The 214,207-nt window shown below is 39.6% G+C and overlaps 3 protein-coding genes across 7 annotated transcripts; 1 reads left to right on the top strand and 2 right to left on the bottom strand.

The window, feature by feature from the left end:
- Window positions 1-3,958: 3,958 nt before the first annotated feature.
- Window positions 3,959-21,257, bottom strand: LOC132773306 (cryptochrome-2-like). Its single transcript, XM_060772486.2, has 11 exons — window positions 21,141-21,257; window positions 15,011-15,443; window positions 13,155-13,271; window positions 11,278-11,428; window positions 10,080-10,220; window positions 8,792-8,962; window positions 7,549-7,689; window positions 7,142-7,293; window positions 6,444-6,541; window positions 6,107-6,217; window positions 3,959-5,009 (listed from the first exon to the last, which is right to left on the bottom strand). Exons 2-11 carry the CDS (start codon window positions 15,421-15,423, stop codon window positions 4,912-4,914), a joined length of 1,593 nt encoding a protein of 530 aa, XP_060628469.2. The 5' UTR covers window positions 15,424-15,443; window positions 21,141-21,257; the 3' UTR covers window positions 3,959-4,911.
- A 5,635-nt stretch (window positions 21,258-26,892) lies between these two features.
- On the top strand, window positions 26,893-39,404 carry UBE2T (ubiquitin conjugating enzyme E2 T). Of its 5 annotated transcripts, none has more exons than XM_067468124.1 (8): window positions 26,893-26,973; window positions 31,643-31,707; window positions 33,152-33,221; window positions 33,685-33,790; window positions 35,701-35,799; window positions 36,232-36,315; window positions 36,527-36,606; window positions 38,991-39,404. In XM_067468124.1, exons 2-8 carry the CDS (start codon window positions 31,647-31,649, stop codon window positions 39,160-39,162), a joined length of 672 nt encoding a protein of 223 aa, XP_067324225.1. In that variant the 5' UTR covers window positions 26,893-26,973; window positions 31,643-31,646; the 3' UTR covers window positions 39,163-39,404. The 5 variants fall into 5 exon arrangements, with proteins under 5 accessions (XP_067324225.1, XP_067324223.1, XP_060628470.1 ...); XM_067468122.1 differs by having other exon boundaries at window positions 31,643-31,755; XM_067468125.1 differs by having other exon boundaries at window positions 26,895-26,942.
- A 5,015-nt stretch (window positions 39,405-44,419) lies between these two features.
- LGR6 (leucine rich repeat containing G protein-coupled receptor 6) lies at window positions 44,420-204,156 on the bottom strand. Its single transcript, XM_060772489.2, has 16 exons — window positions 203,664-204,156; window positions 141,205-141,276; window positions 133,436-133,507; window positions 121,642-121,713; window positions 98,118-98,333; window positions 84,560-84,631; window positions 63,714-63,782; window positions 62,695-62,766; window positions 62,301-62,372; window positions 61,516-61,581; window positions 60,573-60,644; window positions 58,081-58,152; window positions 57,032-57,157; window positions 55,930-56,090; window positions 50,344-50,424; window positions 44,420-49,794 (listed from the first exon to the last, which is right to left on the bottom strand). The coding sequence occupies exons 1-16, from the start codon at window positions 203,885-203,887 to the stop codon at window positions 48,542-48,544; spliced, it is 2,772 nt and encodes a 923-aa protein (XP_060628472.2). The 5' UTR covers window positions 203,888-204,156; the 3' UTR covers window positions 44,420-48,541.
- Window positions 204,157-214,207: the final 10,051 nt, after the last annotated feature.

Genomic DNA, 214,207 nt, shown 5'->3' with positions numbered 1-214,207 from the left:
TGTATAAATATGTGAGAGGAAGCCACAGGGAGGAGGGAGCAAGCTTGTTTTCTGCTTCCCTGGAGCTTCAAACTACAAGAAGATTCCATCTGAACATGAGGAAGAACTTCCTGACTGAGAGCCATTCAGCCGTGGAAATTTGCCCCGGAGTGTGGTGAAGGCTCCTTCTTTGGAAGCTTTTAAACAGAGGCTGGATGGCCATCTGTCAGGGGTGCTTTGAATGCAATTTTCCTGCTTCCTGGCAGGGGGTTGGACTGGATGGCCCAAGGTATCTTCCAACTTTTGATTCTATGATTCTATATATGCAAACTATGTAAGGACCAATTGTGAACCTTTCAATAAAACATATAGGGCATATATCTATCTAATCTATCTATAGAAATAAAAATGTTATGTTCGTTTGTGGGATTAACAGAACTCAAAAACCACTGGATCAATTGACACCAAATTTGAACACAATACAACTCACAATCCAATGTATGTCCTTCACTCAAAAATTTTGATTTGGTCATTTGGGAGTTGTAGTTGCTGGGATTTATAGTTCACCTACAATCAAAGAGCATTCTGAACACCAAAAATGGCATTGAACCAAACGTGGCATACAGGACTCCCATGACCCACAGAAAACACTAGAAGGTTTTGGTAGGCATTGACCTTGAGTTTGTGAGTTGTAGAGCACTGTGGACTCAAGCAATGATGGACCTAACTTGGCACAAATATTCCATATGCCCAAATATGAACACAGATGGAGTTTGGGGGAAATACACTTTGACATTTGGGATTTGTAGTTACTGAGATTTATAGTTCACCTACAATCAAAGAGCTTTCTGAATCCACAAACCACAGAATTGGAGCAAACTTCCCACACAGAACCCCCATGACAAACAGAAAATACTTAAGGCCATCCAGTTCAACTCTCTTCACCAGGGCAAGAAAATGTAATCGGAACCCTCCTCACAAAGAGCCATCCAACCATAGATATAGATAGATAGATAGATAGATAGATAGATAGATAGATAGATAGATGATTCACACACACACACAGAGTTATAGTATCATAGATTTGAAACGGACCCCTAAAGAAGGACAATGATATGCTGCATGTTCCTGAGTAGGCAAACCAGACAATCTCCACATCAAAACTGACAAAGAAACAGCAAGAAATACTGTTTACCCACAAGCATAAAGAAATTACATATATTAGAAACAAACACTTTCTCATTACTTTATTTTCCAAATCACTAGATTTGGCCACCCACTGAGCTGCTGAACTTGCTGACCGAAAGGTTGGTGGTTTGACTCTAGAAAGTGGGGTGAGCTCCCGCTGTTAGCTCCATCTTCTACCAACCTAGCAGTTTGAAAACATGCAAATGTGAGTAGATCAGTAGGTACTGCCTCTGTGGGAAGGTAACCGCACTCTATGCAGTTATCTCTCTTCTCTCTTAGACAATCCCTCGTTGTCCAAGTAGGATTGTCTTCCAACGTCAGTGTACTGGTGGGTCTGTAGGTGACTGTGGAACCCTATTCTTGATCTGCATCTTCTCCCGCAGTGAGGGCATTGGTTTCCAGGTGGAAGGTGGTCTCAGTCGGGGATGGCTTGACGCACCTTCCTCTTGGCACGTTTCTCTCTTTTGTCCTCCATTCGTGCCACTTCAAATTCTGCAGCACTGCTGGTCATAGCTGATCTCCAGCTGGAGCACTCAAGGGGCAGGGCTTTCCAGTTCTGTGTCTATGCCAGTTTTTAAGGTTGGCTTTGAGTCCATCTTTAAGCCATGCAGTTATGCCAGCCACGTGACCTTGCAGGCGTCTACAGACAACGCCAGCTCTTCAGCTTAGAAATGGAGATAAGCATCACCTACCAGAGTTGGACACTAGACTTAGTGTCAGGGGAAAACCTTTACTTTTACTAAGGTATATAAACATACTGGTATGAAGTAGCGTAAAACATGAAGAGTTGTCTGAATTTACTTTGTTCTAGAGCTGTGTTTGTTCTAGAACTGATTACACTATTAAACATATTTTTTGTCATTTCCTAACTGGTTCTACCATAAAACCATGCTATGGAAAAAGTGTATTACACTGCAAAAATAAATAATTAAATAAATAGAAATAAAGTAAATAATTAAATAAATATTATCATAGAGCTCACTGGTTTGATTTTGATTTGATGTTTTGTTCTCATATTTTGTTATAATGTTGGTTTTCTGTTTTTGTTTTATATTGATGTTTAGATATTTTAATATGTTATATTTTAACCATGTTCACTTGGACTTGTCCCCGTGTAAGCCATCCTGAGTCCCTTTGGGGAGATGGAGGCGGGGTATAAAAATAAAGTTATTATTATCATTATTATGAGTCTGAGTCTATATAATACTGGGATTTTCAGTAGATACCATTTTGACTTCTGGAGGCAGCACAATGTAGTAAATCTTGCTTACATGTCATAATAAAAGAGAATAATCAGGAAGTGGCACTTTGGTTTTGTTTACTTCACTTTTGTGCTACATTCATATTTTGTGCCTTCATAGTGTTAAGTGTCTTCTTTATATGAATTGGTAAAATGCCAGTTAAATCCATTTCAATTCCAGACTGTAGAACAAAAAATAGAACAGTCATAGGTACGTGTGTACACGTGAACTGTTATGCAAGGCATCCCATACACCTGTTTTGAATGTTGACCGTCTAGCTAAATATTCCCGCCTCTAGCTGGCATCAACTCTATATTGTTTCAGACAGGATTCTATTCAACCTTAATGAAAGACCTCTGCTTTCCCCTGGTCGCCTTCCATCTAAGGATTGCTATGGTCTGATCCGTGTTCCCCTCCATAATCAGGTAAAATTGAACAATATGCTATATATACACACACATTTACAGAAAATTAATATGTCCTGTCATATTTCCCTGTGCACGGTATTGCAAAAATCATCTATTTCATGTTATGGAAGTTTAAATTGATGGCCTGGCTGATTTTAATCTACATTAATCCCCTATGTATTCTAGAATAATTCAGGAATCGTGAGCAAGGAGGAGCACATGGACTGGGACTCACCCTCTGAGGTTTTCACCTCCTCTTGTCTTGCAAAGCATAGGGGATGGGTCTGTAAAGAACTGCCTTGATTTCTAGTGGGAAAAATCATTTCATTGCTTTTCTCAGCTTTTGTATCCTGAATGTGTCATGGCTGACAAGGATGTGGCTTTTACCTGCACAAAATCTTCAGTCATTTCAAACTCAGCTTTAACATCTGAAAAAAGATGCAGCTCTGTGACCCTCCATTGTTGTTACTTTTAATAGCCATGCCTGATGAAAGAATTATGTGAGTTCGAAAACCTGCATAATATATATCAACACATACAACCTGTACACTGCTTTCTTTCTCTGTTTTATGCAATTATGGCTTTAAAGCTCTGCCCTGATCTTCTATTGGCCACATTTCCTTTATTTCCATTCTTGACAATTCTCTTGTTATCTCCAAGTAAACTCAACTGAAATGTTTTCTAAGCAGCTTGTTTTTTCACATTTTTATCTTCATACACTAGGTTTCTTAAGCTGCACACCACACTTAAAACAGTCTTCGCTTACAATACCTGCTTTTTCATGTTCAAATATTTCCAAAATATAAATTGCCTGGGAAACAAAATCAAGTGGTATTAACTGTAGTTTTTAGGATTTTTTTCTCTTAGCCCGCCACCCCACCCTTTGTACAGTTGTATCACATATTGTTTGAACTATAAATCCCTATGGGTTTCATAACAGGCATAGAAATGTCCTTGAGTCATATTTCTCTTTGGATATTGAACAAAGCAGTGTGAAAGTGTGGTATTAAAAACAGCTTGCATTTCTTCTTGAAACGAAACTTCATAATAAAATGATTTTTACTTTTGATTTAGCACAAATCAAAATAAAATGCTGTAAAACAGTGAGTCCATGCCAAACTGCCAGAACATAAATATACAATATTCGATATAAATTTTATTTATTAAAATATTTATATCTTACTCTGTTTTGGGGCAGTGTACAAATACATCAATTTAAAACCGTAAGAAGTAATTTAACAATATAAACAACCAAAAGCCCCATAAAATAACTTAAACAACTTAGAACAATTTAAATCAGTTTTGAACCATATATCTATACATATTCTGGCAAGAGACCTCAAAGCCTGCAATACAAAGCTATGCTTTAACTTGGTGACAGAATGAAGCCAGTTTTCATGTCAATTATGTCTTCAAAGTCATGACATTCTGCAACTAGTATGCGAGAGCAGAGAAGGCTAGAAACGGCATGATTCATTCGTACATCTAGTTGCTCCATGAGTGATTTCAAATGTAGATGTTTTAAGAAAAAGCACATTGATTGCAGAGGACAAAATCAGGTTGAGAGGAGACATGATAGTCAGCCATATTTAAATATTTGGCAGGCTTGTTTTCTACTGTCTTGGAGACTAGGACTCGGAGGAACAGGTTCAAATTACAGGAAAGGAGATTCCACCTGAACATTATGAAGAACTTCCTGACTGTAAGAGCTGTTCAGCAGTGGAACTCTCTGCCTCGGAGTATGGTAGAAGCTCCTTCTTTGGCAGCTTTTAAGCACAGGCTAAATGGCCATTTGCCTGGGGTTCTTTGATTGTACGTTTCCTGCATGGTGGGGGGTTGGACTGGATGGTCCTTGTGGTCTCTTTCAACTCTGTGATTATTTTCTATGTGGGCAACAACTAATTGCTACCTCCAGCTCAGCACCACTTTCCATTCTGATAAATCTAAAAGAGTTTCTATTGTCTGCATAATTAAAAAAAACCTTCTCTTTTGATGCATCAAGTTTTGATTCTCAAAATACATGTTTGGAAATATGTCCCACTGAATGAAGTGAGACTTACTACAAAGTAAACATAAACAGAAGGAGATTCTTTTTTTTATACTTCTTCAGCTTTTCTGGCATGTTTTCCTTTTGGAGTGATTTCTTCTGACTGTCGATGTTTTAGCCCCATTTCCATTGGATCATCAACTTCATCTAGAAAGGAGAAGAGTATCATAGTATCACAAAATCTTAAGAGTTGAAAGGCAACTCAGAATAGTCACTTGACTGGTCAGATACAATGGTTCGAAATCTTATTCAAATGAAACAGTACCTAAGTAATAAAGAGTTAGAAATGAAATACTTTGGCAGGAATCCAACATAACTTTAAGTACATCCAAGAGCTTGGGTATACCTAATAAGATGTCATAACCCTTCCCGCATTGAACTACACTTTAACCCAATTTTGACTTCATATCATTAACTAGGTTTAAAAGCTGTTTAGAGATTTGTTTATAATAATTCATGTGAAAGAAGATACTTTTGAAAAATAAAAGTCTCAAATTGCACTGGGATGGGAGAATTACTTGTGGGATTCTGCCCTTAACCATAGAAACATAACCAATAGTAATAAGTTTCTAGAGAATTAATTCTACGTATTCTCTAGTTTTCTAAGCACTTTCCATCTTAAAAAACAAAACTTAAAAGAATAACAAGCACATACTAATTTCAGGAGATATTATGTACTATGAATTTTCTTTGAACTCAATAGCCATCTATTATTTCTTCAGACTCCTTTGGCAGACTCTCTCTTGAGCCACTTGGCATCTACTTCTATCTTGCACCCTCAACTCCTAAACCACGTCAGTCCTCATAATACAGATTATAAACAAATTGTGTACCAATTATGGAGACTGGATACCTACAAGACATGTACACTGTTGTATACTTCCTGGCTTCTACGTTCATGGTAAAATCTCAGAAACCAAAGTTAGGGCTGAGCAGGCCGGATATTCAGAGGGTGATCTTTGAGGGTTTTCAAAGAGGACAATGTCCTTCAGATAGCAGCAGAACCATTAAAATATGCAAATGTACCTACAAGTATAATTCACCATCCCTTGATATCAAATTTGGATTATTTTATTGTGGACTCTGAATTTTGTGGTAACATAAAAATATATGAAGTTCTGCGTTAAAAGGCTGAACAGAGTGGATTTTGCTACTAGATAGAAACTGTATTATCAAGACTTTCTGAGAAACCCACAATTCCCATTATACTAAGACGATCCAATGTGTGTTGTTGGTGGACACACCTCTTGTGAGCTGAGCTGTTTTATACTGTTCTTCTCTGACTTTTTTCATCAGCTGCAGGTTAATATCACTTACTTCTTTGTGGTTTACCATAGGAAAGGGATATTCTTTACCTAATCCAAGATAAAAAGGATACAAAAATGATTATTTTGAGAATCAACGCAAATCGATTTTTAAATGGTAGAAACTTTGTGATTTTATGACTAAAGATTAATGAGGCAAGGGAGTACATTACTAGCTCAAGATCCAGAAAGCATTCAAATAAAAACATATACTATATAAATATGCTAGATCCATATACCATGTGAATATACAGATAAATACTTTATTGAATATTACCTATAATGCAGCCTGCTTCTCTCTGTGCTTCTGCTGGTGCTGTCCAAGGTTCATAAATATATTTCGAAGGAAAGTTTTTCAGGACTGGGAGGTATTTTCTGGAAAATGTAATTAATATACATTCCATAGATAAATGCAGGATAAATTAGACACAATCTATGTAGGTTGTCATTATGCATAGTACACTACACACCCTGAAGTCAAATGCAGACATGACATAAAGAAATCAAATTAAAAAACTAAAGGATGATCTATTTAAATACAAGTGCACAATTTGACTTGATTTATCTCCAACTCTAACATGGGGAAGAGGACAACTGCAAAGGAGGCAAGGCTTATTTTCTGCTGCAAATACTACTTCAATGCACTGGACACAATTAGAAATGATTTCATGTCACTTTATGTTTTGGGCTCATTTTAGAAGTGAGAGTAGTTATTATATGTTATATGTTAATTCACGGGGAACAGTTCAGTCTATCAAGTACTGCTGCACACAAATGGCGAAATAGAAGCCCGCTGCCACTGAATACCATCTGATGAAAGGTAATAATTGTAAACCACTATTGCCATCACATTGTCCTGGTGGGTTTGCTGGTATATACTGTATTCACCATTATAGGAACTGGATGACATGGTATTCTAGGTCCTTAGGATGACAGCCATTGAATTAATGGAATCATTCAACCATAGGAACTTACCGAATATAATGTCCTTCTGGATCTGTACGCTTGCCAAATCGAACAGGGCAGAAAATGCGTGAGTACTGGTGGAAGAAAGCACTGGCCGACAGCCACATCCAGTTCCCCGCATTAATGCTATAATCTGAATCCAGAAGCAGCTCTTCAAACACCTTGCATTAATGAGAGTAATAAAATAAAACCTGGATGCATTTAAATGCTTTTGTGTGTGTATGTATGTGTGTGTGTGCATATATATAAAAATAGTGAAACAAAAATAGGCATTAAAAGAAGAGCAGAGGTGAAGTTTCTCAAACCTTTCATCTAAAGGAGCTAATACAAAAGAACTGAGATTACTTTCAAACCTAAACTGTTTTCTTTTTACAGAATTTTCAAACATGATTCCAGACAAAAGAATAGTTGCAAACCTTCATGCCTTCCTCCCAACTGATCCAGAGATCTCCCCGTGTGAGGAAGCATGCCACAGCATGGCGAGCAAGATGATGTATCCAGCCTTCCTGACGGAGTTGGGTCATAATGGCATCAATCCATGGGAAGCCTGTCTGTGCCTAAAGACACAAAACAAATGGTCTCGATTTCTTAAAACCGAGCTCAACTATGCATGTCTCTTTCCTTCAGTATTGCCTTTTTATTGAAAGATAAACCGCAGTTTCCTGTTTATCGAAAGACTATAGTACTATACAAAATATCAGGACTAAAATCATCATTAGCAACTATATGCATTTTTGAAAGAGACTAACCAGATGGAAGACCACACTTTTCATTGAAAACCCTTTTCTTCCCTGTCACAACCCTGATATACTGGTGCTGAGGAAAGGGTTGCTATTGCCTCTGGAAAGAAAGTTACCACTGATGAAGTAAATCCCTCTTCCCCACAGCCTACATTCCATGTTTGAAGAAAATCATGTGTTTTTTCTGCTAATTATATATCTGGCATCGTGTGGAGATTTGTTTTCTTCTCCATGATTTTAAAATATGGGGGTTCTATAAAGCTATTCCTTAATTTTTGCAGGGAATGGAAAAGAAAATCTAACAAAAAAGATTTTTTTGGGAATGATCCCTGCACTGTTAAAAAAACTGATCAACATCTAATCTCTATATGCCAAGGATGCCCTGTCCACCCCACCCCAAAATTAATAAGCTCATATTACACTATAAACATTTCTCATCCAGGATTACAACACAAAATGCTAAAGTTCTTCAAATTCTAGTAAAGCATAGACTTTTATTAGAAAGTTCTATATGGAAACAAAGCATTTTCTCGTAAACAATTATTCTGATTTTTTTTTAAAAACCCTCCAAATTGCTATTATCTATTGATTTCTCTATTTGCATTTAATATTTATATTTAATATAACTTACCATTTTCTCAATAAGTAATGGTTGCTTACCTGTAACCATGTTTCTTTGAGTGGTCATTTGTGAAATTTGCACATCTGGTATTTCCTGCACCTGTGCAGTAAATATCAAATGTGCTAATGTCACTGAGACCACAATGAAGAAATATTTTTCTGTGTCTTTTGGAGATGGAAGACATGATAATGTGTTATAAATTACATCTTCATTAATTTTGAATTGTCAAATTCCAAAGACCTATGAAATGGCCATTTGTGTTCTCAGATATATAGTAATATTGTACCACTGGCTTACCATTTTCCATTTGTGGAGTTTCTCTGCATCTTCATACCATTCTATCTGAAGGCAGATGGGATTCCCAACCATTTTTGTAAAGTTAGGTGTTGCTGATGCTACTGTATAAAAGAATTCTCTCCAAAGCAATTGTCCTTGAAGAGATACTGGTGGCAAGGAATGGTTCTTCGACTGTAACACAGGGAAAGGCCCATAAAAATGTACACAAAACTAGAGAGATAAATAAGTAAAAACCTTATGACTGAGATATGCAGATATATTAAACCAAACATAGCAAAACACTTCGGGAAGACAGCTGCTCTTAATGGAGGTCTGCAACCAATTCCGCATGGTATTATAAGTCTCTTGCCAAATCAGGTAAATGTTTGGCTATGCTCTAGGATCAGCATTATGGGAGCCAGACTGGCCTCATTGGCTTGAAGTGCTTGTTTAGTTGTGGTGCTATCAGGAGAAAGTAGGCCGAGCTGCATTAACACTAAGCTATTGCTATATTCTCTGTCTAGAACAGTGGTGGGCAAATGTGCCCCCACTGAACTTCTACACACAAAAATATGACATTATTATGTCTGAAATGACTTCTAAAGATTGGGGAAGGGGGCATTTGCACCATATTTTTGGACTCTCCTGAACCATTTTAGGCCCCAGAGAGGCCTTTAAAAATAGGAAGTGAGTGGGAGTCACTTCCTGTTTAAAGAAATATTTTTTTCTGAGTCTAAATTGGCCTGGGGGTGGGAAACACGATGAAAAAATCCCACATGTCCTTAGAGGGAGGTTTTATTTTACCCCTGAAAGCCCCCATAGATTTATATAACAGGCTGCCCATACTTTGCCTACCCTGGTCTAGAGCCATCTTCAAAGGCAGTCTGCAAACTTCATTTGGCACAATTATCCACCTGTTAATGTTTGGGACCACATGCGCTCAACCTGGCCTTAAGACTGCTTTCAGAAACCTATTGTGAGCTTCACAGGAGGGCAGGGTTACTCAACTGATTCTGTTTAGAGACCATTAACGTTTGGTTTCTGTCTCTGAACTTTTTCCATTCTAGTTGGTCATTGTAAGAACAAGTTGCAATCAAGAACTATTGTGTGTGTTTTATTTCTCTTTCTTCTTCATTCTTCCCTCTCTCTTTCCCTTTTGTGTTGTGATTTCTACTTGTAAATTTAAGTTCTGGAACTGTCGGACCTCTACTTTTTTGCAAGCCACTTTTGCAAGTTATTTTAGCCAAACAGTAGAGTAAAATCATTTCAAATCTCAAATAAGTAATTAAAAAACATTCTGCACTTTTACCTGAGCATAAATTTTAGACAACCGATAAAAAAACATCCGAACTGATAAACAACCCAAGCTGAAATAAGGGCTCAATCCTGTAGTGCTCGGAAGCAGAGAATTTGGAATAGTTCTTGGCTTGGCAAACTTTGCTATCCACCCCTTAAAAGAAAAATAGAAAAACATTTTTTAAAAAAACACCGTATAAATTGGATTGTTACTGTGCTGACTCTGCATGTCTTAGTTGTTCACGCTTACTAGATCTTAGATCTCATGTCACTATTTCGTATTTGTATTCATTTTTAATGTTATGTGGAAGTTACTCTGAGTATCATTTGAAACAAAGCTGGTGTAAGTACCCAAAAAGCACCAGAACCTATCTGATCTTGGAGGCTAAGGAGGGTCACCCTGGGTAGTGTATGGATGACAGACTACAAATGAATACCAGGTGCTACAAGCTATATTTTAGAGCAAGTAACTCCCAAAATCTCTTCTGAGTATTCCTTGCCTAAGAAAACCCTATGAAATTCATGGGGCCAGCAGGCAATTTGAAGGCATACGAACACGCACACACAATTATATGCCATGTTTATGGACTAAAAGGAAATGGAAGAGCATCCATGGTAAATCTGCTATAAGTCCCAATTTTGGGGGAAGTGAGAAAAAAAGATTGTAATAAGACATAATCTAATAGCCCTGTGCTACTAACTCAATATAAATATGACATTTTCTACAGGTAATGCATACTGGCACACATAACCGTAGAGTGACTACAGGTTTCTTTGTACTTCTGTTTCTCAAAAGACACTAGGTACACATTCAGCCTGCACGTGACATACAATAGCAACACTAGGTGCACATTTTAAGGGTTCGGGTGTGTTTTCGCCCATCCCCATCCACTGTCCATTTTCAGTGATGGCATTTTTGGTTCACAAAAGATGACTGTGTCACTGGTTCCACTTTGTGACCAATTTTCTGCCCTTGTATGATGGTTAAGCTCATAAGCAATATGCGCAACTACAACTGAAAAAAATTACTGTCATTAAAGCCAAACTCTGAAGATGAAGTTGAAAAATTAAACAAAAACATGTAGCACATCTTCTAGATCATTTATAATAGAAAAAACAGTTATATTTCTCAGACAATGGCTATTAGGAAGATTAGAGATTGTTTTTCTGCTTGCAAATGCCTAGAAACACATATCAGAAAGAAGACGGACCTGATTTTTCATGTGCTCTTCGAGTCGCTGTAGCCCAGTAGTTTCCCCACCTCTCCAAGGTGACAGGTACTCTTTGGAAATTCCCAAATTCTCAGGGAGAGGCACTCCGTAACATTCATCCAGGCCCTCCTCAGGGAGAGGGCTAAGTTTTCTAAGGAGGTAAAAGGAAAGAACTTATCACAAAGTTGCCATAGGAAGATAAAAAGCCTGTCCCATTTAGCTTGCTAAATGAGATCAAGACTCTCATAACAGACCATGGAGATCCACTAGAAAACGGTGCTGGAGAAAACCCATGTCCTTTAGCTAATAAAAACGGGGGGGGGGGGGGGATGCAACAGCCCATTTTTTAACTTTTTTATGCTAAACATAACATAAGCAGGGATTACCAGAAATCACTGCAAATTAAAGAGTCCCCAGATGAACTACAATAAGAAGATACTAGGTTGTTATAAATTTTTCGGCCTATATGGCTATGTTCCAGATGTATTCTCTCCTGACGTTTTGCCTGTATCTATGGCAGGCATCCTCAGAGGTTGTGAGGCCTGAAGATATTTCCTAATAAGAAGTTATATACTAATTAGTAAAAGAATGTACAAGATAGAAGGATATTTTAACTGTCAAATGTTCTATGCATTATGTTGTCTATGATGTTTTATAGTTTAGTGGTTTTAATCTATTGTTACATGCTATTTTAGTTATGTGTTTTATTTTATATTTTGTGAGGCATTGACTTTTGCCATTTACTTTGTTGTGAACTGCTTTGAATCCCCCAAGGGGTTGAGAAAAGTGGTATATAAATGAAATAAATAAATAAATAATATGAGCTGAGTTCCTATTGCTATTTTTCCGGCTCTTATACAATACAATGAATATGGATAATGAGTTATAATGAGTTATTCTTATACAATGAATATGGATAATGAGTTTGGTTTATGATTCTACAATGAGACGACGCGGATGATTTAGTGTAATGGTATTATTGATTGCTATGTTGATTTTGCTGTGATATTGTCTATTGTAAACTGTTTTTATATGTTGTCCACCGCCGTGAGTCGCCCTAGGGCTGAGAACGGTGGTCAACAAATGAAGTAAATAAATAAATAAATAAATAAATTCCTTAAAATAGTTTTAATCACACATAGAACATGTCTACATTATAAACTTCAATGATAGAACTGGCATAATGTTGTGCAATGTTTTACAGATCAGTATCTAATCAAGATGAAGCAGTTTTAAATCTCAAGAACAGTCAGCTTAATTCTACTGCAATTCTACTGAAATCAGTAACCGTTAAAAGTACTTAACTATGGCTAGACTGGGTTGATAAAAGAAATTCAAAGCCATAAGCAATAAAAATGAAATTCAAATGCAACATGACCTAAAATATAACCTAACTACCATATTTCAATTGTAAGATGCATCCTAATTTTACCACTTCCACCAAAAATACATAAGGTACACCTGCAATTCTAAGACACCCCCAATTTTAAAAGTTATTTATATAGGGGGAAAAGTGCATCTTCACATTGAAGACTGGCATTAACGGTAAAGATGACAGTCCTTTGACAGCAATCTCCACTGAATGTCATTTTTTTGAAAGCCAATGTGGTGAAATCTAGAAACAAGGATTAAAATTCATGTTTCGTCATTGAAACCCACTGTGTGATTTTAACCAAGTCACACTCTCTCTGCCAGAGGAGACAAAAACAAACTCTACCCTAAAATAATAGCCAAAGAAAACCCTATGATAGGTTCATATTAGTGTGACCATAAGTTGAAATCATTTTGAATGCACACAACCATAGTAAACATGCGTGAAATTGCATTTTAAATTAGTAGAATGCATTTCATGTTATAACAATGCAGTCATGCCTTACTGTGAATTTTCAGCTGTAACGTCCTCCACAGGCATCTCAGGATCTCCAAGTGTAGTCAGTATCTGGAGAAACCTCTTGTATGTCAGTGGAGGTGTTCCTTTATTTAGTTCCACAATCCTACATTTCAAAAAGACAATTTTACTTGCCCATAGTAGGAGAATAAATGATCATCAAAACAAACATGGTTATACAAGTAGTATATTAAACCATATGGCCTGTAACTTGTCAACACTGATACGTTTATAAAGAGCCATACATAAAGGATTCTGAAATTTTGACAGATTCAATCATTTTCAGTTTATTTTATACATTTTTCCTTTCTGTTGGAAGTTTAGAAAATAACTATTTAATCATTTAGCAACTTAAGCAGTAACAATATTTAGAACTGAAAACATCTAAGACTGCACAATCCTAGCTTTCTACATTTGTTATAGTACATACAGTCAGTTCTCCATATCTATGGGTTGTGCATCCATGGATTCCACTATCCGTGACTTCAGATATTTAAAATGTCCAAAAAACAAACCATAACTTTGCCACTTTAAATAAGGGACACTGTATAAAATGGGCTTTCACGTCTTTATATTTATAGGAGGTTCTAGAACCAATTCCCAGCTGATACCAAGGGCCCACTGTATACAGGACTTCTCTGAGATATTAAGAGGTGTGCATTATTGGATGTACAGGGTTAGTCAAAATGAATAGGCCAATCCACAATGAAAATCCACAAGCATTGGCCTATTCATTTTGACTAACCCTGTATATAAGACACAGTGCGTCTGAGCACCATGCAGTTAATTACAAATACATAGAATTTATGGATAGGGCAAATGAGCATGAGCCTGTTGCCTCACTGCAAGTTGATATTTCCATTTGTAAATACTATACATATTTCTATAGGATTCTGCTATGAAATATAGTAGAAAACAGCACTGTCTTTTCTAGGGTTGATTTTCATTAAATAAGCATTAACATACCAAGCCGTGCATTCTACTTATCACACATCAGATGTGTATCAGTGCAGTTTAGCATTATCTGGGTGTTTGTTTGTTTTTTTGTCGTGTCAGGAGCGACCTGAGAAACTGCAAGTCGCTTCTGGTGTGAGAGAATTGGCCGTCTGCAAGGACGCTGCCCAGGGGAAGCCCGGATGAATGGATGTTTTTATCATCCTTGTGGGAGGCTTCTCTCATGTCCCTGCATTAGGAGCTGATAGAGGGAGCACATCTGCCTCTCCCCGGATTCAAACCTGCGACCTGTCGATCTTTAGTCCTGCCGGCACAGGGGCTTAACCCACTGCGCCACCGGGGGCGCAGTTATCTGCATTATCTATACTACAGACAGACTGAGCTTCCAGAGTTATTTCTGCAGAGTAACTAAAATTGTGCTGGCATTGGTTTATCCCATACCAATGTTTAATATAAGCAAACTTCAATTGATTTCTACTATATTGGACCTTCTAACTGTGCCAACATGGTTGTAAAAAGGATATTTCTACTGCCAGTAATTCTGTATTTAGTCATTCATGCAAAATATATGTATCCCCATGTCGTTCTTTATTACTAGCCTTCCATATAATAATGACGTATTTTCACTTTGATTTCAAATATATAAAGATATTTGAGTATCAAAATGCTTGTAGCATATCTACACTGCTTAGGAAGCTAAAATATAGTACACATCTAGTCATCAGCACAGTTCAAACATGCTTATTCATATGTGAAGTCTCATGTCTTCTATGAGGTAGACATAATTGCAATTATATCTATGCTTCAAAATGAAAGACATATTTCACATTTGTTATAAAACTAATATGGCTCACAGGAGATACCCTTTGTTCCCATACATCAGTTCCATACCGTTTGACATCGTACAAGGTGTGTCCCACCATTGAAAAGACTTCAAATCCCATTTCTTTCCCTATCATTTGAATAGTCCTCTCCATCTCCTTGTAAAATGGTTCAATTTCATCATCAAATGTCACTTGTGTAATATTCCACTTTTTTACATGCTCCCGCAATATGGCCTCATACTCTCCTTGTATAATCCATAAACAAGAGTTCAATTTCTTTAAGCTTGCCTGCAGATCTGCCAGAGACTGCAAAAGAAAATGCCAACGGATAGTTCCCAGTTGCATTGCAGATGTCATAAATTTTCTGTCTAATATGTAAACTGGAAATACAATTTCGGAAGACTTCAAAGCAGCTAGTAAAGTGGGGTTGTCATGTAGCCGGAGACCCTTCCGGAAAAGATGAATAGTCCTGTGAGACATGTTGGATATTTATCTGAGTCCTGGAAGGAAAAAAAAATAGTGAGAATTTGCACATATATTGATTTGGAAAGGAAAATGGAAAACTAAAAAGATGATAATTCTATTAAAGGAAAAGAATAAAATTTGGGTGAAATTAACAGGCTCCTACTGAACAAAAAAGTGTAGACATTTTGGTTCACCTTACAGCCACAGCTGACCTCATGCTAATCTTGGAGAGATAATGGAGCGCAGAAGAAGCAGAGTAGTAAGATGCGGAGAGATATTTTATATCTTCCTGTCAAAGCTTTTTTTTAAAGTCTCTTTTTGAAAGCAGTGAACATGGAACCTGCTTCTGTCTACCTTTTCTTCTGTATGTCATCCTCAAATGATTATTAGTTTTTATCAAAATGCATTTCCTTAAACACTAAATTATAGAACTGTATTTTTCAAAGTGTGTGCTATTAAACTCTGGGAATCACTGGGAACTCATTAGAGTCCTCATTTGTTGTGAAGATCAATACTGGAAGATAACTTTCTTCCCCTCCAAAGAGCAACCTCAGATGAAAATATTTTGGGCTGTACTCAGTTTAAAATGCTTCAACATCCAGGTCTTACAATCCCATCTGACATCGTATACAAATCAACAGTAAATCTAATATTGCATCCAAGTTAAGTTCTATAATGTGACAGAATTCTTCACTTAACAAACTCATTTTCAAAAAGTTATCTGAATTTAGTAATCTCACTGTTCAATCATTTATCTTGGTCTTAGGCCATAAAAGGGGTTCCCATTTTTTAAATTATTTCTGCTTGCTTATCACAAACCCACCCCATTTCTCTTTATTTATTTAGTTTTTCATCTGTCTCTCAGCATGGAATTCAAAGTGGTTTAACATTGCAGATGCAAATTTAATTTGAATTTGCATGATTGAGGTTTGGCAGCTGCTAAATTTAGGTGCTTAGTTAACTAATTTGTCAAGGTTTAGAGATTAAAGACAGAAAGAAAAACTTGATGAACCAGATAGCAGAAGTGTTAAATGAAGGGCAAACAAATACATTGATTGGAATGGTTAGGAAAGTGGAGTTTCACCTAGAATGAATTAAGAGGACTGAAAATGGTCAAAAAGAAAAGAGAGAGAAAGGAAAGGGGAATTTGACACTTAGGGCCCTTCCAGACAGGCCCTATATCCCAGAATCTGATCCCAGGTTTTCTGCTCTAAACTGGATTATATGAGTCCACACTGCCAGATAATCTGGGATAAACATAAAACCTGGGATCAGATCCTGGAATATAGGGCCTATCTGGAAGGGTCCTTAGAAGCTTTCAAAGAAAATTCCACAAAAGATGGAATTTGTCTGATGGAATTCTACTATCACATAAAATATAGGTACATTCTGTTTGCCGAATTCATAACAATATTTTGGCCCAACCTCAATACGACTGCATGTATATAGACCTCACTTACTACATTGCCACAAATGTACTATGAAAATAAAATTCAACTTTATGACACAAACGCTAAAATATTATAGTTTCAGTATTAACAATAGAGTTTAACAGCTTAATAATAGAGAAAGATCCCTGAATGAACAAGGCCCTCTTCTACATTTCTAAATTTTACAATAGAAGGTTAGTAGATACCAGGGGTAGAGACTAAGTACTTGTCATGCAGATTCCAAAATATATTTTGTGTCCTCTTTGCACTGTATTTTAAAAGTCTATATTGTTTTAAAACTGTATTTTTAAGTGTAAGCTATGTTAAATGCTAATCGAGAGGGGGGAGGAGAGAAAAATATTATAATTCTAAGATAGTTGTTGTTTATTAGCCCATGCCACAGCTCCTTCAAGGGGTCAAGCCAATCACTTCAAGGATTGACATATTCTAAAACAATATTTCTAGTATAATACATTTATTTTGCCACTGTGTCTTTTAAAACTACTGCAAGCCACCATGTGGGTTTTCTTATAATTACAACGCAGCATAAAAATTACATAAATTAAAGCAGACGCAATTTGTGTCATAGCCTGTTTATTGGACTGGATTTCATGGATTGGTTTTCATTTAGATCCCTGACTATGAGAGAAAGATCTAACTTAAAATGTATACATCTCTGTACACTGGACAGGGCAATGTTGATTGCCCTGTCCACTGAGGCTCACCTAGACTTCATTAAACCCAGTATTTCCCCAAATTTGGCATATTTCATAACTGGAACAGACTAGATATTCACTTTTTGGTTGGGATTATGGGGGCTTGGGCGATATTTAAAGACATGCAAACACATTACTCCTGAAGATCTCCAGGAATGCAATAATTTAACTGGATTTGTTTTTGACATGCTCCTTTCAACAATAGCTTTGAGGGCCACATGCAAATCCTGGACTGCATTTACCGACACACATTTCACATGTATTCATAACTGAAAAATATGCTATAAACTGTACTGGAAGACAGAGAAACATTTATTCAGTGTGTGTGTACACTTTTGCCTGTCATCTTACAGTAACTGCATTAATTTCACAGGGTTTTCTTAGGCAATGAATCCTCGAAGGTGATTTTTCCAGTTCCTTCCTCTAAATATAGCCTATTGGATATGGTGCTTGATAGTGATCTCTCATCCAATCATTTGCCAATGCTGATTCTGCTCAGCTTCCAAGATCAGAAGGGATCTGGTGCTTTTAGAGCAGTGGTTCCCAACCAGTGGTCCATGGACTACCCAGTGGTCTGCAAGAACTAAAATATGGCCCATGGCCTGACGATTACTACAGCATTGCAATGAGAGTGACTGGTCTCACAAAACCCTCTTATAGTGCCAAGGCATATTAAATATGGTTTTCTGTAGGTGAGCAGATAGCGACCACTGGATGGCATATGTTCTGTATCAGAAACTAGAGCTGATGAATTTTCTGAATCAGCACCCCAAATAACCAAATCAAATTAAAGTTCACCAATAACTGATTCGTAACCCTTTAGGTACTAACATTGGAGTACATTAGTAACATTTTAACTAACGTTAAAAAAAAGTTGGGAACCACTGCTTTAGGGTGAGGCCACTATTCTGGAACTAGTGGTTGCCTTTTTCAGTTTTTCTCAGTAGAGTAAGGCAAAGGCATTATATTAATTTGGAGAATGGGAATGTCCTGGGGCATGAAAGGCCAAAATGTTGTCCTATTGTAAGGCTGCAGAGATCACTCCAGTTTAGTTTTTTTCCCTAGTGTGCATCTATAGAGTAGAATAAATGCAGTTTGCCACCACTTTAACTGCTGATTAAATGCTATGGATTCCTAGAATTTGCAGTTAGATGAGGCACCAACATTATTTGGTAGAGGAGGCAAAATCTGCAACTCCGAAGAACCTATAGCATCGAGCCACAAAGCTGAAGTAGTCCCAGACTGCATTAATTCTACAGTGCAGATATACTCTTAGACCAGGGGTCCTCAAACTTTTTAAACAGGGGGGGCGATTATTGTCCCCCAGACCGTTGGAGGGCCGGACTATAGTTTTTTTTAAAAAACGATGACCAAATTCCCATGCACACTGCACATGTCCTATTTTGCTACTATTATGAATTGTAACGTAAGTATCTGATATGCATGATGTATTTTTATTGTTACAATCTGAACATAAAGCATCGTTTTAGCATTTCTGGAGATAAAATAGTTCCAATTAAAATGAGGAAAGCATTCTATTTTCTGTCTTTTTGAAAGTGGTTTTTGGAATATACATGAGTCCCCTTTCAGGGGGAGAATGGCAGGGTATAAATATAGGAAATAAATCTATATAAATAAAAATGTAATGTTCGTTTGTGGGATTAACAGAACTCAAAAACCACCTAACAACCCAATGTATGTCCTTCACTCAAAAAAATTGATTTTGTCATTTGGGAGTTGTTGTTGTTGGAATTTATAGTTTACCTATAATCAAAGAACATTCTGAACCCCACCAACGATGGAATTGAACCAAACTTGGCACACAGTTCTTCCATGACCAACAGATAATACTGGAAGGGTTTGGTGGGCAGTGTCCTTTGGTTTTAGAGTTGTAGTTCACCTACATCCAGAGATCACTGTGGACTCAAACAAGGATGGATCTGGACCAAACTTGGCACTGATACTCAATATGCCCAAATGTGAACACTGGTGGCGTTTGGGGGTTGTATTTGCTGGGATTTGCAAATGTTGGCTTCCCTGGCCAGGAAGCCTGGCCACGCCCACCCGGTGCCGCCTCCACCATTCTCGCCACCAGGGATCTTCTGTGGTAGAGCAATGGCGTCCGCTCTGCTTCGCTCTCTGTTCTCCGTGGGAGAGCAGAGAGCGCTTCTCCCTCCACAGGCTTCTCCATCCCGTGTGGAAGGAGAAGCCTGTGGAGGGAGAAGCGCAGCAGAGCAGATGCCATTGGCAGCGGCGAGGGGCTTTGGACGGGCTGCGCGGCGAGGGGCTTTGGACAGGCCAGGACAGGCCGCGTGGGCCGGATAAAGGCCCTTGGCGGGCCGCATGTGGCCCACAGGCCGTAGTTTGGGGGCCTCTGTCCTAGACCAATGCTTCTTAGGATTACTAGAAATGACTTTGTTAAACCAGTAATTAAGAAATAATTACGCAAAACGAAGATAATTTTACCCTTCATTTTTTAAAAACCCTCCTACGAGATATATCCTATCTTGTCATATCTTGTCATACCCAGCGTTATTTTTTAAATTTTAAATCATTACATCTGGCCTGGCCATAAGCTTTTAAATCCTGTGTGTTATTGTTTATGTGATTTATATTATTTTGTATTGCTTTGTATTGTTGTTATGGCTTTTCTGTTATGATGTGTTGTTGCGCTTGGCCTCATGTAAGCAGCTCTTGAGTCCCTTGGGGAAATGGTGGCGGGGTATAAATAAAGTTTTATTATCATTATTATTAGTATTATTTAAAAAAAAACAAGCATAAGGACCTGTCTACACTGTAGAATTATACCACTTTAACTGCCATGCTATGAAAGCACAATGCTATGGAAGCCTGGAAGTTGTAGCTCAATAAGACGCCAGCAGTCTTTGGCAGAGGTTGAAGGCCTTGTTGAACTACAACTCCCGTGATTCCAGAGTTGAGCCATGGTATAGTGGTGTCAAACTGCATTAATTCTACAGTGTGTAGGAGCCACCCTTAGTACGGCTTCCTATCCATGTACTAACCAGGGTTCACCCTGCTTAGCTTCCAAGATGTGGTTAACGTTTCACATCATAAACACAAGCCCATTGTATTGTCAAAGGCTTTCATGGCCGGAATCACTGGGTTGTTGTAGGTTTTTCGGGCCGTATGGCCATGTTCTAGAAGCAGCCTCTCCTGACGTTTCGCCATAGAGGCAGGCGAAACGTCAGGAGAGAATGCTTCTAGAACATGGCCATACAGCCCGAAAAACCTACAACAACCCAGCACAGGCCATTCAGAACGATTGCTACCAAAGCACTCAGCAAACCCAAAGGGAAACTCTTCCCACCACTATCTCCACTAAATACTTTAAAGGCAGAAGTTTCTTAGGACTGAACATTAATGTATTTGAGGAGCAACGCCTTTCCCTCAAAGCACAAACAAGCGACGCTCAAGGCCCAGAAAACACCCTCCTCCGGCATGGAATGGCCCATTCTCCCTTTGCGCGCGGGGGGGGAATAGAACGTTCAGAAGCCCTGGGCGATCCCATTTGCGTTCCAGGAGAGGGGAGGGGAGGAAAGGAATAATGATACGGACGCCGGGTTACCTGCTGGTTGCTATACAGAGGGAAGGGGGCCTTCCGGCCAAGCGGAGTCGCGAGACGGCTCACTTCCGGTGGCGACTCTTTCCTCTTGTTTCCGCAAAGCGGGGCCCGAAGAAGGAGGGCGTGAGAAGCGCTGCGGCCTCATTTCGCATCATTGGCGGGGGCGAAGGCTTTACGAAATGCATCCTGCCCTCCGTATCTGCGGACTCTGTATCCACGGCTTCAACCCTTAATTCAGCTACTGGAGGAAAACATCACTGATACGACTTCTGCATATTTTTGCAGCTGTGTCGTGTGTGAGTTTCAAGCTGCATTGTATGACACTGTAGATGGGACTTACATTTGTATCTTATCTTATGATGGAAAGCTACAGGATGCGTTTGCTACATCGTCATATAGGCAATAAAATAACTAGATCACTATGTGGTCCCAGTGGTCATCGGCACACTGGGTGCAGTGCCAAAAGATCTCAGCCGGCATTTGGAAACAAGAAACATCGACAAAATCACGATCTGTCAAATTGCAAAAGGCCACTTTACTTGGATCTGTGCGCATCATTCAAAAATACATCACACAGTCCTGGACGCTTGGGAAGTGTTTGACTTGTGATTTTGTGAAAAAAAATCCAGCATATAAATCTCGTTTGCTGTGACATATTGTGCTTTTGTGTCTGTAAAATAATAATAATAAATAACACTTTATTTATATTCCGCCCGTCTCACAGCAAAAGGGACTCAGGGCGGATCACAGTACACATGCCACTTTGTATAGACAATACACAGACAGAACAGAAGCAGGTGGTTTGTTTCAGCTGTTTGTGGTGCCATGGAAGGTTGGGCTTGAGTCCAGGGGGTGTTGTCACTCCATCCTCTATGACGAAGAGCTGTCAGGACTTCTTCCTTTTGGTCGCCCAGCGTTTTCTTTTATGGCGTCGTAAAACACCTCCCCTGCTTTTAGCAGTACCTAATTTCTTTAATCACAGCTAAAGCTGTTTTGAAATTGCTTAGGTAAACAATGAGCTAGGCTGACAGTTGGCAGCTCATGCCAACCCGGGGCTTCGAACTTGCAACATTTTAGTTGATAGATCTTATAATTGCTGATGATTTACCAGTTGTGCTAAACCTCTGGCCTAGATGCAGAATGTCCTTATATCCCTCGGCATTTGGCAACCGTCAGCATTTAAGATTACTGATGAAGACTGAAAAAGTTGATTTGGGATCAAATCTGTACAACCCCCCCTCCCCAAATCTCTTGTTATATGGCTATTTCAAATGATCAAAAGACCAGGCCTGGGCAAACTTGGGCCTTCCTGGTGTTTTGGACTTCAACTCCCACAATTCCTAACAATCTCAGGTCCATTCCTTTTCTCAAATGATGAGGCCTGAGGCTGTTAGGAATTGTGGGAGTTAAAGTCCAAAACACCTGGAGGGCCCAAGTTTACCCAGGCCTAATTTAGACCCAAGGAAGATAAGGAGGCTTCATACTTAAGAAAACCATCTTACTGTTGACATTTATAAACCTCATGACTAGCACAATGCTGTGCTTCTAGTTTAGCAGTAGTCATCCACACTGCATCTGGTTGCCGTGTTCTCACATTTGGCTAGAAATACTTTACTCACTGGGTTGTTGTAGGTTTTTCCGGGCTATATGGCCATGTTCTGGAGGCAATTTTTCTCCTGACGTTTCGCCTGCATCTATGGCAAGCATCCTCAGAGGTAGTGAGGTCTGTTGGAAGTAGGAAAAATGGGTTTATTTCAGTACATAAGCAGCCAGTAACCATCTTCCAAACGTGTGAAGGCAGACCTCTTCCGTGGCTTCTTTACAAAAATAAGAGTTGGGATCTTAACCAGGGATGCATTTTACACTGTAGAATTAATGCAGCTTGACATCATTTTAACTGCTGTGATTTAATACTATGAAATCATAATTGTAGTTTTACAGGGCCTTTAGTTTTCTCTGCCAAAGACTGCTGGTGCCTCGCCAAACCACCAGGAGCCCCTAGTGGCGCAATGGGTTAAACCCTTGTGCTGGCAGGACTGCTGACCAAAAGGTCGGTGGTTCTAATCCGAGGAGCAGGGTGAGCTATCAGTTACAGCTTGTCATGTGGGGATGTGTGAGAAGCTTCCCACAAGATGGTAAAATATCCAGGCGTTCCCTGGTCAATGTCCTTTCAGATGGCCAATTCTCTCACACCAGAAGTGACTACTCTCTCTCTCTCACTCTCTCTCTCTCTCTCATACGCACACACACACACACACACAAAACAAACCACCCAGGATTCTGTAACATTGAGCCATGGCAGTGAAAGTGGTGTCAAACTGCATTAATTCTACAGTGCAGAATGCTCTCTGGGCAGAAATGACATATCTGCTCACAGGATGCTCCTACTGGCAAGGTGGAGGAAGCAAGTGAGGTTTTATTTCTCTCACTATTCCTCTCTGCTTCTTTGAATAGTAGCTTCCAGTACCTCAGATTATTGGTCATGACTGGGGCTTCTGGGAGTTTTAGTCCAAAATATCTGGAAGGAAGTTCTGGGTGACCTATTGCTAGTGACAGTTGTTCATTCCTTTCTTTTGAGGCACAGTCATTTCCTGGGACAGGAGCTCTTCAGTTTGCAGACAAAATATGTCATCTCTAGAAATTTTCTGGGTCCTTCAGGGTGACTGTATGGCAATTTTTGGTGGAAATCATTCATTTCCAAAGGTCTTGCTTGTAAAGAACCTCCGACAATGCTAATGAAACTGCCACCAAAATGTAAAGAGACGCTGGTATTAAAGTCTCTGTTTGTGTTGTGAGGTAATTTTGGTAGAGTGGGTGCACCGAACATAAATTAATGGAGATGAGGCAGTTTTAAAAACCAAAGAGAACAAGTTTATTGTTAAACAAAGCGAATGGTTGCAAAATGAAGTTGTTAAGCTTGGCATATACTTGATAGTTACAATATGAAGATGTTAGGCTTGGCATATACTTGATGGTTACAATATGACTTGGTTGCGATACAGTTCAGACTTTTGATGTTACAACTTATAAACTCTTGCTGTAGTGAAGTGCTTTATTATTCAGTGTTCCCTGCTGTGAATATTCTCACTGTTTGATCTATACTGGATCAAATCACTGATCTCCAGTCTTCCACCGACTGGCGATCCTAAAAAGCCTCTGTTAGTTCTTTCTAACTAAAGTAATCTAACGAGGTTTTCCCCTTCAGCTCCCTAGCTGAAGAAATATTCACGAACACTAAAAAACTAACTCTACACTTCTTCACTCCTCAGAGTCTCTTCCCTGACTCTGCTACTCTCTCAGAGTCCCTATCTGACTCTGCTACTCTCTCAGGGTCTCTTCCTCCTGACTGAACTTAACTGTCACTTTCTAAACCTTTTTCTCTCTAAGCTCCTCCCACCTCCTCTTCTGCCTTGTTTCTATGGCAACATATCTCTCACAGCTAGGCCGCTCCAGCCATAGGCAACCAATGTAAAACATTAATACAGTTATACACACATTATAATAAACACTTCTGTACATTGCTATTCATGGTTTCCAGTCTGCAGGAACATATCCCTTGCAGATACAGGGGTTGTATAGCATCCTAAACCAGATGTTTTGCCACTTCTGCTATGATTCACTCATAATGACTAGTTTTTTTCTGTAAATGAAGATTTGATTGCTGCAATTGTAAAAAATATAATTTATGATGTTTACTTAGAGCTATGTCACAACCATTTTAAATTGTTCTAATCTAATTAGTGACAGGAAATGTGAATTCGGGTTAATTATCAGTCCTCCTTTTTCTGGGTCATTACTTGTTAGGAGACTTTGAACAGAGTTTGTCAAATAGAAATGAAGTTCTTTGACTGAACAGTCACTCAACACTTTATGGATCATCTTTGAAGTGCTTACCAAATTTAGCTGTCAGCTTCCTAAGGAAATTAACAAGGGAGGAAATTGACTCAAGGGCCCCATTTTACCTGACATCAGCATCTTAACTGATTTTAATCTCTTGTAGAACTTACAACAACAAAGACTCTTACGGCAAATAAATGTAATGTAAGCAAATGCAAAGTGATATGCACTGGGGCAAAAATAAAGTATAATAAAAATCTAGCTTCCTTAATGGGACTGAGTTGCCAGTGATTTAGCAAGAAAGGGAACGCGGATTGTAAAAAGAAAGTGTTGACACAGGAGAAAGTTTGCAGTTGCTAAAAAAATTAAACAGTAAAATTCCTTGCTAGGCACAATTAGAAAGGGAACTTGAAAATGGAACTGCCCTTATACAAACCTATAGTGTACCTATATCCAGACTACTGTGTACAGTTGTGGTCACTGCATATAAATAAAGAATATTATGTGACCCTTTTATCCATGAAGGATATGTTCCAAGATTCCGGCATGGATTCCTGAAACTGTGGATAATAGCAAATGCCTATATATATTTTAGTATGCCTGGGCTGCAGTCAAATGCAGGGAATTGAAGTCCAAAATTATTATTATTTTATTTCTTACCTCTCATAGTGGCTTGAGGTAGGTTACAACATAACTAAAAAAATGTAACCATGGTAGGCATTATATAAAATATACATATGAAAACGTATTTCTACAAAATGCCTATATTAAAACCTGGGTTGTTGTAGGTTTTTTCGGGCTATATGGCCATGTTCTAGAGCAGGGGTCCACAAACTTTTTAAACAGAGGGCCAGGTCACAGTCCTTCAAACTGTTGGAGGGCCGGATTATAATTCGAAAAACACATGAATTCCTATGCGCACTGCACATGTCTTATTTGTAGTGCAAAAAACACTTAAAACAATACAGTTATTAAATTGAAGAACAATTTTAACAAATATAAAGTTATTAGTATTTAAATGAGAAGTGTGGGCCTACTTTTGGCTGATGAGATAGGATTGTTGCTGTTGTTTTTGTGTGCTTTCAGATTTAGGTTGACCCTGAGCGAGGGCCAGGTAAATGGCCTTGGAGGGCCGCATCTGGCCCCTGGGCCTTAGTTTGAGGACCCCTGTTCTGGAGGCATTCTCTCCTGACATTTTGCCTGCATCTGTGGTAAGCATCCTCAGGTTGTGAGGTCTTCTGAGGTCTATTGGGACCTCCGAGGATGCTTGCCATAGATGCAGGCGAAATGTCAGGAGAAAATGCCTCTAGAACATGGCCATATAGACCGAAAAAACCTACAACCACCCAGTGAATCCAGCCATGAAAGCCTTTGACAATATATTATAAACACCTGGAAGACTGGAGTTTGGGTATTATTGAGGGCCCTTCCACGCAGCCATATAACCCAGAATATCAAGGCAGAAAGTCCCACTATATCTGCTTTGAACTGGGTTATCCGAGGGCCCTTCCACACAGCCCTATATCCCAGAATATCAAGGCAGAAAATCCCACATTATCTGAGTGTGGACTCAGACAACTCAGTTCAAAGCAGATATTGTGGGATTTTCTGCCTTGATATTCTGGGATATAGGGCTTTGTGGAAGGGCCCTGAGTCCACGCTGCCATATATTCCAGTTCAAAGCAGAAAATGGGGTTTTATTCAGCTGTGTGGAAGGGGCCTGTGTTAACACCATGCAGAGTGACAGCGAAATTAGTTCCGGAAGTATCAAGATCGACGCTAGAGACTGTATCCCATTAGAAACTGTTTAGATTTCTTGGGAGGTGGAGCTATTGTTTCCATTGGCCAATCCGCTTTGAGTTGCTTTTGACGGACACTCGGTCTGTCCATTCAGGCTGCGACGCGCTTGGGACGCTGGGTCTTTCCGGTTCAAAACAGGGCGCGCGTTTTGTCTTCTCGGCTTGTTTGGTGAGTTGCCTTCCTGAGGCTGAGAAACGCGGTGAGTCGTTGCGGCGCCTGTGGCTCCTGCTGCTTCGTTGGTTCTCAGGCATTCAGCAAGAGAAGGCCCTTTCCCCTCAGGCCTGTGGTGTGTGTGAAGGGAGTTCTGGTTCCGATGGTGTTTCTCAGCTCAGTTGGTTAGGCCTGGTTGGAACATTTTGTGGGCTGAGCATTGGGCGAGGGGTGCATCTACAGTAGGCATGGGCAAACTTGGGCCCTTCAGGTGTATTGGACTTCAACTCCCACCATTCCTAACAGCCTCAGGCCCTTTCCTTTTCCCCCTCAGGCGCTTAAGCGCCTGAGGGGGAAAAGGAAAGGGCCTGAGGCTGTTAGGAATGGTGGGAGTTGGAAGTCCAATACACCTGAAGGGCCCAAGTTTGCCCATGCCTGATCTAGAGTGTAGAATTAACACAGTTTGACATCACTTTCGCTGTGGGATCCTGGGAGATGTAGTCTGGTGAGGCAGAGAAGGCTAAAGGCCTTGTAAAACTACAACTCCCATGATCCCATAGCATTGAGCCATGGCGATTCGTGTGATATCAAACTGCACTAACTCAGCAGCGTAGATGCACCCCAGGAACTCTGAAGGCTAGACTTGGAATGAGCGAGACACACTCTCTCAGCCTCAAGAGGAAGGTGATGTCAAAGCTCTTCTGAACAAATCTTGCTAGGAGAACCCTGCCATAGGTTTGCCTTAGGGTTGTCATACCTTGGAAACAACTTGAAAGGCACGCAGCAGCAGCAACAAAATCCCCAAAGTAACTTCACCATGTTCCGCTTCTTCCCAGCGTTTCAGGTGGTGGAGAAATGGTATAAGTAAAACTTTATTTCTATCCCGCCTTATTTCCCCACAACATAACAGGCAAAAATTCAATGTGGTAAAATACCACAATTGTTGTTGTTGTTCATTCGTTCAGTCGTTTCCAACTCTTCGTGACTTCATGGACCAGTCCATGCCAGAGCTCCCTGTCGGCCGTCACCACCCCCAGCTCCTTCAAGGTCAATCCAGTCACTTCAAGGATACCATCCATCTATCTTGCCCTTGGTCGGCCCCTCTTCCTTTTTCCTTCCATTTTCCTCAGCATCATACTCTTCTCCAAGCTTTCCTTTCTTCTCATGATGTGGCCAAAATACTTCATCTTGGCCTCTACTATTCTTCCCTCCAATGAGCAGTCAGGCTTTATTTCTTGAAGTATGGACTGGTTGGATCTTCTCGCTGTCTAAGGCATTCTCAGCACAAAATACTACAATAGACTAAAACAGTTCAAAATAAACAGCGTGTCTTTACTCTGGAATGTTGTAGGCTTTTTCAGGCTATATGGCCATGTTCTAGAATGCCTCTGGAACATGGCCATATAGCCCGAAAAAAAACCCTACAACTACTCAGTGATTCTGGCCATGAATCACTTCGACAATACATTGCCTTTACTCTGTGTGACAAAAAAAAACTTTACTATTTGCTAAGAAGAGAGAATTACAGCAGATGTTGCTTGTTCCCTGGTTGGGTGACAAGAAGCACCTCCTGTTTTCTTTTCTATACAACCATTAAAGGTACAGGGGCTTTTTTGGGGTGGGGTTTCACTCAGGCAAGGTACCCCTCTTTTGCAACTCCAGTGAGCCCCAGTCTGTATGGCCTGGAATCAAGAGAGCTGTGTCCTAATGTCAAGGTGCAAAGGATTGCCAGGAGTCCTTGTCATCTTTCTTTGCGTAGGGAGTAGTTTCCCACCTACCCAGTTGGGAAACTTTGATCCATAAGGAGACATAGTGTATTTGTTTTACTTAGTTTTTATCCTGCCCCTGGTGGCGCAATGTGTTATGTATTTATTTATTTTTTTTACTTCATTTATACCCCGCCTTTCTCCCCCTCAGGGAAGTCAAGGCGGCTTACAACTCCAGTACCATTCAATACCAATAAAATAAACAGTAAAAACAATAACATACTCCCCTCCATTAAAACAGTTATAGTCAATAAACACATTAAAACATATACAGTTTTGTCCCGGCCGAACTGGTTGACCGAAAGGTAAGCTCCTGTCTGTCAAGCTCAAGCTTCCCATGCAAGGACATATGACAAACCTCCCATAGGATGGTAAAACATCAAACATCTGGATGTCCCCTGGGCAACGTCCTTTCAGAATACCAATTCTCTCACAACAGTTTCTCGAGTTGCCCTGACACACACACACAAATCCTGCCTTTCTCTCAGAGCCCTCCAGATAGGTCCTTGATCTCGGGATCTGATCCCAGGTTTTCTGCTTTAAACTGGATTATATGTGTCCCCAATGCCAGTTAATCTGAGATAAATGGAAAACCTGGAATCAGATCCTGAGATATAAGGCTTGGCTGGAAGAGCCCTCAGTACAGGGGAGTCAAGGCAGCTAACAGCAAACATGATACAATTAAATCTGAGCAAATGCATTAAAATATGAACTTTTAAATAAAATTAAATATTTTGTTATGAAACAAACAAATCAAAACATATTTAAAACTGAATCCTCCCTTACTCCATCTTCTCATCTATCCTCCCACTCATCAAGTATATGGCCTTCCATATCCACAGATTCTGCATCCGCAATGTCGGTCCCCCATCAAAGTCCTAAAAAACAATTTATATTTTTGCCATTTAATATTAGGGATGCCATTTTGCTATGCCATTTTAGATTATGATACGTGAGCTTCCACAGATGTTGGTAAGTGGAGGGGTTCCTGGAACCTAATCCCAACAGATACATAATTTCCACTGTACGTCTCAGTGTATGATGAAAAACGTAAGTCCCTCAACCTGATAGGCAGCTTAAAAAGCCTTGGCCTGCATAAATAGGAGTATAGTGTCTAGATCCAGGGAAGTCATGCTGCCCCTCTATTCTGCCTTGGACAGACCATACCTGGAATACTGTGTCCAATTCTGGGCACCACAATTTAAATAAGATGTTGACAAGCTGGAATGGGTCCAGAGGAAGGTGACTGAAATGATCGAGAGTCTGGAGAATAAGCCCTATGAGAAGCGGCTTAAAGAGCTGGGCATGTCTAGCCTGCAGAAGAGAAGGCTGAGAGGAGATATGATGGCCATGTATAAATATGTGAGGGAAGTCATAGGGAGGAGGGAGCAGGCTTGTTTTCTGCTGCCCTGGAGAACAGTGGCTTTAAACTACAGGAAAGGAGATTCCACCTGAATATTAGGGAGAAATTCCTAACTGTGGCAGCTGTTCAGCAGTGGAATTCTCTGCCACAGACTGTGGTAGAGGCTTCTTCTTTGGAGGTTTTTAAACAGAGGCTGGATGGCCATCTGTCAGGAGTACTTGGAATGCAATTTGCCTGCTTCTTGGCAGGGGGTTGGACTGGATGGCCCCCAAGGTCTCTTCCAACTCTATGATTCTATGATTTGCTTCATGTTTGATTAATCCTTGGCAATACTTTAACTTTATAAAAACCGTACGTAAGAGGAGCAGGGTCCCATCTGTCATTCTATAAACTCTTCAACATACTTGTTTTGTGCTTACGAGTATGAGAGAGTTTGTGGAATGTGGTTATACAAGTCGTAATGAAATAATAGTAATAATAATAAACTTTATAAACAATAAAACAAAAACAGTGACTACAGATTATTAACAAAGTGTTTATTTAAAAATACATTTTTAATGTTTAAACTATTAATAGTTTTAGTTATTGAATCCCATTTTAATTGTGTATTGTCTTATTGTATATTTTAGCTATGTTTGTTTAATTTACTACTCAGTTCTATTATTTGATATTGCTGTTTAATATGTTCTCGCCTGTTTATGATTGTTTATTGTTTTCCTGCACTCTACAGCACTGAATGTTTGCCGCTTTATGTTGTAAACCACCTTGAGCGCCTCCAAAAGAGAGAGGTGGAATAGAAATAAAGTATTATTATTATTATATCTTTAAAGTAGACAATGAAGGCATTGAAACAGAAATTAGTTCTTGTTATAGTAGAAGGCAATAGAAAAAAAAGATAGCATTAGAGATGGAGGGACTCAATCAAGGAAGTCGCCAACCAAGCCTATGGGGCCTGAGCAGAGTTGTTAATGGTAGGATGTCTTGGAGGTCTGTCATTTATAAGTCTGTCCAAGCTGAACTCAATTGGATCTTTTTCATTCATTTTCTGTTTTTTAGTGGCAGCTGCCATTTGCATTGCTTGTTTTAGGAAAGGCACACACAGCTACAGTAGGTTTGAATAGAATATAATTCCATTGTTTTCCCAGATTTATTGCACTGTTTACTGCAGACCTTCTGCTGTAATTCAGCACTGCAAGTCTTTCTCTAGTTGTGTCCTTTACTACCATCCCAGTGCTGATGCTGTTAAAAAGTTTCCAATGACAGAAGATAAGGGACAAATAGGGGCTGGACAGGCATAAACAGACTCTATTAAAAGGAGCTTCTTTGTCAGAAGCTTTGTTAACAGAGGTATGCTTGTATATAGAAATGAGCGTTTTCAATTAACATTGTGCTGCATTTGAAATGGCTTACTACAATAATAAAAAATTATAACCTTAAAAAATAAATAATGAAATGGCTTACTACAAAACTTTAGAAGGCTGTTTTAAAGATTATTCTGCTGTTAAAATGCAGTTCATGATAAAAGGAGGACTTATGGTTGCAGAAACAAGAGAAACCAAATGTTACCTATTTTTCTCATGCTGTTGCAGAACAATGCAGAGGGCATCCCGACTCAAGAGAGAGTTGCATCTGTTAACTACAGAACCACCACCAGGTATTACATGCTGGCAGAATGGAAGCCGCATAGATGAACTTAAAGCACGTATGTATTTGTCTGAATTATGTTTAAGTGTCAGTTCCATCCAATTCTTTTCTTATTATCAGTGCTTTATATTTCCTGAGCAACCTTCCATATATTGCTTCTGAAACACCTACTAGTTTGCAGCTAAATAAACACTTTATGGAACTTAGGCTCAAAATCCATATTCTTTGGTTATGAAGTCTTTGTGCTGCTGGTTTCTGTTTGTGCTTTCTCTGTGAATGTAAGGTTTGCTTCCCTGAAAACAAAAGCTGCCCTAATATATACATTTGATCGAATATAAGTTCTATTCAGCAAAATACGATTGCATTTAATGTAAACATGCACAGAATTAATCCAGAAGCTTTCACAAGTATGAGTTAATAGTTATTCAGACAAACCATTCTTGTTTGTTGTACACCTTTTTTTTTTGTTCAGGAGCTTTTATAGGAAAATACACTTTTTGTGGTGATAGGAAGGCAAGTTCTATATGCTGTCTTGTATTCACGTCCCATTGAGTGCTCCATATTTTGTTGTGTTACAATTTCAAGGTCCCACTTTTCATTTTGTTAACTTTTGTTTACAGTGTCTAAAGCTGATGAGAGGTCATCAGAACCAACAAGGCCAACCAGGCCCATCCATTTCCTAGTGTAGGTTATTCATCAAGACAACCAAAGCTGCTTTTGTTCTATGAACAAGTTTAAAAACTAGATTTTTCTTTCCTCTTCCAAGAACCTTTGGAATTTAGAAATCTCCAAATGCTTTAGGGCCCCCTCTCCGGAATTTTGGAAATCAGTTTTTAATAAAGTGGACTTCATGAAGGTTTTTTTTTTTAATGTCCTACATGTCTACTTTTAGGGATGATGAAACCCCCATTCCCTGTTGTAGAAAGATGTTTACCCCCTTTTATCCAGTTACAAGGTTCAGTACTCTCTGAGGTTTCAGACAAATTCTGATTGTGTGTAATCACCACTCAGTTCAATAAAACTTTCTATCCTAGCAATATATATTTGGGATAGTAGATGCCATTTCTTTAGCAGTTATTTTTTAGGTGAAAAGTTAGTGTTGTTCTGTGAATTGTTTAATACTGCTTTTTGAGAGTTATGAGTGGCCATGACAGATTCTTGGCATTCTCAGTTTATGTACTGATTCTTTGCTTGAATATGAGGTAATATACATTTTACATTGATTTCATGTAGTTATTTCATTCAGCGCTTAGCTGATACATAAAATTTATTGCAGAATAGTCATTACTCTCTTTGAAAGTATGTGTTTGTTTCTATTCTGCTAAATGTCTTAGAAGGGCATACATTTAAGGAATCATGAAGAGATTGCTATTATGGCTACATTGCTTATAGTAACTATAGCAGTTACCTAAAGAGGGCAGTGTTGATATAGTTTATCTTTTCATTTTCTTTAGAAATACTGGGTTCTGCAAATACACCATATGAAAAAGGACTTTTTGACTTGGAAGTAATTGTGCCTGAAAGGTAAATGGTGATTTTAAAAACTTTAATATAGACTGTATTTAGCAAAGATTATTTTGATTGTAGAATAAATGCAGTTTGACATCACATTAACACTTATGGCTCAGTGCTGTGGAATCATGGGAGTTGTAGGTCTTTAGTTTTCTCTGCTGAAGAATGCTGGTGCCACATCAAACTACAGCTCCCACAATTCCATAGCATTGAGCCATGGCAGTTAGAGTAGTATCAAACTGCATTAATTTTACAATATAGATACACTCCTTGAATCAAGACAAAAATAGAGGTTGCGTTGAAGTGGGAAAGTTGGACTGCAGGTTATTAAAGAAATAGAATAGAAACCAGAGAACTGTCAACTTACATTGTTCCTTCTAGATTTGGGGGTCTTCATGTTCTCAAATGGCCAAGGAGGAGGGATGAATTTTTGAATACATGTTTTTCTCATGTAATTTAACTGTTTTTGAACTAGATATCCATTTGAACCCCCCAAAATGCGCTTCCTGACTCCTATCTACCATCCTAACATTGACTCATCAGGAAGAATCTGCCTTGATGTTCTCAAATTGCCACCCAAGGTAATATGTTTCTTTTATGAAAATCAATAAAAGCATCAATAAATAACCAAACATAATTGTTTTCATCTGTAAGTATGAGTCCTGCTGAATGTCCTGGTTCGGGATATCTCACTGGTATTGCCTTACTAAGATGTTCTGAATGAGCCCAAGTCTTTTTAATGGCTTAGATGAAGGTTTAGGGGGCATGCTTATCTAGTATGCAGATGATACCAAATTAGGAGGGATAGCTAATACTCCAGAAGATAGGATCAGAATTCAAAATGGCCTCAACAGAATAGAGGGTTGGGCCAAAACTAACAATGAATTTCAAAAAGGAGAAATGCAAGATGCTACACTTATGCAAAAAGGGAGAAAGAAATGCAAAGATACAGAATGGGTCAACAACGGCACATGTGAAAAAGATCTTGTAGGCTTTGTGGACATCAAATTGAACATGAGCCCACAGTATCTTTAAAAAGCCAATGGGATTTTGGGCTGCATCAAAAGGAATATTGTGTCTAGATCGAGGGAAGTAATGGTGCTTCTCTATTCTACTTTGGCTAAACCTCATCTGGAATACAGTGTTCAATTCTGGGTACCACAATTCAAGAGAGACATTGACAAGCTGGAGGGTGTCCAGAGGAGGATGACTAAAATGATCAAAGGTCTGGAGACAGTGCCCTATGAGGAGCGTCTTTAAGAGATGGTCATGTTTAGCTTGCAGAAAATAAGGTTGAGAGGAGACCTGATAGCCTGGTATAAATATGTGAAAGGCTGTCATAACTAAGAGGGAACAGGCTTGTTTCTGTTGCCCTGAAGGTTAGGATTCAAATTACAGGAAAGGAGATTCCACCTGAACATTAGGAAGAACTTCCTGACTGTAAGAGCTTTCAGCTGTGGAACTCTCTGCCTCGGATTGTTGTGAAGCTCTTTCCTTAAATGCTTTTAAACAGAGGCTGGATGGCCATCTGTTAGAGGTGCTTTGATGGTGCTTTTCCTGTATGGCATGGGGTTGGACTAGATTGCCCATGTGGTCTCTTCCAACTCTTTGATTCTATTATTCTAAGTTGTAAGTCTTGTTGATCTGCAGTGCTGTTGAGATTTTAAGGTTGAGAACTGGGTATGTTGGAAAATTATTTTTTCTTTGGCCATGCATAATAATAACACTATGCAACAAAATTTGGGAAAAAAATCTGCTCCTGCTTTGAAAGTGTTATTCCTATTTAATTGTTCGATACTTCGTTTGAAAGTAGTTATGCTCCAGAAACTTTTTTGTGGCTGCCACAAATTATGTTGAATTGGTTGAGACTCGCTGAAATAGTCATTGAAAAACTATAGCAAAAAGTGCTGCAGGACATCCCACAAAACAAAGTTTTTGCAATTTAATAAACTTTTTCCATGTTTTTATGATAGAACCAATTAGGAAATTACATTTATAATCCAGGAACAAAAATCATGTAACAGCAATGATGAATGCTAGCTGGATTGTAGCGAAAAGAGGGGCACTGAAATACAGGAGGGAAGCATCATTATGACCAAGACAATGCTAAGCTCTGTAGAAGTACAAAAATGGAAAAAAGGTTGTGAGAGACATTTGAATATTCTTGAGGAAAGGTGACATGCTCAGTAAAAATGACCCAGAAAACTAAAGTAGGGAAGAATTGGCCTATCTGGGCCCCTTAAATCTAGCTTGGGAGGAAGAGTTGGCTAGAATCTGAATTAGGATCCTCTTTAGAAGAAGAGAAATGCACTGTTCATTTATTGAGGTGCCGGAAGTGGTTGGCAGTTTCCTAATCTGTTACAAAAATACCCAGAAAATCACAGGGAAAGGTTTAGTTTAGACTTTCAAAGTAACTTTTGAAATAACAAAAGCTTTTCCTTATGTCTAACTAACATGTTGGGTTTTTTTTTCACTTGTTCCTTCTATGAAGGGTGCATGGAGACCATCCCTGAACATTGCCACATTACTAACTTCTGTACAGTTGCTAATGAATGAGCCTAATCCTGATGACCCTCTCATGGCAGATATAGTAAGTTTTCTTCTTGTATTTGAATGAAATACGTGGTAGGTTTTGAAAGTTAAATGGTGCCATATCATTTGTTCATTTTTTAAACACACATCTGTCTGTCTTCTGCATACAAATTAACTGAACTTCTGGGAATGTATCTGGGAAAGGCAAATGTTCACTAAATTGTTGCAGGATGTGCAAATTATATTTGCTTTGCTGAGATTGATGTCAACACTTTCCACTTTGAAACATCCTGTTAAAAATTAGAATTAGCAATATCTGTGTTGCTAGAAGTATAGAACCCATTAGGTCTCTTTCAAGATGCACACTCTGTACTACCTAGTATAGGTGAGCAGTTTTCCGTGTGTTTGGTAAATCTGTCATCAAATATAACTACAATCTTACGGTTAAGAGGCCATAATTATACTCGTCTTTTGTTTTTATTATGTCTAGTCCTCTGAGTATAAATACAACAAGCAAGAATTCCTCAGAAATGCCAGACAATGGACAGAAAAGTATGCAAGCCAGACAACAATGGTAAGAAAAATAACTTCTATTATAAAGGAATGGGGCGTAGGTTAATCTTTGCGTGTGCAGTCTTGCTGTTCCCCATGAAATATTTCAGATTTGCGTCACTTAATTACATATTTTCTTTTAATTGAGTGAGTGGAACCGAAGTTCTATGTCTGTGCCATGATACACAAGTGTCTGCATTAACTTCTCTCTCCTGGAATACCCTTTTTTCTAGCCAGGCAAGTCCTCCCTCCACCCCACCCCCAGATGGTTATATCAAAATATCAAGGGAGAAATGAGGGATTTTTTTTTCCGGTGAGGGCTTATTCTATTTTATTTATGCCTGATCTTGTAAAATATGCTTTGGTTTAGGAGTATTTGGACTTTATCTTATTGCTATCATACTTTAATTGGAATTCTGTCTTGCTTACAGCCTTGTAGCAATCCACATGTTCCATGTATGGGCAAAAAGGTTATCAATACAGACAAAACTCAAATTGATTAAAGGAAGGCATGGAAAATCTTATTTATTATCTTCACTGTGCTAGCAGATCTGGAAATTCACCCATTAGAATTGGTCTATACAGGAAGCAAAATAAAATCATAAAAGCCAAAGGAAGGGATCTAGACTGCAGATATAAGAAGCTCTCCTTTAATCCTCCTTGGAGAAACTTCCCAGAGATTTAAAAGAATGTCTACTATCTCAGAGAGAGCAAAGTTGTAGTTCAGCCTGTATGTAGAATGAGCAATTTCAAATACTGATGAATGCAGGAGAACTTGACCTTAGTCATGTCTTGGAGCTACAGAAAGAGTCAGCTAGCCATGATATTTTTATACATGATAGCCATGTATAAAAATGTGAGGGGAAGTCATAGGGAGGAGGGAGCAAGCTTGTTTTCTGCTGACATGGAGACTAGGATGCAGAGCAGTGGCTTCAAACTACAGGAATGGAGATTCCACATGAACATTAGGAAGAACTATCTGACTGTGAGAGCTGTTCCTCAGTGGAATTCTTTACCCTGAAGTGTGGTGGAGGCTCCTTCTATGGAGGCTTTTAAACAGAGGCTGGATGGCCATTTATCGGGGGTGCTTTGAATGCGATTTTCCTGCTTCTTGGCAGGGGGTTGGACTGGATGGTCCATGAGGTCTCTTCCAACTGTTATGATTCTATGACAATTGTGCTTCCTTGTGATCGAATCCTAGCAAGTTCATAGTGAAAAGATTGCGATTATTCCTTTGATACACTAGGTGGCATCTGTCTTTTAAATAAGGACCTTTCAGTTGTTTTCTGAACTAGTAAAAAGAAATTGTGATGAGAATTAATAATGTATGTTTTCTCAAACTGTTATAACAATATTTCATGTTTTGCTATATGCACTCTGTCTACAGAAAGGATTTTTTATTTCTGTTTGGCAGGTCCTCATTGTTTAGATCTTGCTCCTAAAGTAACTTGTAAAAGAGTTGGTGTTTCTGTGGTGAAGAAATATGCACACCCTTTTAAAAAAAACTTACATTTTATCACACACTTCATAGATGACGGAGCTCTTGGAAATATTGTTCTATGCTCCAGAAAAATAAGAACAGCCGGCTGATATGAAACTGATGAAGTAAAATATATTTTAATCTATTGCAGCACCGCAGTTTACAGTGCTGCTGGAAGTTAAAACATATTTTAAGCTGTACAGTAATTGTTATCACTGAATCTTGAGTAGATGGTGAGAACATGGTATCAATAAGAGTTGATTGCTATGTTTAAAGCGCAGAATGTGTTGCAAATTCAGAATTGTAGAGACTGAGGACTACATTGTACTAAGCTGTTCCACAGTAGTCACATACACTATGTGACAAAATTTGAAAAAAAATCTGTTCCTGCCTTGAAAGTGTTAGTCCTGTTTAATTTTGCAGTACTTACTTTGAAGGTTGTTGTTACACTTGAGAAACTTCATTTTTTTGACTGCCACAAACTGTTGAATTGGTTGAGCTTTGAGATATTCATTGAAAAACGATAGCAAAATGTGCTGCAGGATGTTCCACAAAACAAAGTTTTTCCGTTTAATAAACTTTCCCCATGTTTTTATGATACAACCAATTAGTGAATCAGCACAGTTACTCAAATGCAGAAACGTGCAATATTAAGTGCTCATGCCAATATGTTGACAGTGTAGTTGACACTATGTGACACAATTTATGTTCCTGGGTTACAAATGTCATCGCATAGTGTCAACTATAGTGTCAACATATTGGCATGAGCACTTAATATTGCACATTTCTGCATTCGAGTAACTGTGCTGATCCACTAATCTGTGTTCCCGCACTCCTGCTATATAATGTTGTAATATTGCCCTGCTGCTCTATTTTTTCCTAAATTTTTAAAAGCAATTTTGCATTTACAGGTATGGTTAACAATAATGCAAATAAAACTTTGATGGGTTTTTTCCATCAATATTATGCGTGTTTGGGGGTATGTATGGGTTTATAATGGGAAGGAGGCAGACCAGCAACAGGATGTGCACGGCACTGTAAAATGGGGATTGTTGCCATTATAAACCAAAGGTAGCCCTGCTTTAATGCCAGTTTGCCTTCATGCGGTAAAGTCCTAAGCATATAAGATATGAATTGAGAGAGCTTAAAAAGATGCATATGCGTAAGACTGCAGTACATTTTCCCCTCTCAGTAGCCTTTTTGTTATGCTGTTCCAGGCCTTGGAAACTGCAAACAAAGAGAACCACCAAAGGGAAGCCAACCTATCCAAAGATTCTAACATTTCCCAGAAAAGGAAAGGAAGCAATATCAGCGGATTGTCAAAAAAAGGTTGTTCTGAAACATAGAGAGTTTGCTGTTGTACAGAATCCTAGTCTGTGTTCATTTTAATGTTACTTTCCATCTCTTAAATAGTCTTTATGTAATTAATGTCCTGTTTACACATTATGTAATGCTTCTCTGTCAGTGATCTTTTTATAGTAGCTGATGTGATTTTCTCTGTTTTTTTTAAAGCTTATTTCACTTAGAGCTTCTATATTTACAGTGTTTTTCATTTTAGTTTACATGTTGTGTAGTTTATTTAATTCTTGAATGTGAGCATAAAATGAGAATAATAAATGTTATTATTGGGACCGCTATGACTTATGGTCATATATAGGCAGCAAAAGCTGTAGGTTAACTTCAGCCTTATTATCAAGGCTAAGAATGAGTGTTTCCAGAATACTTAATATCATAGTTTCTCCCCTTTTTAGCTGTCATGGAAATTATCACATAGTTTCACCAACTTGAGTACAGGTTTGATTGACCCGTGGCTTCAAGGAAGAACTCATCTTCATGAGCAAATTCAATCTGCTGGATCTTTAGTTAAAAATACTATTTAGTTAGTAATAAATATTTGAAAGTGTAGAAGTAGTGCAGTGATAAATATAAAGCCAGGAATGGCATTTGCTGCAGTGATGGTGGGGAGGTAGAATAGAGAGTTAATTTCAGTGCACAATCAGCAATACTGAAGTCATATGAATACTGTGAAATGCATATTCCTCCAAGGCAAGTACCTAGGGTTTAACTTACCCACAACTGACAAAATATATCCTCTATAATTTTCTATGTTTTCTAGATCAGGGTTTTAAAAACTTTTTCCACTCAATACCCCTTTCCACCTGCAATTTTTAAGGTATAGAAAATAGGTATAAAATCAAACAATGATAACAAATCAGTATTGGCCAGGCTTGCTAAACAGGCTAATTTTGTTTTTTGTGAAGTATAGCTGAAACATTTCTGCAAATCCTGCACATTGTTGCTAACAGATGTATGTAAATAGGTGCCATTCAGAAAACTTACCGTTGGAAATTTTTCATAAACGCAACATTGAACTAAGGGCATTTGGAGTTGGGATTCACAATTTAAGAAGCAGTTCTCTAGGTCAAGTGACTTCAAACTTTTTAAGCAGAGGGCCAGTTTGCAGTTCCTCAGACTGTTGTGAGGCAGGACTATAATTTGAAACCAACACCAACAAATTACTCTGCATAATGCACATATATTTGTAGTGCAAAACAAAAAAAGAAAGAAAGAACAAAACAATATTTAAAATGAAGAGCAATTTTAAACAACTTAAACTTACAGTGTTTCAATGGGAAGTGTGACCCTGCTTTTGGCTGATGAAATAGTCAAGTTAATTAGGACTGTTGTGTGGCTTCAAGTTGATTCAGACTTGACATTTAAGGTGGAGGGCTGGATGCAGCCAGCAGGCCTTAGTTTCGGGACACCAGCTCTAGGTGATTCCGTGATATACAGTACTTCTGGAAATTGCCATAGTGCCACTCTCGAGGACCTAATATAGAGTCCAGCATGACTCTAAGGGGTGGTTCCCAAACTGTGGTCCATAGATCACCAGTGGTCCGCAAGAACTGAAATAATGTCTGAGGCCTCACCTTTACTACACTGTTGCAATGAAAGTGGCTGGTCTTGCCTCTTACAGTGCCAAGGCAACAGAGATGTTGGGAGGGGAGAGGCTGACTATTCATGAAAGGCTCGGCAACAAGCTGTTGCTACTCCTCCTCCTTCCTGAGCGGAGTTGTTCCATGTGGTGCCTGGAAGCAGGGTGCCTTGGTGCCTTCGTTTTTAGGCCTGTTCCTGCGGGTTATTTGGGGGTACTGATTCAGAAAATTGCATTAGATAGGCACCAGCTCTAAATTATTAAATATAGTTTTCTGTGAGCGAGCAGATAGTGACTACTGAATGGCATATGTTCTGTAGCAGAAACTAGAGCTGATGTGGTCTATCCCATGCAATTTTCTGAATCAACACCACAAATAACCAAACCGAATCTAAAGTTGACCAAAAACTGATTTGTAACTCTTTTGATACTAATGTTGGAGAGTGGTCCCCAGACAAAGTGGTCCCTGGTCCAAAAAAAAAAGGTTGGGAACCACTGCTCTAAGGTAACTTTCAGTGGATGTTCTCCTTTTTAACAGAGTTTGCTGTTACCTATTATTTTCTGTTTTCAAGAACAAGTATCCCATGGGACATACTGTATTGTAGTTGTGGTCTTGTCTGATCATATGAACTTGACTGTTGCCCTTCTTCTTAGCCGATGCATACTAGCCTTGCCCATGTGTTTGTGATATTTCTTTATTATATCAAACAATATTAGATTGTACGAGTAACAAGCTACTCCCCAAAGCAGTATGCGTGATTAATAGGAACCTCTAGTTTTCCCCATGTTGGTGTTATTTGGTAATGCAAGAGTTCAATTTGCAGTCAAGTGACTTGCTGATTGGTTTTTAAAGAAATTTTAGTTTTTTGGTATTTTGATTGGGGTTTTCTTCTTGGTATATTTGATATCTCTTAAGATCAGAAGTTGTAGTCTTCCATTAAATGCTTTCTCCTCTAAATTTTAGGGTGTGACAAAACATTAATAAAGTACCTTTGAGTATTTTTAATTTCAAAGGAAAAGATGAGTGTCACTTCTTTTTGTGGTTACTACTTTTTGGCACTGTAAGCACACTTTGTGGAGGGGAATTTTTCTTATATGGTGTTTTTGATAATTGGTACCTGCAGTTAGTTATGAATTCCCACACCCTGATAGGGAGTACTTGTAGCAAGTGTTCCAGCCACCATTCATGCTCTCAGCAAACGATAACATCTCACCATTTCATCATCTGTGGTTAGCTTATATGTGCTTTAAAGGTACATTGAATTGGATTGGAAGCTAACAGGAAATCAGTGTACATGAGCAACAGTCAGCTTAATGAGTTCCTTGCAATCTGCTTGATCAAATCAGGCTACATAATCCTACATTAGTTTAAACTTCCAAGCCCACATCAGAGACTTCGTCAACTGCCAGCTTTCGGTGGGCATGAGCATTGCTTTGGGCAGTCCAGCTTTTACAGAGAAAGAAGTCTCACAGCCTTCTTTAAACTATTCAAATGTTATGGTCCTATAATGTACATACACTCCTTTCTGCACCCTAAAATGTATATGTTTTATATCCTACCTTCCTACTTTAAAATTCCCAATTTGACTATGCTCAGTGTTTCTGCAGTGAAATCAGATCTACCAAGATTTAGAAATTTTGTTCTTCTATAGTGGACCTGTTCCTACCTGTGCTTTCTTTTTTTACTTTGGAATACATTTTCAGGTGAGTCAAATGAGACCCAGTCATTTGTTTTACTAGAGAGCAGGGTATAAATAGGGTAAATAAGTAAATAAATCTATAGCGAATGGAAACTAGCATCATATGAATGAAAGCCTGGCATACAGGCACAGCCTCCTCATCTCTTCTGTGTTGCATTTGCCCATTTCCCTTAACCTTTCCTCTGAATCCAAAGCAGATTTTGGGATTGTATAAAAAAACAGCTTTTTTAGTTTGAGTGAGGGAAGCAGTCCTACTAGTGGAAAAATGTCCTTGAATTTTATCCATTGTGACCCCTCTTTTAAGCAAAAGATCATGATTGAGTTACAGTAAGGTGGGAATTATGTGGCCCTTCAGATTCTCTTGGATGGCTACTCTCAGCTTTATTTATTGGCTGTGAAGGCTTAGATTGCTGGGAGTTGCAGTCCAGTTTGTACCATTGAATGAAAATATTTTTTCCTGAATTATATATATATATAAAGCTATGGCTTCTCATTGGCTTATATTGAACTTATTTCCTAGGATTGCACTTTTTAGACTTGGTGCCATGAGTTTTTTTCTATGTGCTCTTAATAATATGTCTTACTTTTTTGTATTCATGGCTGGAATCACTGGGTTGTTGTAGGTTTTTCAGGCTATATGGCCATATTCTAGAAGCATTTTCTCCTGATTTTTCACCTTCATCTATGGCAGGCATCCAGGTGACCTCACAACCTCTGAGGATGCCTGCCATAAATGCAGGCGAAACATCAGGAGAGAATGCTTCTAGAACTTAATCTTGTTTGCCTTTATAATTGTGCTTTTTAATACAGTGCTAGCTAGGGTTTTTGGAAACATACGTGGAATCTGATTTTCAAGTGCAAGAAATTTGATGCCAGCTTCGAGGCTTTGACACTTTTCTTTTTCATGATTAAAACAAACTTGAATCTCATTCCCCATTATTTCATCTAGGGAAAATGTTATTCTATACTAAAGGACCAAATGGGGTATCTGTATCTATCTTTAGTACCTTCTACTGACCAGAAAGCAACTCTTCACTATACAACCTCTCTCTCCTGATCTTCCCTGCTTTGCTGTCCCATTGTTTGTTTCCCGATGTAAAGTCAAGTTTGACAAACCCAAATTCAGTAATAAAGCATGCACGTGAAATTTACATAACCAGAGTTCAACCGTCTCAGTTTAGATTCGGTTTGTTGGCATATAAGTTCTCTACAACATTTCATGTTCCTGTTTTTCTCTTATATAGATTTTTAAAAATTTGAATGATGGGCTTAATTAACATTCCAACCCTTGTGGGTTAGCCATCTGTATTAATCTGCCTTAAAAACAACTTTGATCTATTTTTTGTTCTTTCAATTATCTGAAGTCACAGACTATTAATATTGTACTTAAGCCTCCTTGAAAGCCAACTGACATCGAAGGAGGAGTGTTCACTCATTCATCTCCTTGGGCCTACATATAAAGGCATGCACTGAAAGACTTCATGAGATAAGAATTTGTTGCTTTCTTGTGTTTCCCTGAAGGACTGGTGTAATGCCCCAGCAGCTAGTTTGTCTTTTGCTGCTGTCAAGACAGACTCCTTCCTTATTAAAATAAAGCCGTCCACTGTTTTTGTCTGAGGTGATGTCTGTCTTTCTCCCACCCACCCCCTTTTTATAATCTCTTTTGTATATCCCAGTTGCTGAGATACTCATTTTTTCTGGTTCTTCTTAGCTTGCACAGAGACCTGGTTCACACATACAAGTCATCACTTGACAGCTTTGCACTCCAGCTTTGATGTCTAGCAGCTGAATGTATGAACTTATAAATTGGGAAGCCCTTTGCTTGAGGTAATGTGGATGCTCTAGTTATGATGTTACATCTAGAAGAGTGTGTTGATACACTAACAACATATCTGATGTAATTATCAAATAATAATGTCCAGCCCGCATTCTTGTGGCATCCTGACTTCAGTCACTAGAACAGTACAAATTAGTTGTTTAAAAATTACAGTTTTTAATTTTCTATAGTCTTCTATAGGGAACGATTTACAAAGCAATATACAAAAAAAGAAAATAAAAACAAGAACCAATAAGAGAGGGAAAGTGGCTATATCTCTCTCTCTGTATAAATATACACATAATATACAAACACACGCATGCTGGATATTGCATATATGACATGTATATACAGACAATAACATATACATGGTGTGTAAAGGTATATCAGATATTTTTCTTAGCTTCAACATAGGACGGGATCTTGATATGGCAATGGACACAGTATGATCAATGGTAAGAATTGTAGGAATTCAGGATTTGTATTGGATGACCTGACTCAATCTAACAATGACAAATATAACAACACCATGTTTCCTGTAGCACTAGTTTTCGGTAAGTCAAGCAGAAGTTATATAAGAAAACCCCACTCTTCCTCCAGCTCAGTCTCTTAGTATCTGCCCCCTTAATGCTCTGTCTTTCCTCTGGTTCTCCTTCCTGCCTTCCTATTCAGTTCCTCATATATTGATACATCTTTCCTTTTGGGGCACATGGTAACAGTTTTGCCATATTTTTTCTATGACTGTACAATCTAGGCCCAGGATAGTCATTTTTTCAGATGTCAGCTTCCTGTTTGAAATAAGCTCCCATAATACAACAAAGAACATGGCGAAATAGACACCTACCACCAGTGTCTAGCCAGCTGAGGGCTAAACCTTCTCCACTCTTGCTTAAAACCATGTTTAGAGACTAATAATGGGTGACTGAAGAATGCTTGATATTTACAAAGCTTTGAGGCAGTGGTTCTCAATCTGTGGTTCTCAATCAGATGTTTTGGCCTTCAGCTCCCAGAAATCCAAACAGCTGGTAAACTGGCTGGGATTTCTGGGAGTTGTAGGCCAAAACACCTGGGGATCCACAGGTTGAGAACCACTGCTTTAGGGTCCTGGAAGCTTCCCTGTTGTAATATCTGTAAGGACCATGCAACAGTTATGAAAGGCCATAACTTGTTTCAGGCAACTATCTAGTAGAATGTTGAAATAGCTTTATAAACTTTATTTCATAATTTCCAAAATGTAAACATTTGAAGCAAATTTCTAAAATAAAATAATTTTATTTTCTCTCACCCGGATTTGATGCAAGCTGTTTCTGTTAGCATGCTCTTCTGTTCCAAAGTTGGTTTCTAAATGGTTGGTTAATTTTCATGATAGGAACTGTGCCGGATCTGAAACAGCCCTTAATACCCCCTCTCACCCACAGGAAAAGCGAAATTGTCTCCACATTTTCTAGAATAGTCCCTTGCCCCTCCTGACCTTCAGATAATCAATCAGGCTTCATATAGGTTAGGAATATCAGGTAGGATGAAGTCCACACAGCCAGTGGTATTATTTACTATTTTGTGTATGGTAGCATGCTCAGCACTTGGCAAACCAAATCCCCAAGGCAACAATATTAAATACAATTAGTGTACTTGGGAATAAATCTCACTGCATTCAGTGTGACATTCTTCTGAGTAAGCATGTTATATGGTTCTGGATGAGCAGGTAGCTTGCTTTGATCTTTATCCTTTCTGGTAAATTTATTGGGGCAGTAAAGGGCAGCTGTGTAAGGCATTTAATGTTCAAACATAGCAATCCTGTTGGATTTGATTTCTGAATTTGGTACACAAGCTGTTCTTTGCCTGCTTCATTATTGAAGGAAGAAAGTTTTTCACTGGGCTAATTACTACCTGGAAATGTGGCTGACAGCTGCACTGATTAATAGCTTATGTCAGCAATTCAATTATTTCCTAATTTATAACTTAATGTGAGACCCTCTGGAATTCAAGTGCTTCCTATTATGCTAGCTGTACCTTTCTTCTTTTGGGGAAGGCATAATGAGTCATCCTATTACATATAAGACAGTTTTTACTGTGTCTGTATGAAGCCATAAGCCTAGGTAGCAACTGGGGATTAAGAGATCTGATGTTCTGTCTAACCAGAACTCCACAGTAACCAGAATTACCAGACATGCCAAATTAATCTTATGGGATAGCCGCAAAATGCATCTGAACTGTTTTTGCAGCATTTCTCACTTTTTTGGGTTTCAGTCTTAAGGTTTCTCTCCCAACTCTAATAAGAGCTAAAAGCTCTTAAGGGATTAAAATGTGGTGGTGGTGGGGACTCAATTGATAAGAATGTCCTCATACAACACTGGACAAGTTACTAATGCTGATAGCTAGACATCAGCAAAGAACAGATTTACTTGGCCATAAAAAATCTCCAGGAAGTATGCAAAGAATGAGGAAGCAACAGCTCCCCTGGTGGCCAGAAGCTGGAAAGTTAAATAGCCTCTGAGTGTCTGTCTATATATGTTGTGTGTCTATGGCATTGAATGTTTGCCATGTATATGTGCATTGTAATCCGCCCTGAATCCCCTGTGGGATGAGAAGGGTGGAATATAAATACTGTAAATAAATAAATAAACAGAATGTAAAAATAATTTGGAGGTTTTTTATTAACCTGCTCTTAAAAGTGTACGGTATTTTCTCCAATTAGTTCATTTTGGAAATGAATCCCATCAAAATTATAAGATAAATTTGCTTGTATGCCTTAACCTCACAATGATGTTAAGAGTGAGACCCAGCCTCCTGATTTGCCCTATGTCATTGTAAACCATCGTGGTACAGTAGTTTACATGTCAGACTAGTATTCTAGGAGTTCAGGATACAAACTCCCACTCTGTCATGGAAATCTGTTGAGTGACCTTGAGCAATCACTCTCAGCCTCACGGGAAGACAATGTCTGTACAAACCCTGCCAAGAAAACCTCATGATGATTTAGCCTTAGGGTAGCCATAAAACAGAAATTTCCTTTAGACGGGAAGGCAAAAGGCGTAAATTCCCCTTTGTAATTTGTACCCTTAATTTGCAAAAAAAGTTGAAAAGTTGATGGTTAAAAGCTTAATTTCATAAGCCAAAATATACTGTTTTTGTTTTTAGACTTGAACTATGTCAATACTGATGCTTACATTATTTCTATCACTGTGCAATTGGAACACAGTATATGTATCAGTTGGCTTTATGTGTAGTTGTACTGTGTTAGATTTACAGTACTGGCTAAGGATATTTCATGGTGGGAATCTGTCCTATGAATACTAATTCTGTGTCTTGCCTTTTCTTGAGTACATGGCTATGTTTAGTAGCTTTCTTCCTTGTAACACTGGCAGGTTTAAAAATTGAGAATGCTACAAGGCATAAGAAGTATTTCTATACTGTTTGTTCTTCAATAGTCTGGGTAAAGGTCCTTAGCTTAGAACTGACTTCCTTAAATTGTTTTTCAGCTCACTTTATACTCATGGGCTCTGGTGGAACTACAGCCAAAAAGATGCAATCTATCCTAAGCAGTGAGCTAAGCTCGTGGTCTGGTTCTTAGAGGGGTGGGCTGCAAAACTCTTCTAATTTTGGATTATCCACTACACTTTGACTCACAGGCAGCAATGCTTTAATAAAAGACGTTTTGGAATGCATTAATTTCTTGGGAGTTATTTTAGACATCTGCAGACATTCTTTGAAAAATCTAGGCTCTATGAAAACTGCAGTTTTCCAAATTGAAGGCCACTCCTCTTTTGTAAGTTTTCAGATATTTTGTAAAAGCAGAAGTGATTGTGTATCTCATTACATTACGTTATATCAGTCATAACATCATCCAGAATTATACCTACTCTTTCGCTGTCTTAGGATATGATTCTTCAGTTCAACACTTCATTACAATTAGCAGTTGGTCTCATACAATTTATCAGGGGTCAGAAATATCTCAGGAAACCAAGACACGGTTGGTTAGGTAGTGCAGCAGCTTCTGGTTTTGCAACTGGCTTGCTTTGCTATGTAATAGCCTGTCTTCTTGTTAACATACTTTGAGGATTTGAACTCTTCCCTAGTTTTTCCTGTACTGAGAAATACTCTGCAGTGCAGTGCTTCAGGATAGGAGGAGATAATGCTCCAGCAAGCAATACATGGAGCAAACCGCACCTTGCATTCAATCAAGCCTTCTTTCCAGAAGAAGCAATAAACTGGGTTGCCCTTTCCCCCAGAAGAGCTCATGGTGGCTACAGCATGGCATCTTTGCATAGGTTTTTCACTGAAGGAATGTACATTGTGTCCGGAAAGCTGAAAGATAGTTTATAAGTGAGAAGTGAAGGCTGGTGTAGATGATGTGGGGAACAAAGCAATCCGAAGGTTACTCCTTGCTGTTGTGTCCCTACTTTCTGATGCAATTAGCAGCTCATCTTCAGCAAGGTAGGACAGGTGGGTAGAGAAGCCATTGTCATATCCTTTCACACGTGCCTTTTGTTGGCAAGGGATGAGAGTCACTGAAGGGAAGTTGTAGGCATCTAAGACTGATGAGCAACTTGAAGGTACTTTGAAGATGTCTGATCCCTCAAAGATATGATCCATGTCAGAGAAAGCAACAAGGGTCTGAGTAGAGTCATATGTGCTCTTCTCTGTGTCCTCAGACACATAGGACTGAGCACAGCTCTCCTGAGCCTTCCCCTTTCGCTTCAGTAACCGCAGGTCATCTCTGAAATGGGGGTTAAAGAGCAGGTAGAGCAAGGGGTTTAGGCAGGCGGGCAGAGGGAGCACCACCAACAACACAGACTTGATTACTTCAGGTGTGATGAGGAAGAGGCTGAGCATAGAAGAGAATGTCAGGAAGGCCACGGGACAGTAGAGAAGACAGTTGGTGAAAATGAGCCAAGCAACATGCTTGATCATAGCACAATCCCATACAGAATCAAACTCGCCTTTCAATAGGTTGCAATAGAGGCGAATGTATGTCCCAGTGATAATGAGGAAGCAGAGGGTGTTTATCAGCACCAAAGTCACCATAAAACCCAACATGGAAGGCTTCCCATCAGGGAGTGGGTAAGGTAGGCAGAGTGGAGATGCCCCGTATTCCCCAACAGAGAAGAAAGGCAGCACTGCTGCAACCAAAGAAAGTGCCAGACAACTTAGGGCACCTGCTTTGACACTGCCAAAGGATGGTACTTTCCCATATGTCTGCATGCATGACACTGAGAGACTGCATTGCACAGTGGCCAATGTTAGGAGGAGAATGGAAGCCTCTGATGCAAAGACTGACAAGAATCCAGTCACCTGGCACCCTATACCTGTCTCCCACCTGGCTCCATATTTTGCAAAATGACCAAAGGTGAATGCATCCACAAAGGCCAGAATAGCACAATACAGGCCTGTCAGTATGTTAGAACCGGCAATGGTGCCGATAACAAACTTGATAGGAGAGAGATAGCCAGGCGAGGCAAAGACAACCACCATGACCAGCCCATTGCACAGCATGGAGACCAATGTGATTAGCCAGACGCCCAGGCGGATGACCCAGCTCTCAAACAGGTGATCACAAGGCTTGAAAGGACCTAAAAAGGAAGGAAGCAGCAATATTACAAAATTGGATAATAAAGATGCTGCAACAAAGCAGGGGATACCATACCTTGCAAAGCTTCAAATCAAAAATTAATCATGAACTTTTGCCTCATTTTATATTTAAATTTACTGAATTCTTAAGCAGAGCCTGAATTAACCTATGGATACATGCCTAAAAGTAAGGTGGCTTACTGCATAAGTAAGCATAATAATGATGCAGCTATCTTAGACTTACAGTTCAAGAGGTTCAACAAGGAGCTTTGGAATTAGCATTCAAAAGATGGGGTTTATTTGAGTCTATGTTTGAGGAAGTTCAGAATACTAAATGGGACACACACAAGCCTGCCTTCTAAAATCCTGCACTGCTCTAAACATTCACCAATATCTCAAAGGTATTCAACATCGAGCATCACAAAACTAGTATTTTCCGGGTAGTTTTTGACTTCCATATTTTTTATGGACCACATATATATTATAGTCATTACTCCTAATGAATTAAAAGTTTTCCCCAATGATATCTGTATTTTAAAAATCTTTCTTACCAGGGCTGGGAGTACACTGGATGTTAGGGTATAGCTTTGAATCATCAAGTTCTAACTGGAAGTCATCTACATCCAAGTCATCTAAATAACAAAACAGAAAGAAAGACATCACAGTTATGTTAATGCTCATCTTTGTATTGTGATCAGTCTCTTATTTTCTTAAAATCACAGCTGCTGAAATTGTGAACAACAAATCTTTGCAATGCTTTTTACATTTCTGTATCTTGAGATTAGAGCAAGAAGCCCCAGAAATAAAACTTTCAAATCAGAAGTCTTAATATCCACAAAGGAATGAGTGGCATGGGAAAGCTACCTTGTACAACATTCACCACTGGCACAACTCACTTGATTTGTAGTTATGCTACAAAAATTCATTCTAAAGTTCTCTTACAGTGTCAGTCTCCAACAAAACCCAAACCCATTCTTCTCATTTTGTGGGAGGCATCTGTTATAATTTTGAAATCCATAAAATATCTGGAAAACATTCGTGGATATTTTCCACAGATTAAATCTGTGAGTTTATACTTTCAGAGGGAACATAGCTATATTGTTGCAAATTGATATGAACCAATTGTTTCAATGCTTCTGTCCAATGCTTTATATGTTTATGACACAAATCAGCTTGTTAGTAACACATCGGAGGTGGGCGTATTTGCTTGTTTGCTTAAAGCATCTATGTATCCTTTCAGCCTCACAGGATTGCCAATGGATAACAAACATTAAAAACAAATGAGAAACATTTGAAATCAGACCAGAAACACTTCTTAAAATTATTCTAAAGCATTTTAAATGGCCAGAACAAATGTCAGGAACCAAAAGCCAGATGAAAGATCGCCTTTTTGGCTACTTGCCAGAAATTCAAAAGAGGAGCCTCAATCCTATTGGGAAGAGAGCTGGAAAAACACCTTGATGTTTAGGTTCCAGTGCCCCCTCTGGCTGAAGCTCCTTACAACGCACGGATAAGAAACGCCACATCTATGGAATTTCTCCCCACAGAATGAAGCAAAGGGAAAGATGGCCCTAGAGATGTACTGCTTAGTGAGATACAGAGCCTTTGTTAAGCAAAATTTTGACAACACTACAATTAAGGATTCCTCTCGACAGTAGTTGCTTTTCACCTTAAACAGAGCTTTCATACAGTACAGAATTCATACTGAATATTTCCCCAAAGAATTTTTGTGTAAAAAATAAAAATGATGAATGCCTATGAGCAATATTGCCCATCACTAATCCCTTCCCACTGCAGGGAGCCCAGGTAGCTCCAACCTAGGCGAGGAACATGTTGGCATCTGGAAGAGAATTACTTCTTGCCCAGTAGTCTAGACAGTTGAGTCTTGGCTGTTTATTTTACTGGAGGTGTCGAGAACATGATTTGGGCTGTCTTAGCAAAAAGGTGCATATTCTTTTCCCACAAACATCCTGCCATCAAAACAGCCTGGTTGTACAAAGGTAACTACACAGAGCTTCAATTGAACTTGCAAGTGAAAAAAATAAGCCGATTTTGTGTACTGCTGGATGCAGGGCAAGGCCCAATGGCACAGCATAAAAGCTATGTTGAACCTGTTCCCTCAGGCTACATGAATCCTCTCTGTTCTCTGACTCTGACTGATGCAAAGCTTTTCCAGGAAGAAATGTGAGCAAATGAATGCATGCCATCATGGGCAAGAGGATGCCTGCCCACCAAAGAAGACAGATTGTGGGTAACAAACCAACCTGCCATTTCATACATACTGATGCAGTTGGACTATGAAAGAGGACAACATTGTCAACTCTCATGCAGCAGAGCAGAAACGATGTCAGCGTGTCTCATCTTTGCTAGAAGAATAGATATTGGCACCTATGCCAGAATGTCCCAAATAATAAACACCTTACAAGATAGCTCGCTATAAGAGCTGTTTATTTCAAAGTGAAGACAGCATGAACTTGGAAGAAGCTCTAGGATACTGCCCATTGGAAAATCTACCATCAATGGCAAAGAAAATTCTAAAGAAAAAAATAAAATTATAAGGAATTAGAGGAATCAGGATTCTCACATGTAAAAATCATTTAACCCCATAATGCACCCCTCCCAAAATGCAAAGGTTTTGTTTGTTTGTTTTACCTTTTAAGGAACAAAAAGCTCATGATTAAATAAAGAGCCAATTTAATACTAGAAAGCATCAACTACATTGCAACTCTTGACTGCAGATTGTACAGCTTAGAGACATGCCTTATAAAATGCAGGAAGGTATCATTCCTCTTCTAAGAGACTATGGCTTCACATGCCAGGGCATTATAACATAGGCCAGAAAATTGTCTCTGAAGGATAACAATCCTACCTTCATTATTCTGTGTCAAATGTATTTTTCATTTCAACTTTAGTATCTTGATCTTGACTGTGTGTGGGCCATGTGTTTATACAGGCATGTCATGCAGCAAACAAACAATCCAAGCTGTGGCTTGGGAATCAGTTCTACCAATGTTTTTCACATGTGACTTCCAGTTGCACAGTAACACCGCCCCCCCCCCCCCCCCCACTGAAAAGTTTACGCCTGGGAGCAGGAATAGATTAAGCTGTTCTACTTTGATCTCCACTATGCAGAATCTTTCCCAATATAAACTCAGCCTTCCTCTTCAGTTCCTTGCAGTGTACCAGATGTAGTCAATGGTTCAGACTATTTGCAATGAATAGAATAATAATAAAATGCACAATGTGGGTGACTGCACTTAAGTTGGGAACGTGAGAGCGGGCCTTTTCAGTGGCTGCCCCTCAACTCCGGAACTCCCTGTCCAGAGAAACCAGAATGGCCCCCTCCCTGCTATCCTTCCAGTTGCAGGCTAAAATCTTCGTATTCAGGCAGGCTTTTAAAGATAAAGGTTTTTAAGATCAATTCAGGGGGTGCTGTGGCTTCTAAGTGAATTTGTTTTAATGGTTTTTATTTGGGAAATTTTTAATACTTTATATATTTAATATCAATGAAGATTATGAAATGTTTGTGGGAAAGTTAAAAAAAAGATTGATATTTCAAGTGAATCTATTCCTCCAGTGAAGATTAGAAGAATTTGACAAGGGATAAAACAATGGCAATCAGAGCTCAACAAATAGCAGATGACACAGCAAAAGGGGAGGAGTACAAACAACTTTGTAACGAAATTCGAAAGAGGCTACAGGTGGACTATGATGAATATAAGATTATGCGACGAAGAGAGGCTACAGAGAACAATAAAAGTCTTTTTAAAAAGGAAAAGCAGTTTCAAATGAAGAAAAAATTACCAATTGCACTAAAAAAATGAAAACAATACACGTTACAAATAGATTGGAAATGAGACAGATATGTTAAGACTTCTATAACAACAAAATGCAGGTAGTTAAACCACATTTTGAAACCAAAAAAATCCCTAACAGTATTATTAAGTGAGGTATATGAGGCCATAAGTAAAATGATGCCAGATAAATGCTCAGGAAAGGATAGGATAAGAACAGAACACCTAAAGGCGGGAAGTTATAACTTTCAAATGGCGATCGCAGAACTTTTTACGCAATACTTACAAAGTGCTATCTTACTTAAAGATTAGACAAGGAGAAACAGAAAAATTTAACAACTGTCACCCTATTACACTCCTCTTTCAACTATATAAATTTTTTACAAGGATCCTGCTACAAGAAATACCTCAAGATATGGAAATCAATAGGGAACAAGTGGGCTTCAGACACGGCTTCTCCACACTCATATCCACGCACTCAAACAGCTACTGGGAAAAAAGAATATCGAGTTCTGGTTTGTCTTGCTTTCATTGATTACCAAAAGGCCCTTGACTCCATTGAGAGCAATGCTGTCCTTAATGCTCTGCACCAAGCTGGTGTAAATTCAGCGAATATGAACATCAAAAAAGCATCAATACAGGGTGCATCAATGGATATAAAACTGTTGTCATAGAATCATTTAGTTGGAAGAGGCCTCGTGGGCCATCCAGTCCAACCCCCTGCCAAGAAGCAGGAAAATCACATTCAAAGGACCCCCAACAGATGGCCATCCAGCCTCTGTTTAAAAAGCCTACAAAGAAGGAGTCTCTACCACACTCTGGGGCAGAGAGTTCCACTGCTGAACAGCTCTCACAGAAGTGTCAGAAATGTGTCACATCAGAATAAACATAGGAGTGCGCCAGGGAGACACAATATTGGCAAAACTGTTTGTGGCAACTTTAGCCTCTTCCAAAAAGGGATTTCAGTTGGGATTTAATTTAAAGGCGGGATTTCAGTTGATGGCGAACAACTTTTTCATCTCCACTTTGCAGACAATTGTGTTCTTTTCGCCAAAAATCCAGAAGAGTTACAACATGATCTCCAACTAGCTCAACTCTTAAAATCAGTAGGATGAAGAAAACAAAATGGATGAAAAATTAGTCTCATGACCAGGGCTGCAGTGTTATAAATAGAGATGAAATTGAGGAAGTGACAGAACATGTATATATTGGACAACAAGTACAGTTAAAAAAAATGGCAATTGGAGAATGGACAAAATGACAAAAGGCGGCTTGGGTGAATTTTAATAGAAACCGGACAGTTCTATAGTGTTGAAGATATCTCCTCTGACCTTCATTTGCAGCTTAGCATGTTAGAACTGTCTGGTTTCTATTAAAATTCACCCAAGCCGCCTTTTAATAGAAACCGGACAGTTCTAACATGCTAAGCTGCCAATGAAGGTCAGAGGAGATATCTTCAACACTATAGTTCTACCTGCAATGTTATAAGCATCTGAAACATGGGCAACAACAAAGTTAGAGGAGGAAAAGCTGGCAGTGACTCAGAGAGCGATTGAAAGAAGATTGTGTGGCATGATAATAAGAGATAAGGTCAGCAAGAAAGAGCTGCATCAAAGAACCAGGGTACGCGACGTGGTCATTGAGATTTATGAGGCGAAAAGAAGATGGGCAGGGCATATAGCATGAACAAAAGAAAACTATGGACATGAAGACTAACAAACTGGATGCCAAGAGACCACAAGCAGCACTTGGGCAGACCTTGTACTTGATGAAACAAACCAACGGTCAAGCTATTCTGCCAGAAATGGAAAAGAAAAACACAGAATCATATATTTTGGCAAATGGGAGATTTGCATGGAGCCCAAAGGAGTGGATCGATGACAAATAGAATAGAATTATATTTAATCCCCTTCAGGGGAGATAAAGCAGGGTAATAATAATAATATTAATAATTTATTATTATTATTATTATTATTATAGGCTCTGACATAACCAGTACAGGTTTATGCCTATTACCACTGGGAGCCATGCCAAAAGATCTCAGCCGGCATTTGGAAACAATAAACATTGACAAAATCACAATCTGTCAACTGCAAAAGGCCACCTTACTTGGATCTGTGTACATCATTCAAAAATATATCACACAGTCCTAGACGCTTGGGAAGTGTTCGACTTGTGATTTTGTGATACGAAATGCAGCAAATATATCTTGTTTGCTGTGTCATACTGTGTTTTTGTGTCAGTAAAATAATAATAATAATAATAATAATAATAATAATAATAATAATAATAATTTATCCTTTAACAAATTCAGAAGTGGCCAAGACACAAAACTGATCTTACAGTGACTATCAGCATGGCCTGGAAATAGTCCCAAGGTTCTCTTGGAGCCATCCTCATCCTCAGGACTCATATCTTCCAAATCCCACTGACTGGAGCCTTTGAAGAAGTTGCCACATGCTCCATAGGCACAGCACTGGTAGGCATAGGGCACCTCCAGGACCCTGCAAAGGAGAATAAATGGCTACCAGTTATCTGACTCTCTTTCAACACATATGCATGCAGAAATTCATATTGCAACAAAAGGTAGCCTTCGTATTGAAACCGAGAAGCAACAAGGGGATGTGGAAGGCTGGAGAAATGCAAAATACTAAGTGTTTAATAGTTGGACAGATTTTCCTTTTTGCACACTGAGCTTTTCATATAGCCTTCAGGAAAATTGAAAATGCTCACAATCCCTGTTCCGCATAGCTATTCAATCTTCCTAAGCACAGTATATATTTGTGAGTAAGAAGTAAAGCCCACATTTCCATGGTTCGGTTTAATGAGCAGCCAGCATTGGATGGAAACAAAATACCAATATTGCCTTACTAGGCTGAGCACCCAGAATCCCTGGAATAATCAATAGCTGAGCAAAAACACTGAATTGGATAGTGTGGTGGTGTCTAAGGACTCTTCACTTACATAAATGCTAGACATTGCTGGTGCTTCTACCACTATGTTCTGGGCCTTATGGTATATTGTCTTAGCTGTTTACTCTCAACGCTCCCAGCAGCTCATTAATCCACAGCAGACAAGACATGGCCACACAAACAGCATTTACTGTAGGAAGGCTGGATGTCATTAGCTGAGGTTGGCTTTTGCAAAGGTTTTCCGCTCTGCTGAGCCTCAGGCGTGAGTCCCCTGCTTTCAGGGCCTCTGCCTTGTGTGTGAGTTTGGAGGATGCCGGCGACAAGACATTCAGTGGCTCATCAATTTCTCAAGGCAGTAATGGATTCAAGGTGGGAGCAGGAAGACACGCTTGCTCAACCTCTGGCTTAACAGAATTACATGGAATTGTTTGGTAAACAGACAGCAGAAGGCAGATTAAAGCAAATAAATAAAAGTCCAGCCAGAGAGACACAGAGAGCACTTTGTGGAGCTAGAAATCTGAAACAATGCTCACCTTATCTTGGGAAGGCTTTCTTTGCTGAAGGGTTCCAACAATGCAGGGTTGCCTTTGAGCTTGAGGTGTGTCAGTCCACTCAAACCAGCCAACGGCAGTGTCACCAACTGATTGTCAGTCAAATCTCTATGGGCATAAAAATGGAAAACTTGACTGTGGGAAGCTGTGAGGATACCATGAACTGAATTTGTTACAAGACTTTATTCTGGACAATTTAGGGTTCTGCATTTAGTGTTTTAAACAGGACTTAAGTACAATTTTAATTATATTTTATTTTCATAAGGTTCTCTGAGAATACCTTGGATGGGCTGTTTAGATAATGTTAAAACGAATGAAAATATCTAGTTGCAACAATTACTATCCCCAGGAAAAGCTTAGACTAGGGAGCTAATTGATTACAAATGACTTCCTTCTGTAAGAAGGTGTGTTCCACTATAAGAACAAGGAGACATAGATTCAAAAATCTCTGCTTAGCTTTGAAGCTTATTAGTTTGAAGCTTATTGATCACAGGCCAGTTACCCTTTCTCAGCCATCGATAGTTGTGAGGATATAACAGATAGAGGGTAATCTCACATATAGAGCAGCTGAATATGCTAGTACAGCCCACCTTATCTCTGCAGTTCATCTAAAACAAATGGTTTGACTATTACTATGGGGTTTTTTTTCTGTGTCAGGAATGACTTGATAAATTGCAAGTCACTTCTAATGTGAGAGAATTGGTTGTCTGCAAGGATGTCATCCAGAGGACACCCAGATGTTTGATGCTTTACCATTCTTGTAGGAGGCCTCTCTCATGTCCCCACATGGGGAGCTGGAGCTGACAGAGGGAGCTCAAACTGCTCTCCCCCAGATTCAAACTGCTGAACTACTGGTCAGCAGTCCTGCCGGCACAAGGGTTTAACCCATTGGGCCATTGGGGGACCAACATGCATAACTGCATAACTGCTGTACAATGGAGTTCTACACACTAGCATTATGTCCCATGACATGCCAAAATAGGGATCTCACATAATGAAGTATACTATTATGCATCATTGGTCCAACTTACAGTTTGATAAGAGCATGTAAGGTCACAAAAGCTTCAAAATGGATGTGCTGGATGCAGTTCCAACTCAGATCACTGCAAAGGGAAGAGTATCAATAATGATGAAAAAAGCATGCTAAGGAATATAAGTGATAATGTTACAAATAGTGTTTTTTCCTTATTCTCAGAAGCTTTCAAAATATAGGAAGATTTTTCTTATGATAAATGGCAAACACCTTTGTTTTTCGGAGTACATTGTTAACCCATGAATATATCTGGATTGCTTCTATTCGTTTTTTAAATTCATCCTGATGCCTGGTAGATGTTTTCTGCCAGCAGTATTTACAGGGCAAAACCTAACACACAATTAGGGTCTTTTACACTTTTGTCCATATTCACTAGACTGCTGGGGTTAAAATTGCTGGAAGAAACTAGGTTCTTGTGGGTTTTTTCGGGCTATAGAGCCATGTTCTAGAGGCATTTCTCTAGAACATGGCTCTATAGCCCGAAAAAAACCCACAAGAACCTAGTGATTCCAGCCAAGAAAGCCTTCGACAATATGCTGGAAGAAACATTAACAAGATATACAGATGATACCACTCTGATGGCCGAAAGCAAGAAGGAACTGAGGAGCCTTCTAATCAAGGTGAAAGAAGAAAGTGCAAAAGCTGGGTTAAACATAAAAAACCCCAAGATTATGGCAACAAGACTGATTGATAACTGGCAAATAGAGGGAGAAAACGTGGAGGCAGTGACAGACTTTGTATTTCTAGGTGCAAAGATTACTGAAGACGCAGACTGCAGCCAGGAAATCAGAAGATGCTTACTTCTTTGGAGGAGAGCAATGACCAATCTCGACAAAATAGTGAAGAGTAGAGACATCACACTGGCAACCAAGATCCACATAGTTAAAGCAATGGTATTCCCCGTAGTAACCCAAGGATGTGAGAGCTGGACCATAGGGAAAGCTGAGTGAAGGAAGATAGATGCTTTTGAACAGTGGTGATGGAGGAAAGTTCTGAGAGTACCTTGGACCGCGAGAAGATCCAACCAGTCCATACTTCAGGAAATAAAGCCCGACTGCTCATTGGAGGGAAGGATACTAGAGGCGAAGATGAAGTACTTTGGCCACATCATGAGAAGACAGGAAAGCTTAGAGAAGACAATTATGCTGGGGCAAATGGAAGGAAAAAGGAAGAGGGGCTGACCAAGGGCAAGATGGATGGATGGTATCCTTGAAGTGACCGGCTTGACCCTGAAGAAGCTGGGGGAGGTGATGGCCAACAGGGAGATCTGGTGTGGGCTGGATCTGAGATCACAGAGTCGGAAGTGACTGAACGAATAAACAACAAATGAGACTGCTATAATCTCAGGCATTCCTGTGATGCTCACTGGTATCTGCAAATCTATTCTCAACAACAAAGCAACTTACATCTCAAATTCTGTGTGCATTTTATTTTTTATTTAATGTGTATATATTTAATTTGTGTATTATAAAGCTGCTACATGGAATGGTTGTGGTCTGTTGTGAAACATACAGGTTTGCAACAGAACCCCCTCCCCCTAGTTTCTATTACTCGTGCGATTTTAAGTTGTACTTTAAAATTTAACTCTAATATATAAAATTCTTTCACTATATTTTAATATTGTGAAACTAGCTGCTTTTAAAGTTGGATCTGTTTTCATCATGTTCTGAATTGCCCAGATGTGGGAAGAAAGTGAGATACAAATCAAGTAAGCAAACAAGAAAGAAAGAAAGAGGAAGAGGTTGTTTATATAGTTAATATGGCAAAGTATAAATACTGTTTTCATAAAACCTCAAAGATGTGAGCTTTAGAAATACTAATTGACCAGTTTTACAATGACCATTCCTCCTTTTTTTTTTATAAATAACTAATGAACAAGCCATAGAGGGTGGTAAGAAGGACTATTATCGTGGAAAATATATTATTTAACCTGCAGGGGAAGAAGGCTACGTAGGAAGTGCAGGTCATTAAGCTCCAAGGTTTGGAAGACTAGCCTTTGAGGAAATGCAGTTGAGTGGGGAACCTTTATTCCTTTGATTGCTTATTTGAATATTTATGATTTGCCTTTCAGTCTCAAAGGCTGAAATATTCTGCAGTGCAAATCAGTGTCTGTTCCTGATATATTTCTAACTCTGAGGAAGGCCACAAGCTTTCCTTTTCCCTCTGTGTGAGGTATATAATATGGGTACTATAGATCTATAAAGTATGTGTCCATATCATATTTTATTTGCATCTGGTACTTTTGCGGGCCTGGAGTTGTGCCCGACATGTTGAACTCCATTTTCTTCTCGTTTTGGGCTGGTGGAGAGAGGAGGAGACATCATAATAAGAAGAGGCTGTTATGTGTTCCATGAACTAGTACGGTCTATTTGCTCTGAAGGGATCTTTGTATGGCTGGGCCTGTAACCATGCTTAGAGCAGCCTACATTATATTGCTCATAGTCTCCTGATCCTTTTTCATTACAAGAATTCACCGCAAGCAGTACTTACATGGAGCGCAAGGCTGTGAGCTGCCCAAAGGTGTCTGCTCCAATTTCATGGATGCAGTTGTGCTGAAGGCCACTGCAAAGACAGAGAGGCTGCAATGAGAGAGGGAAACTTGCTTCATAGAGTTCTCCATCTTCACTGGCAACAGAAGAAAGCACTCCTGCCATTAAGGTTACTTCCATTAAAGTTGCAAAGGAGTTCAAATTTCAAGAGGAAAGTGGATCAAGAAACAAAACAACCCACCCACCCCTTTCCCCAGATGCAGCCTCAGGCCTGGGACAGTGCCCCATTCAATCAAAAGCTTGCTTGTTATGGGGTTTACAAGTATCAAGGTTTCTTTATACCAGCCGTTCCCAGGCCTCCTCAGCATCTGCTCCTGCTATGGAGCCTGGAGGGCTTAATGTCACCACCTGGTGCTGCTACCCATGGGAATGCCCGAGTGAGGGGGAAGGGAAAGCAAATACTGGGAAAACAGAGATTCAATGTCTCCTTAACACTTGTGTCTTTTTGGCCAGTCTTTTTAACCTGATTTCACCATATATATAATCAGTCCCAGCATTCATTACTTACTTATTAATTGCAGTTAGATCCTACCTTTCTGCCAGTGGGCTCATGGAAGTGTACATGGCCCACCACACCCCTTTCAGCTGCATAGAAACATTGTCAGGCAGGTTGCACATGAATAACACAAGGTCACTCAATGAATTCCATGGCTCAATGAGCTGGACCTCCCAAGTTCTGCCCCTATATACTAACTGCTGCATCAGAAGACCTTCCAGAATGACTCATGAGACTGTCGAGTAGAAAATTCACTGTTGGCCACATTAAACCCTTGGGAAAGTCCTGGTTAGGTGTCTGTGCACCATAATCAACCTCTCCATTGTTTGTCAGTTCCTACTGATTGCATAACAGACTGGGAATGCCACCACAATTTGCTGTTACTCACATTTCTTCCAGCCTCTGGCAGTAGTGGAAACTGGGCAGCTCCTCAATTTGATTGTGTGAGAGCTCACTGCAGAAGAAAACAACAAAGATTCAAACAAAGCAAGCTTTCTTGAAGACCCTTTTGGAAAATATCTACTACAGAGGAAAGGAGTGGGTGACCTCAGGCAATACAGGTGGAGAGGCAGAAAAGCAAAGCCAGGTTAATATCTGCATTGTATCCACCTGATGCTTGGCACCAGTCCTTTCATTAATTTCTGTGCTCAGCTCATGGTATTATTCTTGGATTACTCAATCCTTCCTGTTTTCAAACCCCCCATTTCTGTCTTCATTGCATTTATCAAAAAGTCAAAGATACAAGTAATTTGCATGTCATGTTTCGCAACATTAGGACTGATATACATAACTATTGGTCACATGAAGACTGGTGGAAAATACATTTCTGTATCTTTAGTAAGTACGTATAGTGCCATTTTATCACTTTCAAATATTTCAAGTATGTAATTAGTTAGTTTGTAGATGCCCATGATTTTGTACTTTGGCTTTTTCCTTCACCTTCTACTATAAGCTAACTTTGATTTAAATTTTGGATGATTTTTCCTGTCTACCCCTGTTTTTTTCTCCCCCACTTTTGCATAGTAAACACACCCCAAAATGTCCTGATACTGGGATAAGTATAACCCTAATCCAACCCCAAACTCCATAATGTATGCCCATAGACCTATGATTGCTGTCCTGCTGACACTCACAATCTTTAACAAAAGAGAGAAAGATGCATGTATAACTTACAGAATACGAAGGCTGGGTAACTCTTGGCACATTCCCTTGGGAAGTGAGTGGATTTCAGCTCGTGTCAAAGTCCTATTGAAAAGAAGGTAAACTTAGACCATTCCAAACCATATTAGTATTGGGGGAGATCACTGGGAAGGAATTAAAGGGAGTGTAGCACACTATAAGTAGGTCTATTGCACATTATTATTATTATTATTATTATTATTATTATTATTATTATTATTATATACCTTACTTTTTCTCTTGACAAGGAGACTCATTCTCTTCATCCAGCACAAATAGACAGTAACTAAGTTCTACACAACTCTGTGACCCCTTCCCTTATGAAGAGAGTAGTTTCGAGATTAGGAATGGAATTGTATATACTAGTTGTGTATATAGTATTTCTTACATAATCTGAAGTAGAGGATTTCCATCGAATGCTTTCTCTGGAATAGCCTTGATGTTGTTGTTATGAAAGCCTCTGTTAAAGAAGGAGACACCAGAAAGGTTAAGAGATAGAACATGCAAGTAACATTGGCTTAACTTTCACCAGCAAATAATAATAATAATAATAATAATAATAATAATAATAATAATAATAATAGAAATATGACACCCCCACTTTAAATTTTCACATATGGCAAATGCACAGACTTCTGTTTCTCTGTGTGTGACCACTCATCCTGCTCCATACAAACACATGTCTATTATGCAATGCATAACCATCTAGAAAGTACAACTTTGTATTTTATTTATCATTCACAAATTATCTTTGGAGCCAAAATTTATCTTAGCCTAACAACAACACTGTAGAATATATGAGTGCAAGGGGGTGGGACTGCATGGCTCACGAGGTCTCTTCCAACTCTATAATTCTATGATTCTATATGTGACTGAGACCTCTATCATTTAACAAAGCCAGCATTTTAACCAAATGGTACAACAGCATTTGTCTGACCCAAAATCCCAAACAGGAATTATTACTGGAATATATGTAAGCAAGTTCAGGAGACATTCCTTGAACTCATAGGAAGCCAACAATATGAACTGTGAAGCCCTTGTTTGATAAAAGCATTCATGTTTGGTGAAGACCAAGCTACCGAGGAACTGCTGGATGGGTGGTTGGAATGTGCAGGAACTGGAGGCAATGAAACAGCCTATGCCATTCCTAAATTAAGACCATCTGAACATACTCTAAAGGTTGGGAAAACTGTTAAACATAATGTATACCCATCTCTTGGGAAGCCACATCATGTCTGTGAGGCATTTGTTGCCATGCTAGAGAGGAGCAAGCTGAATTTATGAGAGAAAGGGTGAAAAAGGAATGCACATTCAGGCCTGGAATGTGATGCCTCTCCACATTAAAGCCGGGACCAGATCATCCATTTCAGCATTATTTCTACAGAATGTACATGAAATATGCCTTACAGCTCTTGAAGTCGTCCGAGTGTCCTAATGGCTATTGGAAATTCCACCAGCTCATTATAGTTCAAGTCCCTGGGAGAGAAAGAAAGGCAAAGCTGTCATTAGAAACATTGTGAAAGCTATGCATGCCACATTGCAAAGGTCTGGAAAATTGCTTATTAAACACTAGAGATCTGGTCACCAATGTGTGGAAGCACAGTCTCAAAGGAATGCTATTATAATTTCCATTTTAGAAAACTTATCAGGACTGATGCCAAGGACCCTTCAGCAGACCAGTGATTTTTCTTGTCTTGGATTCCTAAGCATCTCTTTTTTATATTCTTTCCAGGATGATCTGACATTCCACAATCTAGTTCTACACTCACCATTAACCTTTTAAACACATCTACAACAGAAAAACAAAATGAAGAGGAAGCTCTTAAGCATCTTTTGAATAAAATCAATTTTTCTTTATAGGACGCATTGCTTTTCCATCCAGGGATGGATAACTATGACCCTTCCACACAATTTGGACCTATAATTTAAAAAATTCCTACAGTTCCTCACAATCAGCTATGCTGGTTGGAATCAGAAGTTGAACCTCTGGAGAAGCACAGTTGCCTATCTCTGTACAATAAAGAAATAGCAACAGGAATAGTTAAGCAGTATGCTCTAACTTTAAGCTATGTAACAGCTGTTGCCAGGATAAATAATATAATGACCCCTCACTTCTCTGATGGATTAAGGGCCAGAGCACTGTCAGAGAGTGGACTTGGTCAAAAAGTGGAATCCAGGTTATGTTTGCTTGGTTACTGAAAAATGTAAATAACACACTATATATAGTACTTTTGAATGCCTGGTAAAGTTAAAAGAACTTATGCACATTCAAAAGTGATTCAAGGAGGATTCTGCTCTTTTAGAAAACTTATCAGGACTGATGCCAAGGACCCTTCAGCAGACCAGTGATTTTTCTTGTCTTGGATTCCTAAGCATCTCTTTTTTATATTCTTTTTTATATTCTGTAGGTAAGCACATGCATGCAAGCAGTCCGAAGTGAGCTTCGTAGGCAAAAAGGAATTGACACAAGAGCAGATCCTTAATCAAGTTAATCAAAATTCTGTAATTTGCAAGTGTTGAAGAGCGAGTCATCAGATAGTGAGGCATCAAAAGGAGAGGGAAGCCTGTATATAGGAATGTGAGACAATGCTAACGGCAGAAACAAGCAGGCACGTCCTGCAAAACATGGCTCCATTTGCTTTCAGTAGTTGAATGCATTATGTCAAAAAAGATGGAAGGGGATTGAAATCCACGTCCGTCCCACTCGTTAGGATTATAATGTATGGACTTGTTGCAAGTTAGCAACCTTTGTGAGACTATACTCAGTTAACTGTTTGTCTGGTTGTTAGGCTTCATCCACATCAGTTCTCTTCCTACATCACTGTAATTGTAGCCATTTTCTGCTTCCCTCTTCCTCCTCCATTAGACCATGCATTTGTTTATGAATAAGTATGCTTTTTTTCATTATATCTGGAATTACTCTGAAACAGAATATCTTCAAATTTAGGACTGCACCATACAAGCAAAATCCATAGTAATATACATATATTGCAGGAAGATGGGTGTCCCTGGTCAACAGGGCCCTCTGCTTAAGCACATCTAAGCACAATGGTAAATCCAGCGCTGCATATGACCCACCTTTCTCTCACTGGCTGGCTGGCTGCTCCTTGACATTCCTGTATCCCAGGTGTAAACAGGGAGGTTGTATGTATAGGGAAGAGGCAATGGAACTACACATGTTGCAGAATCTTGGCTATAATGCTGTGTTCTTTGGAGTGTTGATGTTTGCTTCCCTTATGTTAAAAACTTCTAGGGTCCTTTCTTTTTTCAAAGGCTATATGTTTGGATATATCAAGCTGAACCAAAACTGTGAGAATGGTAAAACAGGCCGCTAGCATATTCTAAAGATACCCATTGAGCAAGAATCTCTGAGCTGTGGAACAATTTCCAAGGCATCGATCTATTGGGAATTTGTTGTCGAAGGCTTTCATGGCCAGAATCACTGGGTTGAAGGAAAATGTACTTAACATATATTAAAAAGACTGTGAATAAGGACAGCACTGCAGACTTTTCTGCAACTTCCAAAGCAGGGGATAGGAAAATGTGGTCCTCTAAATATTGTCCAATTGTCTCTGAACCTTTAAGTGTGGTCATGCTGGATACATGTGGCAGCTGTGGTCCAGCAACATTGTAGGGCCAAATACTCTGCATTCCTCTTTCATGGGGTCCCATCTAAGGCTGCAAACACAGGGGAAGCCACATGCGGTGTAGATTATGTGCCGCCCATCATTAGAATAGGTCAGTATAATTTGCTCCAGGCTTAATGGGCATATCACTTTTTCCATGTACATGGTAGTCTGGTGAATTTTAATTGGTGAGCATCTTAGAACACTAGAAAAAATTACTAGCTCCCAAGGATCACTTTGTAATTGTACTTAATGGATCCCAAAGTAATTACCACATGAATAGGATTGTGGTTTAAAGAACAGAAATCATCATGAATAACCATGGAATTAAATGGGATTTGCAGTCTAATTACCAAGTAACGCCTAGTTTGTCATACTCTCCTCCAACCACTGCCTCATAATTACCCTGTAAGTCTCCTCTGCCCTTATCCATTGAAGACAGGGCTAGACATGCCTCTTATTAGCAAGTGTAAAAATGTCATGGAACCAATCAGTGTCTAGAAGTGCTCAAGTGAACTTGCTGTATAAAATGCTGTAACATGCATGCAGACTCCAGAAGCACCATCCATCACTGCATTAAACATGCTTTGAGTTCTGTAAGAGTAAGCTCACTTAACTCTATCTCAGAATGTGGCCAGAGATATTTTCTAGACATTTTTAGGCAATGATCTTCTGTAACACACAATAATAATTTCAATTGTCACTATTACAAAATTATTTGTGCAGGTGACAATAGGTTACATCTTCCTCTTAAATTCATCATCATTAGATAACAAGGAATGGAAAAGATACTTTTTTATATTTTTGTCAGTGTACTGTTTAATTTAAAGAACATATGGAAAATTTACTATCAGATTGAAATATTTCTTTGGGGGGCAAGTTAAACAATGAACAGTGTTTAAAGAAAAGAAATAGAAAGTCTGACCGAAAGTATTATTCTCCAGGACAGGAAAGGGCAACCGAGGGGATGCAATGAATCCATGGGGTTGGGGGACATTTTTTACATTGGGCAACAAAACATGAGCTGCAAATCCAAAGGGTTTTGCAACTTATGGCAAAACAACAAGAAGCGGTCTCATACACTCATTGGTATCTTATTCTGATGTTTACAGAACACTGTCTTAATTTTGTTTTTTCATTATAGGTTGAGTATCCCTTATCTGAAATGCTAGGAACCAGAAGGATTTGGGGTTTCAAAGTTTTTTGAATTTTGGAATACTTGTATTTGTATGTATCTTGGAGGTTTGACCCGAGACTAAACACAAATTTCATTTATGCTTCATATAAACCTTATACACATATCCTGATGGTAATTTTATGGAACATTTTTGTGCGTGAAGCAAAGTTTATGTACACTGAACCATAAAAAATTGAATGTGTCACTACCGCAGCCACCTGTATGGATAATTCTGGATTTTGGAGTGTTTTTGATTTCACTTGGTCTAAAGAAGCATGGGTTCTTCAGTTTTGCTGATGTTTGCTGGTTATTGTAGCCCCTGTGTCTACTTATTCCATGCCTTTTAGGAGCTTCCAGAAAAGAGCACTAAAGACCACTTGGAGGGCCATGTGTTATTCATCCTCATTCTAAATTATTGACTCAGAGCAGTTCTGAAGAGAAAGAAGTGATTCTGCAGCTGTCATTGATATCTCCAGAGCAATTGGGGGAGTTGGTGATTGATAAACTTAAAAGGGAATGAGAAAATAGTTCAAAGGAGGTATGGAACGAAGGGTAAGCTCAAAGAAAGAAAGAAAGAAGGAAGGAAGGAGAAAAAGAAAGAAAGAGAGAGGGAGGGAGGGAAAAGGAAAAGAAGCAGGCAAAGGTCTACTGAAGCAACAGTCCACGGGGAATAGGAGGGTCCAAGGAAGAGCAGAAGAAACAGTGGCCCACTAGAATATGGAAAGTAATGAGTAAAGGGAGAAGTTATTTGTGAAGGAGCAGAAGAGGCAATTGACTAAGGAAAGGAAGTGTGGAAGAGGACAGACAAATCTACAGGAATGGGAGAGCAGTCAGAAGATGGCATCTAAAAGGAATATAGACATTATATTGCAAATGCTGTTGGCAAACTTGCTACATAAAAAAATCCAAAAACAATTGAATTTATATGAAAGTGGGGTTTTATGAAAGATTGGGTACCCATTCCCATCCTCAAAACAGCTTCTCCCATGAATAGAAAGAGTTTTCCATGACTTGATATGAGCCATGTTAGAATTATTAGTAAAAACAAAGTGCCAACTGATAGCAGTATAATTAGCAAATGTAAGTCACTCATTCGGTCTTTCAGTTCCTCTTCCAAGTACTATTTCAAGGGTTTTCTTTAAATTTCTGTTTGCATATCAAGCACCATGCAAGAACATGCAGGAACCCTTCCTCCACAATAAGCACTGGCATTCTTCACAAAGTTTAAAGTCTATCTGACTAAAGTTGTGGTCTCTGCTTGGCAAAGAAAGATGCATTACATTTTCCAGCATATCCTGCTGGATAGCAGAACTATCTTGGACCTGATCTGAGAATGCCTTTGCTGGAGGGGCACAAGTTTTGGCAGACATAAACATGTAGAGAAGCACAAAAGACTTTTCTTTGAGTGTGTTCTTAGGAACATCAGTGCAGTACAATGCAAAACACCAAGGAGCTGTTTAAGGAATCATTGAAATTTAAGGATGGGACACCTTAGAAAAGTCCCATAACCACATCTTATGAAGGACAAAAATATAAGTATCAATGCTCAATTAATGTCCAGACACAGATGGCACCCACAGATATGCATTTAAAATAAGAAATAAGAACAGTGGCACAAACATATAGAGGTAATTTGGTTAATTGAGAAAAAGAAGCCGGGTTTGGTCAAGAATCCAATTGTAGAGAAAAACAAATTCAATGTATATTAAGAAATAAAATGAAAAAGAGAGCACTACTCTATGTGCAGATTCACTTTCACTTACTATAAAGCAGTGGTTCCCAAACTATGGTCTGTGGACCACCAATGGTCTGTAAGAACTAAAATATGGTCTGTGGCCTTACCGTTTCTACACCGTTGCAATGAGAGCAACTGCTCTCGCAAAACCCTCTTATAGTGCCGAGACTTATTAAATATGGTTTGCTGTGGGCGAGCAGATGGCGACTACTGGGTGGCATATGTTTTGTATCAGAAACTAGAGCTGATGTGGTCTATCCAATGCAATTTTCTGAATCAGCACCCCAAATAACCAAACCAAATCTAAAGTTGACCAAAAACTGTTTCATAGCCCTTTTGGTACTAATGTTGGAGAGTGGTCCCTGGTCAAAAAAAAAAAAGTTGGGACCCACTGCTATAAAGGAACCCAAGCCTGCTAACTCCCACCTGTAATTTATGATGTTGCCTGTTATCTTTTTTTTGTAATAATCTTTGCTATGTTTAGGATTTTGAAATGCTTTCAGAACAATTCTTCCAGTTCTGCTAGGTTAAGCCTGTGCTTTATTTCAGGGAGCGGGGAGGTACTAATGATCATATATGTTCAATACCAGTTCTCATAAATCTAAAAAATCTTCCACTATTTCTGCTACATGAGGACTGTTTTTCTACTTAAATCATCAGTGAGGAATCCATACACTGACTTAACTTTAACACTTTGCACTCTATTTTTAAAATATCCCATAAAAATAGAGGTTACTACTGGTAAGACCTCGTTCAAATGAAGTTTTGGACATATTGGTGTTACAAAAGTATGCTATGATCAGGTGTTGGCAACTGGGATTAAGGATTGATCTTCTGACCATGGGGTTCTCTCTGACACTCATACTTCCAAAACCAATAGCAACAAGACCATGCTATTTTTCTGAGCCACTTTACTGAAATGGGTTTTGGAGATACTGTTTTATGCCCAGAAGGAATGGAGCCAACATAAAACACTGTCTCCAAGTTCCATCTCAGCAAGGTGGCCCAGAAGGATACTGTGGTGTTGGGGCTCATATATGACCCCAGAAGCACATTTGAAATATCCCTGGCCTAGACTTATATGTATGTAGTTACCCCTGAGCAGATAATATCTTAAGAAGGGGACTTCTGTTTAGACAAACAACTGTAGTTTCAATTTTAGTTGATGCGTGGACTGAATACTGAAGAACAATCCAACGTGAGCTGAGTTGCAATTTTGGAAGAACACGACTTGCATTGTTGTTATCTTTGTCATAAAGCATTCAGCAGTAATGATAGTTGTGGTCCTTTGGAATAATGATGCTCATCAAGCCTAGCATGCTGATAGTGATAGATGCTGGCATTTGTAGTTCGACAACATCTGGAAGACCATCAGTCTTCCACCCTTAATCTATGGGGTTGGCTACATCATCATCTCAGTTATGCTCTATGTAGGAGATATTTTTGTTATTTTGATGCAATGACTATTGGTGTATTTTCTCCAGCTACAATTTCTACATTGTTGAGAAAGTGCAGTTCTTCCTCTGTGCAACAGTAACATTTCTAATGTGCCATTTGGAAACAAATTTTATGAATACTACCACTGGGGTGTACCAGCAATATTAGTTATGTCAAGTAACTGACATTTCTGGCTTGCATTAAGACCTTTTTTCTTTTTGAAGTATGTTCTTTGTTGGATGGCGCATACACATACACACGCTGCTCCACTTAACAGCTCAAGGAAGAAAATGATCATGTAAAGCTATGAATCAAACACCAGCCAAAGGAAAATTAGTAAATGACAGCGAGGCTCCCTTGTCCCTTTACAGCCCAGACAACTCCAAAGAAGAGTAAATGGCAAATGAAAAGAAGCTATTATTATCCATGTTAATGGGGTTTCTGGAGCCAGTCGTCCTGCCAAAGTTAGTGGGGAATGGGTGTGAGAGGCATGACCATAAAACACTTACTCGCTTAACCACATTTAGAGCTGCCAGGTCAGGTTTTGCACCTAGTACAGCTTTTAAAATAGGAAACTTTAAAATTCTCCTGGAAAAGCAACAAGCCAAATGAACTTGTTATTGTTCTGAAGAGCTTCTGTGGACCCATATTTAGAATGCTTCAATCAATGTTTATTTAGGAGTAAAAGTAAATTGACAGTAGCAAAATGATGATTGCCAGATTGGGCTGCCAAAGTGATTTGTCTGAACCAGTGACACACAGCCTGGAACTATTAATAACTTGAGAGGGGCCAGAGTAAAAGAGAGAGAGAGAGAGGAAGAGGAAAATGGATAGCCTCAGCTCAATTTTCTGCCTCTTAGAGGCTATTAGTGGTTCTGTCTATGAAGCCAAGAATGAATGAATATATATCCATAAATTCTTCCACAGAACACCACAAATTTGCAGCTAATAAACCTAGAGAGGTAGTGAGATCAGAAATTGAAGCGGGAAATTTACTGGTTATTTTCGTCCTGCTCCAAGCTCCTTCCAGGAATTCAGACTTTCATTGTAATTCTGTGACAGTCCTTGCCCAAAGAAAGATTCCTTTGCACTTCTAGGCTTTCAATGGGGCATTATATTTGGATTGCTGGCTACTGCTTTCTCCTTACTTACATGATTTTCTGATTGCCACCAGAAACAATGCAACATAATTTGAATTTACACGTTTTGGATGGGGAGAGGAGGAAGTACAATCATGTGTCAACATCTGGATAGCGAAAATATTAAAGGGAACTATAACATATAAAGAATACAAAAACGTGGAGTAAACTTGGGAATGAAGAGAGGGGGAATGAACTTCAGCATTACAGAGTTTGTATGGCCCAAGTCAAATTAGAAAGTACAGTAGATTTCTTGAGAGAAATCCATACTGATTAAATTTCCTAGAAAAAAATATGTAAGGGGTTTGGTGCAGCTATATTTAAAGCAATTATGACAAGTTGTGACCTATACATTTGGTTTCACTCAGGCACTTCAGGCTGTCTGAGGTAAAACATAAGGAGAATACAATGTCTATTCTTCAACCTGGGATGCCAGACTACATACGAATATTATGTTTGCATCACCAAACTTTGGAAGTCTTTACTGCAGCATAAGAGGGTCAGTGTGGTGTAGTGGTTTAAGTATTTGTTTGGGATTCCAGGATTGTCCACAGAGCTATTCAGGTTTCAAATTCCTGTTCAACTATGAAAACTGGTTGACATTTGGCAGGTCACATGCTTTCAGACCATGTCTACAGTTATCCAATTAATCTGGGGCAAACCACTCCAGAACTTCCCCAGTGCAGCCCAAGTCACCCCTGGAGTCCTCTGGAAATAAATAAATAAATAAATAAATAAATAAATAAATCGCCCTTTGGGCAGAAGGTGCTGTGGAGCCGGCCACAAAGAACTCTCTGCCAGAGGCTTGCTGGTGATGTTGCGTTTCCTGGTCACCAACAAGCCGCTACAATAAAGTTGCTTGTGGCCAGTGGTGTAGTCGTTGGCTCATTGGACAGTGGATCATTCAGATCCTGCTTGATCCAGCTTTCCACACCCCCAAAACTTCCGTTTCCCTTAGAGACACATTAATGGCTGGATGCAGTGGTTCTGGTTCAAATCTAACTGTGCATCATCTGGATTCCCCACAGCAGCTAAGAAATTAGTCTGCATTATTTGTCCCATGTAGACATGGCCTCCATGTTAGAAAAGGGCAATGACAACCATCTTCTGAATAAATTCTGGCCAGGAAAACACTGTAATGGTTGACTTCAAAGCATATAATAGCAATACTGAGGGACTATTGAAATAATAACCCTTGTTTCAATGAATAAAAGATCTTCCTGAAGAAAAGTATTTTAACCTTTAGATTTACAGTAAGAACATGCAGACTCACAGGTCATATCAAATCTTCTATTCTACAGAATTGCAGATGTCTCATTTGCAGAATGTGAAATAAAGCCCATAAAGGTAGTCATGTGAAAATTTTGTGATCTGAGAAGAATAAAGATGTTCTTGTACTGATTTAACACCTATAATAACAAAGGAGGGTTCTCTCTTGTTGTAGGGAATGAAAATTATTCACAAAGACGGATGAAGATGAGGCACTGATTCTTATTGTGACTCCTCTGTATAATCAGCTCCCTCCCTATGTGGAAAACAGCTTAGTATGAGTACAGTTTGTTCAGCTTCAGGGCGAAGCAGATAAAAGTCATGGTTATCCCAAACACAGTCCCATGCCCACACATGACAGCTATAGCAAGCCAGATTGCTAAGGGGCCAGAGCTCATCCTGTCTTCTGTCTTCTCAGAGTTGGGACAGTCTTGGAATAAACCCCTTGGAATAAACCCTCTTCCTACGTCTCTTCTGTGTCTTCAGCTGTCTCTTCTGTGTCTTCAGGCTATCCCTTCACACTAAGCCCCTTTCTCTAATGCTTCCGGAAAGTGTTTGTTCTCGGCTGTCTGTTCTGTAGCTAAGGAAGCTTCTGAATCCCATATGGCTTCAATTTTGTCAGAATTTGTTTAACAAGTTTGAAGAAGGCCTCAGGGAGCTGGACTCTCCTGGGGGGTCCTTTGCTTTACAGATACAAGGCAGTTACATGGAAAAGAGTTACAGAAATAATTAGATAGAGGGGTGCATGGAATTATGGGTCTCAATGAGAAACCTGTATGCAGAATACTGTGCAATTCATTTTATATGCATTCTCCTCCTTTGTAAAATGTGTGTAAGTGTGCATTCAAGAGGGTCATTTTTATAAGAGGTTGACTGATAAAATCTAATTAAACAGCCTAATGGCTTGCCAAAGACGTTCATGGCCTGAATCACTGGCTTGCTGTGAGTTTTCTGGGCTGTATGGCCATGTTCCAGAAGCATTCTCTCCTGATGTTTTGCCCACATCAATGGCAGGCATCCTCATTCACACTTGCCTCCAGAAGACAAGAGTTCTTTTCTCCCACCCTGAACATTCCACAGGTATATTAACCCCACTTGCCTAGTTTCCAACAGCCTGGAAAACTCAGAGCAGCCCAGCATAATGGCTGATTTTTTAAATATTATAACAATAGATGTTTTGACATAATGACTTTGTGTATTCTCGGTGGTGGCCCCCCATTGGTGAAACTCGCTCCCCAGTGAAATTAGGTCAACTGCTTCCCTCCTTTCCCTCAGGAAAAAGTTGAAAACATGGCTGTGGGACCAGGCATTTGGATAGGAGGCTGACAATAAAATGATGACAATGCTATGGAAAATGGACTATGGATAGGCCTTGGACTAAGTTGTTGGTCGTAGAACTCGGATTTAGATATGGCCAACCAATTCAAATTGCTGTAAGCCACCCTGAGGCCTCCTCCAGGGGTAGAAAAGGGCAGGGTACGAATATTTGAAATAAATAAATAAATAAAAATATCCAAAATACATGCTGGTATGTATTGTGAGAAATATCATGCATGCAAAATTCTACAGATTTCTGTTTGGGGAACTGTTAGAACACTGTAGAATGATTATACAGATCCCTTTTCATTTAACTTAGGATATGGATAGCCTTACTCAGTCTCAATCAACTTTTTCCTGCTAATTCCCAGTCTCCTTTCCTACTTGTTCTGTAAATATCATTTTTACAATCATATTTGTGAATAACATGTTTTTGTTAACTGAGCTTCCATGTCATGTACGTAATGAGTGTGAAGACAGGATAGGCACTGGATCCAACTGTTCAGAACTCCCTTGTTAATGCTGACACAGCAGTGAACAAAATCCAAACAATGTCTTTATTGTAGATTTGTGTTAAAGATGATTACTTCTGAAATTCCCTTGAACTGCTATATGCAGCCATCTGTTGCTAACTGTGCAAACAACTATGAGCACTAGGCCCAGCACATGGAGACTCACTGTGCAAAAGGGGCGCTTATAAAATAAGCAACCATCTGAACCTCGAAAATTAATCATGGATTTTCTTTGTGGCCCTTGTGGCTACATAAGCTGTTAATCTTTGAACAACACATCTGAAACGTGGCCATTATGTATTAAGAAAGTTCAAACTGCAGTTAATTCTTTTAGATCGCAAACCAAAGGTAAGGCCAAAGATTACATTCCACGAACACCTGTCAAATTCTATCAGCTACCAAACAACAAACACATTCCTTCACAGCTCACATCACAGGGTCACAAAAAGTAGAATGAGATTCACATCCAATGGCTGTGCTCCAAGATATGGCCATTGAAAGGCCTATTGGATTAGACCTTCAAGGGATGGATTAATTCTCTTCAATCAGCGATGCTTAGAAACATTGGAGAATTGGCAGAGGCTGAGAAAATTGGAGCTCTTCTGTTTCTGTTATTACAACTGTGCTTTTCCTTTGCCAGATTTATATCGATGTCATTATATTCTTCCAGGGTCTGGGCTCTATACTCCCACATTACCCTTTCTTCTATCTCTAAAAACCCATATATCTTCTGTGCCCTACAACTGTAATTCCAGCTTTCCTCTGTCTCTTGCTATTTCCAGCTCTTTAGAAGAAAACTGGAACTTCAAGTGTGCTTTGATTTTATTTTTGGGTATACCATTCAGGTATATATACAAAAATACAAGAAGGTAGGATCCAGTTCTCATTTTTCTATACTTTTTTTCGAGCAAAATATACTGCCAAACACACCAGCATACCTTATGTACATGTACCATAATGACTTTTGACTCCAGCAGAAAGTTAATTCTTAGGCAACAGAAATCCTTAACTGAAAATCTGATGTGAATCCTGTCATACCACCCCCTTTTTCATTGCATTTCAATCCACATTAGCTTTGGAACCCAGTGAAGCCAGGGTTATTTGAAATGGATGCTATGAATGGACCCATTAGAAACTGGTCCAGATCCATGGCTTAGCAGTAGTATCTGAATGTGAGTAAAGTTACTGCAAATCCCATTGTCCAGGGTCCATCCTCCCCCAAACCTCGAAAGGGCATAAAGTGTGCCCCAAGTTTGGTCCAGATCCATGGCTTATGGCATTTGCAACAGTCTCTGGATGTGTGTGAATGTACTACAAACCGCATAATCTGTGGACTATGGTCCATCCTCCCCCAAACCTCACCAGGATATAAAGTAGGTTATGGGGAGGGGGCTGTGTGCCAAATTTGGTCCAGGTGCATCATTCGTGGGAGTTGCACTGGTCTCTTGAAATGGGAAGCAATAGGAAAGTTGCCACAAACATACACCACCACAAACATATATATGTTCATTTTTATTATATTAATAAATTACTGTTTGTGTATATTACTTTGTGAACTGTATGTATGAGATATAAATTGGTCTTCCATTGGAAGTAATGGTTGCAGAAAAAGGTAAATTGGATACCTCTGAACTATTACAAAACAAAACAAAAAATGCTCGATGCAAATGCGGCCTTGGTGCCAATTTTCCTCAAGGTTGTACAAAGCTACTCTAAGTAATCCATTATAAAGTAGAAATGTGAAAGCAACTGGGAGAGAGATCAAATATTTAGAACAGTTGACTTTCTTTTGAAAACATGGGACACCTTGGGGTTTGGGAAAACTGCAATGATATATTTCTTTCTTTCACAGTAATGCAATAACCACATTGTTTTAAACTGCTATTGTTACTAGACAATTCACACTGTTGTTGTTGTTGTTCATTCTTTCAGTCGTTTCCGACTCTTTGTGACCTCATGGACCAGTCCACGCCAGAGCTCCCGTCACCTCCCCCAGCTCGTTCAGTGTCAAGCCGGTCACTTCAAGGATACCATCCATCCATCCATCTTGCCCTTCGTCGGCCCCTCTTCCTTTTTCCTTCTATTTTCCTCAGTACTTCAACTTTGTCTCTAATATCCTTCCCTCCAATGAGCAGTCGGGCTTTATTTCCTGAAGTATGGACTGGTTGGATCTTCTCGCGGTCCAAGATACTCTCAGAACTTTCCTCCATCACCACTGTTCAAAAGCATCTATCTTCCTTCGCTCAGCCTTCCCTATGGTCCAGCTCTCACATCCGTACGTGACTACAGGGAATACCATTGCTTTAACTATGCGGATCTTCGTTGCCAGTGTGATGCCTCTACTCTTCACTATTTTATCGAGATTGGACATTGCTCTCCTCCCAAGAAGTAAGTGTCTCCTGATTTCCTGGCTGCAGTCTGCGTCTGCAGTAATCTTTGCACCTAGGAATACAAAGTCTGTCACTGCCTCCACATTTTCTCCCTCTATTTCCCAGTTGTCAATCATTCTTGTTGCCATAATCTTGGTTTTTTTTATGTTTAACTGCAACTCAGCTTTTGTGCTTTCTTCACACTACACTATTCCAAATGTTTTGCAACCAAATGTTCAAACCAATAGTCTTTAGGATGACAACACTGCTACTGAGTTTGAACAGATTATTAAGTAAACAGATAGACCCATGGGATATTACCCATGGGTCTATCAAGTCACTCCTGACACACACACACACACACACACACAAAACCCCGAGAAAGTACTTCTGAATTTTGCATATCAAAGGTCCGTTTTCAAGTGTTCAGTGCAAGAGTGAAATATGGAAGTCTTATCAGTGTATTTTTCCATCTGGTGGCCAAGCCTCTGTACAACTCAGCTCATGATTCCTAATTGAATTCATGTTCTTCCATCTTCTATACCAAGTAAAATAAAATGGTGAATGTTTACAAATGTATGCAGAAAACCAAAAAGCATATGCAACAAGTGTTATGGAGTTTCTGGATTGTTGTAAGTTTTTCAGGCTGTATGGCCATGTTCCAGAAGCATTCTCTCCTGACATTTCACCTATATCTATGGCAGGCATTCTAAGAGGTTGTGAGGTCTCACAACCTCTGAGGATGCCTGCCATAGATGCAGGCAAAACATCAGGAGAGAATGCTCCTGGAACATGGCCATACAGCCCAAAAACCTTACAACAACCCAGAAACTCCATCCATGAAAGCCTTCGACAATGTTATGGAGATTGCTCTAAATATGAAAGTAGAGAAGTTCAAATTAAATGTAAGAGCAAGATACAATGAATCTTTCACACATTAATAGCTTACTAAAGAAAGGAGTTATATGTTATTTTCTAAACTGTATAATTTCCTTGGTTAGAGTGGGGTGTAAATTCAGCATTAAGTCCAGCCCTGTGTGATCAGAATACACTTCTGCTGATTATCCAAACATATTGCTACTCCTTAATTACATTACAAGGATGTTTATTTTCTAAGCCTTTCCTCTAAAAATACATTTCCTGTTTCTGCACAATAATCTTGAAGTCTACGTACTCTGTCTAAGCCTCGAAAACATAACCTCTGTTTACTACAATGCTGATGGTGTCTATTTTCAATCTTCATTTCCTCATCCAACCCAACGTAATTTCTGAACTGGCAAAAAAATAGAAGATACTTGGATATGCTGTAATGCAACAATGCAGCACCTCTAAATATACAGTATATTTGTAATTGTGATTTGAACAAAGAACATTACTATTTCAAAAATATAGCTAATGTAGTATAATGTTAACTGCACATTTCCACACATTTACTCAGAACGTTATTTTCATTGGTACGTACTAAATGTACTAAATTTAAGCCAGTGTACATGGGACTCCTAGAACCAGGCACTCACTACACACAAACCTATCTTCCATTAATAAGGGATTCTTAAATGTAGAAAAAGTTTAAATCTAATAAGGAAGGCAATGTGGCATATATTTAAATTTCTCCTGCATCCCATTTCCATTCTATCACTGTAAATGAAGGTAGATGATAGCTCGCTACTACTGGTAAATTGAGTTGATGCATCACTGTAATAGGGGCAAAAGAAGATGGTGATCTGCATAAAAGTTTCATATTTTCATATAAATGCAAATATATGACTTACTACTACTGTTTAAATAGACATGTGTTAAAAAACCATGTGCTACAAACTTTTAGATTTAATATTTTTATAAAGATTTACTTTAATGTTTAAAAACACTATTTCAAAATATTTCAGTTTAAGATTCTGCCATTTTGCTGATTTTTTTTTCTTAGCGCAAAATTAATTTTGGCTGTAGCTTGAGCATGTCATGTTTGCTATTATTTGCCAGGCAGAAAAAACAAGTTTAATTTAAAATAAAAATGCCTGAAACACCCCTCCCAATTTTTAACATAGCTTTAAGAAATGACACCATATTTGTAACTTGATCCATAACCCAATTATACTTATTTCAAACAAGCCAGTTTAGTTCTATCATTGTTGATAGCACTTAAAAAATTTCACAGCAAGTATTTCAACTTAATTGCATTGTCTGGTTGCATATCCTTTTCATAGTTCTGTCCTCCTGGAATTGTGCTGTCTCATCCCAGAGAGAAGGATGCATATTATTTTCTAACAACATAGAAGAGCATGCCAATTTGTGACATACTGAGTTTCAGATATATTTGTGGTTGGAACATCCTTCAGAGGGTGCTGTCCCTCAGGCATCACCAGTCCATCTACCTCTGCCTTTTCTGTCTGTCCCAGGAAGAATTAGCTGACCCCTATGGAAAGGCCAACAAGGAAGAGAAGGTAGGAAGATCCTAGTAATACAATATCTTGCTGGTGCTGATACATGGAAGATCATATAGCTATATGAAAGAGAGAATATTTTGAGCTGTGGTTGTTTGAATCCATGGATGCCAAAGCCATAAATAAGTAGGACCAACTTGATTGGCAGTTCTACCTACTTAAAATAAACTTTGATTTTGCTGCACGCTGAGCACCATACCAATGTGTGATCATATCTTGTCATTTCACAGATCCTCGGGCTCTCTCCAGCACTTGTTTGAGTTGTTAATCAATTTACATAAAGAACATAATTTTGCTAGTAAAGATAGGTGCTCAACTCCATTTCTAGGCCAAAGAACTGGTGTTGCCTGTAGATGCCTCCAAAGTCATGTGGCTGGCATGACTGCATGGAGCACTGTTACCTTCCGCAGAAGCAGTACCTATTTATCTACTCACATTTGCATGTTTTCGAACTTGTAGGTTGGCAGAAGCTGGGGCTAACAGTGGGAGCTCACCCCACTCCCCTGATTCAAACCATCAATCTTTCAGTCAGCAAGTTTGCTATGCTATTGTATATAATGGGACTTGAGCATCCATGGATGTTGTAATCCTCAGATGGTCCTGGAACCAAATCTCAGCAGATACTGAGGGCCCATTGTATATGTATGCGTCACTACTATGAATGCTTCTATAAAGAGTGAAGAAAACTACAGACCCTTTTCATACATCTATCTGCACAATGGCATGGCAGCAGTTTCTCCAATAGTATGATCCCATATTGCTGAGCCTGACTGATCCATTTTATCTTGTGTTGAGTATTCACATCTATGCCAGTGTTGCCTAGATCACATTGAGGGAAACCTCTTTATATGGTAGTGTTGGTATATACGACAGGAGCTTTAGTGGTTCTCTGCTTCACTGAGTCAACACAGAAGTTTCCTAAGATTTTTCTAATGACTGAGCAGGATAGAACAGGATACTGCCTTTCCTAGAGACGCATGCACACTGTTGTAGGTTACCATATAGTTAATGGTTATCTGTATTTTCCCACTGAACATACCCAACAGGGAAGTTGTGGTTTTCCTATAAGAACAACACCAGGTTGCATCTATTTCCCCCACTATGTTGACACTGTCACAAAATCACCAATATTTTGACAGAACCATAACAGTTAAACAAAATTATGATGGGCAACTCAATCTGACATGCCTTCTTGTCATATAGATATCCAGATATCAATTCTCATTACATTCATATATAGTGTAGATTGAACTGTGAAGTGCAACTGAAACAGACCAGATTATGCCAATAGCTTATGTGATGGAAATACAGCTTACTGGATCTGATGCAATGCAGGTAGACACCACTGAAGGCCCCAACAACAACAAAATGTAAGACCCCCCCACCAACTTTGTATTCTAGTTTCTAAGCTTCTTGAATTGCAAGGAGTATCAGTAAATGACATACCATAATTCATACTAGCTGTCATTGTTAAACTATGAGTATAGCAGATAGGGAAATCTTTTCCTTTGCTGTTCCTTCCAGTATTTTTTTTAACAAATACATTGCTTCCCCATTTTTCTCTTCTATGGCACTTTTCAAAACCCTTTCTTTCTTCTTTTGCGTCAAGTTCACCCCCTTCTCTTCAGAATTCCACCCCATAAGCTTGGCACCTCCTTTTGGTTCATTCTTGTGACTATTCCTTTGTTGTTTCTACATCATTTCACATCATAGTTTGAACTGTGATTTAACGTCAATTTCAACAGAAGCCTTGGCAGGGAGTTTCAAAAACATACTCATATCAATCAGCTTTCCAAAATAAAGCCTGGCTCTGTGACCACTGTGCCCTTGGGGTGGTGCAGTTTCTTCTTTGCATGCATTGTCTTCTATCCCTAGGTGAACTGGCTAGGCTCCTTAATGACTTCAAAAGGAAACATGCCAAACCACACAAGAGAAAATGAATGTGGAGGTTTCCTTCTTTCTTCCTGTTATCTCATAATAGAGGAGATGACTTGGTGGCAAGATCAGAGATGGCTACAGGCGGAGATACCTTGCCAATTATTTAAGTTGCACAAGAGTAATGCCTCCTGGGAAAGAGACCTCAGTGTAATCTGGATAGAACCCAATTTTCACTCCACTGCTGTCATATTCCAGCATCTACTTTCTGCTGACTTGGTGGGATATGTCTATATTAAAATGTATGGCACTTATTCCAACTAGGCAAAAAACAACAACAACAACAAAACAACAATGCCAAACCTCTTGTGAATCTAATGCATAGGGAACAATCGTGCTTCAAGACAAGAAGCAGATTTTTCCACTTGACATTTTCCCAACTCTCCAGCATGGTCATCCCTGGATGGGGGAACAGGGCTTCTAGTCAACACATCTGGAAGATGCCCCATTGGGAAGGCTCTTCAATACTATAGATTAGTAAATATACAGAGAAATCCATTGCGTATTTACTCATTGAGTGCAACAACACTTTCTTCCAAATAAATGCTCACGGGTTTTCAGCTTACAGGCATAAATATCTTCAATGGTCTCTTTTGACCTCTGACAAGCAAATAATTTTTCAACAGATAATGTGAAAATTTGGCTCCTTGGATAGCATGACTATGAAGAAAAGTAATTAAGGATGCTTTTTGGATAAGGCTTTTATTGAGGTAATAAAATGAGGCAACTGCTTTTCCTCTTTTATGGAATTTTATCTGGAGTTAATCTCTTCCATATGTGACCCTCTGCTGTGATTTCCTACTGCTTCATCCATGTTTTATCTTGTCAGACAATCCATTAAAAGAAGGAAAAGACTAACCATTGTGCATTGTCCTTTGACTGATCATGCTAGGATCTCTGTCAGGAAACAGACCATATGCAGCATATAGAGGCTAAATCCATATTGCCAACATCTTCAGAGCATTCAGCCTAATCATCTTTCTGACGCAGACCAATCCATTCAAAGATGATAAAGTAAGCCATGTATCCCTGCTGGCTCCATGAGGTCAGCTTCTGGACAGTGACTTCTTGGTTTTAAGCTATCTTCTATAAGAGGGCAGCATCCAAGGCTGGCCAGACCTTTTGTCACCTGAAGGAACTGCACTGTGTGATGTAAGTACTATACTCCATAATCTTCTGAAATGTTGCAGAGCATGCAAGTACAGAACATCTGGATCCTGTCCACAATGCCTTTTTTACCATTTTACCTAATATATAATGCTGAAACCTCAACCAAAAGTTGGCTTTACTGTGAAGAATAAATATGTCCATAAGTGGAGATCCTGGATCTTAAGAAGGCTGCAAATCAGGGGTGGGACCAAGGACCACCTTTTAGCTCCTCTGCACCCTTGGTAGGCTATACTGAAAAGTCCTACAGTGATGTGATAGTCACCCAAACCTGTGTTTATAAACCAAAAGGGGACCCCACAATTCATTTGTGGTCACAAAAAGTGTTTTTATTATCTTTTTTGAAATCTGGGATTTGGGGGACTTGGGGGCAGGACTCCCATTCCACCCTGCTTAACAGGGTTTTGTCTACAAAGATACATTGATCTTTCTCATTCTTAGCACAGAGAAACAACAGAAACTTTGGCAGAACTCTGGATCATTATCTCTGTGAATGACATTTTTATCCTAGGCCAGACCCTTTCTACTGCCCCTTCCCCCCTTTGCCATTCTTGTTCTTCAAACAATTTTATTCTAAAATATGTTTTACTGGGTAGATGGAAAGGTCTCTCGACAACTGGGGGCAAGAACCTCCTAGTTTGACATCTGGAATGTTGATTTATCTCCTTGTTTATTTCTCTTTTAATAGGCCATCATATAAAAAGAACGCAGTTTCTATCAAAATAGTTAGGTAATGTATTTTGTCTGTGTTTGGGGAAAGAGCTTTTAACCTCTTGGAGGTTTGTGCAACTCTAACTTAAAACAACTTCTGTCTGATTCACACATTATCTTAGTGGCATCCAAGCTACTTCTTCGGAGTAAGTGGTCCTGTCCCATCTTGTTCTTATACAATATGTACAGAGGAAGCAGATAGATAAAGGACATTGCATCATCCTCTGGGGGCCATATAACTTCCATTTGCTTTCACTTAAAGTAGAAAAAACAACAACATCACAATGTTTCCTACAGTAGGGTATGAATAAAGTCTCTGTCTTCTGGATTTGTTTAACATTTAATTCAAGTAAATCCTTAGTGTTGCTGGCATATAGGAAAATGACAGAACATAAATGGGTGCAGGGGAATGCAGAACTAGCATGATTTCTTTCATGCCAAAACTCAAATGTGCTTCCAGCACTTAAATGACTTTGGTGTCAGTGTTCAGTCCTTCAGCCTGCTCAGATTTTCCAGGCAAATACAATTTGGTGTGAATGAGGGAACACAGTTCTTATGGGATGTTCTTTCCAAACTTCTAGTCAAACCTGTCTGAGGTAACATTATGAGAATATAAGCAAGAGCTCTCAGCAAAGTGAGTACCCTTTTAGAATGGTTGTGGGCAGCACCCAAGTGAGTAAGTCATTGTTTATCCCAACACCTTGAGTGCTGCTGCTTCTTCATCACCTCCTACTTTGCTTCCTCTTTTTCCAGTATGTAAAAGACTTCCCAGCAGAAAGAAGTAAATAGTACAAATTTGCCACTGGAGATTCCTACTCATATAGAAAGAAGGTGTAAGTGCCAGGCAGTGCTTTGCAAATGTTTCTGGGCTGACTTCTATGGTATAATACCTTCCTTGTATGATAAATAAAGTACTTCTTAGCTTTTGAGGCCCTCTTGTAAAGGGACAAAGATCATGACTCAGCACTGGCATTAATTGTACCTTTCTAGAGTACAAAGAGGCATGTGACACCTTGTTGCACAGACATTTATCCCAGTTGGGTGATGCTCTAGCCCCATAATCTCAAATGGCTACTGATTAGTCATCAAAGTATATCAGGAAGCTTCTAGATCGGTGGTTCTCAACCTGTAGGTCCCCAGGCGTTTTGGCCTCTAACTCCCAGAAATCCCAACATCTGGGGACCCACAGGCTGAGAACCACTGTAAAGTGTCTGCAGCATTGCCTTTGCCCTCATCTTTCCATTACGTGTCCATAATTTTGTAATCCAAATAACTATCCATTTAAGTATGATAGTAGGGCTTTCTGTTTCATTGGAATTAAGTAGGATCTCAGCCAGAATGAATGAACTGGACACTGCACAAATATTCATACTTTCTTTGGGGATAATGAGCATACAAAGAAAATGCAACCAACTCACAATGTTTCCAGGCTGTGAAGTCCTTCAAAGCCATGTATTCCCAGACTCTGGATTTGGTTGTTATGCAGATGTCTGAAGAGAGAAAAGAGAATCTTAAATTTAGAAAATAAGAATAAAATTTGCTTTTTTATACTGTTTGGGTTTACGTATTGTAATTAAGGTGATATGTAAATTTAATAAATACATTTTTCACACATACAACCTTTTGAGGTCAAAGCTGCTGAGGACAATGATTATGTGGCATGTACAAATAACGTATTCAGTACTTCCATAAAAGTAGCAGGTAAGTGTACATATTAAGAATTATTAGGGATTAATGGATGGGAGCATGTCCAATTGTTTGAATGCAATTTGGGATGAATGGGAGCGTGTTCATTCAGTGATTTGTACACAATAGTCTGCATTAGTCAGTATTTAAATCCATTTTATTTGAAATGCAATAAAAACCATTTGCTTTTGGTGTCTCCCAATGAGCTGTATTTGGCATAAGGCTGTTAATGTTTATATGTTATTGGGCTTTGAATGGGGGTGTATTTTGGTTTTTTTTAATAATTACTCTTGCATTTTTATGAATTTTCTTCTAATCTTAGAAGCTGGTTTGAGAGAGTTCCGGTCCCTAAAAGTCATCAAATACTTAAAAAAATACATTTGGTGTGCAGTGTTCATGCAGCAGGGTGATGTTTTGTGCCATTTCCTGCCAGGGCCCTTGTCACAACTCCTGATCACAAATTGCTGATGGGAGAAGGCTGGAAATATAATCCTTGTTGCACCCAGATTGCTAGTAGAACCAGCCTGCATCTTTGAATTGCTACTAGATAATTAAGATAGTTTTGAGGGTTGTTTTCTTTCACCCTCATCTTGGTTTCTAGTTTCTTCCAGTGAAGAATTTTGTACATGACACACTATGAGATCAATTGATATAATAAAGTACAATGGTAGCTTTTGGTTTCCAGGCTTACACCTGGTTTAGCGTACAAAGGTCAGTGTTCAAAAAAACTTAATGTATTTTATACCATGGCCCTCAAGCTGGAGGACTGTCACAATTACCTTTGGGAGTGAAGAATAAACTATAGAACTCTGAGAATGTTGGGCTAGTCCCTTGGGCTATTGAATTGATGCAGAACTTGTTGTTGCAAACAATATGTAGATATTCATCTCTCCTGCAATGTCTGTTATAACACAGTACGTGAGGCACAGTGATTCAAGAGACATTGCACTGTGTATACTTCAAAATCCAAAGTCATGAGAGGGAAGTGGGGAAAGTCACAGCACAGTGACATCATGTGTTCTTCTTTAGTAGATGTTACCAAGAAGAGTTGGAAACAATAATAATGCCAGCTGACAGCACTACTATTTTGTGCTTGTTTGCGATGATGCGTAAGTGACAGTGTGTACAAGTAACAGACTATCCTGGGGTTGCTTCAGATACTCTCCAGGAGCAGAAAGACTGGAAACATACATGACTCAGGGTAAAACAAAATGTTGAAGAGAATGTGTATTCCTCATGATTAACCTGTTCTCATCTGGGAATAGGATTTTCTCAGATATGTATAACTCAGCAATGAAACATGCAAGTTAAGTCTGTGGTTGCCTTCCAGTGATGATTCAAAACAAAATACAGACTGCAAACAAAATAGGTTTTGTAGGTTTGTTCTTAAGTTGGATGTATATGTACATTGGAGCTACTACATTTAAAAGTGTAACTCCAGCCATTTTTTACATTTAGTTTTGGACAATATAGGGAAGGGTTAACACCTCTATAATGGATGTTTTGCTGTCTGTGCCCCTGTTCAGAAGATTTCACCTCACTTTCTGTCCGTGTGACAATTGAATTTTTAAAATTTTGGGTTTTTGAGGAAACAAGGATTAGTGCTAAAGCTTATTGAGGAGACACCTTTTCTCTTTAAAAGCTCTTAACAAGGTGAATTTCCCTTCCTGTGGGTAGATTTCCTCTTACTTCCTGTTGTCTCACCCCCATTTGTAACCAGGAGATGGATGTAATTTGAATGTTTGTAACTTGGGGACTGCCTGTACATGAAATCAAAGAAAATAAAATCATGTGTTACAGCAAAATAGATATCTGTCACCACATCTCTTCTAAAGGCTTCTAAAAACTTGCTAAGCATGTTGTCTAGTTTGATCCTGCCATTTCTGATACATCTTATCAAGTCAGAATGCAAATTAACCTGTTCTCCATGTACATATGTCCCATTCTATATGTTGGAAAGAAGCAGGGTTATCTCAGGTTATATCAGAAAGAGACTTGGCACATCACAATTAGACACATAACCAGTGTGAAATCTGTCAGTAGATTATTTGCTCTCTTCATTTTTTCCGTCAGACAGATAGAGATGTCAGAAGGTAACTGGTGTTACCGTTTGCAAACATCTAACTATCTACCTGACTAGCTTGGCAGGCGACTGGGTATGTTAAAAGCAGGAACTAAAAAGGACTGACTGGTAGCATCTATTCCTAATTGCTAATACCACAGTGGCATCAATAGATCTGTGGAGGAGGAGGGGGCTGCATACTGAATTGGGTGACACCATTGGAAGAGGTAACACCAAAGGGACTGTCTGTAATAAAGCTTTAGCAGGCCAGCATGAAATCAGAATTCCTACTTCCATAATTTGGGAAGTGATCCATCATAGCAACACCTCACAACACCTTGACAAAGGAAAGCGAAAGAATTAAGAGGAATCGCTGATCTGGCACTGAGAAAGTCACCTGAAATCTTCCAGTTGGGCTCAATCCCTATATCAGGAGAAAGGTGGGATAAAAATAATAAAAAATAACATAAAATAAATAAAATCAGTCTTCTTTTTGTCTAGAGTGCATGGGTTATGGTTTCAGCAATGTAGCAAATGTTCTGGGAGCAAATGTAGCTCTTCCAAAACACAGGGGGCCTTGGAGGAGCCCAGAGGTTATTAAACTATGAAGCCAGTCTTGTGGAAGTGGCAGCACACATAAGGAGCTCTTTCACTTTGCCACTTCCATGTCACTTTGCCACAGCTGTCACTTTGCCACAGCTGAATGTCACTTTGCCACAGCTGAATCCTATGTAATCCCAGGAGTTAATGCTTCTTGAAACTTCTTGAATTTTCAGCTAGAGACCTCTGATGCCTCTTTACCAAACTACAATCCCAGGATTCCGGAGGTTGTAGCCATGGCAATTACACTGGAACCAAAAGATTACAAATTGTGTAAGTGTGAAAGGTCCCCATGCTGTTTGTGTTGTCACCTCAGGAAACTATCTAGACAAGCCACAAAGCTACTATATTTTTTTACAGAGTTTAGGGAGAGTAAAGATGTTAGTCCAGACAGAATCTTCGGAAGTGGCCAGCTAGGTGCTCACAAAATCTATGGAAGAGCTCACAGCCAGTATATTCTTTGTGACAGAAATGAGGCAAAGGCACATCTTTGTTTCATAACAGGAAAGTAGTATGTTGTAATACCTGTATAGTAACTAGAATGGCTACCAGCAACTGAATAAGTGGCACCTAAATTATTTGTGTCATATGTGGGCGTGGGACTTAATGTTCCACAGTAAAGCCACCATGGATTTATGGGGAGAAGAGTAAACATATGCTACATGAATATAAATCTGGGACATTCCTGAATGTTTCCAATGAATTCTTAAACATGTCATTCTTTTCCTTGCTCTTTCTGTGCAGCTTTCGCCTGCCCTTCCAAAGCAAGCAGGGGACAAGGGTAAAAAAAAAAAACCCAGCTGCTTGGGAGAAAATCTGGATCCATTTTAACTTTCAATAGTGAGGAAGATCAATTTCATTGAAAATCTAAATCAGGAGATTATGGTATAAAACAGTTTTCCTCACTGACAAGGGGAAAGCAACAGACTTCATGTCCAGATGGTTTCCTCTGTCAAATTTTATGGGGCATTTCCAGATCAGACTGCCCTGACATCTCCTCAGGCCTTTACACAGAGATAACACCTGCAGTTTAAGTTTCTCTAAATGCTGAATCCCAGGCTTGGCAATCCAGAATTCAAATATATTATAACTACTGACATATAGCATATTGCCATATGTGAAGAATATCAAAGATCTGCACGTAAGCAATGGAAGTAACTGTGATTCACCTTTTACAGCTATGATTCATTATGCATAAAAATGGCTCTGTTAAATCAAGGCAACAATGCGCATAGCAGATATAACACTGAATGGAACACAGGTCTACCTATAAAAGTCATTCATTCTGGGAGTTATTGCTAAATCTCAAAACACCGCTCTGCAAGCCATTACTCTAGAGACCTCTCATACTATTCACCTTTCCCTTTGTCCCCAGCTGGAGAACGGTGATCATTATGGATCACTGCTGGCTGTTTCTTGACCTCAGAAACATTTAATTGGAGTTTGTTATTCCTAGTCTCTAAAGACCTCACATCAATAAACCAGCATATCAAGAAACATTTAATTGGAGTTCCTAACTGCTAGTCCCTAAAGACCACACATCAATAAACCAGCGTATCAACCAAACAAGTGCATACATCATGGGGATGTCTGCATAAGAGCTCTCTGCACACTCAATTTGGTGCTTCAGCACTTCACAGTAAATGAAGGATGTGTTGGCTGACAAATGGGCCTTCTTTTCCAGGCAACTCCTATATTCTGTTTTTTTTTCTCCATTTAATGAAGTGTATTTAGCCAACATGGTTAAGAAAAAGTGGATCTTACCACATGGGTTCAACTGACCCCAATTAAACTATTAACAGGCTTAGTTCTTCTGGGGAGACCCTGCTCTCAGTCCCTCCTGCTTTGCAAGTGCTGTTGGTGGGGATGAGAGACAGGGCCTTCTCAGTGGTGGCTCTCTCCCCAGTGAAATTAGATCTGCACCCTCCTTCCTGGCCTTTAGAAAAAAAGACATGGTTATGGAACCAAGCTTTTGACTAGTAATGCAGTACAAGAAGCAAATATGGAATATCTGCAATTGACATTTGGGATGGTTCGGTCTATGAGTTGGATAATGTGATTTTAATGCTTTTATTAGGTGTTTTAATTCTTACATTTAATGTTTCAAATGCCCTTTTGTCTTATGGTGAATTGTCCTATTGATTTTATCCTAGTTATATGTTACTGATTCAAGTTTTGGTTTATGTATGTAAGGCATTGAATTTTGCCATTATTTTTGTGTAAACCACTTTGAGTTCCCCCCAGGGGTGAGAAAAATGGTATATAAATAGTGTAAATAAATAAATAAATAAATAAATAAATAAATAAATGTAGTCTTTGACTTAAAGTGTTTTAAAAAAACCATACGGGGATGTTCTCTGAATTGGAAGCTTATTTCATAATTAGCCACCCTTCCCAAATTTCTACGTACTATTGTTGTTGTGTGTTTTCACATCATTTTTTTACTCATGGTAACCCCAAGGTGAATCTATTATGGGTTTTTCCTGGCAAGATTTGTTCAGAGATGGTTTGCCTTTCCACTGAGGCTGAGAATTTATAACTTGCCCAAGGTCACCCAGTAGGTTTCCATAGTCAGGGAGATTCTAACTCTATTTTCCACCATATAATGCTGGCTCCGACTACACTCACCAATCTCAAAATTCTCACTTCATAAACAAATTCTTTTTTCCATCTCACTATATTGAGTTTTCATCTTGTGTCATATAGCGTGAGTTTTCCTCTTCTTATTTTTTAAAATACTGGGCTATGGTGTGCCTAGAACCATTATAAATGACAAAAAAAAAGTTGATGCATACATACATAATGCCCTAATTTGGTTTGTAAAATTCATGTCAACCTAAATCATATAAACAGAGCCCACATTCATCCAAAATGTTAGCTGTCTTTCTACTTTGGATGATTGTCGCTTATGTAAATTATTACATCATAATGAATTTTAGATGAAAGAAGACTTAGAGGGATAAGTGAATACAGCAATATAACCAGGGGTGCCAAGAAGTTTCCAGACTGGGAAACATTTAGATGGGAAATGTCAGAGTTACACCATCGTACAAACATAATCAGGATTTTATAGCCGTGGCTGAAAAATACAAAGGATTTGCTGTTTCTGGCTTAAATTTGGCCTGGAATGTTTTGTTCTGTTTGGAAATGAAGCAAACCATGAACATTCCAGTTCCCAAAGAAACGTTTTTATAAAATCCTAGACGTGCCAGAAATTCTGGGACTCTTATGGAGAATGGAACCCGGTTTTTGCCACGAGCTCCGTAACAACATAAACAAAAGGAGTTTGAGTCATAGCCCAAGCCGGGATGGTAAATATTTGAGGAAAGGAACTCCTCTTCCGTCCTTCCATCCTCTCATCCATGTTAAATACATTACTTTAACAAGTGGAATCACAGTTGTTCTAGCCCCTGCCAAACCCTGTTCTTCTTGCACAAATCCATTTCTCTTGGTAACTTACAGATGGTTTGACTATTGTAGAGCAATGTTTTGACAAAATAAAGACGTAGTTCTCTAATGTTTCACATAATTCAAGTTTCTACAGAAATTAATGGTCATGTTTCCTCTACTGAATGAGTGAGAAACAGGATAGAAGGGTTTTTGGGTTCTTTTGCAATATGTCTGTTGTCAATGCCAGAAAAGAGGGCACATTGGAATTAATCCAAAGGGGAACATCTTTCGGAATACCCATGTCTTAATTTGTTCAATAAAAATAAAACTCAATGTAGTGAGGCACGATGAAATGAAGCACAGAATGGAGCATTAATAGCCACTGAAGGAAGCTATACTTAAGAGAAAGGGAACACAGAGGCAATGTTTGCTCATTTTCTCTTCCCCCAGCAATGACTTTTAAGTTGTACTGACAGGGTCTCCTGCTTTCCACTGCATCTTTTTGGGAGGTATGTGTTGCAGGAGGAAGAATCACAAAAGTCATTTCCCTAACTCCTTTCTGCAGAATCACAGGAACTTCATTAAAGCACTATGTTGGATAATAATAAATAAGAATAAAACTTTATTTAGACCCTGCCACCATCTCCCATAGGGACTCAGGGTGACTTACAAAACAGCACACAATGGTGCTGTACAACATGTCAAATAAAATACATCAACATAAAAATCAATAAGACATTACATGAAGCCAGACATATAAATTGACAAAAGCAACATCTATGAAAAGATTTAAAAGATCCATACAATCAGTTTAGCAGCACAGCTGTACATCCATCAGAATGTAGATATAAAGTCCTAAGTAACTGGCAATCAGACTAGCTACTATCTTAAATGTTACCAAAGGCCTGTCAAAATGATGTAATGTCAGCCACTGTAGGTGTGATGTCCCTCAGACTTCCTTTGCATTAGATGCATTTCTGTTTTTGGCTGACTGCAGTCATGTACAACATGCCCTTATCCTTGCATACAAGAAAAATAGGTGGGATCCAGTTTGGTACAGCCTATCTTCATGACCGCATCTCCCCCTATGAACCCACACACACTCTAAAATATGCTGGGGAGGCCCTCTTCTCAGTCCCACCTCCGTCTCAAGTGCGATTGGTGGGGACGAGGGAGAGGGTTCTCTCAGTGGTGTCCCCTTGGCCCTGAAATGCCCTCCCCAAGGAACTTAGGCAAACCCCCACATTACAGCACTTTCAGAAAGAGTTAAAAACTTGTTTTTATGTGGAAATCAATGAAATCACTATCTGGTGTTTCAGCTTTTCCAAGGAGGAGATATCAGGAGATTTGGTGGTGGTGGTGTGTGTGTGTGTGTGTGGGGGGGGGGGGGGGGGGAGGGGGGGTTAAATGTGTGCATGTGTGTCCTAGAGCTATATGTAGAACTGCGTGATTCCTATTCTAGAACTGCTGCTTCATTTGCTAATGAAACAAGCATGCATCCCAGCTCCCTGACACCCAAATGGCATACACATTGAGGCCAATTCCTTTCTTGACTGCAAATTTGGTATATTTTAAAAGGAAATCAAATTATTTCTTCATGTATGCACCAAGACAATTGAAAAGTTCTGTATAGATGTGTTCTGCCTTTTGATAACTATGCCCAGTATATGTGCATGTGTCTTCAAGTCACCTGCCAACTTATGGCAACCTCATTAAGTTAATAGAGGTTTCTTAGCCAATGAATATTTAGATGTGGCTTTGTCAGATCCTTCCCCTGAAATACAGCCCCCTTTTCTTTCCTAATAAACCATTCTGGTTCCTGATGAAAATTTCCTCTTGTACTTGAAAACAGGAAATAACATTTCCCCCTTTAAATACAAAAAACTTATTATTTCTCCTTATCTTTTTCTGTTAGGAAAAAAGTGTCATTTATCAAGCTCTGAATATTTGTGAAAGTTTTGTGAGACCATTTATTTTAACATAAGATTTAAGGAATCAGAGCACATTCATGAACAGAGCTCTATGTTAGTCTCTAGCTGCTCCTCTTGGGATGAAAATGGAAGGACTTTTTGTTTTGCTGTCTGTGCTTGGATTATACACTGTTTGGGCTATAAATAAGGGTTACAAATAATGCCAGTCTGTTAAGACTTTCCTCTCCTGTTACTGATCTCTGGAGCCAAACGGGTATCTTGTTTGAACTAAATGCTTAAGTCAGTCCTTAACCTGAGATGGAAAAGGGTTTCCTTTAGTTTAAAATATAGTTTCTTTGGACTGTGATCTTGACTTTTCCCTATAAAATTCAAAGTCTAGGAATCTTCAGAAAGTTGAAATGATGTTCTGTTCTTTCCTTCTTGGAAAAGATTCTAGGTGTTTCAACGTCTCCTGTCGAGCCTTTGAACAATGAAGCTTTTCTTTTCTACTTCAGCAAGGATGTGTAAAATCTCACTGTCCAGAAAGCCCAAGCCGCCAGACATCATCAAAGGAGAGGGGCTGATTTCTTAGTCCCTTTAACAGAATGCAGGTCTGCACAGGACTTTTTCGTGTTTAGAAAGTATCCCTCATGTTTAGAAAGTATCCCTCATCCCCCTCTTACAAACCTACACAAGGAATGGATGGGAACTGGTGTATGGGAATTCCTTAGTGGGGATGTAATTTATTAGCAGAAGCTGATGTCTCTAACTTGTTCCAGATTGGAGCTTGTATATTTTGATCTTGGCTTTTTCCACCATCAGCGGACAATCAGCCATGCAGTTCCCACAGGCCCAAGGTGTGCGCAGCAGGAAAGCACATTGCTGCACCTGGGAAGGTCATGTCCTCAGCCATGAAACTGCTGATCAGGGGTATCCAGAAGTATTAATCAGGCTGTAAATGACATCTTCCCGAATACCCCTTCACAGCTGTACTTTGGCCTCCTCCCAAAGGTGGCTATTTCAGTAACTCCCAAGTTAGAACATTACTTAAGTTTATGGCAGTGACAAACCTTCCTTCTGCCTCCACATGTTTGCTTCTTAATGTAGTCTCCTGCACAGGCATCAGGGCCAAGGTAGACATTGCCTTTAGTGTACAGTTAGCTACCATTTCTATGGTTTGGCTTTGTTTGTGAATACATTTATTTTTGCATTTGAAAGGAAATGTACATATTACAGAACCGTCTGATGAGGCTCTGTGCAACAGTTTCCAGAAACTATTTACTTTGAAGGTCAATATATACATTATATTGTTTTTTCTACAGTTATGCGGATTCTGCATAGGATTGACAATTGAACATCTAGAACAGTGGTTCCCAACCTGTGAGTCCCCAGGTGTTTTGGCCTACAACTCCCAGAAATCGCAGCCAGTTTACCAGCTGTTAGGATTTCTGGGAGTTGAAGGCCAAAACATCTGGGGACCCACAGGTTGAGTACCACTGATCTAGAAGCTCATGTAAGCTGCTTAAATGTATGGAAAGTGACTAGAGAAGTTCAGCACCTTAATGTCTATATTTGGTACTAGTATAAACATTTTCAGTGTGATTCTTGCACAACCACAGGATACATGGATGTGACAGAGTAAGTGTGAATTAGTAGCTGTACAGAAGTTCATCCCAGTGCATTCCATGTGTTATATCTAATGGATAAAGCAAAGGCAGGCAACATAGTATCCTCAGGTGATTTAGACTACAACTGTCACTATCTCTTTTCATTGGGCATGTTGGCTGGCAAGGATGGAATATATATGCAAAACATCCAGAGGACATTAGGTTGTCTAGATGTAAAACATCCTCAAATCAGAAACAGAATGTTTAATGGGCTAAACATGAGAAGCTTTATGCCTTTTCTTCCTTTGGAGAAGTCATTGATAGTGCCTGAATAAAATTTCTCTCCAAGAAGCCCAGAAGCAAATGTGGAGATTTTCCTGGAAGAAGAGAACTCTCATATAGAACACCCAAGCCTGTAATCTCAAATTAATGCAAATATAACTTTATGCTGCCTCTACTGTCTACAGAAAGGCAAGGAAATAAGTAGCCCTCCCACTACTGATAGACTAGCAGTACAGTTTGTGTTAAAAGATGATGAGATCCAGAACACCCACAAAGTCACTTGGGACATTTTCATTTCACCATTGTGAGAGTATCCTGGGATCAGGGGTGAGGGGGATATCACTACTTGCCTCTCTAAAATGAATACAACAGCACCAAACAAGAAGAATGGACAAGTAGTGTATGGAATATGCTGTTTCTTTCTCTAAACAATTTTTTTCCAGAATGCTTAAAAAGTAACAATTTTGCACCGAGGTAATTGTATTATTCCACCCTGATGTCATGATTTTGGAAGCTAAATAGTGTCAGCCCAGACTAGTACTTAGAGAGAATATGACCAGGCAATACCAGGGATCTCCAAGTAAAAGACTACCACTGTAGTCTTAGATATTAGTTTGATGCAATGCAAAGCAGCTTCTTATTTACTTGTTATAAAAGAATTATATATATTGGTTAATTTAAAGATTGTGTATTAGACCGAGATGTCATTCTTTCAATTGGATGACTGATATCAGTGGAGCAAGCTATTCTTGACTATCTCAAGGTCTATCAATTCAATTGCCTCAATCCAATGACTTGCTGCTTCCAACTAGAGAAGACTGAGATGGGATTTACATAAATGTTGATATGTTCAACAATTTTTTTCAATAGGTCTATGTTGCTTAGGTTCAGCAGGCCAATAAATTTACTCTAGGCATGATTAAATCTGGATAGGTCAACTAGTTTTCCATATACTCTCTTGCCAATAAAGAGTAAGAAACAAACATAGAGATTATATGCCAACCAAGTTTTGCTCACAACTCATATAAGATACAAATAATGGATGGTCTAACTGTTCAGAATAGTTTAATAACAAAAACAGGAATTGAAAACCATTCCCAAAACTATACACAAATGAAATGAATTGAAATGATGATTTGACTAAGGAGAAAATACATGTGAAGGAATTAGCCCTCCCACTACTGATAGACCAGAGTGGAACTGTGTGACTGAATGTGAGCTTCACTCTAGTTATATTTACATAGGTCAGTGAAAGCTACTGGTCCCCAGGTTAGTGGTATGGTAAACACACTTCCCATTTGGGTCTGAACTTTAAGAGCACCAAACCTATTTTGGAGACAGGCTTCAGCACCTTAGGCAGCTAATTTAAAGTTCAGATTAAACTCTGAAGTGGATAGACCACTTCACTCACATTGAAGTGCTCAGCAATCATCTGACATTGATCACATTTTATTCTTGCATGAAGAGTATTGTGTAGCAGAAAATGGAACATTCTTGCCTGAGATCTCAGAAAATTAGATCCCAAGTTGTGAAATCCCTTTCCATAGGTAGTTCAGTTGGCCCCTCCATCCTTTCTATCATCAAATAAATACATTTTTAGTTAGGCAAATGAGGTTTTTAATGTGTGTTATGTCTGTATTTTATTATGCTTCAAATGTGCTTTAAATTATTTAAACTTATATTTTAAAAATAGGATTGTCTTAACTGTCTTAGGCAGGGAGGGGGCTAACTGAACTTGAGGCTGAGAGAGTGTGACCTGCTCAAGGTGGGTTTCCATGTCTGAGTGGGGATTCAAACCCTGATCTTCAGAATCATAGCTCCATGCTCAACCCACTGCCTCATGCTGTACCTATTACATAATGCTCTCGTTCTTTGCACTAATTGGAGTAGAATAAATAGCTGTGGATGACTCCAAGCATCCCAAACAGCTTTGTACAATTCACTTTATAAGAGCTTGTAAAACAATAAAAATAGACTTTCCTAGGTGTTTCTTTTAAATGATTGTCCAGGCAGTTAAAGCCAATCCATAAACACTTTCGGAAATGCTCTTTTCCTCATTAGTCTTGTGTAAGTGTTGTATTCTTAGCACTAAACACTTGCTGTGTTTTTACTTAAAATTAGTTTTCCACTGATGTTTTTATAACCTAGCCACAAAGCATGTGTCTTTCCAAAGTGGGAATAGCTGCTTCAACCCTGTATCTAGTAATGATGGCAATAGTGTGGGGACAGTTAGTAATTACATATAAACTTGCTAATCAGCACCAAATAATATACAGCCATCTCCTTTCCCAGGCATAAGCTTCTGATTAGAAGAAGAAGAAACCAATAAACCACTGATTAATGCAAGAGATGTCATTTACTAAGCTGTCAGCCATATAAATACTGATTGGAAAAAGTTTACTCTATTTTATCTGTGAAATAAATGTGATGAATCTGATAAGGCATGGTGGTTGGAAATAAAAAACTTTACTTAATTCATTATGTGTAATGTAGAAGCTTTACATTTAAACTAATCCATGAAAAATAAGCTAGAAGCTCCAGGGATTTGGAAGATCTTGAGGTTATTAGACATATTTGCTATACACAAACATCACACAATGTAAAGCAAAATCTCAGATGTAAAGCAATTCCCATCATATGCATACATTGCTTTTGTTGTGTACCTTAAGTTGTGTGGTTTTCTAGGCAAGACTTGTTGACAGGGGGTTTACCTTTGCCTTCCTCTGAAGCTCAGCCAGGAAACCCACTGGCTAACTTTGGGTAAGTCATGGACTTTCAGACTTAGAGGAAGGCAATATCAAAGCTCTTCTGTACAAAACATTCCACAAAAACCCTGTAATAGGTTTGCATTGTTGTTGTTTATTTGTTCAGTCACTTCCAACTCTTCATGATCTCATGGACCAGCCCATGCCAGAGCTTCCTGTCGGCTGTGGCCACCCCCAGCAACTTCAAGGTCAAGCCAGTCACTTCAAGGAGAACATCCATCCACCTTACCCTTGGTTAGCCCCTCTTTCCCTTTCCTTCCATTTTTCTCAGCATCACTATCTTCTCCAAGCCTTCCTGTCTTCTCATTATGTGGCCAAGGTATTTCATCTTTGCCTCTAATATCCTTCCCTCCAGTGAGCAGCCGGGCATTAGGTTCACCATATGTTGGAAACAATTTGAAGGCATGCAACAACAATTAATATCCCTTGTCTCATCACCTAACAGTACAATCCTACACCTGAATTCAAAGGAGCTTCCTCACAGATAAATGAGTACTGCATCAAAAACATCAAAAATCATGGTTTCACGAACTTTACAACCTAGTACCTGGAAAGGCAAGGCTTCCATTTCAAGACAGAGAAACATTAATCTTATAACATCTCTACTATGTCCAATCAATTTTTCCAAAAAAGTTAAAAAAAAAAGTAAAGGAAAAGTAAAGTAAAACACTTACAGAACTACAAGACTAGTAAGGTTCTCAAAGGCATAGTCAGGAATGTGCCAGATTTTGTTGAGTGCCAAGGTCATGGCCTGTAGAGAGGGCAGGTTATTAAGTGCTTTGATGGGGATCTCGGTCAGGGCATTATCATCCAGCCAAAGGTGACGTAAGGAGGGAAGCCCCTCAAAGCTCTTCTCTGGTACCACAGAAATCAAGTTGGCATCCAGGCGCCTACAGAAAACAAACAAGGAGAAAATCAGATACAAATCAACATTGCCTTCTGCATATAATGCAGAAAGCATTCTTCCAATTATATCACTTATGGACTGAGAATGTGGCAACTTGCTACAGCAGCAGAGCACTGTACAGAGCCATGGGAGTCAGGACTGAGGGATCCCAAATTACTGACAGCTATAGCTTGGAGGAACATCGCTTGGTTTGATATAACAAGTTGGGGAGAAGCCTTCTACTTCCAGAAAGCTATAGAATTAAAATGGCTTTGTCGATACTTTTCTGTTTCCTGGACAAGTTGTGCTAACACATTAGCAAACTTTTTTTGATGGTTCTATGCATAACTCTAGATCAGAGCTGCTGGAAAGCAATACATATATCTTTTAGGGCAAGGTTTGGTAACAGTGGCCTAAAACATTGCTGGGTGTCAATTTCTGTAATCTATCACCATTGGCTATTCTCATTAGAAGTGCAGTCCAACAACATCTGGAAGGTCAGTGTTGACCACTACTGTTTTGTGGAAATTTTGCATCAATTCCAATAGAATTGGAATTGATGCAATAGAATTGGAATTGATGCAAAGAATGATTAATCACCTTGGTCCAATATTCTGAAATGATTGGCTGATCTTCTTCTCTGTTTGCCAACCATCTGGGACCTGGCCCACAATTATAGTACACAAGAGTAGTGCAGCTAGGATATGTCAGTACCAGATTGGAAGTTCTTAAATGAAAAGGACTTTGAGAAATCTGAGAAAAAGCAACTAATTTATAGAAACGTGGGCAATACTCATCTCTTCCACCCAGCCATTCCTCCATAAGCCCTGCCCACTGGGGTAAAAAGTAAGGAAAGTATTTCAGATAATGTCATTGGTTTACACCACCTGGTCACTCCTTTCTGTGTAACTTCCAAAGGACCATTGGTCACTAAGGTCTGATGTTTGCAGAACAGCAATAGACACTATAGATATACCCCAGTAAACAAAATAAGTGTGTTTGTGGACATAATGTTTCTGCCTCTGTTAGTTACAAAGGCAGAAATAGCATTTAAAGAATAGGTATATATTTGTACACCACGAAACAAACAAACGAACAGGAACAGTTCAACATTTTAGCAAATCATTATTCAAAACTAACACATACACATATAAAAGGAAGCAACCATCATAGGTAGTCTTGCATAAGTCAGCAAAAACATTTTTAATTTTCTACAGACCACTTGAAAATGTCTCCCAAGATGCTTACAGAGATAATTTTACCTTTTCATCAGCCTCCATTTTTCTCATGATTTCCATTTTTGTGGCCAGATCCATGTTCAAATACACTGATAAGTCACTGATAAGGCAGGCTTATCTATTCTTCCCTTTTCACTGTTCATGTATGCTTAGTAAGGGATTTGTAAAGCAAGTATTATTCAATTTGCCTGTTGTAAGCAAGCACACACAGTAGTTCGTAGGATCAACTAGACAATAATCTATCTCTATACCTCAATTTTTATTGCATTGTTTCTAGCAGAAGGGTGCTGTAAACTGATATTGTAAATCTGTGTTTCTCTAATCATCATTCCAATGCCAATACTTCCAACATTTCCAGACAGACCAAAGATGTGTGTGTGTGTGTGTGTGTGTGTGTGTGTGTAGTTTCTAAAAATAGAAAAAGGGGCTTCTTTGCCAAAGGCTTTGATAACTGAAATATATGTATAAATTGTGGAGTGTTTTTTTAAAGAATAGGCAGAAACAAAGTAAAACTAATAGATTTAGTGTAGACTCTATGGGCCTTTATGTAAAACATAAAACTGGTGGAAAGAGCAAAGAACAGTCCCATGGCAGTTTATGGACTAGCAAGTTTAAAAACTCTTGGTTGTTTTTGCTGCAACAGATTAGCACTGCTGTCCCTTTGGAAATTGTTACTCAGAGTAATGACTTGATAGAATTGTTTAAGAGCTGAATGATTCAAAGTAAAGGACAGACTTGTAGTGAATGAGCTGAGTTTCATTCCAGTTTCTGCTATTTCTGTTGTATTGTCTGAGTGATTCAGAAGCAGTAGAGTGGGGATTTTTTTAGGGATGGGGTGGGGTGGCGGGTGGGGGAGGATATCCTCTGTTTGCAAAGAGAAGATCCTTTGCCTGTATAATGAAACATGTAATTCTGAGTTTTACTTGTACAGGACATCTTAAAAGTAGATAGTCATTTCTTCATCCTAGGATATGAATATTATTTATAAGAAATCACATGCAGAATCCTACAGTCACAACCATAATGGAGATATGACTGCAACATGTACCATCATGTATAGTACTTCTTTTTGTACACGGGAGTCACAGAACAAAACAGAGATCTTCTTTATCTGGCTCAGTGCTCTGAGCTGTGGCTAAATGGAAGAAAGGCACAGAATTCCAAACTTCTTTGTTGCAAAAGTTACTCTCACAACATTCCTTGCATTCCTTGCAGACATTGTTTTTATCTTTCTGGATCTGTTCCTTATCCCCATAACAATATTTTGAGATGGAAATAATGTTGTGGTTCTTGCAAGTTTGTCCTGGTTCCATTAAAATATAGCAAAAACAAGGGGGAATGGGTGACGTTGAATGTCTATTTAATAACATCTTGATCTAGGTCATATTATGAATTAAGGAAAATGAATGAAGGAAAACTCTCATAAGGAAACAAGCCTATGAAGATGTCAATGGAAACCATTTCCACCTGAGCTTGCCATTATGCAGAGTCTCTTTTTGGGATTCTAACATCTGTCTATTGCCATATCCCTAACCAAAAAAGAATAGCAACATGTCTGAGTCTTTAAGCCATTCTCCAGTGTCTGAAGTAATCCAAGGCACACCAACTATCATGAGGTTTTAAAATCATCTTGAAGACTCAGAAGGCTCACTTGCTTTTATTTTTGTGGGGCAGTTTTGTGACAAATTGAACTTCGCACAAGAAACTTTGGACTTGTGGAAATAGATGGAAAAAGGTTAGCAGAACAGGGGGAAAAGTCAAGGATGGTTTAGGACTGTAAGTATTTTTGAGATGAGTTTAGCAGCAACCAAGCAATAATTTCACCAAAGTGTTCTTTTTTGTATTTAGGGTTTTTTTTATTTTTTTACTCTAAGCCACAGTGCTTTGGGTACATCCATGTTTACTGTTGCTTGTATTGGGATGCACTTCCATGATCACTAACTTCAGTACTTTTAAGGTCACCAGCCTAGAGATGTTTAGTAATCCACTGCTTTTAATTGAGTGAATGACTGGCTTCAACTTCACAATCTTTTGGGTTCCAAAATGGCACTAAGATTCTCTATCACACATGTCTTGGCTTCCATTACAGGATAGCTGGTGGTGTAAAGATAGTGTCTTGCCCATGCACATAGTACTGTTCCATTATCCAGGAGGAAGCCACAAGGGGATACTAGATAGAGAAGGATACTAAATTTAATGGGGGGGGGGGGGGATTGAAGGAGGAAAACCATTTTCCCTGTTTGTGTTGATTATTCTCCCTCTTCGCTCCCATATCATAAACAAGGGTTGTTTCCACAACAGAGACATGGTTGAGGGAAATAACAGGAAAACAGGGGGAAATGGTTTTCCTCCTTCAACCCACCTTCCACCCCCATAAAATGGATTATCCTTGTCTCTCTAGCACCCCCTTGTGGCCTCTGCCTGGATAATGGAACAGTACCATGCAAACTTATAAGACAGATGGTACCAACCACAGGCATCATGCAGAAAGGCAGGACTGACCACTTCACTGCCTTCTCTGAAGCTTCTTAGACAAAGTCACAATTATGAGTTGAGCATCTTAGCTTTGAAAGAAAAAAGTGAGAAGTTTCTAGGCACACTTTATGCCTGGGGGCAGCCTGTAGAGTCAAGCCTTTAGCTTACAGATGCTATGGAACTGATGTTTCAGAGCAAACCTTGTTTTTGTATGCCTACCAGCTTGCTACTGAACCTGTTTATTTGTAAACAGGTTCAACAAACTTCCCAGATTTCTGTCATTAAAATGGAAAGCGATTCTGAAAGAAAACAACCTGCTTTAGAATTTTCACCACAAAGGGAAGTGGAACATAAAAACACTGGCAGACTAAAATGAATTGAATCATTGTCTCCAGGATCAGAATCAGCTTGGTGTCTGTGCTTGCTTGCCGAAGTAAAGTTGGATTCTCCTTAAAAAAGAAGAGTTCAAGCTAATTGTGATGGCTCCCAAATGCGACTCTTCTTGAGGAAGCAAGGGCAGAAACTCCTTGGCACCAAGAAGCTGCTAATTATGTCAATTAAGCAAAACAAAAAAGCAACCACACGACTCTTCTCTTTCTGCACTGTGTGATTATGACTTCTTAAGCACTTTCTATTATGGTTTATACCTGGGATAATTGGGCAGATTAGGAGACACAGTGGGCCAGTGCCAGCTTGCTCCATTTCTCCTAGCTGTTTAAACTTTTGTTTCTTCTACTATGTCTCAAACTATGCTATAGTTAATGGGTTAGTTTTCATCACAAGCATTAACCCTAGAGTGGGATATTAAAGCTACATGAAAGAACAGTGTAGAGACTCTGGTCTACTTAGAACAGACAACTGTGCACTGTGGAAAGAGCCTGAGCAAGCCTTGGGCCTATGCACACATTTTGTGGTTCAGATATAGAATCGGGGAGTTGGAAGAGACCATATGGACCATCCAGTCCAACTCCCTGCTATGCATTCTTGACAGATGAATATACAGTCTCTGTTTAAAAACTTTGGAAAAAAGATATTCCACCAACCCTAAAAGCAGTGTTAAATGGTGCCTGCCATCAGGAAGTTTGTCATATTCCGATGGATTCTTTTTCCAGTAGTTGAAATCCATAGCTTGATGCCCTAGCTTCTGGAGCAGCAGAAAGCAAGAGTGCTCCATCTTCGACATGACATCCTTTCAAATATTTAAACATTGCTCTCATGTGACCTTTAAACTTTCTCTTCCGCAGGCTAAAGATACTTAGTTCCCAAAGCTTCTCCTCTAGAGCATGGCTTCTGGGCTTCTGAGGAGAGGTCGCCCTCCTCTGGAAGTGTTCCAGGAGGAGTTTGGAAGCTTTTGCTTCTGTTTTACTATCTCAAACAAACCTGAATAAACTGTGGTTAACTTTAACTTCAACTATGCACACACTCTCACACTCTCTCTCACACACATACATAGATTCAACCAAACTAAAAGCACATTACATCAGGATCTCAGGCAGCATAATGGATACTAGCACATAGCACATGGGGATGGAGTGAGGAGACACATAAGTCAATTTATTTTTTTTAAAAAGGAACTAGACATGCTCATCATAGATCTGGTCCATCCAGTCCAATCCCCAACCATAACGTTCATGTCATGTGGACACAGAGTGAGTCAGCCCATTGAGGTCACATGGGGGGGGGGGGCATGTGTGTAAATCTCTTTAGCAGAAGCATGTAAAAAAAAGGAAAGAAATTAGCCACAACCTGTCAAATAAAAATCTTCTCTTTTTGCTAAAATGATGACAGATACATTCAGAAGGCTACTGGGTATTCAGAAGGAACCATGAGAAATCATAGGAGCATGTGTGAGCATGTGAAATAAATCTGAAATCTTCTGAAGGTGCTGAGAACCTCCTGAAGGAAGGAGAACATTCTGAAAGACTGAAATTCCTCCTGTTCTTTGTGGGAAACAATTTTAAATTTTAATGTGTACCATATAGAGGCTTTCAGTAATTATCACTATAACAAGCTGGAGCCACAGATTTCCAAATTGGAATCAAACATGCCCAGTTTTAAATGTGTTCTTCACGGTTGGGATTAGAGCTGTTATGGATAATCTCTCTCTTATGCGGAATCCTAGTTTGGAAGACAAAGGGGTACAAAGGGTCCTTATACTTTCCCCATTCTAATTCATCTTCACTGGTCCTTTTGATCTAATTGCTCCTGAAGCCAAAACTAAACAAACCAACCAGATCTGGAGGAAGATAGGTAAGATGCACTATGTCTAAAATTGGACGTCTTAGACTCTGTTCCTTGAAATAATTATGTGACGTTGCTTTCCAATGAAGCCTCTGAGATTAGCTCTAAATCTGCTTTCTTGACAGTAAATCCTGCTGAAATCACTAAACTGCTTATCTTACAATGCTCACTGACCATTCTGATAGATTAGGTCTTATGTGTCTTCTACTGATTAGAAAAACCCTTCTATGAGAACTACTGCCTGACTCTTTTAAGTCATGACAAGTTCACCAGGCATAGGATAGGACTGCCAATTCCAAATATGCTCTTCAAAAGCTTGGACATTGAGGCTTCGTAGCTGTATAATAACCATTCCAGTTCAGCAAGAACTTCAGCAAGAACTTAGATTTCATTCCAACTTGTGGGGTACAATTTGTTTGAATCAGATTTTGGTTTAAATTCATTTAGAACTTATTCCTACATGGATTATATTTACCATGGCAAGACTCACTTTCCAATGGTGTCAATATGTTTCACTTGTACATATGAACATATTCTACAAAGACAGCTGAAATCACTGGTCTACTCCAATTTATTTAATTGCGTGAGTTTAATACAGTTTAAATCAGGGGAATCCACTGAACTCCTTCAAAGGGAAAATCTGGGGCCATTCAATGGCATTTGCTTGTGGATTCTTTTAAAGAAACATATAATATGGTAATATGACAACAAAGTCACACTTCTACCAGTGCAACAAATATAGTCAGACAACAAGCATAGTCCTACATAATGACCAAAATTCTACACAACTATTTATGTGGGGCTGCCCCTCGACTCCCCATGCAAGATAGTTCCTCAATGCCTGTGTGCATCCTCATAGCCATTTACTGTGTGTCTACACTGTGAAGCTGCCTTGGGCAATAAAAGAGACATTGCTCAAGGAGGTAATGAACATCTCCTTGTGCACTGAGTTCAAAGCACACATCCTCACATAACCCTAGATCAGGCATGGTCAAACTTCAACCCTCCAGGTGTTTTGGGACTTCAACTCCCACAATTCCTAACAGCTGGTAGGAATTGTGGTAGTTGAAGTCTAAAACACCCGGAGGCTGAAGTTTGCACAGGCCTGCCCTGGATTATGCATGTGAACATGGCCAACATGATTCCAGTCAATGGCTTTTAAATTGTCTGACCTTAATCTATCTTTTATTAGACCAATTGTAAAATTTAAACCAACAGGTACCTCTATCTAAAGTTTTAAATTTAAATATAAACAAAATAAAATTCAATCAATCCAATTAAGACTCCAGACAACAATTTGTTCTCAGATAACCCCAAGTGACGTGTGTGGGGAAACTACTCTTTCAGTTTTATTTTTGCTCTTTTTGTCCATCTCTGTGACCTGTTTTTTTCTGACAGGATTCCAGTGAGGCACCTTTTCCATGCATCACCATGCCAAGAAAAAGCTTCACCAGTCGTACTTTCTGTTTGCCATGGCACTGTTAAAAGCACATGAACACTGCTAGAAAGAAAAGTGGAAATACTAGCTGCACTGTGAGTTTATTTTGTGTGTGTTTTATTTCAATTTTATATTCAGTCTGACGGTTTTTCAGTCTTATATCATACTAATAATTTTCATAGTGCTTCCCATCTGTCTTGTGGTCAGACAGCAGAAAGGCAAGAGAATGCTTCTTATAGACTTCCATATATCCACAAAAATACTCAGGAAAACATGTTACAGCATACATTATCTCTCAGACAGAGCTTGTTCTTTCTTACTGTTCTGTTTGTCCTTGAGGAAACAGCAAGAGCAAACACAATGTACATATGTTGAAGGACATGAACAATATGATAAAGTCCCAAATGTGCTTTTTATTGACCTCGATTAGGGTGATCCATGACCCTGAACCCACTCACTTAAGAACATGACTTGTTAAATTTCCCTTAGTGACAAGGCAAAGAACAGTGAAGATGGGTGATTGGTCCCAGATGTTCTGTACAGTAGATGTGTCTATACAGCTGGGCTGATTGGTCCCAGATGCTAAACACAGTAGATGTATCCCTGCAGTAGGCAGAACAACCAAACATTCCCTTATGGTGAGTACACCAGGGGAATCAGCATACTTACAAATAGACTACACTGTTTCTATATAATATGTGAATGAAAATGTATACAAAAGGTGAGGAAAGTGTGGTCTGTGAGCTCCGTGCAGTCTCTCTAATTTTGTGTGTTCAGCCTCAATCATCAGGATAGTTGCCCACCTCTAATATATATTATTCTTTGCCTCCAGATACTCATTTCTTTGTGATTCCTGCTAAACAAGTCCATGAAAATGGGCAATTAGATTCACTATGAGATTCTACAGGACTATTCAGGACATTATTGTATATGTGTTCAGATATGTGGTCAACAACCCTTTTATATTTATGGAACGTCCTAGAAACAACATTTGAGGAGTCAGGGAGATATGACTGCCAATGACAGTTGCCATTCACCTATATCAAAAGTCACTCTTTTTGGTAAACTCTTGGAAAATAAAATGGAGGCCGTTGTATAGTGTTTTGCTGCTAGAGGCAGCAGATAATACTCATACTGATAGTATACAGTACCATCAATGCTGCTGATTTCTCTTGAATTCTCAGGTAATTGCAGTATCCATCCCTCCCTATAACTGAAATGCCCCATTTCTCCAACACACTCTTGGTATAACATTGAATATTTGAATTTTTAGCTTAGAAGAGAATGCACAGAACTGCCACTGTCCTTGTCACATTTCAGTATCATAAAGTCTGGCCTCCTTATCCATGGGGAATACATTCCTGAACTTACTGAAACTGGATAATAGCAAGCCCTTAAAGCTGTACTGGAGGACTTAAAATTCTTAGAAAGATATCTTCTCTAGGAATTGTCTAGGTTCTCTGAACTGACTCTATGGTAATTCACATAGAAATGCCTGGATGACCTACAGAGAACATATTTTGTTAAATGTGGGTAGGTGCCAATTCCGCAGGTACATGGGTAGTTCTATATGTATTTTCCAAGGAAAAACATTTAATTCCTAATAAGAGGTGCTGATTGTTCATGAATGCAGCTACCTCAAGCAGAACTGCACAAGGATTTCTAAAAATGATTATTTTTCTATTTAAAATCCTCATCTCCTCAAAGCTGCTAGGGATCTCATACACATTTGCCTGGAACTATGTACAGTACTTGCAAATATCATCTTGTTAAAGGACCTAATTCTGGAAAACAGATGGACTGAAGTTAGTTCCTGCTCAGCTAGCATCATCATCTATCAGCCTTATCACACAGGGGGAAATAAGCGTCTTAGGACACTTTTGCTTCAGTTCACTCATGGAGCTCCATGCCACCCACCAGACAACACAGACTGACTTCTGGCAGGGCTCCAGTTGGCAAATTGAAATGCTGGACCTCATTCATGTGATGAGGTTCTTAATCTGTTTTACCTCTTTATTATTAATACTAAAATCACACGCAAACGAGATCTATAATCAGTTGATTGATTAACTTTATATTCCATGTATCTCCCAAGGTGGAATATAAGGCAGTTGTGCATAATACTGAGTTTGGTCTTTATTCTTCTGCAAAAGGGTGAAGGCAACTGGAAACAACAGCTGGAAATATATGTATGGCATAGATTCCTTACTGTCAACTAGTCTATTTACACAGTGACATTTTTTTTTACTTTAAATAACCCTTGGATTCTTATGATTATACTTGCTGGCTAAATAGCACTATAACACAAGGGTCACCACCATATAATGGGCTAAAGACCACAGGCAGCATCCTATGGATCTGTTATTACATAAAGCTCTGACTGCAGACTGCACAATCATTGTTATTGCAGGCTCAAGGGTCACAAATCATTGTAATTCTGTTCAGAAAGCACATAATCATAAAAAGATAGAATCACCTGGTGAAGACAGGCTATAAACATACCCATAGGAACTTGATAGAAATCTATGCAAAGCTTTGAGCCAGGGCTTAGTTCTGGAGCAAGCTTTTCCAATGCTGAAGCTAATTTATGGCATGATAACATACAGACAAAAACGAAACTCTCTGGATGGATGCAAAATAATAACAATATGAGCACTGGCTAATCATCTGCAGGGTTCATTTGACAAGAAAATGTCTTGCCAATGACTTAGAAAGACTAGCAGGAATGGCCCTGCTATTAGACAGAGTGAGACTGCTGCCTTCTGCACAACAGTATATCAACAGTGGCAGACATACAAACATGTCTCTTAAATCCTCTGGCCACCCCCCCCCCCCAACCAGAGGACTGGTGTTGTATCAGCTCTTTGCATCCGTAGATTAGCTTTCTGAAAATGTGTTTGTGCAAATATGAAATGTATTACACTATTCCACTATAACTAGTGTTTTGCTTGACATGGAATGGCGGGGATGGGGATGACTTTTCTGATGATTGGTAGATGTTTCTCCAACAAGAACATATTTTCTCCTTCCTTTCTCCTTTATATATTTAAGAGGCTAATATGGCTACTTCTTTGAAAACTATCTCCAACATATTGTACTCTAAAGGAAATGTGTATTGCTGAACCTGGGAGAAAAATATCCACAGGTGACAATATATTGTCTTCTCAAGAGAGGCACCAATAGTACAACACGGAACAGCTAAAATGATAAAACAGGGCTTCTGACAACTCTGAATGTCTTCCTTTCATGGTTTATTCCCTTATTTAGCAAACTGGAACCATGTCTGCTTTGCTTTACTCTAGATTTTGAAATTCACAATAACTGGATGCCGACTTCTCAGCTAGCCAGAAGGCACACTTTTCTTGTGCTCCGGGAAAGGCTTTATGCCTCATAAATTACATCAACAATAGTCAATCGTAGTTTTGCTGCAAAATCAGGTCTGTGCCAAAAAATAATAATTTGACGTTAAATTACTTCAGTCTACTTCTCTTTCGCCTTATCCTCCAAACATTCAGTAGAAGTGCCTTCTTTCTCCTCTCTTCTTTTAACAACTAAAAGCACATTCTATCAAAAATGATTTATATGAAGCAATATTGCCCTTACAATGAGCTGTCACATTTCAGATAGATCAAAGGTGGTCTGTGAAAGCAAGAACATGCTCTCAGGCTATGCTAATTCCAAAGTGATTCCTTTCCTTCCTTCCATCAGTCATCAGAACGAATATATATGCACTAACAACAGCCCTGTCTGGTAGGGAGGCTTCTCCTTTGTCGACATCAAAGCGCTTGTCCCCTTCAACTTCCAAGGAGTCACTCTTTGCATTTTAATCTTCAGCAGTAATAATGATTATAATAATTACCCTGTTCAGGGTTTAAAAACATCTTAAGGAGGCTTTGCTCTGTTTCTGTTTCAAAAGTGTTTCTCCTAAAATCACGGGGAAGGAGCTGCACTGTATCTAAAAACCGGGATGTGTCACTGATTCTGTGCACAGGGTGGAGTAAAGGAGGCCAGAGCATTGAAGGACAATGTTTATCTGAGCAATTCAACCATCTTTCCCTTTTCTTTGAAGTCAATGCTGGTATCATTTTTGCAATATAGGGAGGCAAAGGGAAGCAACCAACTGTAACCAGGGCTTCTTTGGCTGCAGTATCTCTTTGCTTGCTCTGAGTGCATACAGTTCTTACATTCTGTATAGCTGAGCACTACACAAGAGTTGATTCTGGAACACTGTGTTCTGCCACACCTACCAGGAATATAGGATATGTCATAAGTAGGTTCAACCTGTGTTGACCTGTGTTGCTTTATCAGATAAAGAACTGTTATCAGGATATAGTTCTCCCAGTGTATCTGTTGTTGTAGTTGTTATTGTTGTGTGCCTTCCAGTAATTTCCAAACAATGGGATCCCTAAAGTAAAACTATCACAGGGGTTCCTTGCAAAATTTGTTCAGAAGAAGTTTGCCATTGCTTTCTTCTGAGACTGAGAGGCTGTGAGCTATCCAAGGCCATCTAGTGGGTTTCCTGTCTGAGTGGAGATTTGAACTGTCGTCTCCAGGATTAAAGTTCAATGCTCAACCCACTACACCATCCTACATCTTGGGCTCTAGGCTATGTTAAAATCTAACATTAGACTGGTCATTTCAGAGAGAGGGGGAGGTGGTAAAGAAGTGCCTCAGTTCTCACTTCCAACACTCTTCCCTTTTCCTCTGGGTTTCCTCTGTCATCTCCTTCTCATCTAGCAGCCAAACCATCAAATCAACCAATTTCCCTAGTTTGTGAGGGAGAAACTTACAATGTTATTTCACCTTGATTTCCCCTCTTTGTCCCTCAGAGGCTATCCCATTATGGAAATCTGTCTTGCTGGTGTGCAAAGGCCAAAAGACTTCATTGTCAGGAATTGGGTGTTCCCTGATCCCTGATTGGAGACAGTGGTGGGAAGTAGGGGAAAGCTCAAAGAGGATGAAGAAACATCGTGGGATGGCTGACCATCCCTGAAGATGAACCTTGTCGGGGTAGGTCAGGTGTCTATTCTTAAAAATGCTTTCCCCTGCCTTTCCTCCACTCCCCCTATTGCTTCTCTCCTGCTTGTGGGATAAAGTCCTTAGCTTCACCATGAAGTTGTGGGATCTTCATTGTGAAACTAAGGACCCTTCTACACTGCCATATAAAATCCGGATTATCTGCTTTGTAGACTCATATAATCCAGTTCAAAGCTGATAATATGGATTATCTGTTTAGATAATTTTGATTATATGGCTATGTAGATCCAGCCTAAGTTTCTTCTTCATGAGCAGGGGAAGTGAATGATGCAGAGTTGGCCTTTTTCCCTCTGGAGGAGGAGATAACAGAGGCAAAGAGAAAGGAAGGGCGGTGGAGGCAAGAACTGAGGCACTTCTTTTCCTCAGAGAAGGACGCTACCTGCCAACATGCTGAGGCGAGGCAGGAAAATCAAGACTATTCCACTTTGCTTCTTGCTCTGAGGAAAGGTGCCCTCTCGTAAACCTGGAGTGAGGTGCTAAAAACTTCTTTGAGGCCTGAAGAGGTTTAGCCTTTTTTAATTTTAGCCCCTTCCTACTGCCAAGTTGTGCAGGCTTGTTCTAGAGGGAAATTTATTTATTTATTTATTTATTTCACAGTTTTGTATATCGAGCTTCTCAACCTCGTTGAGGGACTCAGCCCGGTTTACAGCCATAAAAACATATACATTCATTAAAATATCATATATCACAAATTACACATTAACTTTAAAATACACTAAATATAAAACTACAGTGGTCAGTCGTCCTATTAAGATGGATCTACATCAACTTCCACCCAGAGTCCTATGGTGTTGTCTCATTCCTCAAAGGCCTGACTCCACAGCCACGTCTTCACCCGTTTCCTAAATGTTAGGATGGATGGGGCGGTTCTGACCTCCAGAGGGAGAGAGTTCCAGAGTCGCGGGGCCACCACCGAGAAGGCCCTGTCCCTCGTCCCCACCAGTCGCGCTTGCGAGGCTGGTGGGACCGAGAGCAGGGCCTCTCCAGATGACCTTAGTAATCTTGATGGTTCGTAGGGGAGAATACGTTCGGAGAGGTAAACAGGGCCGGAGTCGTTTAGGGTTTTATAGGTCAACACCAGCACTTTGAATTGTGCTCGGAAGCTAATTGGCAGCCAGTGGAGCTGGCGTAACAGCGGAGTGGTGTGCTCCCTGTACCCAGCCCCCGTTAGTAATCTGGCTGCCGCGCGTTGGACTTGCTGCAGCTTCCGGGCAGTCTTCAAAGGCAACCCCACGTAGAGAGCGTTGCAGTAGTCTAAGTGGGATGTAACCAAAGCGTGTACTACCGTGGCCAAGTCAGCCCTCCCAAGGTACGGACGCAGCTGGCGCACAAGTTTTAATTGTGCGAAAGCTCCCCTGACCACCGCTGAGACCTGGGGTTCCAGGCTCAGCGATGAATCCAGGAGAACTCCCAGGAGGAAACCCACATTTCTAGAAGAAAACTCATGCTACTTCCTTCACTTTCAATTTTCATTGGAAAAAAAATTTCTTTGTTCTGATCCTTAAATCCTGTCAGGTTCTTAATTTTTCTCATTCTTGCTGTAAAAGTAGTACTGTAATTATAATTTCGAGCACCTGCTTGCTTTGAAAATCCCTGGCTTGCTGTTGGCTGGCAGAGAAACAGTTGGTGTACCCATCTGCTTTAGGTAAGAGCTGGAAACCACAAAGTTGTTAATTAGCTTGCCACACGACTCTGTCAGAATGCTCACAGCATGTTGTTACCACACCTATAAAAGCTGCTGGTAGACAGACACCCTGCCAGAGAATCACAACTGGATCACTGCATTAAATCAGACTTGGCACCCAAGAAGCAGTTTAGAAACTTTCCCATCAGGTGCAGATGTATCTCCCCGAGTCCTTCCATGCTGGCATACTGAAGATGGAACTCAGAATCATAAAGTTAGAAGAGACCACAAGGGCCATCCAAACCAAACCCCTGTCAATGACTTAAAAAACAGTCAAAGCAACTCCCAACAGAAAAAAGAACATCCCCAATGGATAGTATAAGGATCATACACAAACTTTCATTTTTCTCCAAAATGCTCCCCCTCTTCCATCATTTAATGACATCATACTGCTTGTTCTCTGAGAATTATTATTTTTTGCCTCTCTTTAGAGCAAAAGCTACAATACCAGGTGGTGTATCTAATTACCAGGACAATTATTTACACTGGTAATTAGATATATTAATGAATGTTTGAAACAGCCTAGTGTGCAGACTTGGGGGAGGGGAATTCATTACATTCACATTTCAGTGTGAACTTACTCAATTTTGAATTTCTGAGTCAATACTCAAATTGAAATGCTGGGGCCATCTACACTGACCATTTAATGCAGCTTCAAATCAGTATTGAAGAAAGTGGTTTCACTGTGCAGATGATTACATAGGAAACCCTGGAAGCAGTTTGAGATCCGGATGGAAATTACACAAACCACAGAGCACTAATACACATCCTTTTGTGTGCTTTTGTGGGAGTTTATTCTCTGGCCACTGTGGTTTGAAGTTAATACTGAACTGCTTTAAATGGTCAGTTTAAAAATAATAATAAATAATAATTAAACTTTATTTGTACCCGCTACCATCTCCCCAAGGGACTTGGCATGGCTTACATGAGGCCAAGCCCGCAGTACATCAATAAACGAAGGCAATAAGAAATAATCAATACAAAACAGTTAAAATAAATCTCATAAACAAAAAATACAAAATACACAATAACAATAACATACAAGCATTAAAAACTTATGGCCAGGCCAAATGTAATAATTAAAATTTTAAAATAATGCTGGGCATACACAAGGTAGGGTATAACTAGGATAGGGTTTTCAAAGAAAGATGAGGGTGTGCAGACAATCCTAAATCAATATCAAAGTGCATTTGAGGACATATTGCTAAGAGTTTTCCTTATTCTGGGAAGGCACACTGGAACAACCACATTTTCAGGCTCCTCTTAAAGACTGCCAATGTTGGGGCATGTCTGATGTCCTTGGGAAGTGAATTCCAGAGTTGGGGGCTACCACTGAGAAGGCCCTCTCCCTCGTCCCCACCAATTGCGCCTGCGAAGCAGGTGGGAGTGCGAGCAGGGCCTCTCCAGAAGATCGAAGAGATTGTGTGGGTTCGTACACAGAAATGCGGGTAGGCAGGTCCCAAACCGTTCAGGGCTTTGTAGGTAAGAACCTGCACCTTGAATTGGGACCGGAAAATGAACGGCAGCCAGTGGAGCTCCTTGAACAGGAGGGTTGACCGCTCTCTGTAAGAAACACCAGTTAGCAACCAGGCTGCTGCCCGTAGATGGGGCCACCACTGCCTTTGAAATTGTGAGGGTTTCCCCCAAATTCTGCAGTGTTCTCAATTTGCAAATCAAAATACCGTACACTCTCAATTAACCAGAACTTAGGCAACTGGCAAAAAAATTGAAGAAACAAGACTTTAAATTTTAAAATCTGTTTTTATAATACAGTAAAACAGTAAAACTGTTTTACATTAAGTAAAACTGTTTTACATTAAGTTTATATTTATTTGTCTTAATTTGCTTTTAATTATTGTATTTCTATATTAATATCAAGTAAATACAGAGTTTATGGTATGGTATCGTATGGGGTATAGTATTATTTAGGCCTATTTTTAATAATTTGAAACGACCAGAAACTACATATTCTGCAAGCAGGAGGCATTTGGGAAAGAATAAAAGGCATAATACTGGGGAAATGTGGGTGGGATTCTGGGGTGCAGGGAGGGCGGGCGGTGAGTTTTAAAGGCTATTTTAAACCCTATTTAAATGTATTTGTTATATTTTAATTTTTTTACCTTAATCCACACTGTATAATTTAATTGTATTATATTTTATTGTGCTTTTTAAACTATGGCTAAAGTGTGGGATTGTTAGCTGCCTTGAGTCCCCATGGGAAGAAAGGAGGGATATAAATGAAGTAAATGATCATCATCATCATCATCATCATCATCATCATCATCATCATCATCTAGCAACTCCCATGTGTGCTAATTAACTTTGAGTCTACTGCATGACATTTTGGATGATCCTAGTAAAGGGTAGAACCCTCTTCTGTCTTTTAAACTTTTCCTCCAATAGACAAACACATTTATCTATGACTAGCCATCCCCTGCCATGCGTTGCTGTGGCCCAGTCTGGTGATCTGGAAAATACAGTAATGAGAAAATGCTGGTTTCTAATATATGTTATCTCTTTATGCTTTTGGGTAAACAGTATTTTTTGTTGTTTCTTTGACAGTGTTGATGTAGAGATTGCCTGATTTGCCTACTCTGGAACATGCAACATATCATTGTCCTTCTTTAGGGGTCCTTTTCAAATTTATGATACTATATCTGTTATATACATATGTGTGTGTGTGTGTGTGTGTGTGTGTGTGTGAATCATATATATCTATCTATATCTATGGCTGGATGGCTCTTTGTCAGGAGGACTTTGATTACATTTTCTTGGCCTGGTGTAGGGAGTTGGACTGGATCGCCTTAAGTATTTTCTGTTGGTCATGGGGATTATGTGTGGGAAGTTTGTCCCAAGTCTGTCATTTGTGGGGTTCAGAATGCTCTTTGACTGTAGGTGAATTATAAATCCCAGTAACTACAACTCCCAAATGTCAAGGTCTATTCCCCTCAAACTCCATCTGTGTTCATATTTGGCCATATGGAATATTCATGCCAAGTTTGTTTGAGTCCACAGTGCTCTCTGGATGTAGGTGAACTACAACTCCAAAACTCCATGTCAATGCCCACCAAACCCTTCCAATCTTTTCTGTTGGTCATGGGAGTTCTGTGTGCCAAGTTCGGTATGATTCCATCATTGGTGGACTCAGAATGCTCTTTGATTGTAGATGAACTATAAATTCCAGCAACTACAACTCCCTAATGAGAAAATCAATTTTTTTTTAGTGATGGTCACTCCTTGGGTTAGTAGGGGTCTTGTGGCCAAATTTGGCAGCAATTAGTCCAATGGTTTTTGAGTTATGTTAACCCCACAAACAAACATTACATTTTATGTATATAGATTTTTGGATAACTGCTCAAAAATCCACACCATAACAAGATGTGCACTGCATCACCTGTTCTTTGGGAGGAGGCCATTTCATCCAGAAAGCATCACCATCTCTATGGCCAAATGAAAATTTGTTACAAAAATGGACCATAAGAATCTAAACTTAAAAGAAGCTGAATGCCAGGTGATACTGAACCATTCCAAAACGATACTATTGCCTTGTGGTCTTCTCTCACTGATAGCTGACTTTCTCTCCTCTGCTAATTGAGCATACTAAACATCACACAATAACTGCTACCTTTTGCATAAATGGAGGGAGAACTTTTTTGTCACTTTGAACAAATAAACATTATGCAAAGGAACATTGAGAGGGCAATACTGCACAATTCTTCTTTGTATCAACTACCTGCCTTTGCCTGAAAACCTGAAAACCTTCTAATTCCCACATCAGTGGTGAATACTTTATGAAGTGCTGCTTGATTTTCAGGCAGTAAGTTAGTATTCTGTAAAATGACACACAAGCCCTGTAACTCAGGGCAAATGGAAAAACCACAGCCTCTGGGCAATATAAACAAGCGACTCAGATCCCCACAAAACTTGTAATATGTGGAGATCATTTGTAGTGATATATGGATGTTCCAAGTTGGCAATAAATACAGAAAACTTATGGGAAATTACTCATAGATGCTTAAAAAAGGGGGGGGGGGGCGTTTCACACAGAAGCTGGTCTTTTTTCCAGTGTAATGACCATCTCTGAGAAGATATAGAAATAATAGAAAGGCATTTGGCACAAAGCCAGATTAAATAAAGACGTATTGGCAGCCTCAAAGAAATCTGAGCAAATCAGCTTGGTTTCCCTTATTTATTTAACTTTCGATCAACCTTAACCTACAAAGAAGACTGCTAAGGGGGAGGGGGGAATTTACTCAACACCTTTTCATCTCTCTCTAATCAGACCTAAATTATCCCAATAACTAGTAGTCTGATTGGACTTAATGAGGGCAATGAGCTCTCCAAATAGTGTTTTTTCTCAATTAAAACTGGATTTAGGAGGAAAATTTAGTCTTGAGAGAAGAACAGAGGAGTTGTAGAGTCTCTTTTATCTGGGAGGAGGATGCAGCACTGGAAGGGGAGATGGTTGGTGAAGGTTTGTCATGTAAAATGCATCTGTGGGCTGGTTCATATTAAACTGATTCCAGTTGATTATTGTGGTCAATTGCTGTCAACTCTACTTTGACTTCTTAAGGCAAGCCTAAGAATGATAGACCATCAAAAAGGAGATTTCACCTGAACATTAGGAAAAACTTCCTGACTGTGAGAGCTGTTCAGCAATGGAATTCTCTGCCCAGGAGTGTGGTGGAGGCTCCTTCTTTGGACAGAGGCTGGATGGCCATCTGATGGGGGTGCTTTGAATGTGATTTTTCTGCTTCTTGGCAGGGGGTTGGGCTGGATGGCCCATTAGGTCTCTTCCATCACTATGATTCTATGATTTTATGATTCTATGAAATCACCTTTTAACAACAGGCCTTGCAGACTCATGGAATTGTTCTCTTAACTAAGTTTATACGTATGTTCTATCTAGTATTTTTGGGTCTTTTTGCATGATTCTATAGTCAACGACTACCAGAGATTGACCACATAATTGTGCTGCACAATTAAAAATTCAATGTCTCATAATAAAAAAACATGCATGGATTACAGGACTATTGTTTGACAATTTTGACCCAATGAATGTGAAGCAATGACTCTATTGCTTCACTCATATGATGTAAACATATGATATTAAAATTTGGTACTTTACAGACACACACGTGGGCACACTTTCCAAAAGAAGACGTTCTTACTCTTATCAGGAATGTTTCCTTGTTTTGTTAGGCTTTACTCAACTCAGTCATTTTAGGATTGGCACTTTGCCTTAAGTTGTAAATCAGTTGCAGACTGGCGCCAGATCCTGGAGCAACTATTTAACTAACATCTAACCTGTCACCATCCCAGTCCACCATAAAAGCCAGATGCCAGATCAGGAAGTGGAAGTCTGTTCTGCTTGTGATTGGGGTGCATGAGGACATTGTTTCCATCTTCCTCTCACCAGGAAGCAAAGATGCCGGAAGGGCCCTGCTTCTGATGGTCAGTGGCTTGGTTGCTGGTGGAAATGGGTTGGAAATATTTTCATCTTTGCATCTCAGTTGAAAGCTGAATGGACCTCCTCTGCCTGATGGCTCAATCTTAAGGGAAACTTGGGTAGGTTTATGTAGGTTTCCAGTAAGATTGTTGTTGTTGTTCATTCGTTCAGTCGTCTCCGACTCTTCGTGACCTCATGGACCAGCCCACGCCAGAGCTCCCTGTCGGCCGTCACCACCCCCAGCTCCTTCAAGGTCAGTCCAGTCACTTCAAGGATGCCATCCATCCATCTTGCCCTTGGTCGGCCCCTCTTCCTTTTACCTTCCACTTTCCTCAGCATAATTGTCTTCTCTAGGCTTTGCTGTCTCCTCATGATGTAGTCAAAGTACTTCAACTTTGTCTCTAGTATCCTTCCCTCCAGTGAGCAGTCGGGCTCCTGGAGGATGGACTGGTTGGATCTTCTTGCAATCCAAGGCACTCTCAGAACTTTCCTCCAACACCACAGCTCAAAAGCATCTATCTTCCTTCGCTCAGCCTTCCCTAAGGTCCAGCTCTCACATCCAGTAAGAATCTTAATAAATCTTTAATTTACAAATGCATAGCAGCGATACTGAATACCATTGTGGTGTGCAGCTGGCTGACATAGATGGCTACCATGCTACTAGACAAAATCAAAATAAAGGATAGAGAATCACACTCCAGTGTGACTGCTACTGCAAATATACTCTTACACAAAAAACTGAGAAATACTCAATTGAATTCTTACAGATTACTGTTTCTCTTTTCCTGGTAGAGAGTAGCATTGTTCATGTCAATTCATTTAATTAAAGGTAAAGAACCTTTGGCTTTCTAAATGTTTGAACCCACACCTCATACTAGTTTCAGTCAGTATGTCTAAGGGTGCTTCCAGTCAGGTCAGAAATAAGCACCAAAGTGGGTTTTTTAAATAAAACCTTCCTGATCTCCTGGTGCATCATTTCCTTGTGCAATTAGGACTATAATGACAGCTGGGTAAGTTTTATTTAATGTTTAGAGAAAAATTGGAGTCTGGGGGAAAGGGGTGGGTGCCATCCTGGCCTTTGGGCTCCAGGAGCCCGAAAGGTTCTGGATGGCAAATGGGGACTCACCCGGAAGTGAGTCCTGACAGGCCCAATACCTCATTAGACCTGGCCTTTCAGGAAGGACCGGATCTAAGGGGTATTTGATTAATTTGGAATAACTGAGGTTACTCCAGATTAATTCATGTTTACAGGAACGTAGCTTGGATGTCCATGCTAAAAACCCAGAAAGTGTATTTTGGGCCTGTCTGGATGGGCCCTAAGGCCCCTTCTACACTACCATATAAAATCTAGATTATTCACATTGAAATGGATGATATGGCAGTGTAATCTAGTTCAAAGATAATCTGGATTATTTGATTTGATAATATGGATTATATGCCATATAGAAGAGGCCTTAGACACTGAAACATCTGAAGACTCAGGTTTTCTGACTTTAACTCCAGTTATATAAATTAAATATCTCCTCATCCTACCAGTGTTAATCATTCCATTTCAGCTATCAGATTACAGGTAATAATTTAATGAGGAACTCAGATGTGTCATGTGCTTGGATGCTATCCAAGCCACATGACTGGAGAAGAACACTCAAAATCACTTCCTTCATATTGAAAAGCATATTTACTTGGCTTGAAAGAGGTCATGTAAGAAACAGAATGAGATTTCATCTGTAAATATGCAACACCATTTGCTTTGAGAAACCATTTCCTGCACCAAGCCCTTGTCCCCTATTAGATCAAAGTGCCTCAAAAACTAATTTGCTGAGTTTCTTCATGACCTATCCACCCTCAGGGGCAGCAAAGGTCCCAGAGGTAAAATACAGAGCTATTTCTGGGTTGGGTGGTTTTATCCATACAGATATGGGGAAAGGAAATTACAAGGAGAGCTAGTTGAAAGAGAATTCACAGAGACATTAGATCATTAACGGAACCACAAAGTGACTTGACATGAAACCAGACAAGCCATCTAACATTATGAAAATTTTCTTTACAATCCCTCAAGATCATGTTTATCTATCATAGACTGTAGTAGTAGTAGTAGTAGTAGTAGTAGTAGTAGTCTGCCTTTAAGCAGATTCTGATTCTAATGCTCTCATAGGGGGAAATTATTCCGAATTATTTCTGAGCAAAATTATTCTGAAGTTTTCCATTTAGGCTAAGCATGTGATTGCTCAAATTCAACCAGTAGGTTTCTATGGTCAAGAAAAGATTAAACCACAGAGGCAACCAGGTCTTTCTGTGAAAGCTTCAAATTAAAGAATACTCCCAAACTGCATACCTGCTCTGTCATAGGGAATAGTACAACACTGAAAAAGATCCTATTTATTTTTATTTTTATTGATTTAACCTAATTTCTATTGTATACCTTATGTGTTTGTTTGCACTGTTGTTTTCTATAAGCCACCCAGAGTCCCCTTGGGGAGATGGGGTGGGATATAAATAAAGTTGTTTTTATTATTATTATTATTATTATTATTATTATTATTATTATTATTATCCTAATTCCTGAACTTGGGAACCGGCTATTCACTGAATGTATATCTTGTCTGTACTACACTGATTGGCCCCTGATCCAGTCCACCGCTGATTCTACACATTGGTCCAAAATTCAAAGACTTCTTATTCAGACAGAAAATAGAGGTGGGGCTAGGTATCATCTGCTGGTTGAAGCACAGTATCTCTCATTTCTGTAATTTTTCCAGTGACTTCTTATGGATATAAAACATAATAGAAAACCCAATGAAAGTGTCAGAAGTCTCCTAATGCAACTTTTTAATAATGACGCTAATGATAGGAGTGAAACCAGAGCTTCCTTATACCCAGCTCAATGAGCTACTCAGGAGGCAAACAGTATTAAATGTCACCAAGAAATTAAAGAAAATATATAGGGTACCACTCCCTTCATATCTCTGATGAAGAAGATCCACTAAAGACTGTTTCTGTACTATGTCCAAGGTTGAAGACAGAATGAAGCAGATCTAAAGGACTCCTACACCACTATAGCAACAGTTACATTATTGGGATTGCAATATCTTATTTACTAAAGTAGCACACCATAATTATCCATGCTTTGAGTAATGTCCAGTTTGGATGACTGCAATACACTGTATGCAGACCTGCCTTTGATGAACCTTTGTAAACTAAGGTTAGTCCAAAATATGAGTGCTAGATTGCTAATTGAGAGTTCATAATGCTGTTAATTAAATGTAATTTTAAACTATTCTATTGTTTCTGCACTGACAGATTTACTATGAAAAGACAAAAGAAAAAAGAAAAAAAGGACATGTGTGTGAGGAAGAGGGAATGCACGAGGAGCATGAGTAAATGACACCTGGAACCCACATACATAGCATGTTCCTTGGACAGGGCTATGTTTACCTAGAAACTCTATCTGGTATCGCCTTATGACTGCCTCTACACTGTAGAAGATGTACACTCGGTACTATGGAGAGAGAGATTATGGTGTAGACAGGCAGTCAATACTGAGATGCTTCGAGATAAGTCTGTCTTCAAGAAGTCTTTGCAAAAATCTTTCATTGTGTAAAAAATCAACCTTTAGTTTCAAAAATTTCATGCCAAAGAGTGATCAGACATTGCACTTCACATTCCTAGGAATATATTGTTGGGTTTCTACCCAGCTGCTGGAAATCACTTGCTTAAGGGATTCCACAGCTTGCAATGAGAAGAACTTACAGTGACTGGAGTTTTGGAAGATCCCACAAAGCTTCTGCTGGAATCCGGTTGAGCTGATTGTTCTGTAACATCCTATAATTAGAAGAGAGAGGGAAAAAAGTAAACATTATGGAATGCACAGTCATTTAACTCCCTATCCCCTCCATATAAGATTTTAGAGTACAGATGCTATCTGAAGATCAAAACTGCATTATAAGCATTGAAGCACTGAATACTGCAGGATAAGGAATAACATTCCCAAGTCCATTCATTTTGATAGCACAGAAATGATCTACAGTCCACAATTTCATTTATGATTCCTCATGTAATGTCTAGTCAATCTGCTAAATAAGTCTTAAGGCTCTTCTACACAGGCCAAAATCTTGAGAGAAAGTGGCAGTTTCTCTCGGGTTTTAGGCTTGTCTGGAAGGGCCCTCCACACTTCCCAGGCTCTATACCTGGGAAGGTGAGGATCTTTCTGTAAGGTCCGGACCTTTCAAGGTATTTTTTTTAACCCAGAGTAGAAATCATTAGATTAATCCAGAAAAAACACAGACATTAGACCTGTGTAGAAGGGCCGTGAGAAAGATATTGGTGATAACTTTAATTAATGTCATTTTTCCAGTCCTTGTTTTCAACTTCTTATAGCTCATATTACTGAGTTAACAACAATTGTGAAATTCATCAGACAGAAATGTAAAACTAGCCATCTGGGGCAAAGTCTTCTAAAGTGTAAGGCAGGGATCCCTAAACTAAGGCCCACGGACCAGATGTACCTCTCCAAAGGTCTTTTATCCGCCCTCCCGTTCTAAACTTTAGACTTAGGATCACCCTAAGTTTGAAACAACTTGAAGGCACACAACAACAACAATCCTAATTAACATGACTATCTCATCAGCCAAAAGCCGACCCACATTTTCCATTGAAAAACTCATGTTTATGTTGGTTAAAACTGTTCTTCATTTCAAATATCGTATTGTTCTTTCATGGTTTGATATGAGCAGTGTGTGTATGAATTCATTCATCTTCTTTCAAACTATAGTTCTGCTTTCCAACAGCCTTGAGAGACTGTGAACCATCCCTTGGCTTAAAAAGTTTGAGGAATCCTAGTGTAAGACCTCTACAATTGCAGAATTAGGGTTTCCCAGCACCCCCCAGCAGCAATTAATGTCTGAGATAGATCATTGCACAATAGGGCACTAGGAAAGGTAAGAGGCCAGTAGGCAAAGTGAAGGGAAGTGACAGGTGCTAGAGCAGGAGCAGCACATTTCTTCATGCCCCTCTCTGAGTATACCTTGCAGAAGAAAACCCTATGAAATTCATGGGATTAGTGAATGTCAATGGGCAACTTAAAGGCAGACACATTCAACTTTACCTATACAGTATGAGCACAATATCCATAAGATTTTGTCAGATCAACATCTGATAAAATATTGCTCTCTAGGCACTTTTTAGTCCTCCAGCAGGATTCTATGCTATTATTGGGCCCAAGGTCCAATACTCATTATAATCTGTAGGTGCATGTATCCATGTAAAGTCAGGGAACATATCCCCCAAGGATACAGGGACTGTTCTACATAAATAGCAAAGGTGCTAAAAATCTTGTTAGTAAATTTTGGGGATGTGTATCAGGCCACTAGCAAAAGTGCCTGATGTGCATTGGTGCCTGATGAACACCAGCGTATGTGATGTGTATCGGGACACAATGTGCACCAGGCACTTAACTGGTTCTGCTATGTAGTAACATAACTGCAGCCTTCTCCTGGATAGAGATAAATTCTAATTCTTGTATGGAGAGACACAACTCTTACACAGGATTCTGGTCTCCATCTTTACCAATACCATGGTCCATGGTATTGCCAGGATTCCCCCCCCCCCCCCCCAGATTTTGTAGAGACTGCTCACATGGGATCCATTCAGATGGATTGGAGAAAACTGGCTTTGTTTCTGTCCTTTGGGGAGTGAGGTTTTTCAAATCCTGAAGTAGTCCTAATGAACTCACAGTATTATAATGGATCTTTCATTATCACTGTACAAGTCAGTTTTAATTAACCCATTATTCCTGAAACTAAATATATGTCTCCATGGCTATCCATCTGCGCAATATAGGAACTAGCTATGCATTGGTCCTCCAATTCAGCTCTAAAAAAAAACTCAAAAAAAAATTAAATGGTGTTCAGTCATATTCCTGGTTTTGCTTGTATCTGTCATCCAGTCAGGAATGTGTTCCAATGAATAAGTATCTTACTGTACTGGTTTCCTCAGGCTTACTCCTATTTAAATTTAAAGCTCAGAAATCCAAAACCGTAATACTTGGAATCACCAGAGCATTGATTTGCAATTTCAGAAGGCTGTCCACTGAACCATCACCTTCATCAATAGATGTGAAACACAAGGGAAACTGATACAGAAAAAAGGAAGATTCTCTAACAAGCAACATTCCAACCAGATCTTGTTGCAAAAAACTCACAGTATTTGGGGTGCTGCAATCACTGTAACTTTCCTCATTTCCTTGGATAGCAAGTAAAGAAGGCACAACTAAACAGGCTTGTCATTTGACCATCTTTTCTTATTGCACACTCTGAACGTGCTCTTGGTACATCTGAAAAGCAGCCAGAATAAGTGACAAACATCACTGACAAAACGAAGACGCAAGCTGCGCTGTGTGGGGCCAGGCAGCTCTTCCCTCTTGTTATGGAACAATGGCTGTAATCACAGGGTTCAGTGGACATGGGGCAGTTTATGCTGGGAGTAGCCTGCCAGTCCTACTGCTTTTAGTAAACACCTCAAGCTAATGATAGGCATCTGAATTTACCCAAGTAAACACCAGAAGCACAACGTGGACTGTACTGGTCTGCGGGATGTTGGCTTTTTTCCTCTCCTCTGTACAAAACAACAGGGGACAAAAGGCAAACTGAAGGAAAGAATAGTTTCAGACTTCTGTAGTATTCTCTACAGAATTTAAGAAGCACCTGCTGGAACACCTTGCTATAAATCAGCCATCTTCAAATGCCAATTCTCCAGCTGTTTGGGCATCCAACTCCCAGAATTCCTGATCATTAAACATGCTGGCTAGAGCTTCTGGGCATTGGAGGCCCAAACAGCTGGAGGGCTGGAGTTTGAGGATGCCTGCTATAAATTCATCTTATAATACACTGCACAATGGTTTTTATAACTCATAAAAATCATAGTTGTTGCATGTGATATGATCTTTATCACTACCACTACTGTCCAGAAGTTCAATTCATTTTATACAAATAAGCTCCTTAACAAATTCCTTGTCAGGTAACTGAACAGTTTCAACATATCCTTTTGTCATACGTATTTATAGAATGGGAAAGAGGGATAAATATCAGACATATTTATGTCAGTGACTCAAGTTGATGGGCCAAAAGCCAAAACTGGGTCAAAGTTGGGGTTGTAGCCAGATATGGGGTTTAGGGGGCAAATATAATCAGCTCAAAATAAACTATTAATCTAGAAAAGTCCTAGAAGAGACAGAAAGTTTCATATACACAGCAGCAGCTCCTATTCTTCCTGCTCTGCTGTTGATCCACTGATCACACAACTCAGTATTTTCACTACTCATGACTATATCTCCACCTCTAGGAATACCACATTATGTTGGCTCAGTAGGTACTCCTCTAACAGTTTTTTGTGGTTCTACTGCAGAAAATCAAAGGGATGGGAGTGCCTGATTTCAACTTTGTGAATAACAACATGGAGGATTCTATCAACAAATGGTCAATTCTGAAGGAAATAGTGAATTTCCTGCTCCACATCTCAAAATGTGGGTTCCAGGGATTTCAAGAAATGGAAACAGTAAATTGGCTTTTAACTCATGTTTTGCTTTTCCATTTGACATGTACCTATCTTAGCTCAGCTAATACACAGAACTGGGCCCAGGACTTTCAATTTCCTCCAGTGGATTTCCATGGCTGATGAACAACTAAATCCTTGGTGTTCTATAGTCTAGTACTCAAAGTACTGACTACACCATACTGGTTTTCCAATGGATATAGCTGCTGCACTTCACTGAAGCTCATTCCAGACAAAGTAATCATTATTCATAGGTAGTTCCTCCATTCAGATGGATGATACTCAGCCTGTCTGGGCAAAGCTGTGCTCTCTCTGATACAATGAAAGAAAATGGGCTTCAGAAACATAGGCTGGCTCTATCTACAATTCTTGGACGATTGAACCATCTATCACATTTGGGTTCCTACTGCACATGTATAAGACAAGAAGGACTTCATTGGGACTGGTGTGTTGTCCTCAGTATTACGCACCTGCTTTGTGTGTGTGTGTGTGTATAATAGAACTGGGGCAGAGCTCTGGGGATGATCCACTTCTCTCTGAGAATACCTTTGTGTGATTATTCACTCCCTTTGGTTTTAATGATTGAGCAAGATGAAAGGAAGAGAAGTATAGATCAAGGGCTGCTCATCCGCCACTCCAGGGAGGGATTTAAAGAGACAGCATCGATTCATGTGCTTCCCCGTGCCTTCTGGGGAAAGCTATTCATTTAGTCATAGGAATGCTTTCCCACACAGCCCCCACATCTGAAGAAGCCTCTCCCGCCTAATTGACTGGCACTCTGTGAATCCCATCCCAATGACTCCTTCCTTACATGCTTTCTGTAATAAAAACATTCTCATCCTACACCCAAAGTTGTCATGCTTCTCTAACTCTACCATTCTGCCCAAGCTGCATTTTTTTCTTCTTTTCCCCTTTAACAAAAGCGATGCTGCTGCATCTCCACTGTCCAAACATCATTATAATTCTTCTCATGCAAAAAATTCCATCTGACATTGTTCATCCATTTAGGAGATGAGCGTGAAGTTTTCTATGGTAATCATCTCTGGCTGTACTCATCTCCAAACTGTATATTCTCTGGATGGGTGTTTACAGGAAAAATTACTACAGCAGAAAGTTCAGCAGGACACCTGGATTGCTTCAAAACTGGCATTTTGAAAATATGGGGAGGAAAGGTTTTGCGTGGTAAAATGCTGACATGGCACTGGCCATATATGAAGACTAAATGATATATGGTTCTTTCTATACAGCAAATTCTGTATGGATCTATTCAGTCAAACCTGCAACACAAAAATGTTGGTGATGTGAAATGACCCTAATTTTCACTCCCACTCTTCTGAAATGAATGAAGAAGAAAAGGGGACATCAGATATTGGTAAATATAGGCCATGATTTACTGGAACATTCACTTTATCAAATCATGCTATTCTGGCTTTTAGGAGCCCAGAATTATTAAGATTAGCACCCTCCAAGAGGCCACCTTCTGAATGCATTGGACGTGACATAAAATGAAACTAATTTAAAATCCCACTCTGCTGAAACGACTGAGAAAGAAAAGGTAGGGTAAAATATTAACAAATATGATGCATAATTTGTTAGAACATCCACATTATTGAATTATGCTATTTTGATTTCTAGGAATTCAGAATTAGTAGATTAGCGTCTTCCAAGATGCTATCCTCTAAATGTATTGGAGTATAAGCCCCATCCTCTCTAGCCAAGCAGCCCGGGGAAGGCTGTGATAGACAATAACAACTATCGCATGACTCTTTGGGGAAACAATTGTTTTATTTTATTTTATATTATTTTATAAACGGTTCTGGCCCAGCTTACTTGTCTGAATGCATCTCCTTCTATGATTCACCTCAGAGGTTCAGATCATTGGGGGAGGCCCTGCTCTCGATCCCACCACCATCGCAGGTGCGTCTGGCGGCGACGAGGGACAGGGCCTTCTTTTCTCTGTCTTTGGAACACACTTCCTAACTAAATCAGGTCAGCCCCCCCCCCCCCCCATCCTTCAAGAAGAAATTGAAATCATGGCTGTGGGACCAAGCTTGTGAGCGGCAGTCACAGCAGTAACAATTATAAAGGAACCATGTGATAGACAATGGAGGGATTTTAAATTGTGACTTTGGACTTGGATTTATCTCTTTTAAATTGTGTTTCTAACTGATGATGATGCTTTAATTAATGTTTAACTGTGTTTTTATTGTTGTTGTTGTTGTTGTTGTTGTTGTCATATAATGGTTGTTGGTTGTATGCTGCCCTGAGTCCCCTTCTGGGGGTGAGAAGGATGGGATACAAATGTCTGAAATAACTAAATAAATAAATATTATGATTTAGGCCTTTTTTGCAAAATTTAACATATTAGTTGTTATTTCGTGATACATTTCTGAAGGATCAAACAATCAATGTAGCTCCAAATGTATGATGCAAGATCAACAATGTTTAAATCAGTCCTTAGTCTCAATCCTACAGTCCCAACTAGAATAGACCCATTACATCAATGGAATGGATTCATTCAACAACTGATCAAGTGGATTTGCTCTAGTTGAGACTAACCAATAGTATTCAGGCCTACTCTTCCCACTCAAACCCTTACTCTCTCCTTTTTATAAAGTCAACAAAGTCTATACATATGCTCTTCTTTTGGCTCCTTCTCTGCAGTTCTCTTGTACAAAACACAAGGATTTTTTCCCCTTGACATTGTACAATAAGTGCCACATTCTACAATATAATGCTTATCTGAAATGATAGAACTTAGCAACAATTACCTATAATTTTATTTATTGATTTAGTAGTCTTTATGTGAATCAGTTCTGAAGTTTTTGAAGATACCAATTTGCTGTATTGCAACAAAATCCAGAATGTAGATGAATCTGGTTGTTATCTGCAGAATTCTGGGAAATGTAGTTTGGGAAGGCAAAGACCTCTGTAGCTGAATAGCCAATAGGCCCTGCTCTAAACTACATTTCTTAGGATTCTGCAGGTACCAGAAATGCAGAGCTGCCTGCTTTAAATCCCTGATGTGATACATGGTTAGTTCTGTGCAGCTTGAGTCCTTGCTATTTAAATTTAAGTCATGGATAAGTGAGGGCTGGGCACTCAATAGTTAAGGAGAGCCCCACAAAAGCTATGTTAGATGATGTGACATGTTGGAGTTTTCAGATTCTAATTTACATTCTTTGCTTGGAGGGAGCATCTTGTGTTTCACAGAAGCACAAATCATTCCCTGATGATCTTTCAAGCTCCATTCAAACAAAGATTTGCCTCTATTGCCTTCTCACCTTGTGTTTCCCCAACAGTTCTAAAATTACAATAATAGAATCATAGAGTCCAACTTTATGAAATGCCTTGTCAAGGGTCTCATTGGCCATCAAGTCCAATGCAGGAGAAGTTGGCTTGATCCAGAGGGCCACCCACAACTGCAGGCATTGCAATTTGCCAAGCAATACGCTAAATTATTCTATAAAGTCCCACTGTGCCTTTATTTTAAAAAGCCTTAGTTGTTGTTTTTTTAAGGAAAGAATAAATGTTGTATGGACAAATGGCTACAGCCATCATAAGTATCATCTTCAAAAGATCAGCCGTCCCATGAAGCAGTTGGCTTCAGGTGGCAGAATTAAGAAGAGGTGCTATTTTCTTTTTACTCCATTCCCCGTCTTATTGCAAAAACATGTTCCACTTCACTTGAACACAGGCATCATTTTAATATTTGGCTTGAAGTACAAATATCCCATGATAACCATAATATATATGTAAACTGGCAATTTGATGGGTTGGCTTGATATTTCAGATTTATTGTTTCAGTGGATAGTACGGCTTTAGCTATTCTAATTGAACTTATTTTAATATGGTGTCAGCTGCTGCAGAAGCCTTTGGCTTCCACACATGGGGCATAAATGTAATAATAAAAATGTAAACATAATAAGCAACATGGCAGCAACGTTTGATCTACGGATAATTAAACAGGTGGGTTGGCAAGTATCATGTTGGGCCTACACTGCAGTACCTTGATATCATAGCCTAGTGATTCTTCGGCATAAACAGAAGGTAATTTCCTGCTTTCCTAGCTGGGCAATGAACTCTCACCATGAGAACACAGTTCTTTTCACAACACTGCTGTAATCCTCTTGGAGAGTTATACCGATTTAACCCCTTTTTATGCCACTGTTATGTACTATTTGATTAGACATTTGTATAAGGAAGGATTCCTGTATGCAAGTCATTTCTTGGGCGGTGGTGGTTCTGGACCAAACTTGGCATGAATCCTCAGTATGCCCAAGTGTGAACGCTGGTGGAGTTTGGGGGGAGAGGACCTTGACAGTTGGGAGTTGTGGTTGCTGGGATTGGTGGTTCGCCTACAGTCAAAGAGCATTCTGAACTCCACCAATGATAGAATTCGGCCGAACTTCCCACACAGAACCCCCATGAACAACAGAAAATACTGGAAGGTTTTGGTGGCCATTGACCTTGAGTTTTGGAGTTGTAGTTCATCTATACCAGAGAGTAGGAGGAGGTCTAGGAGCCCCCGGTGGCGCAGTGGGTTAAACCCCTGTGCCAGCAGGACTGAAGACTGACAGGTCGCAGGTTCGAATCCGGGGAGAGGTGGATGAGCTCCCTCTATCAGCTCCAGCTCCTCATGCGGGGACATGAGAGAAGCCTCCCACAAGGATGATAAAAACATCAAATCATCTGGGCATCCCCTGGGCAATGTCCTTGCAGATGGCCAATTCTCTCACACCAGAAGCGACTTGTAGTTTCTCAAGCCCAGAATGTAGGACAACTAAGAAGCTACTGGAAGTACAGCCTTACTCCTTTGTTGTCACCATTGCCTCTGTCCTCAAAGGTATATTGGCAAAGTTTTTCCTTCTGCTGTTGTTAAACAGGATCCCAGTTTTTGTGTTGATGTCACACGAATAGAGCATTCATAGTGCAATTGACCCTCCATATCTATGGATTGTTTATAATATTATAATGTAATGCAATATAATACTACTACTAATAATAATATTATATTATAATTATATATTTATATTACATGTAAGATTACGAATATTATTAAAATATAGTGGTAATATTTAATACTGATATTGTACTATGCTAATAATATAACATATTTTGTGTGTGTGTGTGTGTGTGTGTGTGTATTGTAAGCCACTCTGAGTTCTCTTTGGAGTTCCTCCATGAATTCAACTATCTATGGCCTGAAATTTAAAAAAAAATGCAAAAGGCAAACCTTGATTTTACCATTTTGTATTAAGGGACACTATTTTCCTATGCCATTGTATATAATAGGACTTGAACATCCATTGATTTTGTTATCCTGGGGATCCTGGAACCAAACTGCAGCAGATACTAACCACCCACTGCATTTGAATTACAGTATGATTCTCATGCTGCCATCAAATAAAGGTAGAATAAATCATGGATACTTGTCTCGTGACTACCTCTGTCTGACAAAATATGTCTTCTCTAGGAATCTTTTAGGTCTTTCAAGCAATTCTATGGTATACTTCCACTGGAGGTTACTTTAAGACCTTGAGGCACTTCAAAAATTATAGTTGCCTCCAGGGCAACTGTATAGCAACTTTCAGTGGAAGTCCTTCATTTGGCTTTCCTATTATCCATGGTTCTCTGTTTCCACATTAAGTTCAGGAAAATATACTCCATGGACACAGCAGTTGTACTGCATTCATTACATTTGTTTAATTAGTTCACATATCTATCACTCTTCAAATGATGAGTCCCTAATCTTGAAGTGAAATCTATGGTTAATCCTTTCATTGAACTAGAACCCTAATTTGTACATTTTCAAATGGGATGAAACTGGGGGATTTATTTCATCTCCATCACTTGACGAACAGAATTATTTGGATGCACTGGAAGATTTCCCAGCTTGATATTCCAACCACTATAATTCCCCTGGATAGGATGCCTTCCAGTATTAGGACAAACACATACGTTCTGGTTTTGTCACTAATATTATGACCTAAAGGGGGTGCTATATTAATTTCAGTAAGTCCTGCATACCTCTGGCATTTTAAGCTATTTCACTGGGAAGTGCTCCAAAGTAAACTGATGAAAAGAGGCTTTCAAAGCCCACAAGTTCCCTGAGCATAGAGTTGCCCTTGTTGAAACAGGGTGGGTTTGCTGTGGTTTTCTTGGTTTCTTTGATTCAGTGCCTAATGCAGACTGTGGATAAAGCAGCAACTCATCTCTAAACCCAGGGATTTAGGGCAGGATTCTTTAGAAGGCCTAGTAAACAGCCCTGCACTCTCTAATCCTGGGAGCAGGTTACTACCTGCTTGCTTCATATAAACTTTGTCAGCCACGGCGATTTCACATTGCGGTTGGGTTGCAAACATGCCCTCAGGACAGAAATGTTTATTGCAGGAGAGAAGGGATTGTAAAATATCTCTTGGGAAGAGGGAAGATGAAGAACTAAGCACCTAAATAAACACCTACAGGAACCATTTAAGATTAAATGTCACGAATAAATAGACACAAATAAAAGCTATCCTGCTTTACTATCTGGTGATACATTTCTTGTGATGGTGACCACAGGTGGCTAGAGAAAGAAGCTTTCCGTTCCACTGATCAGTATGGAGAGACTGCTGTGAAAGTCTCAATGCTGGGTAAGTACCAAGGACAGAGCTACAACAGAAGATGAGATATGGCAGGTTTTTTGCACACTTGGTATCACTGTACTGATTCTGGATTAGCATAACTCAGACAAGTTGGTTTGACTTAATGGAAACATCTGCCCATGATATATTTGGGGCCCTTGTCAAGAACCTGGAAACCAGCTGGGGACCCATAGGTTGAGGAAACAGTAATGCCAATGAAAGAGATACTAGGCCAAGTATCACTGTGGAACCAGAAATAACAAAGCCTGAAGCTGATGCAAGAGCCCTGAGCCTAATATCAGGACACCACAAAACATTTGAGTCTGGATTTTTATCTGATACAATGGGTCAGCACGCAGATCTCAAATACCTCCACAAACTACTGGAGTTGAAGGTGTGTCCAGCATGACTCTTTGAAGAATAGTTTGCCTCTTTAAGACTTTCTACTTTTTTTTATGGACAGGGTGGAGTATAAGAGGGAGACTCAGGAACAAGGCACAAATGTATTCATTCTGGCCTCAAAACTGGTCTGAGCACTTGGAACTCTCCTCGGTGCTGCAATAACCATCTCCCACTTAATATCAGAGCATGACAACTTCACATCAAACCCTACACACTTTAGTATTGTTCTGGCTCCCTTGATGCTATTGACTTCTCACACTTGCTATAAGTGAAAGTGAGGCTATTGCAAGATATGTTACTTTCAGCCATTATGTAGAATGAAAAAGTAACATGGGACCTTTTCCTTTGCATAGTAGAGAGGTCTCTATGTTCAAGCTTCTTGCAATTTATATCTAAAGAGGATCCAGTCTTGCGGCTACACAGTAGTGAGTAACCGCAAAAGATCTCAGATCTGTGTGACTTTACAATGAGAGTTGTAGCCTCACTGGGAAGATAGGAAAAGCTTTCAGTAGCTTGTTCATCTTGGTTGAATTGTTCTCAGATTAAAAACAATAACAACAGAAGAATAGGAATAACTTGAAATATGTTAACTCAAGACCAGACAGGTAATCAAACTCACAACAGTTGAGACCATGAAATTCCAGTGGAGTGTGAGAATCCTGACATTTATTTAGAAACACAGAACCACCTTCATCTTTTCAGATGGGAATACCCACAGGCCAACTTGACAAAGTTGGCTAGAGTCTAGCTCTCAGAATACTTGTAATATTTAATAATAACATTCTTGTGATGATAGTTATGTTTGTCTCTGAGGTGAGTCATGACATACAAAGATCATAAGAGTAAAATCACAGGAACTGCCTGAGCATTGAGATCTCTGATGGGCTATAACCGGGAGCACAAATACATGTCTAGTGTAAACAGTGTAGCATAGCAGCAGCTGCTGCACTGAAGAAATTGCAACTTACAAAATCTTTAAATTGTAGAGGCCAGAAAATGCTTCCCCTGGGATCCTAGAGAGCTGATTTCCAGAAAGGCGCCTGCAATAAACACAAGAAAGAAGTCAATATAATATCTCTGGCAAGTCCTTTTGTGATGACCTGAAGTTTTGTCCTGCACCTGGCTGGCTATCAAATACATCTTTGTGAAGGGAAGCAAAGGCCATTTCAGGAGGAAGCAATTTCTACAACTACAGAAAGCCATTGTAAATTTTATTTGTTTTGTTTATGTCCCATCTTTCCTGCTGTGTATTCAAAGAAGCAATAAGTTCAATGAAGTACACATCTGTTAAATTCTCACTGTATCATCACATAGTAGAGCAGGGTCACAGAATGAGTGAGAGAGAGACTGGGTTTTATAGTTTATTGCAGATTTGCAACTGGATTTCCAAAGTCCCAATTCAGCTATCTAACCATTACACCACACTGGTTCTTAATACTCCATGTTTTTTTTCTTTACTACTCATACTAGAAGAGACATCACTATTCTAATTCATCTTATTTGTGTGTGTCTGTTTACAAGAGGCAAAGAAAACAACAGCTGCCTCCAGATTCCCTTACTGAGGCTTCACTAGAGTTTTGCTCCAAAACCTGCCATGGATTCCAAAATTTGTAGATGCTCAATTCCCTTTATATACAATAACACTGTAAATTTGTGTCATTTGCTATTTGAATTAAAATATAAAATTTCAAGTGGTGGATGGTTGAATCCTTGGATATGGAGGGCCAACTGTCTACATGAAGAGCAAAACAGAGAAAAGAGGAGAGCAGATAAGTTTGCCTCATCAACTTCCTCAACCAGCATGTTTAAAAAGCATGGATATAGAAATGGAAAGAATGAGAAAAGTGGACACTTTGAATAGAAAAAGTAATTATTGAATGCATTTAAAAGAAGTATTCAGGAGTCTCGATGGTTTAATTTTCCCTTTTCGTGGTAATGCTTCTGCAAAGGCTTTATTTAACATCCACATGTTGTTGGTTTTGAAGGGGGGAAAATCCTGAAACATGTTGAATTCCTGTTCCCTATTCCTTCCATGTTACTTCTCCTTTGGGTACACATTTTCATGTCCGGGAAAATACTTTATTATCAGAGGTATACATTAATTCAGATAGCCACAGAAAGTGTTTTATTGAAGTCTTTTAAAAATAATCAGACAAATTAAATAGATCTGCCATGAGTCACAGTAAAAAAAAAAAGCTAGTCCATGATCAGAGGCAGTATTGCTCAGGATACGAGATGACAGTTACTGTCTTTACTCTTTTCTAGTACATCTCCCTGCAGCATCTCACTGACCACTTTTGGAAATGAATCTTAAATTAGATTAACCTCTTTCTGACTCAGCAAGACTTATCTATCTATGATGATAGGTGCCTGGATATTTTCAGAATCCACCCAAATGATATATATGTAGCACATAAAAATAGTGCACTAACAAGTAAAGACAACATTACTTGCTGGGGAAATTTTTGGTGTATAATGACGATCCTTTTGAAAAAGTATAAACTTCTAACATTGGCACTTTTTGTGTATAATGGGTAATATATATTTGTTACTTTTTTGTGGTGGAATACTTTGGGATTAACATTTTGGATTTTTGTTCACCAAATATTAGGGCATTTTCTTTGATATTAAGATGGATTTTTGTCAAAGGAAGCACTGAAAAGTGATGAGTAGGACAATAAGTTACAAAAGGGGACAATAATCTATTACTTGTATTGGGTCATGTTACACATTTAATGACTGTATATATCAGTGGTTCTCAACCTGGGGTCCCCAGATGTTTTTGGCCTCCAACTCCCAGAAATCCTAACAGCTGGTGAAGTGGCTGGGATTTCTGGGAATTGTAGGCCAAAAACATCTGGGGACCCCAGGTTGAGAACCACTGGTATATATGTAATATTTCAAGCTCCGCATAAGCAATATCAGTCAAGTTCATCTTGATATTGTCTATGTGTATACACCATGTAAATCTCACATCTCAAGTGTGTCTCTTCTCTGAGATTTAGGTAAGTTATTCATACGATGAAATTTATAGTTCTTAATCAACACAGGGCCATCTCTTTCATATGCCAGCCCTATTTGCAACCTTCCAGGACCCACTTACTGTCATTCTAAGATGACAGAAACAAGAGCTCTTTGAGATGGCTTCACATGGGTAAGTGTTGCTTCCCTGGAGGGAGCAATGTTTCTGTTGAGGAACTGCTACAAACAAAAAAGTCTATGTATTAAGTTACATTTTTGTGCATTTCCTCTGCACAGAAATATTGTCAGTCCTCCATATCCACAGATTCAGCCATCCATGGCCTGAAAATATTCACCCCCCCACCCCAAAATCAAACCTTAATTTTGCCATTTTATATAAGGGACAGCGTTTTACTTGCCATTGTGTGTTTATATATAGAAGATGACTTGATTGTCCACAGATTTTTGGTATCAATGGGAGGTCCAGGAGCCAAACTCCAGCCAGATATGAACTCTTCCTGGAATTGGTGCTACTTTTTATTTTATTTTATTTAAAAGACAAATTTACACCATTGTACCTTTATGTACAATTTGTTAAAAGAAGGCTTGTAAGAGGATTATGAAGAAGCTAAATCCCCAATTGCAACTACCTTGTTTCAATATTATGATATGGCTAGGCACAGATCTTGGAAAAGTCACTTTGTTGGATTATCGCCAGGCTTGCTGGGGGGATTTTGGGGTTTGTAATTCTCCCCAAAAGAATCTTTGGCTAGCAAAAGGATAAGACGTAGTGCTCCGATAGTCACCTCTTTGCATACAGCTTGGGGTGAAATTAGAATTGAAAGGCCGGGAGCAGCTCTGGAGTCAGCATTGGGGAGTTTCATGTATATGATGATGTAGACATAGAGAGTTTGTTTTGTTCTTTTTGTCCTTTGGGAGAAGAGGCTCGAGGCATGATGTACTGAGTGTATAAGCTTGCACCAGAAGCCAAAGGGAGCATGCAGATCTGCCAGCAAAGCTGTCATCACTGGGTTTCAGTTCCCCCTCATTAATCACAGACTATTTAGCCGTGCATATCATCCTGAGTCACAATAGCATTCTGTGCACATGGTGCCACCCCCATTGCATTCCCGGTGTTTATCATCAATCAGCAAAAGCTGCCACTGCCAGTCCCTTTGCTTAACTACACTTTTCTCACAAACCTAACTCTGGCAGCTTTTTCCCATCAGAAAGAAGCCAAAAATTATTTCTTATTACTCAGCAGAGAACAGTCTCAGAGAGTCTGGGGGCAATGTCCAACTCCGAGGACCTACTATGGGCCACACCAGACCCCCAAACGTGAAAGAGGCATTCCTGGTTTCTGGAATACAGCTTTGGTCTTTTTTTTTAATGTTGTGGGTGGATCTTCTGCACCTCTTGTTATTACAGAAATATCACCCCTGCTGGCTTCCAGAGATAGGTGACATTTTTTTCTGGGTGGGTGTGCTATGAGAGAGGGGCTGCATCAATATGTAGGCTATCATTTGCTCATACTTGTTTTAGCTGGAGGAAATCACTCCATAATGGTGGCCACAGTAGCCTGAGAATTCATCAATGTTCAGAGAGTTCAGCTGGGCTGCTCCTTCTCACCAGCCAAGGTAGTTGCAATCAACAAGGAGGGGGTAGAGCAACCCGATCTTCTTCTTGATTACACAGGCTCCCCAATCTCCCTCAACAGACACAACCATGATGGGCATGTTCTCATGGGGAGCACCTTGGCTGGAGAGGAGAAGGAGTATCAAGATGAGGATGACCCATCCCTTCCTTCGCTGAGCATTCAGGGGAAGTACAATCATAGCATTGTGTGTGTGGACAATGAATGGGGCCAAATGGAACCTGCTTGAGATGTCCACACAGCTGCAAAGTCAAGGACCAAGGAGGGGGACCAATGGCAACATTTAGATCAGGTTTCTCATCATGAGCACAACATTGTTTTTAGTATGTTTTGTTGTGTTCCCATGAGACAAGATGTATGTAGGAGGAAGGATCATGGGGCTGGCTCATAGATAAAATAATTTGATGATTTCAGTATCAGGTGATGACTTGTATATATGAATAATGAAAAACATAATACTTTTTGGTGCAATCAGTTCATACCTTTGGCAAAAACTCAAAATGCAATACATGTATATGAATTGGTCTTTAGTTTTTGGAGTTTTGCGTGTGTGTGTGAAACAAAGATCTGTATTTCTAATAGAAAGGTCAAATGTTCTCTTTTGTTATATGGTTATAACATGGGAAGATGATTCATATAATGGTTCTTGGCTGACATTTTAACAGGCACATTATGTTTTACAAACTTTCTTTGATGCTAATATTAGTCTCCATATTAGAAAAGTAAAGCATGACTTGGCTCACAAAGATGACAAAATGGTTTCTTTATGGGACCAAGTAGTTCATATAGTTCATTATTGCATGAAAAGGCCTGTGCTGGATCAGACCAAAGGCCAATTGAGTACAACGTCATGTCTCTCACAGCAGCCAAAAAAAGATGTTGACAGGAAACCCATAGGTAGCACATGAGTGAAAGAGAACTCTCACTTTTGTTACCAAGCAAGTGATATCCAAGGCACATTGCTTCTGATATTACAGGCAGCCTATAGCCATCGTGATTAGCAGCCATTACAAACTTATCCTCCATCAATTTGTCTAATCCCCTTTCAAAGTCATCTGTTGGTGGCTGCTATTACAGCTTGTGACAGCAAATTCCATGATTTAATTATATGTTATGTGAAGAAATGCTTCCATTTGTGTGTTCTGCATCTTCTTCTATTGCCTTCACCGAATGCCCTCAGGTTCTAGTGTTATGGGGGGAAAAAACTTTCTTTTCACTGTGGTTATTTTTGTACATCATGCTAAACTGAAAAGCTCCAAACAATAAAACTCTTCCTTACGAGTTGTTTCGGCCACTTGATTATGTTGGTTTCCTCTTTCTGCATCCCCTCCTACTCAGCAATATCCTTTTAGAGATGTGGTGACCAGAGGGGTACACACGTTACCAAATGTGGTTGCACCACAGATTTGTACAAACAAATTCTTCATGATCCCGAGCATAGAATTTGTTGTTGTCAGTTGCCACATGTTGGGTTAATACGTTTACTGAGCTACTCACCACAATCCCAATATATGTTGGTTAGTCATTCCTGTCTCTATGTATATTCTGAAGGATTTATTTTTATTCATCTTATTTTATTTTTCCTCTGTGCAATTTCTGTTTGTGTGTATGCTCTTCTCCCTCTGCCTCAGAGTGTTGTGGAGTCTCCTCTGGCGAGTTTTAAAACAGAGTCTAGATGGCCATCTGTCAGGGGTGCCTTGATTGTGTAGAGTGGCTTGTTCCTTGTTATCTCATCAGTAGATGAGCATTTTTCCATTCTGCCAGTCTTTCTAATAAATGCCATCTATAAATATATAAAAGGATACCATATGGAAAATGAAGTGAGCTTGTATTCTTCTCCTACATAAACCAGAACTAGAATTGTTGGATTCAAATGACAAGAAAGAGATTCCACCTAAACATTAGGAAGAACTCCTTCACTGTTAAGGACTATTCTACAGTAGTATATACTACTTTAATGGAGTGGAGTCTCCTTCCTTAGAGGTCTTTAAATGCAAACTGGATAAGCAATTTTCACAAGTGCTTTTGTTCTATATTCTTACATGGAGGGGGCCTGGACTAGATGTCCAAATTACCAAATTGAATGCAAGCACAGCAATTCTGACAGTTCTAAGTATGAATAAGTTATAGCTAGTCTAATATTATGTTATTGATGATATATAATTTACCATATAATTGAGATATACTTACTATTGATATATAACTTACTATGGGCACATCCATATTTTTGTATTTCATAGAATCACAGAGTTGGAAGGAGTCCCATAGGCCACTGAGTTCAAACCCTTACTCACTCAATGCAGAATACCTGTCTAGAGCATCCCTAGCAGGTAGCCCACGACCTCCTTTTGACGATATCCAGAGAAGATACCCACTGCTTCTCTGGTAATTGGTTCCATTGTGGAACAGTTCTCACGGTCAACATGTTCCTTCTAATGATCAATCAAAGTCTACCTCCCTGTAAGTTAAAACCATTACACTTGCCCCTATCTTCTAGGGCATCAGGGAAGTAAGCCACCCCCTCTACTTTGTGATGGGCCTTGAGATCAGGGGTCCTAAAACTAAGGCTCACAGGCTGGGTGCAGCCCTCCCAAATAATTTACATAGTCTCCACCCTAAACTTTAGGCTTAGTTCACCCTAAGTCTGAATGACGTGAAGGCCCTTGACAACAACATCCTTAATTAACTTGGTTATCTCATCAGCCAAAATGAGGCCCACATTACCCATTGAAATACTTTATATTGGTTTAAATTGTTCTTCATTTTAAATATTGTACTGTTCTTTCATTTTTCCCCCCACTACAAGTAAAATATGTGCAGTGTGCATAGGAATTCGTTCATTTTTTTTCAAACCATAGTTTGACCCTCTAACAGTCTGAGGGACTGTGAATCAGCCCTCTGCTTCAAAAGTTTGAGGATTTTGAGGACTCCTGCTTTAGATATTCAAAGACTGCAATCATATCATCTCTCAGTCTTTTCTTTGCCAGGCTGAATATGCCCAAGTCCCTCAACCCCGAAGACCTGAGGAAGGTCACTGAAATATTTTCTGATCCAAACATGTTTTTATTTAAAGTTTTTTTTACATATCCAAAGACTGAGTTGCATGTTATACCTATGGGATAATATCTATGCCATCATTGCAATGCATGATATGTCCCCCAACACCACATCACATCAGTGGAAGGCAAAAGGAAGAGGGGCCGACCAAGGGCAAGATGGATGGATGACTGACCTTGAAGGAGCTGGGGGTGGTGACAGCCGACAGGGAGCTCTGGCGTGGGCTGGTCCATGAGGTCACGAAGAGTCGGAGATGACTGAACGAATGAACAACAACCACATCACTGTACTACTTTCTTGTAAATAATAATAATAATCATCATCATCATCATCATCATCATCATCATCATCATATTTTCTTTATTTGGAGCAAAGAAGATTAATATGTGGCTCTCTCATGGATGTTCTTCCCATAAGCCCTAGTCAGCATAACCAATAGTAAAGGAGTCCTTAGTTACACAACTATTACTACAACCAAGTACTGAGGCCCCATCTATACTGCTATGTGGTCTGTGTAGATTCACATAATGCAGCTCAGTGGAATTAAACTATATTTTATGAGCCTACACTTGCCATATAATGCAGATTTTAATTGCATTGTATGACCATGTAAATGGGGCCTCAGTCAAACAGAAATAGTTCAGGGAGAAGGGAAGAAGGCAAACACTCTGTTGAGATAGCAAACCTGTTATCCTTTCCTCCATGTGTTGTACAGCCATTCTGCCTTGGAGGCTAAGGACTCCCATGTTTGGGAGTTCAAATGTCCATTCATTTAAAAACCAATGAACTGATATTCTACCAGAAGCCTGCTCACTTTCCTTCTTTATACTATTTCCAGTGAAACAGAATGCTGTCGTTCTGGATGAAATAACTAAATATGGAGCTACAGTGGAAGTACAGGGTTGATGGGGACAGGCTGGAAACACTTAAATTAGCCAACCAACTGAAAGTTGCTTAAACAAATTCAGTAAATGTACCAAAAGTTAGCAGATGACATGGTAAATATCACCTTTCCCAGGGATTTCGAAAAAAAACAAACAAACCCCAAAATACTACTATACTTACAATTCTTCTAGAAAGCGCAGGTGTTGGAAGTCACCAGGGAGCAGTTCACTGATGTTGTTCATGCTCAGATCACTGATATACAAAAAGGAAACAAGACAGAAACAAGAAATTGGAGCAAATGTAATACGTAGATGCTCTAATAAAACATTAAGATTGCAAAAAAAAAAATGCCTCTGCTCAAGGGAAAGGAGAGCAAGGAGGATTTAAGTGATCTATCCCCTCTCAATCCATCAGCCATTGGGAAAAATTGGTTAAAGAGCATGCACATTGGGCCCTGCTATTAGACAGAAAGGAGCAGCAACCCGAGGGAGCAGATTTGGGGCTTTCACAAAGACCAGCACACAGTTAGTTGATTTATCATTATTTCTGTTGTTATTTATAGGGAGAAAAAGAGTTGTGGGAATGTCATCCTCAAGTACACAAATTTAAAACGACTCTGTTTAGATACTGTGCATCATGATTTGGTGTGGAGCGGGTAGGACATTATTTGACTCACAGAGGGTTTTATTTTCTGTATAATCCTTGGAGAGACCCATGACTAAACATTGTTAAACAGCATTGCCAATGTGCTTATATATATATATTTCTAACAATGAAATTTAATATGAAAGTCAGGATTGTTCATGACATCATATTTCCTATTTCTGTGTATTGAAGCTGATAGAATAACTTTATTTGAAATATGATGCTGGAGGAGAGCTCTGTAGACATCACAGACTGCTAAAAACACAAAGATATAGGTCCAAAAATAAATCAAGTTTGATCCCTCCCCAGAGCCAAATTGACTATACCGTGACTGTTGTATGTTGGTCTTATCATGAGAAGACATGACTTACTTTTCCTACTGCCTTCTACCCCACAATAATGTTTGATGGGGTAGAAGGCAGTGGGAAAAGAGAATAACTGCATTATAGGTAGATCAATTCAATCAAGGAAGCCACCCACTGAGTCTGCAAGACCTGAGCAGAGATGCTAGGATGTAGGGTCACCATAAGTCAAAACTGATGGCAGTTAGCAGCGACAAGTGGTTGGTACCTGACAGGGATACAGTCTAGATTGATTTTTAAAAAATAAAATCAATCTAAATCACAATTAGGATCTTCTCTCCTTCTGGTTATGTACCAATAGTGGAAAGGAGATCCTGTTTCTTCAGAGTCTCGAGTATTACTTCCTCTAATTCGTAACAGTTAATTAAAAGTATGATGGTTTGGCACAACAGAAAGTTGTATTTGTCATTAGAAGTTAGTCCTAAATGGTTTCAAGAGAAAGCCAACTTTAAAATAACCAAAACATTACTCCCTGCTCTAAAAATATAGAACATTGTTCCCAGTTGTTGGTTTGATTTTTAGTAGTAATACCATTCCAATTTATCTCACACATCCATGGGGGATGTTATAGGCTGGTAACTTTGTTGCTAGTGCCAGATTTACCAATGTGCTTAGATGTGCTTAAGCAAAAGGCTGCGTTGACCAGGTGGCCCCACTACCTACTTAATAATAATAATAATAATAATAATAATAATAATAATAAGGATTTTGCTTATGTGGTGCCATTATAAATTTGAAGGCAGTCTGTTTCTTAGCGATTCTAGACATAATGCTAGAATTGATAGTCTATTGGAGTGTGCCACAAAGTAGGCAGTGTAGGCCTACTAGGCCTACTTCCTTCAGGGTCCAGGGAAGGGGCCTCACAACTTAACTAGCACAGGACCTCATTTGTCCTAAATCCAGCACCAAGTGTTGCATTTAATGTGCAAACTTTTTACTTTTCTGCTGCTTTGAAATGAGATTTTCATTGGCTATATTATTCCTCCTGTATTGCCCACCCCCACATTTCTGTTGGCAACAAAGGTGTAAATATGGAAAGAAAAGACACATTAATGTGAGAACTAAGGAACATCTTTATAGCACAAGTTCTGAATTCTACCTCTCAGAATATATTTAGGTTTTAATAGCATTTCACAGTATTTGAGACCCTTTAATTAACATTTTGCTGCTTTATATATGTTTTATCTCATTTTTCATGTGCGGGTATTACTGTCATTATTTAAATGTTTTTATGATAAATGGGTTGGAAACTTTTGGGTGTATGACAATTGTGTAAATTCATCTACAGAGCAACTGTATTTTTTTTAAGTAACAAAATCATACATTTATAGACTTATACGTTTCAAAGAGACCTCAAGGGCCATCGAGTTCAACCACATTCTGCCATGCAGGAACACACAATCAAAGCACTCCTAACCGATGGTCATCTTGCCTCTGTTTAAAAATTTCCAGAGACTTCACCTGACTTCAAGGCAGGATATTCCATCATTGAAGAACTTCAGGAAGTTCTTCCAAACGTTTAGATGTAATCATTTTTCATGCAGTGTGAATCCATTGCTCTATGTCCTAATGTCTAGATCAGGGGTCCTCAAACTTTTTAAACAGAGGGCCAGGTCACAGTCCCTCAAACTGTTGGAGGGCTGGATTATAATTTGAAAAAAAAGAAAAGAATTAATTCCTATGCACACTTCAGATATCTTATTTGTAGTGCAAAAAAACATTTAAAAACAATATAATAATTAAAATTAAGAACAAATTTAACAAATATAAACTTATTAGTATTTCAATGGGAAGAGTGGGCCTGCTTTTGGCTGATGAGATAGGGTTGTTGTTGTTGTTGTTGTTGTTGTTGTGTGCTTTCAAGTCATTTCAGACTTAGGTTGACCCTGAGCGAGGGCCAGGTAAATGATCTTGGAGGGCTGTATCCAGCCCCCGGGCCTTAGTTTGAGGACCCCTGGTTTAGAGCCATGGAAAATTAACTTGCTCTTTCATCAATATGACATTCTTTTAAATGTTTAAACATGGCTATAATGTCCCCTCTTAACCTTTTACTCTCCGAGCTAAATATGCCCAGCTCCATAAGTTGCTTCTCATAGGACTTGGCTTCAAGACTTTTGATTGTTATCGGTGAATGAAAAGCACTCCCTCGAACCACAGCAATTCAGTTTAAAACAACATCTTGGAGAATGTAATTTTACATAAGATCACACATCATGTGATGTTTAGCCTTAAGAAGGGCATGTTTAGCCTGAAGAAGAGAAGGCTGAGAGGAGACATGATGACCATGTATAAATATGTGAGGGAAAGTCATAGGGAAGAGGAAGCAAGCTTGTTTTCTGCTGCCCTGGACACTAGGACATGGAACAATGGCTTTAAACTACAGGAAAGGAGATTCCCCCTGAACATTAGGAAGAACTCCCGGACTGTGAGAGCTGTTCACCATTGGAACTCTCTGCCCCGGAGTGTTGTGGAGGCTCCTTCTTTGGAAGCTTTTAAGCTGGATGGCCACCTGTTGGGGGTGTTTTGAATGTGATTTTCCTGCTTCTTGGCAGGGGGATGGACTGGATGGTCCACGAGATCTCTTCGAATTCTATGTTCAGCATCCTCAGTCCTATCATGGTGTCATGCACACTCCCAAGTTTTTAGCTACAGTACTTTTTAAATGTCCCCAGTTTCTCTCTCCTCTTTCCATTTCCTCATCTTTTCCTATCTTATGTCAATTTCTGCAAACTGAATTCAATGTGCAAACATTGTTTGATTTTAATTAACTCAGAAGGAACGAGAGAAAAAGAGGGATGGAATCTTGCCATTCCCAGCTAGCTCAAACCCCATCTACACTGCCATATAATGCAGTTTGAACTGCATTAAATGGTCAGTGTAGACTCATATAATGCAAATTGACTGCATTGAACTGGATTATATGAGTCTTCACTGACTCATATATTTCAGTTCAATCTGCATATTAGTGGCAGTGTTGATGGGGCGTCAGGCAAAACCAAATTGCTGCAATCTCTCCTAGCTTGTGTGATGTTCCTCATTAAAAACCTTTCCCATCTTGACCACACTCTGATGTTGCTTGTCCATGCATGTCCTGGCCTTCATCTGTCAAATCTTGGCAGGCCTGGCCATGGTGTCTCTCTCAGGATGTTGGCACTCAAACTGAAGCTGCCTTGTCCGAGGCAGCTTCAGCATGAATGTTGACACTGTGCAGAACCACTAGCTTGGTAGCCCTCACCACACCTCCATCTGCTCAGAAAAAGGGAAACTGTTAGACAGTGTCCTACTGTCCAACGTGCATTCAAAAAATCAAAGCCAACACACTACAAGGTTGGAATTTTTGAGAGGAATCCTTGTAGGCCTCAATTACTTTCTATTCCAAACCTGCAATTCCATGTCGGCACTTCACTAAGAACACAGCTGAGTAGCTCCTCCATCAAGGCCTCAATAGTGTAAACAGGTCAAGTGCTTCATTTCTGTTTGCTGTGAGAATTCCCAACTTGTATACACTGGAAAATAAAGAAAAAGTTCCTGGAAACTGAATCACATGTGATTCAGAGTCAAGCTTCATAACTCATTTGTCCCTCAAGGGGCTCCTTAATTCAAGTGCTTTGATGTCCTTTGCCTCCCATAAACAGGTTCTTTTTACTCTTGCTTTTAGATAGTTTTTTTCTCTTTTTGCCTAAAAGGCAAAAAGATGCTACGTCCCCCACCCCTCCTCCTCATCTTACACAGTCCACTGACAGTTTTCTGCCTCAACAGCATGTTTCTTAAGAACACCAGAAGCCCGGGGGTAGCTTGCTTCTGATGATCACTTATCTCAGTGGAGGGCATTTACGAAATACGTATTATACCAAGTGTTACAGAAATGAACATACTGTACAGGCAAAATATAACATATTAAGATGCACACCAATACATTTTCACATGCAGAACTTTTTAAAGCACCTTTGAAGTTCTCCCAAGCAACTTGCATGATAATGAAAAGAGCCTTCATGATGTGGTGGTTTATGTGTCAAACTACGACTCTGAAGACTGAGGCTCAATTCCCCACTCAGCCATGGAAACCCATTGAGTGACCTTGCAAGAATCACACTCAGCCAGGCCCGTAGCCAGGATTTCGATTCGGGGGGGGGGGGGGGGGCTGAGATTTTTTTCAGGGGGGGGTTCGGGTGGGGCTGAGTTTCGGGGGGGGGGGCTGAGTCTGAGTGAAAGAGGGCCTACCCTAGCAAACCTTTTGTATCATTACCCCAATACCCCCATGCATATGGGATATATTGAGTACGGTAATCAGATCATGATATGAATAAACATAACAGTTTAAATAATGCACCAGTAAGGCCTTTTCACGAACCACCATGAGAATTTCGGGGGGGGGGGGGCTGAAGCCCCTCAACCCCCCCCCCCCCCCCCCCGGCTACATGCCTGCACTCAGCCCCAGAAAACCTCATAATAGGTTTGCCTTAGAGTCACCATAAAGTCAAAATGACTTGAAGGCATCCAACAACAACAACATGGAAAACAATACATACAAAAAAAATCTAGCCACTGAGCATTCTTCCTACGTAACTACTATCCCCGAGTAACTCCTCCAGCAAGGTCTCAATAGTGTAAACAGGTCAAGTGCTTTATTTCTGTTTGCTGTGAGAATTCCCAACTTGTATACACTGGAAAATTAAGAAAAGTTTCCTGGAAGCTGAATCACATGTGATTCACAATCAAGCTTCATAACTCAGTTGTCCTTCAAGGGACTCTAGTGCAGGCTTTTAATATATCATGTATCAGTCAGATATACTCACATACAATTCCCCTCTGAATACAATGGACAAGAAAAGGGCAGGGGTATAGCTGGGAGTGTGCATGGTTTCCAAAACAACATCTGCTCAAATGGAGCATTATGCAACAGGTGTCTGGCAACATCTGGCAAAGCTAGCTGTAATTCCCAACTGGTGTGTTGAGCAAAATGATCCACCCTAGGAGAGGCATTCTGTAGATGCTCAAATTTCAGGTTTGCTTCATCCCCCAGCAATTATTTGACACTCCCACAACTTCCTTCCTCTCCATTTGACTTGTGCCCAATGCCCCCTTTCCTTTTTCATATTCATCACAAGGACATCCTAGATTGGCACCTTCTCTCCCTACACCAGGCATTCAGTTGACCAGCTAGGCACACATTACGGACTCAGAACATATATGCATTATTTTTAAGAGAAAAGGGGAAATCAGAATAAATCTCTTGTTATTGTATGCCTTCAAGACATGAGAATTCCCAACTTGTATTAAAAACCATTTATATGGTTTAATATGTTTTTATGGATTTAATCTGAATTGTTTTTACTAATATTAATATTATTTTCAATACTAATACTAATATTGGTTTTAATACTAATGATGTTTAATACTATTTTAATATTTGTATATGTAAAATTGTATTGTAGTGCTTTTGGTGTTAGCCGCTTTGAGTCTCCTTATGAAGAGAGAAAATGGGCTGTAAATAAACATAAACATAAACATAAACATAAACATAAACATAATAATAATAATAATAATAAAATCATGATCTGTCAACTGCAAAAAGTCACCATACTTGGATCTGCATGCATCATTCGAAAATACATCACACAGTCCTAGACACTTGGGAAGCGTTATGATTTTGTGATACGAAATCCAGCATAGAGATTTCGTTTGCTGTGACATACTGTGATTTTGTGTCTGTATAATAATAATAATAATAATAATAATAATAATAATAATAATAATAATAAGACTTACGGCAACCCTAAGGCAAATCTATCATGGGGTTTTCTTGGCAAGATTCATTCAGTGCAGGATTGCCTTTGCTTTCCTCTATGGCTGAAAGAACTTGACATGCCCAAGATCACCAAGTGGGCTTCTATGCCTGAGCAGGAATTTGGATCCTAGTCTTCAGTCCTCAAATCACTACACTATGCTAGCTCAAAGCCTCTCACAGCTAGTAAATATTTCTACAGAAGGAGGTTGTAACATGGTAAGACATGTACCTGAAAGGTGTGAAGAATGAAATACTTTGCTGCATATTTACTAACTTTTCATTCCAATTAGCTTGATTTACAATGTATCAGGAATACTCACAGAGATCACAGGTCCAGACCATCATCAAAGGACTCAGTCGCTCCTTCAACTTTTCTTCTCCCATACCTACCCCACTACACATATGCAGTTGGTGTCACCCAGTACAGTAACTCATGTTTTCATTCCCAAGGACCTCCTTCTGTCCTAGACCATATAGAATACTTAGTATTTTTTTTTGCACTAATGTTACTTGTAAACCTAATTCCTGTAAATCACTGAAGCATCCTTTATTAGACCTGCATATAAACTGGGGCATATGTGACTAAGAAACATTAAGATTGTAGCCAAGATAGCAACAGTTATCAGTGAGGAAGCCCACACAAACTAGGAGAGCTACAACAGTTTGCTTTTGCCTGAGCTTATTGGGAAAGGAAAGAGTCTACTTCTTTGTTTTCCTTTCCCTCTCTGCTTTGACCAAATACAAACTACTTTTGCACTTTGGATTCATTTCCCAACAATTGAATTAAGTCAAGGGCAAATGGGAAAAGGGGAGAGAAACTACAACATTTTAATAGCAGCTAGGAAAATGGGATGATAGAGGATTGATTGGGACTCTGCCTGCCAAATTCGGGCAATTAAAAGAAAGAGAGTGCAGCCATAAACTTCCATTGTCCCTGAGACAACGGAAAGGTATGGTTGCACTCTTTTTCTGTGTAGTTGTACAGATTGAGAATATATAAAATGACACTGGAAACAGAAATGAGGAGGAGGTACCTTCTCCAAAACCTCTCTCAACACAATACAACACTCAAGTCAAAAGTGTTGACATTCCCCAATCTTGGCTTCTTTCCATCTAAAAACTCCTTCACCTGCATATATCAGTAAATACCCTTGATCCTAAAACCACAGGAAAAATAAAAAATACAAATGCTCACCAAAAGAAAATAAATTAAAAATAAAATGTCATTAAATAGAAATAAGTATTCTTGGTGACATGAGGGCAAAGGAGTTCAAGACAGAGGGAGTGCCCGCAGGTGTTCAGGTGACTGTTAGAAAAGTAATATCAACAAAACTGTATAGAACTGTTTTTAATCAAATCCTAACGTTTGTACTACCGCTTGAGGGAATGAACACTTCTTCCTTCAAAAGAGAACAGGAAAGCATTATTAAACCCATAGATTTAGACATCAATGTTCTGTGGGCCTAAAACATATTTATGTTAGGTTGCTTCCACATTAGAATCCTTTCGCATTTTTGATACATTGCTCTTAGGTTAAAAAAGAAAAGAAAACAGAATTAAATAGTTCCAAAAAGTAATTTATATCATATATTGGCTAGGTTGTATAAGATTAAAAAACATACCAGTGAGTTATAATAGAATTGTTATGAATGAATTTTGTGATAGTGTGTGCAGTTATTAACTGTTACTTACAGTCCTTTTAATTAATTATTTTCCCCCAGCTAGATTCAAAACTATGACTATGATCAGGTCTTTCATATTACCTTTAAGCCAATCTTTAAATCTCTTTTGCTGTCCACAAACATTGTATTTTCAGTTCTTGAGTTGAAAGTAAATTAAGTGCTTTGGGAGATGGTGATCAGGCATTCAGACAATGTCCTGCAAAGTTGATAGCAGAGGATCATCGCTCCAATGCTGGTAGTCTTTGCATCTTCCAGACATTTGTCCGCCTGTCTTCCAAAGAGATTTGCAGGATTTTTCAGAGGCAACACTGATGGAATCATTCCAGAAGTTGAGAGTGACATTTGTAGATATTTCATGTTTTTCAGGAATATAACAGAGTTGTGAGGACCATTTTTTAAAAATAAACAAGCATCTTAATATTCCTATGAATGTCCCGATCCTCTAACACTCTTTGGTTCATTTGAAAAAAAAATGCTGCACTTGCAGAGCTCAGTTGGTGTTGTACCTTGGTGGCAATGTTGACATTTGTGGAGAGCTGGCTGCCAAGACAGTGGAAATGGTCAACCATTAAGCTTTATTTCTGGAATTACAGAGGGATTAGTTGGTACCTGCTGAAAGAGCACTTTGGTTTTCTCAATGTTCAGTGAAAGGCCACACTTTTTGTATGTTTCTGCAAAGGCGTTTAAAGCGGCTTGCAGGTCTTCTTCTGAATGAGCACAGACTACACTATAATCAGCATACTGTTGCTGTGACCTTGGATTTGGTTTTCAGTCTGCTGAGGTTAAACAGCTTGCTATCTGTCTGATAGGTGATTGCCACATTCACTGTGTTGAATGCCCTTGCAAGGTCAATGAATACCTTGTACAGAGGTTGGTTTTTCTCCCTGCATTTTTCTTGGGAGTGTCGTGCAGTGAAGATCTTGGAGTGTCGTGCAGTGAAGATCCACTGTTCTTCTGAAACCATGTTTGGTTTCAATGAGGAAGGTGGTTTGCAAAAAGATTTTGATAGTTTTCATAGTCTGTTCTTTCTCCCTTTTGAAAAGGATGATGATACTGGTATTCTTGAAGTCTGCTGGGATCTTCTTGGTCACCCACACTTTTTCAATTCGGTGGTGGAGTTGTGTCAGCTCAGATCCACACTTTAAAAAAAAATTCAACAGGGATCCCATCATGTCCACTGGTTTGTTATTTTTTAATTGGCTGATGGCTATTTTTACTTCCTCCAAACTAGACAATGGTGCAAACTCATCTCTAGTTGTTTCAGCCACCTCCTTGAACTTTTTTTTTTCCACCAGGACTTGAGTGTTCATTTCACATCTTTTCTTTGTTCCTTGCAGTCTGTGTTTGGGGATTATTTTGATGGCTATCATGGATTCAATTAACCTATGATCTGACCAGCAGTCATAAGTGGTTGTCACTGCTCTTGTGAGAAGCACATTCCAGTGATCTCTGGCACATATAATTACATAGTCTAAGAGATGCTGAGGCTTTAACTGGGGGTGTTTCCATGATGTCTTAAACTTATTCTTCTGGTGGAAGAGTGTGTTGACGATCTACTTGTATGAAAGCTTAACAGTAGCATGTCGAAAGCCAACTGACTGATTTCAGTTAATGCTACCATATGTAAACAGCTGACTCAGCCTTTATACATCACCTGCTAAATAAATAAAAAGCTATTGAGTAAAAATGGGTATGAGAAATATTGTATCATCTTATACCTTGAACACTGACTTCTATTCCTCTTTCATACTATATAATTATAGTGTTATGTGTTCACACTGCTATATGAATCTACTTGCATCCTGATTATTCCTGGAATCTGTAGTTTAGGGAGGCAATAGAATTCTGTGGAAGAGTATTCCAAGTACTTCACAATACTACAAATTGTAGGAAAACATAGTGTGGTGCCATAGCAGTTAAAGTGGAATCACAGTGATATCCACAGTGATTGTGAAATTACAGACAATGACATTTTCATCATGGTGGCAGTATATGCACCTGGCTTTGATGAATAATAGGGTTCCTTCCCTGAACACCTCTCTATTGCTCAAGAAACAAGGTTCTCCACCCCCAACATGGTTTCTGGAGCTTCACATAGATATAAAAAGCAAATTGTCCATTCCACAAAGTTCTGGCAGGACCCTAGCTTTGATCTCTTGCCAACTGCTTCAAGGTAGATTGGCAGGGAGCGGTCTGGTGAAAACAGCAACAACCACAGCACACACTGCCAGGATAGTGTGTTATACAAACGGCTGCTATTGTCCTCAAGTTTCATCCCTTCACTACTAGTAAGGTGATTATGAAGAAATAGTTTGCAATTTTTTTAAAAAACAATCACAGTTCTTGACACCCATTGGTGTGCCTAACAAGCTTTGCCACTGTCATTTACAAACTGAGTTAGCACAGTATCGGAAAGTTACTTTCCTTTCAATGTTGGTTGTGAGAGCTGGGAGTGTTAGCCCATAAAGGTATATTTTCCAAGAGCTAGACTACACTGTACACCCTAGAATGTGCTGAAGTGTTCTGGAGTTTTATTGCAGGTATGGAATGGTTCTTGAGTGGACACGATCTCTAAATGTATAACTACATATGGGCAAGTCTGGTTTTGGATACTTCGTTTGCATATTTCCTCCTTTTCCCACACCCAGATCTGTTCCATATATATTCTGTATGGAAGATTTTTTTTTAGAGGGAAGAATAAGTATGAACTTTGTGTGTATCATTCAAATGGAAGCATTAATGTGTGCATTTTATAGAATCATAGAACCATAGAGTTAGAAGAGACTACAAGGGCCATACAGTCCAAGCCCAATCTGCCTTGCAAGTATACACAACCAAAGCACTCCCAATAGACGGCCATCCAGTCTCTGCTTAAAAACGTCCAGAGAAGGCGCTCCACCAACCTCTGATGCAATATATTTCACTGCACTTACCATCAGGAAGTTCTTAATTTTAGAAAATGATGCAGCATTCCTGTGCATTTCTTAAATGCGCACACCTTGTAAAACGCCTTTTTCTTTTAAGAGAAGGTGTCAATATTAATACATACACACGTGTGTGTGTGTTTGTGTGTGTCCACTGCATTGATTTATATATATTCTATTAGTATTTCCCATGATTAACGTAGGTTTATTTTTATATACTTCCCATGATTGATCCCCAGAAAAATTGTATCCAGAAAGGTAAGGAATAAAACAGCTCTTTAAAAACCCAACATAGAATATGTGCATCTAGAATGGGAGCTACTTCTCTGTAAAATATCTCTAGGCATTTGGGTGGTTTTGGCTTAATCTCGCATCTTGGAAATGTTAGGGTTCTTCAGATTGCAACCCATATTATCTGCTTTATTCCTTCACTGTATTGCTAGAATTGGGTTTTTCTTCCTAAAAGAGTTATTGTCATTTCTGTGGTTTCCACAAACTGTCTAAATCTCTTTAGAAGTATCTGCTCAGAAGCATTCTATGCTATTCTGTCTAATCCAGATAATCCTCCTTCCGACAGGTTCCGCTTCCAACAAGAGAATAGCTCCTACTTTCCAACACATGGCCTTTCTTCTTTTCTACAAAAATACCCAAACGACAGGCTATACTTCAAATGTCTTTGATACATGCTCAATATAACGTGACAGTTGGTTTTATATGCTCCTTTGTCACCTGAGTGCTGAGAAGGCTGCAGATGTTAACTTTAAAGCCATGAGCCATGCATGTAAAATCTGTCTCTTTGGCTCCATTTCTTTGTCACAGATATTAAATGGGCTCCTCCAGATGGGGCAAATGTGTTGGGAGTCTTTGTTGCTCTAGTTTTCAGTTAGTTACCCCTCCCCTCTTCTAAATACCAAGTACCCAGTGTTTTATTGTATTTTCTGTCAAATATTGACACCAGCTGCAACAATTTGGTCCTCTCCTTGGAGTGGACTTCTTTTCGAATTCAAAGAAATAACTTTTTAAAGATTTTTCATGTATATGTGCATCAATACAATGGAACTTCGGCAGTATAGCACTACAAATCTAAAATAATTTTTGGAGAGGAGAACACCTGCACTTCAAACTACTACAGCAAACCATGCTCTAGCTCAGTGGTTCTCAACCTGTGGTTCTCAAATCAGATGTTTTGGCCTTCAATTCCCAGAAATTCTAACAGCTGGTAAACTGGCTGGGATTTCTGGGAGTTGTAGGCCAAAACACCTGGGGACCCACAGGTTGAGAACCACTACTTTTCCTAACAAACCCTTTGAAGGGGCTCTAGTAAAGGTGCAGAAATTGTTCCAACCTCGAATGAACAGACAAAACTAGTTGCAAATTCCAGTCAAACCAAATGAGCTATATTGGAAGAACTCATGCTTCATTAAAGTAATCTAGAAAAGTCAATTGAAAAGTTGAGTTATCCTCTCACTGGCTTTTAGCCATTTTAAAACTTCTACCATTACTTGAGAATCCACAAAGATCAGGGAAAGTGTCCTTAAGATTAACACACCTGTTTCCCCGGAAACTGCTATAGGAGAAAACAGACTCCTGATCTCAAGTGAGCATGGGGTAAATACTTGACCAGAGAGGAAAATAATTACAGGACCAAAAAGTAAAATAAGGCATCTCGCAAAACCACTTTGTGTTACGGAGACTTGTTAAGGTTAGGGCTACCACCTGTATTCTGGACCCATGTTCCTCATGGTTTCTTAAACAAGCCAGGGAAAGATTAAAAGAATGGATGAGGGAACTGATTAATGCCTCATTAAAACATTACAAAAAGATATGGATCCCTTGATAATGAAAAAGATAGTAGTTAGACCTCTGCTGAAAAAGCAATCGCTCGATCTCACAGAGCTGGAGAATTACTGACTGGTGTCCAATCTACCATTCCTAAGTAAGGTCTTGGAGAAGGTGGTGACCAAGCAACTCCAGGTGATTGTGGATGAAGCTAGTTCTAGGTTAGTCCAGTTTCAGACTAGGATATGGACTGCCACAGCTTTGGTCACCTTGGTAGATGGCCTACGCAGAGAACTAGATAAGGGGAGTGTGACCTTATTGGTCCTCTTAGACCTCAGCAACGTTCCTTCTGGGATGTCTAGCTGGGATGGGATTGGGGGGCACTGTACTACAGTGGTCCTTTCTCAATGGTCATACCTAGAAGCTGGTGTCAGGGTAGGCCTGCTCTACCTCCTGGCTTATGTCCTGGGGCATATCGCAGGGCTAGATTTTATCCCCCATGGTGTTCAACATCTTCACGAAATGACTGGGGAAGGTCATTTGGAGTTTTTGTGTTTTGTGTCATCTGTATGTGGATTACACTCAACTCTATCACTCCTTTTCACCAACTGCTAAAGAAGCTGCCGGGGACCTAAACTGGTGTCTATCAGCTGTCATGGATTAGATAAGGGCTAAAAAGTTGAAACTTAATCCAGACAAGACAGTGGTACTCCTGGTTTTCTAAACAAATTTCAGTTTGGATTGAAACAGGCCCAAATTATAATTATAATTATAATTTTTACTATATTTATTTATTCCCCACTTTATCTCCCCTGAAGGGGTCTCAAAGCAGTTTAACATAAAAGCATCAGCATAACAATTTAAAATATACAATATGTGAAAATTGAAACAGGATTAAATATAAACAGTGGTTAAAATTCCCAATTAAGAACCATTAAAACATATTCAAAAATAAGTCAATTAAGGGGTCAAATTGAGGCAAAGCCCTCTGCAGTGGAGCAGAGATTCAGCCCACATGTAGAATCAGCTTGAGACATAAGTATCCAGAAATGAGGTGTTAATGAAAGAAGATTTGTGGCACAATTCGAGAGCCAAATATAGATATGTTGCATGCACACTTTCCAACTGTCACGATTTGGTGGGGAAAGGTCTAATTAATCATTTGTCACCCCACTTTTTTCAGTTGCCTTTAAAATGCCCCGGTTTCTCTTTCCTCCTTCTAGTTTCATCCTTTATCTTTAGCTTGGCATAATTGCTCTGAATGGGGTTCAAAGTGCAAAAATTGTTTTTGCTCAGCTCAGCCAGGGGTTGCCTTTCCCAGTAGACTCACAACATTGGAAGAGATCACATTCAGTTCAAAAGCAATCTGTGGCAGACCCTTCTTCCTCATTTGTAGCTTTTGCCACCTTGCCCACACTCTGAGGTTGCTCAGCCACATGTATCTCTATTTGCATCTATGAAATGTTGCAGGGTACCCAAATGGTAAATATATTCATTATAGTCCTAGAAAACAGCAGAGTACTGAAGCCCATGTAGCAATAACTGTATAATTAGAGCATATTTGCATTTTGTGTGACTTCTCTGTTAGTCATTTACCACCTCATCAGATGGCAGGTGGTGGTGGTACTCCACTTCACCATGGGCATGGAAAATCCAGTGCCCTATGCCCTGCATCACCCGGATCCATGGGAGGGCAATCACATGGGGGAGGGGGGTGAGTGTGAGTGCACATAGTGTGCACAGCTTTCCCTTCATAGATGTAATGGCAACACAGAAGCTCTCCTCTATTGGCCTGGTAGTGGCATGCAGTGGCTCTCCCCTCCTTCACCCATGGAGCTGGCACGGCGTCATGCGATGGGAGCCGACCAGCTCTGTGGTTGACCTGATCTAAAATCGGTGCATGCTGCCAATTTTAGCTCAATGTGATGAGGTCATAAAGACTCAAATGAAACATTTGTATGTATTGCTTTTTCAGAAAGAGCTCAAAATATAGTCAAAGCTATTTGCCTTTTAGAGGTATTATGAGAAAAGGAAAAGATGTTTTTGTTGTGTTGGAGATTAAAGAAAGTGATTGTCATTCTAAGAGGCTACCAGTGTCCACATTTAAATAAAATATAATTACCATCATGACATGTTGAATTTCTTTATAGCAGTTTTAATTTTGTTATTTACGATGTTGTTTGGACTTATAGCCCATCTTTCAATGTGTCAGCAACACCCTCTCCCCAAATTACAATGAAACATAGAAGTAGCTTGAAGCAGTGCAGTTTAAAGAAGCAGCTTATGTGCAGTCAACAGACAGAAAAGACATCAACAAAGCATAAAACGATTTGCAGTAGATTAAAAAATTAGATAGCATGGAAATATTAATTGAGTCTCCTTGAGAAGAAACTTTCACACTCTGGTTCCAAACACCAAGTAAACTTTCCCCTCCTCTATCACTTTTTGCACCTGAAATAGTTAAGCAGCAGGAAAAGAAAACTGAAGTTAAAGGGCAATGCACACAAAATAATTAAATGCCTGATCCAACAGGCCTCATCTACATTGACAATTTAATGCAATTCAAAGCTAACTCCAAACTGTGATGGCCAAACAACAAACTTCCACAAAAATGTATGAAAGAAAGTCGGGTTGTTGTAGATTTTTTGGGTTATATGGCCATGTTCTAGAAGCATTCTCTCCTGACATTTTGTCTGCATCTGTGGCATGCATCCTCAGAAGTTGTGTGGTCTGTTGGAAACTGGGAAAATTGGGTTTACATATCTGTTGAAGGTCTAGGGTGGGAGAAAGAACTCTTGTCTTTTGGAGTACGTGTGAATGTTTCAATTGGCCATCTTGATTAGCATTTGATGGCCTGACAGTTTTTAGGTGTGGCTTGTTACTTGCCTGGTAGAATCCTTTGTTGAGAGGTGATTAGATGTTTCTGATTGTTTCTTGTATGGAGTTTCCCTGTGTTTGAGTTTTATTATTTACTAGCTTGGGGACCCGGCGTTGCCCGGGTTATTAGAGAAAGTGGGTAATGGTGGTTCTGTATGCCAAGTTTGGTCTTTATTGGTCTTTGGATAATGGCTGCATTATTTTCAGGAAGTGAGTGAAGGTACTTGAAGTCCCATCATCCATGGCCCATCCTCCTACAAACAGCAGCAGGATATAGAGTGGGTCATGGGGGCTCTGTGTGCCAAGTTTGGTCTTTATCAGTCATTAGATGAGGGTGTCAGTGGTGTCAGTAAGTGTACTGCAAGTCCCATCATCCAAAGTCCATCCCCTTTCAAATTGCAGCAGGATGTAGAGTGGATCATGGGGGCTCTGTGTGCCAAGTGTGGACTTGATTGGTCATTAGAAGAGGGTTGCAGCAATCTTTGGAAGGGAGTGGAGGTACTTGAAGTCCCATCATCCATGGTCTGTCCTCCTCCAAACTGCAGCAGGATGTAGAGTGGGTCATTGGAGCTCCATGTGCCAAGTTTAGTCTTGATTAGTCATTGGCGAGGGTCTCAGTGGTCTCAGGAAGTGAGCAAAGGTACTGCAAGTCCCATCATCCATCTCCAAAGTTTTCCAAATAACACCAGGACGTAAAGTGGATCATGAGAGGTCTATGTGCCAAGTTTGGTGTTGATCCGTCATTGGATGAGGTTTGCAGAGGTCTCAGAATGTGAGTGAAGGTACTGGAAGTTCCATCATCCATGGTCCACCCTTCTCCAAAACTGCAGCAGGATGTAGAGTGGGTCATGGGGGCTCTGTGTGCCAACTTTGGTCTTGATTGGTCATTAGATGAGTTTTGCAGCAGTCTTGGGGAGTGGAGGTACTTGAAGTCCCATCATCCATAGTCTGTCGTCCTCCAAACTGCTCCAGGATGTAGAGTGGGTCATTGAAGCTCCATGTGCCAAGTTTAGTCTTGATGAGTCATTGGCGAGGGTCTCAGTGGTCTCAGGAAGTGAGTGAAATGACTGCAAGTCCCATCATCCATTGTCAAATTCTTCCAAACCGCACCAAGATGTAGAGTGAGTTATGCGGGCTCTCTGTGTAAATTGTGGTCCTGATCCATCATTGTTGGCAGTTATGGTCTTAGGAAGGGAGTGCAGGTATTGCAAGTCCCATCGTCCATGGTGCATCCTCCTTCAAACTGTACCTGGATGTAGAGTGCGTCATGGAGACTCAGTGTGCCAAGTTTGGCATTTATTGGTAGTTGGATGAGGGTTGCAGTAGTCTGAAGAATTGAGCAATTGTACTGCAAGTCCCATAATCCACGGTCCATCCCCGGCCAAACCACACCAGGACGTAAAGTGGGTCATGAGAGGTCTCTGTGCGAAGTTTGGTCCTGATCAGTCATTAGATAAGGTTAACAGCGGTCTCAGAATGTGAGTGGTGGTACTGCAAGTCCCATCATCCATGGTTCATAGTCCTCCAAACTGCAGTAGGATGTAGAGTGGGTGATGGGGGCTCTGTGTGCCTATTTCGGTCTGTATTGGGAGTGTTCTGACCCAGCCCCCTTTGGCCTTTCCTTTCCTCTCTTTGTCATCTCGGAATGTTGGATTTGAGGCTGGCCAATCAGAGACCATATGCAAATTTCCTTCTGTCATGCCTCGTTTCTGCCATGAACCCTCTTCTCCACCAGGGGCTCCTATTGAAGCTGCCCAATCAGAGACCATATGCAAATAGCACCACAGCGGCAGCCAATCAGAACGCTGGCACATACCCCTTCCGCCCTCTGTCCTTCCCATACAAACACTCTTCTTTATTATATACTAGCTTGGGGACCCGGCGTTGCCCGGGTTATTAGAGAAAGTGGGTAATGGCAGTTCTGTATGCCAAGTTTGGTCTTTATTGGTCTTTGGATAACGGCTGCATTATTTTCAGGAAGTGAGTGAAGGTACTTGAAGTCCCATCATCCATGGGCCATCCTCCTACAAACAGCAGCAGGATATAGAGTGGGTCATGGGGGCTCTGTGTGCCAAGTTTGGTCTTTATCAGTCATTAGATGAGGGTGGCAGTGGTGTCCTTAAGTGAGTGAAGGTACTGCAAGTCCCATCACCCAAAGTCCATCCCCTTTCAAACTGCAGCAGGACGTAAAGTGGGTCATGGGGGCTCTGTGTGCTAAGTTTGGTCGTGATCAGTCACTGGATGAGGATCACAGCAGTCTCAGAACATGAGTTAAGGTACTGCAAGTTCCATAATCCATAGTCTCCCTCAAACATCACCAGAATGTTGAGTTGGCCATGGGGGCTCCCTGTACCAAGTTTGGTCTTTCTTGGTATTTGGATGAGTGTCACTGTGGTTTCAGGAAGTAAGTGAAGGTACTGCAAGTCCCATCATCCATTGTCCGTCCTCCTCCAAACAGCATCAGGATGTAGAGTCGCTCATGGGGGCTCTGTGTGCCAAGTTTGGTCTTGATTGGTCATTGGATGAGGGTTGCACCAGTCTTGGGAAGTGAGTGGAGGTACTTGAAGTCCCATCATCCATAGTCTGTTCTCTCCCAAACCTCACCAGAATGTTGAGTTGGCCATGGGGGCTCTGTGTGCCAAGTTTGGTCTTCATCAGTCATTGGATGAGGGTCTCAGTGGTTTCACTGAGTGAAGGTACTCTAAGTCCCATCGTCCATGGTGCATCATCCTCCAAACCGTACCAGGATGTAGAGTGCATCATGGAGACCCGGTGTGCCAAGTTTGGTCCTTATCGGAAATTGGATGATGTTTTGCAGTGGTGTCAGGAGTTGAGCAAAGGTACTGCAAGTCCCAAAATCCATGCACGATCCACAGTCAAACCTCACCAGGGCATAAAGTGGGTCATGAGAGGTCTATGTGCCAAGTTTGGTGTTGTTCAGTCATTGTTGAGGGTCGCAGCAGTCTCGGAAAGCGAGTAGAGGTACTTCAAGTCCCATCATCCATGGCATGCCCTACTCCAAACCGTATTAGGATGTAGAGTGGGTCGCTGACTTCCGGGTGCATGCTCATGGCGGAGAGACGCACGCACTAAAGCTCTGCAAAGTGTGTGAGCGATGGGGCTGATCGGGTAGAGCTTGGCTCCCTTCCCCTCTGTGGATCGAGGCAGAGAGGAACAGCGAAACCGGGTGGGTTAGCCGACGGTCCAAAAGGGGGTCCCCTCCTCAAGAGAGGATCCCTGAACGGACCCGGTATTGACCCCAAGGTACGGCGGATCGCCCCAAACGCAGTGGACAGTAAGTCTACATTTCTCCGACCGCATGCTCTTTTAAAGCAAAAGAGAAGGAGAGGAGGAGGTAAGAATAACTATAAGGAAGGAGGGGGTGTCGGAAAAGAACCTTAAAGTCTTTCCCTGGGAAAGAAAGAATACTTATGAAAAAGTCAAGGGAAAGTAAGAAGAAAAAGGAGGAAGAGAGGAGGTACCAGAGACAAATAAATAAGCAGTAAAGTATTGAGAAAGAACTTTGGTGAGGTCCAAATATAGCTGGAGAATACAAAAAAGGAAAACAAGAAAAGTGGTGGAAAAGTGGGAAAGATAAGGAAGCCTAAAGTAGCCTAGAGTCTAAAAGGAGCCTGAAAGAGTCTGAAAAAAGAATCTGAAAGAAGAATCTGATAGAGTCTGAAAGAAATTGAAAGGGTTTTGAAGGAAAGCCAAGATATAAGAAGATAAAGGGAGAAACGTAAATTACAGAATATATAGAGAATATAGAGTGACCTAAAATACAGAAGAGTGTGGAGGTGGGAGGATCAGAAAACAGACTTGGAAAAAGAACTCAAAGAGTTTAAAACTCAAACGAGTAACAGACAAGAGACTGGGAGAAATCGGGGAGGAACCGTGAACTGCAAAAGCAATTTAAAGCTCAAAATATATACTGAGCTATATTCAAAATTAACCCACAGAAACTCAAGAATCTACAGAGACTAGATAAATACAGAATGCAGGGAATCTCCAGGAAAGCTGTGCTAAAGTTTATGTAATAAGACAGTACTACAATATATATGTAATTAGATTAATTATAAACAAAAGAGGAAAGCTGACCTTGAGATAGAATTGTTGTGACTGCGAAGAGGAGGAGGGTGGAGTCCAGGAGAAAAGCAGGAGGAGGAGGAGGACAAGCCGCCGGGGAACGCCACGAGGCGAGAAAGCAGGAAGGAGGGAGGAGGAGGAAGCCGGGGGATAGCAAATCCCGCGAGAAGACAAAAGGTGCGAGAATAGAAACGAGAATTGAGGAGTGAGAAGAAACCAGGAAGCCAGGAAAATAACGCGAGAAGTGAAGAGGCTGGGAAATAGCGTGAGGCAGTGAGAACTAGAAGAGAGAAGATAGCGCGAGACTACGAAGAGAGAGAAAAAGCCGCGAGAACGGGAACAGGAACGAGAGTTGGACAAACCCAAACAAGGAAGTAAAAAAAAAAAAAAAAGGAGTCAGGAAAGAAAAGGGAAAAAAAAATAACGGAGAATAAAGGCAGGAAAGAGAGAAAAAGAGAAAGAACGAGGTGAGCCAAGGAGAGAAGAAGACGGACAAAAAAGGACTCAACGCAAAGGTGGTAAGATCGTGGGAGTTATTAAATAATTAGACCAGGCGGGCGGAGAGGAGAAAAAGAGAAAGGTTGAGTGGAAAGAAAGAAGAACAGAGAATAGTAGAAGAAAAGTGAGGAGGTGGAAGAGAGGCAAGAATAATTAAATAATAATAACAATAATAATAACAAGAAAAAAGAAAAATATTTAATAAAAAATAATAACAATATAGAAGCATATATATAAGCATATATATACAACAAAAATTGATAAAAACTAACTGTGAAACTGCAATAAGAACAATATATCTTTGATTGAAGGGGGAAAACAAAGGATAAAAATACCAAGAGAAGAACTGGTATATAGAAAAGTGTAAAGGTGAATAAACCCTACAAGGAATCAAAATGTACAATACAAGAAATAAGACAGAGAAGACTGATAAGGCAGACAAGACAGACAAGACAGAAAAAATGGAAAAGACAGAAAGAGAGCAGAGAGAAACAAAAGCCACAGGAAGAAGAGTTTCTCTACTAGAGGAACAGAACCTGAAGGAACTTTTAGAAAAAATGACTGAAAAAGTTATGAAAGAGATTCAAACAGTAAAAGACAAACAAGACTTGGCACAAAAAACATCTAAAGAACAAATGATGGAAGTGAAGAAAGAAATAAAAGAAGAGATAGGAGGAGTTAAGAAAGAATTAACCCTTATGCAGCAAGAACTAAAGGAATTAAAAATGGAAAAGAAAGAGATTAAAAAAACACAAGAAGGTATGCAAGAAAAAATGAAGAATCTAGAACAAAAAACGGCAAGACTTGAAGAAAGGTGTGAGAGAATGGAAACAAAAGAACTGGAATTTCAGTTGAGACTGAGAAACATAGAAGAAGATCCAAAGGAGAACATAAGAGACAAAGTGGTGGAAATATTAGCGGAGTTAATAGAATATACAGATCAGGAAATGCAAGATCAAACAGACAGAGTTTACAGAGTGAACACGAATTTCGCAATGAAGAACAGAGTTGCTAGAGACGTGGTGGTGCACTTTGCAAAAAAGACAACAAGGGATGAAATTTTGAAGATAAATAATAGAAGAACAGTCTACTACAAAGGAAAGAAAATCATTATATTAAAGGAATTCCCGAATGCAGTAATCTCAAGAAGGAGAAAATATAATTTTCTAACAGAAGAGTTAAAAAGATACAGGATAAGGTATAGATGGGAACGGGAAGAAGGTCTAATGGCCACGTATAAAGAACAAAGATACTGGATTAAGAATGTAGAAAGAGCAAAAGAATTCCTAGAGAAGATAAGAAGAGAGGAGGTAGAGACGGAGAGAAAACTAAGGAGAGAAAAGATGAAGAAAAGAGACAAAGAGGAGAGAACAGAGGAAAGAGACAATGATAAGGAAGATTCAGAAAAGAAGAGAGATAATGAAAACAAAGAGTTTAACAATAACCAGGATGGACCAGAAGGGAATGAACATAGAGTAGAAGATCAAACAGAAGAAGGTGCGCAAGGAGGACAAATAGAGGAAGAGAACGAGGAGGACAAAGACGGAGAGGAGGTAGAGGAAGGGGAGAAGATTGGTGAAGAGGAGGAAGAAGAAGACACAGCAGAACAAGAAAAACAAGGATGAATGAGTTAAAAATATATACAAACAATGTTAATGGTATTAATGCACCGGGGAAAAAGAATAAAATATTTAACAGATTGAGAAAGAAAAGGTTTCATATTGTGGCACTACAAGAAACGCACATAAAGCAAGAACACATAGTTCAATTAGAAAATAAGGGATTAGGACAAACATTCGTATCAGCAGCTCCAGAAAAAAAGAAGGGGGTGGTAACATATATAGATAAAAACATACCAGCAGAAATAGCCTTCAAAGATAAGGAGGGAAGAATATTAGGAGTCAACATCAAAATTAAAAACCAAAAAATATTAATTTGCAATATTTATGCGCCAAATGAATCGAAAATAAAATTCACAGAAAATCTCAAGAAATATATAGAAGATCAAACATATGACCAACTGATAATTCTAGGAGACTTTAATGGGGTTATTGATAGGGATCTAGATAGAAGTAAACAAAATTATATAACAAAAAAAAGCAAAGACAAAGGGAACCTACCAAAAGTATTGACAAAGTGGTTAGAAAAATTAAAACTAAAGGATATATGGAGATTTAAAAACGGTAACAAAAAGGATTATACATATTATTCGGCCAGATTTCAGAACTGGTCAAGAATTGATATGGTATGGGCATCACCACAAATGTTAGGGAAAGTGACCAGCATACAAATTGTACCCAGAATAGATTCAGACCATTGCCCTATTGAAATAAAAATGGAATTAGCAGAAAAAACAAGGAGATGGAGATTAGATGAAAACCTAATAAAAAAAGAAGAAGATATAGAGAGAAATAGAAAAATACTACAGGAATATTTTGAGATAAACGACAATCATGAGACAAATATATTGACATTATGGGAGGCAAGTAAAGCAGTGATGAGGGGGAGTTTTATAAAACAAAAGGCAATAAAAAATAAGCAAAAATGTCAGAAAACCAAGGAAATTATGGGAGAAATAAGAAAGGAAGAAGATAATTTAAAAAGAAACCCAAAGAAAAAAGAGATAATAAGAAAACTAGAATACCTGCGCAAACAAATAGACCATTTGGAGTTAGAAGAGAGAGAAAAACAATTGAAATATATAAAACAAGACTACTTCCTGAACGCAAATAAATCAGGAAGATGGCTTGCCAACAAATTAAGGAATAAAAAGGAAAAATCATACATAGCTAAGATAAAAAATGGGGACATAGAATATACACAGGAGGAGGAAATAAAAAAACAATTCTTTGACTTCTACAAAGAATTATATCAGGATGAAAAAATTGATCAGGAGAAAATTTACCAATATCTAGGGAAACAGAAAATACAAAAAATAACAGAGGAACAAAGAGAAATATTGAACAAAGAAATATCGGAACAAGAAATAAGAACAGCAATAAAGAATCTAAAACCCAACAAGGCTCCGGGCCCAGATGGCCTATCCACAGGTTATTACAAAATATTCCAACAGGAACTAATACCCTATCTAAAGGAAGTAATGAATAACATAAGAATAAATAAGGAAATCCCCAACTCATGGAAACAAGCCAATATAACCGTAATACATAAAGAAAATTCTAATCCAGAGGAAGTAAAAAACTATAGACCCATTTCCCTGTTAAACGTAGATTATAAAATTTTCAGTAATATTCTAGCGGAGAGATTGAAGAAGGTACTCAATACATACATATATGAAGATCAGGCAGGGTTCCTACCCAATAGATATCAAAAAGACAATGTCAGGACAATAATTGACCTAATTGAACACTACGAAATTAATCACCAAAAAAAAGTAATGTTTATGGCAGTAGACGCTGAAAAAGCGTTTGATAATGTTAATTGGAATTTTTTTAAAAGTTTAATCAGAGAAATGGATATGGGCTACTATTTCCAAAATGCGGTGGAAGCAATATACGAGAATCAGGAGGCGAAAATCATAGTAAATGGAGAGGAAACTGAAAAAATAAAGATAGAGAAAGGAACAAGGCAGGGATGCCCATTATCCCCCTTAATATTTGTTCTAACACTGGAAGTGTTACTGAGGAAAATAAGAGAGGAAAAAAATTTGTCAGGGGCGAATATTCAGGGACAAGACTTCAAATATAAAGCTTTCGCTGACGACATAATATGTATTATAGAAAACCCAAAAAACAAATTAGATCAATGGTTAGGAGAAATAAAAAGTTTCGGAGAAGTGGCAGGATTCAAAATCAATCTAGAAAAAACGAAAGCAATAACAAAAAATATAGATAAGAAAGAACAAGAAGAAATAGGGAAAAAATGGAATGTACAAATAGTAACCAAATTAAAATACTTAGGAATATACTTGACAGCGAAGAACCTACACCTACTACAAAATAATTATTTAAACAAGTGGAAGGAAATTAAAAAAGATATGGAAAATTGGAAGAATAAAAATTTATCATTATTGGGTAGGATAGCAACAATTAAAATGAAGATATTGCCGAAAATGATATTTATTTTTCAAAATTTACCAATAATAAGAAATATGAAATTATTTAAAGATTGGAACAGGGATATAACGAAATTTATTTGGAATAATAAAAAATCAAGAATCCACTACAATAATTTAATAGAACAAAAGGAGAAAGGAGGGCTAGCAACCCCAGATCTAAAATTATACTATGAATCAAGTGCATTAGTTTGGGCAAGAGATTGGGCACTGCTAAAAAAGAAAAAATTATTGACATTAGAAGGAACAGACCTTAGAGGAGGGTGGCATCTTTATATGTGGTATAAAGGGAAAGATAAAGAAAAAATTTTTGGAAATCATTTTGTGAGATCCGCAATTCTAAAAGTATGGGAAAAGTATAAAAAGAAATTCTACACAAAGACACCGTTATGGGTGTCACCATTAGAGGCATATCAAAGGAGATGTATGGGGTGGAACGACTGGCTAAAATATAAGGAAATTTTGAAAAATTATCAAGGAGAATTAATTCTAAAAGAACAACAGGAACTAATTACCATAGATAGGAAAGTATCATGGTTACAATATTGGCAAATTAAAGAGAGGTACAAGTTAGATAAAGAAGTAGGATTCTCAAAAGGTAAAGAATTTTGGGATAGAATATTGGAAACAGAGAGAAAACTAATAACAAAAATATACAAACAATTATTAGAATGGCAATTGGAATCTAAAAAAGATAAAAACTATATGAAAAGATGGAACGAAAATTTAAGAAGAAATACTAGACAATCAGAGTGGGATGAAATTTGGAGAAAAAGATTAAAATATACATACGCCACTGATCTTAGGGAAAATTGGATTAAAATGTCATTAAGATGGTATCTGACCCCCAAAAAATTAGGGAAAATATATAACAACACAAGTTCGACCTGTTGGAAGTGTAAGAAGAAAGAAGGCTCTTATTTCCACATGTGGTGGACCTGCGAGAAAGCAAAAAGCTATTGGAAGATGATACGAAAAGAAATTCAAAATATGCTAAAAATTAAACTATCAATGAAACCAGAATTGTTCCTGTTGGGAATGTATGACAACAACATGGAAAAAAATAAGGACAAGATCCTATTCCTAGCATTAACGGCTGCAAGGATGTGTTACGCAAAAAAATGGAGACAAACAGAAACGCCGGAAGAAGATGAATGGATGATAAAATTGCTGGATATCAGCAATCTAGACAGACTCACTTTTCTATTATTGAAAAACAAAGAAACTGGAAGAAAAGAAACAGACTGGAGAGACGTTACCAAATATTTAAAGGACAAGAAGAAAGAGATATTGATCTAGAGACAGGAGGAGAAACGAGGATGAAAACCATAGAGGAAGGGAAAGAAAGATAGAAGAGAAGAAAGATAAAGAAGATTACTTTTTATTCTTTTGTCTTTTTTTTTTTTTGAAAGAGAAGAACGAACAGAAGATTTTTGGAAGACACCAGGAGGTCAAGATATTTTCTTTTAACTTTTTTTTCCCTTTTTTGCTTCCCTTTCTTTTTTTTCCCTTTTTTGTTTCTTTCCCTTTCCTTTCTCTCCCTATTTTCTTCTCATTTCTTTTTATTTTTACCCCATACCCATCCCCTTATTTTAATGCTATTTGAAAACTTCAATAAAGATTATTTCAAAAAAAAAAAGGATGTAGAGTGGGTCATGGGGGCTCTGTGTGCCAAGTTTGGTTTTGTTTGGACATTAGATGAGGGTTGCAGCAGTCTTGGGAAGGGAGTGGAGGTATTTCAAGTCCCATCATCCATGGTCTGTCCTCCTCGAAAGTGCACCAGGATGTAGAGTGGGTCATGGGGACCCTGTTTGCCAAGTGTGGTCTTGATCAGTCATTGGCGTGGGTCGCAGTGATCTCAGGAAGTGAGTGAAATGATTGCAAGTCCCATCATCCATTGCCAAATTCTTCCAAACCGCACCAGGATGTAGAGTGTGTCATGCAGGCTCTCAGTGTAAATTGTGGTCCTGATCCATCATTGTTGGCAGTTGTAATGGTCTTAGGAAGGGAGTGCAGGTATTGCAAGTCCCATCGTCCATGGTGCATCCTCCTTCAAACTGCACCTGGATGTAGAGTGCGTCATGGAGACTCAGTGTGCCAAGTTTGGTCTTTCTCGGTAATTGGATGAGGGTTGCAGTGGTCTCGAGAATTGAGCAATGGTACTGCAAGTCCCATAATCCACGGTCCATCCCCGGCCAAACCACACCAGGACGTACAGTGGGTCATGAGAGGTCTATGTGCGAAGTTTGGTCCTGATCAGTCATTGGATGAGGTTAACAGCGGTCTCAGAATGTGAGTGGTGGTACTGCAAGTCCCATCATCCATGGTTCATCGTCCTCCAAACTGCAGTAGGATGTAGAGTGGGTGATGGGGGCTCTGTGTGCCTATTTCGGTCTGTATTGGGAGTGTTCTGACCCAGCCCCCTTTGGCCTTTCCTTTCCTCTCTTTCTCATCTCGGAATGTTGGATTTGAGGCTGGCCAATCAGAGACCATATGCAAATTTCCTTCTGTCATGCCCCGTTTCTGCCATGAACCCTCTTCTCCACCAGGGGCTCCTATTGAAGCTGGCCAATCAGAGACCATATGCAAATAGCACCACAGCGGCAGCCAATCAGAACGCTGGCACATACATTTCCGCCCTCCCTCCACAATTCCTCTGTCCTATACAAACAAACACTCTTCTTTATTATACAGGGTTAGTCAAAATGCATAGGCCAATAAGCCATTCAATTGAATGGCTTATTGGCCTATGCATTTTGACTAACCCTGTATATATAGATATAGATTTACGGTTATAGTTTTAGATAGTCAGATTTTGTTCATTTTCATGGTTTCTTCATTTCTGTTGAAATTGTCCACATGCTTGTGGGTTTCAGTTGCTTCTACGTGTAGCCCGACATGGTAGTTGTTAGAGTGGTCCAGCATTTCTGTTTTAGCTAAGTCATATGTAGGAGATCCAATGACACTCATTATGGATTTTTGGGAGTCCATAAAGCCTAGGTGGGAGGGCTTCTGATTTGCATAGTTGTTGGAGTATGTCAAAGTTGATTGAGGAGTACTTGATCAGAGTGTTAGTTTTTCTGGTTATTTTGGAAGTTGAGTCTAGTTTTATTTTTTTGTATGTTGTGGGATGCCACAGATAAAGGTGAAATGTCAGGAGAGAATGCTTCTAGAACATGGCCATACAGCCCGAAAAACCTACAACAACCCAGTGATTCCGGCCATGAAAGCCTTCGACGATACATTGAAAGAAAGTCTTCTGTGCTCTGTGGCTTGTGTAATCACCATTCAGGTCTCAAACTGGTCCCAGGGTTTCCTATCTAATTCTCTGCACATTGAAACCACTTTCTTCAATTCCAGTTTGAAACTGGATTAAATGGTCAATGTAGATGGGATCTAAGGGTAGAATAAGCAGAAATCGCTGTGAATGTATGGCTACGTTTCCCATTTGTCTTTACCAACATGATTGGCTGCTAACTACAGTAAGGGGTCAACAAAGTTCTGGGCAACTGCTGAAAAGAAATCCAGGAGTGGTATGTGTTGGCAGGGGGTGTTCTCTTGTAGCTGCTTGCTTAAAGTCAAAGCAGTTCTACAATATGTTGTGTTTTCTTTTTCAGTTCAAAGCCTGTGCTCCTGACCACTTTCTGTGCCAAGAATCCAAGAGCTTTCCGCTCTTTGATGCCCTGCCTTGCCATTTATCCCAAGCTTGACTCGCGGCACTTTTGCAAAGCTTTGTTCCTTATTCAGATGAACTGGAGCAGCCCAGAGATTTCTCTGAGCTTTGGCAGATAAAAGCAACTTCAGCAGGGAAATAGACCCCCTAAATGGAGTGGACTGCAGGCAGCATTGCCAAGTATACAAGAAAAGTCCAGGTGAGGGCAGCGGGGGGAGAAGCTGACAGGCTGCAAAGAACAAGGCCGCCTGAAGTGTCTCGGCAAATGGTTTCCAGGCCATTCGCTCTCCTTAGAAGTAATGAGACATCTGCAGAGCAGTTACCCTGAGAAGGGAAAACCATGTCATAATCTGACACCTGCTTAAAAAGTGAGACGGTGCCTGAGCCTGGCTTTTAAAACCACTCTCCTTCCAGACGCTGCATTGTCTGCCAAAATAAGTAAGAGAAGGAGCACTCTCCTAGCTCCAGCACTGAAAACATACATAACCCCATTCAAGGAGGGATAGAATGCAATAATTCACCCAGAGGTGTGAACTAGTTTGCATGGATCTTAACACTCCAGATTGATTTATACTGAGAAAGGTCTTGGCAGCTATCTCTATGGAACATGGAATAGGATTTACTTCTTTGCTTTGAAAAGTACAGCCAGCGTGTCCCAAAGCAGTTTTTAAGCATTCTTGCTTCAAAGACGTAAAACAATCCCCACTTGCTTTTGCAGGAAGTGCACATTATAGAATGAAATTTTGTTTAATCTCACAGCAGAAGGAGGATATGAATTCCAATCAGAAGGTATGATGTGTAAATTATGAGGCTGCAATCTCAACCACATGTGCAAGGAATGGGAATGAATCCCACTGCGTTCAGACCTCGGAACAAAAGGACATGGGATTAATTTGAAAGAATGTGATTGGGTTAATTGAGAGTAAGCTTGTCACTTTGGTAAAGGCAACTGTAAGAAAGATCATGCTCTGTATAATACCAGTTCCTGCTGGTAGTTATAGTAAAGGTTTTCCCCTGACATTAAGTTGTAGGGGGCCAAGGTGCTTGTTTCTAAAGCTATTGTCCTCCCAACCTTGCTATACACCTGTGAATCATGGACTGTCTACAGACGTCACACTCCACTCCTGGAATGATTCCATCAGTGTTGCCTCCAAAAAATCCTGCAAATCTCTTGGGAAGACAGGCAGACAAATGTCAGCGTGCTGGAAGAAGTAAAGACCACCAGCACTGAAGTGATGCTCCTATGCCATCAACTCTGCTGGACTGGACACATTTTCCGAATGCCCAATCACCATCTCCCAAAGCGGTTATTTTACTCCCAACTCAAGAATGGGAAATATAATGATGGTGGACAGGAAATTGGATTTAAAGATTGGCTTAAAGCCAGCCTTAAAAACTGTGGCATAGACACCGAGAACTGGGAAGCACTGACCCTTGAGCGCTCCAGCTGGAGGTAAGCTGTGACCAGCAGTGCTGCAGAATTTGAAGAGGCACAAATGGAGGGCAAAAGGGAGAAATGTGCCAAGAGGAAGACGGATCAAGCCAACCCTGACTGGGACCGCCTTCTACCTGGAAACCAATGTCCTCACTGCAGGAGAACATGCGGATCAAGAATAGGGCTCCACAGCCACCTACGGACACACTACCAAGACACTACACTTGGAGGACTATCCTCGGTCTACAAGGGATTGCCTAACATCTCAAGATTAATTGAAGAACCATTAGTTGTGTGAATGCTAACAATTCTATGGTACATAATACAGCCTCTTCACATCAGGGAACAGGGCAAAATGAATGCATTGACCTCCCAGAATAAGAATCTCCTATCCCTACCAAGTTCTCCAATTTCTACCATTGCAATAACTTAAAACATCATCCACCATTTAGAAATAGAATTGAATTGTCCAAATAAAAGGGTCAGGCAAAATTTCTATGGAACTTCGAATGCTCCAGATAGAAAAGTTCTAAGCAGGTGGGGACAATGTTTAATATCTTGCTCTCTACAATGCTAAAATTTGGGAACCAACAGAAATTTCTGTTGGAAGTGGCAGACTTCTCATTTGTAAGGACTACGTTGGCTCAATCGTGAATGTAATATTTTAAAATGTTTAAATGTGTATTAATTTTATTCTTGGGTTTATTTGTTTATTTTGTATGACATTGAATGTTTGCCATCCTTTGCTGGAAACCACCTTGAGCCCCCTTGGGGAGATAGAGCGGGTTTTATTATTATAATAAGGGCTACACTACTTCTTCCTACCCATTATGTCTTTACTTTGAGACTTGCAGCAGAGACCAATGCAGCAGCAACAACCACTATATGAATTGGCACTTGAATAATGTGATATTATTCCCCATCAGGGACTCAAAAGCAACGGAAAAAGTCACAATTACTCTGCAAAAGGAAAGAAGGAAGGAAGGAACTTAACTGCTGTTAGGTTGCAACCGTCATATAATTTAGCTTTTATTATTGGGGGAATAAATTAATTGCAACAGTCAAAAAGGCATGTAGAGGCATAGTAAAAAACCCAAACAAATTAAAATAAAAAGGAATTCCAGTTTATTGCGGACAGGAAATGAGGGGTGTCAGAGATGAGGTTAATGGGGAAATGCATGTCCAGACCTCCTGTGGTATTCAGCAGCTCTGGGAAATCCAGAATTTCCCTCAAAAGGAGACTGCTGCAACTGTATGGAATATAGTTTCACAAAAGCTGTGAAAAAAAATGGTTGCAACTTTGCTGCTACACCATGTAAATAAATGTGGGACAGCTCGTACATAACCTTCAATTGTCGCAATTCTGTGTCATTCCACTTTTTTCTGCTACTTTTACAATGTCCCAGTTTATGTTTCCTCCTCCCACTTCTCCCCTTTGTTTTTAACTTACTTCAGTTGCTTCAAGCCGACCTCAAAGTGCAAAAGTAATTTGCATTCAATAGCTGGAGGAAGAGGAGAGAAGGGTGTGTTGTGTGGATTATTGCCCTTCCCAGTAGGCTCAGGAAAAAGCAAAATACTGCAACCTCTTCCAGCTGTGTGCCCTTCTTTGTTTATAATATTTGCCATCTTGACCGCATTGTTCAGCTGCATGTGTCCCAGCTTTAATTTGTGAAATGCTGGAAAGTGTGCTCTTGGCATGCTTAAAAATACAAATTCTAATAGTTGCAGTGTTCTCTCCCATTCCCATTATGCTCCATGTCTTCATAAATATTGTTATCTGTCTATCATTTGTCTGTTCAATTCATTCTTTACAGGATGTCATCTTTGAAGCACTCGTGCCCATTTCCTTCCCACTTATAAACAGGTGAACATGATCCCCGGAACAAAGGTATTCCTGGCTCCCCACAACAAGACTATTCGCTCCACTTCCATTACCTGAGGGACGATATCTAGTTCTATTGTCTCTTGAAAGAGATTTGTATTAAGCCCAGAATGCTGTTGAAGCTTGTTTTCTTTGATCTTGCAGAATGGCCCCCAGTGCTTCCAAAAGATACATCATCAATTATGTCAAAACAGTGAGGAACCCAGAAAGATACCTCCTCTTTCTCTGTTAGGAAATAGTATATATCAGCCCAAGATCTAAGGAAAGCACAGATACAGACTATCAAAAGGGGGTCCGAGCACTTTTGTTTATTCCGTTCTGCACATCTCAATTCTCCACCCCATCTTCTGGTCATAATAAACTGGAAATCCATCCCTTTTTTTCTTTTTCTCATTGCCTGTACATGCCTTCTCGGCTGTTGAAAAGCCAGGACAATGACAGTCACTTCTAAGCATTGAATGCATGCTCCTTGGCCAACCCACCCACATCAGTAAATATTTCCCCTTTCTTTTCCAGTCATCAGTGCGTCTGTCCATTGTCTGGCAACTCAAGCTCCCAGGCTGGCACAAATGGGAAAACAAACCCTGGGCCTGGGTGGCACCTCAGGGACTGGAAGACAAGAGGCAATCCAAGAAGGCCAAGAGGGCAGGGACTGGGTACAGGTGCTGGAGAAATCAGTTACTCTGTGACACTGCATCAACATCCGCACCCATTCAGTCCTTGTTTACTCAACAAAGGTAGCAGACAGGTTAGCTGGGCACAGCTTTCATCCTCTCTTCTCCATGTTGTGTTTGTGTCTGTATGGGAGGAGGGAGGGCAATTGGTGTATAATACATGCATGCAAATCAAGACTTGTTGCAAATTCTTCCACTTTTGCAGTTAAAGGTGGCTTATACTCTCTTTTTGCAATGCATTTCACATACATATTGGTCAGAAAGTAAATTAAAATTCTAAAAACTGACTCAGGGATCCTCCAGATAGGAAAAAATTATGTTGGGTGGTATGGTATTTCTTGCTTTAGTATCTTCCTGCTCACCCATCCATCCATCCTTCCATCTATTTATTTTATGTTGGTGGCACACTTTTTACACATGCATAATTTAATGAAACAGTAATGTAGTTTTATTCATAATTTGAGGTTAAACTAACCCCTTTTAATAAATAAGGACACATACCTAAATTGTAATGTCAAAATGTATGGTTCTGGAACATGGCCCAACAGCCCGGAAAACACACAACAACCCAGTGATTCTGACCATGACAATACAAAAAAAATACAAAAATTATTGTGTTCTAGTGCTGGAGTGCATCAAGAAAATGGCAATTCTGCACTATATCCCAAGTTAAAAACAAAAGCAAAGGAACAAAAGTTGCCTTTCCAATAACTTCAGAATCTTGGAAAGATTCCTACTGAAAATTCAAGTAATTTCTACAGGTAGCCTCCCTCCCTCTGGGATCTTCTCAAAAGAGATCTCTGCCTGGTCAAGGTGTGCTGTTTTATTATTTAAAAAGCAAGGTACGGTTTGTGTTTTTTTTTTTAAATTTAATTTTTAAAGCCATATTTTAATTGGATTGATTTTTTTTAAAAAAAAACCTTTTTGAACTTTTATATTGAATATTGTTTTAGCTACATTATGTGATGGCGTAAGCAGCTTTTAGCCCCATTTTGAGAGACATACATCACATCAAATAAATAAATAAATAAATAAATAAATATGCCCTGACTCATAGTTTCCATGTCTTTATGAAATGTGTCTTCTGTGTTTAGAATCTATGGGCATTGAGTTCCTGGCTCACGTCCAGGTGAAGGAGTGCAAAGACACAACTGGAACTGGCTTTTATCCTAAAGTACCGACTCTCCGGAGATGCTGCTGAGCTCTAAGATGCAGCTTGGCAAAGAAATGTGAAGAGCTCAGCTGCAAAGACACTACCCTCTGGGCCTGCCAAACACGTTCTATTCATGTTAACTTGCCTTTTCAAAGTGGTTTTTTTTCAACAACAACAATAAAAAGGCACCAGAAAAAAATATCAATAGTTCACAACAGACCATAAATCCATCTGGAAGGAGAGGCAGAATAGAGTGAAAACAACAGATCCATCATCTACAGAAAAAAAGAATAATGATGCACCAGAAGGAGGGGGAGGAGGAGGAGGGAGAGGTACTATAGCATAGTACGCCCCTATTAAAGCAGCTCCACTGGCTTCCAACAAGTTTCCGGAACCAATTCAAAGTGCAGGTTATCACTTATAAAGTTCTATTTGCTTTGGGTCCAATATATCTTCGAGACCGCATATCTTTTTATGAAACAATGCAAGCTCTGAGATCTGCTGGGGAGGCCCTTCTCTCGGTCCCGCCATTGTCTCAAGTACGTTTGGTGTGGATGAGAGAGGGAGCCTTCTCGGTGGTGGCTCCCTGGCTCTGGAATACCCTCCCTAGAGATATTAGGTTAGCCCCACTCTCCAAACCTTTAACTCTAGCCTAAAAACATGGCTTTTTAAATGGGACTTTGACCTTGAATAGACTGAAATGGGTGTATGTGAGGACCGATTACTCACTCTGGCAATTTAGTTCATTAATTGATGACAGCCAATTTTATCAGTAGGTACCACTGCGTTTTGTAATTTTAACAATTTTATTATTATGTGATGTTATGTGCATTCATTGTGGTTGCTGCTATAATTTTAGGTGTTGTTTTTATGTTTATGTGTTGTTTATTTTATATGCAGCACTCTGGAGTGCTTTTGTGAGTCTCTTCCGGGAGATGGTAGTGGGTTATAAATAAAGATTATTATTAGCAGTATGGCTGGAAAAATCTTCTTATTCTTATTTATCTCACAGATCTTATTTCAGTGTCAGTTGGGAGATCAAATTCACTTCTTTTTCAGATGAACTCATCCAAGAGGTCATAGAGTTCCCACTCAATAGCGAGTGATTTTAGGATAATCACTCTCACTCTCAATCTGATCAACCTCACAGGGTTGAGAGGGTAAACTAGGATGGGGAAAGCCATTCAGCATGTTGGAAAATGGAATCAATGAATAACTACTCAACCACTGGTTAGTAAGGTGTTGCTTTGCATTATAAAAATTTGTAGAAAACATCTATAAGGACTATGGCACAGGTCAACCTATAAAGCCCTCTTTTCTGAAAGACTGTATCTTTCTATATGATCCTGCCTGAATTTTATGATCCTCAGAGGAGAACTTTTCCTCAGTTCCACCACTTTCAGAGGCATTTCCGCTGAAGATACATGAGGGGGTCTTCTCAGTGAATGCTTCCAGATTGTGAAGTCTCTTCCATGGAAGGTTTGATAGGTTCCAACTACAATATCCTTCCAGCAGCAGGCAAACACATTTTTATTTTACAATGAATTTTGGCATTTAACTAGTCTTTTAGTAGCACTTACGTGTTGCACTTTTAATCTCACTGGTTTAAATACCTTTATACAGTTTTGAATTAGTGTTTTAATACAATAGGTCATTTAATTGTTTTCAATGTTCTATTATAATCATTATTATTTTATAAATTCTATGTATGTGCTTTCAAGTTGCCTGTTGACTTATAGTGACTCCACGAATTTCATAGGGTTTTCTTAAGCAAGGAGTCCTCGAAACCTATAGTCCCATCTTCTAAATTAAGTCAGCAGCACCTAGCAATCACTGGCAGTCTCTGATCCAAGTACTAACCTAGACTGGCCCTGTTTAGTTTCTAAGATCAGACAGAATCCAATGCATTTAGGGTCTTTAGGTCCTCTGAAGCTAAACTTTATTTTAATCTATATTGTAAACTGCCTTGGTGCCCATGTGGGGAGAAAGACGGGTAATAAACAAAACAGAACAAATCCCAACCCAGTATCTTGGAACCATGAACATCTATAATTCATAATCCAAAAGTTAAAAGAACTCTCTATCTGCAGAGCAATTATGGAGTTCCATTAATCTCATTAATCATCAGCTCCTAGCATCAGAGACTTGATTAAAAAGAAATCTCAGCAGTAGGCCTTTGAAAAGATCTCGTGCCCTTCATTTCCTGGGGCCTTTTAACACTGTACAATTATAGCCCTATGAATCCATTTACCTGTCATACCAGCAGCCTATGAAATCCTGGAATATGTAGTTTGATGAGGCACTAAGGCAAGCAATTATGAATATTCCACACTAAAAATACCAGTATTTCATAGAATTGAACAAACAGGTGGAATCATATGGCTAAAACTGCATATTGTGAAAGGGGACATATAACGATCATGGGGAAAAGTAGGGAACTTTATTCAATAATAAAAATCCCAACTCTTCTTCATTAAATTATAATGACCACACAGCAGCCTATCAAATTATAATGATGACAACACCACTACAGGCTAGCTCACCAAAATATAGAGGGAGAATAGTTGTTGGACCAACTGTCTATTTAACAGTTAGGAACTGGGAACCACCAGAACTGAGAGTCTTAAAAATGATTATTTAAAAGGTTTCCGCTATCACCATATTACTAATGCACAGGCTGAGGTACTATTGAAAGGTTGTTCAGTAACACACTCTGTGTTACTCTAGTTTTCTTAGAGGTTGTTAAAAAGCTGACTTAAATAATGCTTTGATCACAAAGGTATTCACAATGAGGCTGGAATAAGTTGATGAAAATAACAAGAATGTTTATTGAATAGACTTGAATAATTCAGGTACAAATGCTTATTGGTTTAAGAAAAAATCTGGCATACAAAAGCTTGTGGTTACGTTTGAGAAAAGATCTTAGAAACTTCTGGGTTACAAGTCTTAAAGTTTCAACACAGAAAATTACTTCAGGAAATACATCTCTGAAAGTAACTCCCACAAAAATCCCCCTTAGGAATCTAGCCAAAACCTGAACTAGCCTTCCTTGGGAAAAGAACAGACCACTAACGGGGTTCTGCTCCACACCGTATTCTAGCTATACTTCTCTAAAGCTACCCTGAATACTAAACAAAAGACTGACCCAAAGTTATTCTTCAAAACCCCAAACTGCTCTCACTAACACCCAACATCTTTGCTCTACCCTTTCCAAGTTCCAACTCCCCACTCCAAACTGGCAATCCAGGAACTCAAGCCTCAGTTTAAAAGCCACTTTTTTTCTTTAGGTCACTTAGGCTCCACCCCTTCTGTCTAACCAATCCTAGCCTTCTGATTTTCCCTCCAAGACTACAATACGCCCCTTTAAGGCAAACCTAACCTAAGATGGCATCTCCCTTCTCCAAAATGGATGCCGTGGCTTCACCAGGCCCACTCTCCTAGGCCTAAGCTAGCTTGCCAAGGTAAGGGATTCATTACAGGACACATAAAGGCATTGACCGTGATACTGTCAAGTTAAAAAAAATGAACTCTGAGAATGATAGAACTACAAAGTCTACAGTCTTCTGAGACAATCTATACCACTGTCAAATAGTCAAGATTTGTTTTCCTAATTTTAAGAGAAATCTCTTTTCTTGTAATTGGAATCCATTGGTTCTCATTCCAATCTCTGCACCAGCAGAAGATAAGCTCACTCCATCTTCTATACATGACATCCCTCCAAATATTTAAAGATGGTTGTTATGTCACCTCAGCCTTCTCTTTTTCAAGAAAAACAAACTCAACTCCCTAAGTCATTCATTTTAAGACTTTGTATCCTGATCATTGATCAATTTTGTTGCCCTCCTCTGAACATGTTTCAGGTTTCCAATATACTTCTTGAAATGTGATGTCAAGAAGAAAACACAATATTCCAGAAGAAAACACAATATAGCAAAGTGGTGCATGGCATAGGGAGAGGTTGGGTGAACAGTGAAGCCACACTGTGACTAAAATATTAATACAACCTCATTCTCAACTAAAATACTCAAACAACCATAACAGTAGTTTTGCAAAAATCAGTATTTCCTTAAACACAAAGGGTGCAGTTAAAAAGCCAGAAAGTGTTCCTTATTTTTCATCTTTTTGACAAAATGAATGCCTCCCAACACATTCTGGGCAGTTAGGGCAGTGTGGCCTGTATGCTAATGTGGCCCACAAAACTATATTTGTGAGGTTTGCATATCTATATATCTCTTTTCTTTCTTTCTTTCTTTCTTTCTTTCTTCTATTACCTCATCAGGGAATGGTAGCCAAGCCTTTCTTTTTTTTTCTAGCAGGGAGTCAAAAAGATCTATTTTGGAGCAAAACGTTTTCAGCAATTTGGGATGGGGTTGTTCATGGATAGTTAATTTCGCTTCCTAGCTCCTGGCAGTTCCCAACTTCTGGTTCAGACTCTTAGCATATCCCTTTTAAATAAACAACAAGAAGTCATTTTGAGTCTCCTTATAGAGGGAAAATATATGTTATAAACAACAACAACAACAATAATAATAGATTCAAACTTTGTCTGGCTAAGTCAAACATGGTCCCAGCTATAGGCCTACCATTTGTGAACTAGGCAATATTCAAAAGTATTGCCATGCCAGTAATAATTTATTTTGCATAAGCTAAAAACAACTTGAAGGCATACAACAACAAACTTCACTTGAGAGGGAAAGACCCCAAATTATCGGTATTCCTGTTGCTGTTGTTATTTTCCAGAGGACTGCTTTAAAATTGTTACCTCTCATTCTCTGGGGAATTTCTTGTGAACTACCTTGAAGCTGATGGCGTAAAAATGTTCTAATAAATAATAAATAAGATGGTAAGAAGGTCCTTGCTGAGTCAGACCAAATGGCTCTCTAGTGACCTACCTCATCTTCAATCAGTCTCAAATATATGGATCCAAATATACTGTAAAAGATTCAGTTTCTTCATTATTGAACTGCATCAACAACTTGGTAGTTCCCAAAATGAGATCAACAGAAGAGACTCCTGTCTACAATGTAGGTGGCAAATTCATCCTGGTGGGCAAGACATAACCCGGTTTCTGGGCAAAGACAGCTTATATTTTTTGCCAGGACAAGTATTTACCATCTCTGTTGGAGAGTATTTGGCATCTGCCATGAATCTCATTTCCTACACAGATGCAAAAAAGTGGTACACTCCAGCTACATTGAATTTGGCACTTTCCTGTAAAGCTCTGAATTTTGGCCCTTATTGGAATTAGTACTTTGGAAAAGATGCAATTTGACAGTGATCAGAAGCTTTAACTGTACACAGTGAAAGCCCTTTCTCATTGCCAACTTTTTCAGCTGGTAGCCATAAATAATAAATTGTGATATAATGGGGAGCAGATCTAGCCCAAGTTATTTTATTGCCTGATGACAAGGTTGCACCATCTTCCTGCATTGTACATATAGAAGTGAACTGGAATGGCAATTGAATTTTATTTCAACACCAGTGATGTGGCAATGTCCTGCATGGCAATTTAAGGACAGCTGTCTAATTTTGTGAGTGTAAGACAAGTACTGTATTTTCTGGCATATAAGACTAATTTTTAGCCCAGGAAAAACTTCTCAAAAGTCAGGGGTTGTCTTATAGAGCGGGTGCTGAAACTTCTGAGCTGGACTGGAGAATCTGTGGTCACCATATATGGGGGGGGGGGGGAGCTCAAAAATGGCTGTGCCCGCATCCCTGCTGTATGCAGCGAATGTATGAAAGCAGCAAGGGTGGCACTGTACAAGTATGCTAGAAAAAAATCCACTCACCAGGATTCGTGGAAAGAAGTGACTTAACATGATCCTGATGATGAGATGAGGGGGCGCCTCACCAGGAAGGTCAAAGTGAAGGGCGGAGCAAGCTGCAGGCATCCGGGACACCCGGGATATGGAAAAAAGAGATAGAGCAGTGCTGTGCCCAGAAAAACATGCCTCTTTCACCCAATTGGCCTGTCCTTGTATCCTATTACTGTACCTCCTTCCCTGCCTCTCAGATCTTGCTCCTGAGGACTGCAGTGAAGTTGCGCAGGCAAGCATGTGTGAGATCTGAGAGGCAGAGAAGGAGGTATGATAATAAGAAAATTACCATATTGAAATCAAATCTGATTTTTAAAAATTTTTTATTTGGTGTGCATTGGAAGAGGGGTAGTCTTAGACAGTGAGTATATCCCAAACTCTATACTAGAAAAGTTAGGGGTCATCTTATATGCCCAGTCATACGACGGAAAATACAGTAGTTTTGTGAGTGTAGGGCAGGTCCTATGGCAGAGGTCTATCTTTGAACAAAAAGGAATAGCTGCAGGTTCAGATGACTAGAGAGGAGCTGCTGCCACCCTCCCCCATCACTTGCTACTTCAGGCAGTTACCTCTCTTTACTTAATGGTAGGACCAGCCCTGGTGAACAGTCTGCCTGAAACAGACCAAGTTTGAGATATGCATTGAAACCATGTCCAGGATGTGCTTTGAATATGATTTTCCTGCTTCTTGGCAAGCGGTTGGACTGGATGGCCCACGAGGTCACTTCCAACTGTAGGATTCTATGATTCTATGTCACGTGCACTGCGTCTTGATTCAGTCACTTTCTAATTATCTCTCAGGATTCCCATGGAGCCATGCAATCAGATAACTATATCCAGAGTGCGAGAAACAAAGAGATACAGATGTGGCAGATAAATAAAATAAAATCTTTCTGTTTTCACTTTGCCACACTCACTGTTGAAAAGTGTTACACAAGGCCTATAAATAAAGCGATCTGTGAACAAGACGAAAGTTAGTAGGTCGGCAGTAAGTTTCTGCAACATAATAGCTACGCTAAATACATAGGCAATAAAGTACTGTCTTCTTCATGACTATACATTAATTACAATAACAAGCAAGCATTGTGGTTCTGTTTGCCGAAGAAGGTGGGGAAAGGCACAATTCAGAAAGACTTAGGTCATGTGGGGTCAGGCTTTTTACAGTCTGTTGGATTCCTATATATAGGATTCACAAGGCTGGACTGTGCAGCTGTTTCCAAGAATCAGCACAAGGAGTTAAGAGCTATATGTTCACAATCATAATATAAGAAACAAGCTAATACTGGAGTTTAGCTATTTGAAAGGTATTGCTCCCTTGGGCAATGGTGGACTAAGCACGAATTGGTGAAGGAAATGCCCTGGTAGGGTTGGATTTCCAGTTAATGCAGGCAGGGAAACTGGTCTCACTTGAGAGTTGAAAGACGATAGAACATGGCAGTCATTTCCATGTGCTTATTACAGACACAATCTTTTCTGCTGTTTCTTCTGTGTCATCAAAACGCTTGGTGGGATACTGTAGACTCAAGAATATACGTTCACCTGGTGCCCAAATGCACCCCAAAGCTCTGTGGCATAAGGCTGTCAGGGGCTCTTAGTATAACAGTTTGGGTAGTGCCACAAACTTTAGTGAGATTGCCTACACTCAGTTCAGGAAGGATGGGTATTTTCAGCCTAAATTAAGGAGCCCAGTTAATCTGGGAAAAATAATCTAGGCCAGTGGTTCCCAATATCTGGTCCTTCAGATGCTTAGCTAACTGTCAGAAATTCTGGAAGCTGAAGTCCAAAAAACCTGGAAGACCAAAGGTTGGAAATCACTGGTCTAGATTATCCTCTCTTCATCCTGCACTTTACACTCTTCATCCTGCACTTCACAATACTCCCTTTCTCCTGTTTTCCAGAATCACTTTTGGGGTTATTGAAGCCTATTTTTGTCACCTATCAAGAAGGCAGGTCAAGCACATTATCCTTCCTCAGGAACTACATGCAAAAGCCACTGATTCCCATACAGAGAAAATAGGTGTTGGAAAATATCTACCAGTAATACTGCTTTTGCATGAAAATTAAGTAATTGTGAAAGTGGGAGGAGATGAATGAAAGGAATACATCTGTCCATGTGACAGCTCCAGAATGCTTTTTATACAATATAATTTTTATTAAAAGGTTTTATACATTTCCATGCACAAACAATTTCTAGAGAATCAAGGCTACATATGTATACATATAACATAATTATATGTATACATATAATTAAGATGTTGCAGATACAGGTTGAGCACCCCTTGTTTAGAAATCCAAAATACTCAAAATCTTAAATTGTCCATGTGGGTGGCTGTGAAAGTGTCACCTTTGCTTTCAGATGGTTCAGTGCACACACACTTTGTTTCATGCTCAGCAGCATTTAAAATATTGTATAAAATTACCTTCAGGCTATATGTATAAGGTGTATGTGAAACATAAACAAATTTCATGTTTAGACTTGGTCCCCATCTCTGAGATATGTTATTACACACATATATGCAAATACTGTACAGATATTCCAAAATCTTCAAATATCTGAAATCCAAAACTCTCGTCTTCCCAAGCATTTCAGGTGAGAGATATTCAACTTCTAGTAATAAGTTTATTGTCTGATGAATTTGAAATTGAAGAAGGCTGGCGCAAGGCATGCCTATGATAGTACATTTGCCTTTCCAGAAACAATAAACAAAAATATGTTCATAGAGTTTGTCAGTGGTTTAAATGCACAAACTGATTCTACAAAGGTATGTATAATATACATCCAAGTGCATTTATAATGTTTCTATAAATGAAAATTCTCTACCAATTGCTTAAATCTGGCAACATTGTATATTGTGGAGTACAGTAATTTCCAACAATATGTAGCAATTTTACTTAATAATTAATTGTGGGAAGGTTTAAAATTCAGTCCATGTTATTTGACCAGGTGGTGAAGAGTTTTGGAATTCCTGCTGACTAGAGATAACTCAGCCCCCCCCCCCCAAACCCTTCCCCCTGAAATTTTTTTAGCGCCCCCCCTCCTCGAAATGAAATCCTGGCTGGGTGAAGCAGTCAAGATAACTTTGGGATTGGTGCAATGTCGAATGTTCTATGTTTTATGTTTGTCAGTGTCCAATGTTTTAGTGTACTGGTTTTAATATATTGTTATATGCTATTTTAGTTTTGTGTTGTATTTTATCTTTTGTGAGGCATTGAATTTTGCCATTTACTTTGTTGTGAGCAGCTTTGAATCTCCCCAGGTGTTGAGAAAAGCTGTATATAAATGAAATTAATAAATCTGGCTTTTCTTACAGATGTTCTTTGTCCCTGGACCAAGGAGGCTAAACTATGCCAAGACAATAATCCACTTCTGGGATAAAGGGGGCATATACATTAAATTATCACCATCATCATATCTTGAAAAATCATCTTTTCTATAATTTGCATTCCTACACTTCTGGCAAGTCACTGATCTGGAACTTATGTCCTGTTGCAAAGTACAAGGCCAGCTTTTGCCCTGCCTTGGGGCTATGGTTGCAAACATACATTCAAAATGCCATCAAAGATTCGCAAAATTAGAACTAAGAACAATTACAGAAAAAAATGAAATCCAAACCATTCCAAGGAGGATAGTTCAAACTTGACCTTGGTGCCCCCAAGGTTTTGCACTGCTTGGAGTCTCATTGAATTAACACTGATGCTGTCATAATTGGGTCAGAGCCAGGCCCAGTGCCTGTTATAACTTACATTTTACAATACTAATAGGCTTTGAATGCAGAACAAGGCAAAGGGAAATTGATTTCGACTGAGTGGCAAGGTCTTTGTAGTGCCACATGCCCCCTTGATTATCAGGAGAAGAAAGCCAATGTTAATCACCATCTTCTCTATTCTCAAGATGCTTGGCTTCTGGGTTGAGAGGATATGATCAGTGACACAAATTGAGGTGTCAGATGCAATATCCTAGATCCACCCAAAGTTGGAAAATTATAATTGGCAAATAGAAACCAGGGCTCTACAGAAACTCTCCTAGGGCCCTTCCACACAGCCCTATATCCCAGAATATCAAGGCAGAAAATCCCACAATATCTATTTTGAACTGGGTTATCTGAGTCCACACTCAGATAATGTGGGATTTTCTGCCTTGATATTCTGGGATATTGGGCTGTGTGGAAGGGCCCTTAGAAGATTGTTTCTATATTTCCTTCACAAGCCCAGTACATCTGTTCTTTGCCTTAGTGGTTTTCCATGGCACCTGATCCACTAAATTTCTTTCCCAGTTGTCAACTTCTAATGTTAACAGCAAAATATTTTTCAGTAGAACTCTATCATCTGCACAAAAGCAGATGAGTACTTGGAATAGCTTTAACACTGGTATTCTTTCTCATTCGTTACTCCTAATACTGCTCACCTCATCCACTAATGTTGACTACTGTAATAGTCAGTGTATCCTGTGTTCTATATTTTTCACATTCTGTTATTTTTATTATGACTTATTTTGTAAGACCAAATGCTGTTTTCATTTTAGAAGATGAAGACTGTTAAATATCACACCATAGATGGGGAAAACCATCTGAAGATTGGTCTGCCATCCATTTCCTTTCTTGTAGTTTAAATTGATCATATCCAATTGATTGATTGATTGACTGATCTCTCTCTCTCTCTCTCTCTATATATATGTATGTATGTATGTATACATACACACACACACACCATCATGCTACACTATATGATATCTGTTCATTATCATCTGCAATGAAAACAGAATTTCCAAGGGGAGGACACAATATTCAGATATTGAAAGCAACATGGAGAAATCAGGTTCAAAACCTCCTCCATAACACTGTAGTTTCAATGCTATTTGAGGCTAAAATCTTGATCAACACTGCCAGTGGAAAGAACCATAAAGACGGCAATGAATTTGGGTTGATGGTTTGAGTCATGGGAAGTGGGGAGGAAAGGCTATGCTTATGCTGTGACTGCTTTAGGTATGCAGAGTGAAGGGAAATTACTTGCATAAGGAGGCACTGGATAACTCCTTATGCAAGTATGTAAAAGTACAACTGCTGGCATAATCCAGAGTCATGCTCAACATAATGCCTCTTTCAATAATGGGTTGATGTGCTTTTTCATGAAAATCCTAGATTTCTCCCAGTATAAAATGTGTGAACTTAAATATATCTGTTTTTTCATCCTTTCTTTAAACCATTTAACTTTTTATCACCCTCATAGCTATTCCCAGCAAGTCAGGAAATAAGCTTAGTATAAACCATGTTTGTCTAAATCTAACACAAGAAGTAATATGAATCTCAGAAAAATGGTCCAGTGTGGTGAAGGGCAGGGTAACAAAAGATGAAGCCAAGTAGTCACCAGCAAAGGAGATAATTGCATCTAGTTTGCTACTTGTTCTTTCCTCTTGCAAGGTCTAAATCAGTGGTTCTCAACCTGGGGTCACCAGATGTTTTTGGCCTCCAACTCCCAGAAATCTTAACAGTTGGTAAACTGAGTTGCTGTAAGGTTTTTGAGCTGTGTGGCCATGTTCCAGAAACATTATCTCCTGATGTTTCGCCTGCATCTATGGCAGGCATCCATAGCTGGTAAACTGGCTGGGATTTCTGGGAGTTGGAGGCCAAAAACATCTGGGGTTGTCAGGTTGAGAACTACTGATCTAAATACACCTTGTGGTCTTCCTCCTGCTTGGGATGAGGTGTCAGGAGTTAGTGGAATGGCAATCTATCTGTGAGATCATCCATTAACAGAGCTCTCCTTTTGGCTAAAAGAAAATTAATAGCAAAAAATGGTGTGGCTTTCACATTTTAAAATAATATTGAGACTATTTCATTAGGTGTATAGCTGCTTTTAAGTTGATATGAAAGACATGGATCCATCCATGGTCTATGTTCTTGCAACAGGTCCATCAACATAAGGAACTGAATAATCGGTGTTTATATGATGGGGTTTCAGAACAAGTAATTGATATGTGAAGCTGTGAAACCTTTCTGTCTCCATTAATACTTTTAAAGATCCAGGTCTCTTTCTGTCTCTGCTCTTCTCATGATGGAACAGAATGAGACACTGGGAGTAGAATAAAATTATGACCCTCATTCTGTGGCATTCTAGGGAAAAGGCTCTGGTGGACTAAAGAAAGAGAGAGATCTTATAGACAAAACAACTGCAGACGTTGTGTTTGTCACGAACAGCTCTTGGAGGAAGGAGAAACATTTAGGAAGGTAGCCAGTCCACGTTTGCTGTTTTGGTATTTCGAGGCAATGGGAGAAGCTGAATGCAAAATGTCTTGTAAGAAGCAGAAATAGTACAGCATGGTTGTGGTTTGGCAACTGACCTGCTACTGCATTTTAACTTGCAGGACAAAATGTCTTTGTGAATAGCTCTCACAGAATTTTCCTGAACTAAGGCACAAGCACATAGACAGAAGCTCTGGCTCAAAAAGTGTGGGATCCATCAAGTTCAGCAGTATCTTTTTCTGTCCAAGTCTTAACATTTTCTATCTGTCTTTTGCTCCCTCTTTTCATACAGCCTAAGGAAGGGTGAGTAAACTCAAAACCTTGCACTCGGACCTGATAAAGGTATCATTCTACTATAGAACCCCTTTGTTGTTTATTATTTATACATCTTAAAACTATTTTGAAATGTATATAGTAATAATTTATGAAAGGTTTTCCCCCCTGAGGAGAAAAAACTTCCAAATAGCTAGTTCCATCCCCAAAACTGAAGACACAACTACAATAGAATCCAATTATTAACTTAAAGGATAAAGTCATTTTTCTTGGCTAACTGTAATTTCTAGTCATTTTTCTATCTACAGGGTTTGGTTTCACTAAATGGTGAGGAGAAATACTTTTAAAGCATTGTGAATCTAATTGCAGCTAGCTATTTCTTGGTGCCTAGGGGCTATATGTAGAACAAATTACTTTTAAAGAGTAACTTTGCAAGTTCTGGATTTTGGAACAGGACAAAGTGGCTACCAGTGTTTTGTCTCAGTATTTTAAACTGAGTATAAAGAACATCCAAAAAAGATGGGTAAAAATTCCCAATTGCAATTGGACGATGAACTTTGAAAGGCAAGTGGCCAAAGGAGACATGCAATACAATGGCCATGTTTGCAGGACTAATGGTGTAGAATAGATTCTACACTGCAGAGAGCATTCCCTCTCCGGCATCCTTCTCTCTCACACATGATCCTTCTCCCTCCTCCTTATGGCAGGCATACACCTACCTTAGTCAACAGGAGGTATTTCCTTTCTATTTCACTCTCATGCGGTTCTTTTTTTGCAACAGGCCGGGTCCCAACAAGATGCTGCCGCGCCTGAGCCTCGCCTTTCCTTTGAACATGGGGGAATGTTATTAATTGCCCGCCCTCAGGGAACATTCTCGGTTGGAAACTATTCAGTCTCCCTGGGGTCCCTTTGTAGTGGGACCTGCGGCTGCTCCTGCCGGGAGCCAAGAGGTTCCTAGAATGGCTCCCACACATACAGGTGTGGCTGACTCACCCCCACCCCAAAGGGGCTCCTTTCATTTGAGAAATCTTCTTCCTTCATGCATGATTTAGGCAGCTACAGAAAGGTTCTTGGATAAAGGTGGGTGGAATGGTGAAGCAGGTTTTGGAGGGGAGCGGGCAATTTTCTTCAGAAGGAATTATTTTCATGGGCAAAGCAGACATTCAAAAAATCTGTCTCTCTGCCATGAGAAATATGGAAATTATCAGGGGTAGTTTTCATCCTGTCAACAACCCAGTGAGGTAGGTTGACTATGGGGACATTTACACTGACCATTTAGTTCAAAGGACCAGTGAATCAACCCCATGGCAGCAAAATGTTACACAGCTAATCCACACTAATGCAGGCCAAAGCCGTTTAAGGCAGTGTATTGTTGAAGAATTTCATGGCCAGAATCACTGGGTTATTGGAGGTTTTTTGGGCTGTATGGCCATGTTCTAGAAGCATTTTCATCTGACATTTCACCTGCATCTATGGCAGGCATCCCCAGAGGTTGTGAGGTCATCTTCAGAGATCTCACAACCTCTGAGGATGCCTGCCATAGACGCAGGTGAAACGTTATGAGAGAATGCTTCTAGAACATGGCCATACAGCCTGAACAACCTACAACAACCCAGTGTTTAAGGCAGCTTTATTTATTTATTTATTTATTTATTTATTTTATTTAGTACACTTGTATACCGCTAATATCTCAGCCTAAAACGGCGACTCATTGCGGTTTACAACATTTAAAAACAACAATAATTCCGATTAAAAATATAAAACACATACATATACAATACACAGTATTGGGCCACCAATACAGACCAATGCATCTCTTAATTAAAATCATAATCCAATTTCGTTGTCTATGATTGCCAGTCCTTGATCAAAAACTTCATCGCATCGGATTAGCCGAATGCTTGCTCAAACATCCATGTTTTCAGTTTTTTCCGAAATGCCATCAGCGAGGTGGCTGATCTTATCTCTATAGGGAGGGCATTCCAAAGCCGCGGGGCCACCACAGAAAAGGCCCTGTCTCTCGTTCCCGCGAGCCGCACCTGTGAAGCAGGCGGGATGGAGAAAAGGGCCTCTCCCGAAGATCTTAGGGTCCTGGTGGGCTGATAGGCCGAGATACGTTCGGATAGATATGTAGGGCCAGAACCGTTTAGGGCTTTAAAGGCCAAAGCCAGCACTTTGAATTGGGCCCTGTAGCTAATCGGTAGCCAGTGGAGCTGGTACAGCAGAGGAGTTGTATGCTCCCTGCGCCCTGCTCCTGTTAATACCATGGCTGCCGCCCGTTGGACTAGTTGGAGCTTCCGGGCCGTCTTCAAAGGCAACCCCACGTAGAGAGCGTTGCAGTAGTCAAGGCGGGATGTAACCAGAGCGTGGACTACCGTGGCCAAGTCAGACTTCCCAAGGTACGGTCGCAGTTGGCGCACGAGTCTTAACTGTGCGAATGCTCCCCTGGTCACCGCCGAAACCTGGGGATCCAGGCTCAGCGATGAGTCCAGGATCACACCCAAACTGCGAACCTGTGTCTTCAGGGGGAGTGCGACCCCGTCTAACACAGGCTGTAACCCTATACCCTGTTCGGCCCTGCGACTGACCAGGAGTACCTCTGTCTTGTCTGGATTCAATTTCAATTTGTTCGCCCCCATCCAGACCGTCACAGCGGCCAAGCACCGGTTCAGGACCTCGACAGCCTCCTTAGTAGCAGGTGGGAAGGAGTGACAGAGTTGGACATCATCTGCGTACAGATGACACCGCACCCCGAAACTCCGGATGATCTCGCCCAGCTTTGAAATGTGTTAACCAAAGTTGCAGGTTGCTCTGAATTCTTTCCCAGAATCTATAGCACATCACAACTTTGGGCTCATGTAGAGAGTTCCAAGACAAAAATGGCTATCCCATATCATGTCCCCACCATCCCCTTCCCCCTGTTTTGCTTGTCATGGCAGCCACTATATCCATGGGAGGTATGTTTCTGGACTTCACATGGATACACAGAACCACAGAAGGACTTTTTACCCAAGAATGCCACAGTCTTGCTAGAGGGCCTCGAAAATGCCTTAAAAGGACATATTTTGACAGACATGAATAAATGAAACTATGGATACCAGTTCTGCAGATCTGGGAGAAAATAGCACAGTCTGGAACTTTGGATCTCTCTCTCTCTCTCAAACACATTCTCTATGAAACACACACACACAAACATACTCCATGGCACAGTGTTGAAAATCTCTGGGGAAAAAAATTCTGATGCAAAATAATTTTTATCAGAGGAACCACTTGCAAAATTTCAGGCCACTGTGCAATTGTGAGTGTCTTTAAAGTTCCACAATACTTGTGTTTGTTTTAGTTCAGAGCTTAGAATTCACAGATAAGAAGAATGGCACTTGTAATAAATTAGTTTTCAGGGTAAAGAGAATATAAAAGTCCACCTTATACAAAATAATATAGTGCTCATGGCATTCCTTATGATCTCTCTCTCTCTCCCTCTCTTTTGTCCTCATGTTGCTTGCAGTAGTCAATCAGGAGCAATGAAATTGTATCTCAGCTGAATATGAATATTTTGTTTTACCAATGAACTTCTAGGCTGCATCAATAGAAATATAGTGTCCAGCTTGAGGGAGGTAAGAATCCTCCTCTGTTTTGCTTTATTCAGACATCATCTGGAATACAGTTTCCAGTACTGGACATCACAGTTCAAAGACCAAATTGACTAGCTGGAACATGGCTGGAGGAAAGTGGCCAAGATAGTAAAACCTCTGGAATCAAGCTTTATGAGGAATAGCTTAGGAAGCTTAATCTGTTTAGCTTGGAGAAGAGAAGACTGAGGGTGATAGGATCGTCATCTTTATATATTTGAAGGAATGCCATCCAAAGATGGAATGAGCATGTTTTCTCTCACACTAGAGACCATGACACAAACCAGTGGGCCCAAATTATGGGAAAAGACACACCACATAAACATTGGGAAGAATTTATTGGAGGCATTTAAAAAGAGGTTAGGTGTCTCTCCATTGGGAGTGTGCTAGCTCTGTGTTCCTGCATGACAGGTGGTGTGAGCAAATGGCCCTTGGGTTCCTTCTAACTATGTTTCTATGATTCTATGAGACAGTTTAGTACATACCATCCAATATTTGGTACAAAAGCAGGGCTGGAAATTGTACAGTTTGATGGAAACTGAGTTTATATTTATTTGCTTACTTGGTAAATATATTTAATTTTCTTTCTTCATTCCTTCCTTGGGAATTGTATTCGATTTTCCTCATTAGAATGCTTCATATAATATTGGTCATGGGTGATGTTGTAGGGTCAATAGCAGACATCACCTATGAACACAAGTTACTCAAAGATGTGAATTTAAGTGTGAGCAAGTGCAAACATATTAGTTTCATAGAGAAGAAGCAGAAGGTGGGAAAGATGCCTCCCAATGCTCTATTGTTCTACTAAAAAACAGGATAGGCCTTGAGACTGGACTTGAGGTATCCTTGAAGAAAAATACTTATAAGGAAGGATTTGGGGAGCAAAGTGAGGTAGAGAAAGATTTGGTGTTTACTTCTCAGTCACCATTTCTAAATTACTCTCTAATGAAGATCTGCTCTCCAACACATAGATCACACAGACATTTGCATCTATTTCAGTCCTCATAGTCTGTCTGAAACTGCAGCAACTCCTGGGTTGTAACCTAATGATGTATTGCAACTTAGAAAGAAAGCAATCCAAAAGGTGCACATTGCAGTAGTTCCTACTCTTTGCAGGTTTCATCTTATGTTAGACTACAGCTCTCATCATTCCCAGGACAACACATGTATAAAGTACGAGAAGAAAGTTATTTGCTAATTGGACCAAAAGCAATGTGCACTGAACTATTCTGAATTTAACACTGGGTAGCTTTCCCTGACCTCTCTTTCCAAAATATATTCTTGCCTAATTAAACAAAAATGGATTTTAGTAAAATGTTCCTAGAATGCTGCTAATCTGAAAAGGATAAATGTTAGAAACAGTAAAGAAAACCAATTTCAAATTCATGTGGTTTTAGGAATATGAAGCCCTTTTCCATTTCCTTTATGCTTTTTCCTGAATGCAAGCAGGTGCAACAGCAAGGAGAGTAGAGTGTGTGTGATATGGCATTATGGGCTGCCCCATGCTCCTCCTTATTCCCCCCTTGGCATCCCAAGACCTGCCAGATTTTTTTTCTAAAAAAAAAAAATGTTTCAAAGCAAGTCTTAAATTCCTCTAATCGCTAGTTAGAGTTCCTCACGCGCAGATCTAAGGGCATGAGCTCAGTGCTTGCAGTGCTCAGGGCAGATTTATAAGTTGCTTCTTCAGAAGGGAGAGGGACGAGGCAGAGAGGGAGCTGCCAAACAGGGCTTACTTTCTGAATGTGTCTCCTCCTCCTCCACCCATCCTCCTTCATGAAAGTCAGGAAAGCCATTGCTTTGCTGGGAGCTGAGCAACCAAGGAAATCTTCAGTACATGAGAGCTGGAGTTTTTATATATCTTCCCATATTCAGGGCCATCTTAAGGTGCATCTACATTGTAGAATTAATCCCGTTTGACATTGCTTTAACTGGCGTGGCTCAATGTATGGAGCATTATTTGGCATAGAAGGCTAAATGCGACTGTCACCTTGTAAAAATACAATTATTATTATTATTATTATTATTATTATTATTATTGTTATTATTTTACTGACACAAAAACATAGTATGTCACAGCAAACGAGATCTATATGCTGGATTTCGTATCACAAAATAACAAGTTGAACACTTCCCAAGCGTCTAGGACTGTGTGATATATTTCCGAATGATGCGTGCAGATCCAAGTAAGGTGGGCTTTTGCAGTTGACAGATTGTGATTTTGTCAATGTGTATTGTTTCCAAATGCCGGCTGAGATCTTTTGGCACGGCACCCAGTGTGCCAATGACCACTGGGACCACCTGTACTGGTTTATGCCAGAGCCTTTGCAGTTTGATTTTGAGGTCATAATGGCTGACTCTTTCCTGTTGTTTTTCCTCAATGCGACTGTCACCCAGTATGGCAACATCAATAATCCAAACTTTTTTCTTTTCCACAATCATGATGTCTGGTGTATTGTGTTCCAAAACTTTGTCAGTCTGGATTCAAATGTCCCACAGTATTTTTGCATGTTCATTTTCTACTAACTTTGCAGCAGGCCTGTAGCCAGGATTTTGATTTGAGGGGGGGGGGAGGGGGGTTGAGTCTGAGTAAGAGAGGAACTACCCTAGCAAACCTTTTGTATCGTTATCCTAATACCCCCATGCATATGGGATATGAGCATGGTGATCAGATTATGATATGAATAAACATAACCAGTGAGGCCTTCTTGCAGACCTCCCTGAGAATTTGGGGGAAGGGGGGCTGAAGCCCCTCAAGCCCCCCCCCCCCCCCCCCCCCCCCCGATTACATGCCTGCTTTGCAGGTTTATGATCCCACCAATTCTTTACTGCTGGTAGGTGGTACTTGTGACATAAGTTCCAGTGAATAATTTGGGCCACAGAGTTGTGCCTCTGTTTGTTGTCTGTCTGTGCAATTCTCTGGCAACAGCTGAGGATATGATCAATAGTTTCATCTACTTCCTTGCATAGATTATTATTATTATTATTATTATTATTATTATTATTATTAACTACATTTATATCCCGCCCTTCTCACCCCAATGGGGACTCAGGACGCTTACAACAGAGGCACTCCTATGATTCCATATCATTGAGCCTTGGCAGTGAAAGTGCATTAATTCTATAATATAGATAATCCTTAGAGTTGCTGCTCAGAAGCTCTGTGCTCCTTTTACCATCTACTATAATGATCTGAATTAATATGTCAACACCAGTGCAATGCTACCTTTGCAAAGACTGGGTTAATTTTTTGCTTAATCTAGGAAAACCTTTTTCCCACTGAGCAAAAAATTAAATATGATGACATCTTGCTGACATTATGCCTTTCATCTAGCACTATGTGTGGCTACGATCCCTGAAAAGACTTGTCTCTGCAATAATTTTACTTGTTTAATTATCTTTGGTTTATAATAATGCCTAGCATTTCTATACCACTTTTAGGTGTTCAAACAGTTCACATTGTTGTAATGCTTACAACAACTCTTCAAGAGTTAATCTAAGAAGTAATTATATGATATCGTAATGACGGAATATGTTTTAAGCATCATTCTTTCTGTTTGTGCTGTACAGGCCTTTATATATTTAAAACAACACCAATCAGACACAAGAGGGCTGGCCTGAAGAGAAACCTGGCATGGCAGGTTTTGAGAGCTGTAGTGTGCAAAAGTATATTTTCCAAGCTCTGAGCAATTTGGTTCTATCCTGGCTGTGTAGTTACCAGTGCCATACAATCATACATACTATTCTGTCTACAAAGAGACACCCTGTCGCTTTCATCTTTGGGAGATCACTGTGCCACCAAAGACAAGAGATGAGATGGACTTCCATTGTACCTCACCATGCTTTTCTTTCCACAAAATGTCTAAGTGCCAGCTTAAACATGTTTGTGTCCAGTTCCAGTATAACATTGGCTCCCAAACAGTGTTTCTCTTGATGTTTTGGGCTTCAATCCCTAATAGTCAGGAATTATGGGAGCTGAAATGCTGCAAGTCACTTCTGGTGTGAGAGAATCAGCTGCCTAAAAAGGGAACATGTGTTATGATCCTGCATGCAGGCTTCTCTCATGTCCACATGCAATGGAGGACCTTCTTACAGTGGCACCAGAGGCACTCCAAGTGGCCAGCTTCTGGATAAAGGGCATTTAGTATAATGTCAAGTTTGTTTGTGTTATTAAATACATTATAACTCTAGCCTCAATTTGCTTCTGACACGATAACTACAAATGGGAGTGAAGCCCATACAACTGTAAATACTAATAATCATGTTGTTGAGAAGCCAAATGAAAATAAAAGAAATGACTTATGCAAGTACTACTCTTATAAAAACAATCACTTGAGCAATGGAATTATACTACATGTTGAGCATCCCTTATTTGAAATTCCAAAATTTTCCACATGGGTGGCTGAAATTGTAACACCTTTACTTTCTGATGGTTCAGTGTACATAAACTTTCTTTCATGCACAAATTATTTAAAATGTTGCATAAAATGACAGGCTACTTGTATAAGATGTATATGAAACATAAGTGGATTGCATGTTTAGACTTGGGTTCCACCTCCAAGATATCATATTATGTATGCAAATGCGGATATTCCAAAATCCCAAATATTTCTGGTCTCAAGCATTTTGGATAAGGGATACTCAACCTGTAGCTGATCTTCATTCTGCAGGGTGTGGAAGTGAGAGGAATTTCTGAAGTCTTTCATTAAGACTCTTAGCACCAAAACATCAAGCAACAGGTAACATATCGTAAAAAGTGATTATGTCACATGCTGCTCCAACACAATTTTTACACAGTTGAATCTCCAGAAATTATGACAAGGACTCAATTAACAGCAATTATCTTCTCAAGACCCACCTGTCCTTTGCTGCCCCACCTTCAATGCAGTCATGTTGGAGAGCAGGGGGTGGTAGGGTGCAACTGAGACGCACCTGGCTATGAGCCTGTGACCAGATGTACAACAATTAATGTCATCCTCCGGGATATACAGAGCATTCCCCTCCTCCCAGGAATCCTGGAAGATGATGTCATCATAGTTTGTCTGTCTATAAGAATGGATGTTTCTCAGTCACTCTGTGTTCTCTGCTGCCTACTACACAGCCCCCTCTTGATGGATTGTCACATTGTCATGGTGAAGGGGCTTGCAGTTTCCAATGTACCTGATGTAACCATCAGAGTCATGTACTCCCAGGAGGGGCCACAGGAGAGGATCCAGACCCAGTATAATCCGAAGATGCTAAGACCTCAAAGGCAAAGCAGATGGAAGATAACATGGTACATAATGTACAATGGCTGTGAAGGCAGAAAAAGGCTGCTACAGATGAGAAGCCACTGTTGTTATGTTAACCATGGGACCCTCATTCTGTGAAGATTGCATGTTGATTGGTTGTGCACTGACCTCCACACATTAAAAAAATTATGCACAGGCATCTTCCAAGAAAAATAAAACAAAACCAACAAAAGTCCCAAGGCGATCAGCGAGCGGCTATGGGGGCAGGACTATGAAATCTGGAAGTCCCTAGTCACAGATTGGCACATGGGCAGTGGATATGGATTCAGTCGTTCTACCTCAAGGTCTAAGGCAGTTGAGTAGTTCAGCAATCATCATAAGTGCCTATGCACCAACACTAGATGCTGATGAAGACATCAAGGAAAATCTTTACTATTAACTGGACATCTTCATGTCGGAGATACATAAGGAGGACAAAATCATCCTACTAGGTGATTTTAATGTGAGAGTTGGATGGGACTTTGACCTGTGACCACGGATCATAGGAAAAGATGGGACTGGAAATAGCAACCTGAATGGCATCCTGCTTCTCATCAAATGTGTGGAACACAACCTTGTCATCACACTCTTCCACCAGAAAAAACAAGCTTAAGACATCATGGAAGCAGCCTCTGTCAAAAGCACTGGCACTTCTTAGAGCAGGGGTCCTCAAACTAAGGCCCGGGAGCCGGATGCGACCCTCCAAGGTCATTTACCCGGCCCTCGCCCAGGGTCAACCTAAGTCTGAAACAACTTGAAAACACACAAGAACAACAGTAATCCTATCTCATCAGCCAAAAGTAGGCCCACACTTCCCATTGAAATACTAATAAGTTTATATTTGTTAAAATTGTTCTTAATTTTAATTATTGTATTGTTTTTAAGTGTCTTTTGCACTACAAATAAGATACGTGCTGTGTGCATAGGAATTCATTCATTTTTTTTCCCAAATTATATTCCAGCCCTCCAACAGTTTGAGGGGCTGTGACCTGGCCCTTTGTTTAAAAAGTTTGAGGACCCCTGTCTTAGACTATATAATTATACATGCCAGGGACTGCCTTAATGTGCTCCTCATAAGAGCCATAACAGATGCTGATGACTGCAGAATCCAATCCATGATGGCCATCAAGATCACCTCCAAATGCAGCCTCCGAGAACACCCAAGCCCTTCAAGAGCCCTCTAAACAAACCCTTCTCCAAACAACACTCAAGGATCATCTACACATAGAACACCTGAAAATGTTGAGGAACATTGGAATAAATTGAAGACCTCCTTCATCACAGCTGTGAAGAAACATTGGATACCAAACTAAAAAACATCAAAACTGGCTTGATGAAAATGATAATGAAATCCAACAGTTATTTGATAACAAAAGGAAAGCCTTCCAAATATGGCAGAGAGACACCAACTGAACTGCTACGAAAATAATCTACACCAGTCAAAAGCTGAAATCCAAAAAAAGGACCAGAGAACTCAAGAACATCTGGTGGACAAAAAAAGGGTCAAGTAATCCAACACCTTGTAAATGTCCATGATGCATGGGGATTTTTTAATGCCTGAAGGAAAATTTATACAAAACATATTTATGTTGCAGCCCAGCCACCTACTTGATCCCTTTTTCACCCAAACACCACACAGATGAACATGAATAGTAAGTGATGCTCAGTGCTATGATGTGGTTATCCCACTCCCAGTGTCAAATTCCTGTCATAGTTCAGTCCTACTACATCTCTCATCTTGGTAATGGGCAGCAAGAGAGGCTGATGGAAAAGTAAAGCAAACCAAAGTTGACAGAAGAGAAGCTTATTCTGTGCAAAAGACCAGGACATGGAAAAGTTATGTTTTGAGGCTAAGACATGACCACAAGACTATGTTGGCTGAGACAAGCCTAGGAGTTGTTATCCAAAAAATAATATTTCCAAGATCAATGAAGGAACAGATTGTACAGCTCTCACTCACAATGCTTCTCCTCACTAGTAGCAGCCTGAGAAATATTATGTGGGTTGGAAAGGACACTTGGGTTTCAGATTTGTATGTGTGCTGTGAAATTCTGAAAATGACTGTCACTGATACAGACATATCAGCAAACCCGCTTGAGAGATTCTGCGGGACTCAATTTGTGCTGCAGTTGCATGGCATTCACCGGCCTGTCCCAGATGAGAAATATGAGAACTTGGATTGGGACCGATTCTCACTGCTTCCAAGCATGGAGGAGTTGAGCTTCCACGAGATGTGGTGATGGCCACCAACCTGTATAGCTTTAATGGGGGATAAGACTACTACAGATACAAGTCAAGATGACTGCATCTTGCCTCTTGTATAAAGAATGTTAGTTTTTGGAAAAGAACAGTAAGAGAGCTATTTCATTCATTCTTGTGTCTTTCCCAGAGGCATCTATTTGTCAGTGGGTTGCTGACAAATGCTACTTATTAAAACTACATCTCCAAGCTATGAGATTTTTGGAGTTGTGGTTTGGGGGAGATTTGCTGGCTGGAAGGATGTGTGTGTGGAGGTGTAGTTCAAAAGTTGGACCAGGATAGTTTCCAGCTTTGAGTGTTGGATATGGGCTCCAGAAGATTCAGCTCCCTGCTGGAGCCCCCGGTGGCGCAGTGGGTTAAACCCCTGTGCCGGCAGGGCTGAAGACCGACAGGTCGCAGGTTCGAATCCGGGGAGAGGTGGATGAGCTCCCTCTATCAGCTCCAGCTCCTCATGCGGGGACATGAGAGAAGCCTCCCACAAGGATGATAAAAACATCAAATCATCCAGGCGTCCCCTGGGCAACGTCCTTGCAGACGGCCAATTCTCTCACACCAGGAGTCACTCCTGACATGACACACACACAAAAAAAGCTCCCTGCTCAATCGTAGGGAGGGAAGGAGTGGTTGGAAGTGATGGAGAGGAGAAAGAAATGGAGGAGAGGAAACAAGAAGCATACAGTGTGATGAGAAGAAGCAGATTATCTCAAAAACGTACAGGGAGCAAATACAGTGGTGGGATAGACAAAACATAGGTAAACTGTAGTAAATAACAATGTATAAAGACAAATAAAAGACAAAAAGACAGACTGCTAAGGGTGTGATAAGTTCCTAGGTTACCCTGAGCAAGCCAGACTTTCTCAGCCTCAGAGGAATACTATAACATCCCCTCTCAACAACTGCTACCAGAAAACATGAAAAGCACACAGCCATGACAATACAACAAAAACATTACAATGATTTTAGTTTGAACAGTAAAATGAAAATGATTAGACATTCAGTCAAGTTTATATGATGGATGCCCCATATAGTTGTCATTGAGGTGTTAGCCTTGGTCAGCGAGCTAATGAAAGGAGGGATCAAAGACATCTAGATAGGGATGGCAATAGTGCACAGCTATAAGCACCAGTCAATATGTATATGTGCCTTCAAGTTGCTTATCAATTTATGATGACCCATTGATTTTATAAGGTTTTCTTAGGTAAGGAATACATCAATATGGTTTTGCCAGTTCCTTCCTCTGAAAATGTAGCATACAGGAACTTATATTCTTGATAGTTTCCCATCCAAGTACTAACCAGGACTGATCCTGCATAGTATCCAAGGTCAAATGGGATCTGGAACATTTAAGGTACCAGATATCATATCATATCCACCCATCTCATCCAGGGTTTTATCAAATTTTATCCATTTCACTTTTAATATATCTGGCCCACACACTGTGTCTTATTTCTTTTCATGTCATTTTAGACCTGTTTATTTTATTTCGTTATGTTATGTATTTATTTTGATGGTATTTTGCTTCTTTGTATTTTATTTGCTATATTTGTATTTGTTTTGTTATAATTTTGGGCCTGGCCTTATGTTAGCTGCCCTGAGTCCCTGTTGGGGAGATCGTGGCAGGGTATAAATAAAGATTATTATTGTTATTATTATTATTTACCTTTATATTTACATTTACATTTACATGCAAGTTTGATTTTATTTTATGACTCTCTTATACAGCAACAGCCAAAGCTAACTGGATACTTTATAATTATAAAAAAAGAGCTTAAAAATCATTCAATATAAAAACCATAATAAAACAATGTTAAAAAAAGAAAACGGAAATTACAGCATCCATCTGTCCCTAGGAGAGTGCAGTAGTAATTTGGAAAATGCAGCAGAAATCCTTGTATCTTAATTTGACAGTAAAACATACAGCATGAAAGGATCTTTATGGGAAAGATCGCCACAGTAGGAAACAGTTATATTTAAAGGACAGGCTTTGGAGGGATCCAGTTTTATATTATATGCATGCTTCCTACCATGAGCTGCCAATGGCGCCACCACATGCTGAAACTAAGCCACTGAACACAGGAAGGAAATTTCCTCATTATGGTGTTCTGCTTGCAAATAGCAGTAAACTACACAGTTTGCTCTGCAGTTCCCCCATACTTGCTCAGAAGTAGAGAGGGTTTCAAGTAAAGCAAAGGATATTCTCAGATGCTTCAATTTCAGGTCTGTTGCAGTTGGAGAAAAGAACATCAGGCAACTCTTAAACTTAAACAGCATGACCCGACTCTTACAATCCCACTTTTGCAACTTCTATGATCTGTTATTTCATAAGATGACTTAGGCCAGATGGAAGAAAAGCTACTGTTTTCCCCTTCTAATACCACTCATGGGTTTTGTTCGACAACAAACACGTTTGCCTTTTTGCCTTGCACAGCAGAATTTGAATCCATACACATAGACACTTGATAACTCTTTTTACACTTTGCAATGTCTGGGTCCTTCCTATATGGAGTCACATGTACTTATTCTAACCCCATGTAAGAATAGGGATGCTTCTCATGATCCAGATTCCCTGTGTGAAACTGAGTGGTAGTTTTAGCAGTAGACAAAGAGGGCATTTGTCATGATCTTAAAACAGGTGCTGATTTATGGCACGTCTTATTGTCCTTCACGTGCAATTCTTACTTGCTGTATGGCAGTCTGCACAATGAAAACAGGCAATGATATACAGTGCTGCTAATGCCACTGTTTCTGTTGCTGCTGCATAAATAGCAGCAAAGTAACAGGATGGATGAGAGATGAAGACTTCAAACTTGACCAAGCAAATCCTAGGTCAAAGGCTGGTCTAGATCAAATTTTGGATTTTTCTCCAATGCTTTTTAGAGAATTGGAATTTGAATGAATGAAAATGTAGTCCCTTGGTGGCACTTTTATTAATAAGATGGCCAATTAATGAGATGATGAGGTGTCGCAATTGGCAATCCTTACAGCTCATTGAATTATTCTTAAGCACATCCTAGGAGAGCTTGGCAAAGGAACCTTTTTGGAAACATTTCAGAGAATCTTTCACTCACCATGACCATGGGTTATTGTAGGTTTTTTGGGTGTATGGCCAAAAAACCTACTATTGTTCTAGAAGCATTCTCTCCTGACGTTTTTACTACATCTGTGGCATGCATCCTCAGAGGTTGTGAGGATGCCTGCCACAGATGAAGGTGAAATGTCAGGAGAGAATGCTTCTAAATTATGGCTATACAGCCCAAAAAACCTACAACAACCCAATGATTCCGGCCACAAAGCCTTCAACAATACACTATGATCACGCTGTCTTGAAGGCTCTGGGAGTAAACTACAATGGAAAGTTCCTGAAGCTCTGATCCTGTAGGCATCATGTCTTGAAATTTATTTTCTCAAAACAACACTTTGGATTACGGAGAATACTGATGCATCAATGGCCAGTCTCCTAGGCATGAAAGCCTGTGATATGAAATAGCCCCAAGTTTTTATGTTTTATTGAATTTTTGTGTGTGTCTAGGCATATAAACCTCTGATTTTTATTTGAGATGCTTTGTTTTATATAAACTGGATGGAAACTCAGAAATGAATCCAGCCTTGTTTGTATATACTGTTCCATGCAGCCACCCTATGACAAATGTAGTGCTTGAGCACAAGTTACTGGTTCAGTGAAACCCATTTGCAGAGTGCCTTTGAATATCAATATCCTCAGGGCTGTGCACCCTGACTCCAGTAAAAATACATGTTCCATAGCAAGAAAAACATCCTTTTGAAATAAAAAGGAGGAAAGGAGATGAAATAAAAAAAGATCACCTTTAAGACAAATGGGTTTTTCATTTTTTGGAAGCATTTAGTACTGTAGTTTATATCTACATACCAAAATAAAATCCAATTAGTCTTAACCTTTCTTATTTCCTTCACCCACCTTTCTCCTTTTCATCACAGCTACTTCTTCAAAGACATCCCTCTGAAATGTTTCTTTTGCAATTGGTTCGTTTTAAGAGACTCAACACAGTGTTAAAACCACAAAGGGTAAAACATGGGAGATCAAAGAAAAGAGATTGGTACAACTTCTTGGGTCAGTTTGAAAAGAGTGTCTTGACTGGGTATAGTATATTATCTTTGAAGATATCAATACACTGCAGAAAAATACATGGCATGTGAATGATATCACTGCTGTGACCACTAAGAATACTGAATGTCTCTGCTCTAACTACTAGGAAACATTGCTTGCTATACTGCTCAGTACAAAGGAGCAAAGTGCTCTTCGCAAGGCTGAAATCTTTTTAGCAGCATTTTGGGCAACCATTTCAAACTTTTCAGCATTGTCACCATTATTAACAACTTTTTAAAAAATCATAGCTAAGCCCCTCCATCACAGCTTCAATTTCTGACAGTTTTCAGTTTGCTGCAGAGTGAATGTTACAGGTAGAACTAATTTTTCTGTTCAGTAGCAAAACCATCACTCTGGAGATGCAAGGAAGACGAGAGATATTGACAACCTGGAATGTGTCCAGAGGAGGGCAACTAAAATGAACAAGCCCTATGATGAGTGGCTTAAAGAGCTGGGCATGTTTAGCCTGCTGAAGAGGAGACATGATAGCCATGTATAAATATGTGAGGGGAAGTCACAGGGGGGAGGGAGCAAACTTGTGTTCTGCTGCCCTGGAGACTAGGACGCGGAGCAATGGCTTCAAACTGCAGGAAAGGAGATTACACCTGAACAGTGGGAAGAACTTTCTGAATGTGAGAGCTGTTCACCAGTGGAACTCTCTACCCTGAAGTGTGGTGGAGGCTCCTTCTATGGAGGCTTTTAAACAGAGGCTGGATGTCCATCTGTTGGGGGTGCTTTGAACAAGAATTTCCTGCTTCCTGGCAGGGGGTTGGACTGGATGGCTCATGAGGTCCCTGCCAACTCTACGATTCTATGATTCTATGAATGCAGGAGAACCACCCAACCCCACACTGCCCAAATTTTCTAAGCCATCTTCCAATTACAGATAAATGATGTAACAACTCACTGATGAGAAAATGTCACAATGACCAGCAACCTGGGATCTCCGGGTGAGGTCGGCAAGTCAAACATGACATCTTTTTCTTTTCTGCTCTACACGGTCCAGGTTTTACCGTATCCAGCAAAGCTTCATCCCTCCAAAAAATGGTCTAACTTTAATTTCTTACTCACTGATGACAAATCTGGACACTGACATTCTCTGCGCCTGTAAAGTCCCATGTTATATTGCCTCTTGAAATGTTTGAAATGGGGATCCTATAACAGTCTGCAGCAATTACCCAATCTAAATACTCCATTATGTTCCCAAACAATCAGAATCAGCCCAGCAAACAAGCTCTGTCTCCTCTGATCCATAGCAATCAAGAAGTAAAGCATGCAGAACATCACAATATAAACACGCTTTCCAGAGGACCACAAGGGGAGCCCTGGGAGGAGGGAGCCGGGAGGAGGGGGGAAGGTGGGCAGTGACTTCCTTGTCAAAAGAGCTGCCTCCTTCATTGTTGGTTTTAATTGGCAGGTGGAAACCTTTCTTTTAATAAAGCATGCTGCAAGTGATAACGTTCCTGGAAAAGCAAAGAAGGAATGACAATGCTGTACTTACAGGTAAGCTGTTAAGGGACTCAGGCCATCAGGAACAGAAGAGAGGCCAAGCTCTGAACAGTCCACTGAGAGCATGATGCCATCTTCCTCACAGTGGCACAGAGGTGGACAGGAGAGTGCAGCACCTTGTTCCAAAGACACAATTTTGAGCATGCCTGAAAAACACAGGAAAAGCCACCAGGGCATCAGCAGCTGGTCCATTCGGAGTCCAGCTGGAGCCAGCATGTTGCTTCAGGCTGGTTCTCTCCTCCTCCACCAGTTTGCTCCTTCTCTCTTTCACCCTCTGGTTTGATCTTTGCAGGGTGGTGGAGGCAAGTGATTCTAGAGCTCTTGCCGACAGCAGCACTTTCTCACTCTGCTGTGCTCTTCCTTGGTGCAGCCAAGGTGCAGCCTGTGAAGGGAAGGCATTGTTGAGTGATCCTAGTTATTGGGTTTCACACCGGCTGGGCTGGGCTGAGCAGAGGTTTAGGGAGGCTCACATGGGAGGAGTTAGAGAAACTTTCTCCTCTCCTTCCCTCTCCCTCCTTCAGAGCTGGCAGGAATTTCATTCAAAACCAGAAAAGGTGCTGGTGGTGTTTGAGAGAGAGAGAGAGAGAGAGACCTGTTAGTAGCTTTGGGACTTGTTTGGAAACAGCTTTAAAAAGAGGTTGAACAGGGAGGGGAAAGATTGGCAGAGTAAAATGAAGGATCTTTGGGAGGCAGGCAGAGAAATGTCACTCATTCAGCACTTCCATTTCACAGCATTTTGCCCTTGAGCTTGGAAAACTTATGAGGGAGAGGATGATAACCTCTACTATGGTTTTTTTAATGGAATTCTGGGTGTTATTGTTCAAGGAGAAAAAAAACTTTTCTTAGCTGTTTTGCCTCAGTTTTTACATCCATGTCTCTTCGTTTCCATGTCAGAACCCCACTGACATGGGGTTCTGACATGATTTTGGCTCCACCATTTACACACACAGAAGCACATCATAGACCTCCTACCATGTCAACAGCACATCCAGTCTTCTGTTAATGCTGCCCCTTCCCTCCATCCACATAATTCACCTATCAACTGAAGATAAAGCTTTATGCACCTAAAAACATGGATGTTTAATTGTGCCTTTGATTAGAAAGTTCCAAAGAATTGGCCCTTTAATACCTAAATTTCAGCACTTTGGCATGGCCCTCCGCACTACAATCCTGACATTATAAAGCTCAAGGACATTACTCTCCCATCCATCCACTGAATTTAGCACTTTCCCTTAGCTCTATCTAGGAATTTTGCACAAACTAATAAATAATAATAATAAAAATAAACTCAGAGCCCTCTGAACTCAGCAAGTTTATTGTTCCCATGGTACTGTTTTCATGATGTTATGTTTTATTGTGACATGTTTCTTTTTAGTTTGTTTTTGTTTTTCTTTTATTGCATTACGTTTTAACTCTGTGCTCTCTGGGCTTGTCCCTTTGTAAGCCACCCCCAATCCCTTCGGAGAGATGGAAGAGGGGTATAAAAATAAAGTTATTATATTATTATTATATGCAATGAATTCTAGTCCTCAAAAGCATCTGCTGTCATGAATGCACCATCTCTTGAGCACTCTCACAATCTCCTGATCATTTTGGCACCACATAAATGCAGACTGTTCAACAGGCCCTTCAGAGGCATAACATCATTACCTGTGTGACGGGATGCAAAGAGATGGGGAAATCTCACCTGAATAATGCCATCCATAGTCCAAGTAAATGACAGTCTGAAAACTGCTGCACCTGAGTAATGTGGTAGTATAATTCAAAGAAAAAGTGCTACTTTTGACTAATCTAAACATTAGATTTTGACCTAATCTAAGAGATTCAAATTCAGAAAAAAGTATTAGCTAACAGATTCTCTCTTACAGTTAACATGAAGGTGCAAATTCCATAGCAGTCCAATTGCTTGTACACAGGACCAAAATACTTATTTTTGTGTTTCGTTTTAAAATCTTCTTCAGCACTTTTGCTTTTCCTGTCTGCCTTTTTTTCATCTCAAAAAATGCTTTCTGCATTTGCACAGACACCTGAAGTTTTGCATACCCAGACTTAATCCTATCCAGTATTGTTAGAGCTTGGAAGTCTTCTATCTAGTCACTCTGCTTAGGGCAGAGCTCAGAAGAGTTACACTTTTTGTAATCTAAATCCAGATCCAAATTATGGGTCTTGTAGTCCAAATAATGTCATTTTTCCTAGCTCTAATAATGTGATTCCATTTGTTTACTGGCACAACCAATAGTGAAGAATGCTAGAAGTTGCAGTTCACCAACATCTGGAAGGCTGTAGTTTGCCTGTTCTTGATGGAGCACTATGTAGGCAATTACCATGTGAGGATAAGAAAAACTTGTAAAAAAAATAGCTTTTTGAACCACCAAAATCTCCCAGCTGCCATGACTGTTAAAAAGGTAACCTTTCCAAGCTCTAATTAGATGTGTAATGGGAACAAGGACATGCTGGCGGGAGCAGCCTACAGACATCATCCATCAATGCTCTGCTTATCAGTGCTACAGACCTTTTTTCTTTGGCTCAGCTGCCTATCTTTTATAGTGGTTTGGGGCTGGGTGTTAGATTGGTGGAAAGATCATAGCTATGTCTTTCATGCAGAATCTTTGCTTTTATTTATACCCAAACAAATCTCTCAACTTAGGATTTAAGCTAGCTCTTCCTAACAGCACAGTCAGGCTGTTCAGTATTATTTGTCTGTGGCACAAGTACCATTAGAAATGTGTTAATACAATATAGTTGCCAAACAAATTGATAGAAAAAAGGGGAAAAAACCCAAAAACAAAACACTCTGGTGTGACAAGGAAATTAGATCAGAGGTAGAAAATAAAAAGAGAAAACTTGAATCTTAATAAAAATGGTATATTGCTACAAGATTAACAGTGCCAATTAAGGACTTTTTCACATCCCACAACTATAGTGCTATAGTGTGGAGTACTGGAATTTGCAGGTTAGGGAAGGGCATTTAGAATTCACAAGTGCCTCACCAAAGTGAGAATCCCTGGATTCCATAGGATGCAGCTGTGGATGCTGAAGTAGGATACTATTATAGTTGTGATGTGTGAATTAGACTTAAGACAATAAATTCTACCTTCCATCCCCTGTTGATAGCTTTAGCAACAATCTCTGTGAGGCAAGTAGACTGGGTAAGGTATTATTTTCCTACAATACTTGCATAAATGGTTGTTGCAGGGAAATAATGTGCAGTTGTTAGAAATTCATTTGCTCTTTCTGTCCATTCTCTTCTGGCTTAGCATGAAGGCAGTGTGCTACTGTCTGTTGTCCCATTATAGGGAGTGTCTTAAACAAACCGTACTTCTTCCCATTTCAGTCAAAGCTGTTTGAAGGAGTAGTGATGATATTTATGGTTTCATTGTTGCCATATTAGGTACCTATTGCTTACGATCGCTGCTTGTTGCTGCAAAGAGAGATGCAATGCAGGGAAAGTGGCAATTCATTCATGCATGTATTGATTCTTAAACTGGACATTTTCACTCTCCCTTGTGTTACTACTGGGCAGCTATCAATCACTGGCAGCATTACTCAGCTACCAATCACGCAGAATTATGGATCAACATGAATATATTAAATAAAAGGAGCTTGTTTGGTAAGACTAGAGGAACATTGCTTTGAGGCTACCTGAAGTCTGAGAATTTATTTATTTATTTATTTCAGTTACTTATACCCCGCCCTTCTCACCCCCGAGGTGAGAATTTCAGATTATTTAGATGGTCAAACATCTGAATAGGTTTGAAACTTATTTCTGTCATTTGTTTCATTCAATATGATTTAAACAGAGTTCTTAGAGTTACCGTGACCTCATGACATGCAATCTGGGCTACAGAGCCACTTTGGGTGGAACTCCATGGGATTTGGTTTCTGCAATGCATGGAAATGGAGCCCAGAATGTTACTTAGATGTTACTTGATTCCAAATGGAAAAGAATTGGGAGAAAATGGGAAAAGGACATGGGATAGCTGACCATCCCACAAGATGGACCTCGACGGTAGGGAACAAATAAAGTGGGGGAAAACCATCCTTTTGTTTTTCCCACTTTCCTCCCACTCATGGGATGAGTTCACTGTACGCTCTCCAACTTTTGAGATGGCTTTTGCTGCATGCCTTTATGTTGTTTCTGACTTATGTCAACACTATCAGAGGGGTTTCTTGGTAGGCTTTATTTTGGTGGGGGGGGGGGGGTGCCTGTGCTTTCCTTTGTTGCTCAGGGTGTGTGATTTGCCCAAGGTTACCCAGTAGGTTTCCATAGTTTGGTTTATGTATGTAAGACATTGAATGTTGCCGTTAGTTTTGTGTAAACCACTTTGAGTTCCCCTGGGGTGAGAAAGGCAGTATAAAAATAGTGTAAATAAATAAATAAATAAATAAATAAATAAATAAATAAGCAGGGATTTCAATCCCTGTCCTAGTCCACTGCTCAAACCCTACATACTGTCTCTTAACCTTTGAGACATTTTATATCAGCTTCATTTGTTGTTTGGCATAAACCAAGATTCTACCAATATTGCACCAGTTCTAAGAATGAATTGGTCAATTATATTTTCCCATATTTATTTTTTTAAGATTTAAAGTTCTTTCTATCAAATGCATGATGAAGTTGTTACAAAATAGGAAACAAACCAAGTGAAGTTCTCAACTACTTGCCCTGGCCATATTCAATACACACAGCTATTTCCAGTATGAAGAGGATGATGCGGTTTATCCTTTTTAAATGAGAATCCATTAGGATCAAAGTAATATTAGCTCTAACTGAACACCACAAACATGGTTTCAAATACAGTTTTTAAAGTTCTCAGTACTCAGAACCTTCTGTCTGGATGAATAGAATTGTTACAAGGAGCTGCCGTGGCACAATGGGTTAAACCCTTGTGCTGACCGAAGTGCTGACCTGAAGGTCGGCAGTTTGAATCTACGATACGGGGTGAGCTCCTGTCTGTCAGCTGCTGCTTCCCATTCAGGGACATGAGAGAAGCCTCTCACAGAATGGTAAAACATCTGGGCATCCCCTGGGCAAACATCCCTGCCAGGCGGCCAGTTCTTTCACACCAGAAGCGACTTGCAGTTTCTCGGGTCACTTCTGATAAACACACACACACACAAAATAAAGCTTCTAATTTTGCTTTCTCTAATATTCTTCTTGAAGATCAAGTTCTGTCTGACAAATTTGTTGAAAAATATGTTAATTTTAAAAAGCAATAAAAAATAAGCAAAGCGAAACTCTTGCTCATCCAATCCTCCTTTTAATATTCTACTTGGTATATAACAAGGAATTAAGGAAACTAAAATGCAGTTACCTGACGCAACCTTCACACATGAATAGGAGCAACCACATAGCCACTTAAGTGAATTTTGCTGTCATGCACACACAGAGACAAAATATTGTTGTAGGCGTTATACACATGGCTCCTTGTGAAACTAGTTATTAATACTAGTTAGCTCCTGTTTGGATGGTGTTAACATGACTAAGCACCATTATTACTTGTTGTGAATATTATGGTGCTACAATTTTGGTGATTAAACATCGTCAATGGTATAGTGCCATGTTGACAGACTGGAAGCTATGGTGCCAAATCATAAGCATGTTTTCTCAGATAACTCACACCTTGCTTGACTCGACAGGACTTACATTTAAGAAACTACATAAACTATTGCTGACTTACCAGGGCTGTTTTTAAAACCTGTAAATGAGCATATACCTGATCTATGCAGATCAAAGACTCGTAGAGTTTGAAGAGACTACAAGGGCAATCCAGTTCAGACTCCTGCTGTGTAAGAATAAACAAAGCACTCCTAACAGATGGCCAACCAACCTCTGTCTAAAAACTTCCAGGTAAAGAGACTCACATTATGAGGCAGCATATTCCACTGTCAGGAAGTTTTTCTAAATATTTAGGTATAGTTCAGATCTGTTGCTCTGTGACTTAGAAGAGACCACATGGGCCATCTAATCTAACGCCATGCCATGCACAATCAAAGCTTTCCTGATGGATGGCCATCCAGCCTCTGTTTAAAAGTTTCCAAGGAAGGAGCATCCACTACACCCCGAGGAAGAGAGTTCCACTGTTGAACAGCTTGTATGGCCAGGAAGTTCTTCCTAATGTTCAGGTGGAATTTTCTTTCCTGTAAGTTGAACCCATTGCTCCAAGTCCTAGTTTCAAGGGCAGCAAAAAAACAAGCTTGCTCCCCCTTCCTTATGACACCCTTTCACATATTTATACATGGCTACCATGACTCCTCTTAGCCTTCTCTTCTGCAGACTAAACATTTCCAGTTCTTTAAGACGCACCTCACAGGGCATTATCTCCAAATCTTTGATCATTTTAGTCTCCCTCCTCTGGACACCTTCCAGCTTGTCAATATCTCTTTTAAACTGTAGCATTGAATCCTTGCTGTTTGCCGGTCTGAGTCCCTCTACGGAGGTTGAGAAGATCAGGATATAAAAGTTTTAGATAAATAAATAAATAAGTAAATAACTGTGGTGCACAGAACTGGACACTGTATTCTAGACAAGGTCTAACCAAAGCAGAATAGAGAGGCCCCATAACTTCCATTGATCTAGACCAGGGGTCCTCAAACTAAGTCCCGAGGGCCAGATATGGCCTTCCAAGGTCATTTACCTGGCCCTCACTCAGGGTCAACCTAAGTCTGAAATGCCTTGAAAGCACATAACAACAACAATCCTATCTCATCAGCCAAAAGCTGGCCCACACTTCCCATTGAAATACTAATAAGTTTATATTTGTTAAAATTTTAAAAATAATTTTTATTTTAATTATTGTATTGTTTTTAAGTGGGGTTTTTTTGCACTACAAATAAGATATGTGCAGTGTGCATAGGAATTCATTCATGTATTTTTCAAATTATAATCCGGTCCTCCAACAGTTTGAGGGTTTGTGACCTGGCCCTCTGTTTAAAAATTTTGAGGACCCCTGATCTAGACACTATGCTCCTTTTGATGCAGTTCTAAATGTATCTAAAATGTATCTGGCAATATTTTTTACAAAAGGAAGGAAAAAGGAGACATTTTAATGAGAAAGAAAAGTAGAAAAGGTAGTAAATATAATATAGTTTAGGGAAGAGGAATATTGTGTATTAATTAGAATACTGTGGTCAGAAGAGCAGGAAGTAAATTTCAATGGGTAGTAGGGATAGGAACAATATATCGTTTATTCCCTTTGTTTTTTGTTTTGTATGGAGGTGTGTATGTATTGTCTGCCTATGGTTTCTTGTAATTTATTAGGTGTGATATTAAAATGTATCAATACATTAAAAACACACACACACACATAAACACATAACCAAATGGTCAGTAAGATCCACACATTATTTTGGTGGAATTGACCTTGTATAGTCAGCCATCAAACACCTGTCTAAGAAAACAGTAGGGAGGTGCCAGTCTAACACCTCTGAAAAGAAAACCTAGGATAATCTTCTCCTGAGCTCCCACCAGATCTATCAGTATCTGTGAAGGTGGTGGAGCGGAGAGAAGGGCCTCCCTAGCAAATCTCAAAGTTGGTTCATCAGGGGGAATATGGTCCTTCAAATAATCTATTTTCCATTTTCCTTGTGCAGCTTCAAGGACATAGATGACGCTTTTGCCTTTCTGTCCCTCTGATTTCTCACAACACTGATATAAAGAATGGGTGGCATTTGCTAACCAAGAAGACATTTGCTGTGGTTTGTGCACATATGTTCTTCTGTGTGTGTCTTCACTGCTGTGGAAAGCCGAATGGGATGACATTGTCTAACCTATGGCATCCCTGAGGTGGGAAACATTTGTGGTGGGCATCCAAACAAGACACCAAGACTCTGGGGGTTTTCTGCTAGTGACAAGCTTCTCTGGGACCTGCTGCTGGTGTCCTCAGCTGCCTTCTGAGATACTGTTTAGCTCGTGGCATTTTGGATGCAGCTCCCCTGCACATGCTGGGTCCTTGTTTTACATATAGATCGAATGCTCTTTCTCCCCCCTGGGGAGAAATTTTCTGTTTCTGTGTTTTTCTGTGGGCACTGGTTGCAAATGTTGTTTCTCACATTTTTGTGGCTTGGCTGGAGATACTGGGTTCTCAGTGTCCCAAACACACAGGGGGAGAAGCTCTGGCTTCTTTTCATTGCTATTTTAGGGTTTCTTCTGCCTTCAGGTTTGACAGCAAAGCCACAGATAAGGAGAGAAGGGAGCCAGAGGCATGGGGCTTTGTTTATGTGCTTATGTTAGATGTGGCTTTGAGAAGGTCCCAAGGGAGCCATTTGCAAGACCAAAGAGGGATGGCTCACGTCTGTGACCCGATGCTCCCAGCAGGACCATCCATAGTTTGAAATGCCACAGACAGTCCCAGTCAATGACTCTTGGAGCAATTCCAGGAGTTAAACATGGCAATACAAATACACAGCAGTCTCTTCCATGGCCCAAGATGGCTTGGGCGGTTCATTGGCAAGCAGTGGACTAAACCACACACATTGTGGATTCTTTCAAAAACCCAAAGGACACTCAATTGTATCCCTTTATGAACTCAGTCGCTCTCCTCCACTCCCTTTCTCTCTCACAAGCTGAGTCCTTCATTCTGAGTAACTATGCAGATTATGTGGTGATCACGTAGTGTGGTGAAGGCTCCTACTTTGGAGGCTTTTAAACAGAGGCTGGATGGCCTTCTGTTATGGGTGCTTTGAATGCAATTTTCCTGCTTGGCAGGGGGTTGGACTGGATAGCTCACGAGGTCTCTTCCAACTCAAGGATTCTATGAAAATCTGAACTATTTTTTGTATCGTCCCCTTCCTTCTTCCATTTAAATTGTACAAGTAGGTGGCAGTTTATGCCAGGGCTGCTTTTCTGGACTTGAGATGGATAGAAATAGGAGAATCAGGCTTCAATATGCCACTAGGTTCTTTGTCATTTTGTCATTTTTCCTGCAGGATGCTTTGCAGAGTTGCCCCTTTTGTCATTCTTATTCTTCTCCCCCTTAGTTCTCTTTCTATCATGACTTCCCCACTTAAGAAAGAAGAGGAACTCTTCTCTTCAGCCACACCCAAATGCCAAGTTTCCAGTACCTTTTTACTGATTGCACACCCTTTTCTAAGCAAACAAAAGAAACCCCTTCCTCTGGTGACTCCAAGATTGCAGTTACTTTCTACCCTATGCCGGCCTAGATTTGGAAAGTTTTTAAACTCAAAATTCCAGCTCACCAAACTTTCCTCATCCTCACTTCACTCACATCAGGAAAACAATGCATATGAGCAACACTTTCCTTTATTTATGTATTTCTGAAGAAATATTTCAAATCTGAAATGCTGTAAATGGGAGTAATGTAAACGGAAACCTGCTTGTGTGCATTTGCCAATGTCTATTTTTAGTAAAAAAAAAAATCTGCACAAAGCTATATATTTTATTATTACAATTACAATGATAATTATAGCCTCAGTGCTAGCATGTTGCTGGAGAAATAGTCCTAGAGAGCTGGGGAGAGAATAATGTGGGACAGGAGATACATCTGCATTTCCCAGATAGCCTATTAACAGAAACACCATACACACCATAAACTGGTAAGAAATCCTATCCCTCTCAAGGCTTGGAAAAGGCAGATAGATCCACAAAATCATGCTGAGGATCATTGTTCCTTATTTTCACCTCTGCTTATAAAAACGTCTACTGCTATCTCCCCCTCCCCCCCCCCCCCACCACCTGGTAACAACTGGTGAGGTTATTATAGTACACTTCCTGTGTACAGACAATTTAAATGGGTGCATCATATAACCATAGGTTTGGGGAATGAAGAAAAGTCATGTGATTCATTCCCTGGTGCCAGCAAAAGAAAGGGGGGGGAATGACCACAATTTTCTTGGTAGGAAATCCTATAACTCAGGAAAAGCCACGGAAAAGGCTCTCTGGTGAGAGGATCAAGAGAAAGCAATTTTCTTACAATCTTAAAACTCAGCCAGGCCCATACAGGGAGAAACACCCAAGTGGTGTTTGCATTATAAGCTCATTGGTGCAAGGACATAGCAAAGCTGTTGTGTGCGAAGTGGCAAGTTCATAGATGGCATTATGCAAATGATGGGACGTAACAGCTTTAGCATGTACTTGTTCTGATTTGAAGCTGAAAGGATCAAGGGCCATTCCTAACATGCTGATTGCTCCATGTAAATCTGTCCTACCCCTCCTTACCATTCAAATCCATAGGAAGCTACTATATACCAAATCCAGAGCTTTGGCCAATTTTGACCAGCAGGAACTTCTCAGGGTTTCAGACAAGATTTTTTTTTTCTGGCTGTATCTGGAAATACCAGGAATTGAACTCGGAAACTTCTCCGTGAAGTATGCACTCAAACCTAAGTTATGATGCAATTGCAATTAATTAGCTCTACCAGCTCCCTTGCTCCCAAGCTCTTTTCTTTGCCTGCTTGTTCTTTTGAAGAACGATCTCAGTAATAACCTCACTGTAGAACCAACATCTAAGTCACTGGTTCTCAACCTGTGGGCCACGGTCCAGCAGCAGACCACGAGAACAAAAATCCACTCTGTGA

The sequence above is a fragment of the Anolis sagrei genome, chromosome 4 (genome assembly GCF_037176765.1).
Source record: "Anolis sagrei isolate rAnoSag1 chromosome 4, rAnoSag1.mat, whole genome shotgun sequence".
Lineage (NCBI taxonomy): Eukaryota > Metazoa > Chordata > Lepidosauria > Squamata > Dactyloidae > Anolis > Anolis sagrei.
The sequence above is the reverse complement of the archived record's forward strand: the minus strand, read 5'-3'. Positions and strand labels throughout refer to the sequence as shown.

What these genes read in the sequence shown, in the direction of transcription:
- LGR6 (XM_060772489.2), bottom strand. Translation starts at nt 203,887, where the DNA reads ATGCTGGCTCCAGCTGGACTCCGAATGGACCAGCTGCTGATGCCCTGG. An exon ending in CTGCGCTTTCTAGAAGAATT is followed by an intron (nt 133,508 to 141,204) that starts GTAAGTATAGTA and finishes TGTTTATTGCAG; the next exon opens with GCGCCTTTCTGGAAATCAGC. An exon ending in AGGCCATGCTGATAGTCACT is followed by an intron (nt 50,425 to 55,929) that starts GTAAGATCAGTT and finishes TTTGTTATTTAG; the next exon opens with ATGACTTGGATGTAGATGAC.
- LOC132773306 (XM_060772486.2), bottom strand. Translation starts at nt 15,423, where the DNA reads ATGTCTCACAGGACTATTCATCTTTTCCGGAAGGGTCTCCGGCTACAT. An exon ending in TGTCTAAAATTTATGCTCAG is followed by an intron (nt 8,963 to 10,079) that starts GTAAAAGTGCAG and finishes CCTGTGTTACAG; the next exon opens with TCGAAGAACCATTCCTTGCC. An exon ending in AACAGCTCAGCTCACAAGAG is followed by an intron (nt 5,010 to 6,106) that starts GTGTGTCCACCA and finishes TCTCCTTTCTAG; the next exon opens with ATGAAGTTGATGATCCAATG.
- UBE2T (XM_067468122.1), top strand. Translation starts at nt 31,647, where the DNA reads ATGCAGAGGGCATCCCGACTCAAGAGAGAGTTGCATCTGTTAACTACA. An exon ending in CATAGATGAACTTAAAGCAC is followed by an intron (nt 31,756 to 33,151) that starts GTATGTATTTGT and finishes CATTTTCTTTAG; the next exon opens with AAATACTGGGTTCTGCAAAT. An exon ending in ACCCTCTCATGGCAGATATA is followed by an intron (nt 35,800 to 36,231) that starts GTAAGTTTTCTT and finishes TATTATGTCTAG; the next exon opens with TCCTCTGAGTATAAATACAA.